The sequence below is a fragment of the Typopeltis vanoorti genome, chromosome 7 (assembly GCF_054136105.1).
Source record: "Typopeltis vanoorti isolate ZY-2024b chromosome 7, IOZ_Tvanoo_1.0, whole genome shotgun sequence".
Classification (NCBI taxonomy): domain Eukaryota; kingdom Metazoa; phylum Arthropoda; class Arachnida; order Uropygi; family Thelyphonidae; genus Typopeltis; species Typopeltis vanoorti.
The window spans coordinates 112,252,807-112,541,164 of record NC_143555.1 but is presented as its reverse complement, the minus strand read 5'-3'; the positions used below and the strand labels follow the sequence as shown (position 1 = coordinate 112,541,164).

At 35.3% G+C, this 288,358-nt stretch overlaps 2 protein-coding genes and 1 non-coding gene across 3 annotated transcripts; 1 reads left to right on the top strand and 2 right to left on the bottom strand.

Moving 5' to 3' along the window:
* Positions 1–14,748: 14,748 nt before the first annotated feature.
* On the top strand, positions 14,749–85,506 carry LOC150104974 (allatotropins-like). Its single transcript, XM_090395163.1, has 4 exons — positions 14,749–14,792; positions 83,618–83,841; positions 84,637–84,725; positions 85,463–85,506. Exons 2-4 carry the CDS (start codon positions 83,636–83,638, stop codon positions 85,504–85,506), a joined length of 339 nt encoding a protein of 112 aa, XP_090251289.1. The 5' UTR covers positions 14,749–14,792; positions 83,618–83,635.
* A 33,615-nt stretch (positions 85,507–119,121) lies between these two features.
* Positions 119,122–222,800, bottom strand: LOC150104973 (uncharacterized). Its single transcript, XM_090396083.1, has 9 exons — positions 222,768–222,800; positions 202,390–203,578; positions 196,939–197,048; positions 174,559–174,624; positions 168,136–168,192; positions 167,387–167,625; positions 155,965–156,059; positions 148,320–148,374; positions 119,122–121,188 (listed from the first exon to the last, which is right to left on the bottom strand). The coding sequence occupies exons 2-9, from the start codon at positions 203,059–203,061 to the stop codon at positions 121,037–121,039; spliced, it is 1,446 nt and encodes a 481-aa protein (XP_090252209.1). The 5' UTR covers positions 203,062–203,578; positions 222,768–222,800; the 3' UTR covers positions 119,122–121,036.
* Positions 222,801–246,258: 23,458 nt separating this feature from the next.
* On the bottom strand, positions 246,259–246,330 carry TRNAD-GUC (transfer RNA aspartic acid (anticodon GUC)). Its single transcript has one exon. It is a non-coding gene; the product is annotated as a tRNA-Asp (tRNA).
* Between the last annotated feature and the right edge of the window lie 42,028 nt (positions 246,331–288,358).

Sequence of the window (288,358 nt, the reverse complement as noted above, 5' to 3'; positions counted from 1 at the left end):
AGTTCCAAAAGGAATGGCTTCTTTATAGGTTCGTATAGAAGTAACAACTTTAAAATACTGCCTTCAGTTGAGCACTGCGAAAGAATTAGAATTATTTCTATTACGAAAAAAAAAAAAAAAAACAGTTTACAGTAGCGAACACCTGGTTCTATTTCTCAATTTTCCTTTATAATAGCACAACTATTAGAAATCCAGAATGCGTCATGTGCTCGCTTGGAGATAAATTTCATTCGTCCGAGGAATATCTCCGTCCACGTAAACGTTGGCTGTTTTTATGGCTGAACGCTTAGATAGCGTTCTTCGAGTCAATTCTCCGAAGAGTCATTTCATGTAAAGGAGTTCACACTATCGAAGGAGGATGGAAAAGAGGTCATTTCCCACATTTGGTGTGTATTAACTGCATTCACAGAAATGTGAACTTGATTTTAAAAGAAAATAATAAATAAAATAAAACAGTGTTTAAAAGTTGGGCTTGAACTTTTCGTATGCAGACAACTGCTGTCCTCCTTAAATCATCCCACCGGACTATTTCTTGCGTATTAATACATTGCTGTCTGGTGGTAAATCGGTCATTTTTTTTCATATGTTTATAATACAGAAAGTCACCGAATGTGCTGTGGAAGTGATCTTAATTTTGTGTCAATTTTTATTAATTACATTGTTTGGCGATAATATTTTTGGGTTGAAACGAAATATTCCAGAATTAAAAAAAAAAAAAAAATAGTGGACTTCTGTAACTGAAGTTGAGTAAATCTGGTCTCAGATGGAGGTGAAAGTTGTTTCCTTTTGAACCTCATCTAAAGCTATCGAATATTTCAATGAGCAACTCATCCTTCTAAATATTTATAATATTTTTCATGTACGATTCTAATAAAATGACTCGAGATGTATTTGTCCTGAGATTTCCGTCTCAAGAAGAAAAAAATATACTTAATTATGTTTAGTTAACGATTTAAAAGTCGTAAATAGTTTGATAATAATATAAATAATTAAAAGGAAAATATTGGATAGTGAGGAGTTAACTAGATTAGTGTTTTTCAAATCTTTTTATGACTACGACTCACAATAATAATAATAAAAAAAATACATTTTACATCACAACCCGGTATACATACACACACACAATATTAGGATATTATATTATAATATTTACTGTCCGCGCGGTTAGCCTAGTGGCTTTGCGCTTCGCAACCATATGCGTGGGGAAGGAGTGTCCTCGTCGAAGACCTGAGGAACTTGAGGATCTTCCTCAGGCATATCCAAGTTAAACCAGTCTTGGGCGCGGAAGTAGGGTTTTTTCCGCCAGTTTATCTGGCGTTTTTCAAGCAGGCAAACCGGCTCCGTGAACATATGCCTCTACAGCCAAAAAAATATCCCCCCCCCGGCAGACTAGGCGACCGATCGGTTGGGAGATTTTATTTAATATCACAGGTGTGTGCTTACGAAAAACGCATAATTCCTTTGTATTCACAGGAATGAATAGATTTTTGCTTATTCTTTCGAACGAAATTGTCCCTACATAAATTGTCCCTTTATATGTAGCGACAATCAGTGAAAATTGGAGATAACTGGAGAGAAAACGTATAATCAAAAAGAATGAAAAAACAACTGTGCTCCTGCATACAATATACTACATACAGGCAAGCAAAACATATCTTTCATTGTAGCTCCAAGCATAGTAACAAATCCGGCATGAACGGGTTACAGATGCGAGATGCGCTCTGGTTATATACATTGAGTGTATATTGTCTTGCATATGTTTTCCTGTGGGGGTTTATCTCTTTTGCGGAGGGGGGGGGAGAATGATAAACGGTTTATGGCAGTGAAACATCCTCCCTAAGAGATGTAATCAGCGTTAGTTCCAAACACACATTATGTTCTTTTTCTCTTAGACGGGATTTGAACCTAGTTTTTTCTAATGAAAAATGGGTATCTTGATCCCAAATTTTAATAATTGGCCTTTTTAAAACCTTACCGAAAATTAAAAATAACTGAAAGTTTATTGTGTCAAACCATTGTAGTTCCTACTGCGTTGGTGGCGATTCCATTGTTGGGTTGGAAACTGCCAACACACATTTCAAGACGTCTGTCTGATTTCTTTTAAAGTAAAAATAAATAAATTCATACTGCATTATTATGATAACCCAGTAAGGCAACACTACTGAACACTCTTTTTGTCTTTTATGTCACACCATTCTGTCTTTAGACGTCATTCATTATTTTAGCATTACATTGATCTTTCAATTTCTTAAATTTATTTTGAGCACACTCTCGATCCCAATAATCCCTGGTTATTTGGTTTTCAGTCTTCGTATTCGTCTCACTTCTATTCCACAAGAGAATAAATGAGTGTCCGAAGTAGTCCACGATTCATGTCATCAAAATGTCTGTTCATCTGTCGAAAAAATATCAAACTCCGGAGAGTATGCAACGTTTATGTCCTCTTCATTAATTTATGTTCGCGTGAAATTAATAAAACAGAACAATCTGATCATATTTGTAAAAAAAAAAAAAAAAAAAATCATTTTCAAGTAAGTCCTTGAGCTATTATAAAAATGCATGCAGCTCATAAAGGAAGTAGATCTTCACCGAACTGTTAATTATATCCACGACCGTATCGCATTGGAAGCGTCTATTCTTCTCCCTGTCAATATTTGTTTATTCAATACACATTTGTGGAGCTGGACTTATCGTCAATAAAATTTTGCATAACATCCCCTGTTTCACTAAGCAGAGCGAAGGATATGTCTACACTTTTTTATCTTTTGTCATATAATGTTGAAGCATTATATATAGAGAGAAAGAACGAATAATTAGGCAATAATTTTCTCCTTCGTTTGATGGTTTTATTTTATTATTTTTTTTAACTTGCTATTTAAGGGATTCTACTGTTTGAATTTTTTGCCCCGTCTACTGCTCTTTCTTATTTCACAATTTTCTCTCTCTCCATCTATATTTCATAGTCACACTCTTCTTCTTCTTTTTCTTCTTCTTCAACTCGTCTATCTCGTATTAAGTCCCTTAATTACAGCGAATTACGTTACATCACCTCTCTGCTACATCCTCTAAGAGCACGTATTTAGGCCTATAAATATGTGTGTGTGTGTGTGTGTGTGTGTGTGTGTGTGTGTGTGTGTGTGTGTGTGTGTGTGTGTGTGTGTGTGTGTGTGTGTGTGTGTGTGTTCAAGGGGCCCGTGCAAGACACGAACGAACTTTCCAATGTGACTGGCTAATTCGCCATTTGATTGAAAAGACCTGATAACAGACGCAGTTCGAACCCGGGTCTACCCAACCAAAGGGCTCTTCTTTATCAGCTAACGGTCATGGTAACATTACCTATCTGCTTCTACCCACGAAAGACTGGAAGCCTATAATACAATAGTACTAGATTGGACTAAAGATTCCTTTTTAATTTGTAATTTTATATTTTTTATTAATTTATGTCTCTCTTGCTTATTAAAATTCAGTCAATAAAGGATAGCAACTCAACTGGAAAAATAACATACTTTATATTTATTTTTTATTGTTTTCAAATCAGCATTTTTATTTATTTTTTATTATTGTATACATTTTATATATTTTTATTTATATATTACATAATGTGAAATCCTTCTCTAGATACCAAACATGGAATTTTTTTTCAAGCCACTTCAGGTCTCCGATAAACGTGGCAGCAGTGGTCTCACACCGGGTGGTGAAAATCATCTCCTACTTAATCGATGGAGTTTACATTATTAACGAACCCGAATCATACCGTGTTATTTTTCTAATACTTATATGAGAAGCATCTGAATAGAGTTCCTCCCAATCTGAAGGCAATAAACAAAATAAAATAAAATAAAACAAAGCATTTTAGCCTCCATATTTTCAGATTTAGCTACGTGATATTTTCTACCTTTTTTCTTTTCTTTTGCTATTTCCAAGACTCAAAAAAATTTTTTTTTTCGCAAGAAGACAAACTTGATGACGTCAATGGCCATTAAATAGAATTCGACAAAGACTTTTGGACATTCCCAAAACGGATTTCGATAAATGTTTTCAATAGTGACAGGACAAAGTGTGTTGCTTCAGAACGAACTTGCTTTGTTTGAAAGAGACAAAAACGCGGCATCCTAAAAGTCTGTTATTCTTCACAATCACATCAATTCGCATACGCTTGGAATGTGTGTGTGGGATTTTTGAAATTCGTAACATTCTGATATATTCTCAATACTATCCATAGATGCTTCGATTTAATTAGAATCTCTAAAAACGTCTATCGAAGTTTTTAAATTTTCATTTAAATCGAACTGCTTGCATAAGTAAAATTTGCAAGAGGTTTCCAAATAATTAATGCAAAATTACGATCAAAAGGACTTCCGGTAGAACTTCCGGCACACCACTCAATGAACGTCTTCATTTTATTTATAAATATTTTATTCGTATTTTGGTATATTTTCCAGTTATATATTTACTATTATATATTTATAATTCATTTTATATGTTATTTTTTATTTATTAATTGCTTATATATTTATTTATTGTTTAAAATAATATAAGATATTATGGTTTATATTTATAGAAATATATAAATTGAAAAAAGTTCTGAAAATTACCATAGTTTGTGAAAATAGAACATACAACAAAGGCTCTAACTTTTCAAAATTTTTAAGATTATTAATATTTAGCTATAAAATATAGTTGGATCTATAATATTTTATATAATAGTAACTTTTTATAATAAATAAAAACATTAGGCTGTAAAATTTAGTAATTTATTATTTACATTTTTTTGTTTATTCAATCTTTACTGTACTTATTTCTCCATTGATTTGCATTTTAGAATTATTAGTGTTATCTTTGTTTTGGTTTTGTTGGTGAGTATCTTCTTCCTTGCAACACCAGCATGAGTCCAATCAAAATAAATCAAAATATAAGAAAACTATTTCCTTATATTTCATTATTTTTTTCTGCTTTTGATATTATATTATATTATATTATATATTATATTATATATTATATATTATATTATATATTATATGCGTTTATGAACTTCGAGCATGACACTCCCGTGTAGAATTTTTTTTACTTTCATTTTCACGAGAGCATAATAAACGTCCCGGCAAAGTCTATTACAACAGTTCCTTATGTTAGCACCACCTATCGACGCAACTTGAAATGCTTCGAACTTCATAATTACAGTGATCAAATCATTTTTAAATATAAAATATTTTAATATAAATTTAAATCTGAATCATAAATATAAATCTATTATAATATATATTTTCCTATCACTTTTTTCAGGTATTTAAGTGTGTTGTTTTAATTATACTTCTGCAAACTGTTGATGAACAATAATCAACTGATGCTCATAAATCGCTTGTAATTTTTTCTTAAACTTTTGAACAATATTTTATGTTCTTTCTACGTTTGGTTTATTGTTTTCCTTATCCTATTGTTAAAAAAAAGCTCGGTAGATAATTCCAAGAATAGATTATTCCCTGAAATGATAGCGTCGATTCTCGCATAGTGCGAAAGCCTACCTACCGGTGAACGTTTGTTTGCAGTAGTTCAGAGTAGAAGCAGTTAATACACGAAAAAAAAAGGTAATAATTAAAAATAAATAAAATAAAACGAAATCAATTAGGTAAAAGCGTTCGTGTTTCTTTACTTTTGAACACTGGTGTATATTGAAGTAAAATATTCCTTGCTGGGTGTCAATCATTATTCGATTTGAAAAAATATTCAGTTAATTAATATAAAGATGTACACATTTTAATAATTAAATAATAAAAGCCAAGTTTTTCTAAGATCCGTTTACGTGAAAGGTAAGGGGAAAAATATTAAACTCAAACAACCAGTATTTGATAATGATTTCTTCATAATGTTTTCAAACTTTATGAACAATAATCAACTGATGCTCATAAATCCCTTGTAATTTTTCTTAATAATTCTTACAACGTTAATTTTTCTTAATAATTCTTACAACGTTAATTTTTCTTAATAATTCTTCGTTGTAATAATTCTTACAACGAAGTTGCCAATTTTCTCAAATGATAGTGATGATTCTCGCATAGTGCGAAAACCATCTAGAGATAAAGGTCTGCAGTAGTTTAGACCTGAAGCAGTTAATATACATTTTGAAGATTAATACATTCATTCTCAATGTTACTTTAAATTTATGTATTTGTATGATGATGATGATACAACGGCCCTGAGGTGCCTTTGACGGGGAAGTACAACACCATCTCAATCCACCTAATTTATCCGGGCTGGGGACCTGCATAGATGACGAATCAGAGCTATGGCTGGAGGGACTGTGTTAAGTATTCCTGACTGTAATTCCCGTGTGTGCGTGCGTGTGCTCACGGGGCCGGATTGCCTGTTCTGGGGGAAGAAAATCCCGATTTCCTGAGTGAAAAAACCCTATCTCGTATGAGACCGGCTAACTCACCTTTCGTCGAAAGAGACCAGATAAAGGTTCCTCACGACACTGACGGGAATCGAAGCTAAGTCGATATAAACGAAGCCCTTTGGTCGGAAAGAACTGGAAGCTCATGAAAAAAATATTAAACTTTATATGCAGGAAACAACTGTAATGAACACTTCAAACTTTCCTCCTCAAACCGATAATTCTTACAACGAAGTTACCAATTTTCTCAAATGATAGTGATGATTCTCGCACAGTGCGAAAACCTATCTAGTGATGAAAGTCTGTTTGCAGTAGTTTAGAACAGAAGCAGTTTATACATTTTGAAGGTTAAAAAAATTCATTCTCAATGTTACTTTAAAAATTTCATTAAATGAAAGATGTCGAATTCGACTTACACGCGAGTAATTTCTTCACTATTGGCGCAAGCCTGAATAACAGAAATAGAAAAATTCATTATTGTTATGTAATACACCCTCTGTCTAAAAAGAAACCAAACTTTTCGAAAATAGAAGAAATTAGCGGCGCCATATGTTGTATCTTTTTGCGAAAGCGGCAACCTTTATTAGTGTTGTTTCAACTGCTTATGACATTTGTTTCAATAGAAGCCGAGTTATAGTGCCAAGAGTGACAGTGTGTTTTGACGAACGGTCGGAAAATGAGTTTCAAACAGAGAGCTGCGATTGACTTTTTTGCTAAACTTGATAACGTTTTATCCAAACGCATGAAATGCTTCGAAAAGCATACGGTGATGAATACTTATCCCGTACTCAAGTTTACGAGAGATTTAAGCGATTTCAAAGTGGTTGTGAGACGCTTGAGGACGACGAAAAGCCGGGCGGTCCAAAAACTGGACTGAGTGAAGTTAACATCCAAAAAGTGCGTGATTTCATCAAAGAAAACTTGAAATCATCCGTGAGATGGAAGATGAATTGGGGATTCCAAAATCAACTGTGCACAACATTTTAACCAAGAGTTTGGGCCTTCGTGAATTGAATTCGCGATTTGTTCCCCACAAGTTGACAGATGACCAAAACATTTATCGAATTGAACACTGCAAAGACCTCGTTAAAACCATTCGTAAGGACTCCAACTTCCTTGAAACGATCGTTACTGGTGACGAAACGTGGTGTTTTGAGTATGAGCCCGAAACAAAGCGCCAGAGTGCTGAGTGGAGACCAACAGACGAGGGGCGTCCGAAAAAAAAAAGTCGCTTAGAGAAGTAAAGACAATGCTCATTTGTTTCTATAATTCCAAGGGCATTATTCCACAAAGAATTCGTTCCGCCTGGCCAAACAGTCAATGGTGAGTTTTATCTCGAAGTTTTGGAGCGATTGATAGCGAGAATTCATCGCGTACGGCCTTGACACTATAACTCAGCTTCTAATGAAACAAATGTCATAAACAGTTGACAAAACACTAACGAAGGTTGCCGCTTTCGATAACAAAAGGATACAACAGGTGGCGCCACTACTTTCTTCTATTTTCGAAAAGTTCGGTTTCTTTTTGGACAGAGGGTGTATACTTTGGAAAAAATGACATGAAACGGATTCAACTCATACCTGGCTAACAAACTAATTTTAAAATTCGCAGTACTCATAAATACGTTATGTATATATTTTGTCATAAATACGCATTTTTTCTTTTTCTTTTTTTTTTTTTTTTTTTTTGTCAACACATTATCACCTGATAATGATTGCAAAATGAGGGCATTGCCATCTTGCACTTATCGATTTCCTCAGCTATTGTTCACAGGTAAGGACGCAAACACTAATCCAGTCCACGGTCTTCGATTCTCTATGAAATAATTGCTTAAAACTTTGTTAGATTTTTTTTTCTTTCCGCTTCATTTTGGTTGTGAGGATAAACTTTTTTTTTTTTTTTACCTTCAATTTCTTTCTTCATTCGTGTTGTGGTTGATTATTTGTAACTCCGATATTATCTGCAGATGGAACTTGTCATTTTTTTTTCTTCTTATTTTTACCACGATCTGTACAAATTAGAGACTGCCATACTTGTCTGTTTGCTTTGTTATCGCCATTCGTTTAAGAAGATAAAAAAAAAAGATCGTAAGAAATAAAAAACAATCACTAATTGGATTATATACACGCTTGACGCTTTTAATGATCTAAGGCATATAATTCGAAATTTTTCTTAAGCTCTTCATAGAAGTAATTTTCAGGTATTACAAATAGGCAGAAAGAAATAGAAAATAAAAATAATAGAGGGGCCTAAACATTCATATGATAAAACAGACAATAAAAGTATTGAAAATAAAGTAAAGACAAGAACTGTGCTAAAAAGTAAGGCAAACGTTTTGCTATATTGTTGAATATCAACAAATTTTAGTTAGCAGACGAAGTTTTCATTGTTTAATTATCATTGTTTTCTTTTAATTGTTGAATACAATTAATATTCAGGAAATGAATCAGTCAAAATAAACGCACATTAACAGTATAAATCACAGGTTTGCTACAACTAGCTGTTCTGAAACAAGCTGCGCGGGCCAAATATGACCCGGTACTTTGGGCCAAATACGGCCCTATTCTGTGCACTAAGTGTAATCCTATACTTTTCCGCCACATTTGGCCCGCTGTCGTTTGAAATACGCCAAACGTTTTCGGAAAATCCTTTTCATTAAGCGAAGTATTAAATGAAGGGCCGTATGTGGCCCGGTTAATATTTTTTCGATCTTCACGGTAAGTTCTATCAGTAAGCTTTGTAAATCTCACTTCTTAACAGATATTCAGAAATTTTGGCAGCCGTGCATACAAAGAATTTAGGTTTAGTCTAGTTGTTCGGCTTACGATGCAAAAGGTCGCCCATCGGAATCTCGTGTTGTAGTTTAAATTATTCCGTTAGTTTGCTAACTTTAATTACAGAGAACACTCAGCGTTGCTGTTAAGTATTTGTTAATAGTGTAATTTCTCCTAAACGGTTCAGTCTTTCTCCTGAATGTCTTATTTTAATTTTTCTTCCATATATCACCCGATGATTTAAATTGCCATACAGGAAGAGAAGGATCTGGTAATTTTCATTTATTTTAACACATGTAGATAAACAGTGCTTAGCACTTTAAGAACAACAGAGTTCGGTAATGATTCATTATCAGAACCATGTTTACATAAAGTATTTTACTCAAAGATTTGCAGCTTTAATAAGTCTCGAGTTTTACAAGTAATTTTGCAACATCCAGTCAATAAGATTATACACCCTCTGTCCAAAAAGAAACCGAACTTTTGATAGAAAATAAAACACAGGCTAATTATAATTATTCAGATCATTTATTTCAATCAATATACTCTCCCTCAACTTAGATACAGCGTTTAGCACGGTCTATTAATTCGTTAAATGAGTTTTTTTATTTCAGTTTTTGGGATACTGTTGAGGGTCGTGGTTACTGCCGCTTAAACGTTTTCAATGGCGTCGTATTGCTTTCCATTCATCGGCAAAAGAAGTTGGGGAAAGAAAAAGAAGTCACAGGGTGCTAAATCAGGTGAATATGGCAAGTGATCCAACACACAAACTTGGATTTGGGTTAAAAACTGTCTCACAATGTTCGAACGACGAGATGGTGCATTATCGTGCAAAAGTGACCAGCTGGCTGCATCACGATATTCATGCCATACGGGACGAATTCTCGCTATCAATCGCTTCAAAATTTCGAGATAAAACTCGCCATTGACTGTTTGGCCAGGCGGAACGAATTCTTTGTGGATAATGCCCTTGGAATTATAGAAACAAATCAGCATTATCTTTACTTTTCACTTCTCCAAGCAACTTTATTTCGGATGCCCCTCTTCTTGTGGTCGCTACTCAGCACTGCTGCTTTGTTTCGGGCTCATACTCAAAACATCACGTTTCGTCACTAGTAACGATCGTTTCAAGGACGTTTGAGTCCTTACGAGCAGTTTTAATGAGGTCCTTGCGGTGTTCAATTCGATATATTTTTTGGTCGTCGATCAACTTGTGGGGAACAAATCGCGAATTCAATTTACGAAGGCCCAAACTCTCGGTCAAAATGTTGTGCACAGTTGATTTTGGAATCTCCAATTTATCTTCAATCAGTCTCACGGACGATTTCGGGTTTTCTTTGATGAAATCACGCACTTTTTGGATGTTAACTTCGCTCAGTCCAGTTTTTGGACGGTCAGGCTTTTTCGTCCTCAAGCGTCTCACGACCACTTTGAAATCGCTTAAACCACTCGTATACTTGAATACGGGATAGGAATTCATCACCGTATGCTTTTTGAACTATTTGATGCGTTTCGGTAAAACGTTTACCAAGTTTAACACAAAAGTCAATCGCTGCTCTCTGTTTGAAACTGATTTTCCGACCGTTCGTCAAAACACACTGTCCCTCATGGCACTATAACTCGGCTTCTAATGAAACAAATGCCATAAACAGTTGACACAACACTAATGAAGGTTGCGGCTTTCGACATCAAAAAAGATACAACAGGTGGCGCCACTGGTTTCTTATATTTTTGAAAAATTCGGTTTCTTTTTTGGACAGATGGTGTAAAAAGATTATAAATTATATCAAATTGTTGTGTTCTTCTCGTCACCCTATTATGTATTTACTTATTAAACAATTTATTGAAATATATATCCAAGCTAGAGAGTTTCATCATATTTTTATTTTAAACCTACAGATTACGGAACCCAAATAGGCCACACATAGCTCCCCACGTAGTCTCTGGAAATTCCATTGATGTTGAATTTAAACAGATCACGTGACGGGCCAAGTGCGCGTGATCGGTGTACATTTTATTTATGTTGAATTTACATAGATCCCGTGACAGGCCATATGCGGCCAAACTTATATATTCATCAAATATTGGCGATCGCATGGCTGGCCAGATGTGGTTTATTGTTTTCGATTTAGTGATTTTTGTGGGTCTTGAACTTAAATTCAGAAATCATCGAAAAATTCTGTTACGTCATTTATCACTGTAAAAATAGACATGCAGTATGTCGATATCCTCTAGAGCAGGGATAGCCACAACGTGGCTCGCGAGCCGGATGCGGCTCTTCACGATCTACCAGGAAAAAATCAACAAAAAGAGAAGAGGAGACAACAAAATAGAGGAATAAAATAAAAAAAAAGAGAGAAGAGAGAGAATAAAACAGGGTTAATAAAAATTACTGCAATGAAAAAGTTTAATTCAAAACACATTAAATGATGTTTACTTTTAACAATTAGAATCATTTTAAATTCGAAACACAATAATTTTATTTACTTATTTACTAGTAGAGGCCTTCCTTGTACCCATTTTCTTAGTAAGCTCCTTAAAATTAGGTCTGTAATTAGTCAAAAGCAGTTCTTACAACCTCCCCATGCGCACACTCACTTACTCCCGTACCATGGCATCGGTCAAAGGTTGCGGCTCTTCTAAGTCTTACCGGAATTATTTTGGCTCCAAAAAGGACGCGTAGTTGACCACCCCTGTTCTAGAGGATTAAATCGTCATCAAATATTCTCGTTCAAATTTTATTTTTTGTTTAAAATTAAATTTTAAAACTTCGTTCTTAAATGCGTAGTTAGTTCATATTTTTACTCTTTGATCTAAGTCGGATTAGGACATCTTAACGTTATAAGGCATCTTACAACTGACCTATGAACAATTACCTATTTTGTTCTTCTCGCATGTCTGTCACGTGCTAGAGTAAGCAATATACTGTTGCCATAGAAACACTAAAACATGCATCAATGTTTTTTATGTTGTTACCAATAAGTTTTAGCAATTAGTAAACAGTTGACCTATTCAATGTCAACTGTATCAGTGTGCTGCAGATTTCCAACCTTTTATACGTGAGATTTTTGGTTTAATCAAAATATTGATGCTATTATAATGGATAATATTATGGATCCATCCATATTTTATAGGCAAATATTGAAAATAGATTTAAAAACTTTCGAAATTTACCAAAGAGTTTATAAAAGTATAATCTTCAGCATCGGAGTTGCCTTGGTTTGCGCTACTTAAGAGAGAGAGACATGGACTCTTCACAGGAGCTCGTAAGTTCGTCTGCTTTGAACTTTTGGTTCTCATCAGAGACCAGGAAGAAACTTAAACAGCACAAAAAACCCTCTGTTCAATACTATATTCAGTGTTCAATCCTCAATATAGAACCATACGAAGCCTTTCGGTTTTATACTTAGTAATGTTGAAGAAGGCCAGAAGTTAATGTATAGTCTCTCAATTATGTGTGTGTTCACAGGTTGGTTGTCTCTTTGAAGGAAGAAATATGCACGCTATCAGGAGAATAAACCTCTAACATATCTAAGATCTTTAAAAAAAAAAAAAAAAAAGATCCCAAAATCTGTGTTCCTAAATGTGTTCTTGGTTTGACACCCAGCTCATTCTAACGAGGAAAAAAAAAAAAAAAATGTGTTCAGGAAATGAACCGAAAGTAGAGAGAGAACTGTTTGATTTTACACTTCATTTTCAGAAGATCTTTTTTTTTAAAAAAAATGACTTAAACAGATATTGAATATCGCTAACATGGATTCCTGTGAGATGAAACAGTTCGCCATCCAATATCAAATCAACCCAAGCAACTACCGTAACTTCCAATGCATTATGTATGGAAGCCCTTCAGCGATCATACATAATATATACCCTCTTTATTGAAACAAATGTTTATGTAATTCATATAAAACAATAAACAAAACATGCATTAGGTATGCGAATGTGTGAACTCGGGAGTAAAAATACGATTACGAATGGGGGGGAGGGGAAACTGCAGTCGAATCAAATCCATAGTATAAAAAGATTTGGAACTATTTGCTTGAATGTGCAAGTGACATAACCTTTGACACTTAAGGCGAAAAAAAACTAAATCGAAATGATCAAAATACCATCAGAAGTGTCGCTAAAATTATAATTAAATCATCATTTTAAATTATCATTTTAAATGATCATACGGCCCCAAAAATGATAATTAAATCATCCTAAAGATAATAATTAGACTCGCTCCTAATGATAATAGCTTGATTTGGCCCCTAGATTAAATATAATAATCACGTGGGCTTGTGGTAAATTTCCAAAAGATATAATTCGCGGTCTGGTGGCCGAGTGTTGCTGTATCCACTTCTACAGTCAATGGTTGTGGGTTCGAATCCCGCATTCGGTACAGACGTTTGTGATTGTTCTTCATATACCCACACGTATAACATATACTTTCCTACGATGACCTGGGTTATCATGGGAGAAGTAGATCCACCCTTCCAGCAACAGGAAAGACCATTGGCTAGCAGTAGGAGCCTACAGATTCATCATCATCGTATAACATAATCCATTATATTAAATAATAACATGATTTTCATTTTTTTCAGAAAATGATAACGTATACTAAAATATTAATTTGCCCGCTCATTTGCTCGTTGTTAGTGCCTGCGTGCACATATCATAATTTTATGTTCCCAGAAGATGGTAATGTAACATTGTTGAAATATTGGAAAGTATTGAATGAAGTTTTTTTAATTAATATTTTAGTATACGTTGTCATTTTCTGGAAAAATTTAAAGTTATGTGTAACGAACGTCACACATGACTTTAAATATCTACAAGAATTAAATAATAACAATAGCCTTTTTAGATTTTTGTTTCGGTTTAATGTGGTAGCCGTATAATTAAAAAAATAAGCCTACATATAAATTTGAGTAACAATGTACAGTAGAAAAAAAAAAGCTCTATAGACATACCTATCTCGGGTAGCTCTATTATAACCGGAATGAAAAAATAACAAAAGTTGATAGCACCAACTATCAATCCCATTTCGAAGTCTTTAACAATCAACACTGTGATTTATGTAAAATCAACTAACACTAGGCTATAACAGCACGCACAAAGAAAAAAAAGGCAAATAACAAAGTAACAGAACCTACAAATGGACAAGATGAGGAGGATAATGAGAGTTTTCGTTAACAAAAATGCATTTAAGTGAGCTTACATGTTCTTGTTTTGTTCTTTTAGTGCATTCTCTCATTGGTGAAAATCGAAATCAATGAATATGCACTTAGATGTTACTCATTCATGTTTTATGGGTCCCTTTGCGCCGAAAAAGAACGTCACTATCCTCCCACCTGTCCCAGTAAGGCTCTTATTCCACTTTCTCCCCACGCTAGAGTCACTTTCTCGATTCATTGAAGTTCTCTTTCTCTCTGGTGGCCTGTGATTGGTCGCTCCGGATAATGGCAGCCAGTACGTGCTACCCAAACACGCTATATATATATAAACAGATAACGATGTCTGCTCGCAATCTCAGCATCTCCGTCAGCCTCACAAGAAGTGGTTCCCACCTCACAACCCACAGCAGTAGCAATAAAGTCAGTCCCTTTATAAGTGTCGCTGCCTTGATCTGTTGAAGATTTCCCGTAAGTCTGTTTTTTGTAATTTTTTTTTTCTCTTTATCATAGGATAAGGTTTACGAGAATTAGAAATATGCAAAAATATATATTTCGAAGTTTATTTATTAAATGAAATAAAATAAATACGATTAGTTTCCTTTAATCAATTGCCTTCAGAGAATCCTTTGTGTGATATATTGATGTATATCGTATCCACACGAAAGAATAATAATATTATAGGAACTGTTTTTCCACACTGTTTTAATATACTCATTTGTCACAAGAGCGTTTATTTATTTTTCTATTTAAAGGCACGTAAATGAAATCTACAATCCGGGTATTATTAAATTTTGCGCGCGATAGACTTACTGCATCCAACAATACAGTCGGTAATAGAGTCTATTATTATCAGCAAACAAAAAAGAATGAATATATTACCGATGGTATTATTGCCCCTTTTGTTCGCTTTACCGCAACACATTTTTTTCTCCATTATTTGGAAACCACGGTGGATTTAAAATTGTCTAATAAATAAATAACCTTTAGGACTTTCTTGGCAACCAAAGCAGTTTAATAACTTGCTGAGTCATAATGATTTATTCTGTTTACGAGAACATCGTTTGGATGCAAATTATCGTGCAAAAAAAAAAATTACCATAAAAACATAATATGTAAAGTCAGGAATGATGGGTGAGGGAAACTGCCTCGTTATTTTAAAATTTAATCCTTAATCCCACCAAGTGGTTGACGTCAAGCCAACTTTCTCTATTTGTTTTTTGATCGCAGTAATATTTTATAAAAGTTTTCGAAAAAGACAACCGCTTGAATATCATTAACTAATAATGGTTTTAAAGCGATATACAAAATGATTCGTTAAAATTTGATTAAGCAGCATAAATTGTTATGGTAAGTTAAAACTAAAGCTATTAGACAAATTTTTGATTAATTGTATGAGATTATTCCTAATACTTGTAATATCTTAGTGTTAGAACAATCGTGCCGTTTATGAATGTGTTTTTATGAATATAATCATTCGAAAACTTCGAGTGGTGAATGATAGTAGGATCCTGTATAAATCGCATTCTAAAATTATATAACTGATATAAAGTAAATCTTGGTTCATTCCATTTATTACTGTAAATTATACATACATTATTGTAGATAATGTTTGCCTTCAGTTTAAACTTATGGAAAAAAAATAGACTCGATAAAGAGAAGTAGATTTGAATCTGTTGAATTTGTATCAATTTCTGATCATTTGCCATCCTAGCTGGGAGAGTAGTTAGCGTATCCACTTTTCAACCAACAGGTTCGAATCCCGCCGTGGGCATAGATGTTTTGCGATTGTCTTTAGGTAGGAGTTGCATTTCATCGCCCGTTGTGAGACCACTTCCCCGCTTATCCGGAGGCCGGACTTGGCCTCCGGATAAGCGGGTGAGTAACTTAAGGTTTATCAATAGTATATAGTTTGCGTTCGATGGGTGAGTAACTTAAGGTTTATCAATAGTATATAGTTTGCCTATATTAGCTCTAAGCACTCGTCTAGACCGGAATTGAATCCGATTTCTAATTGGGAATGAACAAGTTTATTTCTCTGGACAATGACTCATTTGTTAAAAATTCAAGATTCATTCAACCAAGGAAGCATCAGGTGAATGAAAATAATACATCATGGTGTGACCCAGTTTAATATTTCCCCTGATGATATAAATACTTCATAAGCCTCCACACCATACTTCAATCGGAAATTCGAAGTTATTACTGGTACTTACTCGGAGCAAGGTGTCCAAGTTCCAACAGTTGCTATTCCAAAATGTAAATTTATTTTCGGTTTCTTGGATTAATAAACTGTCTTTAAATCATAAATTTGTAAAGTAATAAACATAACCCACGACATGAACACGTTTACCTCCACAATAGCTTACGTAAAACGTGAATAATAAAAGAGAAATAATCCCCATTAAAGCTCAGAATCAGAATACTTCATGGGATTATTTCTTAGTTAACTTTTGAGTGGCGATTTTGGGAAAGCTTTTATGGTTCTAATATTGCTTCATTTATCCAACAAAACTATTTGAAAGTAAAATGTTATTCGCCATTTTAGAACGATGATATCATCAAGGCAATATCATCTTAAAATCATCACAATAAAAGAAATACATCTACATGAAAAATTTGACAGTAATTAAATTATTAATTTTTAAGTCCTTATAAGGACTGGCTTAAAGGGGCGAATCAAGAATGCTTTTCATCTTCCCCGTTATCTTTAGAGGATAGTGTAGGGATAAGGTGCTATTGAGCTATTAAAGCTCTGATCATGGCAGGAGGGTAATAGCCGAGCCTCAGTGAGAACTTCATTGGCTACAGCATTGCCATCCATTACCCTCCAAGGGTATTAATCACCGCATCTCACGGTGGATTATTTACTGTCTCCGCATCTCAGGTCTGATTATTTATTAATTTTTATCCTTATAGTCCTTATAAGGACTGGCTTAAAAGGGCGAAGCAAGAATGCTTTTCATCCTCCCCGTTATCTGTAGAGGACAGTGTAGGAATAAGGTGTTATTGAGCTATTAAATTAAAGCTCTGATCATGGCAGGAGGGTAACAGCAAGAGCCGAGCCGCAGTTAGAACTTCATTGGCTACAGCATTGCCATCCATTACCTTCCAAGGGTATTGGATTTAATGAATCAATCACCGACTGTTTAAGTAAAGGTGATATCTCAAAAAATCGGACGATCTCTAGGGCACTCCATAGTGGGCGAAAGACCGTCCATATCTCAGCGTTGGTTCCACTCAGTGACAGGCTCCCCGACCACCGAGCAGAACCGCTCAAATTCTGAAGAAAATAATTCACCGACAAAGCCCATCACCGGGCCGTGCCGGTGAACACTTTCCCCGGAGACTCAAATTGCTCCCTTAAGGCAAAAACCTCAAGAGAGCAAACTCTCGAAACTCATTATCCAAGGGGGTAACAGCAACAGCCGAACCTCAGTTAAACTTCATTGGTTCAGCATTGCCATCCGTTACCCTATATGGGCATCTCATATAAAATCAATCACCGCATCTCACGGTCAATTGATTCCAATCATTCTTATTAATTTTTCTTAAGTTCTTAAAAGAACTGGGCGATGGACTGAGTCCTTGACTCTTTATCCCGTCATCTGTATGAAGAAAATCTGTGTGGATGGATTGTTATTGAGCTAGAAAGCTCTAGTCATGGCTGGGTAACGGCAATAGCCGAACCTCAGTTAAAACTTCATTGGCTACAGCATTGTCATTTGTTACCCTGGAAGTCCTAAAAAGGACTGAAGGCACCAACCGCTCCTTTCTTTATTATTAATTTTAGTCCTTATAGTCCTTATAAGGACTGGCTTAAAGGGGCGAAGCAAGAATGCTTTTCATCTTCCCCGTTATCTGTAGAGGACAGTGTATGAATAAGGTGTTATTGAGCTATTAAAGCTCTGATCATGGCAGGAGGATAACAGCAATAGCCGAGCCTCAGTTAGAACTTCATTGGCTACAGCATTGCCATCCATTACCCTCCAAGGGTATTGGATTGAATGAATCAATCACCGCATCTCACGGTCGATTGATTCTATCCAATCTCCCTCGCCTATTATTAATATTATTAATATTAATATTAATTTTTAAATCTTACAGTAGAACGTGTATTTTTCATATATAAAAATAAACATGGTGTGTTATTCTTTTCTAATTATAAATTCAAGTTATTGAGAAAAGATTCTTTACATATAATATATATATATATATATACAATATAATTATTTTATGTCGTATTATGGTATATTACAATATCTATTTTATTATATAATTATAACTAACCATTAAACATTGGTATAATCATTTCATTATAGCTAACCATAAAAATTCACATTATCGTATCACATAACTGATATATACATTACTTAATAATTGTAAAAGCTAGCAACATCTGAAATGGGCACGTTAAGTTAGATATATCACAACTTTAAACTTACGAAAGGAATAGATATTTCTAATTTATAAAGAAAATTGGTGTATTAATATATTATTTTCTGATTATCTTATTAATTTTTTTCTATTTTATTATTGTCATTTTGCGAACAATAAAACTAAGTCTTCTTTATTTTATACTTTATTGGCCGAAAATCTGTTAAAATATTCTGTTTTTGTTTCTCTCAAATATTTAATTTAGATTAAATAAAAATTGAAATGAACTTCAGAATTCCGAAATGATAATAGTTCATAAAATTATTCACAAATCCACAATACAAAATATTTGTGCTTCCACTGCAAAAGGGGATGACCTTTTTCATGACCAGCATAACGGACTAACTTGCCTAAGAACACACGCAGTTACACTAATCACACAAAACTAGCACTAATGACATTGATCACATAATGTTAGTTGTTTATAGTCGATTGTACATGAAAAAAATATATTTGAGTTCAGATCGTAGGAATAATAGAAAAAAACGTCAGAACAAGAGAAGACACCTTTGCAGCAATAAAAATGCGATCAAAATTGTGCTGAGCTTAGAAATTATTCAAATGTTCTATTTTATTTTCTCTAAAAATGTGTAGAAAATTGTTTTTTAACCCGATAGACTTCAGTTTACTCACTCAATGGACGCATCCATAATATAGAAGATGTGCCATTGGATTATCACACTTCAAATCTTCTTTGACGCTTTGAAAATCTGTCTCTCTCTTTCCCCCGAAGAACAAATATAAATAATAGACAAAATAAAGAACTTAATTATGTTTAATAGAAAAAATTTCATTTAATTGCAAATCGTAAATCTGAGTGAGTCAACGTGGTTAGCCTACTGGCAGTGCGTTTCGCTACCATATGCCTGGGGAAGGTGTATCCTAGTTCGATTCCCGTCGACGAAGTGAGAAGCTTAAGGATCTTCCTTAGCCATTGCCAAGTTAGCCGGTCTTGGGCTTGGACAGCAGGGTTTTCTTCTCCTCAGTTTATTTGGGGTTTTTCATCCTGCAGGCAGGCAAACCGGCCCCATGAACACACACAGGCTGCAGTCATAGGATATAGTACGGCAAGGAAGGCAACAGGAAACCACCTTGCTCATAGTCATTTCCCTAGATGGTGGCGTATATGCCTTATAGCCGAAAGGCTATAACCACCAACAACAAAGGAGAGTGATGGCAAATTAGATGTGGGAGATCTACAAAGAACTTTTATATAGTTGGTGAAGAACTATTTGTAGTTTACGAAACATATATTGCAGAACCTAACTTTTAATTATTTGTCTATATAAGAGTGTGAATCTTGATAAATGCATTGTGGGTAAAATTTTAAAAGCTAATATCTTTGAATTAAAATTTGCAAGGAAAAAATGTTGACCTAAATGAAATTAACTTTCGAAGAAAACTCCTACAGGAAGAATTTCAAACAGAGTTGAATAACCGAGGATGCTCAAAAACATCTATGGAATTTCTTTGAAGCAATGTGCTGTTCGTACCCATATAACCAGAAACAGGTACTCAGATGCGTCCTAGCCTTCGGATAATTATATAAATGAATGGTCTCTCTGCGATGAAAAAAAAAAAAAAACGGGTGTCCTGTTTTCCCACTTTCAACTAAAAAGTCCTCACAAATGTCTTGTGGTAGACAAGATTCGAACACGTATTTCCATCTAAGGGGCATGGCTAACTGAGCTACGGAGACTTTATGTTTTAGTTATATAAAAATAAAATAAAATAAAAAACTTGGTTCAAATCCCGTCTTGAAACATAACTTATACGAGAGTTTTGTAACTAAAGGCGGGTAGCCAATTTCATAATGGAAGTGGTATTCTTTGCCCGATAAATGAAGTTTTTTTTTTTTTTTATCTCTCAACACATTTCAATCGGAATTAGCAGTCATGGTACAGCCGAAGAAATCCAAAATGTATTTAACAGCAACTGTAAAACAGTTGCCCTGCATAAGCACATCCCTCTGATAAAACCACTGATTGCGGACTGGATGAACTACAACTCCACATTATTTACGTGTTCAGAGTAGATAGTACGTTATCTGAAACATCAGCTGATTTCTATAACATCTTTTAGCGATGAAAGTAGCTTTATTATGCCGACCAGAATAGTATAGCTTGAGCGTTTTTTGCTTATTGTGAGTCGTTGATATTCCTTGTGTTATATCAGTTAATGTCTGTAGCCCTGATGGACTTTGCATCTGTGTGGTTAAGAGTTCTTGCTCAGGTAAGAAATAATACTTCTCTGGATACGAAGATATTCTTTGAGATGGAGAGAGGAATAGATTGTGCCTCTCTATCTAATGAAACGGTATACTCACTGACTACCGAGAACAGCGTACTAAAATAAAGAAACCAATCAGACATACTTTTGAAATTAACGTGGTATTTTATGATATTTATAATTTAGTTTGTTCTGTCCTTTGCATCTCCACAGTGCAGTCGGTAAAAAAATATGCTTTTTTATATTTGATCTACTCAAGAAAGGTAGCAAGACTTATAGCTATATAGTTCGAATCCTGACATGATGCGGGCTTGATGTTTGCGATTGTCTGGAGGCGGTAGATTTCCACTGCCCGGTGTGACCACGACACTTTGCTTACTGGAGGTCTGAAGTGGCTCTTGAAAATGTTCCATGTTTGGTCTCTGCAGAAAGATTCATCCCTAATCCATAACCTATCTACTAGAGGGTTAAAAAAGTCGACAGAATTTAAACACAATTCCTTAATAGAATTATCTGTAAAAAAATGACATCCTCTTCTAATACATTTGCCTTATTTAAGTAACGGTCCCCATACGACTATTAAGGGCGCCCACTGAAAGCTGAACAAATATGAAGTTATTAAAGAATGTCTCCGGCGACAATTAGCTGACACACGAGTAGCACAGAAACTTTTTTTTTTTGTTAGCGGCAAAATGTTATTCAGTAAATTTACAGCGTTACTATAAAAATTACCAGTTTTAAAAATATAAAAAAATATGTAAATATATTTTTCGATATACAAAGAAGTTTGATGTAAAAATTAAAAGAAATTTGATGAGACAATTTTGTAATTGCTTCATATATTTTAAGGAAATATTTTCAAAATTCTAACACCATAATTAATTTCTGATATTGTCTAATGAAGTAGAATTTGTGCAGCACGACTAATCGAGGCTGGAGGATGCGGATTGATTTACTCAATCCAATACCCTTAGAGGGTAATGGATGGCAATGCTGTAGCCAATGAAGTTCTAACTGAGGCCTGGCTATTGCTGTTACCCTCCTGCCATGATCAGAGCTTTAATAGCTCAATAACACCTTATCCCTACACTGTCCTCTACAGATAACGGGGAAGATGAAAAGCATTCTTGCTTCGCCCCTATAAGCCAGTCCTTATAAGGACTAATCGAGGCCCATCTCAAGATCAAAAAACCCCCAGGTCCGGATGGCATCACTAACCAAGTCATCAAGGCACTACCCATAGCACATCTGGCAAACATCATAAACTCCATCCTCAAATGGCAGCACTTCCCCAGTCATGGAAAATAGCTGACATCATCCCAATTCACAAACCAGGCAAAGATCCACACCTACCTGAAAATTACCGTCCCATCAGCCTGCTATCCAATTTAGGGAAAATAGCTGAGAAAATCATCCTCATCAGACTCCAAGATCATGTCAACCAATTAAATATCATTCCAGAAGAACAATTCGGCTTCCGTCAAAATCACAGCACCACCCATCAAATCCATAGACTGGTAGAATACATCACCACAGGATTCAATTGGAATCAACACACTGGAGCTGTCTTCCTAGACATCTCAAAGGCCTTCGATAAGATCTGGCACCAAGGCCTCCCTACAAACTTATCATCGCTAACCTTCTACTAAACATGATACACCTGATCAAATCATAAATCTCCAACAGGAGGATGCAAGTCAAAATCAATGAAACAGTCTCATCCCAACGGAAAATCCTCGCTGGAGTTCCTCAGGGATCACTGCTAGCCCCGATCCTGTTCAACATCTATATGGCAGACATCCCTCAAAATCCTCTCACATCCACCATCGCCCTTTATGCTGATGACACGGCTATTCTAGCCAGATCTCGTCAACCACTTCTCGTCACCAAAAAACTACAAGACACCATCCTGAATCTAGAAAAATGGTTTAAAGACTGGCGACTACAAATAAACCCCCAGAAAAGTACAACGATACTCTTCACAAGAAGACGAGCATCCCCCAAAGGAGACATCACCCTGTTCAACTCTAAAATACCCTGGAAAACTGAAGCAAAATACCTAGGAATACTTCTCGATAAGCGATTATGCTTCAACAGCCACATCAAGAGCATATGCACCAAAGCTTCAAAAGTTATCGCCCAGCTATACCCCTTGATCAACAGACACAGCAAACTAAGCTCAACAAATAAAATACTACTGTACAAGACAGTGATCCGTCCCACAGTCATATACTCCTCCCCAGCCTGGAGCCATACCTCCAAGACAAACATCCTCAAACTACAAAGACTACAGAACAAATGCCTGCGAATGGTTCTGGACGCCCCGTGGTTCATCAGGAACGCCCAGATCCACCGGGACATAAATATCCCCTACATCTCTCCACTACTACGCTCCCTAGCAGAAAAATTCTTTATGAAGACATCTACCCATCCAAACCAACTGACCGGAAACTATGACGGTAATGACTACTGGAAACATAAAAGACCGAAAGCCATCCTAACACCCAACGACGAAGAACCACTTCTGCCCACTCAGGGCGAACTAAAATAGCTCGCAAATCTCTCCCATCACTGCTCCCGAAACAGACAACAGGGAATATGAAAAGCGTCAAGCTTCACCCTTTGCGCCATATATGTCCTGCGTCCTGCGACTAATCGAGGAAAGAATCGACCGTGAGATGCGGTGATTAATTAATAATACCCTTGGAGGGTAATCGATGGCAATGCTGTAGCCAATGAAGTTTTAGCTGAGACTCGGCTATTGCTATTACCCTCCTGCCATGACATGATCTGAGCTTTAATAGCTCAATAACACCTTATCCCTACACTGTCCTCTACAGACAACGGGGAAGATGAAAAGCATTCTTGCTTCGCCCCTTCAAGCCAGTCCTTATAAGGATAAGGATTGTAATCGATGTTTCAGTTGAATTCCTATAAAATTTTAATCATCGTTATACATATACATATATGAATATATTATTTCAGTTGAATTCCTATAGGAATTTAACTATCATCGTTATACAGTATATAATATATGGGAATAACATACATATGTGAATATATATTACGTCAAGAGAGAAAAAGTAATGGGACGATCAAGGCATCTCCTTCTACTTACGCATGTGGTAGTGGTGGGGGAGTCGTTTTCTGTGTCAGAGTATTCCTATTTTGCTAACACGGTTCCGCTATACAGAAAGCATTGCTTTCAAATACCGCAGAAATTTTACTTAAATATTTTCTTGAATGTTTACGTTCTGTTTTGGGACAATTAGCTATGCTGATCCGTGTTCGGAGCTACTGGAGTGATATTAATTTAAATCTAACATAATATGAAGTTTTTAGCAAGTAGTTCAATTGAATAAAACCCCGGTAACGAAGGACATGTAGGTTGTTCCCAGCCTGTTGAGGACCAGGCCATGGCCATGTATTCCCGAAATTTATTTATTTTATTTTATTTAAAGTTTAAATAAAAATTTAAACTTAAAAAAATTGTTCACACACTTAATTATAATTTACTATTTTAGTAAATGTTTAATATAATATTATTGTTAATTAATATTATGCTATGTTGTGTTGATCCTGATGTTAACATTGACGGTAAGAGTTTTGGTCGTCAGTTATTAATTAAACAAAGTTTTTTTCACGAGTATTGGTAGCAAAAATAAATTTGACTTGTGCAAAGTTCCAATATCAAAGAGGATGTTGGGCCTTCCACCTGTTCAATATAAACGACTTTTTCCATTCTTTCATCAAAATAGAAGTTTCCGTCGATACCGAGTTCGTCGGTATCAACAATGCCCTCTGGTTGGATTTGACCCTGCGTTCGAATCCTGTCTACAACATTAAGAAACCTTTATAAGCACTTTTTCAAATGAAAATGAGTTGAGCACTCTCATACGAAGAAAAGATTTTCAGGGACACTCGGGTTTTTCACATTCAAACTGTACGAACACATACTGGCCACTGAATTAGAAACTTTTCGTTAATACCGTGTTGGACCTCTATTAGCCCGAATTAAAGCACTGGATTCCACAAGGTGCTGGATTGCAAGTACGTGTACAACATGCCAGGTATTCACTAGACAGTCTTCGACTGGCTCAGATTTGATGGAAGGGGACTTTGCTGCCGGTTCTGTTTTTCTAACATGTCTCATACATTCTCAGTGTGGTTCAGATCCGGGCATTGTGGTGGCCAGAGAAAATGGTGGAAGTCGCTGTCATGCTTGCTGAACCACTGCTGAACAAGAAACAACCGTTACTTGCTTTATTAAAAGGCAACACTACAGGAAGGACTTGATCAGCAACAATGTTCAGATATTCCTTGGAGGACACTCGACTTTCCAGCAATATCAGGGGACTCGCTCCCTACCAATAGAACATGTGCCACGCCATGACATCACTTGTAGAACCCTGAGTTATGTTTACAAGGCGAGCTGGGTTTATTGATTCATGGAGCTCTCGCCAAACTTGCTAACTACCTTCGATACAGAACAAGATGTATCGTGACTAGTCGGACCACATGACTTTTTTTTTTCCAGTGTCCAGTGACGATGTTCCTGACACCACTGTAGACGAACTTTCCGGTTCTTCGCAGAAATTAGTGGTTTCCGTATAATCATGCGAATGCCCATACCGATCCTCTTCCATTCCCTGCGCAGAGTTGGGTGAGATATGGGTCGGGAACAGCCTTCATTAAATGCTTCGGTCAACTGCTGCACACAGGAAGTTCTATTTGTCCGTACAAGCTTTCTCAGATGACGGCGATTTGGTTCTTGGCCGATAGTTTTCGGATCAGAGTTATGCCTCTTAGAGAAGAAATGTGGATTATTTTCCCACTGATTAAACAATCGGGATATCTTATCTTTTGAGAAACCAGTCAGCTCTGCTGTTTTTCAAAATCGTGGCTCCAGCTAGATGGGCCCAGCAATAAGCCCTTTATCGAACTCCAAAAGATCCTTTGTTTTTCCCATTGTGATCAACGATTACTGACCAGCAGCATTCTTAAATAGTTGCCTAGAACATATGGTGACACATAACTGAGTATTCTGCATATACGCTGCGTAAGTGACGTTTACGTGTATCTATATAAAGGTTTCTAATTCAGTCGCCGGTATGTGTACGTACGTACTTAAGACATAACACACACACACACACACACACACACACACACACACACACACACACACACACACACACACACACACACACACACACACAGGGTTCGGCCGCAATCCCGAATAATAACAAGAAGTCACCCAAAAACTCCATGACTGAGAATTTAATCAAAAAACCCTTTTTGCTTCAGAGACAAAAGACTCGCATTTTAAATGCATTTGAGGACTAACGATAAGCAGGGTGGTTCTCACACAAGGCAATCCTATCGTCTACCACCCAACGCTACACATAAAACATTCATACTACAGTCAGATTCCAACCCATGGCCTGTTGGATGTAAAGTGAAAACGCAGCACATTAAGCCATCTAATCAAGGCCAAGTTTTGTTTGATGCTTCAAGTAATGTTGCTGGTGGGTTGGCTATGAAAATATTCATATGTTGATTACACGTTTTCAAGTCGATAGTCCTGATAGTGGTCAGGCTTAGATGCTAATTTTATCTAAGCATGACTCTTTAACTATTCTGAAAGGTGATGTAACACTATTGGTATTATATTAATACCTCAAAAATTCAATCATCTTCTGAGACGCATAGATACCACGTCCCCTTCCATGTGAGCAACAGGTACACTAGTTCTTTCTCTCTCTCTCTCTCTCTCTCTCCTCTCTAGATTTAATTACGAAGGTACAAAGTAACGAACAAAACACAATATTTTCATCATCTCCACCTACTTTACGATGCTCGTAATAACTACAAAGTTTCCTAACTCTGCAATAAATTTGCCAATGCGCAATTAGAATCTTGTGACCATTTTACTGTTTATAAGCATCAATAAAAACACATCGGTGATTAGATTACTCAGGATTAAAGTACAACTCAGGAAACTAAAAACAGCGCACATCATTTAACATTGGCTAACGCTCGGGATAGAAAACTGCGCGTGAATATTAAAACAAGATAAAAATAAATAGGAAAACTACGCAACATAGTCCGAAGACTATTAGGAACGAGGTTACGTAATTACCATTTTTCAAGGGAGGTGGGAGTTAGTAATGCAAAACCCAATTAAGATACCTTCACTTGACAAAAGATACGAGATGTCTTCTAGGCCATCGATTCTATCTATAAACTAGACTCTAGAAAGAGAATTTAATAAAAAGTTCTCTAATATTATGCAAATGAGGTGGACATAATTGCATTATTTAAACAGTTTTGTATTTTTTGGATGAAACATGACGTTTTTCACACAGTTTCGCCTCCCCCCCCCATCTCAAAGCTTTTCTTTTTCTCATTTAAATCTTAAATTGTGCCCTACGTCAACTTTTCAAAAAGTATGACATTCTTTTAAGTTCAAACTCTGCACGACATTTCTCTTTCATCTTTTTAGTGACAACTTGTGGACCTTGAAAAATATTAATTCCGAGAATTTAGACTCAACACCATTGCGATAAGTGGAAGTAGCAGTCCCCCATCCTCCCCCACCTCATCCTTTGCATTTCATTTCGGAGTTTTAAATCGTAATCTAAATTTGTCTTGGACGAAATGTTAATTATATTTATATCCCTCTTAAATCCCTTGATTTTTAAGGAAACTTAAGAAAGATTAAATTATTACAAAAACTATTTAAAAAAAAAACACATTTTAAATTTTACTGTAGAACAACCAAAGACGAGTCCCTCATTATAGAATGGAATAATTAAACCCCCCTCTGGTTTGAGGTTAAACACTTAGGAAATGTTTAACCAATTAAACAACTCCGAGGACAAACAAAACTCGATAACACAAATCCACAGGGGAGAATCTTATAGACAACAATTCATAATTTCGTCGTAACATTTCTTAAATAAATATAGGAAGTGTAATTACCAGACAGGAGTATTATTTCCCCAAGGAACTCACCAAGAGAGTAAACAGCCTTGGAGATAAATTTTACGGAGAAAATGAATCGAATTGGCTTTGGTTGTATCTTTAGTTTCGTCTTCCAGCATTAACAAAAGATTTAAGAATTTTGCTGTACTTTTTTTACGTGAAACTATATCAGAGCGATTAAAGACAAATATTGTAATTCATACAGAAAATATGTAACATCCGTTAATTTCTGACAGTACCCGAATGAGACATTAGACTGACTTATTCCAAATACAAAACCACTGACAAATATGATCTCCTGTATTTATATAAGCAAATAATAAAAAGAAATAAAGCTTCTAACACTTATTTATTCCGAAGAATGGTTGAGCTCTTTTAACCTTAAATAAATCTTGGAATTCACTTGACATATGATCTTCACCGAGCTGAATTCTCGGCTTGTTGATCAAATGATGCTGAATTTTCACCATTACATCGGAGAGAGAGAGAGAGAGAGAGAGAGAGAGAGAGAGAAAATATGTACAATTGTCGCCATGTTGTGATCCTAAACCTAATGGGTATATTATCATCTGAAGTAGTGTGACTTTTACGCACGATTTTTGAAAGGCAACTTTAAAGACTCGAGTTTGCCATAGGAATAACCCCTAGAAACTAAATAACTGGTGGGGGAAAAGTGGGAGTAAAAGTTCCTCTAGAACTTATAATGGTCTTTCTTCTAGCAATCTGGAGCAAAAAACGGTTCTGTTTTTAGAACCATATCGCATAATAGATTTTGTATTCGCAGCATAGTTCTTCAGTGATAATCCTTTGGTGGCGATTAAAATAAAGTTATGTAACTTTCATCTTATACTGGAGAGTTAAGTTGATTTAAAAAACAAAACGGTAATCAATTTCACTTTTACAGACCTCTCTATAAAGAAACTCAAAGTATTTATTGCTATTTTTGATTACTATTGATCGCCAAAGAGGGAACCACTGATACAATACAGTTCGTCTAGTAGAATTCATAGCATCAATGAGATCATAATTCTTGGTTTTAAATGAATCTCTACTTGCGCACTTGTTTGAATCCCGTCTAAACTGCAAATAACCTTTATGAGAGCTTTTTTAACTGAAGGTAAGTGAACTCGTCTCCTACGGATGTGGAAGGGCTTTTGCATCCCACAAAACAGCAGAGAAGAGAGCATGGAATTTACCCACTTTGTTCACAGATCCTTTTTGCATCTTCCCCCCCCCTCACCCCAACAAAAAAAAGTCATACGATGGGACTTGCTTTCCCGTCACTTAACTGGTTTAATCTGGTTGAGTTCCATCACGGTTTGAGAGATGTCATTGAGTTATGAAAAGGATTGAATTTTACAGCATTTTTAGATGCGATATCCTGCTTCTCTGGTTCCTAACCATGTTTCCATTATTATAGAATGCAAAGTAACGATTCAGCAGATGAGGAATTCAACAACTGTCACGTCATTGTAGCATTACAACATTTGAAGTTTTTCTTCGCCAAATTTGATAACTGTGTCGGATGAGGTTTGTCATTTGCTAGTCATTTCTGCAAACTTATCAATTTATTTACATTACTTGGAACTATTTATTTACGTACAGTACTTGCACCCTGATATAATGAATACTGAGCAACAGGTAGATATCAGAGAATTAAATCAAGTTTACTGATCAAATAAAAATCAAGTATTTCGGATAGAAGGTAACAACCCATCGTCAGTAATAACAAATAAAGCCAAACATAAAAACACTCAACTAAGCGTTCATGGCAAATGTTACGTGGCTAGAAGGATGACATCTAATTAAACCTAATGATCAATATTAAACATGTAATGGGTTTCGAAAACAAGTCACTAACGATTGGAATGTCCCAGCTTTTAACCCATCGTTCCTATTTAATTTTGGACGATATAAAAGAGTCTCCGAGCACCTCTTTAAACAAACGTTTAAAAGAGCATCTATGAATCAGGAGTGAGTTTTTTTTTTTCAGTGTTTGAGTATTCGACACCATACTTTGCGAGACCGGACTTATACGACTTCTGGTAGCAGATAGTATTGGTGTTCGCTGTTTCTTTCTCTATTGAGAATCATGCTTGTCAAAAATATGAAACATATGGGACTTGGTAAACACAAAGTAGAGATAAAAGAGAGAATTTATTTTAGGTGTAAGGCTAGGAAGTATTTGGAGTTAGGTTCGAAGCAACTAAGAGTATGAGACGCATTATGTTTGAGAGCTGCGTGTGTTCTTCTAGCCGATTTGTCTGTGTGGTCAAAAAACAAGAGTTTCCGGGAGATAAAAACCCTTTCCCATCTATACAAGACCGGCTAACTTACTTTCAGATGAAAAACCCTAATAACGGTTCTTCGCGTTCAAGACGGGAGTCGAACCCACGTCTTTCCATCCAAATGGCTTCGTTTATACAGATTGAGCTACTGAGGCTCGTTTTAGTATTTCAGTATTTTTTAGTATTTCATGCGTGCGATTCATCTAAAAAAAGTAAACCAATTTAAGCTCCAGATAACAAGAATATCCAGTAGTCATTAATAAATGTCAAATGGTGTAAAATACAGTCACTTTAATATTATTTCTTTTTTTTCTATACATGAAAGAAGCCAATTTGACATTTAGCATCATGCATGCGCATGCGTACATTGAGTTATGTGATGCCTTCCATTCTTTTCCTACTCTTTGTGATCTTGTGAACAAAGGACTCGATCTCATTCGATCTCTTGACTCTTCTTTCAGCAGTTGCATCATATCAGTAAGATCCTTTATGCTGTCTATCCAATTGCTTGGCGGTGTTCCTCTTCTTCTCATTCCCTCTATCTTCGCCAACATAACTGCTTTTTCCAATGATGTCGCGTAATATGTCCAGAATACATCAACTTCTATCTCGCTATCATCGCCTCCAAAGGATCATTCTGTCTTTTTATTCTCTAAAACCTTCTTCATTTTTTGCAGTTCATGGGATTCTTAATCGTCTCCTTCACTCCCATAATTCAAATGAGTCCGTTCTCTTTCTGCCTTTCTATTTAATAATCCGGCTTTCACATTCATACATCACCACTGGAAATACCACTGCCTTAATAATTCTAACTTTCTTTTCTTTATCTCCATATTTCATACTTTTTGACAGTTGAACACAGTTTTTTCCGACAATTTTCTTCTAATTTCATTTTCACTTTGACTATAATTTCTTATTCTGTCCCAAGAATAAATCGTGACTTTCAGCCACCTTTATTTTGTTTTCCTCAATCATAAATTCATCCAAATTGAAAAAAGTCTTCGATTTACTTTTACTGATGTTTTATATTAAGCCAAGCTTTTTTTTTTGGTTTGTTTGCTTTCCCTCTTAACTAACAGAATCAATTGCTCGAGGATATTCCTTAGTTTTGCTACGAGAGCTGTATCAACCGCATCTTAAATTATTTATTTTTCTGTATCCAGTCTTAATTCCTGCTGAGTCTTTATCTAAGACAGCCTTTTACGAATATATTCACTACAAATATTATATATTAAGTATACATCCCTGCTGCACACCCCTTTTCAATTAGAACAACTTTCCATTTCTTCAAAGATTGTTTTTATTGAGTTTCTTGATTGTCGTAACGGTTTTTTTTTAAATTAAACAATTAGATATTGAGATATTCCCATTCCTTTCTCGTCGTATTTTGCAGTCAAATCAAATGCTTTCTTAAAATCAATAATAAAAAAAAAAGACGAACACTTCATTTTGAAATTCTCTTGTTTTTTCCATAATCCATCGCTTCCCATAATTTTCCTAAAACCTGTCTGTTCACTCATTTCTCTATTCACGTATGGTTCCGTCATTTTTTGGAATACTTTCAACGTGACTTTACGAAAGACCGAAGAACTTATAGCAAATGGATGCTGTGGGAGAGCAGGATTAGGAATCGAGTAATCTCTCTCTCGATCTTCTTCTTCAACTGTTCAAGATTACAGTTCCCTTTTCACATTCTCTTATATTTGGCTTTCTTTGGAATTTGCATGAATGCTGATGTTTACCATTCTGTATTCCAGTATATTTTTTTCCAAATCTTTGACAAATTTCAGTATTAATAAATTCACGAGTTCGTCCCTACGAGAGGAACCTTTATCAGTTTACAGTCGAATGGTGAGTTAGCCGGTCACATGGCGAGGTTAATTTTGTTTTGTCTCACAGCAGGGAAACTCAAGTTTTTTCCCTCAAAACAGGTCACTGACCGCTTGAACCGACATAGGATACTAATGGAAGAGAATAGAGCCTCTCCATCTTATCTTTCTACTGCACATTACGAATCTCAGGGAGAAATCCATAAGAATCAACTTCCTGGATGACGATAGCACTTTACAGGACAGGACTTTGTCCCAAGCTGCTGTCGATAATTTCACTGCCACTCCATCAGCTCCAGGATATTTGCTGGTAGCTGTTCCATTGTCCATATCACCTCATTTTTCATTATCGTCGATTCCTCCAAAAATTCTCTCCTTTTAAATTCTTCTTCTACATTAACATCTTTCTTGTACGAATCCTCTGCATATATTTTCAATTTTTTTTCACTTTTTCTTTTTTTTTTTCTTCCATCAATATTCGCCGAATTACTTTTTAATACTCCAAATTTAGAGATAAACTTCCTGTAACTTCTTTTATCTTCCTAAATAGATATTTTCTACTTCACTTTATTTCACTTTCTTCAGTTTCCTTGCACCTTTAGTTTAGATGAAAATCTACATTTAATTGTCCAACCTTTTTTTTTGTTTGTTTCCCCCTGTAGTTTAATTTTAATTCTTTCATCTGTTATCTGAATAGCCTCTTCTGACAGCCATTTACAATCTATCTTTATTTCTGGTTGATTTAATCAGATTATTATTTGCTTCTTGGGTCGAGACTTTTAAAGGCATGGGGAGATGATTTCCGCAAAAAAAAAAAAAAAAGTACCAAAAGTCGTCGATAGGGGGAAATTTGGCGCTGGAGGAGTCGAAAACAAGCGGACAATTACATGTGACTTTTGGCTGTCACGTGTATTTTAAATCCGTTGTGTATGTTGGTGGCGTTCCCAACTTGCATGTCTTGAAAGAGAACATAAAACGGGCTGTTATGAACATCCAATCCGACTCCTTACGCTCAGCTGTAGAGCATGTCGCACACCGGATGCAGTTTGTTGTACACAAGAAAGGTCAGCACATTGAAAATCGTGTATGTGGTCCAGAAAATCCTGATTCTGATGAATAAAAGATTATTTCTATTTGTTGAGTTCAATCACTACATTAATTTCTGCGTCTCTCGCAATTTATTGTTTTAGTTTAATTATTATTATTCTTATTATCATTGTGACGCGCCACATATCCAGCTGGAATGAGCGACGCAGCTGTCACTTACACCGTCGAAATGTTATTATTCCATTTTATCTGCCTTTAATATAATTATCCGCTTGTTTTCGGCTCCGCCAGCGCCAAAAATTCCTCTATCGGCGACGTTTGGTACTAAATCTTTTTTTTCGCGGAAATCATCTCCCCATGCCGTCAAAAGTCTCAACATAAAATTTGGTCTCATTCCGTTTATTGGTTTTAGCTACAGATGCCTCCAAAGAGAGAAAGTTATTTTATGGCCACCCTGTATATTGTGTTTCTTCTCACAGTTCTTATAATTCTCTTCTTATTTTATCGTCGTCGTCGTCCGGTAGCATCCTCTAGCAAGAGAGTTGCAGCAGATGAGCAGCTCTTCTCCATTTCTCTCTGTCTGTCGCTTCCATCATTCTTAAACCAGTCCATTCCACGATGTCATTAAACCACTCTCTAGTTGGTCTTCCACGTCTTCTCTTCCCCTCAACTTTCCTTTGTAATATAGTTCTTGTCAGGTGTCCCGAAGAACCTCTCAGAAGATATCCTGCAAATCTAGTCTTTCTTTGCATAATATTCTTTAACAGTGTTCTTTCTATCCCAACTCGTCTTAAAACTTCTTGATTTGATATTCTTTCTGTATAGCTTATCTTTTCCATCTTTCTATAACACCACATTTCCAATGCATTAATTCTTTCCATATCTCTCTTTCTGAGTGTCCATGACTCACTTCCATAACTTGCAATACTCCAAACTGTTGCTTTAACTATTCCAATTCTAACACCTATTTTAGTGTTCTTGTTTATTAAAATTCTCTTCATTTCCAGAAATGCCGATTTAGCTTTGCCTATTCTATTTCTAATGTCCAACTCTGAAGTGCCTTTCTCTGAGATCCAGCTACCTAAATATTGAAATCTTTCCACTTCTTCTAAAATCTTTCCTCTACATCTTATTTTTACATTATCTCCTATTTTTCTACCCATTATCATTATCTTGGTCTTTTTTGTGTTAATTCTTAGTCCATACTCTTTACAAGAGTTTTCAATTCTTTGAATAATTTGTTATAACCCATTTTCACTTAATGATTCTTCCGTTTATTTTTATTCCTTCTTCTACATCCTTTTATAAACCATATCCTTCCTTTATATGATTTAAATGAAATTGGATATAGCCTTTTTTGTTCCTTTAATTTCAATTTAAGTTCAGCAATCGATCAATCGTCATCTGTTCCATTTTGCACAGTGCTTTTGCCGCTTTGATAACACATCTCCTCCCTTCAGTTGGCAATAATATAATCTATTTGGTGAACTCAGTGTGTACAATCGTCTTTTAAGTTGTTGAAAGCAAATGTCTGAAATGAAACATTGTTCTCGATACAAAAATTTAATATCTTTATTTTTTTTCATGCTTCATTCTTCAAACATGAACCAAATTTTGTAATGCTTCGTTCTTCTTTAACTGTTACATTCCAAATATTTAATGGCAATAAAAATCTCATTTCTCGATATTGTCGCAATCTACTTCATCACTTGCATCTGTAATGAATGTAACGTACCCCTGTAGGAGTGTGACATTCGTCGAATATGCCTTTATTCAGGTTTGAATTATTCTGTAAAACGCCGAGTTGGGATCCCAAAATGTATTTTTCATACATTCTTCCAAAGCGTTCCATCTTTTAGCACCATAATTCGACATTCTCAGTTAAGAGTTGCTTGACAAGCCATATACAGAAGTGGTTTTCCATTGCCTTCTTCTGTGTTTGAGGTGCACATTGGTTTAATGATCTCTAAGGCCAACCTGCCATGGGAGATGCTACCAGGAGAAACTTGCAATTCTCTAGACAGAATTAGCCTGCTTAACCTAACCGAAATTCATTTCCCACTATATCGACGTATGCAATCGACTTTGGGGAGCAAGGATGTAATGACTGGACTTTTTGTTTGTTTGGAGGATAGAAAATGTTTGGCGGAGCCGGTTGAGAATGCTTTGTCGGTGAACGACCTCAAGAATGTTACTCATTGTATATATATATATGAATACTGGTGAGTACGGAACTCCCACTATGAGTTCAATAGGAACACTCAACAAAATAATAATAATAATAATAATGATAATAATAATAATAATAATAATAATAATAATAATAATAATAATAATAATAATAATAATAATAATAATAATAATAATAATAATAATAATAATTGAGAGACAGAACGTGTACTCAAGCATAAACAGACAATTATATTCCCATCCAAAAAGACAAAACGTAGTCCTTATAAGGACTGGCTTAAAGGGGCGAAGCAAGAATGCTTTTCATATTCCCCGTTATCTGTAGAGGACAGTGTAGGGATAAGGTGTTATTGAGCTATTAAATTAAATTAAAGCTCTGATCATGGCAGGAGGGTAACAGCAATAGCCAAGTCTCAGTTAGAACTTCATTGGCTACAGCATTGCCATCCATTACCCTCCAAGGGTATTGGATTGAATGAATCAATCACCGCATCTCACGGTCGATTGATCATCAATTCTCTCCTGGAAATCCTTATCCTTATAGGGACTGGCTTAAAGGGGCGAAGCAAGAATGCTTTTCATATTCCCCGTTATCTGTAGAGGACAGTGTAGGGATAAGGTGTTATTGAGCTATTAATTAAAGCTCTGATCATGGCAGGAGGGTAACAGCAATAGCCGAGCCTCAGTTAGAACTTCATTGGCTACAACAATGCTATCCATTACCCTCCAAGGGTATTGGATTGAAAATCAATCACCGCATCTCACGGTCGATTGATTCTTGACAAAACGTAGGTAAAAATGAATAGACTTATTAATATTCATATATAAAAAATAAAATAGTGTGTTATTGCATTATGATTAAACTTCAGATTTCAATTAAAAATATGGAATTATTTTTGCTAATTAAATAATATACTTTACTTAAAATATTTTGTTTTAGTATTTACTCAAAATTACTTAGTTTTTATACTTTATACTGCTAATTGTCGTAAAGATCTTATACAAACTTAATATAATTTTACATAATTCATGGAGTAAAACTATTCGGATAGAATCTAGAAATAAATTGTATTAAAAAAATTATTATTATTACTAATAGTAGTAGTACATCTTTCCTACTACTTTTCTATGTTTGACAAGTCTACTATTACCATTCAAACCTACCAAAAAAAGTTTGCACCTAGCGACACCTAACGGCAACATCGATAAAGTTCCTAAATAATAGTTTGTACTGTATGAATATGAGGTAATAATTTTTAACTTCGAAATCTACGTAACCGAATCTTCCTACCAAGGGTTAAAGAAATGGTCATTTGTCATTGATGATATATAGGCAACACATTTTTTTATTTAATTGGCAAAAGAATGGCCGATTATGGTCTATCTCATTTAGCCTTCATCAGCTAAATGTTTATAGCCAATACGAACCATTAAATATCGGTACCTGGTTGGCTGATATGCCTCATTACCTTCTGCACAACATTTTTTTTTATATATATATTTTCGATAAGTAATGTTCCAGTCTTTATCTGGAACAAAAGTAAATGGGTGAAGTTCAGTGATAACGTCGACAACATTAAGTAACAATGATACTTTGCACATGTTAGGAATTCACTTACGATTGACGATAAATGAATGACGTCAGGAGTTACGTCATTAGAAACAGAACCAATCATTATCTTTCTTCTATTTTACAAGCAGAATTTATTGCTAACTTGTGTTCTTACTGCAGGAAGTTATTTTAATACAAATGAATTATTTTCATTTTTGTTTTACTGTCCTGTTTTTTTTTTTTTTTTCTGAAAAATCTGGATTCATGTTTTTGCGTTCACATGTTTTATAGTGCAAATTAGTTTCACACAGTGCATTATTATTTTAAATTTTAATCAGCATCCCTTTTTTTTAAATGGCAGGACAGCTCATTAAAATACAAAATTTAACTAATTTAGATAAGCTAAGTTGAGATTTCTTAAAGATGTAATGAACACTTCCGCGACACTTTGGTTCTTTAAACTGGATTGGAAACTAATTCTCAGAGGGGTCGAATTCTCTTCGTAATCGGTAGATTTATTATAAATTTTGGACTCTATATATGAGAAATGAATAGCAGACAAATAACAATACATTTATTCTTTAATTTTAATAAAAGAAATGTTAAGTAATTTAAAATGGTCAGTGTTTATAATTAAAATTATATTTCTCATAATCAAAATGAAATGTTTTGTTTTAAACTTAAGTCATATGACACGATTTCGTTCGAACCACATTTGATTTGACTCGAATGAAAAAAAAAATGTGGAAAAGTGTGCTTTTATTAGTCTCGGGATTGGTTGGTTTGGATTTACGGTGTAAGTAAGGCTACTGGGTTTTATGGCTGGTTTGCCTCTTTTGCGAGATAAGGGTTTTTTCCTCACGAGAATCCGGATTAGTTCCGTAGCTCATTTAAGGATTAGATCATTCTTGAGGAAGCATCTAGAATTCGTTCCTACAGGTGTCAAACTGAAGGATCCAAACAACGAAGAATCAAATTCGTATTTTTTTTCGTTTGTTTATGCTTTGTTCTGTTTTTTACGCTTATTTGTAAACTCACACCGTACCATGCAGGCTTTTCGAAACTGGATCCCACTGAATTAGAGTGGCTAATGATCCCCGTACCGTCCTATGTTTGTACACTGCGTTGTTCTTCCGGCTAACTCAACTTCTAATGAAAAGTCCAGTTCAAGATTTTTCACGTCGTAGACGGGGTTCGAACCTAGTTTTTCCAGCGAAAAGGCATCACCAAACTCGACTCATGTTTATGTTAATAAATAATAAATAAAACTGAATGTAATGAGAATTTAAAACGAATATGGAAAAATCACAATTGATATCATAAGAAATGTGTGTTTTAACCGAATTTCTTGTACATACACTGACGCCATTCTTCTTCTTCTTCCTTTTTTCCCTCTTTTATCTTGCGGTGTCGAGGGTTTTCTATTCATTTAACCACAACCGTACACAAGGATGAGGTGGCTAGCTGTGTGCTTCCCGGTGCATCCTATGTTTTTAGAGGCGTTAAGTTTGCCTGCTTGTGGAATGAAAAACCTCAGATAAACTGGGGGGGGGGGGGGGGGGGCACTGCTGTCCACGCCCAAGACCGACTAACTTTGTTACGTCTGAGAAAGATCCTAAGCTCATCACGTCAACGACAGGAATCGAACTCAATCATGTTTGGGAAAGGAAAATACTCCTTTCCCAAACATGATTGAGAAGCGAATAGCCACTCGGCTAACCGCGCGGACTCACTGACGCCATTTATTATCAAATTAACTGAAACCGAACCTCTTTTCTTTTGTTTTTGCTTCTGCAATTTGTATAATTTTAGTTACATCTTGAACGTTATTTCTTTTTTTTTTTAACACTAAAAATAGCTTGAGTTAATCGAGATGAACACTTTTTTTAGTAAAGATCTGAAATACCGTTCAAAATGATTCCAATACCAAATGTTATTTGGGATCTTTAATTAAAAATCGGGGCAATCAGAAAAGTCTGGATTATCATACAAATAATATAAATATATAAATTTATTCCGCTATCAAATGAAACCCACACAACCCACACTAATGATTGTTGTAACCTATTTTCCTACTCTTAATCTTATTATTTCGCATCTACCCTTCGGAGGAAAAATGAATGAATAAAAATCACTGATCGTATTGCTTAGTAAAATAGTAAAGACACAGGAGATTCGTAAGCAAATGTGTTTAAGACGAAAAGGTGACGTTTAGAAATTGAAGTATTTCAGTTCGTCTTAAACTTAAAAGAAACGGGTTTAGAGAAGAGACAACGGGAACAAATTTGGTCTACAAGCCCGCACAAACATACTTTATATCAGATGACGTCAGAGATCACAAAATATACATAAGAATTCATTATCAAGGTGTGGGTTATAGAAAAAGAGCAGATCGGAGTTATTATTTAATACACACAGCGAAATAAGATTTTTTTTTCAAAGACGAACGGACCGACCTCATGAAAATAGGATGTTTAAGAAGGAGGGCATACATATATCTTTCCATAATGAGAACAGGGATGTACGGAAAGATTTTTCCTTCGATATTTTAACGAAGGCAGTTTATTGCATACGAATACTTTTTCCCCCAAAAAAATCTTCACAAGAAAAATATATAAAAAAAAAAAGAATTTTTGTAGTTTGAGAAACAGTCGATGCAAATAAATTTAGAACAAACGATATGCACGGGCTGTGACACGGAATAAAACTGTCGATGCTTCTGGCACGCGCGACTTGGTGAATCGTGTTGGGAATGGATTCTCGTGTTCAATGTTAACGGATGTTTTCCCGTATCGGTTTTTATTTTTCATAGCGAAGTATAAAAGTGTTTTCTGCGATTCCCCCTCGGGTTAACAAAAAAAAAGAATTTCTTCTCTACATGCAGCACCAAACATTGATGGACTTTGAACCATCTGGTTTATAGTCTAAGCGTGCATTTTGCTTTTAAATATCTTTAATCTAAAACACGAACTCCCTTTCCAATGGGACTAAATTTCGTGTATTGCATCCTATGAATAGTTAATGCTCATAAGTAACCAACTACCGGATCAAATGCGTTTTCGTCTTTACAATGCCAAAGAGAATTCAGGCGATATTTCGAACAGTTTATACGAAAAAAATCTTATTATTGGGAATGTTAGCCAGAACTCGTGTCTGGAAATAATATTTCCGATGCATCGCTGGGAAAGTTTAATTTAAAAAAAAAAATAGTCTTGGTTGTAAGAGTCAATATCTAATTGTTTTAGCAATAATATAACATGGAACTGCATACGAAAGGGACACGTGATTGGTAGCTTGTCAGGGGATTAAATTATATGTACGTTGGTGAATGTATCCGTTAACATTAAGTATAATTTCACTTTAATGTCATTTATTATAAGGGAATTTTCTCATGCAGTTCCTTCTTTGATTTTTTCTAAGTTTCTTCCATTTCTAAAGGTATTCGAAATGTAACTTTCGATCTTACGTACTGTACCGTTATCGATGTATGTGTTTCATTATTTTCTCTACCAGATGACGATACTGTTTTGGCTGTTATGGCATTCGAAACATGGTTTCTCCTATCCCTGTTCGTTAGTAGAAGAACGAAGTCTTGTAGGATGTTTATGTTTTATTTTTATTATTTGTTATTTATTTATTTATTTGTGTGTGTGTGTGTGTGTGTTCCCAGAATGTCTCATCGAGTGATATTTATCAGAGGATAACTCCTCTCTGGGGGGGAGAAATTTGTCACTCATTGATGATAAATGGTTACTTGCATTACAAGCAGATAATTCAGCGTAAGTAATCCCGTCATTATCCCCCTCCCCGGAGATGAAGATAAAAAGTGTAATGTAAGATATGCCCTCCTTCCAAAAAAAGCCCCCCCTGGTCTATGGGCGCGAAAACAAAAGAATCATTTTGACACTGATTTCCTGTCTGCTACCACATTCTCAATGATGATGCATAATCTTGCACGTTGGAAGAAGAATCTTGATGGCTACCATTTCACAAAATATTATGAAGAAAAATCAGAAGCCTGATGAGGAGTTTGTAGATAGTCGGTCTTAAAAAAAAAAAAAATAATAATAATAATCGTAAGTCCAGTGTCTGAATAACTTTGGAGTTATAATCACATACGGTTTGATTTCTCTTTCATTTATACCCTACCTTCTGTGATATTCATAACAATACCATATTTACATAATAAATGTTAGCAAAGATCCAATTTCTCGTAGTTTATTACAGTCATATGCACTCGTTGGGTCAAAATATTGTTTTTAATGTTGATGATATTGCCATTTCAGTGACTGTATATACGACAACTAGCGCCGCCTATGTAATATTAAAAATATTCTGTTGTCCTTATTTATGTCTTATTTCCTTTTATCCTTATTTATATCTGATTTTAAAATATAATACTTAAAAAAAGTATTATTTATTAAATAAAAATGGCAATAAATAAAAATTTTACATATATTTCTAATGAATTTAAAATTAAATTAGAAAATGATAATATACCATTTTTATAAATATATATATTAAATTAAAAATGAAATCTAAAGGAAATAAACAAAGTGGAATTGTGCTATACGGTTATTGCACGGTTTCCATTTCAAAATAGAATCATTTTAAATTTAAAGAAGCTATCTTTATAATTTATATATATATATATATATATATATATATATATATATATATATATATATATATTTATAAATATATCTATTAAATATATATATCTATTAAATATATATATATATATATATATATATATATATATATATATATATATATATATTTATAAATATATCTATTAAATATATATATATATATATTTTTTATTTTTATAAATATATCTATTAAATTAAAAGTGAAATCTAAAGGAATTGTGCCATACGGTTATTGCACGGTTCCATTTCAAAATTGAATCATTTTAAATTTAAAGAAGCTATCTTTATCTCTCTCTTTTTTTCTTTTTTTTCCCAGATAGTATTCGAAGTAAACGATATCCATGAATTCAACACACAATACTAATAAATATAAGTGAGTCGGAAATTCTGAATTGCTTGTTTGCTCAGAACCATCCTAACACGTATATTCACTTGCAGCCTCCTTCTAACCTAACTTGACTTTCTTCAGCTTTAAGAACATCTCCATTTGCAGCACGACTACAACACATAGAAGGTCGCGTCATCACTTTTCGGAAGTTCATTTCGCTTATTTAATATTTAAGTACCAATTTAAGGACACCAAACAGGCGAATGCACTCTACAGAATTAGAAGCGATACAGCAAGTAGAAGAGATTCACTATAAATGGGAATCATCGAACAGATTTAGCGAAATCTTACACAATTTCTCAATCGACTATCTTCTTTTTTTTTTTTTTCTTCACCTGTCTTCAGATAAACATCAGCAAATCTTAGACACTCTGTCTGGTAGCACACAAAGAAAGAGAGAGAACGAATTTCGGTCTTTTTTTTTTTATAATCCAAAAATTCGAGGCTCTCACAGAAAGTTAGACAGCCTGAAAACATATTCAGTTAAATGGGGGGGGGGGGAATTGATGGAAACAGTTGAGTGGGTAAAGTTAATAATAACATTATTAGAATGGCATCGATATAACGTGAAATAACTCATTGTTATCTGAAAGGTATAACTCGAATGGGATTGCACTCTTAATTTATATTCTATATTAATCTATAAATAAATTAGGAATAAAAATAATATTGAATTATAATACAGTATGTTATATTTATAAAATAAAATGAAATTCTATTTTGACTCTTTATAATTTATAAGCATATGATAATACACCATTTAATGATTTCTATATAAAAATCTGAAAGTTTGAAAACCTGGAGAAATCAAGGATCAAGAATCCAATACCCTTGGAGGGTAATGGATGGCAATGCTGTAGCCAATGAAGTTCTAACTGAGGCTCGGCTATTGCTGTTACCCTCCTGCCATGACATGATCAGAGCTTTAATAGTTCAATAACATTTTATCCCTACACTGTCCGCTACAGATAACGGGGAAGATGAAAAGCATTCTTGCTTCGCCCCTTTAAGCCAGTCCTTATAAGGACTATAAATCAAGGACGTGGAGAGAGTGGAGTGGTGGAAAATCGACCGTGAGCTACGGTGATTAATTAATACCCTTGGAGAGTAATGGATGGCAGTGCTGTAGCCAATGAAGTTTTAACTGAGGCTCGGCTATTGCTGTTACCGTCCTGCCATGATCAGAGCTTTAATAGCTCAGTAACACCTTATCCCTACACTGTCCTCTACAGATAACGGGGAAGTTGAAAAGCATTCTTGCTTCGCCCCTTTAAGCCAGTCCTTATAAGGACGTTTGTCAATAAAGACACTACATCTAGACGTGCTGCATTGGATTGATACTTTTTAGTTTTTCAACGAAATGCTGAGAATTCTTTGTCTTCTCTTTCAACAGACTGGCTAGGTAATTAAGGGGATACAAATCCCTTGTTCAACTGCCAGTAAGCAAAACTCTAAGATCGAGAACTACGAATCTATGAATTTCATATATACCGAAAAACTGTCGGCGAGTCCAAGTATAAATGACCACTTGGTAGTACAACACCAAGGCAAGTCGAAGCAAAGGTGGAGCAAGCTCCCTCATTATCCTTGATATTTTCTCATAATGTAAAAACACAGCCCCTAGGGGATGTAATACTGTAATTCCATTATGAGGAGAGGTCACTACCCAGACCGGTTTCAACCTTTTGTATAGGTGAAGCGGGCTCTAAAAATAAGACGATCCCGAAAGATCGCTCAACTCAGCGTTGTCCCACTCCATGACAGGCTCTCCTTGGGATAGATTTTCGCCTGTCTCTGAGTAGGGCCACCGATGAGATTATGGCTCTGGCTGGTGGTGGGGTGAGCCTGCCACTGACTAGAGCCAACGCTGAGAAGTTCTTCTCGGTGACGGAGTGAGTCTGTCACTGAGTGGAACAACGCTGAGTTGGACGGTCTTTCGGCCACTATTGAGTGGTCTAGGGATCGTCTTAATTTTTAGAGAGGTCTTTACTTAAATACACCTCACTGATGAGACCTCAAAAAAAAGGTTGAAACCGGTCTGGGTAGTGACCTCTCCTCATAATGTAATTACAGCATTACATCCCCCTAGGGGCTGTGTTTTTACATTATGAGAAAATATGAAGGATAGTGAGGGAGCTTGCTCCACCTTTGCTTCGAGTTGCTTTGGTGTTATTATTCCTTATAAGGACTGGCTTAAAGGGGCGAAGCAAGAATGCTTTCCATCTTCCCCGTTATCTGTAGAGGACAATGTAGGGATAAGGTGTTATTGAGCTATTAAATAAAAGTTATGATCATGGCAGGAGAGTAACAGCAATAGCCAAGCCTCAGTTAAAACTTCATTGGCTACAGCATTGCCATCCATTACCCTCCAAGGGTATTAATCACCGCATCTCGCGGTGGTGGATCACTACCAAGTGGTCATTTACACTTGGATCCGCCGATAGTTTTTCGGTATATACGAAACTCATGATTTGTAGTTCTCGATCTTTTTGAGTTTTGCTTACTGGCAGTTGAACAACAAGGGATTTGTACATCCTTAATTATTATTAAGGATGCCAGAAAAATAGCCGTTTGGCTTTCAATTTAGACTGGCTAGGTGTTTGGCTAGTAGCTGGGGGGGAGGGTCTGCCCTGAGCAGCACTTTGAACCTTTTTGTAGTTAATTCTAAAATAGTCTTGAGAACTCAGTTCCAAATATTGTAATACTACTGCAAAATTTCCTCACAATTAATGTAAGCGTTTCTAGTTGTGAGAGCAATCTTTCTAAATAAAATTTGATTAAGAATTACCTACATTACTATGAAATAGACTTCGCCAATGTCATCGACGATTTTGCTAACAGAAAAGCAAGAAAAATAACATTTTAGAATGTTAAAATTAACATTTTACTTCAGAAATAAACATAGGGTTTTTAATTTATTTCCCTATACGTCGTTTTGGCTTTTTGTAGTATTTTTGGTATGTATTGAGAGGGGCGACAAACTCAGGAATCGCCCCGGGCGGCAATAGCTACGCCACTGGGCCTAGTAGGTACTGTATGTAGGAGAATTTCTGCCGTCCACGATCGGGCGAAGCGGAACTCCGACTTTATGGACCTTTGGTACGCCATATAGGCATGGTGGTAATGGACGTAGAGATTTTAAATTTCTTTGTAATTCTTGAGGACATCTAGTCATATTGCGTGTTAAGAGATTGGTCTCTTTGTGGTTTTTCATGGTTGGATCTAATATATGATAGGTAGACGAGTCAGAAACTAAAGCATCGATCTTCGCTATGTAATTTTAAGGGCGATAATGTCTTTATTCTTTTTTAATAAGATACCACTTGGAATATAATTGACCGCATGATACACAATAGCTACAGCAAAGTTTTTCGGTCTAGTAAGGAATCTCAAATTAAAAAAATTGATGAAATTTATCAAAGAAAATACAACTCTAGACCATGTCTACCAGATGATAAGGTTATTTTCAACCTTTCGGACTACAGTCTTTCCAAACAAGAATCAGAGTTTTTAAAAAAAAGGTTTCAACTTCTCAATAGCTTCTAATCACATCCCAAAAATAGATTTGAAAAAGGTATTGATAAAGTTAAATCGCCGAAGTGATTTAACATTATCAATACTATTGGCTCTTTTATTTAAGTAATGTATGGGTGCACCTTTTCGACAACTCGCATAGCAAAGTACATAAGTCTTTTCGCTATAACGTCAGTATTACTTAGTCTACCTACTCACTGATGAGACCTCAATAAAGGTTGAAACCGGTCTGGGTAGTGACCTTTCACCATAGTGTATAACATCATACATCTCTCAGGAGATGTGTTTTACATTATGGGAAATACTAAAAACAGTGATCATAACTTTATCCACCTTTGCAACGAGTTGCCCTAGTGTTGAACTACGTGCTTTAGCTTACGCTACAATCCGTCGAAGCACTCTTAAACTTAAAAAAGAACTAAGACATTATCGTCCTTAAAGCAGACAAAGGAAACTCAACAATTATTGTGAATACCAAAGATTACATAGCGAAGATCGATGTTTTAGTTTCTGACTCGTCTACCTATCATATATTAGATCCAACTATGAAAAACCACAAAGAGACCAATCTCTTAACACGCAATATGACTAGATGTCCTCAAGAATTAAAAAGAAATTTAAAATCTCTACATCCATTATCATCACGCCTATATGGTGTATCAAAGATTCATAAAGTCGGAGTTCCACTTCGCCCGATCGTGGATGGCAGAAATTCTCCTACATACCTACTAGCTAAACATGTAGCTAGTCTGTTGAAAGAGAAGATGAAGAAATCAACCTCATTTGTAAAGAATTCTCAGCATTTTGTTCAAAAACTAAAATGTATCAATATATCCAATACAGATATACTTGCAAGTCTAGACGTAGTGTCTTTATTCATGAACGTACCGGTCGAAGAATTAAGATCATAGAAGATCTCTTTCCAGGGACGTTTGATTTTTATGTGAACAAACCAAAGAAAGAAAGTAAAAAGTTCCATATCATGTTCCGCTTTGACTTCGATACCGGCAATTTGTAGGTTCTGAGCACTAAAATCGCTGATGTAACGGATGGCAATAGTGTAGCTCAAGGTTTCCCAAACTTTTTTTTTTCCGTGGCCCGGTTATTTTAATACTTCATCTTCGTGACCCACTAAACTTTTTATGGCCAATAGGTAAAATAAAAGAGATTGGAAAAAATACGCTCTTTCTCTCTCTCTCTCTCTGCTTAACTCAAATTGAACAAGCAGAGTGAGTACGTGGCAGGCGAGTAAAACAAACAATAGACCACCAACGATTCGGCTGGTGCCGCGGTTGCCGCGGCGCAGCCTCGCCATTAGTTGAGCTACTTTACCGCGAACGAAGGGACTGTGAAATGGCGACGCGGAGGAGGACGGAGCACATTTTTTGTCTCTATTAATTAAATTTATTCATTAGTCCCGATTAAACGCTATTTACTTGTATTTTAGAGTTTCATGAAAAAAAGAAAACCCCAAAACGAAACACCCTAGGTTTTCGAGAGCTTTTTTTTAGACGATCGAGCATTTAGCTTTCGTGACCCAGTGCCGGGTTGTGACCCACCATTTGGAAAACGTCCAATGGAAAAAAAGCCCATCTTCCACAAAAATAATAATAATAATAAACATTGGAGAAATTACTAAATAAACAACCTTTCAAATCAGACGGTTAGTATTTAGTTATGGTAACTATTAGAATGTTATTTTTATTTATTTGATTCTTAACGAGAACCTTCCGAAAGAATAAAAATAATTTGTTGAAAAAAAAGAAAGAAAGTGAAAAGTTCTGATATTTTCCAATTTGACTTCGATAGCGACATTTCGAAGGCTCTGCGCACTAAAATCGCTGATGTAATATTTCTCATATTAATGCTTTCCTTTTTTCGTCTCGCTATAATCTGTAGAACTGCGAGGACTAAATTAATTCGCTTAAATCAGCGTAGCTACAAAATCAATTACTGTTAGCACCAGTTAGTGACTGTACTGTCTAGACAGTAGACGCTCTAAACAAATATGACCCTGTAACGTCATCGTGTAGGGAAATTGACACAACGTCAGTTTGCCTACACGATGTCTGCCTCAGTCTTCAGGATCTCCAACTAAAACCGAACATCGAACGTATTATAAAATAACTTCTCTCCCACAAAAGCTTGACTCCTACAAGCCTGCTCCTAACAACCCAGAACCAGTAAGGAGAGTTCCAGTTTCTTATGTTTTTGGTTTCTCCGAACGAATCTAGAAGATTCTCAAGATAATCTACTACCTACGATTTTTCGTATCAACAAACTCTCCTCCTAGCTACCCTCCACCAAGGATAAACGGTTTATCGTTCCCTGTGATTGCCATCTCTTTTTTACTTTGGACAGACAAAGCGTTCTGCTGAAAAAATAAATAAATACTAGTAGAACAGCAACAGTACATCACCTATAATACACTTGAGAAATCTGGTTTAGCACAACATGGAGTCGACACTGACCATACAATCTTCTGGCTGCGAACTCTCCTACTTTATCTTGGCTGCTACACATCTGAACTCTTTTCAATGAGAGTGCTGAAACGTTATTACATAGCGCACATCTGGAGCGTAACGACTTCCTGTCCTTAACAAAAATTTCAAAAAGTGTAAATTCAGAAGCATTAGTATAGTTTTGAAATTTCGTCCTTATTGCTCAACCTTATTTGAATTGTCAATGCACTGAAGATGATCTGTTAGATTCGAATCAAAATATTTGTGAATATTTTTGAATTTATTTATTGTGTCTACGTGATTCCATTCGATGTAATAGGAAATGCTATTAGATCGAAGGAAATGGCCCAAATCCCTGGTTTAGTTATTAACAATTAGCGGAAAGTCCGTCCATGAGAGTGTCTATATTATGTTTATGTCGTGTGTGTGTGTGTGTGTGTGTGTGTGTGTGTGTGTGTGTGTGTGTGTGTGTGTGTGTGTGTGTGTGTGTGTGTGTGTGTGTGTACACACACACACACACACACGCACACGCACACATTGTGAGTTTAAGTGTCTCCTCATTGGCCTTTTGAGAATAAAAGTGGCGCTGATATTCAGCAGAGAAAGAGAGAGAGAGAGAGAGAAGAAGATAAATAGATAGAGTGAAAGAGTGTTAGAGGAGAGAAAGAGGCTTCAGTTGACCAGTTTTAATAATAATTAGTTGACCCCCCCCAGGGGGGATATTTCTAAGACAGTCGTTTGGCTTTTCATTCATTAAAGGAAAAGTCCCAAAAAGAAAAAAAAAATACTAAAAATCTAACAACAAAAAACAAATAAAACAAAAATTAACAAAAAACTAATCTATTAAAACCAGGATAACAAAGAATAAACGCATGTTACCCTCCTAAAAATAAATTTGGGGAGACCTCGCCTTGGAGATTCGACTCTAAAAAGACTGAGGATCACCTCGATGTTGACCTTCGCAGTCCTGCTTTATTCATGTACCCTCACCTTACCCTGGAATGAAATCAATTTAGACTAAATTAAAATGATAGTAATGAGATTAAAATCTGAATTTATAAAGTCATAAAACCAACTCGTTATTGATAGATGCTAACTTTAATTTTCTCCTGGGTTATGTGACAAATTATTGGTGGGCTACACCATTTCTTAGGAACTGTTCTTCACCTAAGAGGAATCTTTTCTGTTCTAAGAATCGAGAGAGAGAGAGAGAGAGATAAGCGTAGAAACAGTTCCTAACAGTTCCACTTTGACCTGAATGAAGTAACTACCCTTTGGACATATGTGTTTCAACCAATTTCTTATATGTCACAACAAGAATATTCTTCGATCCCTCGCGCAGAGCTACCCCGATTGCTGATGACGGATGCTGTGGTCTAGAGCGAATTGAGCGTTCTAATTCATCTAAAAGATATTAGATGGGGGTTTATAGTCTGGACTCTGAGTTGGCCAGCCCAACACCTCTACATTGTTTTATAGAAACCAGTCTAGCACTGAAACATGCAAGGTCACTGCTGAAGTACTTCCACAGCGTCGGACATCATGAAGTTGTCCAAAATGTCCGGTTATTCATCAGACGCCTTGGTTTTGGGCACGTCCATCAATGGACCAAACACCATCCAAATACCCTCCCCCCATGCTATTACCAGACTTGACAACTGGAATGATGCAGTCCTACACTGGAACCGTTCCCAGGTAACCTAAGGCTTACTGCGAACGATTCAAGTGCTAACAGATGTCCCTGTAGCATTTTCCAGGTTGACTGCGAGGTCCGCCGTTGATGATGTGTGGGATGCTCAAACATTCCGACACAGAACTCGTCGATCTCGGTCAGTGAGTGTCTGTGGCCTGCAAGGGTATTTTCCAGCTGTGGTAATACCATCTATAAATCTATAAATGCCATCTACATCTATAAATGACAGAAGCAACAGGGGACTCGGCATCCTAAGAAGGGTAGCAATATCACTGACAGAAAGACCACTGATGTCACATGACATCCAACTGCCATCCCACGTTGGAAATCTGTCAGTTCAACCGAACATGGCATCTTTCGAGTGTGTGTGTGTGTGTGTGTGTGTGTGTGTGTGTGTGTGTGTGTGTGTGTGTGTGTGTGTGTGTGTGTGTGTGTATGTGTGTGTGTGTGTGTGTGTGTGTGTGTGTGTATATATATTTGCTGTTTATATTTACTTGTATAGTAACTAATTGGTTTTATAGTCAGGGATTGTAAAATTTCTCCATTTGTTTTATGGTCCCACTTGGTATATCGGGCTGTTTTTCTGAGAAATTTCATTTCTGCAGATTGAACCCATTTTCTTTTTTTCTTATGGTCTATGTTCCACTTCCATATAATAAAGTTAGTTTAGACAGAACGTTCTATAGTCTGATTGGGTGTGTTTTTGTACCAGAAGATGGTTTAAATATATTATTTATTATGTCACTTACCTGAACAAAATTTTATAATTTAATGTTTATATCTTTTTCATCTTCATATGATAAGTCACATTTTACGTATTTCACAGTATTTACTTGCGCTAATATTTTATTATCTATCACTATTTTGTTTCTTATTTTGTTTTCTCATTTGAAACTATTATTTTTGTCTTTGCTTTTGAGTAGAAGTGCCGAACTCCTCTGGTTATTGGATATTTATTCTAATTTGACTGTATTTTATTTAATGTTTATATTTCCTGCACAGACTGCACGAGCATTATACTTTGAACGGTGTGTTCAAATACATATAAAAATAGATCCAACGTGCTAGGCACACAATGAAGGATTTCGGAAAAGTTTGTTGCCACCGTATCTAAATATATATTTGAATATAAATATAAATAAATATATATATGTGTGTGTGTGTGTGTGTGTGGATATAAATATAAATATTAAATTAAATATTTATTATTTATTAAATGAAGTAGCTATAAACTCGTATAATGCTATACCACCTTCTTAAAAGAACTGGACGATGGACTGAGTCCTTGACTCTATCCCGTCATCTGAATGAAGAAAATCTGTGTGGATGGAGTGTTATTGAGCTTAAAAGCTCTAGTCATGGCTGGGTAATGGCAATAGCCGAGCCTCAGTTAAAACTTCATTGGCTACAGCATTGCCATTTGTTACCCTGATTAGTAAGTAAAGGGTAAAATCTCAAAAAATCGGACGATCTCTAGGCCACTCCATAGTGGGCGAAAGACCGTCCATATCTCAGCTCTCAGCGTTGGTTCCACTCAGTGACGGCCACCCCGTCCTAGCAGAACCGCTCAGCGTTGGTTCCACTCAGTGTCGGCCGCCCCGTCCTAGCACCCCGACTCCTGAGCAGAACCGCTCAAATTCCGAGGAAAAGAATTCACCGACAAGAACCCCTCAGCGGGCCCTGCCGGAGAACACCTTCCCGGAAACTCAAAGTGCTCCCTTAAGGCAAAAACCCTAAGGGAGCGAACTCAAAAACTCATCACCCAGGATAACAGCAACAGCCGAACCTCAGTTAACTTCCTTGGTTCAGCATTGCCATTTGTTACCCTGGAAGTCCTAAAAATGACTTTTTTCTTATCTTCCTTCATGCTATACCACCTCTTTTCGTTATTGAAACACTTGAAAATTTATAAAAATAAATAAAAGGTGTACTTTTACAAAACTCTTTATTTTATCTAATGTTTTTAATTATTATTCATTTCTAAGGTAATAATACTTGATATATATCATTATTATTATTTTTATAGTTTTAGAAAGTCAGTGTGCTATGCTATGCTATAGTAACAAATAGAATGATAACTCATTATAAATACCTCAATAAAATTACAAGGGAAATTTTGTGAATTATAAAAAATTCAACGAAAGAATTTAGATAATAAAGCAAACTATTATAAATATTAAAAAAACACTTATTTTCCTTAAACATATCGATATATCTATCTCGAGAAATTTACTGACGACGCTTATTTCATAGTAATGTGATTACTGTCAGCGAATCGTTAATAATTTTCTCTCATGGGCTAACGTAACAGTAGCTAATTATTTATGTGGAAAGACAAACCAACTATTTTTTAACGATAGTATGTGAGCAAACCACTTATTTCAATAATTAGGGAAAAAAATGGCGAGAAAAGATTCAACTAGAATTTATTGTTCAATTCTTCAATTTAAACAGCACATAAATACAATTCTCTTTATAACCATCAAAAATATGACTGCTGCAACTATTTGATGCAAACAACACTGCCGTAATTGAAGGTCTCAATTATTTATACGCATTTACATGTTTAAAAATTCAAACTAATTTCACTTTTTAACTGTCATTTCTGACTACGAAAAACTACTACCGTCATCTGTAGAACAACAATGAAATTATAACGTTTTCAAGGAATAATAAAATTTTCAAGGAATAGTAAGAATTTTTTTTATAATTAGGATAATTTACATATATGAAAATTGTATTTTGTAATTTTTCTAAATCTCTGAAGATCACGAAAGAATTTAACTGGACGAATTTATTTGAAACGTTGCAAGTGAAACATTTATCAATAATCTAAACACTTAAACTATTATAAATAATAATTATAATAAGTTAAAAAAGATATTCTATATATAAATCGCATGTAAATTTTATATAATTTTTTATTTTTTAAAAATAATTTTTTGTCTATTTTATTGTAGAATAGAAAGTCATTAATACACAAATCAATTATTATAATACATTTTATTTATAGAATTAGCTGTGGTTAGTTTATATCTCGTCAGGAGATCCAAGTCCTTTTTAGAGCTTCCAGGGTAACAAATGACAATGCTGTAGCCAATGAAGTTTTAACTGAGGCCCGGCTATTGCCGCTACCCAGTCATGACTGGAGCTTTATAGCTCAAAAACACTCCATCCACACAGATTTTCTTCATTCAGATGACGGGATAAAGAGTCAAGGACTCAGTCCATCGCCCAGTTCTTTTAAGAACTTAAGAACTTTATATCTCGTCAGGGGGAATCAATCGACCGTGAGATGTGGTGATTGATTCATTTAATCCAATACCCTTGGAGGGCAATGGATGTCAATGCTGTAGCCAATGAAGTTCTAACTGAGGCTCGGCTACTGCTGTTACCCTTCTGTCATGATCAGAGCTTTAATAGCTTAATAACACCTTATCCCTACACTGTCCTCTACAGATAACGGGGAAGATGAAAAGCATTCTTGCTTCGCCCCTTTAAGCCAGTCCTTATAAGGATAAGGACTTTATATCTCGTAGAGGCTGGTGAAAAAGAGGCTGCCAAAAGTCCTTTTTAGGACTTCCAGGGTAATAAATGGCAATGCTGTAGCCAATGAATCTTTAACTGAGGCTCGGCTATTGCCGTTACCCAGCCATGACTAGAGCTTTTTAGCTCAATAACACTCCATCCACACAGATTTTCTTCATTCAGATGACGGGATAAAGAGTCAAGGACTCAGTCCATCGCCCAGTTCTTTTAAGAACTATCTCGTAGAAACGAGTAATACCCTTGGAGGGTAATGGAGGAAGTAAGAATAAGAATTTAGGGAAGTCCTTTTCAGGATTTCCTTCTCGGCCATTTGGCTTAGATAAAGTGTATATGTTTCTATAACTCATTTTATCATCTAGAGTGTATAAAAATTTGTGAATTTTAGTGCTCATACATAGTGTGATAATCTTTCGCCTTTTGAGCAACTTGTAGTATCTGTTCTTAACCATAAATATCCGTACGAGTCCCATCGGGGTTCACGATATTTAAACGGAAATTTACAGATCTATCCTAAACCCCGGACCGGGGAAATATCAAACACTTGGTAGTGGTGGGAATAGCCTAGCCCCCCCCCTCACCAGCTATGGCTTTGCCGCGTAAGCTGACACTCGGAATAGAAGTTGAAGCCGACCTACAACCTGGATGTTTGGCTAAAGCCCTCATCCAAAGCGTCGGTGCTGATCAGATTTTCTGGTTTACTCCGTTCGGCGGTGGCCGTTTTCAAGTTGTCGTTCGAAATGTACAAACGAGAGATAAACTACTCGGAGGATTTGAATGTAATGCGAAAACAATAGTCCCATTTCTGGTAGGAAACATCACCAAAGTACTTAGAATTCCCAGATTCCCTTTGGAATATATCGAAACTGATATAAAAATTATTCACGAAATATTCGGGAAATGGGGCGTTGTACGTAATGTAGAAATCCTAAATGATGCAGACAATCCGGAATGGAAGTCGGGGGAGGTCATTATCTCCCTGGAGATGAAAACGCCCGTTCCCAACTTTGTTGTTATCGGATCCGCCAGAGTAATGATTAACTACCCTGGCGTAAAAAAACAGTGTTTCAGATGTGGTGCCTTCACTCACCTTGGGGCAGACTGTCCTAGAGTTAAGTGCAAAAACTGCCTCAAAGCAGGCCACAATCACGAAAAATGTGAGGCAGCTTGCCTGAAATGCGGGGTCATTGACCACAAAGTGGACACATGCCCATCAAGAACCCTGGCAGAGAGGATGGGAGGTGCAATCACACCTGCAACTGCACCAAGCAATGGAAATGGCACAGCACAGGAAGACTCTCCACCTTTAAAGGCCACTCCTGATGCTACAGAAAGCCACTCCTCCACCTCTAAGACAACCAAGAAAAGCCGTAAGGGAAAACAAATTTCCACAACAGAAACGAGCAGTAAAAACCACACAGAAGAAACAGTCGATATAACTACAGTAGAAGAAAGAGAAGCTACAAATGCTAATATAGATATAGCCAAGGAAGAAGAAAAGATGGAGGCAGATACCAACACTTCCAAGGGGCCATTAAGCCCACAAGAAAAAGAGTTGATAACACCAAAAACAGCTAAAGTATCTGAGACCGCCCACCCAGAAGTCCCTCATGCAAAAGCAGGGGAGACTCTAAGCCATCTTATTAGAGGTATCCCTGGAGTGGCGGATAAATTCAAAGAAGCGATGGCAAAATTAGGAGAACCTGAACTCCTCCTTACAGGGAAGCATGGACCTGATGTTGTCAGTGAAAAATGGGGTGACCTTTTCGTGGATGACATTAGCAAAATCAGCCCTGATCAAGTAGAGGTAGCTATGGATTTAGATGAGGAGACAGTTTCGGCGTTTTTTATAGCTCTTTGCAAACTGGACATGGTCAAGGGAAGTGAAGTGGCCAAGAGAATATTAACAGCCCACAACAAAAGAAAGACACAGTGACCACCTTGTGGGTTTTCTGTACTCATCTTCACTGGTTTTTAGATCCCACAGGTGGGGGAGGACCTGAGAACCCGAGCGGCGAAGGCTTACAGCGAGGCGGTGCAGTTCCTTGTGAGCTGCATCACTCGGGCCAGATCCTTCCTCCACCTCTACCTAGTTTCTCCACCTAGTTTTCCATTCCTTTGGCTTTCTCGATACTTATGTTACACTTTCTGTTTGTTACATGTTTTCCTTTTCAGGATTTTTCCTTTTTCTAAAGTGAAAAATCAACGACCGTTTTAGAATCTCCCCTGGGGGGCAAACAGCTAAAACAGGTCAACAGAGGCCTCTTTTACCTATTCTACCACTATGCACTCTATCTTTATTTCCTCTCCTACTATCTGCTGACTCTCAGCCTATCTTACTCTACAGGCCAATGATGAAATTTGTTGAACTCACAAAATTATTATTAATGGATGGCAATGCTGTAGCCAATGAAGTCCTAACTGAGGTTCGGCTATTGCTGTTACCCTCCTGCTATGATCAGAGCTTTAATAGCTCAATAACACCTCATCCCTACACTGTCCTCTACAGACAACGGGGAATATGAAAAGCATTCTTGCTTCGCCCCTTTAAGCCAGTCCTTATAAGGATAAGTTTATCGTATTACATGAAATTCTGATACAATCAAACACTTCTATAATTTTCTTATCAACCTCGGTAATATATTAAACATTCAATATTATAATATAATAAAATATTATAAATCTGTATTAAACATTCAATATGAGCAGTTATCTTAGGAAATGAAAAGCTGGCATTAATTCTGGTAGTTGAAAGGAGAACAAGAATCTTGCTAAAAATCGCTTTTTGTAACAAATGATACCAAGCTAATAATGATGATAATGTGCGATTATGAATTTTGATATAATTAAATTGAGGAAATTCATATATTACTTTTTAAAATTAAATAAGTACATAAAATTTGGCGATTATAGGCTGTTTTTACTGTATAATATAAGTGGAACAAAAAAAAAACAAACTTATTTTGATAACTTATGCCATAAATCATGAATAATTGTTTATTCATTTGAAACTAAATGTTTTAATCCATTCAATTGTATATATAAATTACGTACAGAGAATATTGTTTGCAATATATTCAACCAGTAATAGAAAAAAGTAAAAAATAAATAAACATAAATGGATGGAACACGTTCAACGAATGAAAACAGAAAGATTACCAAAACAAGCCTTAAAGTACAAGCCATTAGGAAAAAGAAAACCAGGACGTCCTCTTAAACGATTCAACGATGACCTCTAATGCCGGAACAGGCTATGCTAGGCCTAAATCCTTGATACGCATGATGATATTCAACCAAACAAAGGTGGCGACTTCAAATTTTGTACGGATATTTGTTAAATGTCATTAGGTAGAAAAGAATAGCATTGCCAATGTGCGGACCTCGCTTAGTGGAGAAGGCTGGATTGGAAAGTTCTTCGTATAGGTCCCTAGTGTAAGTTATTAATATAAATAAATTAAAAAATAATAAAGAAAACTTTGGCTCATCCACGGTATAATGTACTCTAGGTTTACAACCATTCGTGGGTAGCAGTCCCATTGGAAACACACACACACACACGCGCGCGCGGAAGATTCGTTTATAGCGCATGGGTGTTATTTTGTGTAGTGAAAAGTTATCACACTTCTGATAATTAATGTATAACAGAATCCAGATTATGGTGGACAAAGCTGTCATACATTTCCATCGTGTTGCATCAAGAATTGGGAACGTGAAATAACCACCAGCGTTTTCAGATTTTTTTTTTCCAACTCTGCACAATGTAAAAGTTTCCGTCGCGATAAAACAGACACTTTTAGTTTAAAAGAAGAAAAAGCACTTTTATTTTTTAGGGCGACGTGACTCAGAAACATAAACATTTCAATTGTGTGTTTAAAGGCTGTACACATAGTGGAAATAAATAAATTCCGTGCGATGATACAGCGTTCATATGGGAATTCACGGTACCATCTAGTCCCTCCAAATTTTATCCGGTCTCCGGAACCGGCATAGGCTGACGAATCAGACCTATGGTCAGTACCTACGAATCAGACCTATGAGACCTGGGTCAGTATTCCTGACTGTAATCCGTGTGTGTCCTCGGACCGGGGGTTTGCCTGCTTGCGGGATGAAAAACACCAGATAAACTTTCGGAAAAACCCTGCTGTTCACACCCAAGACCGGGTAACTTGCCTATGGCTGAGGAAGATCCTTGAGCTCCTCACGTCGTTGACGGGAATCGAAGCGCAAAGCTTCGATTCCCGTCAACGACGTGAGGAGTTTCGGGAATCGAAGACACGAGGAGTTTCGGGAAGCGCAAAGCTTCGGGAATCGCAGACACCGCGCAGACACACAGTGGAAAGACGTGAGAAATGTTAAATCGAAAAACAGCATCGATTTACGTAATATTTTAAGTAAAACGTCCTATAATTTTTCTCCTATATTCGATGAGACTATGATGTTCCTTTTCCCTAACTTCAAAAGATCTACCCGTTAGACCTAGCTAGGAGATGGTTCATTCGCATTTGAAACTGAAATCCGAATTCGAAAGAATAATCGGATCTACTGCTTTTAACTGTATGCCTGTATCTGGAGAAACCGTTCCTATGACGCAAACTACAAAAATTATGAAATCGTGCGTTACGCAAGAGCATTATCATAAGGGTGAAGTCATTCGTTATCGCTGTTATTCATTCCAGAGTGCCATTCTTGGCTACACTCGATTTTGCATGTAAAAAATGGTCCCATTGAAACCAAATATTTCGTAAAATTTTGGAATAATGTCAATTATAAGATTTCCTAAAATTTGTCCAGATAGATCAGCGTTATTATTATTTGGCACTTCCAGAGAATCCAAGACTCATCGATGGGGGAAGGGGGGAAATACTCTGCAACTATTCCGTCTCCACCACTCAATCTCATCCACCAACCGCATCATCTACTTACACCAACGCCATCTACCGTCCACCACTATTTTCACAGACAATCACACACATCCATGCCCACGGCGCGATTCGAACTCGCCGCATTCTGGCTGGAGAGCGGATACGCTAACCACTCGGCCAATCAGGCTGGAATGTAATTTTTTATTATTATATGTAAATAGAACGACAGCTAATGATGTCATTCAAAAAATTTATGTGGAAAAAAACTGCGAGATTTCCCCTCAGATAATTCCATTATCGGGTTGAGTATTTTTCAAGAAAAGAAACAAAATAACCTAAAGAATTTAGACTATGAAACTAGTAGATTATGACTATTAATTCGGCGTGTGCTCTTCTTGCCAGTTTGAGGGAATGAAAAACTCAGAGTTTCCAGTAGAAAAAGCCTTGCATCTGAGCATTTTATGCTCCTATGGACGCAGAAATTTCTAAGTCATGTCTTTACTGTATCATTCAGACTGAATTCATGTTTAGATTTTCTTGGTTATATCAAACTGCACTGCATTACAAACTAGTTTTTTTTTTTTAATTTACATGGATTGTTGATGAGTTTAATTATATAATGGAATAATTTTGGAAAATAAATTTTAATTTGGGTTTGTAAGTATCCATTATATCAAAATATACTGTAATCGGTATATACAGAACTGAAGAGATCAAAAATTATAATCCATTTTAAGCAAAAGAAGACGGACATCGTATCTATATTATAAGACGTACCGTTACTATCGACTTATCTGGGAAACAATTTCTAAGAAAAATTCATTATCCCCCTTTTTTTTTAAATCCTTATGACAATTCGCAATTACGTCCACAGATGCGAGACCCCTCGACACTTTTGTGCATGGCAGAAGAAGGAGAATCCATTCCGATAATCGGGTAATCAATGCGTTTCGCGGAATGGGTATTTATTATTACTACACGTCGTCAAATTAGTTTTTCTTTTATGAACATTGAAGTTTTTAAAGTGGTAACTATTTTGCTTACATAACAGTTGGAAAATTTCACGTATAAAGCACGTGATTTCGCTTGTTGATGGCGAATTCGTACATTCCTTTCTCCCCTTCAACATGAACTGACTCTTCTTGGCAATGTGCCAGCCAAGGTTCTCGCATCTGTGGTCGGACAGAGTCGTCAACGAAATAAGAGATTAAAATGATAGAGTATGAATATAAATTAGATTTGAAAAATAAAAAAATAAATAAATAAACAGCGTCACGAAAACGTACAGAAATATGTTCGAAAATGGTTGAATTCTCTTACAAGTTCTATATTAAGTTCAGAAAATATTTATAATTGTAATCACGAAGTGTTTGGGGGAGATTTTTTAAAGGTTTTGATGCTTTTATTTGACAGCAATTAATGAAACGAGCATCCATGGTATTTATTATTTCAAAATTACCTAAGTCAGATGTTCTGTAACGCCGTACACACAACATGCTCGTTTGGAATGCAACTATCGTATACGAACTAACACCTGTCGACTTCCTCAGAGGGATTAATGTTAAAGAGTAGCCAGCTGATGCCATCCCTATGCTAATCACTAAAGTAATCATTGGCACTATGGACTGCCAAGAGAGAGAAAGACTTGAGCTTACCAACTGGCTGTAAGAGAATTAATGGCGATGATAGTGAAGCAAAGCAGTTTCATGTATCTAAAACTTAAGCAATCATATTTTCTGTTTTTTTTTTTTTTTTTACATTCAATTATGCATATTATTATCAAACTAACGTGTATGGAATTAGGTACAGTTGTTTTTTTAAATGAAATTCACTAATTTTTCTCGGTTAATTCATTTTTATTTCCCTGATATTAATTGCACTGATAAAAGTAAACAGAAGTATTGGATTATATATATGTTGTCTTCAAGTTACCGCTAGGAGCATTGCTATCTTCCATGTAAATTGTTTTTATTTCTGGTTATGCAATAATTAATTTCTGAAAGGTGTTAAAATAATTTTCCAAATAATTAAAAATTTCCAAGATATAAATAAATTTAATTAATCTTTTCATATATTGTTGATTTTGGGACATAAATATACATAGCTTGTATACTTTTATATTCAAATATAAGGTTAAAAATACTCAGAAAAATAAAACTGAATTGCAAACACCTATTTTAATCACAGGTTTTTACCTCAGTCTGTTTGTTGGAGAGCAGACACATTAACCACACGGCCAAACAAAAATAGTATAATTATATTTATTTATTAATAATATTTTTAAATAAAATATTATAATTATATTTATAAAATAATGAAGCATTTTATTTTTCGGTAAGAATTGTATATCTAAAAATTTAAGAAAGAAAATGATCGAAATAAAACTATACCTATTATTTTTTAATATGATATGAATATATTAATTATTAATTCAGTTTGGTAGTGTAATTAATGGTTTCACAGTTTGAGAAAGTAATCAGCCGACTAATCCGATAATGAAAGATGGTAAATTATGTTATAAATCTTGCACTTCAATCATTTTAAATAACAATGTTTGCTGGACAAAGTAATCACCGACTAATTAGCTATCCAGTGAGGAGTATACTGCATAAAGTTGTTGGAGCTACGCAAGCCAATATTCAACAGGCATCACTCTCTATTCAAAAGCGAGATGTGTGTGTGTGTGTGTGTGTGTGTGTGTGTGTGTGTGTGTGTGTGTGTGTGTGTGTGTGTGTGTGTGTGTATTTTGCGTTTTCTTCCCTACCAGGAGGTAATTTATTTCCAACATGTGTTGCATACAGTACATATGTTACATGTAGCTTACAAATACTGATCAGCATTTAGATTTTCGTATCGACATATATTGATATGTAAATATTCATATTTACATATCAATGTAAACATGAATATTTTACATCTATATGCAGGTATTCTAACCTTTACATCCATTTTTATATTTATATTTTTATATATACATATATTTACTCTATATAATTCATACAATATCAGTAATTTATGTTACAATAAAACGACTGGAAGTTGATCGTATTGGCAAAATTAATCAATTCTGAGTAATACTTTTGGATAAGTCTCTGTTTTGACACTGACACTTGTCTCCAGAAGTGATGACGTGTTGTATTAGGGTCATCTGGATGGAGTCCGGTAGTTGAGTCTGCTTCTGATACTTGACAAGAATTCTTTTGTTGTTGATCCGTTTTTGTTTTTTTTTGATGTTTCCATTCTTCTTCTTCCCATAAGTTTAGGCTTCTTTCTTCTGCAAGTGTTTTTATAACAGATTTCGGTCATTTATTTTATAACCATTCGTTTCTAGCGGCTTCTTTAGCCAACTGATCCGCTCTCTCGTTTCCTGCAACCCCAGTTGTGCGTTCACCCAGCAGAACTTGATTTCCCATCCTGATGGAGTGAGATTCTGAACCAGCTTTCGTGTCTGTTCTATTAACGCTATATGGTTGTTCTGGTTTATGATGCCGTCTATAGTACTTCTACTATCACTTTAAATTGTTGCTGTCTTTTGATGAGAGGTGTTGAAGTCTAATTCTCGGAGATATTGTATGTAAGTGACTGAACTATAGCAAGTTGTTCTGCTTGGTTGTTGGAACAGAGGGAGATGCAGTCTACAGCAGCGTTTTTGTATAATGGACTGTCTGTTGTTGTGGCCCTTTGAAGAGTCTTAGATGTTTCCATGTGCTCCTTGAACTGCTTTGGCTATGTCGATGATTTTGTTTGTATAAAGCTGTTGTTCAGGATTAGGGTCTATTTCTTGCAAGGCTGCTGTAATTGCTGGACATGTAAAGATGTGAGTGGGTGTCAATTCAGTATTGGGGCAGTTGTTGCAGTTTCTATATGTTCTCGTATCATCTGTACTGATCTTCATTCCTCCATAATGTCCTGTTCGTAGTCTTGCTATCGTGATGGAGATCTTTCTATCAGCATTGACCAGTGGCGACTCGTGGCTTGAAATCGTGGGGTGCTGCAACTTTCGAAATATACATACACACTGTAAGTACAGTGTATACGTGTTTGGATAAAATATCAAAATTATGGTAAAAATTTAAAAAAAATAAATAAACATGGAAAAAATATTGTTTATTATCGATAAAGTTGTACAGTTTAGTATAATTCAAAATTACTTAAAAATAAAATCCATTATCATAACCCCAATAATGTTCTAAAATAAAAACTATAACAAATGTTATGTCTTTAGTTGTAATGTCCAAATATTTAAAGAGACGGAGTAAACACGACAAGCACTACGAACACCCTACTACTGGCGCAAACTGCATATAAACAACAGTAGAACTGCACGACGGACAGCGCCGCATTATGCTAATAGCTCGCATCTCACTATGACGTGCATCGTGAGCGCGTAGCAAATACTAGCAATATGACACTGTGGTAAACACAGTGCCGCTAGCGTCCTTCGCTACAAGATGGATTTTTATTATTTTTTATACAAAATAAGAGAATTGTATAGGATTGTTGATGATAAAATTAAATATTACAAGCAAATATAAATAAATTAATAAATATATTTATATATCGAGAAAAATTGGGGGTGCTGCAGTTCCGCCTATGCACGAGCCGCCCCTGGCATTGACTTCGGGAATTTGATGTTGTATCACTGATTTCAGTGAAATTAGTTTAGCTTTTGCTAGGGCGTTAGCATCAGCAAGAGTTATCAGGACTGTCTGTTGTATGCAGTGAAAGAACAACCGAAGTTCTCTTCTGCTTTGATTCCATCAGTGAATATATGGGAATCGTCACTTTCAGAGCTTTCCTTCTCCTTAATATATATTTTCTTTGCTGGGTGAAGCCACCTACTGTAGTGAAGCGGACGTTCTTAGCAATTTGGATGAATGTTGAAATTTCCGTTATATTTTCCGGAAGTGACGTGATATATAAGAGATAATTCTTGTATTTTCAGGCAGATCGGTGTTAGAGCTGCAATAACGCAAGCTTCATCGAAAGATGAAGCTTGCGTTATTTATTGCGTTAATTATATGTGTGTAGCTATAAGGCATTGAACTCTGTTTAGCTTTTGTCGGTTTTTCTTTGATTTTAGTGAATGTTTCCAGGCAGGTGCAGCATAAGATATCAGTTTTAGTACTGCTCCGGTATATATTGTTTTCAGCGCTCGTTGGCCTAATCCCCACCTAATCCTTGCCGACTTTGCTGGAAGGTTTACAATTTGTAAACTTTTTTTCGGCAAAATATGAGATGTGTTTGTTGAAGGTAAATTTTTCATCTATTGTTACTCCCAGGTATTTTAGCTCACTGGCTACCTCGAGAACTTTCCCGTTTGTTGTGTGTGTGCGTGCGTGCGGACGCTCGCGCGCATGTGTGGAGAGAGAGAGAGAGAGAGAGAGAGAGAGAGAGAGAGAGAGAGAGTAAGATCCGCAGTATATTTATGAAAGAAAAAATCTTCGGCAAAGGTTCGGAAAATTATCTCGCTACTAGGCAAGCGCCTATTATATATTAGATTAATACGAAATTATATGATGAAACATATACATGATAACAAATTCAGAGCCGAAATGAAAGGTATCAACGTGAAATCCAATAATGTATTGTTAGACATAGAAAGCATTTTTGTACTAAGAATTAGGTTGGATAGTTCGAATTATTATACTTAACGTGTGTTCTTCTGTCAGTTTGCCTGTTTTGGAGAATGAAAAATAAAAAAAAAGGAAGACAGAGTTCCAGGAGGACACAAATCTTGTCATCACCTGTCCGACTTTCTCACTTATTCATAAGCCGTATAAATTAGGTTGTTGCCGTCTCCGACACAAGATTCCAAGTCAGGTCTTTCAACAAAGACAGATCTGGAGATTAGGCTAAGAAGGTACAACGCAAAGAACAATTGAGTTATTATAGTAGATAGAGTGCCTTTTCAGCATTGAAGATACACATACCGGTCACTGAAATAGAAACTTTTCTTTTCCGTATAGACATTCGACTGCCATTAGCGATCCTCTTCAATTCCCAGCGCATAGTTCGATGAGATATGGATCGGGAACAGCCTTCATTAAATACTTCGTTCAATTGCTGGGCACACGAAGTTCGATTTGTCTGTACAAGCCCTCTTAGATGATGGCAATCTCGTTCCTGACACTATCTTAGGATCGCAGTTAATTCTCTCAGACAAGCAATGCGTGTTATTTTTCCACTGATTAAACACCTGTGACATCTCATCTGTTGAGACACCAGCTCTACTATTTTCAAAATTGAGGCTCCATCCAGGCGGAAACTCACATTAAGCCCTTTATCGAACTCCGAAAGATCCTTTGTGATCAACCCTGTTGACGATTACTGATTACCAGTAGCAATCTTAAAAAGTTGCCGAGAACACATGGTGACGCACGTGAACCAAGTATCTTGCATATACGTTGCATAAAGGTTTCTAAATCAGTGGACGGTATGTGTACAATTCCGCTAAAGACCATATTTGGCTTTTTTTTTTGTAATGATGTATACAGTAGTTTTAGTTTTCTGGAGCTGAGATTATTTCGTAAGAAAACATTTATATCTACGCGGAAATTGTCGTATTTGCAATCAGCCATTCTTTCCTATAGAAATGACAAATACTATATTTGTAATATCTGTATTTATATGTATAATTTCACATCTGATGAAGTTCATTGGGTTGTTTCCGTATTGCCTTGAATATTCTGCTTTTCCTTGACTATTTAATCAGGAAGTTTGCGTTTGTCATCCCCCACAGATGTCGTTCTCTTATATGGTAAATTACTTCTATAGCGGGTTCTGTTTTTTTTTTTCATTTTTTTTTTTTCATTAAGTATTTCCATAGTATGAAAGAAGGTTTTTCGGATAGTCCGGATTGGTCGAAGCTATAATATAAATAGAATTCGTTAGTAATTATTGCAGTTTATTTAAATGTTTACTCGGACTCGATCTATAACTGGACGAGTCAAATCCAAGATTGTATATCTTAATGATAATTAAGAAATAAAAGAAGAAAAAAAATAAAGAAAGAAAACGTTCTGGCGAGCATGCTGGCCACTCGATTCTATTAACATCCTCGGTCTTCGGAAGTATCGCCAGTGCTCGTGCACGATATGGTGTGGTACTGTCATCCAGAAAAATGAATTCTTCGTCTACACCACGGAGCAATCGAACATGACTTTCATCGGTCATAGTCCATTTTTTCCAGCACTTGTAGCTCGGTGCGTGTATTAAGCATAATGCCTTCTCCACACCATGATCCCAGCATCGCCGTATCTATCAAGAAAATTTTCGCGATGGTAAGCACCACTTTCAACCCAGATCAAATATCGTCTAGAATCGGAGGAGACGTTTGTTGTAAAAATATTAAGAAATTTTGATGAGCCAATTTTGTAATTGCTTCATACACTTTAATGAAATATTTCCACGATTCTAATACCATAATTAGTTTTTGATATTGTTTACTGAAATAGAATTTGTGTAGCGTGATTGTAATCGAGGGAGTAGGAAGAAGTCTTTTTCAGGACTTCCAGGGTAACGAATGGCAATGCTGTAGTCAATGAAGCTTTAACTGAGGCTCGGCTATTACCGTTACCCAGCCATGACTAGAGCTTTTTAGCTCAATAACACTCCATCCACACAGATTTTCTTCATTCAGGTGACGGGATAAAGAGTCAAGGACTCAGTCCATCTCCTAGTTCTTTTAAGAACTTTAAGATTGTAATCGAGGGAGTAGGAAGAAGTCCTTTTCAGGACGTCCAGGGTAGGCAATGCTGTAGTCAATGAAGCTTTAACTGAGACTCGGCTATTGCCGTTACCCAGCCATGACTAGAGCTTTAGCTCAATAACACCCCATCCACGCATATTTTCTTCATTCAGATGACGGGATAAAGAGTCAAGGACTCGGTCCATCTGCTAGTTCTTTTAAGAACTTAAGATTGTAATCGAGAGAGTACGTGATGATTAATATACCCTTGGAGGATAATGGATGGCAATGCTGTACCAATGAAGTTTAACTGAGGCTCAGCTGTTGCTGTTACCCCCTGGGGCGCAGAGATTCGAGAGTTGTGAGTACGCTCTCTTAAGGTTTTTGCCTTAAGGGAGCAATTTGAGTCTCCGGGGAAAGTGTTCTCCGGCACGGCCCGCTGAGGGGCTTTGTCGGTGAATGCTTTTCTTCGGAATATGAGTGGTTCTGCTCGGTGGTGGGGGTGGGTGGAAGGCCATCACTGAGTGGAGCCAACGCTGAGATGGACAGTCTTTCGCCCACGATTGAGTGGCCTAGGGATCGTCCGAATTTTTTAGAGACGGCTTTACCTTAACATATGGCAATGCTGTAGCCAATGAAGTTTAACTGAGGCTCGGCTATTTCTGTTACCCTCCTGCCATGATCAGAGCTTTAATAGCTCAATAACACCGTATCCCTACACTGTCCTCTACGGATAACGGGGAAGATGAAAAGCATTCTTGCTTCGCCCCTTTATAAGCCAGTCCTTATAAGGATTGTAATCGATGTTTAAGTTCAATTCCTATGGAATTTTCAGTATCGTCTTTAAACTAGAATATGGCATATGTAATGATATATATATATATATACACACATGGTGGGGGGGAGTCGTTTTCTGTCAGAGTATTCCTATTTTACCAACACGGTTCAGCCATACAGAAAGCATTGCTTTCAAATACCGCAGAAATTTTGCTTAAATATTTTCTTGCATGTTTCCGTCCTGTTTTGGGACAACTGCTGTTCGACCACAGATACGAGATCCTAAGCTGACAGTGTGCTAAGAAAAGTCAATTCATGTTGAAGGGTCACCAACACGCCAAATCACGTGCTTTACACGTAAACGTTTCCAACTGTTATCAAGCAGAATAGTTACTACTTTAAAAACTACGATGTTCATAAAAGAGAAGTTAATTTTCCGACGTGTAATAATAAACACTCATCCCACAATACGGATTGATTGATTACCTTATTATCAGAATGGATTCTCCTTCTAACATGCGCAGAAGTGTCTTGAATCTGTGTGTATAGTCCTAAAAAGGACTGGGAGATGGGCTGAGTCCTTGACTCTTTATCCCTTCATTTGAATGAAGAAAATCTGTGTGTTTGGGTATTATGGAGCTAAAAGCTCTGGTCATGGCTGGGTAACAGCAATAGCCGAGCTCAGTTAAAACTTCATTGGCTACAGCATTGCCATTCGTTACCCTAATTAGTAAGTAAAGGGTAAAATCTCAAAAAATCGGACGATCTCTAGGCCACTCCATAGTGGGCGAAAGACCGTCCATATCTCAGCGTTGGTTCCACTCAGTGACGGGCTCCCCGACTGAGCAGAACCGCTCAAATTCCGAGGAAAATAATTCACCGGCAAGAACATCTTCCCCGGAGACTCAAAGTGCTCCCTTAAGGCAAAAACCTTAAGAGAGCGAACTCAAAAACTCATCACCCAGGATATAACAGCAACAGCCGAACCTCAGTTAACTTCCTTGGTTCAGCATTGCCATTTGTTACCCTGGAAGTCCTAAAAAGGACTTCTTTGTCACGTGTATAGTATCTGAGGTGTTTGAATGTTAGTTTTGATTATCTGATAATCCATTTGGTGTTTTTCGGTTTATGTTAAATTGTTTCTTCGCCAAACAAAATCGAACATTTTTGTGTAAAGTTGTCGTGTAGCATTTAAGGAAGATAGCGATTTATATATATAGAAAGTTTTTTACCTTGGGTATAACATACGTTAAAGATACCAAGCTATTTTAAACCTGGTTTTACTTTATTTCCCAAGTAAAGCAAACAGACAAGTGAGTCAAGTTTTCGCCTGCAGGTAGTGCAAGTCTAGGCAACTCGTGGTAAAGTTGGAATAAGCTCTGATCACTAATCTTAATATTTACCCTTAATGCAAAGCACATCTCCTGGAGGAGATGCATGATGCTATGCATTAAAGGCAAAGAGCCACTACCCAGACCAGTTTCGACCTTTATTGAGGTCTCATCAGTGCGAGCCAGGCTTAGTAAAACCATGTTTAAAATAGCTTGGTATCTTTAACACACACACACACACACACACACACACACACATATATATATATATATATATATATATATATATATATATATATATATATATATATATATATATATATATATATATATATATATATATATATATATATATATATATATTAGTTTATCAAATAAATATTCTTTATAAACTTTTATATCAACTCAGACTTCACATGTAGGGATAAATGTCAGCCATATTTTGCCGATTTTGAATTCGAACCATTACAAGAAAATAATATTTCGAACGCACTATTCCCCCCCTCCGCCTTGCCACAAGGAATAGTGTGAGATTGTATATTAGTAATCAGTTTTCATGTGTTGTTTCTCGGCATATTTTACATCCAAATCTAAGAAGGGGAAGTTTTTCACCTTTGTCTAGTGAGTTATGTGATTGTTTTTGGCTGATGGCTCATACGTCAGGAACTTTTGAAGAGCTAAAATAAAATTAACTATTACGACTCGCCTTTATAAATAATAAAAAAGCAAGATTACAGTTATAAAACACCAGACGAACATTACATTACGATAGGGAAACGAAGCATCTCATCTAGACAGGAAGGAAATATAATTTACCATGACAAAAATTGTTGCAAGAGAAAAACAATGGATTAAAATATCGAGGATGAAGTAAAACAAACTAAAGTCAGGAAATAGAGTGTACTGAATACCACCACAGAAGAGATTTGCAGTTTTATTATAAAGGAAAAAGGAACTATGATACGTTTGCGCATGATCAACAGGTTTTCCTTCGTGAATATTAATAAGCTAACATGTATATTTTTTATGATTATGAAGCGAACTATGATTCGTTTTAGTATTAATATTATAAATAAGTTTATAATATTAATTAAATTCGTTTTAATATTAATGTTATAAATAAGTTATATATATATAATAATTTTTTGAATTCATGTCTCTCATTATCGGCCTTTATAGTATAAAAGAGTGCTGAGGGTCAGTTATGATAGTAGGAGATTATAAAAGAGACCTCGGTGGACCAGTTTAGCTATCTAACTGTGAGGTTGTGGCTGAAAGGTCTTTAGATGTCACTCTCACACCTCTACGAAAAGAAAACAAAATGCTAAAATCGAAAATAAACATAAATCATCCAAAATAAATAAACAAAAGAAACGAAATGATCACGAAGATATAATATAATAACCATTGATTAAAGAATCAAATGAACAGAAAAATGGGGGAAGAGCTTGGCCCCCTAGTGGTACAGCTCTCAGGGAGCTAATAAACAGCTTCGATGTGTGGCCTTCTATTTGTGAACTACAAAACCAAAGAATTATTTTATAAAAATAGATAAGGTTTAATTTGCCCCTGTGTCATGAAACAGATAATAGGTGGTTTGCACTTTCTTGAAGAACCTTCCATCTCCTAGCAGGTAACTCTCCTGTGCCAAGAACCTATGCAAGTAAAAATAAAACCTACTGAGCACTCTAGCGTATATTCTGTTTTCATCCCGTATCTGGGATTTTTTTTCTCACTTTCCAGATATAGTATTTCAGCACATTTACTAGAAAATTAAGAATTTCTGTGTTTTTTAACAGGTGGTGGGAACTGTAAATACACGACCTCCGCAAAGGTCAGCATTAGGATGCCTAGTACATTACTGAGTCTTCGCCAGATAAGCTGAGTGTGGATATAATAGTAGATAAAATGTCCTACTGTTTCAACGTTCTGGCAAACGTCACAAAGCGGATCGCACGGTCTGGGTCTGTATCGCGACTTTACCCACTTCACTGGAAATGCCCATAGGCTATCCTCCAGTCCAAGTGAAATGGTTTCCAACTTTTTTTTTGATATTGTTGAATAATACCTCTGCATTTGTTCCCAGATGCGGAGTGTCATATCTAGACAGCTGAAAAAATTCCCAGTATACTTTTTGTGATTTTAATTGAAGAACGTTTATACCATCTATCGTAATTACATTTAGGTAATTACATAGTGGATAATACTATTCGGGCACAACTTCTGCGCGAGGACCAGCATGATCCGTGGTCCCAAAGTAGGGAAGAAGATAAAATATCTGTTACTTTGATAAAGTACCTTCTAGTACGTCATCAAAGTTCCGAATGCGTGGTTCGAACTTCCGTATGGTTTTAAATATAGTATAGGTATTTTAGACTGTGAAGCGAAAATCCCCCTTGGTTAGTTTAACAATTCTTTCCTAATTTCATGTTTCTTAAATTTATATTTACATACACATAATATTTAGACAATTTATCACCTTCATTTTCAACTAAGAGCATATTAATTTATAAAAGGTGTTTTGATATATTTTTATAAAACTCAAATTTTGAAATAAAATTGAAATAAATATATTATTTACATATGTATTTTATAAAGAATATAAATTATTTATTTAATTTAAATCATGATTTTCTCCTAATATATTACAAAGTGAGCCTGCGTATCTCAGTCGGTATAGACGAAGCCTTTGGTCGGAAAGACATGCGTTCGATTCACCATGACTTGATGGTCTCTTGTGACGAAAGGTGAGTTAGTCGGTATCATACGGAGGTAGGAAGGTTTTTTTTTCACCCGGAAACTCAGGTATTTCGTCTCCCATAGGTAAACTGGCCCCGTAAACACACATTGATGGATTGGATTAAACTGGGGGGGGGGGGGGGGATGGTGAACTACCTTATAAAAATCTCGCCAGCAGGAATACTTTAAAAACCACCACATCATATTACAAAGTATACTCAAAACACAAACCTGGCCTTTTTTCGGTTATAGAATGTTCTTTATTATTATTTCGGTGTTTGTTTTTAACCAGCGAAAATCCGACTATTTAATAACTCATGTATTTTCCCCAAAATCCTCATAGATTTCGCATTCCCTTTCAGTATTCAGTTACGTCTGTAGAGGGAGATATCCTATTTCAGTAATTTAGAAATGGGATAGTAGTTGCGAATTGTTTTTTTGGCTATACTATATTGTATATAGCAAAGCTTAATTTAATCAGAAAGAGTCATTGCAGAATTTAACAATATAATAAACGGAGTATCAGAATACCAGCTGCAAACTATATTTCAAATAAATTTTAGCTTTATATCCCTCTTAAAATTCAATGATTTATCTAAAATATAAGATCAAGTAATTTAATCATTTAAATTTCGATAATTTAATTAAGTTTATTAAAAATTAAAAGAGAAAAATATAAAATATTTTCGTACACCAATTGAAAACTATCTATAATTTATATAAATAACAAAGTGGGCAATTGGTTACCACCAGGGGGGATAATTGATTCATCCAATACCTTTGGAGGGTAATGCTGTAGCTAATGAAGTTCTAACTGAGGCTCGGGTATTGCTGTTACCCTCCTGCCATGATCAGAGCTTTAATTGCTCAATAACACCTTATCCCTACACTGTCCTCTACAGATAACGGGGAAGATGAAAAGCATTCTTGCTTCGCCCTTTAAGCCAGTCCTATAAGGACTATAAGGTTACCACCAGGGGTTGGTCTGTCCACCCTTGGAGAGTAATGGATGGCAATGCTGTAGCTAATGAAGTTCTAACTGAGGCTCGGCTATTGCTGTTACCCTCCTGCCATGATCAGAGCTTTAATTTAATAGCTCAATAACACCTTATCCCCTACACTGTCCTCTACAGATAACGGGGAAGATGAAAAGCATTCTTGCTTTGCTCCTTTAAGCCAGTCCTTATAAGGACTATAAGGACAATGTTACCACCAGGGAAGAATAATCAATCGACCGTGAGATGGGGTGATTGATTAATACCCTTGGAGGGTAATGGATGGCAATGCTGTACTGGTGAAGTTTAACTGAGGTTCGGCTGTTGCCGTTACCCCCTTGGGTGATGAGTTTCGAGAGTTTGTTCTCTTGAGGTTTTTGCCTTAAGGGAGCAATTTGATTCCCCTGGGAAAGTGTTCTCCGGCACGGCCCGCTGAGGGGCTTTGTCGGTGGATGATTTTCTTCGGAATTTGAGCGGTTCTGCTCAGTGATTGGGGAACCCGTCATTGAGTGGAATCAACCCTGAGAAATGGACGGTCTTTCGCCCACTATGGAGTGGCCTAGAGATCGTCCGATTTTTTGAGATTTCACTTTTACTTACATAGTCGGTGATTGATTCATTCAATCCAATACCCTTGGAGGGTAAAGGATAAAGGATGGCAATGCTGTAGTCAATGAAGTTCTAACTGAGGCTCGACCATTGCTGTTACCCTCCTGCCATGATCAGAGCTTTAATAGCTCAATAACACCTTATCCCTACACTGTCCTCTACAGATAACGGGGAGGATGAAAAGCATTCTTGCTTCGTCCCTTTAAGCCAGTCCTTATATAAGGAGTTTTTAAGCGGTGACTAGCTGGATCCGGCAGAGGATCTTTAACATCCTAGGACTTCCAGGGTAGCGAACGGCAATGCTATAGCCAATGAAGTTTTAACTGAGGCTCGACTATTGCTGTTACCTAGCCATGACTAGAGCTTTTAGCTCAATAATACCCCATCCAAACAGATTTTCTTCATTCAGATGACGGGATAAAGAGTCAAGGACTCAGTCCAATGCTTTTTAGAACTTTAATTTTTAAGTGTTTTGTATTTTGCATAAATGTTTTATAATTTTGATAATAACAGGTTTGAAGTAGAACGTTGAAAGATTGATTTTTTTCTTCATGATGCCAGAGCAAGAAAATTACGTGTCTTTCCGATTCTGACTATAGCTTAGAATCAGCCATATAGGTCGTAGAAATAATGCCTTAGCAGTTAAAGGTTTATGAAGCCAATACATACTCTTGTTTTGTCTGTGAAGTGTAAGTGTATTCTCTGGCTGATTTATGTCATGTGGAATGAAACTTCCCCGACAGAGTTTACAGGAAAATCTTACCATCATTGTTTGAGTCTCCTCACTTATTTTCAGTTGAAAAGTTCTCATCAATATTCCATTCATGCTACGATAAAAATCGAATTCTGATCTTTCTAACCAAAGACCGTCATTGCAACTGGTCACTTAGGAGATGCAAGAATAACGTTATATGCATAAATAATAAAATTGTTTATATACTTTTTAATACTATATTTATATCAGATTTTAAACTGAATACGATAAACTAATGCTGCAGTTGTTATAATGGCTTTTAATATTCTTGTATATTCGTGCTTGGACTAATCAATCTACGCATTACATATATCCAAATGTTCATCTTTTATAACATGGATGGGTGGATAGTTCGGTTGTTCCTTTTTTTTTTTTTCTCTCGAGGATGTTTATTTTATTTACGTTATTTAGGTGTAGGAGGCAGCGATCGCTGAAGCGTTCGTGAAATAATACAATAACAAATATAAACTAAAATAATCAGATGGAAATACATGGAGCAAGAATAATTCTTCAAAGTTGCCACTGTATTAATGGCACAGTTCATCGGAAGAGGCGGGGGAGAGTAGATCATCAAATTCTTCTAATTAAGGAATTGCAACAGTGTTTTGAGGGTGGTTCACCAGGTGCATACATTTTTTCTGCTTTTCCTCATTTTCTTGTATTTTTTGTTTCTTTTCTTGTTTTTTTTCTGATTCTCTCTTTCTCTTTACATGCCTGTAGGCATGTAAAGAAGTCCTGCACTGTTGTAGGGCCAACATCCCTTGACGTCACTGGATGCTCCAATAGGGTTGAGATCGGGGCCCTGTGGAGGCCAGTCAAATGTAGTGAGTTCATTTCCACAAACCACGTAGCTACAGCAACCTTATGACATGGTGCATTCTCTCACTGAAGGAGACAATGGTTTCGTAGAACATTCTGGACAAAGCATTGCATTGTCCAGAATGGTCAGATACTTTTCGGAGTGCAATGTTCATGGCACCACAAACAGAGGTCCGAAGCCAAAACAGGACAGAATACACCATCACACCGCCACCTCCGAATTTCATAGTCGGGGTTACACACGCTAGTAAAAGATGTTCACCGAGCCACACCCACATCCATCTATCTACTCAGTAGAGGGTGCAGCGTGATTCGTCGCTCCATAGCACAGCTTTCCGAGCTTCTACATCCAACTGTATACGCCATTTGCGCCACTGAAGACGACGCTGCATGCTGGTTCGAGTAAAGTGCGGCTTGCATAGTTTAGTCCTACCATGTAAATGCATGTTAGGAGCTTCGGTTCCGAATCTTTTTCTGCAGATTCATGTTCCAGTCGATGCTGGGAACTCCGCATTCAACGTGTCGGCCGACGAATGGTAGTTTTTACATATTATCGTTCATAGCACTCTACGGTCACGTTCGATGTGTGTAGTGAATCGTCCACTGCGTAGCACTTGCAACTCCCTGCACTTCCATTTCAACAATTTGCCAAATAGGCTGCAAGATGGCATCCTATAACAACGCCTCTTTCAAACTCCATCAGTTCCAGACGATCCCCTTGCCCATGGGGGAGGTGTCCGTCGACTTCTTTCCAAGCACTTGAAGTGGATAACCATAAACATACTCCACAATAAGGCTCGATTCCCAGTATTTTTTTTTTTTCACCTGTAGTTCACTTCTTCTTCCTCGGCTCTCTTTCTGTTATGTAATATGAATGCTGTGTTTGTTTGGTAGGATGAATAAATATCCTAAGGATATCTAGAATCTTTTCTATTCGTGGACACGATAATAAAACAGTTTCTGAGGTAGGTAGTACGGTATTAACCAAATGGTGAAGTGTTAGCAGGTTTCTCAGACAGGTGGAGAAAATCTCGCTATTGAAAATTAGATAATCCCAGGTGTGGCCTTATCAAAGTCGAAATGGAGTTCAACTTCAAACATCTGGGATCGAAATTCATCAAAATGACATAAGGAAATTTTTCAGATGTAGAAGATTAATGAAGATAGTAAGACTACATACTAAGAAACAGTCTAATTTAAGGTGAACAGTTTGCTTATCTCGTTGTCTATAATGCATTTGTTTCTCTTCTTCTTCTCACTAACCAGAACTTTTTTTTACCTTCCAGTCCTCTCCTCAAATCAATCATTCCCCATCAATTTTTAGCTTCTTTTCGAACTCATTGTACTGTCGACTCCTTGACTTCAACCTAATAGGATACACAATTCCTCCATTATAATATGTAGCCATTTGAAACCGTTGGTTTATATGTGTAGGTGTGGACATAACAATCCATATCTCAATACGCATCAACAACGCTTTGGACGAACAGTTAGAGCAAAACCTGCAAAGTGATAATGGCCAAGACACTCATCTGTTACAAGAAATGTTTCTTATGTATTGATTAATTATAAATTTATTATTTTAAAGTCACCCTATTGACTAAGAGAAGTTGATTTGGAATCCATCATCACACGCTTTTATGTTATTCATTAATCCTTTGAAGTGCTTACTTTGTAGCCTTTAGAGTGAATTATAATTAGCTGGCGATGATCAAGTAAGGGAAGTCACCACAAAGGCTTCATCCACTTAGAGCCAAAGAGGGTTTTTTTTTTGGTAAAGTCAGGTGACTAAGACACTAGCACCCTTGCTTTAATTAAAAACCCAACAGCATTTAAAAAAAAAAAAAAAAGATACTTCACTCTAGGAGGCAGAACGTTTTTTTTATAGCCCCCCCCCCAGACTTAGTTACCATTGTAGTGGCGTCAAAGTCAGAAAGAGTTCTCTTGCTTGATTAGCCTGAGCAACGAATACAAGTCCAAGGAAGATGTCAGAATACAAACTTAAGTTTTAAAGTATGTGAACAGTACTGTAGCGAAGCTTTCGACCGTAAAATCGACATTATTTGCTCTTCTGCGTCGATTCCTTGCATTGGTAACCAAGGGCAACCAACACATACATACACACAAGTTTACAGAAGCCGAAGATCAATAATTATAAACTAAATTCCTTTAGGGAAAACTTTTCCGGAATGCATCTATTAATCACGAAGCATTAAGATCGAATATTATCCACCTCCCAGTATGCCACGTTGTTAATATAATTATCTTAAGAAGTTAAGTTACTGTTCTTCCCACAGACGAAGTACCGTAAACTTAATGACAATGTATTCAAGTAGAAGTTTTAACTTCCACTTTAGGGGGCGTTACTGTAGCTTAATTTTGATGACACGTTGGAAATAAGACTCGCCTTTATTCAAATATGCCAGTCGCCCGTGGACTTTTTGAAAGTAATTGTTATTTGAAGGCAATGGATATTCTTTCGTTATAATAATATATTCCTGCAAAATAAAAAAAAAGTTTTCAGAAGGATGTAATTGATTTAAAATATTCCTCTTAAATAACTCGGCATCGAGTTAATATGATTTGACTGTAGGCAAAAGATGTTTCACAAGATATAATAAAATAAAATAATTTTCCTCGTCATTTCAGCTGTTTATTTATTATATTAATAATATTTTAATAATATTGTAGATGTAAATATTGTATTCCCAACTTGGAAAATAAACAATGATACTAGAATAATAGGTAGCGATATTTCCTTTTTCTATAAAAATAATTTTAAAAATAAAAAAGTGTATGAAGAAATTTTATTTTTTTAAAAAACTTAATTTAAATTTTTTTAACAAATTAGCAAATAAGTTATGTATATTATTGTTACAATTAGAAACAATAAACTAACTTTTTTTAAATTAAATTATCTTTCTATGGTGCTTTATCCCGTCTACCAAAATTTTCAGTATCATTGTTCGTAGCAAAAAAAAAACAAACAAAAAAACTTAAGCTATAAAGTATCAATATTATGATAACTAACTAACTATGATAACTTCTGTGTCCAGCAATGCCATCCAAACATTTCAAGAATACTGTTGCTTCAGCATATCTCACTATTAAGCATCTAACCTTTATAATGGAAACTAGCTATACTTAGTCTATTGATTATCATCGCTAGTAGTTCCAACAGACACTTATTTGTCCACTACCTCACCAAGTATCCTTGTATTTTGTAACTATAATTCGAGGATAAAGTAGTTAGCTCTATGCTTATTCTTTTGTCTGCAAACGGAGCGCGTTCCACGACTTGACTGTTACGCGTCGAAAAACCCGAGTTTCCGGAAGTAAAAAACTCTATCGCCTCCGTATGAGACTGGCTAACTCACCTTTAGGTGAAAAGCTCATAAAAGTTCGCGTCATGGACAGGAATCGAACCCAGGGCTTTGTCTATACTGACTGAGCTACAGAGGGTGTCTAGTGTATTCACTCTATCTAATTATAGAAATATTCTCACATGTGCTTTCTAAAATAAGAGCAATCTGTAAACATTGAACGCTTCATTACCTGGAAGCCTACGTTTAGTTATCAACAGCTAGTGTGCATTTAACCGCTTTAGTTGAAACTTTACGGAGAGTGGGAGTTTTCGGTTCTTAACAGTACCTCAGGCCATTCTCTCATTTATCCCTCAATCCAAGTTCCACCTCTAGATCCATATCCAAACTCATCATTACACACGATTAGTTCTCCTGCACTCAGTATTTGTTTGTGAATGTTTTTAGATGGGAAATCCATTTCCCATCTAAAAACATTCACAAACATCCATGCTCACGGAGGGATTTGAACCAGCAGCCGGCTGGTTAGAGAATGGGTACGCTAAAGGGACCAAACGTATGACCACTTATTTTCTGATATCTCAATGTATGTCTATAGAAAAAGGATTCCGTTTTTTCCCCCTTTTTTAAGCACCTAATGTATATCTTCTTACTCTTACAGCAAACTCAGTTCATTTATTTGATGAGCTTAGTATTCTACAGTTCTCTTTCTATTTTTTTCTAAAAAAATATTACTCTACCCAATTTTAATATGCTCTCTGCCATCCACGCATACTTTTATTGGCATCGTTTTCTTAGCTTGCATCTATAACTCTGTTAATTTAGTGAAAACATGAAAATGTGAACGTTGTAGTTATTGACGGTCTTTGGTGGGTGGAATTCACATAAACATTTGTCATCCAATCAGTTCAACTTTAGACAGTATCGAATTTAGTTGAACTTCAGACAGCATACTAGCACTTCTTCCTTTTCAGGGATACGTGCTACCTCTGTCAGGTAAGACAAGCTTGTCTCACTGAACTGCAATCGACAGATGTTCAAAAAAAAATTTGGACACTTTCTCTTTCCTGTCTAGCTGTTGACATATCGACAGTACTATGATCCTCTACGTGTGCTTAACTTTACTTAGAAGCTACCTTTCTAAATGACAATACTTATGAAATGTTAATGTAATTAATTAATAGGATTACTTACAAGAAATCAAAGTGCGATTCCTATCCATTGCAGTCTTTATACAACATTGGCTTCTTTTACAATAACGGCTGATTCTTTCTCACAGTTTTCTTCTATGGCTTTTTTCCCACTCTTATTCTAACCCTCTCCAATTCTCGTTTTGATTGTCCCTATATTTTCCTCAATTTATTTTTTTTTTCGTAACCAAAATCTGCTACGGAAATAGAATAAAGCTGTGATTGAATAACAGTCGACGTATTCAACTAACCCGCGGCTGAAGTTTGCATTACATAATCATCGAAACGTGATTCTAATTAATTCACGAATTAAATTTGGCAGGTTGCCATTTCATAATTATTAAAAATACGTCTTCTTTTCACTCTTCCTTCGAAGAGATATTTTCGTATTTTATGGCTTAATTAATTCAAATATTATGTACATGTGAATGATCTTTAGAAGACTTTTAAGAGTTTATGGCGATTAAGGCCTTATTAATAGGAAGAAAACTGACTAATTAACCCCTTTTATGCAGATATAGATGATACCTACTTAAAACATCTAAAATGGATGATTTTATGTCACAGCCGAGAAAACTTCAACACCATTAAACAGGGATTTAATGTCTGTATCTGCATATGTTTACGCTGGGATGCTTTCTTCGATATTTTTAAACGGCGCCGATTAATCAGATCACTTTCTTCAGCAGATTTTTAGCCTCTAGTGATGCAAGTATATGTGGAATTAGATTTTCGACAAGACGTTGGATTTTCATCTATCTATCTATATATATATATATAATATTTGTTTATAAAATTTATATATAAACAAATAATATTTGTTTATATATAAAAATTAATATTTGTTTATATATATATATAAACAAATATTAATTCCTATTTTGTAGCTTTCTGCGAGAATGTGATAAACGATTATCACTAAATATTATTTCCGTACAGCAATTATCAAGTTAAAATCATTATATTTTCAAGCTTGGTATTTCATCATTAGTAAATGATAAATTTAGACAAGAAATTTACACTTGTGTGAATAGAATAAAACTTATCACTTTACGAAATTAGGACGGAAATAAGAGCACCATTTTAATCTTTCGTGCTGCCACCTATTGTGAAAAAACAGAATTGAATTGATAACATCTATCAATTAAAATATTGAATTATATTTTAAGCAATTTTTATTTTAAGGGTAATGACATATGAAGCGTACTGATTAATAATTTTTGCCAAAAATTCGGTCTACTTTTCTGAGCACATGATTAAATTTCAAATGTTTAGCAGTAAAACGAAGATAGTTAAGTCAAATAAATACTCAGGAAAGCTGAGAAAATTGTTTTTTGTTTGACTTTTCAACATACTGAGCATTCCTCGCGCGATCATTTATTATTTCCGTCTTAATCTCGGTAAAAAAAAAATAATAATAAATAAAATAAAAAAAAGGATGCGCAAATTGGAAAACTTCATTAAGTAAACGTTCAAAACCCCAATATCCAATCAACTGTCCTAAAATGTTTTTATTTTTTTATTAAAAGTAAGTACCGAGCAGTTTTTAGTGACGTTAGTAGTGCAAAAACGAAGACGAAAATAAATTTTAAAAAAAAAAGAATAATGGAGGAAAAAATATTTCTTAGTACTGTTTCTAAGTCAATAAGAAAAGCGTTTAAATACATTTAACGAGACTGCACTATCAGGTGAAGGGGGGGGGTGAGGAGGGAAAAGTGAAGAGAGAGAGAGAGAGAGAGAAGCGGTCACAAAACTGAGAAAATTGCGGTCTTCAGTGCTATGCACTAATTTAAACCTTTCGAAGTTCCGTCTTGCTCGTGCGGTTGTCATGGTAACTGTAACTGACATATTATAGGAAGTTTTCCAATGCAGCAACTAAACTCTATAAGCACAACTATTTGAAGTCGTTGTTTTATTGTAAACTGGCCGTTTATTATCGTATTTTCGGAAAATGGCGAAGGAGTGAAATAGTTCGGAATTTACTATAAAAAAATCATTACTTAGATGGTTTACGTAAAATTTCAGCTAACACCTTATTTGCAACCATTCCTATTTTGAGCTTATTATCTGTTAGTTTTTTCCTAGTTTATATACTTGGGCTTCTGATTTGACAGATACGCTCCTAATGGCACAAATAAAATAGAACTGAAGTATCTGCAAACGATTATGTTTGTGTAGTAAAATGCTTCCTGAATAAATAAATAAATAAGAAAACATAATCAATAAAAAGAACGTTATTCTAAAATAAACGAATACTTGTGTGTGTGTGTGTGTGTGTGAAATGAGCTGACTATATGTTCGCAAATAGAATGAATAAATGATAAAAAAAAAAGGTAAGTACCGTTAGATAATAAGAAATTCAGTGCATTTATTTGTGTCTTTTTGCTTTATCAACAGGCAGTTACGATCTGACTTTGGAGTAAACATTCAAGTAATCACTTACATACGTAGAAAATAACCAATGAATTTTTCATAGCTGCATTTCGGAAATAATATTTTACATTGATAGAAAATTTATTTTCTGGTATTTACTATCAGGCCAGTGAAACCTAATTTAAGCACTAATAAAAGGCAAACATACGAACTCCTGAGCAGTTTGTGTGTTTTAAGTAGTGCAAACCATGGCCAAAGGTTATATTCTCTTAAGCTCTCTAGTTAATTTTTAATTTCGAAACTGTTCTATATTTGGCTATAAAATATAGATGGATCTATAATCGTTACTTTTATATTTTATGGAATTATTTTGAAATATTTTATGCATAAGTATATTTACTTTATTAATACAAATATGTTAGTATATAAGTATATTTATTATTCAAACTAGAAGATAACCTGCTGAAATTGGAACACTGGTTCTCCATTTGGAGACTGCAAGTAAATCCTCAAAAAAGCAGTGCTCTTCTGTTCACAAAAAATTCAACATCTCCCAAAGAAGACATCTTTCTATTTAACATCAAGATTCCCTGGAAAACAGAAGCCAAATATCTCGGCGTATAGAAATAATTATGATGAATCGGAATTATGCAAATATAGACGACCTAAAACCATCCTAGTTCCCTTTCAAGATCTATAACTTGCCCAACCCGGGCTGAGCACATTGCTCATAAATTTTTCCCTACACAGTAACCTATCAGATAGCAGGGATTAAAAGTATTATGCTTCGCCATTATAGACAGTAACGTTCTGCGTATTCAAATTTATTTAGGCGTACGAACTGTAGCTAATGAATTTTTTATTCAAATTTAATTCGAGTGACATGACATTCAACTTACGAGCATTGAAGTGTGATCAAGTTTATTGGAGTGTTATGAATTTATTAGATGAAATAGTTTATCTTCTGCAAAGTGACCTGATTTTCACTTTAGTCTTTGTAAAAAGTAGTAGCTGTTCAACAGGTAAGAAGTTTATTTAAATAATCGAAAATCTTGATATAGACAATTTAGTCCAAAAGTTGGACAAAAACTTAACAATCGATCTCCTTAAAAAATTATTACAGAAATTTGAAGTCGAGTTGCCGGGTTACTTGCACCTATATTCAGTGGCAAGTAGTGACCCTGAAGGTAATGACATGGAAGCAGAGAGGGGGGAAGATAGGCTTGGTGGTTTCACCACCTAAAGAATTCCAAGAAGTGCATGCGAGTTAAAAACGCAGAGATGACAAAATGGATAATGACACTCCCAATACAGATACTTCAAGCACTGTTAAAGAGAAGGTGCCTCCAATCATTCTACGAGACAAAAGCAAATGGACGTCGCTTATATCAATCACGAAGGATCAAAATATTGTGCCCACTCATGGGAAAAAAACGCAGTGGGGACTTAAAGATTCAGCCCACTACAGTGGAGACTTTTGTAATCTAATCAAAGTAATTAGCAACGTACAATACCACACATTCTTCCTCAGCTCTGAAAAAAAACCTAAAGGTGGTACTTACTGACAGATCTTAGCTATCAGATTTGCATCCGGTCAAAGTGAGCAGAATGTTTACAGCTGACAAAAGACCGATGCCACTTGTCTTGGTGGAAATTCGCAACTTCCGTAAATATATTTGTGAATTAACATCGACTTGTGGACTCAGAATAACGCCTGAACCTTTAAGAAAAAGAACATCAGCAGGGCAGTGCCACAGATTTTAGAAATATGGCCATGCTCAAAAATTATGTAGAGCTGATTACAGATGTTCGAAATGTGGAGGGAACCTCGCTACTAATACCTGTGCCAAGCCTAGACCCATACTGGGCAGATGTGCCAATTGCAATGGCCCTCATCCTGCAAATCACAAAGGATGTACCTTCTACCCAAAAAAAAAAAAAATAATAATAAATAATAAAATAAAATAAAATAATCACTTGGAATGCCAACGGCCTCTCCAACAAAACTATTGAACTACAAGAATTTGTACTTCGATACAATCCTGATATTATACTAATAAGTGAGACTCATTTACGACCAGTTAACAATCCGAAATTGAGAGGATACCTACTCTACAGAAATGAGAGTCTTGATTACAGACGCGGTGGCACTGCCATTTTTTATTAAGCACAATGCAGTAACCAACCCTCCAACTACAAATTTAGAGATTACACACATAGAAGTGTATACCAACACAGCTGGTAAACTCAAAATCTATGCCGCTTACAATTCACTCAAAACGTTGCGGTTGGTTGATTTAACGCTATTCTAGGCATCATCGCTGGGGGGGGGGGGATCTAAATTCTAAGCATCCAATAAAAACGGTCGCAAACTTTATAATTATACAGGATCGAACTATATTGTAGTGGCTGGGCCTACTCGTCACTGTCCTCTTGGCAGATCAGATGTTCTTAGATATTGCTATCCTGCAGAACGTCAAATACAGACACAGTTTACGATCGCTGAATGAGGCTGACCTCCGATCACAACCCTATCTTACTTAAATTAGGCAATCCAGAACAATTATCTCCCGCTCATTCCTTCATAGCTTGGGAAAGATTATTCAAAGTATTCCCCGATTACATTGGTCCAGTCCCTAAGATAAAATCAAAGGAAGGGATTGACAAAGCAATAGAAAACCCTCAATCATAAAATCAATAAAGATTAGTAGCAGTCACCAAAACTACAACTATTTATAAACCTAACCGTCTTCCAGAAGATATCATAAATCTAATTAGAGAAACGAATAAAGCCAAGAAAAGATATTATAACACACGTGCTCCACAATATAAAAAAAAAATCCTCAACAGTATTTCCTTTATCGGCTTTTCTAAAGTATTAACTATATCGTAAATAGATAAGTATATGAAAGTATTAATTCTTAACATTAATATCGATTATTTAGTAATAAAATGTCATATCTTGTTTCACGACTTAAAAATAAATTCGTCTTTCCCCTACAGGTATCACTCACTATCAACATGTGTCGGCACTCCATTACTTTTAACTTCACTTTGTGTTTGCTCTTACTGGTATCTTACGCAATGTCCAGCACAATTCTAGACAGACACAAGAGAGGATTCAGAAATTCTGCGCTATCTACAGCGAGAGGATTTGGTAAAAGAGCCCAAAGTGAATGGCAAGATGCTTTAGATACTCTTGAAGTAGGAAATTCAGGATCAAAAAGGTAAATAAATACATTTCTTTAATATTTTTTAAATTTAATAAATAAATAAATAAATAAATTTAATAGACTTCTTTAACTTTGAGTGGGAGGAAGAATATTTTTTATATATAATTTTAAAAAGTTGCCAACTTTTAAGATTGCAGTGTTTTTCAAGTGCAAAAATTACCAAAAAAAAAACAAGTATTCGGAATTATAAAAAAGAAACGATTATTAATAAAATTTATTATCGAACGGTAGTGCATTAAAAATGCATTCAAGAAATCTCAATGTTTTTCCATCTTTACATATTTTAGCTCTGTATTATTTAATTTTTAATATAGTTTCTGAGCATGCGCTAACTTGGTATGATCGGTTTTTAGTGTCGATTTCGAGCATGCGCGGTGGAAAATCCATAAAAGTAGTGTTAAAATCTAACACTGTAAGACATTGCGCGCTAATGTTTAAAACAATTAGTTGAATAAACATTTAAATATAACAAATATTTAATTTTAAAAAATTAATGTTTTTATTAAATTTATCAGTGAGATCTTAGTTAAATTATTAAACGAACTCTGTGATATAAATAAATTTAATATAGTTTAAATATTTAATAATGGGTAATAAAATCACTGCGATAGCAAAGTAATCAAAAATTAATTCAAAATTTGAACAAACATGTTCAAACCTGTCACGGACAAGTAATTTGGCTACACAAAAGCTAATCATCCAGTTATTTTTTTTATCAGACAATATGTTTTTAATTGATACTCAAAATATCTTTAGGATACTTATTATTCCCCCCCCCTACTTTCCTAGTCTTCTCCCAGCTGCCTGGTTTGCTGATCAAGTTCGTAGAAATCCAAGTCTTGCCAAGTTGGTTGTCGAAAAAGTCGTAGACTTGAATGGTAAGTAGAACACTTAATTGTTTTTTCATTTTTTTTAATAAACAGAGAGCCTTATATATAAGGAAGTTACTTTAAACTGTACTGCAAAGAAACTAACAATATCTAGTCGACAAAATTCAACCAAGAAGTCAATCTAATATAGTACAGAAAACACTGACCAGATGAAGAAAACGAATTTAATCTTAAAAGAATTCTCATTGAGAATTCTTTTAAGATTAAACTCACTCTCCGCCTCCATCAGAAGATATCAAAGTCCTCGCTTTCTTTATCCACAAACGCAAAAGTAAGGCAGAACTCATAATAAGCTTGGAGGATTAGAATCATCTGAAAAGCTCAGAAAGAAATCTTGGGTATCTTAAAGAGGATCAATCACTGTGAGTGCTGGCACCAACTACTACCAATCGATTCTTTTTTCACAACAAAAGAACACAAGTCACCTGCCCCCGAGTGACCTACTTTTTCTTTTGTCCGCCCCCTCCCCCCTTCTCTCAAGGGTTGAAATATTTAGATCAAATACCATTGAGAGCTTCGCAATTCTTTCAAATTTGAAGGTCATAAAATCCAAATGTTTACAATAGAATGAATACTTTATTAAATTCAATGAATTTCTACATCATAATACTAAAGGGGGCTTCTAAACTGAGTAAACTCTGATCAATCCTGATGATACAACATTGCCATTAACAATTGATTCAATATCGTAATGCATTCTTATTTTCTTTTTTTCCCCCCTTTAGGTGATGGCGTTGTTACCCAAGATGAACTCTATCAAGCTGTCTGAACCTAATCTACGCTGATTCACTGTTATTTAGTCTCTGTAGATCTCTAGATTACAACCGTCGATTTAATTCATCATATTACACTCAGTCAGCCATATGAATAGAGAGACTTTCATTTAATTCTGTTAAACATATTCAAGATGTTCGAAACCAAATTGCCAAGTTTAAAAAGAGGGCTGTATATTTGTTTCTAAGGAAATAAAGATTATCTTTATTCATCTCTTTGGTCGTTGTTTCTTTGATGATTGATTGACTTTATAAATAGTATATGTATTTACACGTAACCACTAGCAATACATGATATTCAATCCTTAAAGAGAGAGAGAGAGAGAGAGTGTGTGTGTGTGTGTGGTAGATATCCTCCGCTAATTATGTATCTAAATCTTAACTGGCAATACCTTATTTGTAATATGTTCTACAGCTGGTTTTTCTGAGCTATAAATTACAAGTCAAGTTACATTAATAATAATAATAATAATAATAATAATAATAATAATCCTTAGGTACCAACTGAAAAAATGGCCTAAAAATCTTTCCATAGTTGGCGCTTAGAATCGATCTTGTAATTGCTACATTATATTACTAAAAATCATTAAGTAAACAATTAATCAAGTTAAAATAATAAAATTAGTATTATCATGTGTAAGCCCAAACATGTTCGTAAGGAGAAAGAGAGGAGCAACTAATGTTTTTTTTCTATTCTTCTATTTTCCCTCTTTAAAACCTTCATGTCGAAAATAATTTTGCACTTACTGGATATGGCTATCCAGTAAGAGAAAAATTCTGGATAGCAATATATTTTATCATTTTTAAAATATATATAAAAAAATAAATCAGCTAACGCGTTTTATTCCCTTATAAGGAGTAGGCGAGGCCTTTTTAACCCTATCTAGGTTTTGGAGAGTGAGTAGGAAGTAAGTTTAATCTCCACCGGTAGCCAATCAGAGATAGCTGGCCCATGCCTATCGCTAATTATAAGCAGCCACCGATGAAGAGACTGGCAAGCAAGTACTGCCATCTCTTGGTACCTAACAGGATATGTTACTGCCTGAAATAATGTGGATTCTACTGTCGAGTTTCTTGAATTTACGAGTAATAAACCCGAGTTTAGGGGAGAAAAACCCGCTTGCCCGCATCAGATATCGACTAACTCGGAAACCAGTCAAAGATTGTCTTGGAAAAAGTTCCTCCAGTCGGCGACTAGACTTGAACCTAACTTTGAGCGACCTACCGCAGAGGATGCAAGCGACACACACACACACACACACACACACACACACACACACACACACACACACACACACACACACACACACACACACACACACACACACACACACATACAGGGTGTTCGGGATAAATTTGACAGTTTCGTAAGGAAAAAGAAAATCTTCTTTGTATCTATTAAATTTAATGAATTGACAAAAAAACATTACAGGCAGAGTTAATTACAATACTATCAACAAGATTTACTCAAAATAACCACCATTAGCATCGATCACAGCTTCAATTCTGCTTCGGAACCTCGAACAAGCTGATGCTACAGTCTCCCTGGGAAGGGCCGCAAAAACTGTTTTAATTTTATCCATTAACTGGGCTTTTGTATTACTGGAAGTGCGATTGGTGTCTTTTTCAACTGCGCCCCATACAAAATAATCCATGGGGTTAAGGTCTGGGGAGTTTGGAGGCCAAACATTTGGACTGGTGAAGTCGTAGAAATTTTCAGACAACCATTTTTGACTTTTCCCAGAGGTGTGGCAAGGGGCCGAATCCTGCTGCCATACATACGGCCTACCATTGGCTACCCTTGTTATCCAGGGCTTGACTACAGTTAGCAACTCCACGAACAAAGCCCGAATTCCAATGCCAGGGTTCTTCAACACCTGTTCCTGCAGATTTGCGAGGAATTCTGCTGTACGAACGCAATCAGATCGTCTGCTAGGGATCTTTCTTCTTGCTACATCCTCGTAGTCACCATTGCAAGTCTCTAGTTCATGCCTGATTGTTTTTACTGTATTCAGGGAGCATTGGGCAGCAGTCGTAATATCCTTATTTTGATGGCGGGCACGAATCATCATGATACAAGTTATTCTCTTCCATGATTCAGGTGGGTTCCAGCTATCCATCCTTTCTGACATCTTGTATGAATGAAGAAGGGTCCAAACTTTTAAATGAAGAGAAGTGTGTGTTAATACATGTAACTTACGGAAAAATATAATTAATTATAAATATGTCACATTTATCCCGAACACCCTGTATATATATATATATATATTTTTTTTTTTTTTAATTTTAAGAATTGAATGACATAAACCGAGAGCAAAGGAAAAAGGTTTAATAGTATCACACGACTAGTTTAGGCTTTTTACAGCCTTCTTCAGGTGTTTTCATAAAAGAAAAGAAAAAAACATTAAACATTGAAGATAAAAACTGCGAACAGCACAGGAAAGTCACTATACATATTTAACGTGAAAACGTTGTAGTTAATGTATTCAAAGCTGTTCTTTGGTTGGCCACATTGTTGGGTGAGTCCGTGCGTATAGCATCTCGTGAGCGCCAGTATTTGATCACATCAGCATGACAGTCTGGGAGATTGTAGCTTAAATTATTATTTAAATGTACAGGGTTGAGGATGATTTCTCTAGATTCTACAATTTTTCTCTCCAATTCGTTATGGCAACGGAAAATGTTGTTAGTGAATTTAATGAATACCTTCATCAGGTATTCATTAAAGGAAGAGAACAGTAATAAACATCATGCTTCAGTAGCGCTGCCGTTTTCTCCTTTGCCTCATCCACTGACATCAATGGCATGGTAATGGTTGAATGGGTACCCGATGGTCAGACAGTTAACCAACATTATTTCCTTAAGGTTCCGGCCAAGCTGTGAGAACGAGTGAGGAAGAAGAGACCCGATCTGTGGATGAACAACGCTTGGATTCTTTATCAGGACAGTGCTCCAACCCACAGTCTGTAAAGCAGTATCTGGCTGATAAGAAGATCTCAGTGTTGGACCATCCACCTTACTTGCCGGACTTAGCTCCATGCGACTTTTACTTTTTTCCCAAAGTTGAAATCCACATTGAAGGGCACCCGTTTTCAGTCAGTGGATGAGGTAAAGGAGAAAACGGCAGCGCTACTGAAGCAGATAACACCTGATGACTTGCAGCACTGCTTTCAACAGTGGAAAATTCGTATGAAACGGTGTATAGATAGAAGAGGGGCGTATGTTGAAGGGGATAACAATTAAGTTGCACATAATATTTTATACTATTCTGAAAATTTGTATATAAAGTGTTCTGAATTTGTTTAAAAAATAGACTGCTCAACTGGACCATTGTAGATGGTTTTTAATAGAAAGAAAACCGGTTTTTAATGTTTGGAATGTGAGAAATAAAGTAAGAGACGAATATGACAGTTAAAGAATCTATGGAGTAAGAACCCTAAGCACTCCCTGCATTATTCTATGGTACATGAGCATCAACCCGGATATCATAAGAATGTCATGGTTCCACCACATGTTACGCGATTGAAAAAGAAAGTTCTATTAATCCTGTCTATGACTAAAAGTGTTACAAACAACTCAACTCAGTCCTTGAAAAAAAATCAAGAAAATCCGTCCGTGCATACAAGTTTGCAAGCAAAATGAACAAAGTTGTCAACGGCAGCTTAACCCAGTCATTAACTTGTGCCATTCCGACAAAGTGGGAACCGAGAGATCAATAATGGTTGGTTGTGTAGCTCTCCACTATTTTTTTAATTTAATTAATAAATAATGGGAAACCACATTTTACAAAACATAGAGTGTATATATATTCACGTGAACATATATGACGGCAAAGCTGTTGAAAATCTCTCGTTGACCCTGCTTTACTCACTCACAGTAATTTATTACACCCGTTACTCACACTAAAATAAATTATGAATTATATTTTATCAAAAACTGTGTTTAAGACAGAAATACTTTAGCACAGAATGCTGATGTTGAATAGTCTGAAAAAAAAAAAAACATTCTGAAATAAAAATAAAAATATAACTGTTTATGTGGGCGTTCTAGATAAAAAATAAAAACAACACTTACTGAGATATATTTTGAAGCTCATTACTCTCCCCCCCCCCGCCCCATCTACCGACACACATAGTTTGTTTACTTTCCTTTAGTTTTCATACGGCTAAGCGAGTTTGGATTTAATTATTTCGGCCGTTAGTTTTTATTTTCAAATTTGATATATGGAGAGGTAACATTTACTCTTACCTTTAATTTGCAAATGACATTAATATCTTAATTTTGTAGTGACATTTGTGTTACCAAATCCTGTCGCAGTTCTTTATGCAGTTCTTTTGGAAGTGCTTGCATTGAGCAGAAATAATTAGTTAATTTCAATGAAAACGAATCTTACTGTGAAAAAAAAAAAAATCTGCATTCAATCTAGGGAAAGCTGTAAATAATAAATCAAATTAATTAAATTAAAGAAATACTGTAAAATAGATTTTATCTGGTTTTTTTTTTATTTCGTTTTCAAAATTCCGATGCAGTTTGTTTCCACCAGGTGGCAAGAGTTCCTAATGACGTATCAGTGATATTTCTTATCATAGTATTCGTTTGGTAACTACGTCGTTAAGTAGAATAACAAAAATACAGTAGCTGAAAATTGTTTCCCAAGGTAAACGTAGCTTTGTAATCCTTAATTTATATGCAGTATTATCAATATTAATAAACGATACATAATTAATATTAAGCAGGGGTTATGTGTGTTTATGTGTTAGTAATTAAACGTCACATGTACCCTTCTTGATTGCTATATTTTTGTTGTTATTTATTCAAATATTTTAATAACTTGCTACTAAAACATGTTAAAATTTGTTAAAATTTTCATATATTTATAGTACAGCAAGTTTCCTCTCTTGCTGTAACTACGATGGTTATTTATTTATTTATTTATGATGATGATGACGTAACACCTCCAAGGATTCACCGAAGGAGGGCACTGTACTCTACAACTCTCCATCTGCACTATTTGATCCACCAACTACACAGAACTGCTAATACTATGTTGTTAAGAGTAAGGTTTTCAAATTTGGGAAACAGAGATGGGATGTAGAGTATACAATCGGTGGAAATATCTTGGAAGAGGTAGAGGAGATGAGAGATCTGGAAGTGATTGTAGACAAAGACCTAAAATTTCGGGAACGTGTTGCTAAAATTGTGAGGACAACACAGTGGATAATGGGAATGATGCGGAGAGCACTGGTTTGTAGAAGTAAGGATGTTATGGTTCCCTTGTATAAAGCTTTGATCACGCCACATGCGGATTACTGTGCGCAGATTTGGCCACCTGGTTTTTTCAAAAAGATGAAGATGTATTGGAAAAGGTTCAAAGACGATTGACTAAGGTGGTTTCTGGTCTCTGGTATGAAGACAGATTGACAAAATGCAATTTGCAGAAATTGGTGGATAGAAGGAGGGGGAGGGGATATGATAGAGACATAAGCTGGATTAATATCGGGGTGGTTTTGCACAGAATGAGAGAAGATAGGAAGAGAACAAGAGGTCATCCCTGGAAGCTGTATAAGGAGAGTATGAGCAAGGGATGAGGAGCCGGTTTTTTGCATGGAGAGTGGTGAGTGATTGGAATGCACTGCCCGAGAGTGTGGTAAGCGCAGAGACAGCGAACATATTTAAGGAGTTGTATGATAAACTGTGTGTGTAAAACTCTGGACCTACCGAGATGAGTCTTTGACTCCATGGAGTCAACGACTCATAATAATAATAATAATAATAATAATAATAATAATAATAATATCATCACACAACGCCATAAAGTTGATGGACTAAGTTATAACATAACGTGCGGCCCATGGTGCGTTTCTGGTGGTTGCATTTTTGCATAGCTTGTATTTGTGGTGCTTCCTTTAATGGTCTGCAGCTTTAGTAAGTGACTAATTAGAAGTATCTTAGATAAGATACTTCTAATTAGAAGTATCTTAGATAAGGTTTTGAACCTGCCTTCTCAATTATTAGGACGTTATGATAAAGACTACCATCCTAATTAATGTTGATATAGGGTATTCTCAGTGCTTAAATTAGTTATTGGTACCTGAAGAAGAGTGATATGAAGTTTATTCTATGTAAGGACTCACAATATTAAGTGAATAGCTGCAATTAATCCATAAAAGATAGGAACCCAGCAATTTTCTGCAAATTCTAGTGAAGATTTAGTAGATACAACGTTAGCATGTGAAGGCTTTAACTTAAAGGTTCGCAAAATGGTGCTTTCCTCATGTTGTCCGTTCTTTCGCAAGTTATTTCTCGAAAACGCCCGTGGCGTCCTGTTGTTATCCTTAAAGATATGAAATCATTCAGATCTTAAAGCTGCTGTAGACATCATGTATTCTGGTGAAGTGAGTGTTTCGCATGACCTGCTGTTTTGCCCTCCTAAAAACAGTAATGCCTCCAAAGATTTAGTACAAATCGCAGGTGAACATCTGGGTATTTCGGATATTACATAACAGGAGGGAGTTCGATAAAAGTTAAATATTCAGGTCTTGCCTCCGTAGAGGGCAACATCAGTACAAACTAGATCGCCACCGATAAGCAGGAAAAAACGTAAGCGTACTGGGAAATATTTCTCACTGATTTTAACCATAGTGAGTAGCACAGAGGTTATCAAAAATCGGATAACCAGACATACTTGAGGATATTAGTAGAGAACCATTATCATGCACACGTGAGTGAGGCAAAGGTTATTAGTACCAAATTGTCCGCAAACTCAGTTTCCATTCCTCATTCAAGTGTGCATCCTAGTATAACTCAGAAATCACTTTCCGTCTATACAGGGCTCGGTGACTGTAGAAAAGTTACAACTGAGTTAAGATAGAGAATTCGTAATGGAGCCATCAGGACAACAGATTTTGTGTCAGTATTTTGTGATAGTCCGCCAGTAGGTCCTACTTTACTGTCATCACCAGCCAACTATTCTTTCGTGCCACTGTTGTGTAATAGTCGACGTTCAGTCTCACCCTCATCTGAGTGATCTAAATTGCCATATGGGTCAGAACTCTAAGTGAAGTAAAACTGCCATGGTATATTTAAAAAGCGTCCTTTATTGCCTGTTGCTTGTATTTTACGGCAAGATAATATGACGTTCTACGATGAAGTATATGGGTACATCTGGAACGCCAGATGTCATTAGTTCACGTAATATCAATTAGATAAACAATTCCTGTGACGAGGGCTTGCTATTTTTTCTGACCCTGCACTGTACTTCAATGCTTGGAGAGAGAACAGAAGTTAGAAACAGTCAAGAAAATGGAAGAAGGGAAAGGGATCTAACAAGAAATCGAGGGAATGAAAGAGCAAGAACAGGACGAGAAATCTGAATTACGTGAATGTGTTTGGAATGCGTTTGATGCAGAAAAGAACTGCATGGAATGGACGAGTTACATCTTAACATTGGAAGACACTAATGTTTGTTCTCCGAGAAAGGGAGTGTTGCGGTAGGGAAACTACAATTCGTAGGATTTTGGATAGCAGATTGGCCTTGTGTAGGGAAGAGTGGAGTCGGAGATGGTATTTGATAGAGTGTTGACGGCAGTAATAGATATATGGCCATAGAGAGTACTGGAACAGCTGACAACACGTATGAAGGGAAAGCATGGCAAATGACTTTTTCTGTACACATGTGTGAAGGGGTTATCACAAATAAAGAGAATGAACGTGTAGCATCGAATGATTCCATTTGTGAAGATTACTGTTGTGAGTAAAACATGGCTGACCGAAGATGATCTGATAGGAATAGAAGAAGAACTCTAGATTATTTATTTTTCTGTATAACTGGTGGGCGAAACTGTGTGGCGAAGTGTTACTTATAGTTTGACGAGTTGTGCCCGTTCAGAGTATAGAATCTGGAGGGAAATGGAAGTGATGTCTCTGAGAGTATATGGTTTGAGATGGAGGTCAGGAAACAGAGGGGTAACGAACAGGAAGTGATTATGTAAACGGGGTAAATGGAAAACTGAGGATCATTGGGGGAGAGACTAATAATGGAATTCTGTTTTTGAAATTCATGAGGACAAATGTCTCAGTTTGTGGTAGGGGCAACCCGAGAATCAAGTGAAGTGTGGAGGTTGAATTTAGTAGTATCGCATAGGATTTGATTGTGACTGGCGTTTTGTTGCCTCCGAGAGAGTGATCACGAAGTATTGACTTGTCGTTTGCTCAAATGCGAAAGCCTTAAAGAGTAAGGAACCTTTGTGGAATTACAAGACAGGTGATTATAATAGTCATAGAAACTATCCTGAAGCAGTATTATGGATGGACGAATTTGAAAGTAAAGAGGTCAGTTAACAATTACCTTTGATAACAATTATAACTGACCTTTTTACCTTCAAAGTTGCATTTGTTAACAGCAGTCAGATTGCGAACCGAGTGAGAAAAAAATATTATGTAAAATACTACGGTTGGACAAATAATGGAAACACTTGTTATACGTACATATTTCTTTGTTAGTACGATGTTGGACAACCATTGCCTTCAGTACAGTCTGAATTCTTTTTGGAATGAACTCAAGTTTTGAATAGCTTCTGGTGGAATTTTGTACGATTCATCCTGAAGAACATCTTCAAGTTGTTTTAAAGACGTTGGAGGTGAGAATCTGTTTCTTATTCTAGGTCTCCAAAACAGACCATTGTGGTTCAATAATGTTTAAGTCTGATGATGGTGCTGGCCAGGGAAAATGTTGAAATTCACCTTCATGTTCTTCAAACCACGACCGTACAGTCCAAGCTGCATAAATAGGAGCATTATTGCTTGGAAATGACGTTTGGATCATGGGATGCACTGGATTAACCACAATGTCAAAATAATCACTTGTAGTAATTCTGCCATGAAGAGTGATAATGGGACCAACAGAACACCACGACATTACTATCCAGGTCATCACAGAACCATCCCTGTGTTTTTGAAAACACGCATTCTGGATTGTAGGCTTCCTTGGGTTTCTTCTCCAAACGTAAACTCGTCCTGATGTCGGAAACAGCATGAAAGTCGACTCATCTGCGTTTCTAGTTTTCTAACATCCAAGTTTGACGGTAGTGACACCATCATTTACGTATCTGAGCATTCTTTTCAGTAATCTGAGATTTAACAATTGCATCTTCACCGAGAATGAAGGAATTCTGAAGCTCACATCGGACATTTTTGTGGAAATTTTTCGAAACAATCCTTCTCAATATCCAACAATCTTTTTCGGTCTATTTTTTATTTGCCCATTGCTTCTCTTCAAACATGTTGTTTTCCCTTAATTACTGTATGTTTACATAACCTTAGAAATTATCGATCTCCGTATACTTAATGTGGCAGTTTTTGTCACTGATGCTCGAACTAAACGCGCACCAACGATTTGTTCTCTTTCGAAGTCGGACAATTCTCCCATTTTCCGATTATCACTGCACTCAGTACAATCACTCATGCACTTGTATGAGAACTAAACTGCCACCACAAGCTTTTTCAAAGTGACACCACAAACAAATTCTCTTCTTAAATATCTTAGTGTTTCCATTATTTTGTCCAACCCCTATGCACGAGTAAAGAAATCTAGGAGGAATTGCTAATATAAAAGAAACTATTGAAAAGTATAAATTAAAAAGTGGAGGGCAGCTGCAGGAGGATTTTAAAGTCATACTTACGTGATTACGATATTTCATCTAGTGATGTAAATGTTTCAAGAATTAGAAGTAAGTTAAATAGATATATTTAGAATACTAAGTACTTGGGTGTCAGCGGTGGGACTGGAAAAGATTTGGCCACCTATTTTAAGAGAGCATATTAAGTAACTAACGGTGCCATAACTGGCTATTTAATGAAAGTTTTGCAAGAGAAAAAGTCCTCGAGAAATAAAAACTGGATAAGATAGCTCCGTTGCACAAGGGTAGTGGGAAAACGAAGGCACCAAATTATAGCTACCGGCATTTTGTATTATTTCTGTAGTTGTAAGATTTTGGGGGCTTATAACAGCCCTTATTAATACTATTCGTGCAATTCAGCACAATTTGATAAGCGGGTTCTTATACCAAGGTTGAAATTAATTCAACTATGTCTGCTTCCCACTTATCAAAGCTCAATAAAGGTCGAAACCAGTCTGGGTAATGATCCTCTCATAATGTCCAGCAATATACACGTCCATAGGGAAGTGTAACTTGCATTATGGGATACAAAGGCAATTAATGTGTCAGTGAACAGCTTTTATTCAAGTAACCTAGTCGTAAAGATACTTCATGAGCAAACTTCGTTTGCTTACACTTCGGTAACGGATTAAATAAGAATATAATTTTCTTGGTAAGTATAATTGCCTTATAACCAAGTAAAAAAAATTATACGATTATTCGAAATGGTGTCGAAAGGTAGACAAATAAATGGGATGCCAGTTTAACGTTGCTAAGTTTTGAAACTTTGAGATCTACAGAAGAGAGGTTGCATACTGTTTGTAGAACTATGGTGGAGAAAATAGAAGAGGCAGGAGACCTTGGGGTGATTTAAACTTTAACTTAGTTTTTCTGCAATAATACGAAGGCCGAATACCTGCGTAGCTCTGTGGTAGTGACATTGACTTCCTCAGATAAGCCGACCGAAGAAAGACCTGATTTCAGTTCTAGTCGCCGACTAGAGCAATTTTTCTTTTTCTAGGCCTTTCTTCTACCGGTTCCCAAGTTAGTCGATCTCTAACACCGACAAGCGGATTTTTTTTCTCTTTAAAACTCATCCAATTGTAATAATTACTATCGTGTGCAATCTGTTTAGAAGTTTCTCCTTTCGTCAATCTTTGACTCCTCGCGAATTGCAATAATAACAATACGCGGTAAATTCAGAATGAAAATCTCGGTTATTATTTCAAAAAATTAAAAAATAAATAAATAACAATTTATCTTGTTGTGGTATTAAGACCAGCTTGCTGCGGTTTTATTCAGTCATAGATTTGTTAAGCATTAGGTTACGAATAAAATGTCATCAATCCACTAAAGCCTTTTTTTCCCCCTCCCAAAGGGAGTGCGCCAAACTCGTTTAGCGTAAATTGCTTTTGGGTAATCGATGATCACTTGGTCTCCATTCTTAGCGTCGGATGTAGCAAAGTTCAGGAGATTTTCACGATTTCGAATCATGGGGACGAAAGTACGACAGACAACTGCCGTCGTTTCGTATTCCTATATCCTAAGTGTCATATCGTTCCGTAACCCGTTTTTCTGAAGTACGGGGATCTTTCAAATGAAGGTGAAACTGTTTCATATGGAAGAGACAGAAATCTCCTCCTGTAAATCGGACAGAAGAATCATTTCGAATTAACAGGCATAATACACTGGTCCTCATGGCCTTAGTTGTTTCGGCCATCATTTAAAACTAACTGAAGATCAACTATCTCGAAACCAACTGATAAAAAGATCTAAAAAGGTTCTAGTCGGGGGATTATAATATAATCGCTAATAGTCTTTCTTCTGTCAGGCTGGTGATAGGGAAGCAGAAACACTGTCACGAGACTACATGGGCATTCTAGGTTAAGGCCGATTTGGAATATCATGGATCAGGAGAAACTTTGCGTTAATCGTTATGTTTATGATAAAAATGTGGCGTATTCCTTCAAACAGAGCGTTTATACTTTATTCTTGTATTCAAGAAGTCCAATCTATTCAATGAAAGATTTTTGGAAATAGAAATTGGCGTTTTTAGGACGGACCGTTTTTACCCTTATCTCTTTGCTAAAAACGTCGTTCTGGTAGCCCAGAGGATAGCCTCTTACCAGCATTCCTTTAGTGTTTGAGATTTTCGGAAGCATTGCCTATATACAGTACATGTACACTGCTTGGAAAGAAGTCAAACCCCCCCCCCTGGTGGGCAAGGTATATCTTGCCATGTAACTAGTCACGTGTTTGTTTCCCGGTATAATTGGAGGAGTATGATGCTCCTAAGTCAGTGTAACTGTGTCCGGGCGAAATAGCTGTGAGATGAGAACTGACGGAGCTTGAAAGAGGTGTTGTGATTGTTGACAAATTGGGTCATCCTAAGGCAACGGTCAGCGATACCATACTGAGATAGAAGCTCAGAGAGTCAACTGCAAGTGCTATTTTCAGTAAACGACTCACCACACTCACCGAACGTGACCGTAGGGTGCTACGAAGGATAATATGTAAAAACCGACATTCATCGGCCGACACGTTCAATGCAGAGTTCCGGGCATCGACTGGAACACGAAACTGCAGAAAAACACTCAGAACGGAGGCTCGCAACGTGGATTTCACAGGTAGGCCCACGATGTGCAAGCCCCACATTACCCGAATCAACATACAACGTCGTCTTCAGCGGTGCGAAGAGCGAGTACTGTGAGACGTGAAAGTTTGGAAAGCTTGGATGGAAGGGTGTAGGTGTAGCGGATGCCCGGTGAACGTCTCTTAATAGAGTGATTGAAGGAATGAATGACTGTAATTTATGCTGGGTGAAGGCCTCTCCCATTGCGGGAGAATTCGGTCTACTTCTCTCCCATGGCCACCCACTCAATATTGAGAGAGTGTATACATATTTATCTGGATGAATGTATGGAAGGTGAAAGACAATCACAAACATCCATGTCCTAGGTGGGATTCGAATCCGTAGACTCACGGCTGGAGAGCGGATACGTTAACCATTCGGCCAACCAGCCCGGCCTTACCAGAGTGCGCAGGCCCAACTATGAAATTGAGAGGTATCAGTGTGATGGTATGCTTCTATTTTTCCTAGTTTGACCTCGGATCTCTGTTTGTGATGCTACGAACATTGAACTCCGAGAGGTATCTAACATTCTGGACAATTCAACGCTTCCTACTTTGCGACGTTTCTACGGAACTGACCATTGTCTTTTTCGGCAAGACAATGCACCGTGTCCTAAGACTGCTGCTGCTGTAACTCCATGGTTTGTGGATATGAACGTCACCACACTTGACTGGCCTCCACAGAGTTCTCAACCTTACTGAACATCTGTGGGAAGAACTAGAGCGTCGGGTGAGGTCAAGGGACGCCAGCTTCACAACAGTCCAGGCCCTCGTTACATGCCTACAAGGAGAATGGTTCGAAATCCCCGTTGATTGCTATCGTGCGCTTGTAGAAAGCAATAGCCATAGGATTGCTGCAGTCATCGCAGCGATCAATCATCAAAAAACATGGCGGTTTGTTCCTCAGACTATGGTGTCCGTTAAATTCTTTCCAAGCAGTGTATATGTAGGTACTCGCAAGTTCTCTTATGACATTGCGAGATTTCCTTTATTAGTATGGTCGGCATAACGCCATGCAGTACTGTTTCTTGTCAGTAGAAGGTTATTTTTATTGTATTTTTTTATTTTTTACATGATTTGAGATCTATTCGGGATGTCAAATAATAATTTAGTAATTTACTGATCATCCTGATTATTTAAATTTCAGCTTATTTATTTTATTTCGAATTATGCTTCGAATCGAAATAATAATATTATTATTTCGATTCAAATAATAATAATAATAATAATTGAATTCTCTTACTCCAAAAGATTAAACTTAGTAATTGCCTGTTACAGCAGTGAATCTTCAAATGCTTGTACGAGAGCTGAAATCGAAGATACCAAGTGTTTCGATCTGTTTTGCCATTTGAACACATCGGAGAATGCTGGCATAAGAAAAGCAAATCTCAGCTCTTTGCTGAAGCATCAAAATGGGTCACATATAACTGCAAAAATGTACACTGTCACTCAGATTCTCAAACAGAGAAACATTTCCTCTTTTTTCGTTTTACAGTGCAAATGTTGAAGACTTTCTTTTTTTATTATTAATGTCACACTACCGTGACATTAAAGGAAGGAAAAGAGCCCCGAGCTGTTGATGGAAAAGAGGTTGGAAGAAAGTTCCATGTTTTTAGAATTATTTGAAACGTAACTTGAGATATTCAAACATTTTATACATTAAAATATCAAATTGTCAATAATCTTCAAATGAATACAGTTTAAAAAAATATTCAGTGATTTGTTTTTCAATAATTAATACTTTAAATCGTTTAGAACGTGCAAAAAAGATCATCTTAACATGAATTTCTAGGTAATGAAGAGAAAAATGAAACTGTGTGATATAAATTCCCATTTTAAGAGGGCGCCACCGTATAATTATCTAACATTTGCACAGAAATCTACAAATGAGAGTGTGTTGCATAATCACGCATTTAAAAAGTATAAGCGTCAGAAAGAGCAACAGTAAACAAGAACAGTAATGCCTTTTATTGGTAAATCCTTTAATTTAAAAAAATAAACATAGAACATTTCTTAATGGATGTTTCAGCCGCTAACTTATTAATAAACAGTGATAAATTTCGATTTAGCGTATGAAGGAATGTCGCATCTTATAAATAAATATTTACTTTAAATTAATAATTCTACTTAGCAGAAATGGCACTTCAGATAAGTAGGTAGGAGTGAAATTTGTAAAGAAAGTTTTTTTTTTAACTTTAGCTAAGCAATTAAAGATCTATTTGAAATTAAAAACATGAAGAACACTTAATGCTTATTTTCTTTGTTTTAAAATATCTAAAATATTTGTTAATGGGACGTAAGACTGAGTCACGTACGTAATGCAGCGATCCTGTGTTACTGTAAAGTAGGAATTATGTTTGATTCATCTTGCAGAAACGGCGAAATCGATCTGGATGAAATTTTGGGGATATGTTTAGGTTCTTAGATATGTCTTAAGCTAATTTGTCATTTCACCCACCAAATGCAGGTGAAAGCGCTCCATATGAATTTGTAGAAACGGTGATACTGACCAGCTATGGGTCTGTTTTCATTCCCATAATTCAAATCGAAATTTAAGTGTCTCCAGTTTTGGCAGGGTATGCTTCTCGATGACTGTTAGTAAGTCCCAAGGTCAAATACCTTAATTCCAAGTGCTGATATGAAATCCTACTATAAAGTATTGGCGATCACTAGCTTGAGCTATTGCAAGTGACCCTAGTACGTAGTACAATATCGGACAACTCGTTGCAAAGGTGGGGAAAGTTCAGATCACTATTCTTAGGTATTTTCCAAAATGTAAAAACACATTTCCTAGGAAATGTATGCTGTTATTACATTATGGAGGGAGGTCACTACCCAGATCGGTTTCAGCCTTTTTTGAGGCCTCATCAGTGAGTAGCTAGACCATAATGCCAAAAGGTATAGCGAAAAGAACTTATATACTCTGCTATACGAGTTTCCAAAGAGGTGCAACCATTAAGTTACTTAAATATAAAGAGCTAATAAGCTTCATTTCGGCGATATAAACATTATTTTAAATTAAGGGGATATAAAATCCACATTGTTTTAAAACCGAATAAGAAACTCAAAGATTGGAATCAGAGAGATGTTGTACTACGTACTAGGGTCACTTGCATTAGCTCACGCTAGTGATCGCCGATACTTTATAGTTTACTATATTCGGCATGAAACTCTCTGATTCCAATCATTGAGTTTCTTATTCGGTTTTAAAACAATGTGGGATTTAATATCCCCTTAATTTAATATATTGTTTATATCACCGAAATGAAGCTTATTAGCTCTTTATATTTAAGTAAATGAAATCCTACTGTTTTTTTATGGGCAACTGCAGTATATATATATATATATATATATATATATATATATATATATATATATATATATATATATATATATATATATATATATATATAGTCGTTTCTGGATTGAGTAGCAGTAAAGATCTTCACATACATATGCCCAAAGGAAAAATAATTTCATTTAGTTTATAAAGAGGCTTTGATAGAAGTGAAACCGTCTAATACTTAAGCTATAATATGAATGAATTTTTTTTTTTAATATTAACGCGTTTGTTGGAGTTTAGGGCTACGAGATGGCAGCAGCTGTCTGCAGTACTTTCTCTCTGAAAAGCTTTGATTTATTGAATGTCTGGACTCACTATTACTGAAGGTAAAGCCAAAATTATTTTGGCTTTACCAATGCTAATCAAGGGTTGCCAAACAGTCCACTGTTGGAATTATCCACTTCACAATTTATTTTAATGTTCTAAAAAACGTTTGTTGGACTTGCTGTATACTTTTATGACATTGTAATAAAAATATTATTTCTGGATTATATTCAGAAGAAAAAAAATTTCTTCTTCTAAATTAAATTTGAAATATTTTTACAAAACTAAAAAAAATTATAACTTTTAACCTATTTTTTAAGTATTTAAAAAAAAATAAAGTTTAATTTTACTTAAAATTAAAGCAACAATTAAGCTTGGAATTTTGCTGGCCTGATTTTCCAATTGGACAGCGAACACGCTCTTCAACAAACAGGCTGTGGGTTTAATCCTGCGATGGTCATCAATGTGTGAATGTCCTTAGGTAGAGATGCATTTCATCACCTGGTGTGATATTATTGCCATGCTTATTTGAGGCATGAAGTGGCTTGAAAAAAATTTCATTTGGTCTGTAGACCAATTGCTTCCGGATTATTCAACCATTAGCCCACCCATGGTACTATAGGTTTACAGACAAAATTACAGGATACTTCTACACAATTCCTGTGATTTTTCTCTGACAACTCCGGCTACTGGAGCAAACACAAGCAAGAGGTGGTGCACAGTACCAGTTATCATGTGGCTCTCATTAATGGGCTTGTAAGATATTGACTTTACTGGGTAAGAATTTCTTCTTTATTTGACCATGTGGAATGTTGAAAATGCTCCTGCAGATTTCATATTCTTCTTCGTTAAATAACAAAGAGAATAGGCAGAGTCATTTAGCCTGCTAAGTTTTGGGAATGGGTGGGGACCCATCTACTCCCTTAGCTGTCACCAAAAGCTGAGCACATGGCTCTCGATTTCAGAGACAACGAGACAAATGTACAGCAAGTAACTACTGCCATCTCGTGTTCCTAAATCATAACACTCGTAATAATGTGAGTTCAGTTGATTTTTCTGAGATGTGGGATTAAAAATCCGAGTTTTTGGAGAAGAAAAAAATGCTACTTTGCCAGCTAAGCGTCCAAATCGAACGACTCAGAAACCAGTATAGGAAAAAACCTTTCATCAGCAACTTGAATCGAATTAAAACGCGATCTGTCTTCGGGCAATGTAGAATGGAATCGGAAATTTTGTTGCAAGGTTGTTGCTTCTATAATCTGTTAATCTGAAAGTGGTACGCTGTTCATTCACTTGAAGAACCAAAGTCGACATTGTTTATATTTTGTAATTATTACCCAACAAATGTGAAGAACTTAAGGTATAGATTAATAAAAATATGAGCATTTTCAAGAGAAAAAAAATTGAAAAATGTAGAAATCCTAGAGCAATTTATACTTTATTAATCCCAAACGACAATTGCTAGTTAGTCATTGTGTCACGGCGATCCGGGTAATCTGAAATGACGGGAATGTCAGCGGAAAAAAATTCCGCGTTAATACTCCAATAATTTTAGCCTAGGAAATAGTTTGGAAATGGAATTGCTATGCGTTTGTTGTAATGTATTGAAATTGAAATTTTGATACTATCATATATTTGCAAACAAGATTTGCAAAATGAAGATAGATACAGTTTAAAAAAATAGAGTATGTCATGTGATGAATAGTGTGGTCACAAAACGAAAAATATTTTTGAATGAATGAATGCTTAGAGAGACAGAGAGAGAGAGAGAGAGAGCTGGATGTCTAGCACAAGTGCTAACAGCGCTGCACAATTGCCGCTGGCATATTTTAAGTTGCTGATGAAGCGATCGAAAGAGTCCTCAGATTTACACAGTTCCAATTGGAAGTCTTTAGGACCTCTGTGAATTTGTTGATAGAATAAGAAACATTTTTGGAAATGCAGTAGAAAGAATTTTCAAATTATTCAGATTTTTCTCAAATTTTGTTTTAAAAAGTTCGCGTTTATTTGAAGGAAAACTTGTAACCTTTTTTATTCGATTTTTACGAATCCCTTTAATTAAACTTATCTGCACTTAATCCTTTACAGAGTGTTCACCAGAAAAATCTTCCGAACTGAAGAGGAAAAAGTGTTATTGCGACTTGAAGTATTTCTAAAGAAACTTCAAAATGTGCAAAGAAAGAATGGATGTAATTTTTTTCGAAAGCAAAAAAAAAAAAAAAAAAAAAAATTCATGATACGGATGTAACCTCCAAAAACTATGAGAACACAACTCGTACTAGAACACTAATACAATTTTTTTGTTCTACTTGTTTTGATTAAAAAAAAAAAAAATCTGGACAGTCCCATGTAAACATTTTAGTTTAGTTAATTGCATGTCATCACTTCTAAGTTGGCAGCAAATGGAAATAACTTATTTGAAAGCGAAAAAGTCCAGAGGGAAAAAGTGTTTAATCGAGCTTCAGCACGGTTCAGAGGAAGGGATGCAGAAGTTTCTGTCACAATAGGTGATCAAGCGTGCTGAAAAAAAATTCAAATAAAGAGTAACATTAACGGACCGAAGAAATACACTGGACTTGCGGATAGTGTAAGCCATACTGCATTGTGGAACCTACTGCAGTGTCTTCCACTTATGAGTAAAGCATGGAATTAAAATAATTATTTTTCCAATTAATTATTTAATTCCAAGCTCTATGTTTAGCCCTTTTACTCATCTGTGGATTGATACATTTGTATGTGCACGCCAGCTTTTTCGCGTTAGTACGCATGCGTAAAAGTTGTCCAACCAGATAAATATATTATTTTCATCTCGTTAACTGCCATCGATACGAAAACAGACTTCTCTAAAAATGATTAGAAAATGCGTTAGCCTAATTGTCACTACAACAATAATTTATGGAAATTTATTGGAAATGATTGCTGAATGCAGTCTCAACTTTTATTCTTGAATTTTTAAAATTACAATTAAATTTTAATTTAATTAAAAATTTTAAAAATTAAAATTAAAGTAAAAAATCTTAGTCCATCCACTCCACCAATGGTCATATTAAATATTATTAAATATTTATATTAAAAGTCATATTTAAAAAGTGTATTATATCAATAGAACACTCCCATGAACAATCTCCTTAGGAGAGATACCATGTTAGCTTTTTATGCCCACTTGCGTCAGTAACCCTCGCGTCGATCGGTACGTAGTAGTTCTCCTGAATTAGCCATTCTCCTTACTTGAGTCCATTTCTTCAACGCTTCATTGAAGTTCCCAGAACTACGCACACTGTTAAGCTGAATTCGGTCCATTTGAAGGCATAAACATGAAGTAAAGACATTTATTTCAGAATGATGTAATCAATGGTTTAGAATCTGTTGAAAGTTAGTTTATACTGCAGAGTTCATAAACGTTTCAGTTACTATAGAAAGCCGTATATCAAGCAAGAAAGAGAGAGAGAGAGAGAGAGAGAGAGAGAGAGAGAGAGAGAGAGAGAGAGAGAGAGAGAGAGAGAGAGAGAGCAGAGCCATGTTTCGGAAGAAAGCGTAAAATAATAATAATAATAAATTAAATCCAATTACAATTAAAGAAATGAAACGTAATCCTTGGTTTTCTTTCCATTACTCGGCATTTCTTAGGCACTGACTAGAAATATGAGCCCAACAAACCAGAATATGAACTAAATGATTTAAAAAGTAGGTTGAGAATTTGCATAAATAAGCGACAGAAATAGATGAAAAATAATAATTGAAACCCAGTGAATCATTATTGCGGTTTAATGCTGTAGTCAAAGTGGAGATTGTTTACAAGTAGATATGCAAGTTATTTTCGAAGCCTCGTGTATGTCTCAGCAGATAATTAAAACTGAAATTTAATCCATTAAGTTGCGATCGTTAATGGTGTCATCATTTCGCAACCAGTTGCTTTTCTGTGGGTGACTATCACAAACCCTTTAAAGAGATTTGGGTTGAAAGAATCGTTTCAAGTTAATTAACAGCGAGTTAAATTTTAATTCGCTTAGCACTTGTAAAATGCTTTGGAAAAATAATTTTAATTAACTTTAATTCAGAAGGTCTTTTTCTGGGGGGGGGGGGGGGAACCTTTCCGAACAAAAATTTGGACGGTTATTTCATTTGTGTGGTGAAATTAGATCAAACAGCTTGTTTGTCGTTTAATTCTAAGATATTTACGTATATTCTTTATTGACATTCTTTACTGTGCCTATCAAAAAATGTGTTGATAATTTTCTTCCTTATGGAAATGAACATCAAGCTAGTAACTGTTTTTTTCCTGATAAAATCAACATTTGACAACAGCTAAGGGAAAATGTCACGTGATTATAAATGTCTTTTATGTAAATTGAAGTTCAAATTCAGAATTATTAAAATCATATTTGGATTTGGATAATAAGTTTTAATTTTTTTATTATTTCGTATGATGATTCAACGACCATGAGCCTCTTTTATAGGGAGGTACGGCACCATCTCAACCCCCCTATATTTATCCGGACTCAGGACCGGCATGGCTGACGAATTCGACCTATGGCTGGAGGGACCGTCTTAAGTATTCCTGACTGTAATCCGTGTGTGTGTTCACGGGGCCGGTTTGTCTGTTCTGGGGGACGAAAAACCCGAGGTTTCGGATGAAAAAACCCTACCTCCGTATGAGACCGGCTAACTCACCTTTCTTCGAAAGAGCCCGATAATGGTTCCTCACGTCACGGACGAGAATCGAACCCAGGTCTTTCCGACCAAAGGGACGGCTTTTCATGCCGAACTTAATCTGTTTTAAGTTATTGAGACCTTCAAAAGACAGAAATAAAGAAACATTTCATCTAACAATCACATTGCCAGTTCTGGCATTTTGTCTCTGATGATAGCCAAATCTTTTGGGTGAAAGCTTAGTCAAAACAGGTTGAAAGCAAATAAATCATTTATTTTATTAATTCATGTGTGTTTAATGTTCATGTTACAAGTTTTAATAATGCTGTGATAAATGGACCTATAAGCAAACGATAATTCAGTGAAGGACACAAGGCTTAAAAATAATTTATGGTTGAATGAACAAAGTTAGTTCTGTATTATTGATAATTGCCATATATTCGATCATAGAATGTGCTAAAATCTGTATATTAAAAAACGATTGAAATCATTAAAATAGAAATGAGATCATTTGGGGAGTCTCTCTCTCTCTCTCTCCCCTCAGACCACAATCACCACTGGCCGATGAGCAAATTCATTTAAGAAAGTAGAAACCAATAAAAGATTAATTATCTGTTCTAGCGTGTTCCAAGTAGCATTAACTAGATCAGATGAACACTCTATCCAAGTACGCTGTCCATTTATAGAACGGTAGGTTACAGATAGCCACCTATCTCAATATCATAATTACCTTGCTAATGGCAATATATGAGAGTCCAAAATGCTGTTGCTGCAGAGTTAGTAATGGGTCTTTAAAAAAAAAAAAAAGTACAGTAATCTCATAGCATAACTGTGCAATAATGAATTCAAATATTAAATATATGTTTCGTTTAATGTTATTGATGTAATTCCACTTAATATCATGTTAGAGGAATTAAGTTGAACAACCCTGAGCACATTTTCGTTAGTTATTAACATAAAATTATTATATTAATAACTGTCTTGTACTAATTAATAATTATCCTCATAATTAGATTAATAGTTATCATGCATTAAATATTCTATTAATAGTAAGCATGTATTTAATATTATTATCATTTATATTGGGAGTAATATGACACCTAGTGGGGAAAAGGAAAACATTGATATAACCACGTGATGTGACAAATTAAAAAAAAAAGATGATAAAAATGATGGCGAAGTTCCTGTCAAATATTTTTATTATTATTGTTATTATTATTATAAAAACCTCCATGGAATCAAAGACTCATCGTGGGAGGTCCACTGTTATACACACAGTTTATCATACCGCGCCTTAAATATATTTACTGTCTCTGCGCTCATCGCACTCTCAGGCAAAGCATTCCAATCACTCACCACTCTCCATGCAAAAAACCTGCTCCTCCTCCCTTGCTCACACCCTCCTTATACACCTTCCAGGGATGACCTCTTCTTCTCCTACTATCCTCACCCATTCTGTGCAAAACCTCCCCGACGTTAATCTGGTAATAACCACTTAACAGCTTATATGTCTCAATCATATCCCCCCCCTCCTCCTTCTATCCACCAATTTCTGCAAATTGCATTTTGTCAATCTGACTTCATACTCTACATTCCAGAGACCAGAAACCACCTTCTTTTTGAAAACCAGGTGACCAGATCTGTGCACAGTAATCCATATGTGGCCTGATCAAAGCCTTATACAAAGGAACCATAATATCCTTACTTCTACAAGTCAATGTCCTCCGCATCATTCCCATTATCCGCTGTGTTCGGGGACATGTTATTAAAATAGTCTTCACTATTTTAGTAACATGTCCCCGAAATTTTAGGTCCTTGTCCACAATCACTCCCAGATCTCTCATCTCCTCTACCTGTTCTAAGATATTCGCACCGATTGTGTACTTTACATCCCATCTCTGCTTCCCAAATTTCAAAACTTTACACTTTGAAACATTGAATTGACATCCCCACTTATTTACCCATTCAGACATTGTATTCAAGTCTTCTTTGATATGTTTATATTGATATATTTTTCTTTGATATGTTTAAAATTCGTGAATTTTATTAAACATTATAATCAACAAATTAACGTATAGTAAAATAAACGTTATTTGATCGCGTTTCTGTTTTTAATAAATTTCTTATACAGTATTTAAATATAATTATAATTTAAAAGCGTTGTAGACTTCCACGCTTTTAAATTATAATAATACGCTGTCCGTGTTGGATGGAATTTAGAATAAAAATTAAATCTCTTAGTCTAGCATCTATTTGCACAACTAAAATTGGATTTAAAGCTCAGAGCAGATTAGATAAACCGAATGATTCAACTTGAGTTTTTCTGTGTGATTTTCTTACAAAATGTTCAGTATTTGAAGTAAGTGCCGTGGCTGTTAAGCGGTAATTAACTGTTTCCAAAGATTTAACCACAATTGATATCAAATTACCTGTAACGTTTGACAGATAAGTATTTGATAGATTCATTGTAATCCCTATCAAAACATAAACTCTCAATTATCGTAATTATCGCTTTGGTGAAATAAAGGCAACTTGTTCTGGTCATATTTCCTGGCGCCATCTATGAATAACATGCCGAATTCTCATACATTTTCTTACTAGTATCAGTATAGGTAGTTGTCAAACCAGTAATCAGTGGTGGTCGGTGAAAATTTTAAGTGGGGGTGCTGCATATAAAAAAAAAATAATAATAATAAAATCTAATCAGTAACGAATTTATTAATAAATAAATTTAGATATTAAAAATTTCTTTATTGAAAATATTTCATCCTCACCACGAACAAACACCAATAATAAAATTTCGTATCAATAGCAATGACAAGCGCAAAAGAATATCGGCGTTAGATCGCAGTGCATTTGTTTCGTGTAACGATAATTGAAAAAAATATAATTATTTTCATATTTTCAACAGTGACACTCGTCATAATTCAGCTTTGTATCTATAATAGATAAATAATTATATGTTATTTTAACAAAATAAAATAACAAAAAATAGTTCACCACGCACAATAATAAACGTTTCATATCTCACAGAAATAACGTGCGTAAGGATACTAAAATTACAATGCCGTTTGGGCAGTGTCTGAATAACATAAAGTGCAATGACAAGAGCAAACGAATATCGGCGTTAGATCGCAGTGCATTTGTTTCGTAATCTTAAGTGTTAATCGAACAATTCCAATTATTAACTCTTCATTCACTGTCAAAACATAAGCTGCAACCTTTAACATGTTGTATTGCATTTATATAATGTTGTAAGCATTGTTGTTATTTATAAACACAAACAAAATTTAATTTTTTCATTTTTCCTTGGGGGTGCTGCAGTGTCGCAGTGCTTATGCACGGGCCGCCACTGGCAGTAATTGAAAAAAAAAAAAAATTAAAGAAATCTATCTATGACTAGTGATAACATTGGTAACAGTCAGCTCGAAGGGCAGCGAGTCTAGTATTTCGAGCGTTTGCATTCATTGTTTTACATGCTATATTATTAACATTACTTTATCTATTACTACTTATAATGTCTGCGTAGACTTTAAAGTAATATCCATGATGCTATGTCTACAACTACGGTGACTACAATTGAACTTTTAATGTTCCTTCTTATGCAGATATAGCGTCATAGAAATTACCACAAGACTTTGCATGCCTCTTTAAAAAAAAAAAAAAAAAAAAAAAAAATCAATCAGTGATTTTACTTATTTATTTAATCGAGTCACCTCAAGGATCCGTTCTGTTTCAGGCAATATTCCAATTATTCTCAGAAAAATCTGTTCTTCCCCCTCCTTGTTAATTGATCTATCCCCTAATGAGAGATTCATGACGAATTTAATGCAGCCGGTTCGTCACCTCTTTCTGCATTCCCTTAAGGACAATATTCCTGACTGTAATCCGTGTGTGTGTTCACGGCAGGATCGCGCCAACCCGAGGATGCAAGGGAGGAGTGCACCGCACCCAAGCTGCAACATTGATAGGGAGACATTTTATATAGCTAATATCTAATTTGGATTATACAATGTAGGTACTAGGGGCGGCAGATAAAAGTTTGCATTCGGGCGGCAAATACTCTTGGCGTGCCCCTGGTTCACGGGGCCTGGTTTGGCTGTTCTTGGGGACGAAACCCCGAGCTTCAGGGTAAAAAAACTCTCTACCTCCGTATGATACCGACTAACTCACCTTTCGTCGAAAAGAGACCAGATAAAGATTCCTGACGTCACTGACGGGAATCGAACCTAGGTCTTTCCGGCGAAAGGGCTTCGGACTGAACTCCGGAGGCTCCCCCCTCCCACTCTTATTTAACTTCCAACAAGGATCCCTCGTCGTTTGTCCTGTCATATATTGAGAAATCTTCCCTGTAAAATCTTCCTGTAAAAAGATCTTTCAGTGTTCCGTAGTCCTGAAATTTTTTTTCATTTTTTTTCAGCGTTTTTTAACACCTCGTTCTACAATGAACATGAAAATACAGTTTAGTGTTACTTGTAGGTCCTAATTGTATATTGCTTATTGTATAATACGTTACATATGTGATCAGTTATATTTTAATATAAGTAACTAGTTACATAGTGAAACTACAATTAATAAAATATTACATGGCTATTTTTGTCTAATAGAATTGCACACGCTGTTAATGTCATTCCTAGTGGTAGAGATACGAACCCCCCTTTCAGAGATGGTAGTACAAAGCCCTTTCTGTGTCCTTGTAACAACATTGATAATGGGTCTTTGTGCGAGTTCTAAGGACATCCTTCACCCACTCGCTTTAATACGTGATCTTCCTAATGGAATAATGAACTGGTAAACAGATTTAAGTGCTAACAGATTACCTGTTGCAATTCTGTATTTCCATTGACTGACAGCAGGTATTGACAGCGATGAATGTTAATTCGGCATCTGCCAATAAACTCCATTATTTTATCCCCCCCCCCTTAACAGAGCAATGGATTTCGTACAAAATACTTGATTTTCATTGGACAAGGTGAAGCAAGGATAAAGATTAGAAACGAACATTTGATAAGGAATAAAAGAATGGTTTGTTTCGGGGTTATTAACCTCAAAACTGAGGCGTAAATCAGTTGATTGAAAATCTATTATGCAGAAAACTGTTAAATAGTACTGAGTTATTTGTATCATGCAAAATTTAAAGTCCATTATAGTATAGAACGTTACTGCATTATGTAAATACGATACTTAACTGAATTAGTCAGATAGCAGCTGTTGTTTGCAGCTATAACAATGTTCACTTTCGTAATATTGTACGTTTGAGTGCGTATTTCATTGAACGATATATATTTATGTATATATATTCTGCTAATTTCTCTGTTGTGGAGTTGAGAGAATGATGACATTCCCCTTTGTGGGAAAAAAAGTTACGTTTGAATTCCATCCAGGACAAGAGAAACCGTTTTCTATGCTTTAACGATCGCGGCTGAGTTAATTCTGTCTCAGATGAAGAGGGGAAAGAGATTTCTCCAAGAAAAGCGATAAATCTACCTGGCATTACCATAATACACTGATGTCTGGTTAACATTAGTTGTAAACAAAACTGAATATTAAGGGCATCAGAAGAATCGTGGATCAGGGTTGTTATCTCAAGAAACCGTAAACGATAAAAAGTGGGCATATGAATCTATTCTTGCCATGAGGATTAAGATACCAGTCAACTAAGGATTTGGTCCAAGGCCATGAAAACCTGGAGAACTGAATACGAAGTCTTATGTCTTTCCTGTGCTTACCAGTATTCCTAATAATGTATTCCTGCGATATTTACCTCACCAATAACCTTTGATATGTCATTTGTATAACTATGAAGCATCTCCTGCAGCCATTTACATTTTACATAATACGTTTGGTTCATCGGCAGCAATTAGCTTCATCCAAACCTTCCATAATCGGAAGAGGGGGGGGGAAGGTTCTACCGTTGAAACTTTCACAGGGATCTGTCGAAAAATCAGTGTTAAGGCAGTGTGATAATTTGGTACATACTATTCTATGTACCATGAGTTCATGGTACATAGAATAGTATACAGGTATTCAATATGGAGAAATCAGTTCACCTTGATCCTCTCTCTCTCTCTCTTCAAACAGGATTCATAAACCTGTTTAATTTAGGAGTAATGTTTCAGTGGTTCTTATTTACAAGGGAAACAGAAACTGTCCAGCTTATACTCCCATTGACACAGCAGCCAAATGAGCTTGCAAATAAAACTGGGTTTTGAAATACACAAAGAAACTTAATTTTATCCAAAAAAAAAGATGCGTTTTTTTTTTTTTTTTTTTTTTTTGCATGCAGTTCATTATACAAAAACGTACAACGCTAAACATGATACGATTATGTTATTCAATTTATTTTCAACCATTCATATTTGTCACTACACGATACTTTTTTTTTTCAAATGCCATTTGATAACGTTCATTTCGTCATAGAATGTAGCAAATTTTTTGAAGCTTTGTAGAGTAAGTAAATGCTGCCTCATGGAGAACTGCTCAGTACTGTAGACGGAGCAATAGATAAAGGATAAATTCGATAATTATAATTATTATTATTATGTGACACCTCCAGGGAGTCCAAAGACTCATTGAGGGAGATTGTGCCAACAGCATCGAACGATGCGTCTCCTTCCAACTACCAACCTCACTCAAACTTGCTTAACTTTTTGCGTAAGCCATTAGTAGCAGAGGTTCTACTAATCGACCAACATAAGCTATATAAAATGATGCGAAATATTTTCTGTACCGAAAAATCTTCGCTGCTTCTTTAGTGGCCGGAAGAGTAATCTTCTGTCCTCGAAATGGGATGCATAATAAGTTCACTTAAGAGAATACTTGAAAATTGTTTTTTTTTTTTAAAAAAAAAAAGGGGGGGGGGGGAATACTACGCAGTGTGAAAAATTAGGAATATAACTTTGGAAAGATTATAGAAGCAAATATCGCGAGTGCTTTAAAACGTTTTGGATACTAAAACATATTGCTTTCATTCAGGCACAAGAAGTTGTTAACAATAAAGACCAGGTTTGGATGTAAAGGATGTTCAAAAACTCTTTTTTACATAAGTATGTTATTAATGAAGTTTTTAGATGCTAGTATATGTAATGCTGTAGGATTACTTTTCGTCATATGGATTATGTCCATTGGACGTACTCCGCGAAATCACACTACTGCACTTTCCTACTTTGTGACAGTTTTGCGGTTATGGGGTTCTTTTAACCCATTTACACCATATTACAAAGCGGTGATTCTAAACACGTAGTTTGATGAAAATAGCATCCAAAGATATGCCAGCACAGAGCCCCATTTTTGTGGAATTTTGTATGGAATATCGGGGAACAGTCAAGTTGACTTTCAAAATAAGTATATAAGCTGTTATGCTTGTATAATGTGAGATGTATTGCAGTATGTGGTTTCCGCTAGTTGTTTTTTTTTTCCTTCCAAAATGTAGGAATTTATATCTTCTCATTCCATGATTTTTAGGGTGCGAGGACTACCGATTGCCTACAGACCACCTTTGTGAAGCCATCTGATTCGGGATAGCACTCCTGCTTCGGATAAGAGATAATAATCAGAGATATTGGTCACCTACTATGGTTGTATTTTCCTTCACTATATCTCTGGGATGCTGTTTGTGATTGGTGGAATGGTTACACAGTCTATGAACCACGGAACGACTCTTGTCTTACGATGGCTCTTCGCCTGGATCTATAGGTTAAACGATGTCTTTCAGCCATATCCAAGAACTGTTCCTGAGATAGCATGTACAAATACATCGCTGATCTATTATGCTAGATCTCAGTAACTGGTTCTAAATCATGAGTTATTTACAACTTCATTTATTATGTCTCAGAGAAAAAGAGGGTGGAAAATTCGTCACCTGAGAGAGTTTTCCCCCCTTTCGGAGCTTCCCGGTTCGAGTTTGTCTTTGCAGTCCAGGTTCGCTTAGAATTACCACTTCATTAAAGGGACAGAGGAAAGCGAATTGAAAAGAAAAGCAAAAACACTGCTGATCCTCAAATAAACGGAAGGGCAAAACTTACCTTGATCTAATTTGCATATGATGGCTGGGTCATACTACTGTTCTACAATGCCTAAAAGAGCTTTTTCCAAGTTGAGGAAACTAAAACGAGAATGAGAAAACGTACCAATAATACTATTATATAACTTCCTTAGCGGATCAGATATGTCCCTTTGCCTGGTCTTCCAAATTTGATACTGTAGTTCTGTTATGAGGAACGTGTAAAGTTTGGGCTCCTTATTCATCGGAAGAGAAAAAAAAAGAAAAAAACAAATAACACTTCATCGACTGTGAAGGTTATAATTTATAAAACATTGCCTACATTTATCAAGATCTGTTGCGTAAGTAAGCAATCAGAAACAAAATACCTGATCGTTTTTATAGAACCTGACAGAAGGGTTTGATTGATTTTTTGTGTTTCTATTGAGCTGGTATATTCCTATGGCCGAGTTCTCCAAGACAGGTTTTGTCTAGATGGATCACAACGCACTCTACCCAGATTTTAGAAGAAAAGATTCGCGTTAGCTCCTAGATCAGGCGGTTGTTGATCATGATCAAGTTGATCAAAAATTATCCAGTATTACGAAATGTCTTGTTCTTACTCCAGACACGACACGAAAAACCACTGCAAAACGCTCGTTTTTATAGGGTAACTTATTTGCATAAACCGCTAACAAAGTTTATACTCGTTTCTATAAAAACCAGACTCAGCGTCACTTCTTACGTAATGTTGGTGACTTTCATGTTTGTTCCCTTTCCTCCATCCTAGCTATCCCGATTTATTCTTTGTTCCTTAATTTATGGAAACTAGTGTAGCTAAAATTGAACAATGTGATGGTAAAGATAAATATGGTTTGACGTGCAAACATATTTGTTTACTGTCGCCATTAGTTCTTTGCATTTGCGCTGTTCTTTTAAATTCGCGACAAATCTTCGAGACTCTTTAACCAAATTAAATAATTGCTGGAAGAATTTAAAAATAATTAAAACATAAGTATATGAAAATAATTTTGGCGATTTATTTAAGCTATGAAAATATAAAAATGTTTTGTATTCAAAAGAGGGTGTTATACATGCATGAAAACTGGCAACACAATCAGTAAGGGTAGAATGTTTGTTACTTATTATTACTTCCAGGGAGAAAACTCATCGAGGGAGGCATCTATTCTACAATTCTCTGTCTACACCACTCAAATTCACCAACTACAACTAACCGCAACTACCAACGCCATCTACCATAAAGATATAAAGTCCTAATTTGGTGCCATCGCTTATTATATAAATTCCAGGATTTTTTAATTGTTGGGTCGCTGTTGATCTTGAAATTACTGTCTACCAAAATTTTAGCAGACTAATACAGTCATACTTGTTGAGGTCACAAAAGTGTTTCGTAGCCGTTGCTGATCCTAAAAATAGTCTCTCCAACTTATGACTTCTAGCACGTTGTTTTTTTTTTCTCTAAGCTAGCTATCTTTGATTGGCTACCGGTGGAGATTGAAATGCTAGATAGGTAAAAAGGCCTCGCTTACTCCCTATAAGGGAATAAACATGGTTAGCTGATTATTATTTTTATTATGGTTTTTCCCAGTCTTATTCTGAAGGGGTGTCCACACCATAGTTTGCCAGTTCTAATTTCCCATAAAGGATATTAGTGAATGTATCTTTTGTGTTCTCTGAAACAGATCCTGTCTGTTCATAGTATTTGGAAGTAGATATATATTGTAAATAGACTTATACAGTCAGAATTACTTTAAACGATAGAAAAGAAAGAGCTGGTGAAATAAAAAACCAGAATTTGAAAGTTCGCTTGAAGGTGCCTGTGTAGCCTTAGGGAAATGGCATTTGCATTCGTATCCCTACACTGCCCAAAAAAAACTTCTAAGTTCGATTCTAGTTCTAACTAACTTTTTCTAAGCCTTTATTGGACCATTTCCTGATTTAGTCGATCTCAGGCACAAGCAAACAAGCAGGGCTTATTCTCTCTCTGAAACTCGAGTTTGAATTCCTGTATCCTAAGAAAATCGACAGTAAATTCACACTGTTATAGACAATAATCCAGATATTATGATTTAGGCAGTTGTCTGCTGAAAAGCTTTTGATTAATTATCGATAGCTTGGGTCTGTTATCAGTAGATATAACATATGTAGTTCAGTGGAAGTGGGATTTGCACAGGGGCAATCACACCTCTCTCATTCAGGGAATGAGAGGTGTGATTGAAGTCTGATTAGGAGAATAATGAATTGCCGACCATTTAAAACTATATATTTAGAAATTTATGTACATTTAATCATACAAATACAACATTTATTTTACAAATGATATTCTATCTTTTTCAATTTAGCTACTTGAATACAAATTCTACCCTACAATTCTTCTTTATGAACTGGTCAATAACATCGTCATAAAAAGTTGGTTTTAACTTAATTTTCCCAAGCAACACGTACACGTGTAAAGGCTGGCTGAAGCTCACTGGCTAGAGCTACTTTGACTGCGTATGGCCCATGTTTAAGCAACAGGGTGAGATGACATGGAGGGAGCTGAAACGGCTATGCACGCACGTGAAATCATAGTGCTGAAGTGAGGACCTGGATGCTCCCACAACCGAGCAAGCCAAGGTAGCTTGACTAGCATCAGCCTTCGATACAAAACCAAAGCTCAATTATTGCAATATACCACCTGATGAAGGATCAGTTGAATTCTATGGATAAGAAGTTTTTTCTCCGATTTTTCATCCCGTACACTGAAATTAATCGACCATAGAAGCTACACTGACTAAATACCATATTATGTTAAGGATTACGAGATGGCAGCTTGTTTGCTGTCGCTTTACTGGATACTGCTTAAAATTAGTGATAGTCATGATTGACTGAAAATCAGTTCAACCACCACCAGTGGAGATTAAACTGTCCACCCTCAATCTCCAAAAGTTAAACAGGGCTACAACATCCTCACCTACTCCCTATAAAGGAATAAAAGAAGCTGGCGGTTTTTTTGTCAATAAATGCTTGAAGGATGAAGACTAGCTATTCGCTAGACTTCAGCAGTTAGAACTAAAGAAGCTCTACCTACTCCATTTGAGAAATAAAGTAAAAGGCGTTTGAGGCTAAAATAAAATAAAATCAGCTAATGCCTTTTATTTCCTTAGATGAAGTAGACGAGACCTTTTTTAGCCCCATCTAGCTTTTGGAGATTGAGAAGGCATTTCAATCTCCACAGGTAGCCAATCAGAGATAGCTGGCTATGACTATCACTAATTATAGGTAGCAACCAATGAAGAGACTGGCAAACAAATGCTGCCATCTCTTGGTATCTAACCCCTAACAGGATATGTTGTCTGAAATATTGTGGGTTGGGTTTTACAGTCAATTTTCTTGAGTTTATGGGACAAAAAAAAAAAACAAGTTTCTGGGAGAAAACCACTTACTCGTGCCAGAGACTGATTTGCAGTCAAAGAACAGTTTAGGAAAAATTCCTCCAGTTTGGTGACCAGACTTGAATTTAAGTCTATCTTTGGGTGGCCTAGTACAGAGAATGCAAGTGCCATTTCCACTTCCACTGAACTACCCAGACCTTTAGGCATTTGAGGACATTTTTTTAAAAAAAAAAGTCGGTGTGGAAGAACATAATATTCTCGCTAGAAAGTAAAACTTTTCTGTGGCATAAGACTATACTCATGACCTTAATAAAGACTAACTATCCAAAAATTTCCATACAAACTGCAAGACATGACTTACAGAAAAATTGCAGTTGCTTAGTATTGTTTTGCTATGAGTTTCCTCAATTACATTTTCATATAAAGGCAGTTTTACTTTTTCATTGTTCTGATTTTGAAATGAGAAATTATGAGTGAGTAAAGCGTTCAGATTAATTTTGTTAACTCCAGTAAAATTGCATCTGAACAAGGTTCATGGTCATTGCAACCAAAGAAAACCACAGTTCTTTGAATTAAGACATGATAGTAAAGACCATGATTGACTGTGATAGAGCTGTACATTAATTCTTCCTGCATGCCAAAGAGTCAACTAACTGTATTTCTTACGCTTTTGAAAGATTTTTGGCTGCAGAGACAAAACTTTGCAAGTTTTTATCACAGAACATAAGAAATTACATTTCAAGATAAAGTCCACAGTTCTGTTCTGTAGTCTAAAAGGTGAAGTACAAGATATGGTAGGGTGGGGTCACACAAACGTTTTATCATAGTGACTCATTAGCTAGATACTGACCATTTTACTTTTGCTGTTTTATAGTTTGCTGTCTTAAAAATAATTTATATCAAGTGATTGGCCCAACATAATTTTTTTTCCCTCGCAACTGGCTGGATTTTTTGCTAGTTTTTTTATTTTCTTCAGTGAGGAACAACAATTAATGTTTATACATATTGTGAAAAGCTGAAGAAACACAGATGAGCAATTTAGCAAATTCAGAAGTTTGGGTTGGAAACTTTGACCACCCACACTACCTTGCATCCAGTGACTACCTCTTGTTCTTGCATATGAAACAGTGGTTACTATCTGAGCACTTTGAAGATGAGGAACTGAAGAACAGCAGGACTCAGTAGTTGAACTCACTGGGGAAAGATTTTTTTTTTTTTTTTTTTTTTTGATGCAGTATGAAGAAGCTGGTGCCATAATACCAAAATTGACTGGAAGTCAATGGAGACTATGTGGAAAAAGAAAATATATATTTAGGTATTTTAGCATATAATAAAACTTATTTCTTCTCCACCAGTTTTTTTTTTTTTTTTTAGTTGTTGACTGGATCTTACTTTCTAGATGCATTTGTATCAAAAAATATGATCTCATTTAATTTTCTAATTCTTTCTGCACCTATTTAACATCGGCATTACATTCATATATTACCCAAATATTACTAAACAGCTGTTATAGTAATATTGGGATCAAAGGTCATAAAATATCCAATTTCAAATCTCTCTTTGTACAAATTATAAAAATTAAGAGAATATAATGCAAGACTATGAACTAATTGATTATTGAAATCATTATGAAAATGTTAAAAGTAACATAAAACCATACTGCATATAAGAAAAAGCAATACCAGTCAGAGGAAGCATGCAAATACAATTTATTCCAAAATCATTTTATCACAGTTTAATTTCCAAACATGGTATTTTGAAATTCATATTAACATGTTGAGAGGATTCTCTCTCTCTCTCATACAAAGCATGATTTAAGTTGTTGTTTTTGTGGCCAAAGTGCAAACAGAATATTTTTCTAGTCATATAAAAATATAAATGTTGCAATATTAAAATTTTTCACTGCAACAAAAACATTTAATTTACAATGCATAATCTTTTTCCTGAGGGCACAAATTATCACAGCTGAACATACTTATTCACAATTTTAGTTCAAAATGTGTGCAAAATTAGCAATATATATTTTATATGTCCCTCAAAAATATAAATTATAGAATTAGTTTAATTATCACAAATATTTGTGATGTACATGACAACTAGGTGTACAAAATGACTAGCAAGCAATGATAATAATGAGTACTATTAGTTCAGGTATATCACTCAAGCACAGATTTACACTTGCATTTTTAGATCTATTTTAAACTGTAACAAGAAAAACTATTGTAAAGGAACACTTTCCAACATTGTAACATTAAAAATAAGTGAAACGATATACATTAAATCACTTGTATATTCTTCATATCATTTCATTTTTTATAAAAAAATTTTAACTATTCTTGCTGACTGAACTTTGATAATGAAACATAATATATAGATCTTCATTCAAAAATATATCCTTTTAAATATAAATAAAAATTTTAGCTATGCTCTTGTAAACACATTCAAAATATAATTTAATCCTAATGTGCACACGATTTAATATATTAAAATGTGTTAATTCAGATAAACCCATTTTAAAAATCATCACCAGTAAGATAAATCATGGGCTAGCCATGGGCAACCCAATGCCATGAGCCAGATGATGACCCACACTTTCTTGGCAGCTAGTAAAGAGACTAATAAAGAAAAATTCCATTATTTCAATTTATTTAAAATAAAAATTGGCAGAAAAAAGTGTATTTATGTATAAGTATATGCACATGTAAAATATGTCATTATAATAGAAACAGTTTTCTATAAAAAATAAATAAATACAAATATCCTTATACTCATCACACCAAGCTAGAGTGATGAGTATTGCTCAGCACGTATGGTGCAATGAGGAGTAGAGAGCATAAACTGCATGAAACATGCACATATGATCCATGATCATATGTGCACAATGCATCCCATACAATTAGCTTAGCTTAGCAGGCTCACAAGCAGGAATATATGTTTGGGGCATGCCTTTTTTCAAATATTTGTTATACCCTCAAAACTAGAAAATATACCAAACCAAAACACAATTCTATAAAAGCTTATAGAATTGCCATCTAGTTTGACACATATGCATGTGCCATTAGTTTTTATGAAAAAAAAAAAAATCATCTGGCCTACTGCCACCTTTGAGCATAAAATGTAGTCTGTGGATCAGAAAAGGTTGCCCATTGCTAACACAGTCCTCTAGTTTGACACCAGTCTGTGACAGTTTTTATGAAAAAAATATAATTACCTGATCCACCACCTTTGATTATAAAATCTGGCCCGTGAACCAGTAAAAGTTACCCATTACTAACACAGGCTATTACCCTAATCTCTGTGGGCTCTGTAAAATAACAAAAAAAAAAAAAAAATTTCTCTATTTACATAAAATAGCTTCAGTAACATAGTAAATCCCACTGAGAAATATATCCGAAGATAATAACAATGTATTATGGCAAATATTATTGAGCTTGAAAGCACCATTATATTCAGAGGTAGTTGTGTATATATATATCAGAAAAATAGCTCTTAATAATAGCTTAAATGCAATTACAGATCTTTGCAACTTTAAGCACATTGCTATATTTGCACTTATAAATATGTTTTTCCACATTGCTAAATTTGAAAAGCTAATTTATGTTTACATCAAGAGTTATTTTCTTTTTCATTATTTACTTCATCTAAAGCATTCTCTTTGTTCTTTTCATTACACTGTGACTTTTTCTTCTTTTTTTTTGGTTCATCTACTACTTCCTCCTCCTCTTCAAATTGAGATAAATCAAATTGCACTGGATTATCTAAAAATAGACAAGATAAACAGTGAAAGATGTAAACAAACAAAATTGTATATTTAAAAAGTTTAAGTATCATTTAAAAAAAAAAACTATGATTTTGCTTATTAACAGAAGCTGTAAAAATCCAAAATCACCACAAAGGCTCAAATCCCATGCAAGAAATGGAACACTTGCAAAAGATTGCTCTAAACAGATTTGTCCATGTCCAGCCCCTTTGACTACAGTGAAGGTGTGTCTTTTTTTTTTTTTTTTTTTAATGTGTAGTTATATTCAGGATACAAGAAATATGAAAGGGGAAGTAATTATAATATACTAAATAAACATCACACTGAAAACAAATATGGTGATCTCTCAATTACTTGACTTTCATATAAACAAATCAATGTCCTAATGTGATCAGATAGCTAACATTACTGTTCAAGTAAATGGTGTTTTAAAAGGAAGAGTTGAACATCTTTTTGATCTAGATTGCTTATTAAAATAATATTACTGGAGACATAAAAAAAAAAAAAAAGTAGTTGGCCTCATTTTAAGCATACTCTTTCTGATCATGACTGGCTAATAATTTAAATTATATATTAAAGATTGAGAACTTTAGAAAATTCTGACCCAGCCCATCAGTACAACTGTACTATAAGTCAAACCTTTTTGGTGAATAGAATTACAGATTTTCTTTTAAAGAGTAAATTATATTAATAAAAAATTAATACAGCTGATTCCCAAACCCATTGATCTAAGCATATTCATTCCATTTTAACATTTCTTTTACTTCTAAGTTGCAAATTAATACTAACCATGTTCAAAGAAGTGAATATATTATAAATGCTTATGTATGACCAATGCTAATTAAATATTATGATTATCGACTGTTCTATGAGACTTGAATCCTTCTAGGGTGGCAGTGGCTTACAAAATTAACTAAATTCATATTTTATAACTTTACAGTACATGCAACTTCAACCAAATATGTTAAAAGTCAAAGTTTTGTTTGCGATTGGAAATTTGAACCACCTAGAGGAAAACTTATCCCACAACTTCATGCTGAGACAAAACTAATTTAGTGCTAGAGAGAGAGAGATAAAACAGGTGAATGAGTAATCATTACTGTGGCCAAAACAATATGCATAACATGAGATTCTTTTTCATTTAAAAACATTATTTTATTTTTATTTACTTTTTATATACGCATTTATGGAAAAGTTATATGTATTTTTAATTAATCTATCCTCCAGCCACCATTACAACCATCTAATTCTTTCTTAATGACAAATTCTGCTTTTAGAACTCATTTATGAAGGCCATTACACATATTTTCAATCTTAATAAGTAAAGAACAAACTTTGTATTATATTTGTTTCAGCTCTCTCTCTTCAATATTTTTGTAATGTCCTAGCAGAGATGGTGTTTATCTTATATATGCCTAAAATGACAAACTTAATCTCCCTTCCATCTCCTACTACTTAGATTCATCATATTATAACCAATTCTCATCACTATCATCAGAGGCATGCCAGCCATATGTGCGATGCACACAGGTGCCAAAGAGGAGGAAATACTTTAAAAAAAACGTTTTTTTAAAGTGATTTTTTTATTGGATGGGGGAGTAGGGGCATCAACAAAAGTTTTGCACGTAGGTGCCGGACACTACTGGCATGCCCCTGACTATCATGACATAATCCCTCCACACATTTGCTCAATCAATCTAGACTGTCTTCAGTTCTCTTGACATTTAAGATCATGTCTTAAATGTCTTAAGATGACTTAGGTCATCCAACTGAATATTCTATCCAGTTTTGAACAGCAAGAAAGGAAAATTTTGCTCTTCTGAACATAAATTATTTATCAATGTATTAAACAATAAGGGTTGTAACAGTGAACCTCAAGGTACTCTGCCTCTAACCGCATGGCTATTAAAAAGCTTCCTCTCTAAGCATTACTTGTTATCAACCAATTGCCTAGCTCACTAGACCAATAATACCTATTTGGCATATTTTAATCAGCATATTCATGTGTAGTGTTATATGTTCTAAAAGGTTTTTGTTCAAATGCAAACAAATCCTATCATAGTCACCATTACACCCCACCCCCATGAACCACTTCAAGCAGATTTGTAATAATCAATCTTTCCTTAATGAAACCACAAGTGATCTCTATGAAAGATATGCCTGAATATCAAACCCTAATGAAATCCTTGATTGTTTATAACACTAATATGGCTAATTGGTTTATAGTACTTTATGCATAAACCACTGTTTTTAACTGGAAAATTTCTAATCAGACAGCACTATTCCCAATCTCAACAATTCAGTGAAAATCTTCAAAAGTAGAATGATTAATTCTGATATATACAACTTACTACCAAAATATATATATTATTCTCATGCTACTCGATAGTGCAGTCATGAGAATATCAGGACATTTGCAGTTCAATTGGAGAGACAGGATTCAGATTCTGTCTTAGGATGTGAAGTCCTTTATAAGGACTTTTCAACTGAAGTTAACTGATCTCAGAGCAGTACACTTTCTGCTCTAAGAAACTCATTTTTTTTATTCCATAAAAATTAGGAAACCAGCTAGAGTATTAATACACATAATGTATTGTCCTTATAGCCTTAGTTGCTTCAGATAGAATTCCAACCAACCTGAACCCCAATAATCATCCCTATTTCTAACCTTACCAATTGCTAAATACTTTAAGGTATCAATAGTTTCAAATCTAATTGAGGAAAATACAAGAACCTTTATCAGATTTTCAAGTGAAAGTTAGTTATCTGGTCTCATATGGAAATTACCAAGGTATTCTTCCCAGAAATTAGTTTTTTTTTCTAATCCCACTAAACATGCCAGAAGAACAAGCAGTTTACAGAGTAAACAATGCAGACAGGATTAACAGTCCTGTCAGAAGCAATAATAAGATTTGAAGAAGCCAAGTTAGTTGCCTATGACAAGTCAGTATTTCTAACAGGAAGGGAAGATGAGATAGAGATCAATAGCTTCCTCCACCTGTATGTCAATTAGATCCTGACTTTCTTTCTTTTTGTTTTTTGCTAGAAGACCAGTATTTGCATACACACTTGCAAAATATCTGTTAAATTATTCTGTAACTCCATCTGGATGTTTTAAACTTTTTCTAAAGAAGCTGATTATGCTTCATTTTTTATATTATCATTATCCTTTTTTTTTTTCCTTCTTTTACATATCTAAGTTTTTCTTAAAGGTCAAAGCTGTATAATTGAGAGAAGACCGCCATACAGCTATTAAAGGAATGCGAAGAACCAACCAGGACTTCTGACCTAATGTCCAATCCTCACTTTCTCATGGTGCCTACCTGGATACTGAATGAACAAGGATGGGATGGCAATATAGGATTTAGCTGACTAAATTGTATTCTTATTGGCTTAAACCATAAATAAAATGATGGTACAACATCACAGAATTTCATGCGAGCTGGGGCATCTCCCAGTTAAACAAGGCTCTCATTGTTTTCATCAAGAACCAGAGCAAACAGTGAAAAGTCAGCTACTGGAACAAATCTGAAAACACACCCCAACTCAACATCACCAGAGTTAAAGATCGGTACTATCACCATAAAAAGCCTGAATGGCAAAGAAATAGAGCTAGCTGAGGAATTAGATAAGTACCAGATCGACATTATAGGGGTGACTGAAACAAATAAGACAAAACTGGCGAGTTCTTTCTGAGCGATAAATACAATATGTTATATTCAGGCAAAGACAATCGAGGAAAAGAAGGAGTAGCCATAGTATTCAACACAAAATACGAGGCTAATCTTCTTGAATGGCAGTCACTCTCAAGTAGAGTAATGTGGGCAAATATGAGAATGGGGAACTGGACAATGAGACTTATTTGTGCCTATGGTCCCACAGAAGGTTCTACTAAGGTAGAACTGGAGGAATTTTTTGAGGCTTTAGAAAAAGCAACTGACAAAATGAAAAAGGAAAAGTTGGTCCTTGTTGGGGATCTAAATAGCAGAGTAGGAAATGATTGTGAGACATAGAAATATTTTGGGAAAATTTGCCTAATAATGGCAAATACCTGTTGGATTTCTGCTCAGGACATGGACTGGTTATTACTAACGCCATGTTCCAACATACAAATGTGCACAAATTCATATGGAGAGGAGGCAAGGAATAAGAAAAGTCTCATTGACTATGTTATTGTTGATAGTGATGTTTTCTCACTGGTGCAGGACACTAGAGTGTACAGAGGATCTGAAATTGGAAGTGATCACAATTTAGTCTTAAGCAGGATAAAATTGATATATTGAAAAGAAGAACATGTAAGAAAGTTTTAAAGCAAATAAAAGTTGAGTAACTCTTAGATGTGAACTGTAGACTAAAATACACAAACATTATTCAATAAAAAATGAAAGAGTTTGAGAACAGGAATCAAACTTTAGAGATTCAGTGGCAAACTCTGAAGAAAACATTGATTGATTCTGCCAGAGAGGCATGTGGTGAGGTTGTCTGCAAGGATAAAAAAATCAGAACTCCTTGGTGGACACAGGAAGTTAAAGAGGCAGTGAAGGAAAAGAAGAAAGCATATCAAAAGTTCCTGTCAAATAAGTCAGCTTGTGCTCTTAGAGAATACAGAGACAAATGCAAGAATTCTAAACACTGTGTGAAACTAGCTAAACAAAAGTCATGGGAAGACTTTGGCAAGAATATAGAAAATAAATATCAAGACGGTGGCAAAATATTCTGGAGGCTATTGAAAAAGTTCGGAAATGGAGGAAAGAGTGTTGTAAAATGAATTAGAGATGATAAAGGTGACATGAAAACTGGGGAAAAAGATATCCTTGATGAATGGAGTAATTACTTCGAAAAATAGCTAAATGAAACAAGCAGTGATAGCACAGTGATAAAAAAACACTCAACAGGCATGCAATCAGGAATACATATCCATACTTGAAGTAAAAAAAAGGCACCAAAAGCCTGAAATGTGGAAAGGCAGCAGTTCAGCAGGTGTAGATGATATTTCATCTACACCTGCTGAACTATGCAGTGGCTGCACTGCATAGTTCAGCAGGTGTAGATGAAGGAAAGACTCCAGCAAGGAAAGCTTGGTGGAGAACAAGCTGGATTCAGGTAAAATAGAAGCTGTCAGGATCAGACAAATAGTTGAGAAATCTTGGGAATATAACAAAGATCTGTATTTAAGTTTTGTAGACCTGCAAAAGGCATGACAAGGTGCCAAAAGAAAAGCTATTCAAAACACCGCAGTGGTATGGGGGCTGAGATCGACCTACCTAAAAACATTTACAAAACATCTATGCCCAATATAAACCTGTATGTTTCGTAAATATTTTCAGGAAGTTAAATTGCTTTCATTGTTTTATGTGAGAACACTGCCCTGCTTGTTGGAGACCTGAAGTGACATGAAAAAGTTACATATTTGTTCTCTAGTGCAGGATTTCCAGATTATCTATGCCAACTCATGGTATTAATACTAGCATACCTAAGAATAAGTAGATTGAAAATAAATTACAGCCAGAGCAGATCAAAGAGGGTGGTGTCATTCTCTAACATGCTACATCAGATCAACTAATGCGCAAGTACTCCTCTTCTGACAAAAGGAATCATGTAAAGTACTTCGATAATTAGTTGATGTAGACAGTAATTGTTGAAGCTGATAGCTGAAGTTCAATACAAAGTGGGGAGATAAATTTCATTATCAGGTGTGACACTGTCCTGCTTATTGGAGGTCTGAGAGGCTTGAAAAAGTTCCATGTTTGGTCTCTAGAGCAGGGTCTCTGGACTAGGTAAAAAATAAAAAAATAATAAATAAAAATAGGAAAAAAATCCCTAGCCCACCCACGGTACAAATGTACTATAGGATTACAAAATAACCTTTTGTGGGTGGAGCTACATAAAAAAAGTAACAGGTTGAGTTTTCATGCCTGTATGTAATGAAGACATGAAAACCATGACCTTAATAACAATGTTTATACTGGTATGAATTAAGGTAATTCTTTTTGGATGTATAGAAACTATTTTTTTTTATGTTGTATTTAATTGCTGATGGGAGAGAGAGAGTTAAGGAGTTATGGCATGCAATGTGGTGAAAGCCTCATGAACATATCACTCATACAGAGGTATAACCTAGTCTTCTGTCCATGCTTAACCTCAACAATATTTGTATTTGGACTTTCTCAAGCATGAGCTGTCAGAGTAAAAGGTAGAGGATCATTCACCAGTTAAGAAGCCACCTGATATTTTACCATCAGGTTTGGTCCCATGCACAATCTAGTAGCTAAGCTCCAGAACCACTTTACTGATGCCTTAATGGAATACAACCTACCACTGTACTCAGGTCTTAGATTAAGCAATGAGTTGAAAAACAAACAACCTCATAGCAATGAAGAAACACAGAGAAAGTCAAAATTATATACAGCTAATAAAATACATCAAAAAGCAACTGCTAGTATCCTCATATATGAACAAAGCAGTCCACACAAAATATAGGAGTATGCCAAGGAGATACTATTTCATCCAAACTATTATAAAGAGACCTCCAGGAACTTATTGAGGAAGACCATATATCACCTGAACTAACTATCATACCTTTTCTTGAATTCATTCACACTACTTACGTTCATTACCTCCAAAGGCAATCCATTCTAATCATGTACCACTCTATGAGAGAAAAATCTAACTCTCATCCCTTCTTGATTGCATCCATTCTCACTTCAGTGAAACCTTCTCGTCCTCTCCCAACTCTCTATAAAATGAAAACTTTCATCTATTGGTATCCTGTATGATTCCCTCCAGAACTTTTTGTAAGTCTCAATCATATCATCCCCTCTTTCTCCTGTTTGCTGGTATCTGCAGTTCACAAACTGTCTTTGCAATCTGTATTATGAAGACAGATTAACATCTTAACTTTCCTTTACATACTCTCTCTCTCTCTCCCCACTTTATCAGCATCATCATCACAGAAAATGGGAGACCAGACCCGTGCAAAACAATCCAAGAGAGGTGGTCAATATTAAGGTTTGTAAACAGGCAATTTAACTCCTTACATGTAAATGATTCCTTATCCTTACATGTAGAGTTTGTTTCAGCATTGCAATTATCCTTTGAATTGCGACTTCCTATCTATTAAAGACGAAAGAATCCCAGCCTGATCAGTTTTTTCTAGCACATTCACACCAATAATATGACAGTGGATATCACATTACATCAAAGTGCATAATTTTACATTTACTAACATTGAATTGACAGCCATTTTCACACTGGACATATTTTGGGCATATTGAAAGGAAGGACTTCTCAAAACAGTCATAGAAAGTAAAGTTTTTGGAAAAAGAGGAAGGGATAGACTCGCAATGAGATGGATGGTGTGTCTGATCTTCAGAGAATTGACAGAAGGACATAGAATAGGACCACCTAGTGATGACTGATGATGTGACATGTCACTTAGGAATGGAGTGACCATTCAGCATCTAATGATGTCCAATTAATATATGAATGGACAATTCCATAGTCTATTCAAGTCATTCTGCAAGTGCTACAGGTCAGTTGGATTCCTGATTACCTTACTTATCTTTGCATCATCATCATCAAGAAACAGCTGTATGTCACTTATAAAATCCTTCCCAATATTGCTACTGTAAAGACTGAATAACAATGGACCAAATACTGATAACTGCAGTACAATAGCACTCACCTTAATCTTGCATATTCATATTTATCACTTTTTTTTTTTTATGTCTGTCTGTCAACCATCCTCTTATCCATGCTAATACTTTATAATCCAATTCCATATTCTCCAGTTTAAGCAATAGTCATCCATGTTATATCCTCAAAAGACCACATAGTCCAAAATATTGTTGTATCCATTCTCTTTGTCCAACTCAAGAGTAACATCATTACAGAATGTGAGCAAGTTGCTCAAACATAATATTCCCTTAGTAAACTCATGTGGTTCATTACGAAGTATAGATTCTCTATCAACCCTTTTCTGTATGCAACCTCTTACTAACTTTTCCAGAATCTTCACCACCATTGCAGAGATACTGATAGGTCAACAGGTTAGACACATCAGTCTTTGCACCACCCTTGTGCAAAGGGATTATCATACATTCTTTCCACTATTTGGAATCTTTCCTGTTCTGAGACTTAAATTATATAGCCTGGTCAAAGAACAGCCAGTTCAGCTGAACACTCTTTTAGTATCCGTGCTGATATCTCAGCAGCCCCTATTGCCAAATTCTTATTCAGTTTGTGCAACAGCTTTAGTACCTTCCCCCTCATAGACTTGTGTTTCTTCATCCAGCAAGAGGAAGTAGTGGGCTCAATGTTGCATACACCAGGTTGATAGATTTTAGCAAAATGGGTGCTCATTAGTTAAGCAATCTGTTCAGTTCATGGTACAATTTAATGGAATTACTACAGCACAAAGAGAAATAATTAAAAAGTGGGTTGAATAATTTTGTGTCTGTCACAGAGACATCTTCAGGAATACAATGTTAAAACTGTAATAACATACATGAAACGATACGTGGAAGAAATGCAATTAGATCAAAAAGCCTAAAGTCTTATGAGGGAGTGTCCTCTATGGGTTCTGTTGGCTAGCCTTAGTTGATGGATGGAATTAAGGTACCTAAATCTTGGGAAGTTTAACACAACCATATTTATTAAGATTATGCTGGTTTTTTAAATCTGCTACTGATTCTAAAAAGTCTTTCAAGTCTGTATTTAGTGTGATAAGCATAAATTCAGATGGAATAAAATTTTATTTCATCTGATTTATTCCATCTGATTCTGTATAAGGTATCCAAAGTATGGTCAGCTAGACATGACTGACCATAGTTGTGGCAGCAGATCTCCTAGCCTGACCATAATTGATAAGTTGCAAGAACAAGGAACTCTATAAATACCTGGAACAGAGAAAGTGGATCCTTAGGAGAGCAAAGAAGGAAAGCTAGCTTAAAATAAGGCTTGAAATCAGGGGCAGAGATTATATTTCTTTAACATTCTGGCTATTTTTTCTGAAATGCCCCAAATACAAGGAATAGTGAGGGGGTGGAAGGGAGAGATAATTTGTAGATCTTTTTAGCATTGTACCATTGGAAAGGAAGGTTTGGCAAATGAAAGCAAGTTCTGCTGTAAGGGAAGTTTGGGTGGAACAGAGGTTGGAGGCTCTGCTGACAAGGGTTTTTTTGATGACAACGTATTATTGAGAAGGGAGAAATGATGGGAAAGTTTATGTATGTATTTACCTCTGTAAACTGCAAAAGAAAGGGTACCATTGGACAGATGTGTGATTCGAGTATCTAAAAATGCAAGTGGTAATTTTCTTTTTCTATAGTGAAGATTCTGGAGTGCTGACTGTTGAGATGAAGTGTCTGAACCATATGGCCAAATGAAGAACATATCAAACAAATAGAAGGTTTGAGAATGGCAGTATAAAGATTATTACTATTATTATTAAGAGAGCTCCAGAGAGTCAGGGCCTCATCGAAGGTGGCCACATATTACATGCACCAGCTATCATACTTATTCTTGAATTCATTCATGATGCTTGCACTCACAACATCCAATGGCAATTCATTCCAATGATGCACTACACGTTGAGAGAAAAATCTAGCCCTCACCCCCTTCTTAGCAGCATTCATTCTCAGCTTCCAAGGATGCCCTCTTGTTCTTCACCACCTTCCATAAATTGAAAAATTCCATCAATTCAAATCCTATATGACCCTTTCAGAAGTTTGAAACTCTCAATCATATCATCCCTCTTTCTCCTGTTTGCTAGTGTTGCAGTCTACAATTCTCAATCTGTTTTCATAATGAGTATTCCACAATCCTGATAACATTTTTAACACTCTCCTTTGCACTCTCTCTCTCTCTCTCTCTGCTAATATCAGAATCACAATGGAAACCAGGAGACCAGACCTGTGCACAATAGTCCAAGCAGGGTCTTATCAAGGCCATACGTATGTAGAGGCTTAGGTGCTGTGAGGACATCATGTTGGAGGCTTCATGGATTTTTTACATCATTCAAAAAGAATTAAAATAGAATTTAATACTTCCTATATTTCGTCCTAGTCACTAGGACATCTACGGGGATTACAAAAACAATTAATGTAACATATACACAAATAACAAACAATACTAAGCCCAACCACGTGGGTGACACTAAAGTCCTATCTAGGTAGAGCGCCCTCTAAGGGCAGTAGTAGGTGGCCTGGAATGTAAGGTGGGAACTCTGGTGATGAGTGTTTCCCAAATCTTCGGAAGTTTAATGCAACCGTATTTATTGAGATTTGGTTGGTTTTTGAGAGCTGCTGCTGCTTCTAAGAAAAGTCTCTCTTTCTTGAATTTGCTGTGGTGGAGCATGGTGGTTTTCTTCCATGATACTCTGTGGGTGGTGTCCAAAACATGGTCAGCCAAGCCTGAATGGCCATAGTTGTGTTTGAAGATGTAAGACTTGTGTTCCTCTAGACGGATGGATGCTGATCTGCCTGTCTGTCCAAAGTACGCCAGCTTACAGGAACAGGGTACCTTGTAAACTCCAGGCAGAGAGAGAGGAGGGAGCTGATCTTTTGTAGAACGGATAAGGGTAGCAAGTTTGCGGTGGGGCTTATATGCTGTGTGTAGGTTGTACTGTTTTAGTATCTTGGCTATTTTTTCGGATGTGCCACGGATGTAGGGTATGGTGATGGCATTTTTAAATTCTTGTTGACGAGAAGGACGGGGAATGGGGGAGTAGTTGATTTTTTTTTTATACTGTGATCGCTGTAGCCATTGGAGAGGAAAGTGCTGTGTATGTGGTTAAGCTCAGTAGTGAGGGCGGTTCCACTGGAACAAAGATTGTGGGCTCTCTTGGTAAGAGTTTTAATAATGCCATATTGTTGAGAGGGGTGGTGGTGGGAGAGTTTGTGAATGTATCTGCCTGTGTGTGTGGGTTTTCTGTATACGGTGAAGGTAAGTGTATCATTAGGCAGGCGTGTGACTAAGGTGTCTAAGGAAGGGTAAACAATTGTTCTTTTCCTTTTCCATAGTGAACTGGATTCTTGGATGTAGACTATTGAGATGACTGAGGAAGGAGTCTAACATGTCTGGGCCATGAGGCCAAATAGAGAACACATCATCTACATATCTTAGCCAGATAGAAGGTTTGAGTGGGACTGAGTCTATGGCTCGTTTTTCGAAATCTTCCATATAGAAATTGGCAAGGGGGGGTGAGAGGGGGGAACCCATGGCAGTTCCCTCTATCTGTTTGGATTTTGTTGTTCCAAGAGAAATACCCAGAGTTAATGGCAAAGGAAAAGAGATCTAAGATGTCAGAAGGAAAAACGTTTTCTAAGAGAGATAAGGTGTCAATTAAGGGAATATTGGTAAACAAAGAGGAGATATCAAAGCTTACCAATATGTCTGTCTTATTCAAGGTTAAATTTTCTGTGAGGGCTTTAAAGTGGGTCGAATTTTTTTATATAGGAAGGGGACCTTCCAGTGAGGGGGATCAGAGAGTTGGCCAGCTGTTTAGATAGTCTATAGCAAGGTACATTGGTGGCATCTACTATAGTAGATGCATTGTAATCTACTATAGTAGATGCATTGTATAGTAGATAGCAAGGTGCATTGGTGGCATCTACTATAGTAGATGCCACCAATGCACCTTGCTATAGACTATCTAAACAGCTGGCCAACTCTCTGATCCCCCCTCACCGGAAGGTCCCTTTCCTATATAAAAAACTCGACCCACTTTAAAGCCCTCACAGAAAATTTGAATAAGACAGACAGACAGACATATTGGTAAGCTTTGATATCTCCTCTTTGTTTACCAATATTCCCTTAATTGACACCTTATCTCTCTTAGAAAACGTTTTTCCCCTCTGACATCTTAGATCTCTTTTCCTTTGCCATTAACTCTGGGTATTTCTCTTGGAACAACAAAATCTACAAGCAGATAGAGGGAACTGCCATGGGTTCCCCAATCTCAGCCCCCCTTGCCAATTCCTATATGGAAGATTTCGAAAAACGAGCCATAGACTCAGCCCCACTCAAACCTTCTATCTGGCTAAGATATGTAGATGATGTGTTCTCTATTTGGTCTCATGGCCCAGACACGTTAGACTCCTTCCTCAGTCATCTCAATAGTCTACATCCAAGAATCCAGTTCACTATGGAAAAGGAAAAGAACAATTGTTTACCCTTCCTAGACACCTTAGTCACACGCCTGCCTAATGATACACTTACCTTCACCGTATACAGAAAACCCACACACACACACAGGCAGATACATTCACAAACTCTCCCACCACCACCCCTCTCAACAATATGGCATTATTAAAACTCTTACCAAGAGAGCCCACAATCTTTGTTCCAGTGGAACCGCCCTCACTACTGAGCTTAACCACATACACAGCACTTTCCTCTCCAAAGGCTACAGCGATCATAGTATCAAAAAAAAATCAACTCCTCCCCCATTCCCCGTCCTTCTCGTCAACAAGAATTTAAAAATGCCATCACCATACCCTACATCCGTGGCACATCCGAAAAAATAGCCAAGATACAAAAACAGTACAACCTACACACAGCATATAAGCCCCACCGCAAACTTGCTACCCTTATCCGTTTTACAAAAGATCAGCTCCCTCCTCTCTCTCTGCCTGGAGTTTACAAAGTACCCTGTTCCTGTAAGCTGGCGTACTTTGGACAGACAGGCAGATCAGCATCCATCCGTCTAGAGGAACACGTCTTACATCTTCAAACACAACTGTGGCCATTCAGGCTTGGCTGACCATGTTTTGGATGCCACCCACAGAGTATCATAGAAGAAAACCACCATGCTCCACCACAGCAAATTCAAGAAAGAGAGACCTTTCTTAGAAGCAGCAGCAGCAGCTCTCAAAAACCAACCAAATCTCAATAAATATGGTTGCATTAAACTTCCAAAGAATTGGGAAACACTCATCACCAGAGTTCCCATCTTACATTCCAGGCCACCTACTACTGCCCTTAGAGGGCACTCTACCTAGATAGGACTTTAGTGTCACCCACGTGGTTGGACTTAGTATTGTTTGTTATTTGTGTATATGTTACATTAATTGTTTTTGTAATCCCCGTAGATGTCCTAGTGACTAGGACGAAATATAGGAAGTATTAAATTCTATTTTAATTCTTTTTGAGTGTTGTAAAAAATCCATTAAGCCTCCAACATGATATCAAGGCCATGTAAAGAAGCAAAATGATATCCTTATCTTTACATGTGAACATTCGTTTCAGCATTGCAATTATCTTTTGAGTTGTATTTGCAATCTTTGCTACATGACCCTGAACTTCAACTTCCTACCTACAACTCCAAGATCCCTGGCCTTATCAGTTTCTTCCAGCATAATCCCACCAATATAATACGACATTGGATATCTAATCATGCCAAAGTGAATGACTTTACATTTGCTGACATCCATTTTCCCATATCAACAATTCCAGCCTATTCAAATCATTCTGCAAATACTGCATATCAGCAGCATTTCTGGTTACCCTACCTATCTTTGCATCATCATCAGCAAATAACTGTATGCCACTTGTCAAAATCCTTCCTAATATCATTAATGTACAGATTGAATAACAGTGGACCAAGCACTGATCCTTGTGGTATACCACTGGTTACTTTAAATCTTACAGACTCACATCCCCCCGTATACCACTTTTTGATATCTGTCAGTCAGCCATCCTCTTATCCACTCTAATATTCTATAATCCAAAACCATATTCTCCAATTTATGCAACAATTTACCATGTTGTATTCTGTCAAAAGCCTTAGCAAAATCCCAAAGTATCATAGTGTATCTATTCCCCTTGTCTAGTTCAATGGTAACATTGCTACAGAATGTGTGCAAGTTGCTAAAACATGACCTTCCCTTAATAAACCCATGTTGCTCACAGTAAAGTACAGATTCACTGTCAAACCATTTCTGAATGCGAGCTCTAACCAATTTTTCCAAAATCTTCCCCACCACTCCTGAGATACTAAATGGTCGATAATTGGACACATTGGTCTTTACACCACCCTTGTGCAATGGAATTACCATACATTCTTTCCATTCCTGTAGAATCTTCCTTGTTCTGAGACTCATATTAAACAGCCTGGCCAAAGTAATAGCTGAACACTCTTTTAGCACACGTGCTGATATCCCATCAGTCCATATTGCTGAATTCTTATTCAGTTTGTGCAACAGCTCTAATATCTCTTCCTCATATACCTGAGTTTCTTCATCCAGTGAAGAGGTAGCATACACCAGGTTGATAGCTTTTAACAAAATGGACACTCATTAATTGAACAACCTCTTCTGCATCTGTTACCCTCATACCATCTGCATTTAGAAGAGTTATTCTTTCATATTCATTCTTTCTTTTACTTGCAGCAGATCAATAGAATTCCTCTGGGTTGTCTTTAGCACACAGTTTCTTTTCATACTGAAGACTGTTTTCTGTACAAGTTGTGACTATTCTAGCCTGGTGCTTATAATTTTCATAATGGACTTCATCCTTATGCACATGGTATTCCTCCGTATTCCTTCCACGTCATCCTTTCCTTACAAATCTCTTACTTAATAAGATTACACATCCATTTGACTTCTGCCCTATTTATTCTTTGAACTCTTGGGACACATTCTGATATTGCATCATTTAAGTATTGTTTAAATGCTTCCAATGCACTATCAATATTCGGAAATATTCTTCCCACCCATCAACTGATCCCATTCCACTGAACTCAGTATATTCCTCACTTGGTCATAATTTCCTGCTTTGTAGTTCAGCATGTAACCTTTTCCGAATAGAACATTCATAAACTTAGTCACTTCCCAAGTGAGTACCGCATGATACTGAAACGCCCTCTGATACTATAATGAAATCGAACACTCTCTGACTTCGAGTTCCTTCTGTCACATGCTGCTTGAGTTGTCCCATAACAGCTCAATAAATTCATTTTCATTCTTCTCATGAGATTCTACTGCTACCCAATCAATATTTGGATAATTAAAATCTCTCATTATGATTATTCTTGTTGCGCTCATCTTTTCTATTTTGTGATGCATTTCTTCATTACTAGCAACCAATCCACCAGGTGTGTAACAACACCCCACTATGTAATTGATCTTGTTAGATTCCACCTCACACCAGATGGCTTCAAACTCACTGCCACATCAAATACTGTTAGTAGTAGTATTACTACAATCATAAATCTCAACTCTAACTGGATTCAAATTATCTGATATCATTAGCAGCATTCCCCCTCCTCTCCTATCCTCTCTATCCTTCCTAAAAATACTGTACCCTTTACATTTGAGACCAGTTAGTATGTCTGATTCTGATAGTCAGGTCTCACTAATGCCTACAATCTGAGGTCCCAACATATAGACCAAAGCAAAAAACTCTATCCCTTTGTTTCTGATACTCCTAGCATTTGTGTACAGACATAATAATCTACCTGTATGTTCTTTTGTATACTCTTGTCTGCAGTCTGCACGAAACAGTTGGACAACTTGCAGATCTCTATTCTTCTCTAGTGCCTTATACATGTAGACATCTTTGCACATGTTTGATGGGTCCGAACCAAACAAACACAATGTCAAAATCATTCTCTCCTCATCAACATTTCCATGATAAAGCCCATTCCCATCATTAACACAGTTATATAACATTGTCACTCTTATCACATTCTCACCATTCCTCCCTTTATAATTTAGTTTCCCTGACTAATGTTCCACATAGAAATTGGCTAAATTGGGAGAGGAAACAGCCCATGGAAGTACTTTCTATGATGTTTATATAAGGTGCCCTTCCAAGAGAAGTAACCAGTATGGATAGCACAATTAAAGAGATCAATAATGTCAGAAAAAGAAAGTATTTTTCAATAAATTTAGAAAGTCAGAAAGGGGAATATTTGTGAATAAGGTGGTGGTATCAAAGCTCACCATTATATCATTATTGTTTAAAACTGAATTCTAAATTTTGGATTAAGGATTTGAAATGTGTGGAATTGTTTGTATAAGAAGAAATGTGGCCAGTAAGTGTAACTAAAGCTTTAACTGTTTGGCTAATTTAAAGGAGGGGAGTATAATGGGATTCTAATCTTCTTTTGTTATAAACGTATAATTATAACCTGTATTTGTAGCTGTTTCATTTTTCATATACTTGTAATTAACCTCGAAACAGATGTGTTATTTCTGGGTTTATGATCAACTTGTATATCTGCCTCCGATAGTCAAGTCAGCATTCACTAAGGTAGCAAACTATCCATTGTCTCTAGTACTCCTGGCATTCATATACAGGCATAGGTTACATGCATGCTTTTTTGTATACTCACTTCTGTAGTCTGCCTGACCCAGTTGGACAGCTTGCAGATGTCAATGCTTATTTTATGTCTTGCTTATGCTGACAACCTTGAACTTAAAAGTTTGAACCACATAAACACACAATCATTCTTTCCTAATATTCATTTCCATGATAATGCATATTCCAGCCACTAAAAAAGTTGCGTAACATGGTTACTTATATGTACATTATCATCATTCTTCCCATCATAATTTAGTTTCCTTGATTTTCACTCTGAAAACACACCCCAACTCAACATCACCAGAGTTAAAGATCAGTACTATCAACATAAGAAGCCTAAAAGGCAAAGAAATGGAGCTAGTGGAGGAATTAGATAAGTACCAGATCAACATAATAGGGGTGACTGAAGCAAAAAAGACAAAAACTGGCGAGATCTTTCTGAGCAATAAATACAAAATGTTATATTCATTTTGTATTTAGGCAATTACAATCAAGGAAAAGAAGGAGTAGCCATAGTATTCAACACAAAATACGAGACTCATCTTCTTGAATGGCAGGCAGTGTCAAGTAGAGTGATTTGGGCAAATATCAGAATGGGGAATTGGACAATGAGACTTATTTGTGCCTATGGTCCCACAGAATGTTCTACTAAAGGTAGAAGTGGAGGAATTTTTTGAGGCTCTACAGAAAGCTACTGACACAATGAAAAAGGAAAAGTTCGTCCTTGTTGGGGATCTAAATAGCAGAGTAGAAAGTGACTGTGAAAAATACAAAAATATTTTGGGAAAATTTGGAGAAAACATCAAAGCCAATAATAATGGCAAATACCTGTTGGATTTCTGCTCAGGACATGGACTGGTTATTACTAACACCATGTTCCAACATAAAAATGTGCACAAATTCACATGGAGAGAAGAGGCAAGGAAAAAGAAAAGTCTCATTAACTATGTTATTGTTGATAGTGATGTTTTCTCCCTGGCTCCTCTGTACACTCTGGTGACTCAAACACCAGAGTGTATAGAGGATTTGAAATTGGAAGTGATCACTATTTAGTCTTGAGCAGGATAAAATTGAATTTCATATTGAAAAGAATGACATGTAAGAAAGTTTTAAAGTTAATAAAAGTTCAGCAGCTCTCAGATGTGAACTGTAGACTAAAATACACAAAGATTATTGAAGGAAAAATGAAGGAGTTTGAGAACAGGAACCAAATCTTGGAGTTCAGTATGCAAGCCTTGAAAAAACCTTGATTGATTCAGCCAGAGAGGCATGTGGTGAGGTTGTCTTCAAGGATAGAAAAATCAGAACTCCATGGTGGACAAAGGAAGTTAAAGAGGCAGTGAAGGAAAAGAAGAAAGCATATCAAAAAGTTTCTGGCAAATGAGTCAGCTTGTGCTCTTAGAGAATACAGAGACAAATGTAAGAAAGCTAAACACTGTGTAAAACTAGCTAAACAAAAGTCATGGAAGGACTTTGGCAAGAACATAGAAAATAAATATCAAGAAGGTGGTAAGATATTCTGGAGATTATTAAAGAAGCTTAGGAATGGAAGAAAGAGTGCTGTAAAAGGAGTTAGAGATGATAAAGGTGAAATGAAAACAGGAGAAAAAGATATCCTTGAAGTATGGAATAATTACTTTGAAAATTTGCTAAATGAAACAAGCAGTGATGACATCACAGTGATAAAAAACACTGACCAGGCATGCAGTCAGAATACATATCCATACTTGAAGTAGAAAAAGCCATCAAAGGCTTGAAATGTGGAAAGGGGCAGCAGGAATAGATGATATTCGACCAGAAATGCTGAAGTATGGTGGTATAAAAGTCTTACAGTGGCTGCACTGCATAGCATAGTTCAGAATACCTGGACAGACGGACGAATTCCCAATGATTGGAGTAGAGCTCTCATAGTACCTGTATATAATAAGAGAAATAAAACTGAATGTGAGAATTACAGAGGTATATCCCTATTGAGTGTTCCTGGTAAGATATAAGCAAGTATTCTTGAGAAACGGTTGAGAAGAATTGTGGAAGAAAAGCTTGGTGAAGAACAAGCTGGATTCAGGTCAAATAGAGGCTGTCAGGATCTGATCTTCACTTTACGATAAATAGCAGAGAAATTATGGGAATATAACAAAGATCTGCATTTAAGTTTTGTCGATTTGGAAAAGGCATATGACAAGGTGCCAAGAGAGAAGCTATTCAATACGCTACAGTTATATGGTGTCAATGGGGCTATCAAGCAATACTTAGTCTTTATTTGAGTTGTAAGTCAGCAGTTAGAATTGAAGGAAGTACAGGAAGATGGTTTAATGTTAAATCTGGTGTGAGACAAGGATGTACATTATCTCCTCTGTTATTCATTATCTATATGGATCACATTATGAAGGAAAGTGGTATTAAACATGATATCAAAATTGGAGATGTTAATATCAGCTCTTTGCTTTATGCGGATGATGTTATACTTCTAAATAAATCCGCTACAAGTCTGCAAGATTCTCTTACTAAATTAAATAACTGTTGTAATAGATATGGTATGAAATTCAGCATTAAAAAGACAAAGACAATGAAAATAGGTAGAATTGTTGAAAATGTCAATTGTGTTGTGAACAGGGAACCTGTGGAACAAGTAAAACATTTCAGCTACTTAGGCACAATTTTTACTGAAGATGGTAAATTAAATATGGAAATAGACAATAGAATCAACAAAGCTGGTATGGTAGGAAGTCAATTGAATAAATTCATATGGAATAAGAGAGAAATTAGTTTTCAAATCAGTTTTAACTTATGGATCTGAGAGCTGGCTCAGAAGTAAAACACTTGACCAAAGATTAGAGACCACAGATATGAGAGTCCTGAGAAAGATTAGAGGCGTGAACAGATGGCATCAATGGCAATATCATATTAAAAAGAGGATATTAGGAAAGAACTTGACATTGTCAGCATCCAGGAATGCATTAGCAGAGCTAATCTCAGGTGGTATTGTCACTTAAACAGATGGGCGAGGAAAGATTAGCAAAACAAGTGTTCTCTTCTAGGTTGGCAGGAAAACAACCCAGAGGAAGACCAAGATATAGGTGGATTGATACAGTACAAAGTGCCTTAGATGATAGAAATGTAAGATCTGGTAATGTTGGAGTCTTGACAAGTAACAGACTGATTTTGAGGAAAATTGTAGATAGGAAGTTAGTAATGATGCAAATTTTTCATGTAGTACTATTATATCCTGTACACCCCTTGAGGGTACTTGGCAGGAATTTGATGATGATTCTCCCTCTCTCTCTGTTAGATTTTATACCAATTAATGATTTCTCTGGACTGTTGATACCAAATGCATTGAAGTGTATGTAGGCCATCCCTATCATAGAAATCCATTCTTCCCTCAAATTCATTTCACAAAATTCAACAACATTCATTTGGATGCTACATTTTGCTACCTGGCCTATGTATCGAATCATTTATCATAATCTATTCTTCTTCTGTCTAAGATGGGTTAAGTCTTCCCTTGAGCAGGATCGTCTAGTCTTCTCTATTCCTTGCTGTTCAAAAAAGTTCCTTATATGTTCTGTACCCTGAAATGTTCTTTATAAATTTCAGCTAGGTAATTCTTGGTCTTCCGGGTCTTCTTTTTTCAGTTTACCATACTTATTTACTTATTATTATTACTTTTTATTACTTATTTACCATAATACCCCTTAATAATTCATTTCTGGGTAACATACTAACAATTTTCACTTTCGCACTCTTGTTTCTTCCAACAATCCTTTCATATCTTCTCCTTCTCATGTGGAACTGATCACTGTTTAAATTGTTTGCACCTACTAGAATGGGCATCTCTTTTAGGTTTCTTTTCTGTTTTCCAATTGGATTTGTTATATTTTTGAAAAGTCAAAATAATAAGCCAGTCACCAATGGCATGTTTTATATGGAATTGCCATACCAAGTAAAATCTTTTTTTCTTTCTTTACCTAACTGATTATCATTATGTAATATCTTACCTGTTTCAGTGATTTGTTGTTTCTCATTCTGCTACTTAACTTTCTTTAAAAGAAAGCAAGCAGCAGAATGTCTCTTTAGAAGCCTCTCGACTTTTTTTTTTGAGAGAGAAATTTCTGCATTGTCTGTCTAATAACCTATTTAATTTTGCAATTTTGGAGGTTAATTTATTTTCAGTATATTCAAGTTTCTCTTAAGTGGAGTTTGTGCTCAACATCACTGTTCTTGTTGGTGTTCCATTTTGTTGTTGCTCAAGTTCTACCACTGTATGAGACTTTTAATATTGCAATATCTAAAAAAATATGTTTGAAATACACCAAATACTAAAAAAACAAAAAGGCCAGTTAAAGCACTAATTTTCTAAGGGGGGAGGGGGGATTAAAACAGATAAAAATTACATATTTCACACAATTGTGAAATGTGTGAAATATGTAATGATTCTCATGATTCTGTTAATCATGAATATGTTATTTTAAAGAGTAATATTCAACCTAAAAATTTCAAATACTTAGCCAAAAATTCTAAAAGGTCAGACAATTCAAACCCCTTAAAATTTCATTGCATTTTGCAGAAAAATAACAGATATTTCAAATAAACTCTTCAGGCAATTTAGCTAGTTTAGATGTTGTGTTTTAATTTACATTCATGCTTATACCAGAATCCATTGCTTACCTAGAAAAACTATTTCCACTGGATGCCATAAATTTTTTCCAACATTGTAATCAACTTTCTTGAATCATTTTTCTTCAAATGGAAAGCGCAAGTTTTATATTAATAAATATGGTCTAGCTATGGGCTCTGTTATTTCTTTCAGTCAGTAATTTTATGTTGAAAAGTCAAGGAAAACCTTATCACAATCCAGTTTGAAATCATGCAGCAGTATGGACAATATATTCATTATTTGGAGACAAACAAGAAATTGTTAAGATCTGAAAGACCTCAAAAATTTAATTTTTCCTAAATAATCTCTATCCAAATAATTCACTTCACCTTAGAAATAGAAATGGACAACAAATTTTTTCCAAATTTGTTGTCCATTTCTTATAAAAAAACTTTCCATTATTGGATGTTTTATTAAGCAAAATAAAAAGGCAGTATTCCTCTAGATGTCTCCAGGAAACAAACTCTTGCCAGTAGATACCTCCATGCCAGCTCACTTCACCATCCACAATAAAATTCTGAAATTATCAACTACCTTAAAAAACTCAATCCTGGATTAGTTTTTAATTCTTTTTAGTCATGCCTCTTCAAACAATCCCTTCAAAATGTTTCCAAATTGTTTTCATGAAGTCTGCACATATGGCCACTAAAGCCATATATATCAAAGTACGGTTCCATCTCTTTACTTTGTTATATATTGTTTGCTTGTGCCATTGTTATGTCGTCACTTTTCCTATAATAATTTACTTCCTTTATGAAATTTCTTCTCTACAATAACTACAAGACTTACAAAATTTCCCTGACTCTAATATCTGTATCACTTCTTACGTGTTCATTCTATAAGGAAAGTAAATTCTATATCTCTAGCCGGTTACTAATTTTACTCATGTGCTTACCCTGACTGTTAAAGGTTATTCCTTGCTAAAAGAAACGAATCCTCTAATTTCTTTCTGGGGCTGTCTCTTCTTCAGATATTGACAAATTTATTTTTTAAAGCTGTGCCAGCCAATATCTTAGAATAGAGGGGACTCTTATTCAGGGAGACTTTTCTAGACTCTTGGTGCACATAGGTGAATAAATTTATTATTATTATTATTATTTTTTATTATTATTATTACGGGTATCTCCATGGAGTCAGTAGACTCATCGCGGGAGACCCAAACTAGCAAAACAATATCTGTCATATCTCTTCTTGAATTCATTTACAGACGAAGAGCTCACAACTAAGTCAGGCAATGAATTCCACTCATTCACCACCCTCCAGGCAAAAAACCTTGCTCTGACACCTTTGCTAACCACACTCTTCTTTAATTTCCAGAGATGACCTCTTGTTCTTCCATCACAATCACACAGCTGAAACATTTCCCCTGCATCAATCCTATAAAAACCTTTTAGTAATTTGAATGTTTCTATCATATCCCCTCTTCTTCGCCTATCAACCAATCTCTGCAATCCACAAGCTCTCAATCTATCAATGTAGGGAGCATTTTTTATATCACTCACCAACTTGGTCACTCTTCTCTGAACCCTCTCCACAGCCTCCTCATCTCCAAGGAATCCAGGTGACCAGACCTGAGCACAGTAATCCAAATGTGGAAGTATCAATGCTTTATAAAGGGGAATAATAACCTCTTTATCTCTGGATGTCAGTGTGTTCCTCAACAACCAAGTAATCCTATGTGCAATCTTGGACACCTTAGCAATGTGTCCTCTGAACTTCATCTCTCTATCTACCAATACCCCTAAGTCCCTAGCCTCATCAATCTCTTGGAGTACCTTTCCATCGATGTAGTACACAGCTGGTAATCTTTTAATCCCAAAATGCATGACTTTACACTTTTCCACATTGTACTGACATCCATTTTCTTTTGCCCATTTTACCAGCTTATTTAAATCCTCCTGCAAACTTTCAACATCAGCTTGATTTTTTATTGCACTACACAACTTTGCATCATCAGCAAACAACTGAATATCTCCCTTTAAGCCGTTTCCTATATCATTTATATACAAATTAAACAACATTGGCCCAAGCACAGAACCCTGAGGCACACCACTGGTCACCTGCCTCATTCTGGACTCAGCTCCTCCATACACCACCTTATGGTATCTCTCCCTGAGCCATTCTCCTATCCATATCACCAATTTAATATCCATTCCCATCTGCTCCAATTTGCGTAACAGTGTTCTATGGGGTATCCTGTCAAAAGCCTTAGCAAAATCCAGAAGTACCACTGTGTAGCCAGTTCCTTTGTCCAACTCTGATGTTATTCTATTATGAATAGTTAATAGATTGCTAAGGCAGGATCTACCTTTAACAAAACCATGTTGGCCTCTATAGAGTATCATATCCTGATCCACCCATTCTTGAATTTTGTCTTTAACCAACTTTTCCAATACTTTTACCACTACTCCTGAGATGGTGATTGGTCTGTAATTCAATACCGCAGTTTTAGAGCCACCCTTATGCAAAGGAACCACTTTGCCTAACTTCCACTCCCTAGGGACCATACCGGAGTTCAAACTTAAATTAAATATCCAGGTAAGAGGGGTTGACAATTCATTTGCACATTCACGCAACACCCGAGCTGATATTCCATCTAAGCCTACTGCAGTGTTTGCATTTAAGTTTTGCAATATATTTAATACCTCTGATTCTTTAGCTTCAATTTTCACATTAGGTATTGCTATAGGTATAGAGATATCCTCACTTGGGTGATAGACTTTTGAGAAGTGATCACTCAGTAACTCGACTATTACATCTGATTTTGTCACCTCAATACCATCAGCACCCACTAAGGTTATCCTTCCGAAGTCATTCTTCCTCTTACTTGCCACATAGCGGAAGAACTCTTTGGGATTACCCTTGATCTCTTTGGCTAAGGTCTTCTCATAATCTGATTTAGCTTTTCTTACTATGCTGGTAACCTTCCTAGCTTGAGCCTTGTACTGCTCATGGGTGTCCTGATCGCCCTTCTCCTTGTAAATTCTCCATAACATTTTCTTTTTTTGCAGTTCAAGCTTGATACTACTGCTCATCCATCTAATGCCTGCCTTGTTTGACCTCCTGACCATGGGGACACAATCTGATATTGCTTTCCTCAGATACCCGCTGATTTTATCCCAAGCACTGCTAACATCTTTCCCTTGCAATATGTTCTGCCATGGGATGGCTGCAAGCTCACTCCGAAGCTTGTTATAATTGCCTAACCTGTAGTTCCGTACATACCCCTTCTTAATAGTAAAATCCACAGATTTTGCAACCTCCCAAGTCAATACCACATGATCGCTTTCACCAACTGGAGGTAATGGGGACACCTTACTTATGCATATAACCTCTGAACCAATAACCAGGTCCAACACTCTCACTCCACGTGTCCCTTCAGTTACGTGCTGTTTCAAGTAATTATCTCGTAGAAGATGTATGAACTCCATTTCCTTTTTGCTACGTGATATTTCCTCCTTCCAATTGATATCACCATAATTAAAATCCCCCATAATAATCACTAAGCCTTCACTCATTGCACTAAGTTGCTGATGCATGAATTCAATATCTCCCCCCGTACTCCCTGGCCTATAGCAGCATCCAACTGTATATTTGGTTGTGTTGGTCACTATTTCGCACCAGACTGCCTCAAATGAACTCTCATTCACATGTCTATCATCATGATATACTACTTTCTTTGGCTGCAACACATCAGCTATCATCAACAGTACTCCTCCTCCTGTTCTATCTTCTCTATCCTCCCTGAAAATACTGTACCCATCACATTCAATTCCAGTGACCACATCTTCTGCTGACAGCCAAGTTTCACTAATGCCTACAACTTTTGGTGAGATTTCACTGACTAATGCCAAAAATTCTTCTCTCTTATTTCGAATGCTTCTAGCATTGGTATATAAAAATTGCAGATTCCCTCTAGATCTTGTACCGGCTTTAGAACTGATATATAAGTCACTAACTACCGTAGTCCTATGCCGATTTTTATCCCCTCTCTTCTGCAATTTATTCTGCCTATAAGGATCAATAAATACACAATCAGTGCTAAAGTTTCTCTCTCTTACACTCAACCTTTTCAATATTAGTTTCCCTGCCCAATAACTTCAACCTGTTCAGAAAACAATAACTTCTTCAATCGCTTATGTCCTTCCATGTTAAGATGCAGTCCATCTCTAGCATACAACTGGTTTGCTTTAGTGCTTATACTCATAAATCAAACACTTTCTTTCAATTCTCCCCCTGCTATGGTTCAGATTAATGAGTGGTAGTTTTGGTTCATTTCACAGGAAAAACTCAGGTATAGAAGAAAACACATATTCATTGGAATCTAAAGACATAATATACACTTAGACCAATCTCACTTTCAAGTAGTTCAATAACATGCTAAATCAAACTGATTAATACTCTAATGCATGAACAATAAATCCTTCTTTTAAGTTAGAGATTAAACACACATAATATACACATTATACACTTCTAATCAATATTCTACCTACTATGTTAGTCTTGCATATTAAACTAGTCACAATCATTTATAATCATTCCAGACGATTTGTCTTATGGACATTAGCCACTGCAAAATAATCACTTAAAGTTCTTAAATACTGTCCATACTCGATTATTACACTACAATGATCTTTCCCTTTTACCGACTAGGTAATTATACAACAAAATCTGTACTTTACCATTTCTTGGGGCAGGATCTCCAGGTCTTTCTGAACTGTCCTTCTTTGTTTGAATTACCCCTCGATACTTCCATAAGACTGCGTCCATGTGGTGGATCACTATGGTCATCAGATTAAGCTATGCTCTGCACCTGGCGTTTTTTCCTAGTCTATTCTCAATCTGTTTCGGACCATCATCGTTTCTACTGCTGGTTCTGGTATACGTCCGTGATATTATTCCATCGGAACTTTCAGCGAAGGAGCGAAGACAGCATATGCCGACATCTCACGCTTTCGTACCGGCAGAAATTCCGACATCAAAGGGAAAGGCGCACCGTCCGATATCGTACTATCGGCAAGAAACGCCACCAGAAACTTCCGGTCCATGAGAGAAGTCGAATCATCATCCAGCAAAATAGGCGAAAAAAAGCCTTGGGAAAGGGGTGCAAACCCTTTTTATTCTCCCTTCACTTCCCCCTCTTTTTAGCACCCTGTGACTTGATGCGATAGCACCCTCTTCTTTCCGCGATCTTTTTCCCGCCCGCTACTTCCTTCGTCCACAGGAATTTCGACACATCGCAAGATCTATAGTAGCGTCTTCCGGGAAACGAATGTGCGTCACTTTCCGAGAATGCCAATGCCTCAAGCTCACCCATGACTTTTGGACTATTGTTCACATCTAATTTACCCATTCATTGTATACATGATGCATTCATATAATACTAATTTATACTCAAAGTTCTTTACATGTCATTACAATTCTACTAAAAGGAGGTAATTCTATTTCTATTTACAGTTAATACTTTATTTCTTCTGCTCAAGTACAAGTTGTTTCTCTCAGCTGATTTTTCTGACTTGTTAAATCCTGAATGAATTGTTTCCTTAATAAAGTTCTTCATTCAGGATGTAACAACTTTATATCAGAGGACCTCCAGATATACAGCCCATACACTGCAAAATGTCAATATCAGAATTACTTTTGAACTTTATATCCTTCAAATCTTTATTAAAATCCTCAAAGAATAATTATCCATTGTAAAAACATCACGAAATTCACAAGATCTTTTGATCATGTAGCAAAGTCTACATAGATTAGACTTATGTAAGATTAAATGCTCTAGCACAGTATTAATTAGGCTTCTACAAAGTCAAGTTGCTTAGCCATGACAAAACATCAAGCCTAACAAGTTGTGAGAAGATAAAATGAGAGGAATGGTTTCAGTACTCTCAAATAGCATTATTTTCCAACTGTGGTGTCATGCAACAATCTCAGGCTAATGCAATAGTCCAACACTAAATGAAATGCCATAGTTATTATTATCAAAAATGGGTTTCTGGGCTGCTACAAGGTCAAGGTTTTATCCCACAGAGAAAATATATATGTTATAAATGCTCTTATATAAGTATAAACTGTGTATTTTTTTTTGCCTGAACCAATTAATCCTAAGCAACACATTACCTTGAAATAAAAATGGATGCATTGACAAAGTAAAAAACATTACTTACTTAATGCAGAATCCACAAGTTCCTTATTATATTTTTCTTCACGTTTGAACTTATTCTGAAAATACAAATCCAAGATGCAAATTATGTACAAAAACTGAGTCCAAATGAATATTTATTGAACTGAAGTATTATTAAAAATTTTAACTACTTTCTTTTTTGATTTTATATATATATACACACAGAGAGAGAGAGAGAGAGAGAGAAAGCAAACAAAGAGAGGCAAATGCAAATCAAGAATATATTTTTATCAAAGTTATATTTATCTTTCACATGTATTATGACACTGAAAGAATAAAATATGATGGTTCTGCAAAAAAGTAAAATTTAATGCAGTATATACTCTTGAAAGAATTTTTTTGTGAAACATGAACTCTTGTGCTACTCCATCCTCAAAGCAGTTACCAGTACTTTGACCAAGTAATCGAAACCAGACAAAGACCAAACCGTCTCTGGGTTTGATTCACTGCTCCAAAATATCTTTAATCCATTAAATAGCAATGAATAAGACAACACAGGTTTCAGGTTCTGTGAATACGTTACAGGCAGCTTAATACTATATGCAGTGCTAAAGGGTACACTGCTTTTGCATCACAGCAAACTTGCACTGAGTTGTTAAGAGAAGGCTAATCGAAGTTCGTCACACATCTGTGAATTTACATGTTATACAACTTCTGAAGTAAGTTACTGGAGGTATTCCAAATTTTTAACTGACCTGATGTTTTTTCCTCAAAGATATTAGTAATCTGCATACCTGTAAATTTTAACTGTTTCATTTTTTCCTTGTGTAACTGTTCTCATAATGATGAGAACAGTCACACAAAGACATAAGTGTCACAAGTATCGCTTATAATTATAAATTATGCATTTATAATTCATCATATGGGTAATAATGGGCACAGAAAACTGCTTTTTTGCAAATGTAATTAAAAAAAATACACATAATGAGCATACACTGTTTTTCTTAGACTGAAGTGATATCATCACGCATATCAAGGATTTAGGATTAGCATGGCCTGTTCCAGCCTTAGAAGTCATCGTTGAATCGTTTAAGAAGACGTCCTGTTTTCATTTTCCTAATGGCTTATACTTTAAGGCTTGTTTTGGTAATCTTTCTATTTGCATTCTTTGAACGTGTTCCATTCATTTATGTTTATATCTTTTAATTTTTTCTATTACTGGTTCTTGGTTTAATTCTTTCATAATTTCTTTGTTTCTTTTGTGATCAAATAGAGTATACTTTGCAGTTTTTCTCATAAACTTCATTTCTGCTGTTATTAATCTTTATTTGTCTTTTTTTTTGTTTTATTGTCCAGATTTCACTTCCATACAATAAGACTTAGGGTTAATGTATTGTATACTTTTAGTCTGGTTTGTTTTTGTACTAGGTTTGGTTTAAATATAGAATTAATTATGCCTGTTATTTTTAAATATTTTGCAATTTTTATGTTTATATCTTTTTCGTTTTCATATGTGATCATACATCCTAGGTAGTTAAATGAATTCACCAGTTCTAAGATCTTGTTATCTATTGCTATCTTAGTTCCTGCTGGATCTTGTCCTTTAAAGGCAATAGTTTTTTATTTTTCTGTTGATACTATCATACCGTAATCTTTAGCTAACTCATTTAGATCTAAAATTGCTTTCTGTAAATAATCTTCAGAATTTGTAATTATTATTTGGTCGTCGGCAAATAGGAGAAAGTTTAATATACCTTGATGGAAATTTTTATTCCATTTTGTTATTATTTCATTCAGGTAAATATTAAAAAGAGTTGCTGAGAGAGGACATCCCTGTCGGACCCCTTGGTTTATCTCTCTCGTATATGATAGCTCATGATTTAACCTTATTTGGTATTTGTCTTTCTTTTAATATGTTAAATAAAATGCTTCTTTTAACTTTGTCAAATGCTTTTTCAAAGTCAATAAATGCAATATATGTTTCTAAATTGTATTCTCTTCTTTTCTCTATTATTAATTTTAGGCAAAAGGCCAAGTCTATACATGATCGTCCATTTCTAAATCCATTCTGTACTTCTAAAATAAAGTTTTCGGAATATTTTATTAGTTTGCTATTTAAAATTCTGCTATATATTTTGTAACAGGAATTTAATATGCTTATATCTCTATAGTTTTTAGGATCATCACTACCTTTTTTAAAGATAAGAATCTAAATTGCTTTTTTCCATTCTATTGGGAGGTGACCAGTTGAATAAATTTTTAAAAATAATAGGAGTCTTTCTTTGAATCTTGTTCCGGCATATTTATATAGTTCTGAACCTAGCATATCTTCTCCGGGTGATTTTCCATTTCTTGTATCTTTCTTTCAGGCTGATTTCTAATTCTTCTTTAGTTATTTCCTTTTCATTTTCATTAAACGTTTGCCAGTTGTCTTTTTTAAAATATTTATTCCACAATTCTGTGTAGAAATTCCTCTAATTTCAATTCGGTGTTTAATTTTATGTTTTTTAAGTTTTGTTTTGAAGTGATATCACTTTGAGTTAATATATAACACGATTTTGATATAATCCTGTTATAAATGATGACACTGGTTCTGGGGCGTAGATCATGTTTTGTCTTTTTGAAACACTGTATTCACTTCTCAATGAGTGCATTTTTTTTTTGCTAAATCATTCTCACTTCGCTCTCTTTTCAATTTCTTTTCACCTTCATCAGATGCTTAGTATAACCACATAGTATTTTTTTTTTCTTTTTTGCAATCACACAAAGCAGATACTTTAATTTTTAGTCTCATGGACAGGGTCAAAGCTGTATAAATGAGAGGAGAACTCCACATAGCCTTTAAAGGAATGAGGAGAACCGACCAAGGCTTCTGACCTAATGTCCAGTCCTCACCTTCTCATAGTGCACCCTGTTGGGTATCTACCTGGATACCGAACAAACGAGGATGGGCTGGCAATTTGGGATTTAGCTGACCAAATTGTATTCTTATTGGCTTAAACCAATATAGAAAATGATGGTACAACATGACAAAATTTCATGCTGGCTGGGGCGTCATCCGGTTAAACAAGGCCACCCCGTTGTTTTCGCTAGGGAACCAGGGCGAACAGCGAAAAGTCAGCTACCGGAAGAAATCTGAAAGCACACCCCTGTTCAACATCACCAGAGTTAAAGATCGGTACTATCAACATAAGAAGCCTGAATGGCAAAGAAATGGAGCTAGCTGAGGAATTAGATAAATAGCAGATTGACATAATAGAGGTGACTGAAACAAAAAAGACAAAAACTGGTGAGATCTTTTTGAACAATAAATACAAAATGTTATATTCAGGAAATAACAATTAAGGAAAAGAAGGAGTAGCCATAGTATTCAACACAAAATATGAGGCTAATCTTCTTGAATGGCAGACGATTTCAAGTAGAGGGATGTGAGCAAATATCAGAATGGAGAATTGAACAATGAGACTTATTTGTGCCTAAGGTCCCACAGAAGGTTCTACTAAAATAGAAGTAGAGGAATTTTTCGATGCTTTAGCGAAAGCAGCTGACACAATTAAAAAGGAAAAGTTGGTCCTTGTTGGGGATCTAAATAGCAGAGTAGGAAATGATTGTCAGACATACAAAAATATTTTGGTAAAATTTGGAGAAAAGAGCAAAGCCAATAATAATGGCAAAAACCCGTTGGATTTCTGCTAAGGACATGGACTGGTTATTACTAACACCCTGTTCCAACATAAAAATGTGCACAAATTCACATGGAGAGAAGAGGCAGGGAATAAGAAAAGTCTCATTGACCATGTTATTGTTGATAGTGATGTTTTCTCCCTGGCTCCTCTGTACACTCTGGTGACTCAGACACCAGGGTGTACAGAGGATTTGAAATTGGAAGCGATCACTATTTAGTCTTGAACAGGATAAAACTGAATTTCATATTAAAAAGAATAACATGTAAGAAAGTCTTAAAGCGAATAAAAATTGAGCAGCTCTCAGACGTGAACTGTAGACTAAAATACACAAAGATTATTGAAGAAAAAAGGAAAGAATTTGTGAACAGGAACCAAACCTTGGAGATTCAGTGGCAAGCCTTGAAAAAAACCTTGATTGATTTAGCCAGAGAGGCATGTGGTGAGGTTGTCTGCAAGAATAGAAAAATCAGAACTCCATGGTGGACACAGGAAGTTAAAGAGGCAGTGAAGGAAAAGAAGAAAGCATATCAAAAAGTTTCTGGCAAATAAGTCAGCTTGTGCTCTTAGAGAATACAGAGACAAATGTAAGAAAGCTAAACACTGTGTAAAACTAGCTAAACAAAAGCCATGGAAGGACTTTGGCAAGAACATAGAACATAAATATAAAGAAGGTGGTAAGATATTCTGGAGGTTATTGAAGAAGCTTAGGAATGGAGGAAAGAGTGCTGTAAAAGGAGTTAGAGATGATAAAGGTTACATGAAAACAAGAGAAAAAGATATCCCTGCAGTATGGAGTAATTACTTCGAAAAATTGCTAAAGGAAACAAGCAGTGATGACAGCACAGTGGTAAAAAACACTCAACAAGCATACAGTCAGGAATACATATCCATACTTGAAGTAGAAAAATACATCAAAGGCTTGAAATGTGGAACGGCGGCAGGAGTAGATGATATTCGACCAAAAATGCTGAAATATGGTGGTATAAAAGTCTCAGTGGTTGCACTGCATAGTTCAGAAAGCTTGGACAGAGGGACGAATTCCTGATGATTGGAGTAGAGCTCTCATAGTACCCATATATAAAAAGGGAAATAAAACTGAATGTGAAAATTACAGAGGTATTTCCCTACTGAGTGTTCCTGGCAAGATCTATGCAAGTATACTTGAGACATGGTTGAAAAGAACTGTGGAAGAAAAGCTGGATTCAGGCCAAATAGAGGCTGTCAGGATCAGATCTTCACGTTACGACAAATAGTTGAGAAAGCATGGGAATATAACAAAGATCTGCATTTAAGTTTTGTCGATTTGGAAAAGGCATATGACAAGGTGCCAAGAGAGAAGCTATTCAATACGCTACCGTTATATGGTGTCAATGGGGCATTATATCAAGCAATACTTAGTCTTTATTTGAGTTGTAAGTCAGCAGTTAGAATTGAAGGAAGTACAGGAAGATGGTTTAATGTTAAATCTGGTGTGAGACAAGGATATACATTATCCCCTCTGTTATTCATTATCTATATGGATCACATTATGAAGGAAAGTGGTATTAAACATGATATTAAAATTGGAGATGTTAATATCAGCTCTTTGCTTTATGCGGATGATGTTATACTTCTAAATAAATCCGCTTCAAGTCTGCAAGATTCTCTTACTAAATTGAATAACTGCTGTAATAGATATGGTATGAAATTCAGCATTAAAAAGACAAAGACAATGAAAATAGGTAGAATTGTTGAAAATGTCAATTGTGTTGTGAACAGGGAACCTGTGGAACAATTAAAACATTTCAGCTACTTAGGCACGATTTTTACTGAAGATGGTAAATTAAATATGGAAATAGACAACAGAATCAACAAAGCTGGTATGGTAGGAAGTCAATTGAATAAATTCATATGGAATAAGAGAGAAATTAGTTTTCAAATCAGTTTTAACTTATGGATCTGAGAGCTGGCTCAGAAGTAAAACACTTGACCAAAGATTAGAGACCACAGATATAAGAGTCCTGAGAAAGATTAGAGGCGTGAAAAGATGGCATCAATGGCAATATCATATTAAAAAGAGGATATTAGGAAAGAACTTGACATTGTCAGCATCCAGGAATGCATTAGCAGAGCTAATCTCAGGTGGTATGGTCACTTAAACAGAATGGGCGAGGAAAGATTAGCAAAACAAGTGTTCTCTTCCAGGTTGGCAGGAAAAAGACCCAAAGGAAGACCAAGATATAGGTGGATTGATACAGTATAAAGTGCCTTAGACGATAGAAATGTAAGATCTGGTAATGTTGGAGTCTTGACAAGTAACAGACTGATTTCGAGGAAAATTGTAGATAGGAAGTTACTAATGATGTAAATTTTTCATGTAGTACTATTATATCCTGTATACCCCTTGATGGTACATGGCAGGAATTTGATGATGATGATGGGGAAAAAAAAAGAGGATCATTTCACGCATTTAGATAATGCTTCTGTCAGATTGCTTAGGTTGTTCTAACCTATATTCTGATACATATATGAATTCATTGCATCTACTTTGAACTTGGCAAGTTCAAAATTATATGAAGACATGTTGAAAAACACTGGTTACAGAAGAAAAATATTCCAGAACACTGGAGGATCAGCAAAGATATCTACCAAATTATATTATCTTTTTATATCTTTGTAGAAAGGCTTATACATTGGCAACATATGACTATTAAATTATTTAAGGAATTTACAATGTATGTATACTGGAATATTAATTAAAAGAAAATTTAATAAATACTTCCTATATTTCGGCAATGTCACATTGCCATCTTCATGGGAACATACAAATATTGCAAGTGCACGCAGGCACTACAAAAAGCAAATGAAGCAGAAGATAAGAAACTACTATTGTTCCTAAAGTCCTAATGGTGCCCTCTAGCGGGCAATGTTGGGTTGTCTTTGCCATTGGGCTGATGTTCTCATGATGTAAATCTCCCAAATTTGGGGCAGTCTTATGCACCCAAATTTGTTGAGGTTCGGAACGTTTTTTTAGAGCTGAGGCTGATTCTATGAATAATATTTCATACTTGAACTTGCTGTGGTGTATTACTTGGACATTTTTCCAACGTGTCCACAGGATACATTCTTCCAATGTATCCTGTGGCGGGTATCTAGAGCATGGTCTGCAAGCCCAGTGTGGCTATACTGGTGAAACCGGATGTAGTCCTTGTGTTTTGACATCCTGATATTCGCTGTCCTGCCTGTTTGGCCAAAGTAGGATAATTTACAGCTGCAAAGGACCTGGTATACCCCAGGTAGATCTAGGGGAAGTGGTTGGTCTTCGGTATCTTTTTATATAAAGCAAACATATTTTCTGCAGATGTCTATTGACAGAGCAAATACTCTTGTATTTTAAGACACGCATATTTCTTACCATAACCGAATGCCAAAGATTAGATTAGGTTACATTAGCAATCCACATTATTGCAAATTTATTCCCTAAATAAGTGACAGGCAAATCAAGGACTTAATAAAATCATTAAATTACATCATAAATCTCCTTATAAGTATTACAAACATCTCAGCATCTGCTTGTGAAAGGCACAATTCTAAGATATTTTTTTTTATTTGATTACATAAAAGAATAAAAATAATGATATTAAATAAGGATGAAAGTTTAAAAAAATCTTTTCTTTACATTTAATGTCTTTATTTTTCATTCTCCAAATTAAGAAAAAAAATTATTTTTCTGGTGCTGCTTTTCACAAATGCTTTCTTAAGAGGATTCTGATCATAATATCTGCATGGATAGAATAGCTCTTTTCACATGTATCTGCATATAGAAATATTTCAATTACATTTGGGTTTATTAAAATGTGGCTTTTCTCATTATTATTCTTGTGAATGTAGTTAAAAATTTCTAAAAGATTCTCAGTTTTAGTTATTAAATTATATCTATATTTCTGTAGTCTTTTAAATGAAATATTTGCAAATATTGCTTATAATCTGTAGTTTGATAATTAATTTACAAAACATATTTACCTTCAAGCACTGCCGACTGTGCTTTGGAAACACTCTGGACATCAGACTGAAATCTGTACCAACAGAATTCAACACCTTATAAAATTTTACAGTCTCTGGAAAGAAAAAAAACAGATAATGGACTTCCAAAAATATATAGTAATTCAACTATATTAACAATTTGGTGATTGTAAAAAAATTACTGCTTTAATTAAACAAATTTTTTTGTTTAATAAAAAAATTTTTTTCATTAGAAATAAAAATTTCTAATTAAAACTGGTACATTTTTAATAATCTTAGGTATGATTAAATATTTAGTACAGATTTATTTTATAAAAATTATGATATTTAAAAATTTAACATTTTTCATTATATAAAATAGCATTTATATTATATACTGTTATTCATGGGGTCGCTTAAGGATCAAAGTCAGACAATTAGGAGGATAACTCAACATTGCCTTTAAGGCAAAGAACTGATTGGGACTTCTGACTTAATGTCCAATCCTTAACCATGTATGGTGCGATCTTTTAGTAAGCATCCACTGGGTACTGAACGAACATGGATGGGCTGGCCAGATGAAAGACAGGCACGTGGGCTTCCATCAAAACAAATTGTTTTTCAAGTCGCTCAATTCCCCCCCCCCCACACACACACACATACTCAGAGAACTGGGTGGGATATAGCCAAAAAAACTGTATTATCTATTGGCTTAAATCATGATGATACAACAAGATATTTCATGCCAGCTGGGGCATTGCCATGTTAAGTAAGGGGCATCTACACAAATGTTTTTCAAGTCACTCAATCCCCCCCCCCCACACACACACTCAGAGAACTGGGTGGGATATGGCCAAAAAAAAAAAAATGTATTCTCTATTGGCTTAAACCATGATGATACAACAAGCAGGTTAAGCAAGGGGCCTTGCTATTTTCTTCAGAGAACAAGGGCAAACAGTGAAAAGTCAGCTACAACTCAACATCTAAAAGAAGAAGACAACAACAAATTCAATATGAGAAGAACTGAAGGTAGGAAATTGAACTTGCAGAGGAACTAGGAAAATACTGTGCAGACATAATTGCATTATTGAGAAATAGAACAAAAATAAGTGGGATCCTACTAAATAATAAATACAGTAAAATGCTGATTACTATATAGAGCCCATATAATTGAAAAACATAGTTAATCCAAATTATTATGTTTTATTGAGTTAAATACATAAAAAAAAAAAACATAAAAACAGAATAAATATTCTTGAAGTATCTAAATACAAAACTGAACTTTAGATAGAAAGTCCATGATTTTTGTTAGTTTTCTTTGTAGCATTATTATTATTATTATCTGAGAACCCCTCCAGGGAGTCAAGGACTCATCGAGGGAGGCTATAAATCACCCAAACCAGCTATCATACTTTCCCTTAAATTCATTCACACTAGATGCACTTACTACCCCCAAGGGCAAATTATTCCTCTCACTCACTGCTCTCTAGGTGAAAAACCTGGCTCTTACCCCTTTCTTGAACTGTGAACAAACTTAGCTTTCATGGATGCCCCCATTTTCTCTCTCCCACCCTCCATATAACGAAAAATTTCATCAGTTGAAATCCTATAACATCCATTCAAAAGTTTATAGACATCTATCACATCACTCCTCTTTCTCCTGTTAACCAGAGTCTGCAATACACATACTCACAATCTGTCCTCATAATCTAAATCCCATAATCCAGATATAATCTTAGTAACTCTTCTTTACACCCTTTCCACAGCTTCTTTATCCCCTTGGAACCCAGGAGACCAAATCTGTGCACAATAATCTAGGTGTGGTCTTATCAAAGTCTCATAAAGAGGCAAAATGATATCCTTACATGTCACGGTTCACTTCAACATCACAATTATCCTCTGAGTTGTATTTGCATTTGCTATGTGACCTTTGAACTTTAAATTCCTATCCACCAATACACTGAAGAGGCAAGATCCCTTGCCTCTTCAGTTTCTTGTAGCATAACCTGCTAATATAATATGCTTTTTGATATCTGTCTGTCAACCACCATCCCTTATCCAAGTTAAGAGATTATATTCCAATCCCATATTCTCCAGTTTATGCAACCTTTCATGTGGTATCCTATGAAATGCCTTAGAAAAATCCAACATTATCATAGCGTATCCATTCCCTTTATCCAACTCGGCTGCCGTAACATTGTTATAAAATATGAGCAAATTGCTAAAATATGACATTCCTTTAGTAAACCCATGCTGTTCCTTGCAGAGTATAGCATGTTTGTCTACCCATTTCCATATACGAGTTCTTATGAACTTCTCTAAAATCTTCACTACCACACCAGAGATACTGATAGGTTGATAGTTAGACACATCAGTTTTTGCACCACCCTTGTACAATGGAACTATCATACATTCCTTCCATTCCTATGGAATCATTCCTGAGCTGAGACTCAAGTTATACAAATGTGTGAAAGGCCTAGCCAATTTGGCTGAAAAGTTTACTTGCACTTGAGTGAATTTCATCACTTTGATATTCAGAGCACTGGGCAGAAATCACATTGCATCAACACCTCTCAACAGCCATTATTTTTTTATTTTTCTTATACATCCATGAATTTGTAAAACTTCAATGTAATCAACATCCTCTTGACTTTCCACAAATTTAAGCAATGCTTCTGCAGCTGTTATGGTTTCATTACAACTTACTTTTAAGCTGGTTGTAGTTCCTCATCATTGTCCTTGTTGAGAGAAATGCTTGAGCCTGCTCTCAGCATGATTTCTACAGTATTATTTGATCTTCCACTTCCAAATTATTTTCACAATCACAAAGTTATAAATAAATAAATAAATAAGCTAATGCCTTTTATTCCCTTATAGGGAGCAGGCAAGGCCTTTATACCCTATCTAGCTTTTGGAGACTGAGTGAGCACAAAATTATCAAGCAATATTTTATTGAATGATATTTCATTTTAAATTCTGTCCAGGCTGTAGAAATGTTATAGATAGGATCTTTAATTGTTCGGGATCTCCAATATAAGGGGATCTTTCTCTTTCATAATAAAGTCCAACAGAAATACAATTTTGTCAAGTTTTTATTTTAAAGTCCAACAGAGTTTTTCCTATACAATCGTTTCAGGATCTCAATCACACCTTGGTCCATAGGTTGAACTAGTGATGTTAGGTTTGGCAGAAAATAAATGGTGACGATATCGCTATTTTCTGAAGAAATTTGTATGTACCATAGAAGATAGTTAATCTGACTTCATGGATAACTGAACCCCAGATAATCAATGTTTTACAGTACAGGCATACCCCTGATCATATGACATGTTAGATTCAAGATCACTGTCATACAGAAAATCACTACTCTTTCTATTTCATGCATGTAATGGTTTAATAACATTTTTAAGATCATATATGTGCATAAATGTCTTAAAAAAAACATTTATTTACATCAGATAAGCAAACAAAATATTTAAAATATTTTTTTCAAATGAAAAAATTATTCTGAATATCTTGGCTTAAAGGAACAAGCCAATCGACACCATTAAAATAAGGTTTCCCATTTTGGCAATAAGATTGTCACATTTATGAATAATTGTAGTATTAACTAGTATACCACTTTTCACTTCACTAAGAACTTTATCTTTGTTTTAAACAACTGTAACAACAGTAGCATGAGGCAAGTTTAGCCTGCTGCCTATTTCAGTGTTAATGACATCAGGCAGGGTCTATCATGAGATGTGCATTGTTTGCTGATGATGTCAAGATAGGCAGGGCAATCAGGCATGCTACTGATATTCAGCACTCAAAATGATTTGAATAGGCTGGAAATTTGGGCAAACGAATATGACTGTTCTCTCATGTTCTCATGACTGTTCTACTATGTTCTCTCCCTGTAGGGGGGAGGGGATCAATGGAAGTTAAATTTATTTGCAGTCAAGAAAGAGATAACAGCTAAGTTTTTCCTCCAGAGAGTAGTGAGTGAGTGAGTGGAATAGTTTGCCTTTTGGAGTAGTGAGTGCATTTAGTGTGAACAAATTTAAGGGAAGGTATGACAGCTGTTTGGGTAATTTATAGCCTCCCTTGATGAGTCCTTGAATCCCTGGAGGTTTCAAATAATAATAATAATAATAATAAACAGTTTATAATTCAGAGAGAAACAATAAAACATAGTGATGGAGCAAGCAATGATATTTTAACAAACTATGAATACTGGGCATCAGTTGATTTACAGCAATGTCATGTCACTAAAACCATCATATGAGCGAATGTGGCATCATATAAGTGGGCATTGGTCATAATTGAAAAGTGCCACAATGAGAGCAAAGGTCATACTGTGCTATATCAAAGATTATAGCAGTACACAACATAAGACAATCACAAGCATCCATGCCCACAGCAAGATTTGAATCCGTGACCTGTTGGTTGAAGAGAGGGTACGCTTACCACTCAGCCAACCAAGCTAGCTGCAGGAGGGCACTCCACTCAATTCCACAATGTGTTCATCTCTCCCACTACTCAATTCTTCATCTACACACAACAGAACTACTACCATCAACACCATCTACTGCCCATCAACAACAAGAACAGTATTTTTGTCAGTAAGCATGTGTTCTCATGGCTGATTTGCCTGTATGTGTGATGAAAACCAGAGTTTCTGGGAGAAAAATCCCTGCTACCTTCACATGAGACTGGCTAATGCACCTTTAATTGAAAAAGTGCATATAAAGATTCTTTATATGTGCTTACTTGTTAAGATGAGAATGAACCTAGATTAAATTGGATGGTTATAAAGTGAAACTTTCTTATAGTAATAGTAGATTATAACATAATATTTGATTTTTTTTTTTAGTGACTCCCACCCATAAAAGATTGCAAACCTAGTATGTTAATACTGTTGGTGTGCTAAGGATTTTTTTTTTTTTTTTTTTAGTAATTTGTTTTTGGATTTTTATTTCTTTTTGAACAATCCAGAAACCCTGCTCTAGTGATAAAATATGGAATATCAGGCCACTTCAAACCTCCAATTAGTGAGTGTAATGGTCTCACACCAGGTGATGAAATTCATCTCCTACCTAAAGAAAATCGCAAACATCTATGCCCAGAGTGGGATTTGAATCCACAGCTATGCTCATTACTCAGCGATATAATAGAGTATAATAGATTCAACTATCTGATACTGCAGATTGTTATTTCGTTTTAAAAATAAACTGTGTTAAAGTGAAAAACTCCTGTATATAATTACTATAAACCAGTGGTGTTCAACCTTTTTTACTACGCGAGCTACTTTTCTATAAAAAGTTATTCGGCTATCTACTCTCTTATATATAAGTTATTCGGCAATCTATTCTCTTATATAGATCACGTTCCCTCAACCAGATATCTGATTATGCACAAATAAACAACTAAACATAAGCAACTAAAAAAAAAAATACAGAAAATTAAAAACTTTGTGTATTTAAAAATTTATTTATCACTTTTAATTATTTTAATACAACAACAAAAAAAAAAAAAAAATATATATATATATATATATATATATATATATATATATATATATATATATTAGAATAAAATATTTATTTCTCTATCTTGGAAAACCAAAGTTAGAAAAAACAACAGATTGATTACAAACTCACAAGTTACAGGAAATGTTGGTTGATTTAAAAAAAAAAAAAAAAGGTTAATGTGAAATTTGGCATTGTTTGGACCTTGCAATATTTTCATACTCATATTTTTTCATACTGATATGAAGAAGTGGCCAATCACAGACAATCATCCAAATGATCATTTGTAATTTGGTTTCTTAATTGATTTTTTATGACGGTCATATTTGAAAAAGCAGATTCTAACAAATATGTAGATCCGAAACATGATAGAATTTTTTGGGCAATATCAGTTAATATTGGGAATTTTTCATGTGCATACTTCCAAATGACTTCATTGTTTATTGATTTTAAATGTAAACTATTCTGAATGTTTATTATCTCAAGTTCTACTTCAGCTTGGTTTATATCAAACAGCCCACTAATTTTATTTGAAATTTCTGTGATGTTCAAGTTTTCTTGAAATGGATTATTGATAAAAGATACAATCATTTCAGTTTTATTAAAATCTTTAAATCTTGAATTTATTTCTTCCTCAACTAATTCTATTTCACAAATAAATTCTTTTAAATCATAGCGAAGCATTTCTTAATTTTGTTCAAAAAATTTTAATAAATAGGGCATATGTCTAAATTCACAGTCATATTTTTCTTTAATAAAAGTAAGTATTGTTGGAAAGGTTTTATTGAACTCAACATGTCAATTAAATTTTTATCTCTACCTTGTAACTCTAAATTTAAATTGCATAATTTTGCACAAAAATCTACTAAAAATTATAAGTGTAACAACCATCTTTTATCACTCAATTCTGGATAAATATCTCCTTTTTCATCAAAAAAATTTTTATATCATTAATTAATACAAGAAATCTTTCTAAAAATTGACTTCTGCTGAGCCAGCGAACATTATTATTATACAACAGAAGTTCCCTATCATCGTCTGCCTGTAATATAAATAACCGCCATTGCAAGAATTTTCCTCGAACAGAATTTATAATTTTAAATGTACTATCCAAAACATCTTTTGTGTTTAATATTTTACTACACAGCACTTGTTGGTGAATATACAGTGGTGCATACGTTAAAAAATCTGGATATTTGTCATCGTTTTTACATAATGAAATGAAGCCTGATTTATTACCTGTCATTGCAGGAGCACCATCAGAAGTAATAAACACAAGTTTAAAAAGCAGAAGTTTGTGTTGTTTCACAAATTCATCAAATGCCTAAAAAAAGTCTTCTCCCCTAGTCTTTCCCAATAATGATTAATTTTCAAAAGTTCTTTACTTGAATAATCTCATCATCATCATCAAATTCCTGCCATGTAACCTCAAGGAGTGTACAGGATATGATAGTACTACATCAAAAAAATTACATCATTACCAACTTCCTATCTACAATTTTTCTCCAAATCAGTCTGTTACTTGTCAAGACTCCAACATTATCAGATCTTATATTTCTATCGTCTAAGGCACTTTGTCCCCTATCAAACCAGCTATATCTTGATCTTCCTCTGGGTCGTTTTCCTACCAACCTGGCAGAGAACACTTGTTTTGCCAATCTTACCTCGCCCATCTGTTTAAATGACCATACCACCTGAGATTAGCTCTGCTAATGCATTCCAGGATGCTGACAATGTCAAGTTCTTTCCGAATATCCTCATTTTTAATATGATATTGCCATTGATGCCATCTGTTCATGCCTCTAATCTTTCTCAAGACTCTCATATCTGCGGTCTCTAGTCTTTGGTCAAGGGTTTTACTTCTGACCCAGCTCTCAGATCCATAAGTTAAAACTGGTTTGAACACCGTCTTGTATACAGCTAATTTAGCGTTCCGACTAATTTCTCTCTTATTCCATATGAATTTATTCAATTGACTTATCTACTATAACAGTTTACTGATTCTGTTGTCTATTTTCATATTTAATTTACCATCTTCAGTAAAAAACGTGCCTAAGTAGCTGAAACGTTTTACTTGTTCCACAGGTTCTCCATTTACAACACAGTTGACATTTTCAATGATTCTGCCTATTTTCATTGTCTTTGTCTTTTTATTGCTGACCTTCATACCATATCTATTACAACAGTAATTCAATTTAGTCCAAGAATCTTGCAGACTTGTAGCGGATTTATTTAGAAGTATAACATCGTCTGCATAAAGCAAAGAGCTGACATTAACATCTCCAATTTTGATATCATGTTTAATACCACTTTCCTTCATAATGTGATCCATATAGATAATGAATAACAGAGGGGATAATGGACATCCTTGTCTCACACCAGATTTAACATTAAACCATCTTCCTGTACTTCCTTCAATTCTAACTGCTGACTTACAACTCAAATAAAGACCAAGTATTGCTTGATATGATGCCCCATTGACACCATATAACTGTAGTGTATTGAATAGCTTCTCTCTTGGCACCTTGTCATATGCCTTTTCCAAATCGACAAATCTTAAAGTCAGATCTTTGTTACATTTCAATGCTTTCTCCACTATTTGTTGTAAAGTGAAGATCTGATCCTGACAGCCTCTATTTGGCCTGAATCCAGCTTGTTCTTCACCCAGCTTTTCTTCCACAATTCTTCTCAAGCGTGTCTCAAGAATACTTGCATAGATTTTGCCAGGAACACTCAGTAGGGAAATACCTCTGTAATATTCACATGCAGTTTTATTTCCCTTTTTATATATGGGTACTATAAGAGCTCTACTCCAATCATTGGGAATTCGTCCCTTTGTCCAGGTATTCTGAACTATGCAGTGCAGCCTCTGTAAGACTTTTATACCACCATACTTCAGCATTTCTGGTCGAATATCATCTACTCCTGCCGCCTTTCCACATTTCAAGCCTTTGATGTATTTTTCTACTTCAAATATGGATATGTATTCCTGACTGCATGCCTGGTCAGTGTTTTTTACCACTGTGCTGTCATCACTGCTTGTTTCATTTAGCAGTTTTTCAAAGTAATTACTCCATACTTCAAGGATATCTTTTTCTCCCGTTTTCGTGTCACCTTTATCCTCTCTAACTCCTTTTACAGTACTCTTTCCTCCATTCCTAAGCTTCTTCAATAACCTCCAGAATATCTTCCCACCTTCTTGATATTTATTTTCTATATTCTTGCCAAACTCCTCCCATGACTTTTGTTTAGCTAGTTTTACACACTGTTTAGCATTCTTGCATTTGTCTCTGTATTCTCTAAGAGCACAAGCTGACTTATTTGCCAAGAACTTTTGATATGCTTTCTTCTTTTCCTTCACTGCCTCTTTAACTTCCTGTGTCCACCATGGAGTTCTAATTTTTCTATCCTTGCAGACAACTTCACCACATGCCTCTCTAGCTGAATCAATCAGAGCTTTCTTCAAGGTTTGCCACTGAATCTCCAAAGTTTGATTCCTGTTCTCAAACTCTTTCATTTTTTCTTCAATAATCTTTGTGTATTTTAGTCTACAGTTCACATCTGAGAGCTGCTGAACTTTTATTCGCTTTAAGACTTTCTTACATGTTATTCTTTTCAATATGAAATTCAATTTTATCCTGCTGAAGACTAAATAGCGATCACTTCCAATTTTAAACCCTCTGTACACCCTGGTGTCCTGCACCAGGGAGAAAACATCACTATCAACAATAACATAGTCAATGAGACTTTTTTTTATTCCTTGCCTCTTCTCTCCATGTGAATTTGTGCACATTATTTAAATTGGAACATGGTGTTAGTAATAACCAGTCCATGTCCTGAGCAGAAATCCAACAGTTTGCCATTATTATTAGCTTTGCTCTTTTCTCCAAATTTTCCAAAAATATTTTTGTATGTCTCACAATCATTTCCTACTCTGCTAATTAGATCTCCAACAAGGATCAACTTTTCCTTTTTAATTGTGTCAGTTGCTTTCTCTAAAGCCTCAAAAATTTCCACCACTTCTACCTTAGTAGAACCTTCTGTGGGACCATAGGCACAAATAAGTCTCATTGTCCAGTTCCCCATTCTCATATTTGCCCACATTACTCTACTTGAGACTGACTGCCATTCAAGAAGATTAGCTTCATATTTTGTGTTGAATACTATGGCTACTCCTTCTTTTCCTTGATTGTCATTGCCTGAATATAACATTTTGTATTTATTGCTCAGAAAGATCTCACCAGTTTTTGTCTTTTTTGTTTCAGTCACCCCTATAATGTCAATCTGGTACTTATCTAATTCCTCAGCTAGCTTCATTTCTTTGCCATTCAGGCTTCTTATGTACCGATCTTTAACTCTGGTGATGTTGAGTTAGGGTGTGTTTTCAGATTTGTTCCGGTAGCTGACTTTTCACTGTTCACCCTGGTTCCCTGCCGAAAAAACGGGGTCACTTGTTTCACCGGGCGACACCTCAGCCGGCATGAAATTTTGTCATGTTGTACCATCATTTGTATAATCTTGAAATTATTATTATTATTATTATTTATCACCTCGAGGGCTTCCAAAGACTCATCGAGGGAGGGCATCTACTCTACAACTCTGCTTCCACCACTCACAGTCCACGAATTGACTGCAACTACACCAACGCCATTTTCCGCTGACTGCCACCACTATTTCTTCCACAGACAATCACAAACGTCCATGCCCACGACAGGATTCGAACCCGTAGCCTCTTGACTGGAGAGTGGACACGTTAACCTAATATGTTAACCTAACGTAACATGTTAAATACCATGCGAATAAATACCATTAACTGAGCAATATCAGTGAAGTCGTTTGATTCATAAAAACGCAACACACCCTGGTGAATGTCTGACATTAACCTGGCCTGGAAACTTTTCTCTGACAATTGGAACTCTTCCTTTCGGCAATTTGAGACCTTGTTTGCAGCCTAGAAGTAGTCGCTCTCTCTAGCGACGTCTTGAATAGAGAAGCTCCTGTCTGGAAGCGGGAAACTCCTCTCTCAAGCAACGTGGATCCGGGCAGTCTCTCTGATGGCAATTCTGGAACCGGGACCCCTTCTGCTTGCTTCAGTCCCTTTTTATTAGGCCTCCTCCCAGACATCGCATGAAGTTTGGCAATCCCCAAAGAATCGGTATGATTCTTTCATCTTAAGTTTCAAGTTCGGAACGCCTTTTGTTCTCCTCCGCTTTCTTTTGATTGTAAGTTGCCGGCCATCGGAAAGTTGTTCGAACTCTTTCTGACTAACTTCAGAGATGTTTACACTTAGAGCCTGCAAGCCGTTCTCATACATACAAGTTTCAATAACAATCTTTCTATTGCCGCCATGTACAGCTTCGGCGACAAAAACATTGTCATTGTTTTTAACACTCTAACATATTCTTTTTAAAGCAGTATATACAGTTAGCTTCAAAAGAGTTATTTACAAAAACATCTAATACAAACTATACCGAGACAAACAAAGTTTATTTTTTTACAATATTCACATGGGACTTAACCTAAGTAAAAAATCAATGTAATGTATATTTAATATTTAAGCTACAATCAAGTTTTTACACTTTGCTTATAATCGTATTCACTCGGCTCGCTATTTGACTTCCACTGATCCAAATTAATTAATTTACCTGGACTCATAAGAAAATTACTGATTTGACAATTTTAATGAAAAATAAATAAACAATAGCAATACACTTAAAGCGAATTAAAAATAATACAAAATAATGATAAATAAAATAATATGTTTTCAGTTTTAATTAAATTTTTAAGGAAGGAGGAATACACAAGAGATTGACCAAAAATCTCTCCACGATCGACGGGTTGAACACCCCTGCTATAAACTATGCTATATGTTATTTTTATTTAAGATAAATAAAAACGCATCATCCTTCTGAACAAAATCCATAAAAAATTACCTTCATCAGTCCACGAGTATTTATTTGTCTTTTTCTTCTTAAATGAATTATATGTTGTTTCACTTGTATGATGAACACGTTCACTTCTTTCAACAGTTGATTCTGTTCTCTGTATAACAAGAGATGATTCATCTATCATAATCTCACCATTTTCTCCTATCATCAACTGAGGTCCTGGAATTGCATCAGATTCTTCTGCACCATCTAAAGCATCCTGACTTCTAGCTTCTACCTGTGACCTATCCAAATATTTTTATGTAAATTATAAAAAATGTCTGGCAACCGATATTTTCAAATTAATTTTAAGATAACTAAATGATCTTTTCTATTTTCCATGAAAGTACAGAGTAATAGAGATATCCATTATCTCTAGCAAGATATGCTACGTATCTTATTGGACATTCTGAGTGCATCATTTTCATTTTGGCATTTAAGTTTTAAACCCATTTCCACAATATCAGAAATTCAATTTACTTAAAGTGTTACAGTACCAGATTCATCCATCATTATGATGGATGAATTTGGTATCTTATAATGCTTATAATGTTTCAGATAATGCTATGAGAATGGTATCCACCATTTTCATAGCATTATCTGAAGAGCTATGGCACTTGACTAATCATGTTTTAACATTATCTCACTATATTCTGTTGTATAAATCCTATGGTAATAAGATAGCACTCCAAAAAAAAAAAAAGATGCGCTGTTTCGATTACGGTATAAATGTACTAAAGCAGAAAATGACTCACCCTTGCTGTTCAGATGTTTGGGGATCCTTATTATTTTCAGTTATAGATGTGTCATTCCTAGAATAAAGTTGACAACAAGTTTCAAATCCATTTTTAAATATCTATCTATCTATATATGTATATTGCAATATTTGCAAGTTTAAAGGAGCACTTCAATAATCTGATTTGGAAGATCGATGTGAAAATTTCATAGAGAAAAGGTTTTATATATCCTTAAGTCATGGTAAATTATTCAGTTTGAACTAAGGCAGCATTTTTAAATAGTGGATTAATTTTGTTGCTCACCCATGACCATTATCCTTCCTAATAGTGGTCACAAGCTATTTTTTTTTTAAATCACAAGTTCATGATTAAAAAAAAAAAAAAGTTGCTCATGTTATACTTCAGCTATTCTTGCAAGCCAAGTTACCTTCTTAGCTTGCTCTTTATAGTTTTCATGAAACCGATTATTATAATTTCTTTACATTGGCTCCACAATGCCATCTTCTTCTTATAGACTGCATGCTTAATTTCTTTATTCCTGACCTTTGAAATGCATTCAAACATTGCTGCTATTATAGTGATAGCTCTTAATTAGTTCCCTAGCAGCATTTATTTCCTTTCTACCTAACTCCACATTAGATACAATGGTTCCAGGCTGTCTGCTAAGCTTTTATTATTGCCAGTTTGCAGTTTCTTTCCTCAAGAAGTCTTGATTTGGCTAACCACTACTCTTGCAAATTGGAGACAGATTTGCCATCCCCATTCATAATTACATTCTTTGATTATATGATTAGATCTATGCCTCTCACTCTCTACATGCCCTCCATCCATTAAATACTGCCTATAATAGCTGTTCAAACTCAAACTCAAAAAATTCATGAGTTTGGTATACCTTTAGGGTATACCAAACTCAAACATTATGGTATACATTAAGTATACCTCGATAATATGAGGTATACTTAATGAGAAAGCGAGAAAAGCATGTTTTCCAGGTGCAAATATAAAGGATGTTAGCGAAGCTTTAAGTTTCCAGAAGAAAGAAGCGAACAAAATAATTGTTTTGGCAGGCACAAATGATTTGAAAGGTGAAAAATATGTAATGAGAGAAGATATGAAATACAAATAAGATTTTGAAGGAAATGGTTGAAAGTAATAATGTGGATGCTAGCACGGAAAGAAATTGCATGCCTATCTTCTTCACAGGATAAAACGTGAGCTCAAGCAACTGAAGAAACTACTGCGTGTGGTACAGAAGGATGGAGAATGAAATAAAGAGTGAATGGGAAAAGCATAAAAGTGTGAGAAACTGGGAGAAAAGAGATAGTATTGTATGGGGCGGGGGATTCGATAATAAGAGATATACTTAATAAGAAAGTGACAAAAGCATGTTTCCCAGGTGCAAAGATAAAGGATGTTAGTGAAGCTTTAAGTTTGCAGAAGAAAGAAGCAAACAAAATAATTGTTTTGGCAGGCCCAAATGATTTGAAAGGTGTGAAATATGCAATGAAAGAAGATATGAAAGAGTTGTTAGAAGAAGCAAAAATGAAAAGCAAGAAAGAATAGACTGCTACCTCGGATAATAGGATAGAATTGAGGAGTAGGGCCATGATTGATAATGAGAAGATTGTGCAGGAGGAATGGTGTGCAGTTTATAGATATGTGGAGTGAATATGATGAACATAAGTACTTGTATATACCTGATGGAATGCACTTAAATGGTTTTGGAGTTAGGTGCTTGGAGAAAGTGTTGTTTAGTGAGGGTTTGGAAGTGTAAACAGGGAAAACTAGAGATTAGGGAAAAAGCAATCAAGTATGTGTCTAGCCACCCCAGGATAGATAAGTATGAGTGCAGGAATGATTATGAAGAGCTGAGTGCAGTTTCCCAGGTTCTGAATAGACAGGTGATGACATTATGTACGAATAACTGTGGGCCCAAGGGGTTGTTGAAATGCATGTAAATGAATGCCTGAAGTATCAGAAATAAAGAAGAGGAGTCTGTAGCATTGGTCAGCTCAACTTGGCTAAAAATGATTGGCATCAGCGAGACCAGGTTGTCAAAAATGATGTAGTTACAGGGATAGAATGTAATGGATATTGTTGCTGCTATAGACCTAGGATCCAAAAGAAAATGTGGATAACATGCATTAGAAGATTAGCACAATGAGGAGACTTCAACTATAGTGATACAGATTGGAAGGAGGAAAGGGCACATGACAAAGTGCAAACAGAATTTATACAGTTACTAAGGGATCATTACCTGAAACAGCATGTGATGGAAGGGACCAAGGTTTGAGAGTGTTGGCTCTGGTAATAGTATCAGAAGATCTAGCTATAACTGCAGTACTAATTCCTCCTCCGATCGGAGAAAGTGACTATGCAGTCTTGTCCTGGGAGGTTGCTCAACACGTGGAGATTTCAGTCAAGAAAGGATTTATGCAAAACTACAAAGCTGGCAATTACGACAAATTTAGGAGGCAACTTGGAGCAGTGCCATGGCATAAGAAACTACATGGAATGAATGTCATTAGTGCATGGGAAGTAGACAACAATTGTTTGAGCAAGGCAGTATCAGAGTACATATTCAGGGTCAGGAGGATAAACTGAGTAGGGTTTAAGAGGATGACTAGCAATGTAGAGCAGGAACTGCAAAAAAAAAAAAGAAAGCACCATGGATGGAATATAAACACAAGGTGATCAGCATCCCCATGAACAGTATAAAGAATAAAGAAGAAGGGTAACTACTGTTAAGAAAGGCTAAATAGATTTTGAGAGGAAACTAGCTAAGCAGACCAAAATAAATCCAAAAGAGAAAGTATGATTATAACTTTATTCAGTGCTGATGGCAGGAAAGTGACAGAAGCAGAAGAAATATTTCAGTTACTAAATGATCACTTTGCAAGAGTACATCACCCAGGTGGTGACTGCAGTTACTGGGATGATGCTCATGTGTGCAACAAGAACGTGAAAGTGAACTGGCAGTGCCTCTGATGACGTTGTTTAATCTAAGTCTCGACTCTGGCAAGGTTCCCAGAGAGTGGGGAAAGAGGGCAAGATATTTCCATTACATAAAGGTGGCTCCAAGACAGAATATCCCTTAATACTTAATATCTAAGGGAACATAGTATCCCTTAAGAAACATAAGTTACTTAAGGGATACTATAACATTGACACAAAAGAAAATTTTCAATACTTGGGGAGTAGTGGGAAAACAAGGGGTCACATTTGGAAGCTATCTAAGTGTGTGGTTAGTAAGGGTGTATTGACTAGCTTCTTTTCTTGGAGAGCAGTGAGCAAGTGGAATGGGTTGCCAGAGGTGGTTGTGAGTAGCAAATTACATACCAGCTAGTATCTCTGGAGTGGTGGTTAAAGTATTGGACAAAGTTGGTTAAAAGTAAAATTTAGGAATGGATAGGAATAAGATACTTTATAGAAGGCAGCATGGCTTTGTAAAAGGTAGGTCCTGCCTCAGTAATTTATTCAACTTTTATAATAAGGTGACAGCAGAATTGGATAAAGGAAATGGCTATACCATGATACTGCTGAACTTTGCAAAGGCATTTGACAGAATACCACATGAAAACTATTACATAAGTTGCAGCAAATGGGAATAAATATGAGGCTGGTGGCATGGATGGGAGAGGGGAGGGGGTGCTGATGGATATCAGAGGGGATGGTGTATGGTGGAGTGGAATCAAAGTGAATGAGGGTGACTAGTGGAGTGCCTCAGGGTTCTGTACTAGGACCACTACTCTTTAATTTGTATATTAATGATATAGCATAACATTTGAAGGGGACATTCAGTATTTTGCCGATGATGCAAAACTAGGAAGAGCAATAGTTGATAAAAGTGATGTATATATCTTATAAGATAATTTAAATAAATTGATAGTGTGTGCAAAGGACAATTTACTTTGGGATGAAAAGATTACACCCATTGTATCATATTGATGGTACTAGTTTACAGGAAATTGATGAGGCTAGGGATCTGGTGATGATGGTGGATAAAGATTTGAAATTCAGAGGAAAATTGCAAGAGTTGACAAAATAGTTCAGATGATTACTTGGATTCTGAAGAGCCCACTGACAAGTAAAGATAGAGAGGTTATTGATAAGGCTATGATTCAGCCGTATGCTGACTACTGTGCACAGATTTGGTCACCTGTGTTTCTTGGGGATCAGGAGGTTGTGGAGAGGATTCAGAAATGAGTGGCCAAGCTGGTGACAGGTCTGTGGAATGTTCCCTATGGGGATAGATTGAGGGGGGTGTATAGGTTGCACAGTTTAGCTGACAGGCAGAGGAGAGGGGATATGAGAGAAACATAAGTTACTTAAGGGATACTATAACATTGACACAAAAGAAAATTTTCAATACTTGGGGAGTAGGGGGAAAACAAGGGGTCACATTTAGAAGCTATCTAAATGTGTGGTTAGTAAGGGTGTATTGACTAGGTTCTTTTCTTGGAGAGCAGTGAGCAAGTGGAATGGGTTGCCAGAGGTGGTTGTGTCTCCAATAGTGAATAGTTAAAGAAGATGTATGATAGGTATTGTGTTAATGAATAGAGTGGGTCTCCTGCAATAAGTCTTTTGACTCCATGGAGTGCCCATATAAATAATAATAATAACAATAATATATTTATGATTTCATTTATGCTTTTGATGTTAAATCTAATAGTATTCTGTTTTTAGTAAAGTTTGGTCTGAAAATAAAATTTTCTGATGTTCCATTTTCAGAGATGCTACTTTGTCTATAATTCCTGCTTTCCTAAAAAGCCTTTGAAAAACAACCAATGAAGTGACATATTTACATCTACTGAAAATGTGTTTACGCCATCTATAAAAAACAATGTTTATTTAGAGTGCCAAAAAATTACTTTCTGTCGAGTATTACTTTTTTTTATTTTTATTGTGTGTGTTTCCCACTATATTCTTTTATATAATTTTAAAATTTTGATATAAATGTATAACCTCTCATGAAATTAAAAAATTGAGACTGCAAGCATATGCGTATAAAAGGAATCAAAAATCATTAATATCAATTTAATTTTTAGAATCATTTTATGTACCAAACAAATTAATTTCACATATTCTTTGAGACTTTTCAAACAGCATTTTTCCCTGTCTGCTTTCTAAATGTATCCTCTTTTACTCTCAAAGCATTTTCTTTTATTATTTACTGGAAAAAGTTATAAAAATCATTTAGATGGAATGAATATATTCTTGAATACATGGAGAAAAAGACTAAATATATATATATATATATATATATATATATATATATACACACACACACTAATTCATTTGCTTGGTTGTAGTATTATTTGTGATCTTGACATTTTTTTTTTAGACAAAACTACATTGTATTACCAATACAATGCTTTGTCTATTTTTAGAGACACCACTTTCACCTCATGTTTTTAGAAAAAAGAGGGAGAAAACCTTGTTCATTTAAGTGATACAATAAGTTTTGATACAATATTGATACGATAAGTTTTGCTATATTGTCAGGTTTGCATAAACACACACACGTCCATTTTTTATATATATATATATATATATATATATATATATATATATATATATATATATCAAACAAAAATTACCAAGAATTATCTCTTTTATATTTCTAGTCCTTTTCTGATCTTATAATTATAATTTTTATTAATAGTGGGACATAATAAGAGAAACTTCCACAATATAATATGATTTTTTTTAATTAAAAGAAAAATCCAGTAATAGATATATGCAAAATTGTAAAAAAACAATACAAGCAGATACAATATTTATGTATAAATATTGTAATTGCATAAATATTGCATGTTGCATAAATATTGTAATTGCAGGTTTTTTTGTTGTTAATTTTTTGAGAATTACACTTAGATGAAGGTGCATAATAATAAAAAATGATGGTACAACAAAAATTGAATACAAAAAATTTAAATAGTACAATGCCATTATGATACTGTATCATTTTGTGCCATCATACTTATCTATGATTTAAGACAATACAGAATATACAATTTGGTCAACTAAGTCCCAAATTGCCAACCCATTCTTGTTCATTCACTATCCAGGTGGCTATATAATGATGAAACACATCGTATGTACTAAAGAAACTAAAAATCTATAGTAAACATAATCCAACCACAGAATAAACTATTTGGCATAGGATTTTTTTTAGCTCTACATAAAATAACATCATCATCCTGACCTTCAAATTATCCAAATATGTCTGATTTATTTTTTGTAATTCAAAAATATTTTGATTAACAAATAATCCATTAATCTTGGTCTACATGTCTGCAAATGGAAGACTCCATTACTATAAAGTTTAGTTTGTTTCATGTTAAACTGAAATTTCAACATTTTAATACACTCTGTATCTGAATACAGCTCTGCATTAGAATTTTTTAATGAAAGTTCAAAGAAGCGAACTGACATTACCTTAATTCTTGAGGAGAATCATCTACATTATCAACATTTTCTGCATTTTCAGTGCAAGCATCATTCCTACAAAAATCAAGTTTATTACTCAGGATATTTATGGAAAAATCATCCTTTACTAAAAAAAAAGTAATAATAATTCATCAGGTATAATGGATTATATTAGGTATAACCAGAACAGGATAAAACAACTAAATTGAGCTAATTAGATACCATAATATGCACTAAATGATCAAATAAAAATGCATTCCGCATCTTTCATCCTCCTTCCCCTCTTTCTTTCTCATATTAAATATTTTTTTTTTAATTTAAACGTAGTAATGTAGTGATCAAAATTAGGGAGGGTAATAGTTGATAAATGTAAATGTGGATATCCTGCAAGATGATGTAAACTGAATTATTTTTAATATAAAACACTGTGGGAAAAAAAAAACAAGGGTTGTCAATTTAATGTTGCAAAATATAAGGTAATGCACTTCTGGATGATAAGATTACATACTTTGTATCATATTGATGGCTTCAGATTAGAGGAAATTGATGAGGCTAGAAATTTGGGGTAATGGTGGACAGAGATTTGAATTTCAGAGAACATACTGCAAAAGTTGACAAAATAGCTTAAGGGATTATTTGGATATTGAAGAACACATCAAGTAAAGATAGGAAGGTTATTATCCCTCTTTATAAAGTATGATTCAGCTGTAACTTGACTACTGCACACAGATTTGGTCATCTGTGGGGAATCAGGAGGTGGTGGAAAGGATGTAGAGACAAGACTGGTGACAGGTCTGTGGAATGCTCCATAAGGATAACTTGAAGGTGTGTGGGTTGCAGAGTTTAGTTAACAGGCAGAGGACAGGGTACATGATAGAAACTTGATTGAATAAGATTGAGAACTTCCTGGGTTGGAACATTTGTGAAAAGAGACACTGTCGAAACTTGCCATGAAATCTGATTTGTTTAGTTTGGGGGTCTTTGATCTTTGCAACGAAGTCAGCCGAATTTTTTATATAAGAAGAAGATTTTCCTGTTAGGTTTGTTAAGGAAGAGCGAGATATTTAGACACGTCGTAAGTTGGTGAGTCGATATCTTCAACTATTGGTCTTAGGGAAGTATGAATTTTATGGATCTTCGGAAGACCGTATGATCGTGAGATTAAAGGGTGACCAGATCTGAGAGAAAGACGAATGTGCCTTGGTAATTCTGAAGTAGTTTTTAGAAGATTGTTGGTCCTGTTATGAAACTCTTGTAGGATCATTATTAAGTTCAAAGTGTCTGTCTCCAATAATTCAAGTATTTTGTTGCAGTAGTCAGTTTTGTTCAGGATGACTGTGGCAATCAGGAGGGGGTCTAGCATTATTTATCGTGAATAGCTTTCATACGTAGAAGATTTGCTTGTTGGGTTGGCAGTGAGGATGCAACTTTTTCTATCTTCATGAGGAAAAATTCTTTTGGAATGGAAGTAGGTGCAAGAACGAAATTGAGGCCCTTTGCAAGAACACTTTCTTCCGCCGATGAAAGAGAATGGGAAGATTTGTTTATTACTACTTTTTTTGAAAAGCTAGAAGCGTAATGAGATGAGGAACAATCTTGCGTGCATCTAAGATAATCCAATTTTTTGATAAGTTTAAATTTATTTGCGTTCTGGGATTTTGAAGCTCAAAGAGCGCTAATTTCTTTTGTTTTGTTCCAAGACAAACTGTCTAGAGAATTACTTAAGTGGTTTTCTGGGTATGGTAAATTCTATGAGCTCGAGTTGTTTTAAATTGATTCCTTGAAATTAAACAAAACTCTTTCTTAAGACACCTAACAGGAAAATTTTCTTCTTATATAAAAAATTCAGCTGACTTCATTTCGAAGATCAAAGACCTCAAACTAAACTTATTAGATTTAATGGCAAGCTTTGACATAGTGTCGCTTTTCACTAATGTTCGAACCCAGGAAGTTCTCAATCTCCTCAAGAGAAAATTATCTAAGAAATTCTTCACCTTACTCTTCCACTGTGTCAATTCAGGATACTTTAGATTCGAAGACAAGATATTTAAACAAAACAACTCAGGATTAGCTATAGGCAGCCGGCTCTCCCCCAGTACTAGCAAATATATTTCATGAAGACTTAGAAGAAAAAGCAATTAGTTCGTCAACACTAAAACCTAAAATCTGGCTACATTTTATAAAATTTTATAAAATGATAAAATAATATATTAAGGTTATCTAGGTCATGCTCCCATGACCTAGATAACCTTAATATTTTTCTGAATCATCTTAACAACTTTCATCACAAGATTAAATTCACCTATGAACTAGAAACCAACAATTGTCTCGCTTTTTTAGACTTAAAACTTACAAGATGCTCTGACAATATCAAAATCTCCATCTGGCACACTAGTGCTAAAATCACAGAATCAGAGCAAATTCTAAACAAATCCATGAGAGGATTAGAAAAATGGTCAGACGAACTTAAACTCAAAATCAACCCAGACAAAACAAAACTAAGTACATTTAGTACAGACAGGAAAAATAGACATTCCTACAATCCCAAAGTCATGATCAATAACAAGCTAATTGAAAAAGTCACAAATCCAAAATACCTTGGTATTACGCTTGATCAGGAATTACGTTTTGCACAACACATCTCTAACACTTCCAACAGAGCTCTAAAAAAATTAAATATACTGAAAAGGCTTTGTGGAACAAATTGGGGCGCAAAGCCAAAAATCCTCAAAACTATTTACACTACACTAATAAGGCCAATAATGGAATATGCAGCACCTATCTGGTCACCTTCGGCCTCATCGGTAAAGAAAAAACTAGACAAAATACAAGCAAAAGCATCCAAGATTATCATTGGTGCAGTCTCATCCACTAACAACATCAGAGCCCAACAGGAATGTGGGCTTGACCTGCTGGAGGACAGACGAAAATTTGCCACCATAAAATTCATAAATAATATCAGAAGCTATGAAAGTGATCATATCTCCCTAAAAACTTATGAACATTGGAACCAAAATTGCAGACTTCACAGATCATCAACTTTACAATATGATGACACTATCAGGAAAGAAATAGGTCTTGATCAGCTAAATGTTCACATAAACAAAGAACCTCTATTTTTCCAGTCCTTTACCTTCAAATACCTCCATAAATCTAAACCATACCAAACTCTGTACAAAAAAAGAACCAAAAGAAATGCTTAAAGAAAAAGGCCTAAATACCATCAACCTTCTTTCATCCTCCAAACAGGTTATTTGTTATACCGATGGATCATCAGACACCAATATGATTAATGGAGGCGCTGGTGTTCTCCTTCTACTCCCAAAAGGTGAAAAACTTTCAATAAAAGTTGGATCTGGGAGAATCGCTTCCAATTTTACCAGTGAACTCTACGCAATAAATAAAGCACTAGAAGCCTACTTAAATCTATCATCATCTCAACAATCTGAAGGAATTATAATTTACAGTGACTCAAGATCAGCTATGGAGGCAATCAAAAATGGCAATACCAAGCTCACACAAGACATCCATAAACTCTTAAATCAACTAGAGTGTTTAGGTAAAAGTTGCATTTTACAATGGATTCCTGCTCATGTAGGCAGCTGATAAATTAGCAAAAGAGGCCAGAGAACTCAACCAAGAAACTCATATGATAACTCTTGCTGATGCCAATGCACTAGCAAAAGCTAAACTAATTCCATTGAAATCAGTGATACAACATCAAATTCCCGAGATCAATGCTGACAGAAGGACCTCCACCACGATAGTAAGACTACGAACAGGACATTATAGAGGAATGAAGATCAATACAGATGATACGAGAACATATAGAAACTGCAACAACTGCCCCAATACTGAACTGACACCCACATCTTTACCTGTCCAGCAATTACAGCAGCCTTGCAAGAAATAGATCCTAATCCTGAACAACAGCTCTATACAAACAAAATCACAGACATAGCCAAAGCAGTACAAGGAGCACACGGAAACATCTAAGACTCTTCAAAGGACAAGACAACAACAACAACATCTCTATCTTCAGAAAGCCTACACATACGGACAGATACCTTCATGCATCCTCCCATCACTACCCTCCACAGAAATTTGGCATTATCTCCACCCTGGCACATAGAGCTAGATGATTATTATCAGACAAGATAGAGCTTCAAAATTAACTTAATTTTCTAAAAAGGACCTTTCTCAACAATGGTTTCTCTAAAAGTAAAGCTCTAAAAATATTGAGAAATTTCTTTTCTGCCATCATCAACCTACTATGGAAGACTCTTCTTCCCCAAGAGCATATATCTCTTTGCCTTTTATCAGTTCCCTCTCTCCCAAACTGGCTAAAATTCTTAAGAAATTCAACATCAAAACATGTTTCATTATGTTTCCTAAACTCCATTCCATCCTCAGTCAACCTAAAGAAAAACAACACTTTCTTCAGTACTGAGGAGGTTACAAGATTATTTGTAATTGAGGAAAGCCTTACTACGGACAGACTGATAAATCTATCCTTTTCCGTGTTGAGGAACACAAAAGAGATATTTCCTACAACAAAACCCAGGCTAGCGCTCTCTCCAGTCACATTCTATTCTCAATAAACTCCGACAAAGGCAGCTAACATCTTATTGACTGGTCTCAAACTTCAAACATGCATAAATGTTATGATGAACTTGAGAGACGTATTCTCGAATCTAAAGAAATTTCACTCGATTCAAATCACATGACTAAGTAGCCTCAGCTACAATTTATCTGATGCACACATTTCTGCTGTCCAGTAATGGCGTTCTTGTGATATCTCACACATGCAGTTACATACAGCTGGAACTATAGCACTTACTCCAGTTTAAACTGTACTACAGTTTATAGTAGACCTGTTGTCGTTATTATGTAATGTTTCTGTAGTTTTTTGTATATAATTCTTTGTACTTGAACACCTGAAGAAGTTGTTTTATCAACGAAACTAGTAGTATTCCTATTAAACCCCATTCTTTATTATTCTCTGTGTTTAGTCATTTAAACTTTATTATTTTTCACACACACACACACACACACACACACACACACAATTCTCCATTTACACGGTAGATTGTTCCAGAAAATGTAAAAAAAAAGAATACGGTGCATATGAAAAAATAAAAGAATGGTTCCAGAAGTGAAAACCCGATATGAACAATAAGTTATTTTCAAGCAAAACATATGAACCTCATTGAATAAAATCCATTTAATTTTAATGGAATATTTTTTTTATTTTAAATACTTATTTAAAGTATATACATATGTATCTTTCTTAAAGAAAATAGTGTGTCACTAATAAAACAGAAATTCAAAAAGGCCCAAATACACCCAATGCATATGGTTATTAGTTCAATTTTGTTCACCATCACTTTCTGACAGTAGCTGCATTCTTTTGTGTGAGATTGGAATTAAATCACTTCCATCACTTGAAACATTTTGGCCATCCTTCATACTGCAATGACGAAACGTTTTCTTCAGTAAAAGAAACTAAATTAACACTAATTTTTTTCAATAATTCTGAAGGTTGATTTTTTTTACCACAAACTGTAATTAATCGCTGAGATCCCGCTTTGACTATATCTTTGTATAATTCTTCATATTGCACCATAAATGACTTCAGTTCATGTTTAAACCTGTTCAGCTCGTTCAGTATTTGGATAATGTGTAAGAAAATTACTTTGCAATTTACTAGCCATTTGAAGCCTTTCTTTAATCAATCCTGCAGTGAGTGGAATCTCTTCATCATCACTTTTTTTCTTTTTCATTGAAATTCTCAAGGACAGCTTATATTATTTCGTCATCACCAACAGTCTTGTCAGTCATCAATTATTCAATATCTGCAGACGAAAAATATCAAATCCTTCTCTGCCAATTGCATGTGCTAATCTGATGATATTGGGATGTTCAGTTGTATGCAAAGGTAGAAGGTTTTTCTTTTTCATACATTCTGGCCAAATAGCTTTCTAGCATCCATTTAAAGTTGATGGTTTCAATTCTGATAATGCCAACTTAGCAAGTTTGATGCAACCCAAAATAGAAAATTTCTTCCACACATCAATAAATGTCAGTAAATTATCTTTATCTAGTTTATCCAAAATGTATTGGAATGTTCTTCTTATGTAGTAAGTTCTGAAGGCAATCACACCCTGGTCTAGTGGTTGTATTAAGGATGTTGTATTAGGTGGCAGAAAACAAAATTCCACATCTGGGAGTTCTAAAACAGGATGGTCAGGCACATTGTCTATAATCAATAAAACTTTATTTAAAGTCCAGATTTTTTTTCCCATCAAATAGCGTTTAACTTCTGGAACAAAATATTGACAGAACCGCTCATTAAAAATTCCTTTTGTAACCCAACCTTTTTTTGTTTGCCTTCCAGTGCACTGGTAATGTGTTAAAATCCACACCTTTCATGCCCATGGTCTTAGGGATTGATTAATGAGTAATGGTTTTAATATACGATTACCTGAAGCACTGCTTCAAAATAATGGAGTCACGTGATCCTTAATTGCTTTAAAGCCACCAACACTTTTTTTGTGATTTCGTTACATAAGTTCAACTTGGCCTTTTTTTTTTTACAAAAAAGGCCAGTCTCATCTGCAATCCAAACTTTGATCAGGGTGTAGCCACCATTTTCAATAATTCTGGACAGTTTTGAAAGAAATTCCCTAGCTGCCGGCTCATCTGCAGATGCGACTCCTCCTTTTATTTTTATATCATGAAGCACTATCTTTTGAGAAATTTTGTAAGCCAACCTGTGCTTGCAGAAAAAACACAATTATTGTTTGATGTTGTTGACTCCTTTTCCTGAATGTTTGTACAACTGTAATGCTTTCTGTCTGATGGCATTTCCATCTAAAGGTATTCCTTTTTGTTAGCAATCTTCTATCCATCCACATCACTGGGGCCTTTTCCATCTTCACTTTAATAATGCTTCTCGTATACGATGACGACTTGGCAGCTAATTTTGTTCCATAAAGAACAGATTTTCTAATGGCCTCTTCATTTTTCTTAATCATTCTCATGGTAGCTTCGTTCAATCCAAAAATTTCCCTAAGGATGAACATTCTCCAGCAGCTAAATGATCTAAATTTGGATCTTAGTTTCCAAAGAATTAGCTTTTCTTTTCTTCTTCTAACTGAATTATCTGACATTGTGATTAATGAAGTAATGTTACGAAAATAATCAAATAATTAATTTCACTAACTTGATATTATGCATACAAAACTTCAAAATATAATACAAAAAAAATAATAAAATAAGCTAATGTCTTTTATTCCCTTACCGGGAGTTGGCGAGACCTTTATACCCTATCTAGCTTTTGGAGACTGAGTAGGCAGTTCAATCTCCACTGGTAGCCAATCAGAGATAGCTGGCCCATATCTATCACCAATTATATTACCAGCTAGCGATGAAGAGGCTGGCAAACAAGTGCTGCCATCTCTTGGTACCTAACCCTAACAAGATATGTTACTGTCTGAAATAATGTGAGTACTCCAGTCGATTTTCTCGAGTTTCTGGGATAAAAAACCCGAGTTTCTGGGAGGAAAAACCCACTTGCCCGTGCCAGAGATCGAATAACTCGGGAATTGGTTGAAGAAAGGCTTAGAAAAAGTTCCTCCAGTCAGCGACTAGACTTGAACTTAAGTCTGACTTTGAGCGACCACACATAGAGGACGCAAGCACCACTTCCACTGAGCTACGCTGCATGAACAAAACACAAGACATGTAAACATTTCGAATTGCAAACAAAAAATGATATGTACATATGATTTTTACATGTACATATCATTACATATGTACCATTCTAGGAAATGATAATTATAATGGAAATACTCTTTTTAACAGAACTCAATTCAAACAGAAATTTTAAAAATAAGCACCATTTTAACGTGTTAAATCAAAATATACCGTGCAAAAATAGAATTGCTTTTGTTTTCTAAACCGTGTTAATCCAAATTCATATAAAAAAAAGCTGCGTAAAAAGATAATTAGCTGTATTTATACATACAATGCTCAACAAATACTTTCTCACTCACACACATGGTAAGTAGATTTTGCCTGCTGGTGAGTAGCTGCAAACTGGAAAAAATATATTTTTTATTTAATAAAAAATTACTCCCCAAACATTGTAACTTTAAGAAAACTCAGATGTAACACCACTAATCACTTTATGAAACTTCTGTTGACTTGCTGGGACAGCACTGTATATAAACATACATACACATATGCAGTTGACTCTCACTATAACAAACTCATAGGGAAACCCAGGAATGGTTTGCTATAGCAGATAATTGGCTTATAGTGAATTATTATTATTCAAGCACAGTTTTTTCTTTTTAGCAAAGATGGCAAATTAAATTTGGAAATAACATGAGATTGTTAGCATTAAAAAATGTGAGCAGAGCTAATCTAATGTGGTATGGCTACTTAAATAGAAGGAGAGGAGAGGCCAGCAAAACAGGTATATGATGCCAAGCTAGCAGGAAAATGACCCAGAGGTGGATCAAGTTTCTAGGTGAGATTGATTCAGTCAGAATTGCCTTAGAAGAATGAAATATTAGACAACAATATTGGAGTGTGCCGACTAGCAATAGACTAATTTGGAGGAAAATTGCTGTTAAGAGATTAATAAAAATGTAAACTTAATCATGTAATGCTGTCATAGCATGAACATCCCTTGAGGGTATGTATCAGGAAATTGATGGTGATGATATATATATCATCATCATCAAATTCCTGCCATGTACCCTCAAGGGGTGTACAGGATATGATAGTACTACATGAAAAAAATTACATCATTATTAATTTCCTATCTACAATTTTCCTCCAAATCAGTCTGTTACTTGTCAAGACTCCAACATTATTAGATCTTATATTTCTATCGTCTAAAGCACTTTGTACTGTATCAATCCACCTATATCTTGGTCTTCCTCTGAGTCGTTTTGCTGCCAACCTGGCAGAGAACACTTTTTTGCTAATCTTTCCTTGCCCATTCTATTTAAGTGACATTACCACCTGAGATTAGCTCTGCTAACGCATTCCTGGATGCTGACAATGTCAAGATCTTTCCTAATATCCTCATTTTTAATATGATATTGCCATTGATGCCATCTGTTCATGCCTATAATCTTTCTCAGGACTCTCACATCTGTGGTCTCTAGTCTTTGGTCAAGTGTTTTACTTCTGACCTAGCTCTCAGATCCATAAGTTAAAACTGGTTTAAACAATGTCTTGTATACAGCTAATTTAGTGTTCTGACTAATTTCTCTCTTATTCCATATGAATTTATTCAATTGACTTCCCACCATACCAGCTTTGCTGATTCTGTTGTCTATTTCTATATTTAATTTACTGTCTTCAGTAAAAATCGTGCCTAAATAGCTGAAATGTTTTACTTGTTCCACAGGTTCTCCATTCACAACACAGTTGACATTTTCAATGATTCTGCCTATTTTCATTGTCTTTGTCTTTTTATTGCTGACCTTCATACCATATCTATTACAACGGCTATTCAATTTAGTCAGAGAATCTTGCAGACTTGTAGCAGATTTATTTAGAAGTATAACATCATCCGCATAAAGCAAAGAGCTGACATTAACATCTCCAATTTTGATATCATGTTTAATACCACTTTCCTTCATAATGTGATCCATATAGATAATGAATAACAGAAGAGATAATGTACATCCTTGTCTCACACCAAATTTAACATTAAACCATCTTCCTGTACTTCCTTCAATTCTAACTGCTGACTTACAACTCAAATAAAGACTAAGTATTGCTTGATATAATGCCCCATTGACACCATATAACTGCAGCGTATTGAATAGCTTCTCTCTTGGCACCTTGTCATATGCCTTTTCCAGATCGACAAAACTTAAATACAGGTCTTTGTTATATTCCCATGCTTTCTCGACTATTTGTCGTAAAGTGAAGATCTGATCCTGACAGCCTCTATTTGGCCTGAATCCAGCTTGTTCTTCACCAAGCTTTTCTTCCACAATTCTTCTCAACCGTTTCTCAAGTATACTTGCATAGATCTTGCCAGGAACACTCAGTAGGGAAATACCTCTGTAATTCTCACATGCAGTTTTATTTCCCTTTTTATATATGGGTACTATGAGAGCTCTACTCCAATCATCGGGAATTCGTCCCTCTGTCCAGGCTTTCTGAACTATGCAGTGCAGCCACTGTAAGACTCTTATACCACCATACTTCAGCATTTCTGGTCGAATATCATCTACTCCTGCTACCTTTCCACATTTCAAGCTTTGATGGCTTTTTCTACTTCTAGTATGGATATGTATTCCTGACTGCATGCCTGGTCAGTGTTTTTTACCACTGTGCTGTCATCACTGCTTGTTTCATTTAGCAGTTTTTCAAAGTAATTACTCCATACTTCAAGGATATCTTTTTATCCCGTTTTCATGTCACCTTTATCATCTCTAATTCCTTTTACAGCACTCTTTCCTCCATTCTTAAGCTTCTTCAACAACCTCCAGAATATTTTGCCACCTTCTTGATATTTATTTTCTATATTCTTGCCAAAGTCTTCCCTTGACTTTTGTTTAGCTAGTTTTACACAGTGTTTAGCATTCTTGCATTTGTCTATATTCTCTAAGAGCACAAGCTGACTTATTTGACAGGAACTTTTGGAATGCTTTCTTCTTTTCCTTCACTGCCTCTTTAATTTCCTGTGTCCACCAGGGAGTTCTGATTTTTTTATCCTTACAGATAACCTCACCACATGCCTCTCTGGCAGAATCAATCAATGTTTTCTTCAGAGTTTGCCACCGAATCTCCAAGGTTTGATTGCTGTTCTCAAACTCTTCATTTTTTCTTCAATAATCTTTGTGTATTTTAGCCTACAGTTTACATCTGAGAGCTGCTCAACTTTTATTCGCTTTAAAACTTTCTTACATGTTATTCTTTTCAATATGAAATTCAATTTTATCCTGCTCAAGACTAAATAGTGATCACTTCCAATTTCAAATCCTCTGTACACTCTGGTGTCCTGCACCAGGGAGAAAACATCACTATCAACAATAACATAGTCAATGAGACTTTTCTTATTCCTAGCCTCTTCTCTCCATGTGAATTTGTGCACATTTTTATGTTGGAACATGGTGTTAGTAATAACCAGTCCATGTCCTGAGCAGAAATCCAACAGATATTTGCCATTATTATTAGCTTTGCTCTTTTCTCCAAATTTTCCCAAAATATTTTTGTATGTCTCACAATCATTTCCTACTCTGCTAATTAGATCTCCAACAAGGATCAACTTTTCCTTTTTAATTGTGTCAGTTGCTTTTTCTAAAGCTTCAAAAAATTCCTCCACTTCTACCTTAGTAGAACCTTCTGTGGGACCATAGGCACAAATAAGTCTCATTGTCCAGTTCCCCATTCTCATATTTGCCCGCATTACTCTACTTGAGACTGACTGCCATTCAAGAAGATTAGCCTCGTATTTTGTGTTGAATACTATGGCTACTCCTTCTTTTCCTTGATTGTAATTGCCTGAATATAACATTTTGTATTTATTGCTCAGAAAGATCTCACTAGTTTTTGTCTTTTTTGTTTCAGTCACCCCTATTATGTTGATCTGGTACTTATCTAATTCCTCCGCTAGCTCCATTTCTTTGCCATTCAGGCTTCTTACGTTGATAGTACCGATCTTTAACTCTGGTGATGTTGAGTTGGGGTTTGTTTTCAGATTTGTTCTAATAGCTGACTTTTCGCTGTTCGCCCTGGTTCCCTGGCGAAAACAACGGGGGCCTTGCTTAACCGGGCGACGCCCCAGCCGGCATGAAATTTTGTCATGTTGTACCATCATTCTATATTTTGGTTTAACCAATAAGAATACAATTTGGTCGGCTAAAATCGCAAATTGCCAGCCCATCCTCGTCCGTTCAGTATCCAAGTAGATACCCAACAGGGTACACCACGAGAAGGCGAGGATTGGACATTAGGTCAGAAGCCCTGGTCGGTTCTCCGCATTCCTTTAAAGGCTATGTGGAGGTCTCCTCTCAGTTATACAGCTTTGACCCTTAAGCACCCCTGATATATATATATATATATATATATATATATATATACACACACAGTTTTGAAAGAAGTCAACATACACCATAGTGTGATGAACAGACAGCCATAGCATCCACCTTAATCAGATGTAGGACCTCCTCTCACTGCAACGACTGCAGCAATCCTACACGGAATATATTCCACATACATATGATAACAATCAATGGAAATTCTGAACCATTCTTTCTGTAGGCACAATGAGGTTCTGAACTGCTGTAGGGCGGACATCTCTTGACCTCACCTGATGCTCCAGTTCATTCCACAGATGTTCACAATAGGATTGAGATCAAGGCTCTGTAGAGGCTAGTCAAGTGTGGTTACATTCATGTCCACAAACCATGCAGTCACAGCAGCAGCCTTATGACACAGTGCATTGTCTTGCTGAAAGAGACAATGGTCAGCTCCGTATAAATCCCACAAAGTAGGAAGCATTGCATTGTCCAAAATATTCAGATACCTCTTGGAGGTCAATGTTCATGACATCATAAACACATGTCCGAGGTTAAACCAGGAAACAACAGGACCACACCGCCACCTCCATATTTCATAGTTGGGATTATGCACTCTGATAAGCAATGTTCACCGAGAATCCACTACCCACATCTGTTCATCTGCTTGGTAGATGGTGTAGTATGATGATTCATTGCTCCATAACACAGCTTTCCAAGCTTCCGCATCCCGCTGTACACATTCTTCGCACTACTGAAGACAATGCTGCATGTTGCTTTGGATAATGTGGGGCTTGTATATTGTGGTCCTACCATGGAAATCTCCATCGTGAGCCTCAGTTATGAATGTTTTTGTGCATAGTCATGTTCCAGTCAATGCCTGGAACTCTGCATTCATGTCAGCTGACGAATAGTAGTTTTTACATATTATCCTTTGAAGCACCCTACAGTCACGTTCGATGAGTGTGGTGGGTAGTCCACTGCAGGTAGCAGTTGCAGCTGATTGCCAGTGCTTCTGTCTCAGTATGGTATCAACGATTGTGGATCTGAGATAGTTATATTTGTCAACAATTTGCTTAACAGATAGGCTTGGCATCTTATCACAATACCTCTTTCAAACTCCGTCAGTTCTCTTTGCTAGCCATTTCATTTGGACACAACTGCACTGACTTGGGAGCATCATGTTTCCTCCAATTTATACTAGCTACAAACATGCGATGACTTTGTCCATGGAGGTGTCCATGGGCAAAGCATCGCTGTGTATATATATAATATATTATATTATACTAGGGGGCTCTGCCCCCTGACGCCTATGGCACCCAACACCCGAGTTCCGGATGGATAGGCCGGTTCTCCTTGAATTCTGATGACTCGAATTTTGAAGACTTGAAAGCCCCCCCCCTCCGGTGCCCAATCCCTCAAGTTCCAGGCTGGTAGGCCAGTTCTCCTTGAATTCTGATGACTCAAATTTTGAAGACTTGAAAAGGGGGGGTTCTATCCCCCCCTGGTGCGTGTGGCACCCCCCCCCCCAAGTTCCAGACTGGTAGGCCAGTTCTCTTTGAATTCAGATGACTCAAATTTTGAAGACTCGAAAGGGGGTTCTGCCCTTTATATATTTTATATATATATTATAAAATATATAATACACATATATATATCACAAATGGTTAAGCAGTAAAAGATTAGAAGATGAAATAGAATATAAAAGAATAAGAGCCATAGCTAAAAGAGAAGTCAGAAAAAGACATAGAGAATCATGGAATAAATTTGTTTCTAATTTAGAACATGATTTATATAAAATAAGACCCAATGTATATAAGATTTTGAAACACCTAAATGCAGATACCAAAGAAAACATAAAATTAAACACTGAATTGAAATTAGAAGAATTTCTAAATTACTACACAGAACTGTGGACAGACAAATATTTTAAAAAAGACAACTGGCAAACAATTAACGAAAATGAAAAGGAAATAACTGAAGAATTAGAAATCAGCCTGAAAGAAACGGAAAATCACCTGGAGAAGATAAGCTAGGTTCAGAACTATATAAATACGCAGGAACAAGATTCAAAGGAAGACTCTTATTATTTTTAAATAAAATTTACTCAACTGGTATCCCCCCAATAGAATGGAAAAAAGCAATTGTGATTCCTATCTTTAAGAAAGGTAATAGAGATGACCCTAAAAACTATAGAGGTATCAGTATACTAAATTCATGTTACAAAATATACAGCAGAATCTTAAATAACAAACTAATGAAATATTCCGAAAACTTTATTCTAGAGGTACAAAATGGATTTAGAAAAGGACGATCATGTATAGATCCAGCCTTCTGTCTAAAATTAATAATAGAGAAAAGAAGAGAATATAATTTAGAAACACATATTGCATTTATTGACTTTGAAAAAGCATTTGACAAAGTTAAAAGAAACATATTATTTAACATATTAAAAGAAAGACAAATACCAAATAATATCCTAAAAGCTGTCACAAGTATATATGAAAATAATCAAATACAAATAAGATTAAATCATCAGCTATCATATACAAGAGAGATAAACCAAGGGGTCCGACAGGAATGTCCCCTCTCAGCAACTCTTTTTAATATCTACTTAAATGAAATAATAATAAAATGGAGTAAAAATTTACATCAAGGAATTAAACTTTCACCTACAGTTAACTTAAACACTCTCCTCTTTGCAGACGACCAAATAATAATTACAAATTCTGAAGATAACTTACAGAAAGCTATTTTAAATCTAAATGAGATATCCAAAGATTATGGTATGATAATATCAACGGAAAAATCAAAAACTATGGCCTTTAAAGGACAAGATCCAGCAAGAACTAAAATAGTATTAGAACAGGTGAATTCATTTAACTACCTAGGATGTATGATCACTTATGAAAATGAAAAAGATATAAACATAAAAATTGCAAAATATTTAAAAATAACAGGAGTAATTAACTCTATATTTAAACCAAACCTAGTTCAAAAACAAACCAGGCTAAAAGTATACAATACATTAGCCCTACTGGTCTTAATGTATGGAAGCGAAATCTGGACAATAAAACAAAAAGACAAACAAAGATTAACAACAGCAGAAATGAAGTTTATGAGAAAAACTGCAAAGTATACCCTATTTGATCACAAAAGAAACGAAGATATTATGAAAGAATTAAACCAAGAACCAGTAATTGAAAAAATTAAAAAATATAAACATAGATGGATGGAACACGTTCAAAGAAGGAAAACAGAAAGATTACCAAAACAAGCCTTAAAGTACAAGCCATTAGGAAAAAGAAAACCAGGACGTCCTCTGAAAAGATTCAACGATGACTTCTAAGGCCGGAACAGGCCATACTAGGCCTAAATCCTTGATACGTATGATGATGATGATGACTGTGGCCTGTAGCACTTTGGTTGGTACTTTTCAGCAGTTTGTTACAGTGCAAGTCAGCTTCTTTTTTTTTCTCTCTCTTTTGGTAATGAGCAGAATTACTGCTTAGGTTTGGATAAGAGTATCAAGAGTATATAAAGCCAGGCCTCATGCACTCACAGCTCACAAAAAATAAAGATAAGGAAATGGTAAACACAAGAAGAATGAAATTACTTCAATATTGAAAAGTTCTAAAGTAATATTTTGGATGAATGGATTCTAAAACAGTGACTGTGGTAGACCATGCTGCTATTTTGGTAAACATTTTATATGTACCTTTTAGCACCACTTACATAAATAACGAGAACAGAATGACCTAAATCTAAATCCCAACTCATGGCAAACTGTCACTATACAGCTGCAAAGACAAAACTTCAACTGAAATTACTATTGCTATACACTTTGTGACCAAAAGATTTCGAAGTAGTGTTATATTTTTAGGACCTTACTTTACTATTTCTTGACTGCAGTCTGAATAATATATTGTTTTTTTTAAGGTTACATGGTGATCAGCACTCATATTTGTAAATTTAGGGACATAAAAACACACGTGTTGAACAGATTATTTTATTAATTACTAATAAAATAAAACTTGACGTTTAGACCCCTATATCGAGGTCATCATCGGAAGAATACAACTGTATAAGGAACCAAGCTACATGCTCATGCCCTGTATACTGGTAAACTAAATCTACGTAGTTAATAAATTCTTTTTCCTAGCCTGACCTCTAGTGAGTGACAGTTTTGATACTCTTATCCAAAAAATAAAATAAAATAAAATAAAATAAATTAATAAAAAAAAAAAATATATATATATATATATATATATATATAAATACAACTACAATAAACTGCTAAAGTCCTCATGTATTAATATTCTTCTGGATAGTTCTGATTGTTATAAAATGATTTCTTTCAGTTGCTGTTGAATGTTACAAACACTTCACCAGGTAGTCTTCTTGTAGTGGGATTTTTCTAAAAAATACACAACATTTCATTAATAAAATTAAAAACATTACACTCAACGACCAAGATTTATTAGTCAGCTTTGACATAACTTCCCTTTTCACCAATGTCCCGATCAATGACACGATCTTGCTCCTACAGAACATATTTCCACATGACATCACAGCCCTCTTTGCCCACGTACTCCGCTCTGGATATTTCGTGTGGCAAAACAATTTTTACCTTCGAAAAGAAGGTACAGCCATGGGCTCACCACTTTTTCCCCCAATAGCTAACTTTTATATGGAAGACTTTGAGCAACGTACTCTAGAGACAGCATGTCTAAAGCCCAAAATTTGGCTCAGATACGTCAATGATATTTTCGTCATTTGGTCCCACAGCCACAAAGCTCTAAATACATTCCTTAGCCACCTAAACAAACAACGCAAACTTATCCAATTCACTATTGAAATGGAAAAAAAAAAAACTCTCTTACTTTCATAGACACACTTGTCGCACGTCTTCCCTCTGGCTGTCTCTCCTTCTCAGTTTACCGCAAACCTACACATACACACAGGCCAATACATACACAAAAATTCTTACCACCACCCAACACAAAAACTAGGTGTCATAAGCCCCCTTAAACACAGAGCCCTAACTATTTGTTCTAATGAACAGGCTGTAAACCAGGAATACAAGATCATCAACCAAACATTTATCAAAAATGGATACAGTAAAAAAACTATTTACAAGATCCTCCATAAAGATACCAGTAAGAACAAAAAAGATTTCAAGAATGCTATTGCCATTCCTTATGTTTAGAGGCATTTCTGAAAAAATAGACAGAACACTTCGCAAATACAACATTAAAACCACCTTTAACACCCCAAATAAGTTAAGACACCTACTCAGTTCTTCTAAAGATCCTCTTCCACACCTAGCACACCCAGGGGTATACAAAATACAATGCACATGTAACATACCATACATAGGGGAAACAGGGCGAACTATCCCGATCAGACAAGACGAACACAAGCAACACATTAAATATCTCCATTTTGGTAAAACTGGCCTTTCTGACCGCGCACTCCAAACATACCACAGAATTGACTGGAAAAATACCAAGTCCCTACACCGCACCAAAATCTGGTTTGAGAGAAAATTTAAAGAGTTATGTGAAATGCTCAAACACAACCCAAATCTCAACAAAAATGATGGCCTAACCATTTCAAGAATGTGGAGGACCCATCTACAACCTGTATAACAACCTAAACTAGCCTTAGAAAAATCCCACTACAAGAAGACTACCTGGTGAAGTGTTTGAAACATTCAACAGCAACTGAAAGAAATCATTTTATAACAATCGAACTATCCAGAAGAATATTAATACATGAGGACTTTAGCAGTTTATTGTAGTTGTGTTTATTTATATATATATTTTTTTTTTGTTTTGTTTTTATTTTTAAATTAATTTATTTTATTTTATCACTCAAGCTAGGAAAAAGAATTTATTAACTACGTAGATTTAGTTTACCAGTATACAGGGCATGAGCATGTAGCTTGGTTCCTTATACAGTTGTATTCTTCTGATGATGACCTCGATATAGAGGTCGAAACGTCAAGTTTTATTTTATTAGTAATGAAGTCAGTCTTTGTCCCAATATGAATAATATATTGGGACAAATGTGGTATGTTATTCTCCAGTAATTAAATTCATTCATTTTTGCAGAAATACAATAGTAATGATAGTAATAATAACGAGCCTCCATAGCTCAGTTGGTATAACCCTTTGGTCAGAGAGACATGGGTTCGATTCCTGTCCAAGGAGCCTTTATCTGGTCTCTTTTGACTAACGGTGAGTTAGCTGGTCTCATACGGAGGTAGGGGGTTTTTCCACCCGGAAACTCAGGGTTTTCATTTTACAGACACCGGGAGGAATAGGGCTAACCACCTTATCTTCGAAGCGGACGCAGTTTCAAATCGTAATAGGACATGCCTAATACGAACATAATGAGCCCCCTAGGTCTACGTGAAAGGAGGAGTAATAATAACATTAAAATGATATTCATGGTTAGTACTTATTAATTTGGAGTACATTTAGAACTACCTGAAATTTTTTGCACCATTCTGCTATCATTGTAGGCTGTTATGACAACTCTACATGCTGTGAGTTAAGGCTTATAGACGTTTTTCTGAGAGTTCAATGCCAATCTATGCAATTTACAAAAACGGAAAATCACAAAAAAGCAGGTTGATCGTGATTGTTTTGATTTATGGCTGAAGCAACTAAGGCTATGAGGCCAGCGTATCGTGTCTATTTATTTGCATGTATTCTTATGGCTGGTTTGCCTGTTTAGGACAAATCAGCCCGTCTTCACAGCCCAGGTCTTTCCAACAGAAGGGCATGTGTTGACACTGATTGAGTTACAAAGGCTCTCAAAAAAAAAAAAAAAGGCAGGATGAAAATTATTCATGTTACTTCCAAGCCTCCATGGAGTCCAAAGATTTGTGAGAGGATGAACACTCACAGACCACAATGACTATCATATCTTGTCTTGAATATGTTCAATGCACTCACCAACCACTCCAGCAATACATTTTGCTGTTTCCTTATCACCAATACAGCCAAATGACCAAATATATGCACAGAAGTCCAAATGAGGCCTAATCAATGCCTTACACAGTTGAACTATCACCTTCTTATCCGTACATTCAGTGTTCTTCAATTATAGCAGCAATTTTTTTGGTAAACCTTTATATTTTAACAACATTGAAATGACATTTTCATTCTTCATCTCAGAGCACCAACCTATTCAAATTCTCTTGAATAGGTTCAAGAAAATTTCAATTCAAATAATGAATTCAAATATTGTTGTAACAACGTTTAATTCAATTTGAATTCAAATCCTCGTGTAACAACACACAACTTTCTGATCTGACATTGCTCTTTCTAATTTAACATCATTAGCAAATAACTGAATATCTCCTTTCACACTGTGATCTACTGATATACAAGTTAAACAATAGTGGTCCCAAAACAGAACTCTGTGGTATCCTACTTGTCACCTTCCTTTTTTTTGGAACATTACACCTACATACACAACTTGTTGGCTATAGGAATGGCTGACTGATAGGAGTCAACCTACCAAATGCCTATCCATCCATTTCTACTCAATTTTGACAGTAATTTATCATGCAGTACTTGATCAAATGCTTTAGCAAAAATCAATAAATCATGGTGTAAGAATTTCCTCTATCTAATACACTAGTCATCCTATTATAAAATGTAACCAAGTTACTATCGCATGACCTTCCCTTAACAAATCCATGTTGCTCTCTCTCTCAATTGAAAGACTTCCATTTTCATAAACCCAGGTTTGTAGTCTATCTCTAACCAGCCTCTCTAACACCTTCACCACTACACGTGATATATGCACTATAGTTTGACACTACTGACTTGCATTCACCCTTATGCAGTGGCACTATTTTTTCTTCTTTTCACTCTACTGGGAGTATTCCTGTTGCGAGATTTCTGTTGTTCAGCAGAAGTGAGGCAACAGCTCTTTCACATTCCTGTAATATATGTGGTGATATTCCATCCATCCCCCTCAGTCTTATTAACATCAAGGTTACAGTCTTATCCCATCCTAATTTATGCTCACACACAGACCTACACGTTTTATCATGTAGCATTCGGAACCGAAATCCTATGGAATAGATTGGTTACTCTTTATTTTGTAGAGTAACCAACCTTATACATGCCTTCTGTAGAGGTATGTGTTCACAGGGCCAGTTTGCCTGTTCTGGGGGGACAAAAAAACTTGAGTTTCTGGATGAAAAAACTCCTTGCCTCTGAATGAGACCAGCTAACTCACTTTTCGTCAAAAGAGACCAGATAGTTCCTCACATCACTGACGGGAACTGAACCCAGGTCTTTCCAACCAAAGGGCTTTGTCTATACTGACTGAGCTACGGAGGCTCACAAGGTTACAGCACCTGTTATTTAAATATTATGAATAATAATAAATAATATGAAAATGAATTCCATTCTTGAAATGTCAGTCTTCTGTCCTCCTCCTCCTTACTGATATTCAAAACTACTCTTAACCTCACATGAAATACTCATTGTACATTTCCACATCTTTAACAGATGAAACTCGTGTTCCATCTCAAGCAACTATGGTGTGTCTTTCATGTTCAACCTTTCTTCTATTAGCAACATAACTGTAGAATTCTGTAGGGTTTTGTTTTACTGCTTCAGTTAATCTCTTTTCACATGACAATTTCTCTTTCTTTACTACATTCATCACCTTATACTCATGCTGCTGTGGATTACTCTGTTCTTTATATCTTTTCTATAATGTTCTCTTTATCCAGGAGCACCTATATAATTCCATGATTCATCCATTTTACTCCTACTTTGTTTATTCTTTTGAATTTTAGGAATACAATCTGACATTGTCATAAGTAACTGATTCCAGACCAAATCCCAAGGCACTACTGATTTCTCTCCAATTCAACTGAGTCACATTGCACATCACCAATCCATTTCCTTAATTTATCATAGTTCCCCCCCCCACTCTAATTTCACACATCTCTCATGTTCCATGAAGCTTGCACTTACCTAGTCACTCCTCATATCAAAACCACATGATCACTCTCCCCAAATGGTGGAATCGAGGTGACATTAACTCTAACACCTGAATACCGTGTATTGCTTCAACTACATGCTACATAAGACAGCTGTCATTAAGTAGCTCAAGGAATTCAATCTCCTTACTCACACGATACTTCTTGCTTCCAGTCAATGTTGTCAAGTCACTCATTATTATCACTCTCCTGTTGCTCACCAGTCTGAACATTTCAGAATCATCTCCCTCTGCATTCCCTGGCCTGTAAAATATCAAAAATTTGTGCTAACTGCAACCTTGCATCATATAATCTCAAAGCATTATGATTACCTCTTCCTTCAGGACACAACTCTTCTGAAATCATTGGTAATATCCAACCTCCTCTTTTACCTTTTCTGTCTTCTCAAAAAAAAAAAAAAAAAAAATGCTATAACCATCACATTCTATTCCCGTGAGTAGGTCATCCTCCATTAATGTCTCACTGACACCAATGATTTGTGGAATGCTTAACTGGATCATGGCCACAAGCTCTGCACTCTTATTCCCAATACTTCTTGCATTGGTGTATAAGCAGAGTAGCTTTATTTTGTCCCCTGTCTTTCCCACAATTTCTTACCCAATCATTCATCCTTTAACTCTGTTGCTTCCATGACCATTCCTATCAATCTTCCTTTGTCCATTATCTCACAGTCACAGTAATGCTTGAAATCTAGTTTTCATTTCCTTCACTGGCTACACACTTTTCTTCTCTCATCAACAATCTACCCAGCTTCATACTAATTGCTCTCACTCAAATACATACTATCTGCAGCAAATAGCCCTCTTCTGCATTCAAATTCCTCTCATACATCCATAAACTCAGCTCCTCTGTTCTTACACATTCTAGCTAACATGCCATTCATGATTCTTGGCAACATTGTGTTGATGAGAAGAACTAGTAATATATTAGGTATCTTCTGCAACAATCAGGGGAGTTGGCAAGTATGATTATGGTACTTATTTTTATTATTATATTAATATTTCTGTATGTATCCAAATTTCAGTGGCATATGAATCATGGAAACAGCCACAAGTCTATCCTCTATATATGATTGTGTGTATGTACACCCTCTCTCTCTGTGCATGTGCAATAATTGCTATGTGACAGTTGTGGGCATATAATTATTAATTTTCTATTGAAGATAGAAAATGGATATAATTCCGTGCTGACATAAAAGTTGTATCTAGTGCAAGACAAGAATGCTAAGATTAATCCAAACAAAGCAAGAAAGAACAATACATCATTTAAAACTGCCAGAAAAACTACAATAAATAATACCTCAATGGACTAGATGATGGATTCCAAAATACAAAATCGAGCATTGTCATAGCTTGTCTTTCAGGTGGCTGAAGTCCACGTTTATAGTGCCTTCTCTTCAGAACAAGTATCTATAAATGAAATAAGAGAATCAAATTTAAACTCCACTTATTTGAAAATAATCCTTACAATGTACAAAGGATATTCCTCTGCACTGTATGTTAATCTCTCAAACAAATTAACACAGACTAATCATGATCTATTTCCATCCAATTATAAAATCTGTCAATCTGTAATCTGCGTAACCTACACAGTCTGTTACTGTTAAGAGAACTGTTTATATTATTGGCTTTCAAAAATATAAGATGTCAAAATGATATGTTCTTCAAAACCACACATTGGGCATCCTTTCACAGGATCAGATGGAAAAAAATGATTAGGCAGTAACACGTGTTACAAGTCTTATACACTGTGTATTTTGTAAAAACAATTTAATATGTAAAGAAATTTAGAATTGATTAAAAATTATGAGCATCATATTCAGGGAGAGAGCAAAAGAACTGGTTAATATTCAAAATGTGAACACAAAGAATGAGTGAACAGCATCAGCTTCCACATACCTCATTTGCAGGCTGTGTGAACAAGAGAAAACACTATTCAAATTCTTCCAGGGAACCAAATGTAATTGTGTAATTCAAAATTAATTTAAAAAAATAAAATAAAAATAAATATCGTTTCTTAGCTGAATAAGAAACTCAAAGAGTTTCATGCCGAATATAGTATAGTAGAAACTATATAAAGTTTGGCGATTCAGAGCGTAAGCAAATACCTGACCAGTTTCAACCTTTAGTGAGGTCTCATCAGTGAGTAGGTAGACCTAGTTAACATCAAGTTTGTAGCGAACAGAACTTACAACCCTTCTATGAGTATTGCCGAGAGGTGTCCTAATAAATTATTAGATATATGAAGAGCCAAAGGCTTCAATTCGGCGATATATGACTTGTTTAAGTTAAGGGATATTACATCCCATATCGTTTCTTAGCCGAATAAGAAACTCAAAAGAATTTCATGCCGAATATAGTACAGTAGAAACTATATAAAGTTCGGTGATTCCAAGCGTAAGCAAATACCTGGATACTGCAGCAACTGACCCTTAAGTTAGTGCAAGCTGAGGCAACTCATGTCAAAGGTGGAGCAAGTTCCGATCACTATTCTTGATATTTACTCATAATGTGAACTTAGCTCCTAGGAGCTGTATTACTGTTCTACATTATGAGAGATGTTGCCAAAATGAAGCTTTTTGCTCTTCATATAATTAGTAATTTATTAGGACACCTCTCGGCAATACTCATAGAAGGGTTGTAAGTTCTGTTTGCTACAAACTTGATGTTAACTAGGTCTACCTACTCACTGATGAGACCTCAATAAAGGTTCAAACCGGTCTGGGTAGTGACCTTCTCTCATAATGTTGAACAGTAATACAATTGTAATACAACAGTAATACTAATTGCTCGTCGGAGCAATTAGCTCCTAGGAGCTAAGTTCACATTATGGGTAAATATCAAGAATAGTGATCAGAGCTTGCTCCACCTTTGACATGAGTTGCCTCAGCTTGCACTACCTTAAGGGTCAGTTGCTGCAGTATCCAGGTATTTGCTTACGCTTGGAATCACCGAACTTTATATAGTTTCTACTATACTATATTCGGCAAGAAACTCTTTGAGTTTCTTATTCGGCTAAGAAACGATATGGGATGTAATATTCCTTAACTCAAACAAGTCATATGTCGCCGAATTGAAGCCTTTGGCTCTTCATATATCTAAAAATAAATAAAATTTATGAACAATTTATGGCAATTACTTTCCATAACTTGGAGACAGGCATGTAGTCAGTTCAATTAAGATTAGGGGATAACACAAGGTTTGCATGTTTCAAGGAATATGCAATCAAATTTAAATCTACTATAGTGCAAAATCTTTGTCTGATCCCAAATGAACTCTATGTCCAGCATTATTGGGATCATCTAAAGATTTTGCTACAGTATATTTAAATTTAATCATCTATTCCTTGAAATAAGCAAATACTGCATTGTCATCCTAATCAAACAGACTGCATTCTAATTACTTCTCAAAACTTCTCCAAGTTTTAATAAATAAATAAATTTGTTTAATAAATTTGTTAAAATATTAAAATATTCTGATGCAGATTGTAACCAACTCGATACATCAGAAATCAGAGTTGAAGAAGCATGCACATCATCCAGTTTGCATGAAAGTACTATTGCAACTATTGAACAAGATAACAAGATGCATGATTTAAGTGAAAAACAGGAGAAGATTTAGTTGTAGTTGACCACGAAACTAACACATTGTTAGTCTCTGTAAATTTAGAAGATCCAGGTGAATGGGAAAATAGTGATGAAAAATTATGAGTTGTTTTAATTGAAATGGGGCCTGTACAAAAGAAAAATATAATATATCCCAGAGATACATATGGTCATAAATTTGGTGACACATATTATAATAAAAAAATGGAAAACGGGGAGCTCGTGCAAAGAACATGGCTCATTTATTCCGAAACTTTAAATTCTTAAGGATACCAAGTAATTTTATAAACTTGGTTTTTTTACTCCTTCTCCCAAGTAAGCAAAGATTTTAATAATACAGAGCTTATAAGTATTTTACCAGAACAAGTTACCATAAGGTGTTTTAACCTTATTAAATAAAAATCTCAGGAGAAGATAAATGTAGAAAGTATTTTACCTTTGGTATGATAAACGTTAAAGATACCAAGCTATTTTAAACCTGGTTTTACTCCATTTCCCAAGTAAGCAAACAGACAAACAAGTCAAGTTTGCACCTGCAAGTGTTGCAAGCACATCTCCTCCAGGAGATGTGTTTTGCATTATGGGTAAATATTAAGATTAGTGATCAGAGCTTATTCTACTTTTACCATGAGTTGCCTTGGTCTTGCATTATGTACAGGGTCAGCTAGACTTGCAACACTTGCAGGCACAAACTTGATTTGTTTGTCTGTTTGCTTACTTGGGAAATGGAGTAAAACCAGGTTTAAAATAGCTTGGTATCTTTAACATTTATTATACCCAAGGTAAAATACTTTCTACATACATAATGCTATATGCATGCAGGCATGCAAACATAATGCTATATGCATGCAGGCATGCAAACATAATGCTATATGCATGCATACATACTGCTATATGCATGCATGCATGCATGCATACATACTGCTATATGCATGCATGCATGCATACATACTGCTATATGCATGCATGCATGCATGCATACTGCTATATGCATGCATGCATGCATACATACTGCTATATGCATGCATGCATACATACTGCTATATGCATGCATGCATACATACATACTGCTATATGCATGCATGCATACATACATACTGCTATATGCATGCATGCATACATACATACTGCTATATGCATGCATGCATACATACATACTGCTATATACATGCATGCATACATACATACTGCTATATGCATACATACTGCGATATGCATGCATGCATACATACATACTGCTATATGCATGCATGCATACTGCTATATGCATACATACTGCGATATGCATGCATACATACATACTGCTATATGCATGCATGCATACTGCTATATGCATGCATGCATACTGCTATATGCATGCATGCATACATACTGCTATATGCATGCATGCATACATACTGCTATATGCATGCATGCATACATACTGCTATATGCATGCATGCATGCATGCATACATACATACTGCTATATGCATGCATGCATACATGCATACATACATACTGCTATATGCATGCATGCATACATGCATACATACATACTGCTATATGCATGCATGCATACATGCATACATACATACTGCTATATGCATGCATGCATACATGCATACATACATACTGCTATATGCATGCATGCATACATGCATACATACATACTGCTATATGCATGCATGCATACATGCATACATACATACTGCTATATGCATGCATGCATACATGCATACATACATACTGCTATATGCATGCATGCATACATGCATACATACATACTGCTATATGCATGCATGCATACATGCATACATACATACTGCTATATGCATGCATGCATACATGCATACATACATACTGCTATATGCATGCATGCATACATACATACATACATACTGCTATATGCATGCATGCATACATACATACATACATACTGCTATATGCATGCATGCATACATACATACATACTGCTATATGCATGCATGCATACATACATACATACTGCTATATGCATGCATGCATACATACATACATACTGCTATATGCATGCATGCATACATACATACATACATACTGCTATATGCATGCATACATACATACATACTGCTATATGCATGCATGCATACATACATACTGCTATATGCATGCATGCATACATACATACTGCTATATGCATGCATGCATACATACATACTGCTATATGCATGCATGCATATAGCAGTATGTATGTATGCATATAGCAGTATATGCATGCATGCATATACTGCTATATGCATGCATGCATACATACATACATACATACTGCTATATGCATGCATGCATACATACATACATACTGCTATATGCATGCATGCATACATACATACATACTGCTATATGCATGCATACAGCAGTATGTATATAGCATATAGCATATAGCATATAGCAGTATGTATGTATGCATATAGCAGTATATGCATGCATGCATATACTGCTATATGCATGCATGCATACATACATACATACATACTGCTATATGCATGCATACATACATACATACATACTGCTATATGCATGCATACATACATACATACTGCTATATGCATGCATACATACATACATACTGCTATATGCATGCATGCATACATACATACATACTGCTATATGCATGCATACATACATACATACATACTGCTATATGCATGCATACATACATACATACATACTGCTATATGCATGCATACATACATACATACATACTGCTATATGCATGCATACATACATACATACATACTGCTATATGCATGCATACATACATACATACTGCTATATGCATGCATACATACATACATACTGCTATATGCATGCATACATACATACATACATACTGCTATATGCATGCATACATACATACATACATAATGCTATATACATGCATGCATACATAATGCTATATACATGCATGCATACATAATGCTATATACATGCATGCATACATAATGCTATATACATGCATGCATACATAATGCTATATACATGCATGCATACATAATGCTATATACATGCATGCATACATAATGCTATATACATACATATATGTATGTATATATAGCATTACATAATTCAGCATATACTCTTTACTATACTGCAAAAGATCTTAACCTTAATAATATAAAACATTACCTCATCATCTTCCACTATTTTTTTCTTTTTCTTTCTGGTTGTTTTACAGACTCTTGTTTTATCATTTTTTTCAGAATTTCTCAGAGATTTCAGTACACTGCTATCACCAGAATCCTTAGTCTTTCTACCCTTTCTTTTTGAAGATTTTCTGGAATCTGTATCTGCAGTAGTTTTTCCATGACTTTTTAAAGATGTATCAGCTTCAACGCATGCTGGAGAATCCTGATTGGCATTTTCTGCTATTGAAAGGACAACTACATGTGTAGCATGTGCACTGTTATCTCTAGTTTCCAATGAGCTTAAGTTACTGTTCTCAAATAAAGCCAGATCAGATGACAATGCCTGGACACTGTCATTGCATACAGTCTTCTCAAGACTGGATATCTCTTGACAAGTGGATTCAATAAATGCATCTGATGATTTTTGTAGTGCATTCTGTGGGATCTCTGTTTGCAAATTCTGACTGGTTTTAGCATTAATATTGCATCCTGTATTATTTTCCAAAGGAAGAGCCTGCTCCAGTGGAACAGGCTCTTGTGGTCCCAAATTAGTTTTACCATTCATCTGATATTCAGCATTATTTGTTGTTGTAATAGCAGTTTCTCCATTTTGTTTGGAATTTTCAACATCAATAGATAAACTTGAATCAGATAAGTCTGCTGTTTCTGGCATAATTTTTTCTGTTGATTTTGGGAGAAACTCTTGTGGCTCCAAATCAATTTTATCATTAGTCTGGTATTTAGCATTATTTGTTGTTGTAATGATAGTTTCTCCATTTTGTCTGGAAATTTTAGCATCAAGAGAAAAACTTGAATCAGGAAATAAGCCAACAGTAGCTTCTGATGTAATTTTTTTTGTTGATTTTGAGACAGGCTCTTGTGGTCCAAAATTAGTTTCAGCATTATCTGTTGTTTTAATGACAGTTTCTCCATTATGTCTGGAATTGTCAACATCAAGTGGTGAACCTAAATCAGGAGATACATCAACAACCGCTTCTGGGGCAAGTTTTCCTGTTGATTCTGCTATAAATGAACGTGCAATACTTCTTTCTAAATCAGCTTCCAATGGATCATAATTACATTTTGTTAAAATGGAATGATGTATGCCATTTTTATCCTTATGGGAGTTGACAAATTTTAGCTCATTTGTTTCAGAAGCCGAAACAACTCTAACTTCCGAAGATTCAGTTCTGAAACAGTAATTTAGAAAATTCATTAAGCTGATAAAATTATTCATTCATTATGCATTTGTTATAATTATGTATTTTCATGATTATTAAAGTAAATAATTACTTTCATTCCATGAAAAATTAATTAACATTATGTTAAAGGCTGAAATAACTGTTTATTAAAGAGAATTAAAGTGATTAAAAACACAATCAAAGATAATTGTTTTTTCTAATTTCTGAAATGTGTTAGGTAGGCAATGTTATCACTTTCATAAAAATTACAGTATCATCTCTGATGACGAAATGGTCCCTTAACAGATGATTAGGGGACCATTTTTTATGTACAAGTAGCAACAACATATAACAACACAAGCAAACTAAACAGGATGACTAGTTTCTAATATATAAGTAGAGCTCAACAAATATGCTTGCCCACTCACTCATAGTGAGTAGATTTTGCCAGTTGGCATTGGCAGTTACAGACTGAATAAAACAGAATGTTCTTTAAATAAAGAACATTCTATTAAATAAAGAACAAAATAGAATGTTCTTTATTTAATAAAAAATAACATTCTAAACAAAATCTTTTTAAGAAAAAAAAAAACAGATGCAGCATCACTATCACTTGATTTTGGCTTTCCTTGAATGTATGAGATGGTAATGGTTTTGCTGCAATCTTGGGTGATAGGCAATGAAGGGAATTTCCAAGGAGCACTTCGTATTTTTTCTATGCTATGAGAATTATAGCCATTGGCTAAGAAAGTGACGAAAGTGAGTTCAGTGGTAAGAGCATTGTCATTGAAACAGATAGCTCTATTAGTGTTTATAGGATATATATATATATATATACTGTTGAGCTGGATGATGGCATCAAATATCTCCCTGTATGTGTGGGTTTTCCATAAACGAAAAAGATAATGGACCATCAGGAAGCCTTGTGATTAGTGTATCTAGGAAGGACAGACAGTCATTAGCTTCCTGTTCCACAGTGAAGTGAAGTTCAGGATTGTTGGAAGTTTTTCCACTTGGTTATACTATAAATTAAAGATTCCAAGAAAGCTAGGTTTTCCAAGTAATCTATGCAGAAATTGGCTAAAGGAAGAGAAAAGGGAGGAACTCAATGTCATCTCATCTAGTTTCTATAGCTTTCCTTTCCATGCAAAATAACCCACATGTACTGTAAATGTAAATAATTCAAATATATCTCTGAGGAAATGCGACTTGAGCATTTAATTGAGTATATAAGTTCTTGGTATATCTTTAATTTATAATATAACCAAGTGAAAAAACTTCCAACAGCTATCTTTAATCAAGAGTATTTTAATAATAAGGTTTGACATATTTTGGCTACTTGTATATGAAAATATGACTTCTGCATTATTTCAACTTAGTGTAGCATTATAGCAAGTGATGTGAAGTCATTAGCATCTATACATGAGTTGTCCCAGTCCTGAAAATACTTCAGGTGCAAACTTTGTTTGCTTACACTTGGATAAAGGATTAAACCAAATAATTATATAATTTCTTGGTATATTTAATTTATTGAAGTTTAGGGTGTTGGCTATTTAAATACACCAAAAATGTATTCAAGGTGTTTGGACCATGTGGCCAAATAGCAAACACATCATCAACATAGCATAGCATTACTAGTTTGAGAGTGGCTGTATTCATAGCTAGGTTTTCCAAGTATTCTATGCAGAAATTGGCTAAAGGAAGAGAAAAGGGAGGAACTCATTGCCATCTCATCTAATTTCTATATCTTTCCTTTCCATGCAAAATAACCTGCATATACTGTAAATGTAAATAATTCAAATATATCTCTGAGGAAGTGTGACTTGAGCAAATCAAAGGTTTCAATTAACGGCACCTCTCATTCCTTTCTTATCCCATACACCTATTTTTATTTCATTACAAATTTAGAAATAGAAAAAAAAATGGATATCATCATCAAATTCCTGCCATGTACTCTCAAGGGATGTACAGGATATGATAGTACTAAATGAAAAAAATTACATCATTACTAACTTCCTATCTACAATTTTCCTCCAAATCAGTCTGTTACTTGTCAAGACTCCAACATTATCAGATCTTATATTTCTATCATCTAAGGCACTTTGTACCATATCAATCCACTTATAATAAAACATCCAATGATGCCACCAGCCTTTTGCATCACCTCCCTCAACATCAGGGGCCTCCGGTCACCATTCAAACAGGAGGCGGTGTGGAAATTGATGCTAGCATGTAACATCAGCAAAAAAAGGATATTTAGAATTATAATATAGAAACAGCATAAAGAAATTACACAAGTAACTATGATATGATGTAACCCATTAACTATCACAAGTTTGTTTTCTATTATAACAAAGCATAATATGAAAACACTCAAGAAAAAAAATTAATTAATACATACAATTATTTAATGGTATATTTTATTTTTTAAGTTATTTTGCCAGCTGGAAAAATAATTTCACTTCAAAACAATACAATAACATAGAATTCTAAACAGTCAACCATTTATTTATGATTGCTAATCCAGGTCTCAACTTTCTTCTTTTTTCAATATTCTAGCATCTAATTCAGATCCTATCAAGGGAATGTCTAGAAAAATCTAAGTTCTCCAAGATTACTCCTAATTAACATCCTGAAGTTGTATCACTTATTGTGGAGTTTTTTTTATACACTCTCTCTCACTTACATAACTGGTATCACCCACATCACACAGAGCATCTCTTTCTCTACTCTACTTTTTGTCTGAGTACGTCATTCTCATGCATTAACATTAGTGAATGCAGTTAACCAAGTTCACAGAATATCAATAAAGCAGGTTAAAAGCAATTGCTCCACGTGTGCAGCACATGGATTTGTAATTATAGAAGTTAGTTTTTTGTTTTAATTCTTCAAAAAAAAAAAAAAATATATATATATATATATATATATATATATATGTTAGTAATGGCGCTGTACTTGGCAAGGCATGTTATGTAAAACCTCATTCATCATAATATTTATATCCAGTGGCGGACTGGCCAGGGTGTCATCTAGCCCGATGGTAAGTGGACCTCCTTAAACATTAGACAATATATTAAAAATGTTAATGACCTTTTAGTAGCATGAAAATATAATAAAAGTTCTTAATATTATTACTGTATGCAACTAAAATTTAAATTTGTATTACTATTTTAACAAAAAAAAATGTAATAAAATCATTTTTTGAGGATACTTTATATTTAAGAATATAATAAATAGCTCTGAAAAAAAAAATTTTGATTCGAGTTATGTGAAGCTGATGCATACGTTATATAGACTTGGATCTTTAATATTGTGACTGCACAATGAAGCTTAGCTGGGAATCCCAGCCTGGGATCGTGATGCAGCCGGAGTCAGCTTTGTATATCGAGCTATTGCATACATTCCAAAGACAGCAAATGTTTTTCATTACGTCGGCCTCAGTTTGAGTGTGCTTCATCAGCTCTTCACCTCATGCTTGCTGTGTTTTATAAAAGGTATGTATTTAATTAATATTTTTTATATACTGTGGCCCTATGCCCTTTAATTTAAATATAATGCACTTTCTTTCATTGTATAAAATTAGTATAAAAATACTAGATAGTAAATATATTTAAGCAGCAGTCTTAAATATAAGCAGTCAGGAATATTACCCCAGCAGCTTGGAAAAGAAAAAGCATAAATCTGGATTGCTGAAATGTAAAGAGTGACAAGAAGCAGAAAAGCAGGAGTCAGCCAAGTGATGCTGATCTATTACAGATTTTATAATACCACAACCACCATCAATGTACAGTTCCACAACAAATAATCAAGAAACAATACTCATGGTGATGATGCAATAACTTATGAGTTACTTTGAATGTAGAGACAAATACAATAGCATATTTTACTCACCAACCCAGGCCCAGTACTTCTGACTTCATTGTTCCAGTATCTTTACTACCTGTAGTTGCACCATCTGAACACATAGTTCAAACTAGTTACAGGGAATCAGATATACCTTCAGGCTTAAATGATTTGGTTTCTGAAGCACATCCTATAAATGAACCTACACAAAAAAATGAAAGATCAACTGCTGGAATCTTCCAATATCCATCACGAGCAAATCTGAAACAGTTTTTTGCTGAACATCCATTTCAGCCACTTGATGATCTGCCATTTGATGCTCATTTGTATGAGAGAAAAATTATGAATGACTCAATCCCAAGAAAATGGCTAACATATAACAACAAAGAAAATAGGTGCTTGTATTGTTCATACTGCTTGGCCTTTGAGTCTCCCAACACTTGTAATCAGTACTGTCGACAGGGCGACTGTAGCACAGAGGCAGCCTGCCTCTATGCTATGCAATATGGCTGAACGGCGCAGCTTAATAAAGGTGCTCGTTCAGCCATATTGCGGTAGGTGCCGTTGCTGCACTAACAATTCCTGTTAGCGTAGTAAGTGCAGAAAGAAGTTTTTCCATGCTTAAACTAGTTAAAAATTATTTGCAAACAGCAATGATCCAGGAAAGATTGGTCGGTCTAGCAACTATATCGATAGAGGCAGATATAGCTTATAATTTAAATTTGGAAGAGCTTATAAACAGTTTTTTTGTGAGATATCCTTGTAGAGCAAACATTTAATTAATATTATTATGCAATCGTTTTGCATTAATGTTTCTCTTGTAATAAAAACAAAACAGTTTTTTTGTGAGATATCCTTGTAGAGCAAACATTTAATTAATATTATTATGCAATCGTTTTGCATTAATGTTTCTCTTGTAATAAAAACAAAACAGTTTTTTTGTGAGATATCCTTGTAGAGCAAACATTTAATTAATATTATTATGCAATCATTTTGCATTAATGTTTCTCTTGTAATAAAAACAAAATAGCAATTGGAGATTTTCTTATGTTTTTGTCTTATAATCCATCAGGGGCGATATTTAAATGTTTGCCTCAGGGCGCAATCTGATCTGGCAACGGCAATGCTTGTAATCCATCACCCTTTGTATGTGACTTTAGTGACTACAGGCGTATTAGCCAGAGCTTGGCTTTACAAGAATCGACAACACATGTCAGAAATGTTCAGCAATTTATCAGTGGTTAATGATGTCACCTTACATAATTTTTTGCATCTTCATTAATTAAAAAGAAAGAAGAAGTGTTGAAGCAAAGGAGTATTGTCATGAGGATTATAGACAAAGATGTTAGGCAGGCAAGCAATTCCTTTTCGAGGACACAGAAATGAACTGGCCTACACTCTAGATAATGAGGTTCTGAATCATGGAAATTTTTTAGCTACAGTGCAGTTGACGGCAAAATTATTATTATCATTAAGAGACACCTCCAGGGAGTCAGACTCATCGAGGGAGACCACATACTACACACACCAGCTATCATACTTATTCTTGAATTCATTCACACTGCTTGCACTCACAACATCCAATAGCAATCCATTCCAATCACGCACCACCCAATGAGAAAAATTTAGCCCTCACCCCTTCTTGGCAACATTCATTCTCAGCTTCCAAGGATGCTCTCTTGTCCCTTCTCCACCCTCTGTAAATTGAAAAATTCCATCAATTGAAATCCTTTGACCCTTTCAGATGTTTGTAAGTCTCAATCATGTCACCCTTCTTTCTCCTATTTGCCAGTGTCTACAGTCTATAAATTCTCAATCTGTCTTCACTCTCCTTTGTACTCTCTCCAATATATCAGAAGCACAACAGAAACCAGGAGACCAGACCTGCACACAATAGTCCAAGTGAAGTCTTATCAAGGCCTTGTAAAGAGGCAAAATGACATCCTTATCTTTACATGTAAATGTTCTTTTCAGCATTTCAATTATCTTTTGAGTTGTATTTGCAGTCTTTGCCACATGACCCCTGAACTTCAACTTCCTATCTATTAACACCCCAAGATCCCTAGCCTCATCAGTTTCTTCTAGCCTAATCCCACCAATATAATACAACATTGGATATCTAATCATGCCAAAGTGAATGACTTTACATTTACTGACATTGAACTGACATCCATTTTCCCATGCTCACAATTCCAGTCCATTCAAATCATTCTGCAAGTAATGCAAATCAGCTGCATTCCTGATTATCCTACCTATCTTTGCATTATCAGCAAGTAGGTAGTTGTATGTCACTTGTCAAATCCTTTCCAATGTCATTAATGTACAGATTGAATAACAGTGGACCAAGCACTGATCCTTGTGGTACACCACTTGTTACCTTAAACCTTGCAGACTCAGATCACCCGTTACACCACTTATTGATATCTGTCAGTCAGCCATCCTTTTATCCATTCTAATATTGTATAACCCAACCTCAAAATATGACCCCATTATGGCAGCTCACGTTTCTGGTACAAAACAAGTCTACACAAAGAATCAAACGATTAGAACAACAAGAAAAGGCTCAAAGTAAAGGCCTCGGTGGACTTGTTACATACCTGAGTAAAACAACTATTAACATGTTAATCCAAATCATGGAGAATATGATAAAAGAAAGAATTAGTCGTCAAAATATTATTCTATTCAAGTTGATTCAACAGAAGATAATTCACCCATCAATCAGTTTAGCATTATTATTCGGTATGTGCTTAAAGGTGTTATCTGTGAGTGACTATTTCAGTTGTGCCAAGTAATGATGGTACAGGACAGACTTTTTGATCTATTGACTGATACATTACAGCATCTTAAAATTGATCCCAGTGGCTGATCAATATGTTCATATATGGTGCTATGCCCACGTCTTGAATTTGGTGATAACTGAAATAAAAATATGTTGCGTGACTGCAGTTTCTTTTTTTCAATTTGCTCCAGAATTTAGAACTTTTGTGAAAACATCATACACGAGAATGGCTGTATGGATAGAAGTTGTTGGAAAACATCTATGACAAAAAATGAAATGATTAAAGCTAATTGGTGAGAAAAGATGGTCAGGAAAATCCAATGCAGCAACAATTATATTTGGACGTTTTGATGATGCTGCTGTCAGTACTTTTGTAAATCTATTGACATGCTTATGAATGATACAAGATTCAGACAAGTTTGATGCAAGAAGCAAATGTTTTACTTCAATATCTTCTAAAGTTTGAAACAATATTGACAGCATTTACTTACTTGTATATATTTGAAACTACAGTCCCATTATCAAGTTATTTACAGACAAGTGGTTTAGATATGTTTACTGCATGGAGTTTAATAGATTCGGCTACAACAAAGTTGAAGGAACAGACAAGAACAATTGATTACGTCACAGCAAGACATTGGAGTTTGTAAATAAATGTAATGACAAGATTTCACAGTTGAATATTGATGAAAATTAAACATTGGAAATCGACTCTTTGGAAACAGCATTGTGAGTTAAGAGGAAGAGGAAGAAGAAAATAATGGCAGATGAGCTTATAGATGATGAAGGAAATTCCTCAGATTCTCTACTGATTTTTGAGTAAATGTGTCTAACCTAATAATGGACCGCATTGTCTCCAGTCACTAGATTCACGCTTTGTACAACACAAAAAGTTGTATAAAGATTTATCCTGCTTGGACCCAGCAAAGTTTAAAACTATTGCAGAAAAGGGCCTTGAAGATGAAGTATTGGAAATTTTATTAAGCTATTTCCACAAATCAGCAAAGATCAAGTAATATTGGAATTGTTTTCTTTTGCTTCAAACTTGGATCTATTAAAGCTATTGCTTAATGATGGTGAGAATATGGATGCCAGTTGCAACAAGTGTAAAATTTGTAGCACTTGCCCATCGTGTGTACTAAAAATTCTGGCATCCAACAGACTTCATAACAAGGCATATGATAACCTTTATGAACTTTATAAAGCCATCTGCACACTATCAGTTACTCAAGTTCAATTTGAGAGGACATTTTCAAAGCTAAAGATCATAAAGACAAGGCTAAGAAATTCACTGCCAGAGAAGAACTTGGAATCATACATGTTGCTATCCATTGAAAAGGAATTATTAGATGAATTGGATGCAGAAGCAATTATTGACAGATTCGCACAATCATCTAGTGAATTCAAACGATTGCTCTTAATATAGTGAACTGCATAAAATATGCTTTTGAACTACCTGTTAATGTGAAAATGTTGAGTACAAGCACACTATTTAAAAATATCCACAATTTAAAAAAAATTAAAAATTCAATTATAACAATCTGTATTTACATTTAGTATCTACTGTATACTGCCAGTAATATGTACAATATATGTATGCTGTAATTACTAAAAAATATACATTTATTTCGCAAAAATTTTAATTGTACCTTTTTTCCACTTTTGTATTTTTTGAAAATTTTATTTATTTATTATAAAAATTAAATGATAGCCTATAGTTATTGGGTGGGTCCCCTTTGTCTCCTGGCAACCAATATATTTAGACCCAGTCCACCTCTGTTTATATCATCCTTATTTTTTTTCTATGGATACTGATCAGAAGTATATTACAATATTTGAAGACTGTGTGCTGGTACCAAATGGAAGTTCCACTTTTTATTTGATGAAATAAAAAATATAATAAAAATAAAAATAAAGATTTATCCTGAAAAAAATACTTTATATTGTCTCTGAACTTATAGTTCATGTTGCTCCTTTTGTAAACTTTGGTATAAAGAGATAAGCAAAGCTTTTATGTTGTGGAGTACCCTAGATCAGAATCTGCCTTTTGACTGCAACTCTATTTTTTAATTAAAAATAAAATAAAAATTTAATGATATGATCATATATACTGCCTACTTTTGTTGTGCTTTTGGCTATAAGAATCTTTGAAACATGGAGTAGAAATTGCAGATTGTGATGAAAGAGTATGATATTAGCGATAGGTAAAATAGTAAGATGGAGTATGAGGTGTGTAAATGATTTCAATGGTTTGATATGATAGCTGAATTGCTAGTTAAGTGGATCTCCCACAATGAATCTGTTAATACCATGAAGATGTCTATAATAACAATAATAATAAAAAAAAGCACCTCTGAATTTTGCAGATCTGACTAAATGGCCAAACTAGTCAGATTACACTGCAAGTTACACCATGCGGTGTAACTCATCCTTTCCTTACTTAACAGAGGCAACCTCAGTAACTCAGAAAATCAACACTAAACCTGCCCATACCATTAATTATGGGTAAAATTTTGTAAGAATTAGTTCATCAGTCTCTCTAAACTGCAGTAATAACAATAAAACTATTTTTTTTATATAGTGTTGTTGATAATACTTTGTCAGTGATAAACAATTATTACATAAACTCTGCTTAATGTTTTTTTAAAAAATGGAATTATAGTACCTATTTTAATATGGTACCACTCAATGATAATTTTATCAGTAAACATGTAGCTCAGTGGATGTGGCGTTTGCACACCACGGCGCTTAACTGCACGAAGGAAGACTTCTTGGTTTCAAATCTAGTCGGCGACTAGATGAAATTTTTCTAAGCCTTTTTTTCGACCGATTCCTGAGTTAGTTGATCTCTGGCACAGGCAAGCGGGTTTTTTCTCCCGGAAACTCGAGTTTTTCGTCATGTAAACTCAAGAAAATCGACCGTAGAACCCACATTATTTCAGACATTAAATATGAGTGTTAGGGTTAGGGACCACGAGATGGCGGCACTTGTTGAGCCGTCTTCACTGCGTGCCGCTTAATTACTGATAGCCTTGGGACAGCTATCTTTGATTGGGCACAAGTGGAGATTGAACCGCCCACTCAGCCTCCAAAAGTTAGATAGGGCTAAAAACGGCCTCACATACTCCCTATATACGGGAATAAAAAGGCATTAGCTGTTTTTTTTTTTTTTTTTTTTTTTTAACATAGCTATACTGCTGTATTGCTATACTTCTATACTGTGCGATGGTATAGAGGTTAGCATAGCTGTCTTTCAAGCAGTTGACCCGGGATCAATTCCCAGCTATCACAAAGTAATATTTTCTAGAGCAGATGGGGTTGGATATTAGATTAGTGCACTGGATCAGAGACTGGCTATCTGATAAGCAAGTTGTGTGGGGGGGGCAGGTGTGGGGGGGGGAATATCCTGGAAGAGAAAAGTCACTAGTGGTGTACCTCAGGGGTCTGTTTTAGGGCCATTACTATTTAACTTTTATGTTAATGATATTGGTGAAGATTTGGATTGAGATATTCAGTTGTTTACAGATAATGCAAAGTTTGGATGAACTATAAAGAGTAGAGATGTTGTGGCCTTACAAGAAGACTTGAATAAATTGAGTGAATGGGAATGGGGATCTGAGTTCAATGTTGCAAAATGTAAGGTTTTAAAATTTGGGAAATAAAGATGGGATGTAGAATTTATGCTTGGAGGGGACATATTGTCGGAGGTGGAGGAAATAAGAGATCTAGGGGTGACAGTGGATAAGGATCTGAAATTTAGAGGAAAAATTGCAAAAATTGTGAGGACAACACAAAGACTTCTGGGAATAATGTGGAGGACACTGACTTGTAGAAGTAGGGAGATTCTTGTTCCATTGTATAAAGCTTTGATTAGGCCACACATGAACGACTGTGCACAGATTTGGTCATCTGGTTTTCAAAAGATCCAGAGATTGACTAAGGTAGTTTCTGACCTCTAGAATGGTGAATATGAGGAAGGTTGAGAAGATGTAATTTACAGAGTCTAATGGATAGGAGGAAGAGGGGAGATATGATAGAGACCTACAAGTTAGTAAGGGGGTTGTTATAGGATCAATGTTGGAGAGGTTCTACAGAAAATAGTGGGAGATCAAGAGAGAACCAGAGGTCATTCCTGGAAGCTGTATAAGGAGGGTGTGAGCAGGGGAGTGAGAAGCAAGTTTTTTGCATGCAGAGTTGTGAATGATTGGAATGGCTTACCTGAGAGTGTTGTGCCTGCAGAGAATTTGAGTGTGTTTAAGGCACAGTATGATGAGCTGTGTGTATGATAAAAAAACATCCTAGATAAGTCTTTGACTCCATGGGGTCTTGGAATAATAATAATAATAATATACTTTACTATGCAAATATCCATCAGAGGCCATATAATTAAATAGCCAACATGGCAAAGCAATACCCAATGTGTACCTGTGAAATAGTGACAGATTAGGATGATTAATCAAAATTTCACAGGATTCTTTAAATTTCTATTCATACCAAGTTTTTGTATGATGTAAGGAACATGTACTTTTCCAATCAATGTGGTGTAGGGTGTTAAAAGCGTGATATGCGAGGCCTGCTTCACCAAAATTGTTAAATTTAATGTGTTGTTTGTAAAAAAAAAAAACGGATAGGGATTGTACGTCCAGTTTCACCAATAATATAAGGCAAGTTTCAGGTGCAATAGATACAATAAACTCCAGGGTAAGCCAATGGGGGGGAGGGAATCCTTGGAGGAGTTGAATATGTTTTTTAATTCTATAGGTGGTTTTAAAAGTGGAATTAAGATTATAATGGTGTAGAATTCTATTAATTTTTTCTGATAACCCTTTAATGTATGGGATAGCAATGGTTTTACTGTAATCTATATTATATGTATTTTCTGATGAACTTTATTGATAGTATTTTTGCTATAGCCAGTATTGATTAATGTATTGCTAATAATTTGTAATTCTTGTTTAAGAGCTTGTTCATTAGAGCAAATTGTTACAGCTGTCTTTGAGGGTGTTAATGACTACAAGTTTTTGCAAGGGTGGTGATATGAGTTAGCATGTATATATTGGCCAGTATGTAGTGTGCAGGCTTGCGGTAAACAGTGAAGGATAGACTGCCTGAGGGAAGATGCGTGACCAGTGTATCCAGGAAAGGAAATGAGTTCTGATTTTCAGTTTCAATAATAAATTGTATGCAATCATGTTGTAATGACCTTAATGTGAAGGTCAAAGCATCTATTATTTTTGATTTATATAAACCAAAATAATCATAACGTCGATCATTTTGGTTTATATTAAACTGAAGTTTTACTCTAACACAGTAGTTGTTTCCATAATTTTTATGATGAGCTCTCTGGTTGTTCTCTGCTAGTCATGTTAGATGGCCCCTCTTTTTGAGGTTACCCATCAATGCTGGAGTGCCTCAAGACTCTGTACTCTTGTGTACATACTTCCTGTCACCAGAGAAGATCAGATTACTTTGCCTGTACTAATGTTTACCTCCTGTCTCTCCTGCAATAAACACATCAATAGCCTGCATCCAAAAAAAGCATTCTCTTTCTTTCAAGATGCTATTTTACACCCAACCAACTCCTAATTATATACAAATTCCAAATCCATCCATGGATGCTTGGAGTGGTGTACATAAAACTTCCCTTAAAATCCTTGATGCTGTCCTGAGATGAGCAATTTGTTTCACCACCTCTGAACAGCAATGAGCTCATACAGATTCACTTCAACCACTATCTCACAGATGCAGTGTTTTAACACTGTCTATTCTTCAGGTATTTCCAAGGTCATTGCTTTAGCAAATTGGCAACTATCATTCCTCCACTTTGTTTTTGTCCAGCATCCCTTTACTGTGCAACTGCTAACACATCAAACCTGATTCTCCTCTTCCGATATTATTGTCCTCTGGAATAGCTTTCTTCATGAAGTATTCTTAAACTATAATCAGCAGCTCTTGCAAAAACACTCTTTCACCTTATCTTCATCCCTCATAGCACTGATATGGTAATTCTACTACTATTATTATTATCAACATTTGATAATAATAATTATCAAATGTTGAGTACCTCCCTCCATGGAGTCAGAGACTCATCGTGGGAGGTACTCACTATTGCATACAATGCTCATCCAACCACGTCTTAAACTGATTCGATGTGTCCACATCCACAACATGCTCAGGCAATGCATTCCACTCACCAACCACCCTCCATGCAAAGAACCTGCTTCTGGCTCCTTTGCTCACACCCTCCTTATACAGTTTCCAGCAATGGCCTCTTGTTCTACTCCCCTCTTCCATTCTATGAAAAATCTCTTCCATGTCTACCTGATAACAACCCCTGACCAGTTTATGTCTCAATCATATCCCCCCCCCCCCTTTCTTCCTATTCATAAGGCTCTGCAACTTACATTCTCTCAATCTGTCCTTATACTCCACATTCCAAAGGCCACTGACTACCTTTGTGAATCTTTTCTGTACCCTTTCCAACATATCCTCATCACAATGAAAACCTGGCGACCAAATCTGTGCACAATAATCCATATGAGGCCTGATCAAGGCCTTATACAATGGAATCATAACCTCTCTATTTCTGCATGTCAGGGTTCTCCGCATCACTGCAATTATTCGATGTTATGTCTTCACAACTTGTGCAATGTGGCCCCTGAATTTCAGATCCTTGTCTACCATCACTCCTAGATCTCTCATCTCCTCTACTTCTGTTAAAGTTTCCCCCAAGCGTATACTTTGCATCCCATCATTGCTTACCAAATCTCAAAACCTTACACGAGGCGACACTGAAGTGATAGTTCCACTTACCTGCCCATTCATGCAATCTATTCAAGTCCTCTTGTAAGGCATTAACATCAGCCTGACTCTGCATTGCTCTCCCCAGTTTTGCATCATCCACAAACAGCTGGATATCACTAGTTAAACCCGGCCCAATATCATTAACATACAAATTGAACAACAATGGTCCCAAAACTGACCCCTGCGGCACACCACTGGTGCCTTTCTCTTTTGAGATACTGCACCCCCATATACAACTTTCTGATGCCTATCTGACAGCTAGTCACTGATCCAACACAGAAGTCTGTTATCCAATCCCATCTGTTTCAATTTACTTAAGAGCTTGTAATGTGGCAGTCTATCAAAAGCCTTTGCAAAATCCAAGTATACCACTGTATATGAATCTCCTCTGTCCAAGGTATTTGTCACCTTGTTATAGTACATAAGTTAGTGAAGCATGATCTCCCCTTAATAAACCCTTGCTGCTAATCACAGAGAATACCCATTTCTGTATCCTACCTCTCACCAATCTCTCCAGGACCTTCACCTTAGTATCCTAAGATACATGACATATTTAGTTTCTTTATGCTATAGTATATAGTATATCTATATAGTATAGTATCTCTACTGTAAAATAACTATTATATCCATGTTTTTTTTTTATCATTCAGTGACCATATAAAACTAAATTAAGTGAATAACTAAAATAAACTAAGTATTTTTGTAAAATTCATTACTCTGTTATGTAACCATTTCAAAAAATATTACTTTCTTAACTCACTTTTATATTTCTTGTTCACAAAAGTAACATAGTTGCATATAACTCATTCTGACAAAAATTTCTGACTTAATATACTTATTTTAATTCAACAATTTAATATATATACACCATATATTTTGCTAGTACACATCAAAAACAGTATTTGTGTAGGCATAAAAGTGATGGTGATGAAAAGCTATGGGGATTTAAATATCTGCATTTGTGTATGATGCAATACAGAATTACCAGGTTCTTATTTTTTTTTTAAGAAAAATATTGTTTAGAATATTAGAATAGAAAAAAAAAAGCTATAAAATAATTTAAAATATTGCTTATCCATAAAATATCTTTATATGATTTTTTAATTTTTGTGTTAATTATCATATGATTAAATGTGCTAATTGTCGATAATGAGTTTGCCACACCCTCCAATTTCCCATGTGAAAGCATTATAACATATTGTTATTTAAAAGCTATTATTATAATGTAGATTTTAAAGGTTCAAAAACTAATTTGCAAAAATAAATATAAAATATAAAAGACTACTGATAGTTTGCAGTTAGCATTTATCACATTCTGCAGTATTTTTCGTTCTGTGCAGCATAAAATATATTTATATCACATTCTGCAGTATGTTTCGTTCTGTGCAGCATAAAATATATTTAATTGTAAAAAACTAAATAATAATCAGAAATAATTCAAGACTTATACCTATTTCCATTAACGCAATTTTCGCCATTCAGTGGTTGATTTTTAGGCCTCTTTATTAAGTTTGGTCGAATTTTTCGATTCCTAAATAACATCATTGCGGTTGAAGGTAAGGAGAAATACCCGCTTTATGAATTTCTCTCAGGGTAAAAAAGAAAATACCAACTTCGTTAACGTTCAACAAAATATCCAGCAAAATTACAACTGCTCCAGACTTAACACAAGCCTGCAGTATCGCAAAATGATGTGTAACTCACTCCAAAATTACGTGTTCTGCAGTCATCACTATGTGTAATGCCACGTGCTCTTTCACCATGTGCGTACAACTTTACAACACTCTCTTATCCATTACTTATCACTTAATGAAATGCAGTTATATATGCATACATGGTAATTTTTCTTTCATGGGTTTTAATTCCGGTCTCATCAATATCGAAGGATGACAAGTCCATATCGATACATGAGCATAATAAATATAACTTTCAACTGTTACATTTCACAAAGATTGCATCATCGTGTCAGCACCCTTTCGTCTTCGATCGATATGCGTCTGAGCACAAGGATACAACACAGCTGCCATGAAGCAGTAAGCATCTTTAGGGGAAAGGAGCTACTCGTTCTGCTTATGGTAATTAATGTTTCCGGAGTTAAATTTTGTTGTAATTCTTTTTGTTTGTACTAGTCACTACATACTAGCTCACTCGGAAACTTTCTTGAAAGAGAGTCGGCCAAAAATGGTATGTGGGTGTATTAAATATACATGATTGTATAAAAATGTGCATATTTAAAAGTTTGTCTACTTCCAGAAGTCGAAAATCCTGCTCAATAAAGATAAGATTTCGAAGCTAATTAAAAGTATAAATACATCCTTGAGCTACTACAGAATTCTGTATCAATTATATCACGGTGGACATGAAATTAAAATGATGATAATAATGAACTAAATTATTTGCATAATTTATTAATTTGTGTAATCTCTTTCAAGTGCACCGTATATCATTAGTGTCGATACATTATAATTTCACATTGTGCTTAATAACTGAAACTGAAACTGAGTGATTAGATCAAGTTAACTTTAATGATGCATTTAAATTACTTTTGAGCATAAGCTGATGTCATTTTTTATAGAATGAGATTATATATATATATATATATATATATATATATATATTTTTTTTTTTTTTTTTTTTTTTTTTTTCTTCCCACAATCCAAAATTTGAAATCACATTGGCGTTGCGGTCCAAATGGTACCAGTACTATTCAGCACTCGAGCCTATCGGCATATATTTATAATAAACATGAAAGAAAGCATTTGACAAATTGAATAAATAAGTTCTACTGGCAAAGATGCTGCTTTAAATTTACCTGAAATCTATTTGATTTTAGCTATCAACTGCCCTTGATTATTTTGGAGACGTTTGCAGCCCCCCCCCCCGCAAATTTCTGAAACTTCTCTTGAAGGGTATTATTTACACTCAAACCTGCATGTAATGATTAATAACATTATATAGTATCTGTAGTTAAACATTTTGCATTCGTCCTAAAATCACTCCACAGTTAATTGGAAGATGAATGATCAGAATATATAATAACTGAATTTTACGGGGGGGGGGGGGAATATAACAGACTGTAATTCAACGAATTGCATGCTTCTACATATTAATATACATATTGTTAACTTAACGAATACGGCAATGTACTTAAATCTTTTTAAAATTTTAAGTCTAAAAGGCATTTCATTACTTGTGCATTCACTTTGTACATAAATGTTGGAAATATTATATGATTAAATACAGTTGTATAAAAGCATGAATATTAAAAATATGCCGACAGCTTAGATTTCTAAAATTCTTCTGAATAAGGGAAATTAGATTTCAGTAATTAAGTATAATAAATTTGTGTAATGTGATTATAATAAAAAATGCAGAAATTTGTGTAATGTGATGTTGAAAATCGAGCATAGGAATGAATCTAAATTACTATGTACAACTTACTTGACTTGAAGTACTGTGTATGATTCAAATATTTATGTATTTACTGTAAAAAGTACCCTAGTATACACAGCTAAAGAATATTAAATTTAAGTGGTGTAAAACTTTCTGGAGAATGGAAGAAGTTTGGAACAACTTTCTAAGTATCAGAAAGCACTGTTATATCAGTTATCTTTACATATATAAAGCCGCTACTATTATTACACACAGTGGCGCACCCAGGGAGGGGGGGGGCAAGGGGCCCTGGCCCCTCTCCAAACGAAAAAGGAAAAAAACACTAGAAAATTTTCCAAAAATCTTTTCCTAATTAAAATTCATTTTCTTTTATTTATGTTGGGTCGTGTCTTCTATTTCTATACTACTTATGAATTAGCGAGCGATCATTGCAGATGCTCAGTGATAGGTCGTATGCGATGCGTAGTATTCTCAAATCGTCTACTTAACTCCCCCCCCTCCCCCCAAAGATGAAATCTTGAGTGCTCGGCCCCTTCCAAGATTAAATACTGAGTGCGCCACTGATTACACAGACTGGTGTAATTTTATTATCTTAAAATCAGTGAAAAGAGCGAAAATCGTCATGGAATGGATACCTGACATAGGCTGGCAGAGTTAAAAACATTCCTGAAATGATTCCATTCTAATAATATGGATATTTCTTTGTCTCCTCATCTCTGATGAACATGACACACACACACACACACACACACACATTTGAGACAGTGTGTTAAAGTACTCTACAAATGCTTAATATCATACTAGAAGTGGGCAGCCTGGTTAACTGATAATCTCTCTATCTGTCATCATATATTCAAGTTAACTATTTCTTAACATGTTCTTTTGCAGCCTTTTGTGGATATCGATTGATATAAATATAAAGAAAGAAAGAAAATGAAATTTTAATTTCTACATTTTTCAAGAGAACGGTTGAGCTCGTGGTTCAGGAGATAGATGGGAGTGAAAAAATGGACAAGGTTCACTTTTACGGACATAAACAATATGACAGTTAACTTTTACAGGCTTCTAGTACAGTATTATTACATTATTATTATGTAACATCTCCAAAAGTCCAAGGATTCATCGCGGTAGGCCACACTACTTAATTCTATCAACAAACTACACCATCTACCGCGCGTCAACAGTATTTTTATCGGCTAACACTTCAGTTGAAAAATATGCCGTCTTAATTTTTTAAGCTTCTAGCACAACGTCAATAGCTTATTGCTGTTTTTCCTCCAAACAAACTAAAATACATATAAATTCGCTTTGTTATAATACGGGATCTAATTTTATGCTTTCTTAGAAGCAGTTTTCATCACAGGGCCTCCCTCGATTTCCTCACTCCCAGGAAGTGCCTATATATATATTTCCTCCCCCACTTTTTTTAATAATAATAAATTACCTGCTTTGGATATGCATGTAATAGCGACTCTTAATATGTAAGCGTGCAACATGTTATAATACTTCATTTGTATTTTAAAATATGTTAATTTATATGACAATGCTACTATTCTCTTGTATTTTTATATCGTAAATTAAGTGGAAAAAAATACATATAAGTTTAAAATGAATAAAGTTTTTATTTTAAAAAATGTATGATATTTATGCTGGAATTCGCAGGAAATTACTATTGATTTACTGCTATTAAAGAAGCTAACAGCCGATAAAGTGATCGTTTATATACAAAAATGTGTTTGTTTGTTTAAAAAAAAAGAAAAGTAAATAAATATAAAACTCAGAAAAGCTTCTGTACATAATATCTTAAAATAATAATAATAATAATAATAAAAGAGGAAGTATGAGAAATAATGAATAGAGCTCAATATTCCTATGAGAAATTTCAAAATTAAATTTAAAAAGGAATCGGAATTCGATTCTTTCTCTTAAAATTCAAGTATCGTGTAAATTTGGCAAATTTATGCACGAATGGACGATTTGTATGCATACTAAGAAACTGATTAGTAACGATGAAAACAGATCCTATATTCCCATGAAAAATACTCTAAAATTAAATTTAAAAAATATGAATTTGGATTCCTTTCTCGTAAAATTCAAGTGGGACGTAGTTTTCGCTCAATTAGCAAACCATGTCACATGGATTTTGGTCTCACAATATTCACTCCTGATTGTTACATTTATCCTGTAAATCAATTGCCAATACTGTACTTTTGTTAGCAGCATCATTTCAAAATGAACACGTTACACTCGTCGCTGACATTTAAAAAGATAATCGAAGAAAAATGTTTTGTAGAATAAACAATATGCAGCATCACTATTTAGATTTCTAGTGATGAATGCTTATAAAAATTGATATCTTACCAGATAAACCATACGTACTTAAACCTTCGAAAAACGTTACAAATCGCCACATCCCCATTCACCAATCAAAGCAAGGCGAATAGAATTGCGTCATTACTACATTTTGTACGACCAGCGACATCTAGAAGCTTCACTAATGATAATAGTTTTATAAGAATTAGAAATGTTCTACTTAAAGGAAATTATTTTTAATCAGAAATATTAATTTAACTCCACAATATGGGAACCTTAATATGGAAAAGAATAAAGAGGGGAAACCATGTAATATGATCTATACGTTGTGGCCTTTATCCACAATAGGTTTGAATTATAATATTTGAGCTGAATGGAAACACACATTCACATTAATAAAATAAAATAATAAAAGGTAAAAATTAGGAATTCTTCCTCCCGGTCCCCCCAGAGAACGGAAATAGAGTTAAAAAATATTTGTATTTATTTTTAAAGAAAATTTTAGATCGTATAAATACAAAATATTTAAGTTGTGTTTTGAACGTATGTCTTCCTAAACAATAAAATATAAACCAGTTGGAAAGAGAAGGCTGGGTAGACCTCAAAAGAGGATAATGAGATTGGAACAGACCAATGTCGTCTATATCTGTAATTAGCATTATGAAGTACTGTACATCTTTGGTAGTACTGGAAAAGATTTCCAATGAGCATTTATTTTTATTAATAATATTATTATTATTAATAACATGGCAGGTTATGAACCCACAGCCTTCTGGCTAGAGAACAGTTACTCTAACCACTCGGTCAACCAGACTTCCATTATTTACTTGCATTTTCCTGGGTATTTATTTACTTTGTATTAAACACCCCCATACGTTGAAAGAACGACACGAAATCATTCCAAATGCCTGGGTTCATTCCTCTGCATTACATGAGGAATTTTTATTTATGGATTGCACAGTGTAAACAGTTGTTAGAATGTCCTGCATTATGGCCGCAGCAACTAACGCAGTGAGACCAGTGTAAATAAAAAATATAAATACGTAAATAAATCCTCTAATACTAGAGGATTTATTTACATATATAGAAACGTAGGCAGCGCTCCATTAGTTCTAGCTTTTTTCAAAACCCTACTTATCCATGCCAGAGATCGACTAACTCGGGAACTTGTCAAAGAAAAGCTTGAAAAAAAAGTTCCTCTAGTCTTAGATTAGAATCGAACTTAAAACTTTCTTTGGGCAGCCTACAGCTATGGATGCAACTGTCGTTTCCATAGGCGCCAAGGCTAAGGCCAGTGAATTATGTCTGTAAATTAGGTGTGTGTGTGTGTGTACTTTGGTCAGTTTGCCTATTTTCGGGGAGGGAAAAACCCTGCCATTGTCATATGAGACCAGCTAACTCATCTTTAGATGAAATATTCTTATAAAAGTTCTTTGTGTGCTAGACTGGAATCGAGCCTACATCTTTCCAACTGAAGGGTATCATGAATGTCGACCGAGCTACAGAAGCTCTAAATATTGGGTCGTATAGTGTAGAGTAACTACACACAACGAATGCTGGACTCCATAGAGGAAGTCATGTATAATAGTAAAAAATGTACTGAATTTAGGTCAGTCTACAGCTTATAGAAAGGTAAGAGCACCTAAGACGACCATGAATTGATACTGATCCGCTAATGAAGTTCATTATTTACAACATATAAAAATAGACCCCTGTAGCCTTGTGGAAATGCCGTTTGCATCCATAGTGCTAGGACTGCCAAAGAGAGCATTTTCAGTTCAAAGCTAGTCACTCACTACAGGAACATTTTCTAACCCTTCCTTTTACCTACCCTAAGTTAGTTGATCTGTGGTACAGGCAAGCAGTTTTTTCTCAGAAACTCGAGTTTTTTATCTGTAAACTCAAGAAAATCGACTGCAGAATCCCCACTATTTCAGCCAATAACTTAATATGTTAGAGTTAGGGATTGCGGCACTTGTTTCTTCACTGGATGATGGTAAAAAGTAGGATAGTCTTGGGCCAGTTATTTCTGATTTGCTACCAGGTGAGATTTAAATTCCCCCACTGTCTCCAAAAGTTACAATGAGCTAAAATGGCCTCGCCTACCCCTATAGGGAAAACAAGGCGTTAGTGAATTTATTTTTATAGTGAAACACTTAATGTTCTAAGTGTTAGAACATTAAGTGAAACACTGGTGTTTCTTCCCAGGCCCACTAATGGTACTATTTATATAATGCGTAATCTCTTATGATAAAAGCGTAAGGCAAACTAAGTTTTGTGAGCATAATGATCTGATAATTATAAAGACCTTTCAACAACCAAAAAAGACTACATACCTGAGAAAGCCAGATGTACCAACCTGGTTTCTGATTTTACCATCTGGTAAAATCAGATTAATTGTATAATTATTAGAAAACGATTGTGAAATAGTATTGTGCTACAAAAACGTACCCAGAAGTAGATGTAGACTCAGAACACGTTCAAATTTAAAAATTATAAGTAAGACTGAAAAGCACTAAGAGTAAAAACAAAGAATCTCGTCCGGATTTCAGTTAACCTAGCGACACAAATTAAAAGTTGTTTTAAAATACTACAAACTTTCATATAGAACATGATATGGAAACCGATGAACTGAAGATTAAAAAGAATGTAAATTTTTCGAAAATTAAAAATACTGCCTATGAGTATATCTCCAAAAAAGACTCAAAATAGGAGAAACCACGGATGAATGAAAGTATATGAAATTTATCAACTTAATCAGGCAAACAAAAAATAAACCTTAATATAAATCTTTAAACAAAATAATGAGGAGAACATGCAAACGAAACGTGACAACAGTAAATGCAAAAAATAAATGAAACAACAAAAAACCACCTTTTCTTAAATTCTTTTCTTAAAAGAATTTAAGAAAAGGTGGATCGTATACGTTTCAGATCTTTTCGGAGATTATGAAGAGAGAAATAATACAAATTAATATCAGAGCTAAACAATCTTCAAGATGATATTTGATTTTTAGAAATATAGTCGAGTTCCAATTCGTTAGATTTCCGGGATTTCAGAACCAATTTCGAGAATTCTAAAGAATATGATCTAACCACCACTTATACACCTATTAACAAATTATTCACCCATTTTCCTTCATCCAAAGATAAACGCTCAACCTTGTCTCTACCTGGTGTGTATCAAGTTCCTTGTAATTGTAATCTTTCTTACTTTGGACAAACTGGACGTTCCATAGAAAAAAGAATTCAAGAGCATCAGTCATCAATTCAACACAACAAACCTGAGAAATCTGGATTAGCTCAGCATGGATTACAAACAAACCACAACATCCTTTGGTCCATGACTCTCTTCCTACACAGATGTCGCTACAAATTTGAACTTTTATTTAAAGAAAGTGTAGAGGCCTTACTTCAACGTCCTAACTTGAATTGTAATGACTGTATATCTATATCAAAAATTTGGGAAAGTTTAATCAGGATAACACATTATTTTTTTTATCAGTATAATGTTATTTAAGATCATTATATGAATTTCTGAATTAATATCTTTAATTATGTTTTTTTTAAATGTTTACTATTCTAATACTTAGCGATATGACATCACGCAGCGCGTTCTATGTATGAATGATCAATTGTTCGTATTTCACTTTGTTTTTTAAATATTATTTTTGGAGTGCAAAAATAAACCACTTCAATGTAGTAAAAATACATAACCATTCCATATGAAAGGTAATTACCATTGTTTGCAATAGTCTCTTTGAAGTTAGTGATGTTCTTTGACCTTTAAAATCGGAACATGCACAAAATTTCAGCACGCGTTTATACAATGATATTCCTCTATCTGGAAGAATCATCGTACTAGTTCTTCACAAATCAAAGCGACTTGAATACAATTAATGCAATACCAAAAGTAGAAGCATCTACTATAATTGGCTATTTCAGCGAATTTCTATCCCTTTTAGTCTACTCCTGGTCAAATAAGCCTCAAAATAAGATATTATCCTTCGTCAATATCATTTCCCCTTGCAATATATAGCAGGACCGAAATGTTTCGAAGCCGTGATGCATCAAGCCCATGAATAACGGATAATAAATTCAATTGCGCATGCATGCAAGTGTTATCTATCATGTAAGTTATTATAAGTTATCGAAAATGTTATCACTCGTGTGAACTATCATGAGTTATAAAATTTCGAAATAGGACACTTTCGTAAACAAATTGCAGCACAAAGCAATGATGTAACTAGGGAAGACAGCGCTTCTCTTATATAAAAGGATAACAGCGATAACTAAACCAACTTTTAGAATTACATATTCGCTATGAAGAAATATACATAATTACAATAAAGTTAATTATAATTTTTATATATTTTATTTATAAACTAATATGTGCATTAACGCTTGTCTGCTAGAAAAAACCATGTTATTTCAAGATGCTCACTAGAGAAAAAAAATCAGCTAATGCCTTTTATTTCCATACAGGTAGTGGGCGAGGTCGTTTTAGCCCTATCTAATTTTTGGAGAATGAGGGAGCAGTTCAGTTTCCACTGGTAGTCAATCAGAGATAACTGACCCAATACTATCAGTAATTATAAGCGACATTGCATGAAGAGATGACTAACATGTGTCGTCGTCTTGTAGTTACCAACCCTAACACAATGTTGTGTGAAATCGAGTGGGTTCTTTAGTCAAATTTCTTGAGTTTTGGGCCAAAAATCCGAGTTTCCGGGAGAAAAAGTCCGCATGCCCGTGGCAAGAATCGATTAACTCGGGAACCGATCGAAGAAAGGCATAAAAAAGTTCTTCCTCTAGTTGCCAATTAGTCAAATATTTCTTATTGTGCTCTAGCACAGAGAGGATGCAACGCCATTTCCAGTGATCTACACGGGCCTGTAGGTAAAATATTTTTATCTTGTATACTTATAAAGTACTGAGCCTCCGTAGCTCAGTCAGCATGGATGAAGCCCTTTGGTTGGAAAGACCTGGGTTCAATTCACGTCCATGACATGAGGAACCTTTATCTGCTCTCTTTCGACTAAAGATGAGTTATTCGGTCTCATAAGGAGGTAGGGGTATTTTTTCTCCCGACAGACAGACAAACCGACAGTATAACACCCACAATTTACAGACAAGAATAGTTGGAGGCATAAGGGTAACTGCCTTACCCTAGTATTATGGTTAGGACATCCAAGGATAGTTGGAAGGCCGTGAGTGCTTAAGTGCCTGTTAGAGCCACTGGTGGATTGATGGATACTTATAAAGAAAGTATTTTTGAGTCAATTAATGTTTGTTATATTGTTAATTAGCATCTGTTCTTATAATATATGTTGCCGCACTTGAGACTACGATATAATGGAAATATTATTATTATTGTTGTTATACGGGCACCTCCATGAAGTCTGAAGATTCATGACAGGAGACCCAAACTATCCGCACACTCTATCGTACCTCTCCTTGAGCCCATTAACAGAAAAAGCACACACAACTGAAGTGTGCAACCCATTCCACTCATTCACAACTCTCCGAGCAAAAAATCTAGTCCTCACACCTCTACTAACCACACCTTTATTCAACTTTCAGGGATAACCCCTTGTTCTGATCCCTCTAGTTAAGTTTGAAACATACCTGCATTATCCTATAAAACCTTTAAGCAACTTAATTGTTTCTATCATATCCCCTATTTTTCTCCTCTCAACCAACTTCTGCAATCCACACACACCCTCAATCTATCCTCATAGGGCACATTCCACATGCCACTCGCCATCTTGGTCATTCGCCTCTGAATCTTTTCTGCCATTTCCCCGTCCACAAGAAACCCAGGGAACCAGACCTGAGCAGAGTAGTCCAGATGTGGACGTATCAATACCTTATAAATGGGAATTACAACTTCCTTATCTCTACTTGTTAATGTGTTCTTCAATAGCCAAGTAACCTTATGGACTGCCTTAGCAACCTTAGGAATAAGGTTGCTAAGGCTGCCCATGCTCTAAACTTTAACTCTGTCTACCACCACCACCACCACCCCTAAATCTCTAGCTTCATCTATTTCCTGGAGTAAGTACATTGCCATCAATGTGATACACAGCTTGTAATCTATTTATCCAAATGCATAACTTTACATTTCTCGACATGTAAAGTTATGTATTTGCATCTGACACCCATTAACTTTTGCCCACACTGACAGCCTATTTAAATCATCCTGCAAACTCTCCACATCGCTTTGATTAACTATTGTTGTACCTCATTTCGCTTCAATGGCAAACAACTGAATATTTCCTTACCGGTTATTTCCTATATCATTTATGTACAAATGAAATAGCAATGGTCCCCGCACAGAGTTCTGTGGCACACCACTAGTCACCTGCTTTCTCTTGGATTCTGCCCCTCTATATACTATATTTTGATATCTGTCGAGCATCCGCCCTCTTATCTACATAAGCAGTATTGTATCCATCCCCATTTGTTCTAATATGCGTAACAGAGTTCCATGTGGTATTCTGTCAAATGCCTTTACAAAATCCACCAGAACCATTGTGTAGCCATTTCCAACTCGCCTCAGAATTATAAAAATTAATAAATTACTAAGGGTTGACCTACCCTTTACAAAGCCGTGTTGTCCCTCATACAGTATCATATCTACTGCAGTCTTAGATCTTCCCTTATGAGGGAATTATTTTCTCCTCTTTCCACTCCCTTGGAACTCTACCAGAGCTGAGACTTAAAGAGCCTAGTCAGAGGCATTGCCAGTTCCTTGCACATTCTTGCAAAATGTGAGCTGATATCCCATACTCCAGTGTTTCTCAAAGTGTGATACGCGTACCGTGAAAGGTCTTGGTTACGTGGCAATTTTCGGTTATGCATGGAATCATTATTTTTTTTAAAAAAAAGGGGAAAGAAAGAATTATTTTAAACGATATATTTCTCAATATATTATCTATGAATTCTTCTACTCAAATTGTGATAACTGCTTCATTTGAACAGTTTGCAAATTCGCGGCGATCATTCGTGAATCTCCGTTCAGCTTCGGATACGAACGTACATTGCAAGCCTGCAACAATGCGAAGAGCGTAAAGGTAGCGACTGATAAAAAAAAAGTAATTATATGAATCACATAGTAGATGTAATTAAGACAGTTAAGGATGTATTAATCGATGTGTTTCATTATTTGATCACATTACAAATTTGTTGTTAATTAAAATAACGATTAATAGGTTTGTACTATTTTTACAGTGATATAATTGCTTTAATAATGTACGGAAGTTATAATACCTATCGTAAATATTATAATTTTGTTATATTTCAAATTCTTAAGTATGGATCATTGGCTAAAGATCGGATTTATAAAATACACAAAAGAGAGCAATATAGCAGATACAAGTAGCTGTAAGCAACAAGAAAACGTTGATATATCTGGATCAAATGAAATTGATAAGGGTGTATTGTCTGGCATCTCTAGAGAACTAACTAGGAAGAAGATGAAAATACTTCGTAAGTACGATATGAGTTACTTGAAAGTTGGATTTTCATGGATGGGAAATGAAGAAAAACCTCTTCCATTATGTGTCATTCATTCGAAACATAATGAATGTAAGGACAAATCTGTAGAATTTTTTCGAAATAAACTAAAAAATTTAAAAGAACCGCAAAAAATGATGACGATTGTGTCAGGAGGTGAAAACATGAAGGCTTGAGATGCTTCATATCGTGTGTCGCTATTAATTGCAAAATGTGGTGCAGCGAAAACAATTGGTGAAACTTTGATCAAGCCTGATACAAAAGTATCAGCAGAAATTATGATCGGAGATAATGCAAAAATGTCTTTTAATCGGATTTGTCTTTCAAATAGTACTGTTCATCGAAGAATCACTGAAATGGCTGAAAATATAAAATAGACATTATTATCCGATATACGTCTTCTTCTCCTTACAGAGCTATCGTAAACCCTTTTAAGTCGTACCCGTCCCGAGGATAAGGTGACTAGTCCTATGCTACCCGGTATATTCTATGGCTGTAGCTGCGTGTGTTCATGAGGCCGATTTGCCTGCTTACGGGAGGAAAAACTCCAGATAAACTGGGAAGAAAAACCCATTCCCAAGACCAGCTAACTTGGCTATATCTGAGAAAGATTCTTAAGCTCCTCACGGAGTTAACGGGAATTGAACCCGGGACACTCCTATCCCAGGCATATGGGTTGCGAAGCACATAGCCACTAGGCGAACAGCGCGGACTCCCATATACGTAAGTAGTAGTGTGGGCAATAGTGACCAGATCAAGATCAACTTAAGACAAGGAATCGTGACGTCATTGTGTGTGATGCTGTGCATGGCTTCATAAGTGTGGAATGTTTGGAATTTTTTCTGGGGAACATATGTGTCATTGACGTCACGTCGCGTGTTTTTGTTCGCGAATGGAATTATGGGTGATGGTTAGAAATATAAACATCTACTCAAAAACAAGAACTGATTATAAATTCTTTAGTATGCATTTGTCATAACAGCCAGCACAAAAGACCGGATATGAGACGTCATTAAAAGATAACACTATATATTTTTGGAAACATAACCAAAGAATTTCTGCTTATATCAATACTCAAAAATATATGTATTGGTTTAAAAAAAATAAAAATGTAACCCTTAATTTTACTAGAGTAACAATTCCCACGATCACAAATGAATACATTTTCACAGATGAGTGTCACAAGACACTTCCGCAACTGTGGGAAAGCATTAACAATAGTTGGGAAATCATGCCCATTGAATGTTAGATATTTTTCACATTTTTCACTTTATTTAATTTCTGTATGTTATTTTTACAAACTAGCTTGCCGCCTTCTTCACTGAGTACCGATGAATCAGTGATAACCTTGAGCCAGCTATCTCTCTGATTGGCTACCAGTGGAGATTGAACTGCCCACTCAGTCTCCAAAAGTTAGATAGGGTAAACGGCCCCGCCTACTCCCTATACGGGAACAAATAGACGTTAGCTGATTTTTTTTTTTTTACAATATTGTAAATAATATTTCAGTAAAATAAAATGTGTAAACTTAAATGAACAACTTATGTCCACCGCTCGGTCAGTTTTGGAATTGTGGTGCTTTTATTATATTATGTGTCTTGAATATCATGCAATTTTTGATTCAGTGCTTTTGCCAAAACAGTACAGAGTCCTGTAGCAGTGCCGGTAAGACTACAACTGCAAAGTAAGCATGTTTTTTTTTTTTTTTTAAGGTAGATACTTCACATTGATAGTCATGGAAAAACAGCTAAATGAGGCAATATTCGAGGAGGTATATAGAGAATTTATAAGACTAGGTGAACTACTTAACAACAATTGGCCGGGACACGACACGTTTTCCCCGGAAAGTGTCACAGACGTTATCGCAGAAGGTCAGTCAGATTCAGTGCCTTCTACTCCTTCAGACTTTGTAGAAGTGCAAGCACGCAAAAAGCGAAGAACAACAGAAGAACCACACAATCTTCTTCTACGCGTTATTCCCGCTTCCCATGCAGGGTCCGCGTGTTACTTTAGATGCGACTTCTTTGTTAGTACTACTCCCAACCGACCCGTCGCCTGGTCTGCCGCTGGGGGGATATATTTTTGACTGTAGAGGCGTATGTTTACGGGCCGGTTTGCCTGTTTGCGGGATGAAAAACGCTAGATAAACTGGCGGAAAAAACCCTACTGACCGCGCCCAAGACCGGCTAACTTGGCTATGCCTGAGGAAGATCCTCAAATTCCTCACGTCTACAACGGGAATCGAACCTGGGACACTCCTTCCCCAAGCATATGGTTGCGAAGCGCAAAGCCACTAGGCTAACCGCGCGGTAGAAGAACCACACAATGACAATAACGAAATGCAACAGGATTCTCAGGGTTCGGACGCCGCTATTTCTCCCAAAGAAAAGGTGCCTCCGATCATCCTTAGAGAAAAGCAGAAGTGGGCAGCTTTAAGATCCACAATGTCCAATCTGCACATTGGCTTCATTAAGGCCAAAAACATGGATGAAAGCATAAAGATCCAGCCAGCAACGGTGACAGATTATAGAAAGTTGACCAAAGAACTGGACGACAGAGCCATCCAGTATCATACCTTTGCGCTCAGTTCCGAAAAAAACTTAAAAGTGGACCTTCGTGGTGTCTGTGAAGACACATTGACACAGCAGAAATAGCTGCTGACCTGAATTTTCAGGATCTGCCTCCGGTCAAGGTCAGCAGAATGTACAAAGCAGACAAGACTCCCATGCCATTAGTCTTAGTTGAGATTCATAAAATATACAAGGATATCTACAACTTAAAAACAGTTTGTGGTCTCATCGTCACACCAGAACCACTCCGGAAAAGATCATCTTCTGGGCAGTGCCACAGGTGCCAGAAGTTTGGCCATGCCCAGAATCTTTGTAGAGCAGAATATAGATGTTTGAAATGTGGGGACAGCCACCCAACCAATACCTGCACTAAGCCGAGGACCACCTCGGCCAAATGTGCCAACTGCGGTGGCCCTCATCCTGCAAACTGCAAAGGATGTACTCAGCACCCAAGAACAGAAGGATGGAGGCAGTCAATCATCCCCCCCCTACAGTATCAGAACAACAGAGGCCCAGGCATCAAAACCGGAGACTCAGCGACCACAGTCGGAGACCTCCAAAAATAGAGACACCCAAAAGCAAACAAGAAGTATGCCGATGTGACCCGTACAAATAGACCAATACCGGAACAAAATCAACCAACAGCACCTAAAAATTTAACAACTGTTATTACGGCCTCACTAGCAAACATGCTACAAAATTTCAGCCTATCAAACCCTACTGAAACCTCCAATAAAATATTTCTTCGTGAAACACAGGTCATCCTCGCAGCTCTCATAAATGAATAGTAACAAACTTATTCTAGCATCTCTTCAGATACAAAATTAATAACGGAAAAAACTCGCGTACAAAGATTACACACAGGCGAAAATTCTACTATTAAATAATCTTTGTACGCGAGTTTTTTCTGTTATTAATTTTGTATCGATATGTCTATCACGGTATATCTCTTTTAAAACTTATCTCTTCAGATAGTTGATTGGAACGAAAATGGCCTCAAAAACAAAATTCTGGAACTCCGAGATTTCACATATAGGTATCAACCAGATGTTATTTTAATCAGTGAAACTCATTTAAGACCCTCAGACAATCCTACAATAAGGGGCTATCACCTATACAGAAATGACAGACTACTCTACAGAGGCGGCGGCACTGCCATCTTCATTAAAAACTACATTAAGCACCGCTCTGTGAGCAATCTTTCAACCACTAACCTTGAGATCACAGGCGTGGAAGTAGTAACCAGCTCCACTGGCAAACTGAAAAACTACTCAGCTTACAACCCTCCCCAAAAATCTCTACCTCACTGTGACCTAAATGCCATCTTATGCATCAGAGGGCCCACCATTATCCCAATTCTACTACAGCTGGGAAATCAAGAATACCTGTGTCCTCCTTCTCACTCCTACATTGCATGGGAAAGACTGTCAGCAGCACTCAAGGATTATATTGGACCTGTTCCTCACATACGCACAAAAGTAGAAACTGCAGTTACAAATCTCACAAAACAAATTAATTCTGCTATAAAGGTAGCTACCTCCTACAAATCTGCCTGCAAACCAGATCGTTTGCCTGAAGACATCATGAACTTGATCAGAGACAAAAACAGAGCTAGGAAAAGATTCCGTAACACGCGTGCACTACAAGATAAAACAGCTCTAAACAGGATAAATGGGGCAGTAAGAGATGCACTTAAAACTCATAGAAACCAAGTTTGGGATAAAAAGTTATTCTCTATTTCTCTTATTGATCACTCTATCTGGGGGTTACTGAGAAACATCAGAAATAAAAACAGTTCCCCCCCCATAATCTCAAACCAGGGCTTAGTTCACACAGATGTAGATAAGGCAGAAGCCATACTAAAGTCTCTTGAAGAGCAGTGCAAACCCTCTTATAACAACTTAGATTTCAATGACTTGTACAAAATCTACAGACAGGTCAGACACGCTTTAAATCTCCCAGATACCAGCACTGACCATATTGCACCCACATCACCTGTTGAATTATATGATATTATTAAAAAACTTAAGAACAATAAAGCTTCTGGACCAGATGGCATCTCAAACAGGGTGATCAAGCTGCTGCCTCGGAAAGCTGTAGTGCACCTGACCAGTATAATAAATGCAATCTTAAGATTTCACTATTTTTCCTTCCACCTGAAAACTGGCTGATGTAATTCCTATTCATAAGCCAGGCAAAGACCCACACCTACCGCAAAATTATCGTCCAATCAGTCTTATCTCTAATCTGGGTAAGTTTGCAAGGAAGGTCATCCTATCACGACTCCAAACCTCAGTAAATTACCTAAAGATCCTCCTTAAAGAACAGTTTGGTTTTCGGCAACACCATGGTACTACTCAGCAAATCCACAGAATTGTCGAATACATCACCACCAGCTACAACTGGCGCCAGTGTACGGGAGCTGTTTTCCTAGACCTATCCAAAGCATTTGACAAAATCTGGCATTTTGGACTCCTGCACAAACTTATCTCAGCCGGTACATCACTAAAAATGATTCATCTAATCCATTCATATCTTCAGAATAGATCAATGCAAGTGAAAATCAACGGTTCTACATCCTCCCAGCGCCACATCTTTGCTGGAGTGCCGCAGGGATCTCTACTCGCTCCATTGCTGTTCTCTATATACATGTCAGACATCCCGCTCAATCCGATGATTTCCATTTTGGCCCTGTATGCGGACGATACGGCAATACTAACCAGATCTCTCAGACCCCATTTCATTAACAGAAAGCTTCAAGAAAACCTTCTAAAGCTGGAGGGCTGGTTCTCCAAATTGAGACTGGAAGTCAACCCACTGAAAAGCTCAACCGTTCTTTTCTCAAAATGGCCAATGTCTCCTGCAGGAGATGTGTTACTATTCAATACTAAAATTCCCTGGCAGACAGAAACAAATTACCTGGGTGTAATTCTCGACAAAAAAGATATCTTTCAACCAACACATCAAGTCTACGTGCGCAAAGGCATCTAAAGCCATAGCTCAGATCTATCCGCTAATTAATAGAAATAGCAAGTCCAGCAACAGAATCAAATTGCAACTATACCAGATGACGATTCGTCCTATAATCACCTATGCCTCTCCGGCCTGGAGCCACTCCTCTAATGCTAACATTATCAAAATACAGCGAGTGCAGAACAAGTGCTTGAGAATGATTCTGAACGCCCCGTGGTATGTTAGAAACAATCAACTCCACAGAGACACAAATATTCCCTATATTTTTTTTTCTACAATCCTTAGCATCCAAGTTTTTCCTGAAGACGTCCACACATCCAAACGATTTGGTTCAGCAAGCTGCAGCATACGAGGCAACGGACATATTCAAACATAGAAGACCAAAAGTCATATTAGCTTTCTATAGCGATGCATAATCTCCATGCCCACTCAGGGCGAGCAAACTGCTCATAAATTTTACCCTCACTGTAACCACAACAGATAGCGGGGAATATGAAAAGCATCTTGCTTCACCCCTAAAGACATAAATGTCAATTGTCAATAACTTATGGTGTCATTGATGTGTTATGCAAATTTAAGTAAGACCACAAAGTTTTTTTTAACTAACAAGTTACGTCACTTCTCTACATCTGATAACAACACACTTAGAGCAACAGCGCGAAAAGTGTGTATTTTTCAGTTTATTTAATTTCTGCATGTTAGATTCACAAAATACAATATTGTAAATAATATTTCAGTCAAATAAAATTGTGTAAACTTAAATGAACAACTTATGGTGTTGTTGATGTGTTAACACGCTTCAAGAACTATAAACAACCTCACAACCTTCTACAATTCCCAGGTGTATACAAGGTCACTTGTGAATGCGGAAAGCCTTACTATGGGCAGACAGAAAAATCTATCTTACTACGTCTCGAAGAGCATCAGAGAGACATTGCTTATAAGAGAACCAGAGCAACTGCTCTGTCGGGCCATGTCCTGCTTTCAATAAACACGAACAACGAAGGCCACCAACATGAAATAAATTGGACATTGACTTCAAACCTACACGTCTGCCATGATGAAATAGAGCGCCGCATTGTCGAGTCAAGGGAAATCACCTTAGACCCTTTGCATTTGAATAATAATCTTAGCTATAATTTGGCTGACTCTTTCAACTCTATTATTAGATACTGGAGATCGCGTGATTCCACACACGCACAGGTGCACAACAATAGAACATTAACTCGGACTGTAGTTCAAGCTCATAACTGTAATTTACAGTCGAATATTATGACTTTGTAATTGTATAGCTTTGGAGTGTGTCAATATTAATTTAAGTGTCTTTTATTATCTTTTCTATGTTCTTATCGCCTGAAGAAGTCATTTTTGACGAAACATGTTGCGTTTTTTCAAATAAATGTCATTGTGTTATAATTCTCGGGTTTAAGTCAGTTAATTTAAAAAATGAATATATATATATATATATATATTTTTTTTTTTTTCTGGGAAATTGGTTCACTATCTCTAGACAAACTAAGAGATTGGATAATAGAATGAACATACAAATTTCAAATATTGCTCACCAAAGGAAGAGAAAAATCAAAAACATTAACGTTTTTGATAGGCAGACCGGTTTTGATTAAAATGATATTGGTTGTCCTAAACGTGAAAACATTCCATGTACTTTTATATGTTTTTGGAAACATAACCACAGATTTTGTGCTTATATCACTGCTCAAAAATATATGTATTGGTTTAAAAAAATAAAAATGTAACCCTTAATTTTACTACAGTAACAATTTCCCACAATCAGAAATGAATAAACTTTCGCATATGAGTGTCACATCCGCAAGCGTTGGGAAATATCCACAATCTTGCGAAAAAACATAGCCATGAGCCACAGTGCGAATTAAATTAACGAAACGGACAGAAATCTATAAGGAATAAGAGTCAACTGCATTTGCAGGTTATTTACAGCAATTTCGTTCTTTCAGGCCTTGTGTTTGCGTGTGTTGTGTTGTGAATATATGATTATAATTCAACTATTTTGGAATGTCAATTTGCATTCAGAAGTTTGTTAGTTCCAAGAAGAGCCATTCTGGAAAGAAAGTAAGTTAATCTAAATGATCATTAGAATTTTTTCTAGACTACATACAAAAGTTCTTGTAATCCATTTTTATCTTCGTTTATTTTTTTAAAAAAATTGCCATTTGGTTTTTCATATTGGAAAATTTGTGCTGCCATCTATAGAAAAATATTTCCCAACACTTCCACAAGCAAACCAAAGACCCTAACACGTGACCAATCATCTCCAGAATTCCATACTCTAACCATCACTGAACCAAAGACAAAATGTTGCATCAATTACGATGGGCGTCACCATGGGAAATTCCAAGGATGACATAATCGATCTTATGTCTAATTATCACCCACAATCCCATACACGAACAAAAACCCACAACTTGATGTCACTGACACATATCTTCCCCAGAAAATTCCAAACATTCCAAACTCATGACATCACGCACAGCATCACACACAATGACGTCAATCATCTTATCACACAATGACGTCACGATTCCTTATCTTATCTTGATCTGGTCACTAGTGCCCACACTACTACTTACGTAAGAGTCGTTGTTATGCGTTGCAGGTAGCTCAATCTACCGACATTACAAATCTTCTAGTATTCGTTAGGTACAAAAAAATCAAAAACTTAATGGCGACCTTTTATTTTGCCAACCCTTGCCAGAAAATACAACAGGAGAAGAAATATTCAACAATATAAATACAGTTATGGATCATGGTTGGAAAAGTTGTGTTGGAATAAGCACAGATGGAGCAAAATCCCTGGTGGGATCTAAAAAAAGGGCTTGCTTCAAGGATTCAAGCTGTTGCACTTGATTCAAAGTCTGCACACGCACGCACACATATGGGGCTTTAGCTACACATATGATGTCTATAGACCTAAGAAAAGTTCTGGATAAAGCTGAAAAAATCATAAATTATCTTAAAGGCCATCCTCTAAATGCCAGACTTTTCTCTCAGCTTTGCGAATAAATGAGAAGTAATCATAGACAACTTCTTTTCCATGCCGAGGTTCGTTGACTTTCTCGTGGAAAAGTCCTTACTCGTTTATTTGAACATCGGAATGAACTACAAGTTTTTCTTGATGACAATTTTGAATTGAAAACATATTTACATAATTGGAAATGGCTCAGTCAATTAGCATACCTGGTAGATATATTTACTGTATTAAACAATATTAATTTATCTTTACAAAGCAAGGAAATTTCTATATTTTATATTTAAAGTGAACACCACATTGGCAAAGATGAAGTTATGCAAAAGCGAGTTAGTAGTGGAGAATTTGACACGTTTCCATCTCTTCATGAATTGCTCGCAAGTTCAAATGAACAAATTGATAATGATGATGTAAAAATTACTATCATGCAGCATTTACAAAGCATACAAATGAATCTAGAAAAGTATTTCCCTGAATTGGACATTAATATTGAGTGGATAAGATACCCTTTCAATATCCAAAAAATCTATGCCAAAGGGTCTATCGTCAATAGAAGAAGAACAACTTTTAGAACTAGCTTCTGATGATTTCCTAAAAAATAAATACAACGAGAATACGTTATCATCATTTTGGCTACAAACACAGAATGAATTTCCTGAATTAGCAGATAAAGCTCTAATGTTCATATCTGTGCGAAGTTGAATTTTTGGCCCTCGTAGATATTAAGAAGTAGAGGAACCGCATCTAAGATTGAAATTAACAACTATAGAGCCAAATGTTGCTGAACTTTTATCCCACCATAAGCAATTTCGTTCCGCTCATTGATAAATTATTTAAATTATGTAAAATTTTATAGTATCTTTATAAATTTTGTACTATTAAAAATTAATCATATTTTTTGTTTGCATATACATATAAATTCAAATAAAATAGACATTTACAATGAAATATACTTTTTATTTTATTTATTTGTTTATTTACTTTGATAAGGGGGGTACTTGGTAATAATGAAAATTTAAGAAGAGGTACACAGATATCTGAAGTTTGAGAAACACTGCCATACTCTATTTACATTGAGATTCTGTAATATCCTAAGAACCTACAATTCATCCACTTCTGTTCCCATATTAGTGTCTGTCACATATTAAAACAATAACCTCACTAGGATGATATATCCTTGCAAAGTGGTTACTCAGTAGCTCAACTATTTTATCTACTTCTGTCACCTCATGACCATCATCATCACTCATTATGGTTAATCTTCCATAGTCATTCTTTCTCTTACTTATAACATAACGAATGAACTCTTTGGGATTTCCTCTGGCCTGCTTGGCTAAATTCTTTTCATAATCTGATTTTGCCTTTCTTGCCATGCTGGTCGCCTTTCTCTTTATATACCTTCCACAGCATTTTCTTCTTCTGCGGCTCGTTCTTAATAATATTACTCATCCATCTAACTCCTACCCTATTAAACCTCCTTACCCCAGGTATACAATTTAGTACTGCTTTCTCTACATGACCCTTAACTATATCACATGCACTACTAACATCCTTACCCTATCAAACTACAATCTGTTGTTTTGACTCTAATAGTCTCGAAAATATTGGAAAAGTTATTGACAACCAACTGCTCCACTACTTGGAGACTCATCACTTACTTAATGATCACCAATACGAATGCTGGGAGATACGCTCAAGAACGGATCTCCTAGCTAGCCCTACCTGCCTGTGGACAGCGACAATGGAAAAGTTTGAAGAAATTCAAGCAGTTGTTCTTGATATTTCTAAGACATTTGTCAAGTCTGGCATTGTGGCCTTCTTACCATGCCATCATCTTATGCAGGGCCGTCCCTAGGAATTTTGCCGCTCCGTGCAGCAGCATATTTTGCCGCCCCTTCCTCTTATTTTTTTTATAGTTTTATATTGTGCTAATTTTTCCGCCCCCCCAAAAACTTGATGCCCCGTACAAATGTACGTATTGCACCGTCGGTAGAGCCGGCCCTTATCTAATGATGGTATTCGGTATGTCCTCTGTGAACAGATTGCCAGCTTCCTCTCCAGTTGTTCATTGCAGATCGTGGTCAATGATTTCCTTTTATCAGATGTTTCAATGAATGCTGAAGCATCCCATATGTGCTTTCGCGTACTCTTTCTCCTAATACATCAATGATCTCTCTCTTTCTCTGATATCCAGTCCTCGGTCCTATTCATTTCATGTTAGTGTTGATTCCTTTACGTGACTGATCGTCACTGCTGAATGAGCACAATTTTGACTTGAAAAATGAGTTTCCCGCGAAAAAAACTTAATTCGACTTGCGATGGTAGCAAACAAAAAAAAAGTCGTGTATCACATCAGTTAATTGTGTGTGTTTTTCTGGCTTGTTTGTTGTTTCCTAGAAGAAAACACACACACACACACACACACACACACACACACACACACACACACACACACACACACACACACACACACACTTATACAGTTTATTTGCGTTGTAGACAGGACGGGATTCGAATCCAGGTCAATAAACTATCTTTAGCTCAATGTAAGTCAATAGCATCTGAGTTAGTCGCATGAATATGACAGGGAACTGGCGCCATCTGTTATTCTTTATGTTAACTACACAACATAGGTTTAACTGGCGGTTAAAATTACGAAACTCAATTTAAATTAAATAGACGCATGCATTTCATTTAACTTAAATAATCGAAACTTCTTATTTTCATTCTTAAATATAATTTTATTCCTTAATTAAAACTTTATAGCATATTAAACAAGTTAACCTTCAACAAGTTGCAGTAACAAATGTCAAACTATTAAACTCTAAAACAAAGCCAGCGAATTTTGCCTATGTTTAAAATACGAAAATAACCATAATCGTAATCATAAATTTAAACATAATGGAAATACGTTCGTTGGTCGAGTCCGAACAACGATGTGAGGAACATTTTCCAGAGTGTGCGTATTTAGACTTAGGTGCTGGTTTACACTCATGCTACACTTTAATGGAATAATTACAACACAAAAATAAATAATTAAACAGCAGGTTTAATCGTTTCAATATTTCGTCTCAGTCACAGTGACATCTTCAGGAATACAACGTTAAATTTGGAAATAATACACACAAGTAACAATAAGTTGAAGAAATGATATTAGAGTAAATGAAGACTAAAGTCCTATCAGAGACATCTTCTATGGATGCTGTTGGCTAGCCTTAGATGTTGGGCAGGAGGCCTAAAAATTAAAAGTTTCCAAATCTTGGAAAGTTTAACACAACCATATTATTTATTAAGATTATACTGTTTGTTTGTTTTTTGTTTTAACCGCTACTGTTTCTGAAAAGAATTTTTCAAGTATTTATTATGATGGAGCAAGATAGTTTTCTTCCATCTGATTTTGTGCAAGATATCCAAAGCATGGTAAGCTAGACTTGACTGACTCTACTTGTGACGGCAATGCATTTTTTGGGTTCTTCTAGGCGGACGTTAGCAGATGTATGACCATAATATGATAATCTGTAAGAACAAGGAACCTTGTAAATACTTGGAACAGAGAGGGAAGGAAATGGACCCTTAGTCGAGAGGAGAAGGGAAGTCAGCTTCAAATGAGGTTTGAAAGCAGTGCAGAGATTATATTTCTTTAAAGCACTGGCTATTTTTTCTGACGTGCCCTGGATATAGGGAATAATAATGGCATTACTGTAGTCTTTATGTTGAGAGGGGCGTGAGGAGGTGGAATGGAAGATAGATAATTTGAAGATCTTTTTGCCATTGTAACTACTGGACAGGAAGGTTCCGCGAATGAAGGCAAGTTCTGAAGCGAAACTTGGGTACAAAAGAGGCCGAAGGTTTTGTTCATGTTTTTAAATGACCACAGTGTGGTCGTTTCAAAAATGACCACACACAGCGAAGAGAGTTCGTTGAATGGATTATGGAACAACAACAAGTGGATGCTTATTTTTCGAACAAAATCATCTTCAGCGATGAGGCTCATTTTCATCTTGATGGCTTCGTTAATCGACAAAATTGTCGCATTTGGGGTTCAGAAAATCCACGAGTGATTGTTGAGAAACAAATGCATCCACAACGTGTCACTGTTTGGTGCGGATTTTGGGCTGGAGGCATGATCAGTCCATTCTTCTTCGAAAATGCGGCTGGTAAGGCAATAACAGTTAATGGTGCTCGTTATCGCGACATGATAATCCAGTTTTTTGTGCCTAAATTGCAAGATATGGATGTGGACGACATGTGGTTTCAACAAGACGGTGCCACATGCCATACAGCCCGAGAAACAATTCAATTACTGCATGAGTCATTTCCTGGTCGAGTAATTTCCCGTTTTGGTGATCAGAATTGGCCGCCCAGATCATGTGACTTAACGCCGTTGGACTTTTTTCTTTGGGGTTTTTTGAGGTCTAAGGTTTATGCCAACAAGCCCACGACCACCCACGCCTTGAAGGAGGAAATTGAGCGCTGCATCAACGAAATTCAGCCACATTTATGCAAAACAGTCATGGAAAATTTCGACAAGAGTGCGTATGTGCCAGCAAAGCCGTGGAGGCCATTTACCTGATATGCTATTCCATGCATATAGGGTTCTATACTGTATACTTTATGAATCAATAAGAAATCACAATTTTTAATTAAAAACCTGTGTTTTCTATCAAAATTACTTCTTGAGTGAATTTTGGGATACCCTGTATATCTATCTACTTGTGTAGGTGGGTTTTCTGTAAACTGAGAAAGAAAGGGTACCATTGGTACCCTTTTGATTTATACTCTTATGCTTTTTATACTGCTAGTCTCAAACCTTCTGTTTGGTTAAGATATATTATGTTTTCTATTTGGTAACACGACTCGGACATATTAGGCTGTTTTCTTCTCGAACTCAACATCAGCACCCCCAGAATCCAGTTCACTATCGAAAATATACAGTTTGCCTTTTTTACATATATATATATATATATATATATATACAGTACTCTCTAATCACACGTCTGTCCAATGGTATCCTTTCTTTTTCAGAAAACCCGCCCACACAAACTTTCCCTTCTCAGAGGGCGCCCTCTCACGGGACTTTAGTCTTCATTTAATTTCTTCCACTTATATGAAATGATGATGATGAAATAATGCTATTTAATGGCCAAATAAGATAAATGAAAAGCTTTGTGAATTATTATAATTTATTTCTTTAAGATGATGATACAAAACGGTCTTTAGGAGAAAAGCGGTACATTTTTTTAAATTTTATATTTTTATGGCCGTATTTTCTCATATCGCACATCATCTATTTTATAATTACTTTTTGAACCACTTAAAAGGGCATCGTCTGGTTGAGGGGATGATCGCATTTCAACTGCGTAGTTCAAACCGTTTTTATTAAAAGTTTAAGTTCAAATAGTTCGAATCACGCAGAGGGAACTCTCCGCTAAATTTTGGAATCGTTCGTATCTTAAATTTTAACAGTACTCAGCGATTGTTTCACCACCCGTTATGCGCATGCGTGTTAATTATGTTTGTATTTATCGTAATGTATTTAATAATTAAAACTTGGTTTCATATGTTTATATTTTAATAATGTAGTACTCTTAGCCTGATGTGGGATACACATCAGGAAATTGATGATCATATTCGTAATTTATTAAAATGCAAATATTAAATAATAAATACCTAGAATGAAATATATTTATGACTTTTCTCAAATAGCCTTTGCCTCGGGGTGGAGGAGGGAGTACGCTGGTGGTGCTAAACTTTCAGAAGGGGTACGCGGGTACTGAACATTTAGGAAACACTAGTCCTAAACAGCACCAAGTTGTTCCAACCGTGTCGGTCTTCCGATTAGCCCAATCTTGTTAAAAATTAGTGTTTCTGTTCCCAAATTAAGTGTGATGGTGGCAGTTTATCATTCCTAAGTATGAGCAAAGAACTGGAGCCATCTATTATTTTTCATATTAACTGATATCTCTAGCTAACAGGAAGACAGCTCTGACTAACATAAGAAAATGAGTCTGAATATCATGAAAAATAATATAATAATATAATATAATATAATATAATATAATATAATATAGACAGTGATTGAAAAGCAAACTGAGAAACAGTTGTTGCGAAATTTACTTAATTTTAATTGTGACTGGACATAATTTATGGGTACAGGCGACTGTTTTGTAAACATCTCTCTCTTTCCCTCTCTCTCTCTCTCTCTCTCTCTCTCTCTCTCTCTTTCTTTCTGTTTATATCAATTGATCAAGAGAAATGTATAAAGAAAGTAACCGTAAGAGGGTAAGGAAATTATACAAACATGCCACAGAAGCCAAAATAAAATTTCAAATTAACCGATCAACGACACTCGTTATGCCTTATCTTCCAGTTCGCTATGACGTAAGGATCTCGCTGTCCACACATCCTTTTGTCAGTACAAGACAAAACAAACTCTGTCTTGTGAAGAAGCGTCTTAAGACTATTACTTTAATGAACAGTAAATAGAAATAATAAAATGCAAAGTGGTTTATAAAGCGACCTCTGTTGTTGTCAGCGTCCAGTTAATACAGTATTTCAGAAACTCTGATGGGGTTGCCCCTATGGCCTTGAAGAACAACCCGTCACTGCTCGCACAACACGCCTTTCGAATAATATTTGTTAAATGTGGAAACATTTCGTCTTAAAATGCACTTTTAGTTTTTTAATCTATAAAATACTGTTGAAAGTCGCCAAGTAACAAGGAAACTAGCTTATTATAAGATGCTAAGAGATTATAACTTCCAGTAAGTCATGATTAACCAGTTTATACTGCAATATGCAAATCATACGCAAATACCTTTTTTACTACATGTTAAAGACAATATAGGGCAATTTATTTTTCAATTTTTTTTTGAAAAAAAAATTACCTTTCTCATTATCATAATGTTTCCAACAATTCTTGATTTCTTTTTCATTTAAATGCAGACGTTTTTAGATAATACTTTTTTCATCCTTACAGTAATATCTATTCGTTCCCTTCATCCCATTTACATTAGCATTTTTCATCTCTTTATCTTTCTAGCTGTTTGCCCTTTCTTTATCTTTTGGAAAAAATAAAAACATTTTTAAATGGTCTTGATGAGAAATTTTGTTTATTTTTTGTTGCATACATTTGCAATTAAACTGCAATAACTATAAAGTGGGTAAATTACTTTTTAATGTTCATCGATTTGCGCAAATATAATGAAAGTTTAGATATTAAGAATTTTGCATGAGTCTAATGTCTCTGCAAATACGATGATATAATTCAGATTATTTTGATTTCTAAGTAAAGACACTTCTGTATAAAATATTAGAGATTTTTTTCAACTAGCTACGTATATAGTTTTCTGTAATTAGTGTGTGAACAGAACTATTAAAAATAAAATTAAATTAAAAATAGAAATAGAAATTAAATCATTAGATGAAATTTAAATTTAAAGAGAATAAATGACGAAAGAAAACTTACGTAAACAGAATGAAAAAAATTGCTCCCCGGCGGGGAATCGAACCCCGGTCTCCCGCGTGACAGGCGGGGATACTAACCACTATACTACCGAGGAATACACTCAATCGTTCATAAGATCAGTATGCAACTTATAATCGAATCCCATTGGTTTCCGGTTAGAGATTAAAGGACAGAAAAAAATAATAATACCTAATGAATTATTATTATGCAACACTTCCAACAAGTTCAAAAACTCTTCGCGGCAGAGTACTCCACTTAACGCAGCCCGATGTCTACGCTACTTAACCTCTATCTACATAACGCTACATTCTACAATTTAACTAGGCGCAACTGCCATCTACCAGCTCCAAAAAGTGTTCCGATGATGTAGCACTGCAGTACAAATTTGAATAAACACTAATAGTTACTTTTAAATAAAGGACTCATAATAGAGTATGGTTAGTTCATTATTACGAAACCTGGCATTTCATTACTAAGGCAAGTTAAGAATTAGCGTCTGTGAGCCCAACAAAGTCATCACATTCATAATTTTATCTTTTTACATTTCAATAACCAAATGAATTAATGTATAAAGAGAACTATTACAAATAAAATACAATTAAACATATAAATATAAATAAAATTAAATAAAAATATATAAATAAAAAATATAAATATTAAAAATAAATTATCATCAAATTCCTGATATATACCCTCAAGGGTTGTACAGGATATGATAGTACTACATGAAAAATTTACATATATTAAATTAAAAATATAAATTAAATTAAATAAAAATTATAAATATTAAATATAAATATAAATATTAAAAAGATAAATAAAATAATAAAAAGTTAGTGTGGAAATGCTAATTAATTTACTGGAATTTTATTTTATATTATTTTTTATAAGCGATTGTGTTGTTTGTTGAAACTGCGATCGAAGCAACTAAGGCTATACAGATTAATATATTATTATTAGTGTGAGTATACTATTATTATTAGTAGTATATGATTATTATTACCTCCAAGGAGTCCTTGGACTCATGGTAGGAGGAAACACTACTCCACTACAACTCACTGTCCCCTCTATTTAAACCATTCATTTTTGAGGTTTAATGGAATAATTATCAGCACTGAGAAAGGATTAAAAATAATTTTAATACTTCCAATATTTCGACTCTGTCACAGAGACATCTTCCGGGATTACAAAAAAATTGTTGTAACAACACACACACACACCAAAGCAATGCAATAGTGAGTGAAACTGAAGTCCTATCTAGGTGGTGCGCCCTCGATGGGGATTTGCTGGTGGCCTAGGATGTAAAGAGGGATCTCTAATAATAATGTTTCCCAAATTTTGGGAAGTTTAATGCAACCGTATTTGTTTAAATTAGGTTGATTCCTGAGTGCCGATGCAGATTCAAAAAACAGTCTTTCTCTTTCGAATTTACTATGGTGGAGCATGGTCGTTTTTTTCCAGGAGATCCTGTGGGTAGTATCCAAAACATGGTCTGCAAGGCCAGAATGACCATAATCGTGATTGCAGATGTAAGATCTGTGTTCTTCTAACCGAATGGATGCTAACCTGCCTGTCTGTCCGAAGTAAGCTAGTTTACAGCAACAAGGTACGCTATATACTCCAGGCACTGAGAGAGGAGGGAGCTGGTCTTTGGTGGAATGGATAAGAGTAACAAGTTTACAGTAGAACTTAAAAGCTGTATGGAGGTTTTACTTTTTTAATGATCTGGCTATTTTTTCGGAAGTACCACGGATGTACAGGTATGGTGATGGCATTTCTGTAGTCCTACTGAAGAGGTGGTCGGGGAATGGGGAGGGATTTGATTATTTTTTTAATCCTGTGGTCATTGGAAAGGAAGGTGTTGTGTATGCGTGTGAGTTCAGCTGAATGGGCAGTTTCACTGGAACAAAGATTGTGGACTCTATTGGTTAGTGTTTTAATAATGCCATATTGCTGAGAGGGATGGTGGTGGTGGAAGAGTTTATGAATGTATCTTCCTGTATGAGTAGGTTTTCTATATATCGAGAAAGAAAGGTTACCATTAGGAAGGCGTGTTACTAAGGTGTCCAGGAAGGGTAGACTATTGTTATTTTACTTTTCCATCGTAAACTGGATTCTTGGATGTAGACTATTGACGTGACTGAAGAAGGAATCTATGTCTGGGCTATGAGGCCAATAATAGAACACATCATATCTTAGCCAGATATAAGGTTTTAGAAGGGAAGCGTCTATGGCTCGATTTTCAAATTTTTCCATGTAAAAATTAGCTAGAGGGGGAACCCATGGCAGTTCCCTCTATCTGTTTGTAGATTTTGTTCTTCCAAGAAAAATAACCAGAGTTGATCGAAAAGGAAAAGTGATATAAGATATCGGAAGAAAAAACGTTTTTTAAGAGTGTTAAGGTTTCGGTTAGGGGAATTTTGGTAAACAATGAGATGATGTGAAAGTTGACCAATATGTCTGTACTATTTAAAGTAAGATTTTCAATTAAGTTTTTAAAGTGGGTAGAGTTTTTTTACATAAGATGTGGTAAGACTAGTGAGGGGAGGAGTCAAAGAGTTAGCTAGCTGCTTTGACAATTTGTAGAAAGGTGAAGTGGTGGCATCTACTACAGGTCTTAGGGGAGAATTAGGTTTATGGATTTTAGGCGAACCGTATATACGGGGGGGGGGGACGAGAACCGAATGCTTTGAGTTTTTTTGTAATGTCAGGAGGACACTTTTTTAAGAAGTTTTTTTAACTTGAGTTTTTGTGGGATCGTGTTCAAGTGGTATGTAGGTTGCGCGATCACGGAGAATAATATCCATTTTCCAATTATATTCTGAGGTGTTAAGAACGACAGTGGCATTACCTTTATCAGCTCTGGTGACGACGATACTTTTTTCTTTCATCACCAGAGCTGATAAGGGTAATGCCACTGTCGTTCTTAACACCTCAGAATATAATCGAAAAATGGATATTATTCTCCGTGATGTCTCCCAGCTTCCTCCTCTTTCACTCACTATTGTATTGCTTTTGTGTGTGTGTATTGTTACAAAACGTTTTCTGTAATCCGGGAAGATGTCTCTGTGACAGAGACGAAATATTGGAAGTATTAAAATTATTTTTATTCCTTTCTCAGTGCTGATAATTATTGCATTAAACCTCCAACATGAATTCTGCACAGCACTTAAAGCCTCAACACACGCCTCTATTTAAACCTCCTCCTCCTCCTCCTACTACCACCATCAACATACAATGCCATCTACCGCCCATCATCATCACTAATAGTATTGCGTGTGTCCTGTTGGTCGATTAGCCTGTATGAAAAACCTGAGTTTCCTGGAGAAAAAGTTCTGCTACATTTGTATGAGATCGACTAACCACATTCAGTTGAAAAAGCCCATATCGAGATTCCTCTCGTCAAGACGAGGATCGAACTGAGAGTTTTTCCAATGCGTTACAGAGGCAGTCTAAATTCTCTCAACAATTCGGATTTCAGTTATTGTTAAAACATAAGTAGAGTCATGATAAAAACCAAGGTGGGTGGATGTTTCCCTTTATTGGAGGATAGTTTTCCTGCCATTTATAAATAAACAGCTACTTAATATATATACAAATATTAATTTTCAAGAATCATTCGCATTTTTTTAAAATATGTTTATGATTGTAGAAAATATGCTCTCGTATATGAACTTCTTTTGAGGGAGTTGGTATGCGAAAGAAAACGGTTTAATTCCTCCCCAACCACCACCAACATTGGTTCTTTTTTATATTTTTTTATTTTCATTTCTTTTTTTTTTTTAAACTGCGCTTGACTCTATATCAGAATCAAGGACATTTTGAAGGACATTTTTCGTAATCAGACTACTGTTGTTAGTATAAAAATGTCCTTGAATTTTTCTTTCTTTTTTTTTTTTAAATTTTTATCCTATCAGGTATCTAAAATGCAAAATTCAGTTCGTTTTCTGATATTCATTTATCATTAACATTGCACTTTTTCGGACTTTGTTATTCGATGATTACATTTTAATTATCTGGAATTGTTGTCATGGAATATTGTGACATAATGGATATTAAAATGACCCCTGTTCAAATGATAAATATGAAATAATGTGGAAAATAATTTATGATTTTTCTATAATTATATCTACAATTTAAATTTAGAATTTTAACATGTCATGGCATGGTTTTCTATATATTCCCATTCTTTTTAATGCAGTATATTAAGCTAGTTGCGTTGTAGTATTTTTTCCTTTCTTTCATATTTCATATTTCAGCAATCCTCTTGTTCCTATTATTATAATGATAAAGCAAGTAATCCAAAGTGTATACTTCTCTTGAAAAGCTAAAGATATAACTAGAATTCACACATTTGCTGTGTATTAGCGGATCTCAAGTGTTGATTTAAAAGTGTCCGCTGCTGGATTGTCTGAATATCGTTCCAAAGGAGAACGAAAATCACCCAGGTCCCAGAATCATCAAAAAATTGCCTTTCGCCACACGCTGGTCAGGTCTCCGAATCGAGATAGTATTATAAACAAAGGCCCACGGCTGCATTTATGTGTGAATCTCCCCCACACACACACACACAACACACGACCATCACGAAAGGCTGTTAGCCTATAGTATATTTGTATTAGTACCATAAGCGGGATAAGGGCTAGGAGTCCAAACCTAGAAACCAAATATGGAACTTTTTCAAGACACTCTCTCTCTTCTCTCCGAAGAGCCCCACTTAAACCTCATTAGAGGCTCTTCATTCTAAATTGTTCCCTTCTTCCTAGACTCTACCATGGGTTAATCCTAGGTAAAATCTCTCTCTCTCTCTCTCTCGGAACTGTCCCGGATGGATGTAGCATCTAGCAGTTCTATCATCAGTCCGTTCATGGTTACATCTTCCTCACGATGTACCACTGGCATTTTTCCATGTCACTGTAAACTATGGAACCCTTGGGATCCTCGTTCCGACGATTAGTGCCTAAATTTTCTATCCAAAAAAAATTTTCTATGTCCGCTTAAGAATGATGTATTGCTGCTTCTAGGACTTCATGTATTAAGGATGATTATCGGTGTACATCTGGATGAGTGCTTGATGAAAGGACACCGATTACGACTGCGTCGACTGAACAAAGGAGATAGGATTTAATGTTGCACCATTCATCGACGTAGCTGCATTACAATCTAAACATGTTCCCCTCTCAGCATCAACAGATCAATGATATAACCCGCTTCCTGCCTGGATTTGAATATATAGATTTATTAGGACAAGAATCGGTGGGCTAACGACTTGAGTTTGTACAACTCGGGGAAGAAGTGAAGACAAGGTCTGCAGAGCAGGCTGTATAGAAACTTTGACTCATGTTGCTCGATGTTGTTATCGTACACGTGGAATACGTGGAAGACACAATACATTAGTGAGGGGTTACGGAGAATAGTTTGAAGAACAAAAATTGAATAACAGCAGCATAACCCCATTATAGGACTCACATCGGATTAAAGAATTCTGACCTTGGAGTAAAGAGAGAAGATGAATTGGTCGTTATCAATAAAATTTGTAGATGCTGGGCAACCACTCATACTGTCCATCATGAGGAAACTGCCAAGTATAGTGAAAACCAAGATTTGGTGAGGCTGGTTCAGGAAGTACACCACATCGTACCAAAATTTACCTATGCAACTTTATCCTTTAAAGGAGTTATTGGGACTTAAATAAGCTAGAAATCAGCCCTCTCAGGGCCGATTTCTAGATACTCTCCTTGCGTTCCTTGCAGGGGGGTGCACTGGCAGCATGGAGAACTTACCAGAGAATGACTTCTGAAATTCGCAGGTCTGAAGTTGGACAGCACAGAATACTGTTGGGGACTTACGCTTCTTCGGGTTCTACATATGGGACAATATTTTGTAGCACTGTTTTCAGTGCGAAGTTAGCAAAGTAAAAATCCTCAATAAGCAGGATAGTGGCTTCATACCAAGCCACAAAATTCATCTCACACCTAAAGACATTCGCAAAACTTCTGTGTCCGCGCGATGAGATTCGAACTCAAAGCCTGTTGGTTGGAGAATGAATACGCTAACAGCTTCGCAACTTCTCGCCTCAGCTGGGATGATATTTCTAAAAGAGTGGAATGTTTTTAGCCTCTGATTGTCATATTTTAATTAATTAAAGGCAAACTAATATTACGAAACTGACTGTTGCACTTCGATGAATAGCGATCCTACTTCGATGAATAGCATTCTGCTTAATGCTTTTTTAAAAGAGTTCATTCATCTGATGGACACTATTTTGAAGCTTGTTTAACTTTCTTCAAAGGTCAGGCGGAAACTCAGAATATCTTGAGAACGGTTTGTCTGTATGTTCATTAACAACTGGAGACTGATATCCTTATTATTTTTTTTTCGGGTTCCTTTTTCAAAAGCTTATTTAAAAATGCTGATCTAAGAAAGAAATATATGTATAAAGAAAGAAATGGAATCTTCGTTAAGAAGTTTAGGTTTTTTTTTTCTTGACTAAATCAGTGACATTTGCAAAAGTGAAGCCAAATAGGTGCTTTCATAAGAATATTACATAAGGATATCAAATGCTAACTTAAACAGTAATTTCAACATTGCCTATATGACTTTACGGTATATACTTGACAACAAATATCTCTCTCTTTCTCTCTCTCATTTTTGTCTTAAATTCTAGACTGAATTAAATAAAATGAATTAAATCCAAATTAGACTTTGTAAACATATTTTAACATAATATTTCTTTCTTCCCATTTTAAGGGGGGGGGGGTAAATAAAGACTTTACCCAAGAATGAAACATTTCTTACAAATATACCTTCCTCTACAGCAATTCATTCCAACTGCAAGCAACCAGGATCAATTTGAGAGAGAGAGAGAGAGAGAGAGAGAGAGAGAGAGAGAGAGAGAGAGAGAGAGAGAGAGAGAGAGAGAGAGAGAGAGTATTTTAGTCTGTTAATCACGTGTTTTCTCTGATTGATTAGCCTATTTTGCACGAGGAAAAACCCGAGTTTTTGGAAGAAAAAAATTCTTCAGCTACCGCATGACATTGGATAACTCACCTTCAACTGTAAAAGTCCATATAAAGAGTCCCCGCTGAATGACGAGATAGAAAAAAATTAAGCCTTTTGTTTTTTTTATTATTATTTTTAAAACGAAGGACGTGTGTGTCTTCCAGTGGTGTGAGAAGTACTTATTTTGATGAAGGATGTGGCGAAACCTTTTGTCAGGATTCATTACTAGCTTTAACAGTTATCTTGTAAAACATCAAAGCAGGTGAATTCAAATACGCAAACTTTAAAAGAAAAAAAAAAAAAAAAAAAACTGCGGGATAAATTTTGTCAGTAAAAGATGAAACGCATGTCTGTGGCGCCATCTTTTGACTATAGTATTTATTGCGAAATACATATATAACTCTACTGTAGTTAAATAAAATAACAATAATAAACGCAAGAGTTCTTGTTAGTTATCTGTTAATTAATATTTGTACTTAAGAAAAATTAATAGAGTAGTAATTATTAAAACCCTCACTAAACTGCAGAATATCCCTGCAGTACGACACGCTGAAACCTGACATAGGAAAAATGCTATCCACATTTGCAAGCCATTTTGAAAATCGGTTGCTTAATTCAATCGAACATTTTTATGTTTGATATTATTCTAAACCCAATCCTGTCTTATAAGCCAATGATATGTCCCGCTGAGAAGTGAAATAAAGCATTTTCGGTTTTTTATTAGTTAATACAAAAAATATTTTCTAGAGTCGGCAAGAAAAACAAATATAATAATAATAATAATAATAATAATAATAATAATAATAATGACTGGTGATAACTTACAAAGTTTAAAGACATTTCTCATTCAAGTTCTGTGCATAAAATATTAATTATTGATATTGTCAGCGTGGTTAGCGAGTGGCTGGAGGTTCGAATCCCGCCGTGGGCATGAATGTTTGTGAGTGTCTGTGAAAATACTAGTGGTGGTGGTCGGCGGTAGATGGCGTTGGGGTAGTTGGGGTCAGTTGGTGGATTGAGTAGTGGAGACAGAGCTGTAGGGGTGCTTAAGGGTCAAAGCTGTATAACTGAGAGGAGACCTCCACATAGCCTTTAAAGGAATGCAGAGAACCGACCAGGGCTTCTAACCTAATGTCTAATCCTCACCTTCTCGTGGTGCACCCTGTTGGGTATCTACCTGGATACTGAACGAACGAGGATTGGCTGGCAATTTGGGATTTAGCCGACCAAATTGTATTTTAATTGGCTTAAACCAATATACAAAATGATGGTGCAACATGACAAAATTTCATGCCGGCTGGGGCGTTGCCCGGTTAAACAAGGCACCCGTTGTTTTTGCCAGGGAACCAGGGCAAACAGCGAAAAGTCAGCTACTGGAACAAATCTGAAAGCACACCCCAACTCAATATCACCAGAGTTAAAGAAGCCTGAATGGCAAAGAAATGGAGCTAGCTGAGGAATTAGATAAGTACCAGATCGACATAATAGGGGTGACTGAAACAAAAAAGACAAAAACTGGTGAGATCTTTCTGAGCAATAAATACAAAATGTTATATTCAGGCAATGACAATCAAGGAAAGGAAGGAGTAGCCATAGTATTCAACACAAAATACGAGACTAATCTTCTTGAATGGGAGACAGTATCAAGTAGAGTGATGTGGGCAAATATCAGAGTGGGGAATTGGACAATGAGACTTATTTGTGCCTATGGTTCCACAGAAGGTTCTACTAAAATAGAAGTGGAGGAATTTTTTGATGCTTTAGAGAAAGCAACTGACACAATAAAAAACGAAACGTTAGTCCTTGTTGGGGATCTAAATAGCAGAGTAGGAAATGATTGTCAGACATACAAAAATATTTTTGGAAAATTTGGAGAAAAGAGCAAAGCTAATAATAATAGCAAATACCTGTTGGATTTCTGCTCAGGCCATGGACTGGTTATTACTAGCACCATGTTCCAACATAAAAATGTGCACAAGTTCACATGGAGAGAAGAGGCAAGGAATAAGAAGAAAAGTCTCATTGACTATGTTATTGTTGATAGTGATGTTTTTTCCCTGGTGCAGGACACCAGAGTGTACAGAGGATTTGAAACTGGAAGTGATCACTATTTAGTCTTGATAAAATTAACTTTCATATTGAAAAGAATAACATGTAAGAAAGTTTTAAAGAGAATAAAAGTTGGGCAGCTCTCAGATGTGAACTGTAGACTAAAATACACAAAGATTATTGAAGAAAAAATGAAAGAGTTTGAGAACAGGAAGCAAACTTTGGAGATTCAGTGGCAAGCCTTGAAGAAAACATTGATTGATTCAGCCAGAGAAGCATGTAATGAGGTTGTCTGCAAGGATTGAAAAATCAGAACTCCATGGTGGACACAGGAAGTTAAAGAGGCAGTGAAGAAAAGAAGAAAGCATATCAAAAGTTCCTGGCAAATAAGTCAGCTTGTGGTCTTAGAGATTACAGAGACAAATGTAAGAAAGCTAAACATTGTTTAAAACTAGCTAAACAAAAGTCATGGGAGGACTTTGGCAAGAGCATAGAAAATAAATATCAAGAAGGTGGCAAAATATTCTGGAGGTTGTTGAAGAAGCTTAGAAATGGAGGAAAGAGTGCTGTGAAAGGAGTTAGAGATGATAAAGGTGACATGAAAACTGGAGAAAAAGATATCCTTGAAGTATGGAGTAATTACTTCAAAAAACTGCTAAATGAAACAAGCAGTGATAGCACAGTGATAAAAAAAACAGTCAACAGGCATAGAGTTAGGAATACATATCCATACTTGAAGTAGAAAAAGCCATTAAAGGCTTGAAATATGGAAAGGCAGCAGGAGTAGATGATATTCAAAAAGAAATGCTGAAGTATGGTGGTATAAAAGTCTTACAGTGGCTGCACTGCATAGTTCAGTAAGCCTAGACAGAGGGATGAATTCCTGATGATTGGAGTAGAGCTCTCACAGTACCCATATATAAAAAGGGAAATAAAACTGAATGTGAGAATTACAAAGTTATATCCCTACTGAGTGTTCCTGGCAAGATCTATGCAAGTATACTTGAGAAACGGTTGAGAAGAATTGTGGAAGAAAAGCTCGGTGAAGAACAAGCTGGATTCAGGCCAAATAGAGGCTGTCAGGATCAGATCTTCACTTTACGACAAATAGTTGAGAAAGCATGGGAATATAACAAAGATCTGTATTTAAGTTTTATCGATCTGGAAAAGGCATATGATAGGGTGCCAAGAGAGAAGCTATTCAATACGCTGCAGTTATATGGTGTCAATGGGGCATTATATCAAGCAATACTTAGTCTTTATTTGAGTTGTGAGTCAGCAGTTAGAATTGAAGGAAGTACAGGAAGATGGTTTAATGTTAAATCTGGTGTGAGACAAGGATGTACATTATCCCCTCTGTTATTCATTATTTATGTGGATCACATTATGAAGGAAAGTGGTATTAAACATGATATCAAAATTGGAGATGTTAATGTCAGCTCTTTGCTTTATGCGAACGATGTTATACTTCTAAATAAATCCGCGACAAGTTTGCAAGATTCCCTGACTAAATTGATTAACTGTTGTAATAGATATGGGATGAAGGTCAGCAATAAAAAGACAAAGACAATGAAAATAGGTATAATCGTTGAAAATGTCAACTGCTGCGAATGGAGAACCTGTGGAACATGTAAAACATTTCAGCTACTTAGGCACAATTTTTAGTGAAGATGGTAAATTAAATATGGAAATAGACAACAGAATCAACAAAGCTGGTATGGTAGGAAGTCAATTGAATAAATTCATATGGAATAAGAGAGAAATTAGTCGGAACACTAAATTAGCTGTATACAAGACAGTGTTCAAACCAGTTTTAAATTATGGATCTGAGAGATGGGTCAGAAGTAAAACACTTGACCAAAGACTAGAGACTGCAGATATGAGAGTCCTGAGAAAGATTAGAGGCATGAACAGATGGCATCGATGGCAATATCATATTAAAAATGAGAATATTAGGAAAGAACTTGACATTGTCAGCATCCAGGAATGCGTTAACAGAGCTAATCTCAGGTGGTATGGTCACTTAAACAGAATGGGCGAGGAAAGATTGTCAAAATTAATGTTCTCTGCCAGGTTGGCAGGAAAACGACCCAGGGGAAGACCAAAATATAGGTGGATTGATACGGTACAAAGTGCCTTAGACGATAGAAATATAAGATCTGATAATGTTGGAGTCTTGACAAGTAACAGACTGATTTGGAGGAAAATTGTAGATAGGAAGTTAGTAATGATGTAAATTTTTCATGTAGTACTATCATACTATCATATCCTGTACACTCCTTGAGGATACATGTCAGGAATTTGATGATGGTGATGATGATGACAGAGCTGTAGAGCAGGTGCCGTCCCTCTATGAGTCCTTGGTGAGTCATTATTATTATTATTTGACACCTCCAGGGAGTCAAATAATAATAATAATATTTAATATTATCAGGGTATGAATCTGATCTTATAAATTTTCTTTTCGTTAAAAAGGAAGTTAAATTATGGAGTTTTAGACGGTGGTACCGAATTTTGCAGGCGGAGGGGTGCAGAACTTCCATACGACTATTTTTACTGGAATTTTTGGCTACGTAAAAAGAGGAAAATTGGTTCGGTCTCTGGGCCTTAGACAGTACCAACTGTAGCAATGTTGGATCCAAATTGGATTATTTTAGTAGGACCCTAATTTAGGACAATTAGTCATCAGGAATCAGAAACATCTTCCAAAATTTTATAAAATTTTGAATTTCTTGATTTGGATTCCGACTGGGTAATCGGTAAAATTTTTCCGCGACTCGGTCTCAAGAATGTTGATATATTTGTCCTTTAGGTGGAAGGCTCAAATCTAATTCTAGAAAAACTAGCTGATGCGCTTGCATCAACTAGTCTTTCTAGAGCATCAAAAATCATTTTGGCATATAATGATTAAGATAACTAATAGTTTGTAAGAGTTGTCAAGAAGTGAATAAAATGATAAAATAAAAAATAACCAAGGTAATTCTCAAGGCTCTCTTGGGCAATTGGTTACTAGCCAAGTTTTTTTTTTTTTCTGTTAAGTTTCAATGTTAACATTTTTTTTTTTTTTACACTGATTCAGATTCATCATCGAATCATCACTTTTACAGCAGCAATGAGATCACAATCAGTGACATCACTGCTGCTGTAACTGGCAACTTCAGTAACTGGTATGTTATTATCACTAGAAGCGTACTCAACAATATTAATTGTACTGAGCATATAAACGGTATCGATCAATTGAAATAATTTTCCACAAGATCAGAGAGTGAGAAATCTGTGAAATCATTTCTCATAACTCCACTAGTTTACTATTGCATCATTAACAAACAGCAATGACACTAATTGATTCACTGCTTTTGGCTCTAAGCAGTGAACCAGGCGTGCAAAACGACGCACTGAATTAAGAATACGAATCACAAACAGAACTACCTAGTCTAAGTTGCTAATACACAAGCTCGCTACAAATATGCACTTGCATTTTAGTATATAGAAGGATTCATTTGGACCAGGTGACAATCCATCAGGTGTTAACAGGACTGGACCTCTCGATATTTCTAGAGATGTCTCTGTTGTCACAGCACATATATTTATTCTAATATTCTTGTATTTTTAACACAAATGCAGCGCACCTGAAAATAAAAAAGCGAGTGTTATATGAAGTACCAACAGTTTTGCCAACGACAGACACATCTTAGACCTTGTAAGCAGTGGAGGCTCGTGACTTGAAATCGTGGGGGTGCTGCAACTTTCGAAATATACATGCTGTAAGTACAGTGTATACGAGTTTGGATAAAATATCAAAATCATGGTAAAAATTAAAAATTTAAAAAACAATAAACATGAAAAAATATTGTTTATTATCAATAAAATTATAGTTTGGTATAATTCAAAATTACTTAAAAATAAAATCCATTCCTTTAATTGTAATTAAAAGAATGGATTTACAATTTTTGGACATTACAATTAAATCCTTTAATTGTAACGTTCAAATATTTAAAGAGACGGAGTAAACACGATAAACACTAAAAACACTCTACTACTAGCGCAAACTGCATATAAACAACAGTAGAACAGCGCGACGGCAGTGCCGCATTACGCTAATAGCTCGCATCTCGCTATGACGTGCTATGCATGCGCGCGTAGCAATATGATACTGTGGTAAACACAGTGCTGCTAGCGTCCTTCGCCCTCCTAAGTGCTATTATTTCTATTATTTTTCATATAAAATAAGAGAATTGTATAGGATTGTTGATGATAAAATTAAATATTACAAGCAAATATAAATAAATTAATAAATATATTTATATATCGAGAAAAATTGGATGTGCTGCAGTTCCGCAGTGCCTATGCACGAGCCTTCCCTGGTTGTAAATAATATATAACAATAAAATAAAAAATGAAAAACATTACAAGTAAACTACGGTGATTCCAAGGTGGCTGGCCAAATTTATGTAAAATTTCAAGAACTTTCATTCCCGTGAAGCTCAGTTGGATTTGTTTAAATGAATCCAACTGAACCTTATATTATCGCAATAGTTGACGCTACCTTTATAGGGCGTCAGCTATTGCGATAATATAATTTTCAGGGCTGCCCACATGTTGCCAATAGACATAAAGATCGTAAAGATCAGATTTTTTAACGATACTTGTGACATAATGATTAGAAATATATACACGTTTACACAAGATTAGAAACAAGAAACATCCTTTGGTCCAAGACTCTCCTCCTACACAGATGGCGCTACAAATTTGAACGTTTATTTAAAGAAAGTGAAAAAAGCACTGGTTATCCCAATCTATAAAAAAGAAAATAAAGACAATTGCAATAATTATAGGGGAATTAGCCTGCTGAATACAGGATATAAAATATATGCAGGAATATTAAAAGAGAAACTAAGCAACATTGTAGAAAACAAATTACTAGAAGAACAAAATGGCTTCCGAAAAGGCCGATCCTGCATAGATCCAATTTTTACTTTAAAATTATTAATAGAAAAGAGAAGAGAATTTCAAAAAGAAACACACGTGGCATTTATTGATTATGAAAAAGCCTTTGACAAAATTAGTAGACAAAAGTTTAAAATATTAACCAATTTACACATACCAAACCAACTTTTACAATCTATTCAAGAAATATATACAGGAAATAAAATAGCAGTTAAATTAGAACACATCTCAGAATGGAAAGATATATCAAGAGGAGTACGACAAGGATGTAGCCTCTCACCTCTGCTTTTCAATATATATATAAATGAAATATTAACAATCTGGAAACAGCATAACCCATTTGGTATATATACAAATGACCCCGCAAATGAACATAGATACACTACTATTTGCAGATGATCAAATAGTATTAGCTACATCAGAAGATGACTTACAAAGATCATTAAATGATATCTCAAAGCAATATAATATGACAATATCCAAAGAAAAAAACAAAAATAATGGCATTCAAAGGAGAAAACCCAATAAGAAGTAAAATAGTGATAGATAATAAAATACTAGAACAAGTAAACACCTTCAGATACTTGGGATGTGATCTATCATACGAAGAAGAAAAAGACATAGACACTAAAATATCAAACTTTATCAAAGTAAATGGCATAATAAATAATATATTTAAGCCATCCCTGCTACAAAAACACACTAGAATCAGACTATATAATGTCTTGTCAAAACCAACTCTACTATATGGAAGCGAAAGATGGACCATGAAAAGGAAAGATGAAAAACGAATTCAAACAGCAGAAATGAAGTTCCTCAGAAAAACAGCTGGATATACCAAGTGAGACCACAAAACAAATGAAGAAATCTTACAATCCCTGAAAATAAAACCAATTAATTACTACATAAGACAGTATAAACAAAAATGGCTAGAACATTTAAATCGAATGGACAACAGACTACCAAAAATATTATACAGATACAAAATAAGTGGAAAAAGAAGAATCGGAAGACCAAGAAAGAGATGGCATGAGACCGGAACAGGCCACATGGCCTAAATTCCATGTTAGGAAGAAGAAGAAGATTTAAAGAAAGTGTGGAGGCCTTACTTCAACGTTCTAACTTGAATCGTAATGACTGTATATCTATATCAAAAATTTGGGAAAGTTTAATCAGGATAACACATTATTATTATTATTATTATTATTTATTTATTTATTTTTATTTTTTAAAATTTCCTATATTAGTCTTAATGTTATTTAAGATTATTATATGAATTTCTGAATTAATATCTTTAATTATGACTTTAAAAATCTTTACTATTTTAATACTTAGCGATATGACATCACGCGGCTCGTTCTATGTGTGAATGATCAATTGTTCGTATTCCACTTTGCTTTTTTAAAACTATTCCTATGTAGCCACTGAAGATGGTCTGTAATATTCAGACCCAAATATTTAGCAAATTAAACATTATTCTTGTGTAAAAGTGTATATATTTCTAATCTTAAAGATCAGATAAACATCTATGCCTTAATAGCATGCTAAGTATCATAGAGAGTGGATTAGTACAGGGGATGGACAGTATAAATAAACTAGACTCAGAATGCCAGGCTTAAAAAGGAACAGTTGATAAATAGCATTGCCAAGAACTGCTACCTAGGGTTGGGTTTTGGTGATTTTCATTCTTATCTGTCCAGTGCGTTTGTCCCATATTGGATAGTAAGAATTTTCCTAACTAATATATATATATATATATATATATATATATATATATATATATATATATATTAGTTAGGAAATTAGTTATATATATATATATATTTATTTATTTATTTATTTATTTATATTAGTTAGGAAAATTCTTCACGGCCATGGCTCACTCTAAAAAAAGAATCAAAAATGATTATTTTTGATATAAACTTCATATAAATCTTAATTAGTTTTATATGAAATCAAGACACTTGACAGCGACAGCCTAATAAGCTTAACAATAAAAGCTAATCTCTGTACACTTCTATCATTCGAAACTCCATTATTATTATTATACTAAAAAAAAGGCATCGACATGCTTTTTACCAGTATAATAATGGAGAGTTTTGTATGTTGCTTATATAAAAGCAACTTGTTGCAATCTAGTCAGATATAGTTTATTTAATAGATTTATCTTAATCCATATCGCGTGCTTATTGTGCACATGAACTAAGCAGATGAACAAGTTATTAATAGCAAATTTGACGTCAATCATTACAACACCCGATTGCGAAGATGCTACAGAAAAGTTATTTTTATATGATCAGTAGGTGGCGACACCGCTTAGATTTACGACAATATCTGAATCACAAAAATAGCGAATACTGTTGAGAAATTAATAAAGTGCGTCATCATATTCTTTTTTTTTATTTATTGAGGTTAGTAAGAGCATTTGTTCATACAGCAAGACATATTAATAATTTCAAAAAAATATATCAAACATGGAATCGAAATCAAGTACGGTTTTTGTTGGCATATACAAAATTATTATTATTGTTATTTTTTTTTTTTATTTTATTCACGTAATTGATACACATTCAAAATAAGATATAAACAAAAATTTGACTGGTGATACAGAACAATTCAGATTCTACCCAAGAATCTAAGAATAGTCCGTTAGGTAGCGTCGTAAAATATGGACTGTTCCAAGTAATGCTGTTTTTTGGGGGTCCTATGGAATCACTTCTTTGATGTTTAATTTCTGTAAATAGTTGGATGGCTTCTTTGAAGTTACACCGATAACTATTGGGATGACTTTGGTGTGTTTAAGCCACAGCCTGCCAACTTGGATTGCTAATCTCGATATTTAGTCATTTTTTCCAGTTCTTTGTTGTTGATGTTGTTATCACTGGGTACTGCGATATCGATAATCCAAACAGAATATTTGCTGTTTCGTTTTCCAATACAGTCTCTATTTTATGCTGCCACCAGTTATCAGAAGTAGGAAAGCCATATTTTTTGCATACATGCCAATGAATTATTTTGGCCACTTGATCATGGCGGTATTTATAGTCAGTTTGAGCTATCTTGCTGCAGGCACTGATTACATGTTCTACAGTCTAATCTTCCTGATCGGATAATCTGCATTTGCTGTTATTATTGATGTTCGAAATTTTTGCTTTGATTGCATTAGTTTGTAATGCCTGTTCTTGAGCTGCTAGAATAAATCCTTCTGTTTCTTTTTTAATGTATTCACATTGTAGCCATTGCCAAGTCTTGTTCACGTCAATTTTGTCCTTAGTATCTCGAAGAAATTGGCCATGCAAGGGTTTATTTTTCCAGCGCATATATCGGTTATTTTGCTGTTTCTTTTTGTAATCGGATTTGTTTTTTGTTGCTTCTTTCAGAAGACCCTCTTGTGTAATTGCTTGAAGCATTTGCTCAGAAGCTATTGTCGATGTAACTTTCTAAGCTAATTTCTTCTTCTTCTTCCACGGTCTGCCTCACTTGCAGCAGACCCCGTCCACCTATTCTCTTCGGTAGGTACAACCGGTCAACATCACTTCGTGGATGTAATGCATGATGCATAGTCATTAATTTTCTAGTTTTGAGGTCTAATTTGTCCTGGTTTTCTTTTGTCCAATCTATTATGCCCGCTGTGTATCGGATCACTGGTATAGCCCAAGAATTCATTGCTCTAATTGTGTTTAATCCATTTAGTTTTGTTTTCAGAATATTTCTAACTCTTTTGATGTATTCTGTTGCTGCCTGTTGTTTAACTTTCGAGTGGAGAATGTCACTGGCTTCTAATATTCCTAGGTATTTATAGTGTTCGTCAGCTGAAATTGCTTTTATATATTTCTCTTGATCAAATTTAAAATTGCTATGTTATTAATTTTTCCTCGTTTAATAGATAAAATTGCGCATTTATCTAAACCAAATTCCATTTTGATGTCCTGGCTGAAAATATGAACTGTATTCAGTAAAGAGTCTATTTGCTGGGCCGATTTTCCATATAACTTCAAGTCATCCATATACAACAGATGGGAAATTTTAATATTATGTTTAGGAATTTCATATCCAAGTTTTGTTTTGTTCAGAATCATAGATAAAGGTATCAAAGAAATGTTGAAGAGCAATGGTGACAAGGAATCACCTTGGAAAATTCCACGTTTAATGCTGATATCTCTATTCGTTCATTATTCACTAATGAACGAATTTTCTAGCTAGTGAATAATGAATCGTTCATTATTCACTATTACAGTTGTTTTCTATGATTTCATAGAAGCAGCCAGAAAGGAACATATGGTTTTGCTAATTCCAAATATTTGTAGTGATTTTAGGATCCAGGCGTGTGTGAGGAAATCGAATGCTGCTTTCTTATAGTCTATCCATGCCATGTTTAAGTTAGTTTTTCTTCTATTTGAATTTCTGAGAATTGTTTTATTGATAAGGATCTGGTTTTTTGTTCCTCTAGATTTTTAAAATTGTCTTTTTGTTCAATCGGATAAATCTGATTATTTGATAAGTAGTGATATATGGAATTTGCTATGATTGCAGTGAACAGCTTAAGCATAGTTGGTAGCATGTTATTGGGTGATAGTTACTTGGGTCCGCATCCTTATATTTGATTTTTTAACGATACTTGTGACATAATGATTAGAAATATATACACGTTAGCAAAAGAATAATGTTTAATTTGCCAAATATTTTGGTCTGAATATTACAGACCATCTTCAGTGGCTACATAGGAATAGTTTTAAAAAACAAAGTGAAATACGAACAATTGATCATTCATACATAGAACGAGCCGCGTGATGTCATATCGCTAAGTATTAGAAGATTAAACATTTTTTTAAAAAACATAATTAAAGATATTAATTCAGAAATTCATATAATGATCTTAAATAACATTATACTGATAAAATAAAATAAAATAAAATTAATGTGTTAACCTGATTAAACTTTCCCAAATTTTTGATATAGATATACAAGATATCTTCTAATACTTAGCGATATGACATCACGCGGCTCGTTCTATGTATGAATGATCAATTGTTCGTATTCCACTTTGTTTTTAAAAACTATTCCTATGTAGCCACTGAAGATGGTCTGTAATATTCAGACCGAAATATTTGGCAAATTAAACATTATTCTTGTGCTAACGTGTATATATTTCTAATCCTTATATTTCATGAAGAGAAAAGTGCGCCCAGATATCATCCAGTCTTCCACCGAGCCTGACTGCAACAAATAATTAAATTAATTTAATATTTAATAATTTAGAACAATAATTAAATTGTTCTGCCATTCGATCATGTAGACTGGTTAGATGCTTTAACCAAAATCCATGTAGTTCGTCTTTGCCAGATGCACTCCGGTTTTTTAATTTTCTAGCTTGTGCGCTGACCATTTCTTTAGTGATAATGACATTTTGCATTTCTTTTTGTTTCATTTCTGATTCTATTTCCTTAATCCATGAAGCATCTTTATTGTGTTCAATAGGATTATCCCAGATTGTCTTCCAAAATTTGAGTGTTTCTTCTTTTTCTGGTGAATGATGGTTTGCATTTGTATTTCTCGGGAGAAACTGAAAGAACTGACGTTGGTTCTGCCGAAATTGCATATTTTGCACATATTGGTTTATTCTTGCTTCATATCTTTTAATTTTCTGTGCAGTCGCTGTAATTCTTTGTTTTAGCTCTTAGTAACTTCTGCATAATAATAATAATAATAATAATAATAATAATAATAATAATAATAATAATAATAATAATAATAATAATAATAATAATATTATTATTATTATTATTATTATTGTATAAAATCTTAATATCTGGAGATTATTTTTGAGGAAGTGTGTTTCTTATTATGACATCATAGACATTAGCCTCCGTAGCTCAGTCGGTCTAGACGAAGCCCTTTAGTCGGAAAGACCTGGGTTCGATTCCCATTTATGATGTGAGAAACCTTTATATGGTCTCTTTAGACTAAAGGTGAGTTAGCCGGTCTCATACGGAGGTAGAGGATTTTTTCCACCCGGAAACTCGGATTTTTCGTCCCTCAGAACAAGCAAACCGGCCTGTAAACACACAAGGATTTACAGTTTATAAATACATACTTAATCCCTCATTAGGAGGGCTCAACTAGTCCTCAGGGACGGATGAGGAACCGGAGTGGTTACCCCATACGAATAAATAAATAAAAATCAGAGACATTATACTTCACAGCTGACGGTGAGTTAGCTGATGTCATTCGATGGTGAAAAGGGAAGGGTAGGTCCCGTACAACAAGGAAACCGAGTAGAATACGTGTGTTTAACAGATATAATACACTGGCATCAATAGACTTAGTTGTTTTGGTAGTCATTTCACCCCTACCGGTTTGATGTGAGCACCGTTGATTGCTCTGTTCATGGTGAGTGAGTCACAGTAGAAAATTAGTTACTTTAGGTTAATAATAGAGAGAAATCCTGTCTTTTTTTCTTTCTTTTTTACAAAAATTGTTTGTGGGGCATATCGTCTGGATTTTTCAGCCAAAAAAAAAAAATGAACACATAACCTGAGCCGTACATCTTGTTACAAAATGAGTACAAAGTAAATTTATTTGTAAGACTGGTCCAGGTGATTATTATATCGATTAATAATTCTCAGGTAATGGGAAAAATGGCCTTCGAAATATTAATAAAATATCTTTATTCATCATCACGCTCGTCCTATTCTCGTTAGTTGGATTTCCGAGAGCAATTGCAACACATTCTATTTTTAGTCCCTTTCGTAAGATCTTCGGTACAGGTGGCTACGTCTATTCGTGACAGACGCGAGTAACCGACTCCTTTTTTTTCGGTGGGGAGGAGCTTCTTCGGTTATTGCATATGATCGTCTGAGGTTTTACTTTTGCATAAACGACTGTTATCCATAAAAAGCTTACAAGTAAGAAATGGATAAAGTCTACACCAAAAGTCGGTAGTTAATTTCCCTCGTCGTCCATATTAGAAACAAAAAAGTAATTTCTTGTTTGCATCTCATAGAATTAATCGAATATAGGACAGTAATATAAATCACTTGACATTTTTCTCCTTTCATTAATTGCCAACTAATAATTAGGAATAACAATCGTAAATTATACATTGCATAATTTACAATTAAACACTGTAAATTTAAACACTTTGTAATGTAATCAATGGCACCTCTTTTCTAAAATAATTTTCTTCAAAATACGAAGCTCAATGCGAAGACCTGGATTGAACAAAGATCGAAACATGAAGGTTTGTTCACGGAAATGTTGATTTGTGCTGAGAAGGAAGCTTACACGTTCATGGCACGTAACTACAATGTCGTCAATGACGTGAAAAAATTCGTATTCCCTGAATGGCGTACTTAATTGTGCAGCAGGACTTTCTTTTTACAGATTGTCTATTTTAAGGACGTAAAACAACCGGAATTTCCAAGAAGAAAACCCCTAGCATCTTCGTGATCGGCTAATTCGCCTTCAAGTGAGAAAGATTCTTCAAGTCCCAGACGGGATTCGATCCCCTAGGACTTTCTAACCTAAGGGGATTTTATGGTTTGTAGTAAGATACGTGAAGAATTGCAGTCTCGTTTTCTGTGGAAGGGTAGCTGCACCTAACGACAATAGCAATGTGACAATCAACAGCATACATTACGTTTCTTACTATTATGAACGCTGTGAACTCCTTGGAGCGTTGGATGTACGCGATAGGGAGAGACGAATCAAGCTACATCCCCTTTTTCAAACGAATGAGCAAGTGTGGATTACTAGAGGATTGCCTTGTGCCTAGTGTAAACTTTAGTAGCACAGGTGTTAGCGTCTGGACTCGGACCTTTGATTGTACTGCCTGGAAAGATTAACGGTGATTGATCTGTGACATTTCTGGAGCAATGCATCCCGCAATAGCAGCTTGACGGAACAATTCCTTGTCTTTTTCAACAGTACACTTGTCTCTTTCAACAGTTCACCATGCAATACTGCAGGTGCTATTTGGATATGGATTCTTTGAAGTAGAAGAACTTCCACTCCTACAACACCTCTACATGACCGGAATATGGGGTGCGGGTTAGTATTAGTTTCGGTACTATTCCGACGTTTGTTTACTCTCTGCTTTCCTAGATAGAAATGATGGAGTGCATTTATAATCCATGGGTACTGGAATTTATAATTCGGTCATTAACTCTGAGCTATGTTGGAGCAAAGGGAAAAAAATTGAAGGAAATACTTCTAAGAATTCATCACGTGCAGATATGCAAGCTTGAATGACCACAAAAAAAATCGTTTGGGTTGCCTACTATACGGAATACATTTTGAGAAGCCACCATTTTGTGTCCGATGATGAAGTCAAAATATCGGCGAAGATGCGGATTCATCAACAAAACATTCATTTCTATGCAGTGATGGAAATTGTCTGAATGTTGGTAAAAGCGGAGGACTGCAGAAGTAATGGTGTTCAGAAATATTTTTGTAAAACTGCAGAATGAGCAGAAGCGAATCATGAAATATGCACTCCTATTACAGGAAAAAATAAGAAGAATATTATTATTAGAGTCTCCGTAACTGAGTCTATATAGATGAAGTCTTTTGATTGAAAAAGAACTGAGTTTGAATATCCCATCTAGCACATGAAAAAGATTTATCAAGACCAAGTTGACAGGCCACTGAGCCTAACACGAAAGAGAAATGGAATGGGAATATTATTTTTCAGCACACCTAAGAAGCATTACATATTCCACATATATTCATTTCTTTCAATGTCTACTACAATTCCTCTTGTTAACTCACCATTTGCATCTCTTTATGGGTTAAATGCATAGATAACAACTCCAACATTTGGATGTGTCATTCTTGCAAATTCCCTCAACCCGAAAAGGTAAGAATACTAAAACCATATAGAATCACTAATGAATTTTTTGTTTAAAGAAAAGATCCTCCAAACAAAATCACCTATTATGATGTGATTCTTATTCGCCATATACTGGGACTACCGAATAAGTCTTATCCTAAACTTTCTGTATGCTTTCTGTAAAGATGTTTTTGACGATTATTGTTATGAATATGACCTGATATTACAAAACAATCTTACTTCTATAGAGATCTGAAGATATTAGGAGGATAAACTATCAGGAGAGCAAACAGGAATATTAATATAGGACACTAAAACAATACATTTTAGATCTGAAGATATTAGGAGGATAAACTATCAGGAGAGCAAACAGGAATATTAATATAGGACACTAAAACAATACATTTTAGATCTGAAGATATTAGGAGGATAAACTATCAGGAGAGCAAACAGGAATATTAATATAGGACACTAAAACAATACATTTTAGTACCGAGACACGCTATTCTGAAGTACTTCAAAATGAAAAATGTTTGCTTAAATACAGAACTAAAACGCATAAACTGGAAGCTAAAATGGCTTAACATCACAGATGAAATGAGTAATTCGGGTACATTTCGTGCCTTTGTTTCATTTCCACTTGACCTCTGTCGCAACCGTGAAACCAACGCCAATTCCGCAAACATCACGTCTCCTATTTCAAAACTGGCATCTGGAGTTTCATTAAACTTTGGGTCATGTGACCTTTTCATTCGTTTACCAGTAGCTCATTCCACTGTACCAAAGTAAATACAGTCTGTGAAGCAAGAAGCCATAATGGTGAAACAGTTGCAGACACTTTTATTATCTCCCCCCCAATTCCTCACTAAACACCCCCTCCCATCCTTCCCCCCATCCAACTACTTCGGGTGAGTGAACTACATGACAGCTACAAATGATAAATCATTGATAAAATAAAGCTGATACAATTAGGTCTGTAAGAGCTATCATAGCACTATGTACACAGCTTGCTAGAATTAACAGAACAAAAATAAATACAGACAATAAAAGAAGTCCAATTCACAGAAAGCCTGTATTCGTAAAAAGGCTTTATGGTAATTAATTGTTATTTCATTCTAGAACTTTTCCCTATTTGTAAAAAGTTATGTTTTAAAACTTTCATATTAATAGCTTTTAAAAAAGATAAAAAGCTATAGCTCTGAAATATTTCATTTGCATATGTTAAGACAGTTATTCTTTTAGACTCTTACTTAGACTCTTAATTAAAATCGTCTTTTTTTACAGTTATGCAAAAACATATCGAATATAAACGGTAGAGGGCGGTGTAGTGTAAAACCACTGAAATGTATTTTTACATTATTTATCGAGGTTAAGTTCAAATTTCATTGGTATGTAATTGGCATCTAAATAGAGAAAAATTAGTAAAAAGCTTTTCGCATGTTAAAGATAACAAATCTCTAGTAGAATTCTAGTAAATCTATAATTACAAATATAATTTCTTCATTATACCTTTGTGAAAATGAATGACTACGTCACCTCTGATATGTTTTTCTTTTCTTTTTGTTTACTAAGGGACATGACCGTTCAGTTCGGTCATTGTAGTTAAATCTATTGTTGGATGTCATGTGACCTGCAGAATGGCAAGATTCTGAATCTTCAGGTGCATGTACTAATAGATTTTCTTTTTTAAATACGCGCAAACAGGTTTTCTTCTCGAAATGAATGATTTTTTTTTTCTTTTTAATGGAACAATGAGTAAACCCATTACAGATTTTCACCTTAACAGTTTTTCAGATTGTAAAAAAAAAAAAAAAAAAAAAAAAAAATCTTAATTGCACCAATATGTTCACTGGTCTGATTTCTTCTCAGCAAAATTTTAATGTTGTATTTACCGATCTGCACAGCTTTTGTCTTCAATTTTTCTCCACAATTTTGATTAGCATGGGCTCTACGTTCATGATTTACGGACAAGAACATTAACATTTATATTGATTAATTAATAACAATATTTCATACACTTGATTTATTAACTCCTGTTGAGTCCTTATCCCGAATAGAGAGACGTATGCTATTTTCAATATATTTACTTGCACATCAAGGATGATTTCTGGGCAGCCTGGTGATGCCAATACATTAATGTAAGAAATATTTTTAATACATAATTTGTTCCATTTATAATTATAGTTACTGCAATTTATTTGTAAAACATTTATATGCATATTGCGTATAAGGCACCCTCAGTATTTTATAATTATCCCATTTATCATTATTACAAAATATTAATAGCTTAATCGGAGGTTGACAGTTGATTTATGGGAAAGGTTATACAAGGATGAAGAGAGATAAATGAGTAAAACATACTTTGATGTCTTGTAAAAAAAGAAGTAAAAAAAAACCTGGAAGATACATATAACAGTGACATGTGCTGGAGTTCTCAGCCTTCTTTATTTAAATCATAATATCAAGTGTATGAAACTCAAACCAGCTTCCAGGTCTGAAGATAATCTAAACCAATTATGTATGCCGAAAGTTACTACTGATTCTATTTTGTCATTTTCAACTTTCAGACGCACCAAATTTAGCTTTCAAGGCTGACTGAAACATGTATATATATTTACATACTACCACAATACTGTAATTAATTATAAAATTGTAAATAATTGTAATTGTAAATAAATTGTAAAATAATTGTAAAATTTTCATGTGAAAAAGAAATGTAAAAATATATCTAATTTCAAAATGGTCCTTCGGAACGAGCTGTACTTTTCATCTGAGGGAGAGTTATTGGGTTTTCGACGTTTCCTACCCAGAAACGGGAATATTTTTATCTAGACCGAGAATACTTACAATTGACAGACACGGCATATTACGCAGATAAGACTGCCCCGCCCTATCATACGGCATTCATTAGATTTATATGAAACCCAGCAATAAGAGGCTATTGAATCTAACTGGTTAAGGAGAGATGAGATGAGAAGTATGGCTCAGCATTTCTAAATTTTTGTTTTTAATGTTTTGTTCCACAAAAATACGAATAAATAATTTTCTTAATGTAACATTGCCATGTGCTTAAGCTAAAACAAATTGCCACCGAATCGACAATCATGCTAGAATAGGAAAGGTATGCAATAGCATCATCTGTTGATGGTCAGCGGAACTATTCATTTTCCTACAAATACTACTTGAATGTTTTTTTTAAAAAAAGGGGAATGGGGGAGATAAAGAGCGAAAAAAGAAATTAGCATTCCTAAGTACTAGTGTAGTCACTTCTGACAAGATCAAGATCAAGATAAGATAAGGAATCGTGACGTTATTGGTTGTTCATTTGATGAAGTCATTGCGTGTGACGTCATGAGTTTGGAATTTTTGGAATTTTCCTGGGGGCATATGTGTCAATGGCTTCAGTTCTTGTGTTTTGGTTCACGTATGGAATTATGGGTGATGGTAGAGATAAGGATTCGTGTCTTGATTGGTGGGACACTTTTAATCAGATCAAGATCAAGATAAGATAAGGAATCGTGTCGTGGATTGTTATTATCAGATGTAGATAAGTGATGTCATTTGTAAGTTTAAATAAGTGACGTTATTGTTTTGAATCGAAAAGTAAAATATATTAGTGGATAAGGATTTGTGTCGTGATTGGTGGTTAACTTTTAACCAGATCAAGATCAAGATACGATAAGGAATTGTGACATGTATGTGTGTTATTTTCAGATGAAGATAAGTGACGTCATATATTAGTTGTAAATAAGTGACGTAATTTGTTAGTTGTAAATAAGTGATGTTATTGTTTTGAATAGAAAGAAAGATATATTAGTGGATAAGGATTCGTGTCATGGTTGGTGGGACACTTTAAACAAAATAGAGGTAGGGTGAATGGTGATGTCCGTGTCTTGGATATGTGTTGTTATGAGGTGTAGATAAGTAAATGGTTTGCATATGGCATTGTAGGTGATGGTAGTGATCAGAAAGAGTTTGTAATGTTTGGAATTTCAATAGGGGCCCCCCTTCTGTCAGGGACATGATGTCTCTAAATGTCCCAAAATAAAGAATCTTTATCAAATTGGATAAAATCTTGAAAATCTAATTTTGCCATTGATAAATTTAAATGATTAGCGATAATTTTCCCCATGATATGAATAGCTGGTAATTCAGTTTCCAAAAATAGTAAATGATTATCAATGTTGTACATTTTTGGTGAAAATCTCTCAGCTTCTTCACAACTAATAGAGAAAACTTTACTTTAATCAGTTCCTGTATCATTGGGTATTAGTTCCCCATCTTGGCATTTCAGAATAAAGCACTCCCCGAGGTCGATTTCGTAGTCAACTCTTCTTTGCAAGTAGCCGAGGATATCAGACCACTTCCTGCGTAACTTTTCCTAAGTGGTCCTGGATAAATACATCACAATGTACATGTTTTCTAAAAAAACGCATTTTTTCCCTCCAAAGTTATCAGTATCATTTGGAGGTGACATCACTAAAAGATATCTGCAAACAATGAGCTCGCTCATCTCCACTAGCTTGAGCAGACATCTTCTGAAGAAGAAGGGGAGGATGAGGGGGGGTTAGGGTGGTTAAGGGATGGGGTGGGGGTAACACTGCAGGGAAGACCCCCTGTCACCATCTTGACTACCCTTTCACTTCTGCCACCTAATGCTATTTTTTCTCATCCCAACAATTTTGGACATATGAGTGAGAGAACTAGTCACATAGTCTAACATCAAAAACACTGTTAGAGGATAAAATACTTAACATAATAAGGAGAAATAATATAGAATACCCTTCAAGCCACAGAGATAAGATTTGCCCTATGATGTCTCGAAGTAAGATAATCTCACATGAACATCATATCCAACAGCATGTAGAAACATGTCTGTGAATCATCTGCATGAAAGTTTCATTTTGGAAGGAATGGTCAGGGTTAAGGGTCAGGTAAACAGCACTATAAGAAAAAACAAAGTCAAGTGTTTTTGCAGTTATGGCAAATTCGTTCAGCCAGTGCAGCTATCGTGTTGTGTTGTGTTGTGGTGTTTTGTGTCCAGTAAAGTAAAGTAAAATAATAGGTGAGCCACAAAAGTCATTGAAATAATCTTTCTTCAGGAAAATAGTACGAGACAAAACTCTTCACATAGCTCTAAAAGGATGGAAACCAATTATTATTTTAGAAGACACATATATTGTGATGAATTTATCCAAGACCAATTGGGAAAAGTTATGCAGGAAGTGGTCTGATATCCTCGGCTACTTGCAAAGAGTTGACTACGAAATGGACCTCGGGGAGTGTTATATTCTGAAATGCCAAGATGGGGAACTAATACTCAATGATACAGGAGCTGACGGTAGTAAAGTTTTCTCTATTAGTTGTGAAGGGGCTGACAGATTTTCACCAAAAATGTATGACATTGATAATCATTTACTATTTTTGGAAACTGAATTACCAGCTATTCGTATCATGGGGATAATTATCACTAATCATTTAAATTCATCAATGGTAAAATTAGACTTTCAAGATTTTATCTAATTCGATAAAGATTCTTTATTTTGGGACATTTACGAACATTTTACGAAAACTGTTTGTGAATATTTAGTGACAAAAAAATACACAGAAAGTTTAGGGATGCGTGGTGTCATTTCCAGACTGACACAATATCAAATGTATGGAAGTGTGGTTGCCATGGTATCTGATTTAAAAACTCTTTTGCATGACCAGCTATTTTGATGTAATGTAACCAAGAAACAGTGAGTAATGAAAATTTTCTTTACTGAACTCTTTGGAAAATGTTAAGAGTATAAACTAAATATTGTGAAATATTTTTAGGTAATTACATGTTTCGATTTTTTCTCTGTGAATATACTTGTAAATAGTATTTCAGCAAAATAAAATATGCATTTGTAAACTGAAATGAACAAATATATGTGCTTTTGTTGTTTTGTGTTTTTCCACAGTGAATTTTTTACTGTTATTCTGATTAGAATTTGATATTTAAATCCATAACTTTATGCCTTAATGCAATTCTGTTTAATTATTGTAAAAAAAATCACTAATGTGAAATTAATGCCAGGAATGGGGGAAGTGGTGAAAACTGATATCCATGTAATTGAATTATTTTAAAAATTGTCTAATGCTACCTATTGACATTGCTTGAGTTATTTGAAAACATTTAGTTCACATAATCGAAAATCCGAACTGTTAGAATTTGGTTGTTTTACAGAGAGAGAGACAGCAGAAAATTTAATTCAAAAACGTGACTTAAACTCTGAATGTTTGGTATAGAAAAAATGTGTACTCTCCAGATAACATATATACCAATTTTACCTTTTCCCATACAAAGTAAGATAAAAACACACAAACAGTATATCCAACAGTATGCAAAAACATGTCATTGAGTCATCTGCACAAAAGGTTCATTTTTGAAGGAACGGTCAGGGTAGGGGATGGTAAGTGTAAACAGTACTATAAGAAAATACCAGAGAGTCGAGTGACTTTGGACTTAAGGTAATCGTTCATCCACTGCAGCTGCTGTTTTGTGATTTGAGTTTGGTAATGCAAAAATAATGGGTGAGCCACAAATTCTTTGAAAGTTTCTTTGTGAAAAGTTCTAATTGTTTAGAATTTTGTAAACGAATGTTACCATAAAGTATACGATCAGAGCTAATAATCAGTGAAATAACAATAAATAACTATTTATTTGTGGTGCCATATGAAGTAATCTAAGAAGAAGAAGAGGAATGAAGGAAAACGATTATGAAAAATCGACAGTGGGTGAAAAATACGAACTTTCAGTTATCATTGGGATAATTGATGTACAATTTTGTTGAATAAGAGTTCAAATTTATTTCCTAAAGAAATTTGTATTTCTGATGGAATTAGTGTAAGATATGCAGTGACAAAATCACCTTGTAGTTGGAAAGAATTACCTGAAAGAGTTAAAAAACCGAATTCTTGGTTAATAAAATATAACCATCAGCTGAAGTGGGAAATTGGTTCACTACTCTTGACAAACTAAGAAATTAGATAATAGAATCAAGGTGCAAATATCAAGTATTGCTCGTCAAAGGAAGGGGAAAATCCAAAACATTAACGAGGTTAATAGGAAGGCCTGTTCTTGATTTAAATGAAATTGGATGCCCAAAACGTGAAAACATCACGTGTACTTTTAAATACTTTTGGAAATATAGTGAACATTTCTGTGCTTTTAATAATGCTCAAAAATATATGTATTGGTTTCAAAATAATAACAATGTGACCTTTAATTTTACTACAGTAACAAATTTCCAACGATCACAAATGAAGAAACTTTTAGATAAGAGTCACATTGTCAAAAACCACATGATGGCAATTCTGCAACCATGGGAAGAACCTTTAAACAACAGCACAAAATTAAAAATAAGCAGATTAAGAACCAAAAAATAAGATTGTATTTTTCACTTTATTTATTTTCTATATGTTAGATTCAGTAAATACAATTGTAAATAAAATTTTCACTCAAATAAAATGTGTAAATTTAAATGAACAAATTGAGTGTTGTTTATGTGTTATACAAATTTAAGTAAGACCCTTTTTTGTGTGTGAAATTTCATGCCACAAACTAACCAGAGGTTTTTTTTTGAAAATCCACTCAGTGAATTAAAAGTCTTATTTATTCATGCAAGCCCTTAAATATTTCAAGAAACTGTCAATGCTTGAAAGCAAAAGGAATTGGGTATTAAATTAATAACCAGATTTTAGTGGAGAAGATTTGACCTGAAAAGTCACAATTTTGTTATTATATCTGTAGGTACCTCCAACAGAATAACCAAATTCTAACAGTCGTTAGAATTTAGTTATTTTACAGAGCGACATTAGATATTTTAACCCAACACGTTACTAAAACTCTTAAAAAGATTGCTGAAAAAAGGTATCGTAGTGTGCAGATAAAATCAAGTGAATCAACATGCATATATCAAAGAATACTCGTCATTGGAAGAGAAAAATAATAAAAAAAAACATTGACGAACTTAATAGCCAGACCCGTTCTTCATTTAAATGATACCAAATGATGAAAACAATATTTGCATAAATTTCAAAACTTTGAAAAAGCTGATGAATTTCTTGTTTGCTGTGATCATTAATATTTATTTGAGGGTAAACATTTTCTTTCTTTCTTTCTTTCTGAGCTAATTTTCATTTGAGATAAGAATAAAAAATTATTTATTTGTATTGGAAAGAATATCTCATATAATAATTGTGTTAAAATATATATATAAATATCCCTACTGTGAAATAAATGTCAGGCTGAGAGAACAACATTCAATTGGGACTAATGGAAATGAGTTTTACATAGTTGAACTCTATGCAAAAACCATAGTTCAACTTGTTTTGAAATGTCACATGGCGAAAAATAATGTGAATTTATGTAAGTACCAGTGGGAAATCATGCATGATGAACATCAGCACAAATGTTAAATCAGAAGATTAAAAAAAATACTGTCATTTTCACTTTATTTTAATTTCTGTATGTTAGATTCAGTAAATACAATTTGTTAATAATATTATAGTCAAATAAAAGGTAACATAGAAATTAACAAGGTATATATTACAGAGCTAATATTCATTTGAAATAAATTCCAGTTTCCTAGACACACAAAAATTAAACAAACAAACAAGCCATCTACTTGAAAACAATAAGTGTATAAAATCCTTAATCAGGAATGAATAAGTTCAGGATATGTGTCATCACAATCATGTGAATGCTAATCACTTAGTCATGATACATTTTGAACAATACCGCAACTCATATATTACAGGATGTGATTAATACAAACAGACTAAACTACAGTTCCATAGTCTGAGAGAGGTCGAAAACTAAGACCGGAAATAAATGAGATTAACAGAAAGGCAAGCACTGAATTTACTTTTCTTCCACGATGTCAGTAATCAGAGAAGCTCCAGAACCACGGGGGAAAAAACATGAGAAATTATACCTTTTGATCAATAGTGCAAGTCGTCTAATACAGGATGTGATTAGTTGTATACAAAATGACTAACTATAGTTCCATAGTCTGAAAAGAGGACCCAAAACTAAGACTGGAAATTAATGAGTCATCGTCAAGAAAACGAACAGAACCAAATGGGTGGAAATCTAAACGATGTAGTCAACTATTTTTTCTGGTTATTTAAAGAAATATTGTTGTTTCAACTCATGTGTGAGTGTTTGTGTTGTGCTGTGGATATAAAATACAACTATTTTGCAATATCTTATTTGGAATATTCACATTTAGAAGAGCCATTCTGGAAAGACTGTAAGTAATTGAAATTATCATTAGAATTTCTAGAATACATATAAAAGGTTTTGCAATCCATTAATCTGTCTGTTTATTTTAATTTATTTTTAAATGCTTTAGTTTTTCTCTTGACTGTAAAGTAAACAATAAAAATAGCCAAACATTTTGTAAAAAAGATAAGGTTAATTTGAAAAGTAATGAAGTTTAAGATCTTAAATGTAGACAAATCAAAATATTCAGATGAGTTATGTATATGAGAAAAAAAGTGTGTATTTGAGGGACACCAGCATATAATTAAATTATTCAGAAAAGCATAAACGCTGCCGCCACTAGACTCTACTATACTCTAAGAATTCCCATAGTCTTTTAACAGGAAAGAAATACCCCAAACTGTATTGGAAAATTAGTACTGCCATCTATGGATAACCAAAGACAAAATATGATGACAATGACGGATGTGTGTCACCATGGGAAAATTCCAAGATATCTTATCTCAAAAACATCACCCACAATTCCATAGGCAAACCAAAACACCATGTGATATCACAGAGAGACATATGTTCCCCAGAAATTTCCAAACATAACGTCACGACTCCTTATCTCTGAAAAACACCCACAATGCTACGTGAACCATACACACCACGTGATGTCCCTCACAGAAGGGGGGCCCCACCGAAATTCCAAACATTCCAAACTTTATCTTATCACTACCATCATCCACAATGCCATATGCAAACCATTTACTTATCTACACCTCATAACAACACATATCCAAGACAGGGACATCACTTCCCCCATCCACCATACCTCTATTTTGTTTAAAGTGTACCACCAATCACGATACAAATCCTTATCCACTAATATATCTTACTTTTCCATTCAAAACAATAACGTCACTTATTTACAACTAACAGATGACGTCACTTATCTACATCTGATAATAATAAACATCCACGACACAATTCCTTATCTTATCTTGATCTTGATCTGATTAAAAGTGTCCCACCGATCACGACACGAATTCTTATCTCTACCATCACCCATAATTCCATACGTGAACCAAAATACAAGAACTGAAGCCATTGATACATATGCCCCCAGGGAAATTCCAAACATTCCCAAACTCATGACATCACACACAATGACTTCATGAAATGAACAACCAATAACGTCACGATTCCTTATCTTATCTTGATCTTGGTCTTGTCAGAAGTGACTACACTACTACTTTCCTATATTGCAGTAGTTTTTTTTTTGTAATACTAGTGTAGCCTCCGAATAAACTGTAAATTCAATTGGATATTTATCCGTCCTCACTTAAACTTCGTAAGTTAACAATAAACGTAATATGTAGCTATCAAATCGAAGAAATAGTGAAAGTTTAGACGAATCGAAATTGCTCAAAAAAAGCTGTCTGAAATATATTTTTAAATGCAGAAATTACTAAATATTTATGGTGGGAGATCGTAATCATACTCGCCTTTCTCAGCATAAGATTAGGAATTCAGCTGTGCCCGAATTCTATGATTTATTATTATTATTATTATTATTATTATTATTATATCTTTAGGAACTACTGAAACCATTTGCTCTTGACTATCACAGGAGGAATGTCGTATATTTCCAGATAATCATTCAAGAAGAATCATCAAAGTGAGGAATTTTTGCTTTCGAATGTTGTAGAGCGAAATCGTACCTGGTCCACTGAATGCGGCAGGGTTGCGTTGTTGGGATGGTGGCCGAAGCAACCTGGCTGAAGCAACCTATGTCTGCTGATTGAATGTATCCGTCGGTTTTAATTAATTTGAGAAATAAAAATTAGATACTGTAGATCTTGACTGTAATAGTCTCTCTCTCTCTCTCTCTCTCTCTCTCTCTCTCTCTCTCTCTCTCTCTCTCTCTCTCTCTCTCTCTCTCTCTCTCTCTCTCTCTACCGTTATTTAGTTCATCTGATGTTTTAAGAGTTCGAACAACGATAATTTCTACCAAGCATGTCACTCTCATATTATTTCTTCGCAATATAGAAATGTTGGCAAATATTTATTATTATTATTATTATTATTATTATTATTATTATTATTATTATTATTATTATTATTATTATTATATGAGAACTTCCAAGTAATGTTCACAGAAATATACAAAAAAGCAACAAAGCTTGCACAAACGAAGCGACAAACAGACAATAACCCATGGATAAATGGAGACATCCTAAACAGTATTACTGTAAAAGAAAATCTATGGAAAAAAAAACTAAAAAATTCACCCAGTACCACTCAACTACAAAGATAAAAACATAAGAAATCAACTAACAACAAAAATTCGTAAGACAAAAAGATACTACTACTTCCAAAAATTTACGGAATATAATGACAATATTCAGCAAACATGGGCTTTTCTTCTTTGGTGCATCAATCCGAAGATTGGTAAATATAGCAGCATATCACAACATCCTGTCTTGTGACTTCCTTTTTATCTCTTCATAACTCTTTGCGCCAGTTAGCATCATTATGTTATTTATATATGAAATTCTTGGTCTGCCTCATGGCCTCTTTCCTTCTACAGTCCCCTCCATTATTTCTGTAATCAGTCCCCCATGCCTCAAATGGTGTCCAATTAGGCTTTTTCTTCTCTTATTGATGTGGTTCATTAATGACCGCTCTTCATGAACTATATTCAGAACTTCTTCATTACTTTCCTTTTCTGTCCAACTAATTTTCATCATGTTTCTCCAGCACCAAAGTTCAAATGCCTCCAACTTTTTCATGTCTTGTTTTGTTAGAGTCCAGGCCTCATAACCATATAATGCAATGCTCCATATGTATGTTTTCACTAGCCTTTTTTTTTTTGAGCTCACTTAACAAATTACTAACTCGAAAAAAGAAAACTTCAGCACAAGATTTTATCGCGAAAAACTTCGGTCAGGATATGAACCAAGAGGAACTAGCAGACTCATTTAACCATGCCTTCATAAACAATATCACATAACTCAAAAAGATAATCTACCAACTATCAACAAAAAATTACCAACACAAAGTGAACAGCAAACCATAAATTTTCCACTTGTAACAAAACAGGAACCGAAGGAAGCGCTCTTACAACTAAAACCAAAGACGACTCTAGGTATAGACAAAATAAGACTCACAGACCTTTTAAACACACTTTGAACAAATAAATCCAATACATTTGCGACTCGTGAACATAATAATCGACATTGACATTATTCCACAACAACTAAAAACTGCGATAATTACGCCAATTTATAAACAAAGAAATGATACCTACAGACCAATAGCTAACCTACCAGTCATCTCCAAAATTCTTCAAAAAATAATACACTCTACACTACAGAACTATTTACAGAAGTACAACATTATCTCACAAAACCAATACGGCTTTCAGAAAACAAAAAGCACCATCACATTATTAGAAGACATCGCCGACGCCATAAACAAAGCCCTCGATAAAAACAAGTACTCTATCATCATACTGCTTGACTTAACCAAAGCTTTTGATACACTTGAATATGACATACTACTCACCAAACTATACTCAGTCGGGATAAGATGAACATTGCATACTTGTTCAGGAACTATCTCTCAAACAGAACAAAAGTAACAAAAATAGGCACATATTGCCGGGGTATACAAATAAAACGCGGTGTCCCACAAGACGCCATATTATCACCTACCCTGTTCAACATATACATGAACGACATTCACAACTTGATCACACTAAGTAAAATACATCAATACGCAGACGACACCGCGCTACTGGCAGTCCACAAAGACATCAACACCGCTCTTGCCAAAGCACAACAAGACCTAAATGAAATCACAACTTACTTCTACCAAAACGCAATTATAATGAATAGCACCAAAACGCTGATGTTAATTATACATAATCCCAGAATCATGTGCCCCGCACCACAATCACTACACTGTCACACATACCGCTGCATTAACAACAAAAATACCTGCCAAATTTTAACATGAATAACAACAAGAATAGCCAAAAACACTTTTGTTGATTTTTTTTTTACTAGGGCGTATGGTCTCCATTAACAGTTAAAAACAGCGGCACATCTTGATTGCATGGACCGGATAAGATGATCAAACAGTTCTTGTGGGATATTTCCCCACTCTTCTGTGAGAACAATTTCGAGCTCTTGAAGCGATCGTTTCGACAATTCTTAACATGATTTTGTACGCAGTTGCGTGTTCTACACTGTTGTGTATTAAGAATATTTTAAAACAAATGTGTTACATTTGTAAATTATTTTTATAACTTTATAATTTACAAGAAAATCAAAATATCCTTTAATTGTTTTGAGCAGTGTACCTTAGCCTTTACATGGATTGCCACCTTAAATAGTCATCCGTGAACACACATGGATACAGTCAGGAATGCTTAAGGCAATCCCTCCGGCCATAGGTCTGAATTGTCAGCTATGCCGGTCCCGAGCCCTGATAAAAATAGGGAGGAATTGAGGTGGTGCCGTACCTCCTCGTAAAATGGGCTCACGGCCGTTGAATCAATGAAATGAATGAATGAATGTCACCTTAAATGGACAAAACATATAGATTCCTACATACTAAACTCCGCATCATCGCAACAAAACTCTTCCATGTAAAAGTTATGATTCCATCTAACATTAAAAATAAATAAAAATAAAATAAAAAACCTATATCAGAGTATTTGCGAATCTCTACTCAGGTACGGTATAACGGTCTACGCAAATACATCAAACAGCCACCTAACAAAATTAGAAACATTACATAGGAAAATTGCGCCAACAGTGATTTGGAGACCTTTATACAACAACCAATATCCGACAAGCACATGGCGATACACAGAATCCTGAGCATTAAAAACCTGAAACACTACATAACATTAACAAGGAATTACTTCAACATCACCTATCGTAACAACAGAGACATATATCGCATAATACAACCCACAGTAACTCTCTACATCCCTACACCCTTCAACAACTGATACGGTTCTTTTGTGAGATCGCATCTGATAAAACCTACGCTACTCAACAACCTACCAAGAAATGTAAAACACATAGACAACTACAGAACATTAAAACACGAACTCTGGAAACCATACCAACATCGTCAATATAGCATTAACACTTTTATACAGATCGCAAATCGCCAACATCCAACGCCTACATTCCATTCCATAAACAGCGCCAAATAACATAAATAGTGAAGGCTAATCCCACTCTCTTCATAAAAGCTAACCCTAGCTTCGAGGGGGAGGGGGATTAGCCCGCCTTATTCATATAATCTCTTATGCTAATCCTCATAATCACAGACTGCAAATTATTGTAATGTACATGTCAGTATGGTGTATAATAATAAATGATGATACTGATATGGGAAAAAAAATGACGTGTATTTATATTCAAAGAGGAAATATTAAAAAGAAATAAGGTACTCTAATTGTAGATACTTAATTGTAGATATGTAAATACTCTGTACGACGATAATTGAAAAAAAAAATATTATTCTTAAAAAATTTTTATATACAGAAATTATATCTAATGTTATTGCAAACAATTATTATTATTATTATTACATTGCATCAAATATTTCATTAAAATTTGGTCTTTTTTTTTTTCAGTTAGATTTACATTCATATTGAGATTGTGGATATAGAGTATGCACAATCTACAACATGAATATACGAGTGTAACTACAGTATAATATATGTATGGTTGGTCTGGTATGTATCTTCGAAGCTAATATTTAGCTGATATGAAGATTTTTCTTTTATTTTCTATATGTATTGGCACAGGCTGCATAGCCCTGTAGAAATAGCGTTTGCATCTATAATGCCAGGATGTCGGGAAAAAAAAACAGACCGTTCTAAATTCCATTCCAGTCGCCGATTAGAGGATCTTTTCTGAGCCTTTCATTAGCAGGTTTCAAATTTAGTCGATATCTGGTACGGGCAATGTAGGATTTGTTTCCCGGCGTTTTTAACTCTACATCGCAAAAATTGACACTAGACCTCGCACTATTACCGACAGTAATACAACTGTTACAGTTTAGGGCCACGAGGTGACGAAAGTTGGATGTCATACTCTCTTTCCCCTGAAAAGCGTTCATTCATTGATATCCCTGGGCTCACGATCAGTGAAGACTTGAAGGACTGGGACTGGCTGCTCATCTGTCTTCAAAAAGTTAGAACTAAAGGAGCTCCGCCTACTCTCTCTCTTTGGGGAATAAAAAGCATTAGGGGATTTATTTTCTTTATTTTTCTCTCTATTGGTACAGGACACAGAGACGTGTTAATTCTTACAGATTTATCTTATCTGCTGTCTATATATGTGACTTCACTTACGAAAGGTTGTCAACATATAGTACATTAGTATGGTAGATACGCTAAGGTTTTTTTTTATTATTATTTTAATTTTTATATTTGATATAATACGAAAACTTTGCTCTAGAGACCAAACATGAAACTTTAGTCGAGAAATGAAAGTCATTTCAGCAGATAATAAATTTTGGAGTCCCATTAAGCATTTAGGCAGGCGTTTAATAAACTCTAGAAACGTGCACATTTTAAATGTTATCAACAAGCAAGATAATACCATTATCTTGCTTAATGGTAACATTAAGCAAGATAATGGTATATATCACAACAATTGAAGCTGGAACAGTTTTTGTTGTTGTGATAATGGTTTATCGCAACAATTGAAGCTGGAGCAGTTTTTGTCACATGTACAGCAGATGGTTTATTTATTGTCATTCATAGCCGATTAATTCGGTATACTTTGGCATTTGTCTATTGCGCTAAAGTGGTCCAACAACCCTCAAATTTCAATAAATTTCATCTGTTCAGAGCGGAGTTATTACTATCATTTCGATTTTTGCTACTAAAAATGATCCTACTAAAATCAAAATTCAGATGGTTACATAAATTTTAGCAAAGATACGAAATATAAAATTTAAATCAAATCCTTATACGTGCGCACAAACGAACAGACAAAATGAATCTAAATGGATTCTACGCATTTTGTGAAATGCACCTAATTAAAAACGCAGTCAATTATATAAAAATTTAAATTAACTAGGATTTATGAATATTTAAAGGAATGCTAGAGTTCTCTAATACTTTTGGATGCGAAGTGCACACATGTTTATCCACAGAGTCCATTGAAATGTTTAGCACGTCATTTCTTAAATGATATATTGTAGAAAAGTAATTATACATGCATATACGAAATAGCTAGCCACTGAAATACTATCATTATTAGCAGTGAGCATTAGTTAACATTTGTCAGTTTAAGTCTATATCCTCACATATCCATTACATGCAACTAATTACAGGCAATTAATTAGCACATTCAATCACCAAGTGGAAATCCTCCAAGTAATTATCATTAATAAATTTACCATCCATTAGTCCAGTGTTCCAAGGATCGAGTTCTTGATAATGGAATGTGCAGTAAACACGTGGCTATACAATGCCGAGCCTTTGAATGTATAGTTCGAACTGCTCATGTTGTCATCAGAAATAGAGGGAAGAAAGTAACTTTGGGATACCAGCATGCTATCACAAATCATGAATCAGAAAAGGGGAAACTAGGAAATGTTATGAATCAATGCGATCTCATCTCGCTGACACTAAAAGATCCGATGACCATTAAGACTTACTTGTGTCGCTATAGTTCCCTGAAAAAAGCACTTTAATAGATTACAATTCCCTGAAAAATCCTTTAATAGATCACAATTCCCTGAAAAATCCTTTAATAGATTACAATTCCCTGAAAAATCCTTTAATAGATCACAATTCCCTGAAAAATCCTTTAATAGATTACAATTCCCTGGAAAAAGCTGTTTAACAATTACCTGAAAAATCCTTTAATAGATATTAGCCCCTAAGAAACCATTGCTAGATAATATTCCTTGAAAAATCCCTTTGATAAATTATTAATTTTTCTTTGATACATTATTAATTTCTATTTATATATAATGCTTATTCTTATTGTCTTGAAGAGTAAGGATAAGCAGAAATTTCTATTAATACGGATGAACTTGGTGGATGGCGAGTTGTTGGATTAAGCATTCTTGATCTTAGGAAAACTGAGAACTGAGATAGGTAACACAACTTCAGTAAAGTACTATCTTGACCCAACCAAGGGTGAATTCGTTGAACAGTTCTAGAATTCAACTTTCTTAAATATAAATACATTTGCTTTCAATGGTTTTAAAAGAGCAGAGTTAATAACTACTTTCTCATTCCGATGACTTAAGAAAATTTCGAGAAATGAATCCGTTTATCGAAACATCTTATCCATTTAACCTGGTATGCGTATTACTTACTTTTATCGCTTGTCAGTTTACGAGATAGTCGATGAATTCTGTGCACTGGGATTCATAATTCGTTTATGAAACTTGGAGAGGTGTTTACATCTGCATACCATTTCCTTGCCATTTTTTGTTTTTGTATTCTTAAAACTGGCGAGGTTTTTGCCCTGCTGAAGAGACGTCTGGGAAGTGTTATCTTTACACTATTTACACAGTGATAAACTCCAATATTGCAATGTTTTCTTCAGATTTAAAACTGCAGGGGAAAAAAAAAAAAAACTAATGCTCTGGTTTTTCGTCCCTCTTGAAAATAAAAATTAGGACGTCTCTAAGGATTCAAATATTTGTTATTATCGTTAATGAACTCTTTCGCTTCCGTCAATTTGTACACAACTAAATTTAGTTTCAGCGATTTTATTTGTTCCTGGATGTCAGGTTCGACGAAGTCATTTCTTGACGGCACGAAATAATCTTATTAAGAAGAAACTGTACAAACTCTGGAAAATTTTGCTTGAAAATTTATAAATCAAAAATAGGACACGATAACATTTACGTTATTATTTTTTATTACTATTTTATCGAAGGGTTTCAGTATAAGTTCATCATCGTATTTTTTTATATACTTTTTTTTCCCAGATTAACCATTTCAAACCATTGAAGAGAAGTTTGAAATGAAAATGGCACATATTGGATCAATTATTTGTCTGAGTAATAAAGTTTTATGCTAAAAGGATGTGTGGTGAATTTGTCTTTCGCAAACTGTTCATTTTTGGAACTCAGTAAGATCGGTGTTTCATGTACACGTAAAGGTATTACCATAGTAACTATAATACGTATGTGTGTGTGTGTGTGTGTGTGTGTGTGTGTGAAATTTCTTGAAGACAGGAGCATCCCTTCTTGTTCATTATATCTGATATTCATGTTCTATACGTGGGTTTTAAATGTTTTTTTTTCGTAGAATATAAAGAATCAAGTAGAATAAATAAATGAGCTATTTTCAATGGTAATTTTAGTCAGAACACACAAGTCCTTAAAAGAGGAGAAGCGGGATTCCCAGTTAAGACTCCGTTTTGCTTCGTATGTTTTCAGTCCGATTTCACGAAGCCAAAATCCTCTCACTACCATTAACTTAGCATAACTTGCAACATTTAACACGCAAATTCAACGCAGCTCCTCCACTCATACGCGAGATTTGATTTTCTCCGATTTCCAGCCAAGCGACGTTATAAAATCTGGTAATGAATAATAGAAATTACAAAACCATGCCAAAGATGTTTTTCTATCTTAATCCAAGAAAACAAAACCATTTTAGACAATCAGTGGAAAAGATAGACACCAAGTTCTACTTCGTTTGTTCTAACAGCTAAGTTTGGCCCTTAGAAAATGAACTTGGTTAGCTTCCATGGAGTTCTTTACTGTAAGATTGTATGTAATGGAGAATGTAGGAATAAATTACCTCCTGGTAGGGTTACTATTGAGAGAAAAAAAAAAAAAAACAGCTCTGACAACTCATAAAGTCTTAAATCGTATCTTTAACGGCTAATAATATTTTTATCCATTGAATACTTCTAAAGAAATTTCTTTCAAGCATGGTCTAGATGTTATATAGTGATATAAAAACTGTAGATGAGAGTATCTTGGATGTCTATAGAAAATGCTTCGAAAAGTTATAACACAAAGTAGCCAGCAACCGAACTGTGA

What these genes read in the sequence shown, in the direction of transcription:
- LOC150104973 (XM_090396083.1), bottom strand. Translation starts at nt 203,061, where the DNA reads ATGCCAGAAACAGCAGACTTATCTGATTCAAGTTTATCTATTGATGTT. An exon ending in CAAACATCTGAACAGCAAGG is followed by an intron (nt 167,626 to 168,135) that starts GTGAGTCATTTT and finishes ATATTTGGATAG; the next exon opens with GTCACAGGTAGAAGCTAGAA. An exon ending in ATACTCGTGGACTGATGAAG is followed by an intron (nt 156,060 to 167,386) that starts GTAATTTTTTAT and finishes TTTTCTTTCCAG; the next exon opens with AGACTGTAAAATTTTATAAG.
- LOC150104974 (XM_090395163.1), top strand. Translation starts at nt 83,636, where the DNA reads ATGTGTCGGCACTCCATTACTTTTAACTTCACTTTGTGTTTGCTCTTA. An exon ending in GGAAATTCAGGATCAAAAAG is followed by an intron (nt 83,842 to 84,636) that starts GTAAATAAATAC and finishes CTACTTTCCTAG; the next exon opens with TCTTCTCCCAGCTGCCTGGT. An exon ending in AAAAGTCGTAGACTTGAATG is followed by an intron (nt 84,726 to 85,462) that starts GTAAGTAGAACA and finishes TCCCCCCTTTAG; the next exon opens with GTGATGGCGTTGTTACCCAA.